Source organism: Dendropsophus ebraccatus, chromosome 1 (genome assembly GCF_027789765.1).
Source record: "Dendropsophus ebraccatus isolate aDenEbr1 chromosome 1, aDenEbr1.pat, whole genome shotgun sequence".
Classification (NCBI taxonomy): domain Eukaryota; kingdom Metazoa; phylum Chordata; class Amphibia; order Anura; family Hylidae; genus Dendropsophus; species Dendropsophus ebraccatus.
In genome coordinates, this window is record NC_091454.1 from 162,257,668 (window position 1) to 162,536,087 (window position 278,420).

The 278,420-nt window shown below is 41.6% G+C and overlaps 2 protein-coding genes and 1 long non-coding RNA gene across 6 annotated transcripts; 2 read left to right on the forward strand and 1 right to left on the reverse strand.

Moving 5' to 3' along the window:
- The first annotated feature begins 7,501 nt into the window (after window positions 1–7,501).
- DUT (deoxyuridine triphosphatase) lies at window positions 7,502–18,313 on the forward strand. 2 transcript variants are annotated; one of them, XM_069956597.1, is made up of 7 exons: window positions 7,502–7,645; window positions 8,043–8,145; window positions 12,222–12,313; window positions 13,617–13,661; window positions 14,424–14,498; window positions 17,406–17,476; window positions 17,983–18,313. In XM_069956597.1, the coding sequence occupies exons 1-7, from the start codon at window positions 7,513–7,515 to the stop codon at window positions 18,037–18,039; spliced, it is 576 nt and encodes a 191-aa protein (XP_069812698.1). In that variant the 5' UTR covers window positions 7,502–7,512; the 3' UTR covers window positions 18,040–18,313. The 2 variants fall into 2 exon arrangements, with proteins under 2 accessions (XP_069812698.1, XP_069812703.1); XM_069956602.1 differs by lacking the exon at window positions 7,502–7,645 and having other exon boundaries at window positions 7,920–8,145.
- Window positions 18,314–32,447: 14,134 nt separating this feature from the next.
- Window positions 32,448–231,525, reverse strand: FBN1 (fibrillin 1). 3 transcript variants are annotated; one of them, XM_069983105.1, is made up of 66 exons: window positions 231,404–231,525; window positions 230,962–231,220; window positions 206,512–206,594; window positions 202,744–202,842; window positions 186,475–186,570; window positions 184,331–184,426; window positions 145,966–146,163; window positions 143,469–143,594; window positions 138,907–139,032; window positions 138,650–138,808; window positions 137,764–137,955; window positions 135,592–135,732; window positions 129,600–129,719; window positions 128,456–128,581; window positions 125,441–125,563; window positions 119,786–119,908; window positions 115,566–115,718; window positions 113,646–113,699; window positions 110,283–110,408; window positions 108,170–108,295; window positions 107,684–107,803; window positions 105,513–105,650; window positions 105,279–105,329; window positions 102,770–102,895; window positions 101,664–101,888; window positions 99,794–99,919; window positions 99,583–99,711; window positions 96,329–96,454; window positions 93,308–93,433; window positions 92,686–92,808; window positions 90,516–90,641; window positions 87,492–87,617; window positions 79,645–79,767; window positions 78,190–78,312; window positions 77,726–77,851; window positions 76,062–76,184; window positions 74,562–74,684; window positions 73,980–74,144; window positions 73,307–73,375; window positions 72,839–72,964; window positions 72,439–72,561; window positions 70,881–71,039; window positions 70,235–70,306; window positions 70,024–70,149; window positions 68,471–68,593; window positions 64,791–64,916; window positions 62,050–62,166; window positions 61,578–61,706; window positions 60,536–60,655; window positions 60,325–60,450; window positions 59,892–60,041; window positions 59,349–59,414; window positions 59,146–59,262; window positions 58,174–58,293; window positions 57,372–57,494; window positions 56,399–56,530; window positions 56,115–56,237; window positions 53,447–53,653; window positions 52,147–52,272; window positions 50,615–50,737; window positions 48,505–48,621; window positions 46,598–46,726; window positions 44,901–45,020; window positions 41,900–42,131; window positions 39,054–39,222; window positions 32,448–33,983 (listed from the first exon to the last, which is right to left on the reverse strand). In XM_069983105.1, exons 2-66 carry the CDS (start codon window positions 231,132–231,134, stop codon window positions 33,594–33,596), a joined length of 8,625 nt encoding a protein of 2,874 aa, XP_069839206.1. In that variant the 5' UTR covers window positions 231,135–231,220; window positions 231,404–231,525; the 3' UTR covers window positions 32,448–33,593. The 3 variants fall into 3 exon arrangements, with proteins under 3 accessions (XP_069839206.1, XP_069839196.1, XP_069839186.1); XM_069983095.1 differs by having other exon boundaries at window positions 231,391–231,525; XM_069983085.1 differs by having other exon boundaries at window positions 231,306–231,525.
- On the forward strand, window positions 170,793–201,436 carry LOC138800912 (uncharacterized). The gene is made up of 3 exons (XR_011364541.1): window positions 170,793–170,893; window positions 181,776–181,898; window positions 201,356–201,436. It is a non-coding gene; the product is annotated as an uncharacterized lncRNA (long non-coding RNA).
- Window positions 231,526–278,420: the final 46,895 nt, after the last annotated feature.

The window sequence follows — 278,420 nt, forward strand, 5'->3', positions numbered from 1 at the left end:
GGGCGTAACGGTAGCGGAGCGGAGTAATCAAAACGTCTGATCTTCACAAATATGGTATTAATAAAAACTAGAGATCATGGCGGAAAAAATGACACCCCATACAGCCCCGGTGAAAAAATAAAACCGTTATAAACGTCACAATAGGCCCATTTTATTTATAATTAATTGCCAAAAAAAAAAGGATTTCATTTAAAAAAAAATATATAACATTAGAGAATCTGTGTAAACCTGCATATGTTTGTGTTCGGGCTGACCTATAGAGTAATAGTATCATGTCGCTGTTACCATGTAGTGCATTACGTAGACACAGGAACCCCCCAAACGTTACCATATTGCATTCTTTTTTACTTTTTCACAAATTAATATTTTCATAAATAATATATCTGGGATTCCGTCATACATGTTATGGAAGAATGAAAGACGCCATTACACAGTACAACTATTCCTGTAACAAACAAGCCATTACATGGCCCTGTAGATAGAAAACTGAAAGTGCTAGAGGGAGGAGGGAAAAACGAAAGCGCAAAGATCAAAATTTGAGCGGTCCACTGGGTCATTTTGGGCCTGGTCCTCAAAGGGTTAATGAACACTTGCTGGTCTGAGCACAGGGTCTTATGTTGCCAAATACATTCATTAGGTCCAAGTAAAGTAAGGCCTGTGATGTGCTCTCCCTTGGTGGATCCACCAACTGCAATGCATTGAGATAACAGAGAGAGGAAATAGGCTTCTGAGTACTACAGGTGGAAGTGCACAGTAACTGTGCTTCTGAGTGCAAGTGGGGAAACATTCTCTCCAACATTAGGTTTACTTTACGGTTTCCCCAAAAATAAGACATTCTCTGAAAATAAGGCATAGTGAAGGATTTACAAGTTCGCTTAAAATAAGGCATTGCCTGTAAGACCCCCGCTGCCACCAGGCTTATATCTGGTTAAGCTGGTTTGTGATGACAACTACTGTACAGTATATAATAAATGTTTTTTTTTTGTCTTCATTTTTTTATGAATACTTCATGGAAAAATAAGACACCCCCTGAAAAATAAGACATGGTGCATCTTTGGGAGTAACAATTAATATAAGACAGTCTCGCATTTTCGGGAAAACATAGTATATTATAAAAGTATTTAGGTGGAAAACCCATTTGTCCATCAATACACAGAGTTTAGTCACATGTCCTCACTCTGGCTTTTGAAATAAAGGAAACATATCTCCCAAAAAATAATTATGACTCTTGAAATGGGGCACTGAGAAAATGTCTTATTCCTTGAAGGCTATAGATACAATTGCACTATTATTATTATTTTTAATTATTTATTTAAAAAAAAAACCGCATAGGGTCCCCCCTATTTTTATAACCAGCCAGGTTAAAAACCAAACAACAGCAGCCTGGTAACACCAGGGTGGGAAGAGCCATTGGTTTAGGCCCTCCCCAGCCTAACTCTTACAAGCCTGCTGCCGCCCGGTCCAGGAGCGCCAATTTTGACGCTCTGGGACCATAGGCACCCGGCTCTTCCCAGTACCCCTGGTGGCATTGGGTACTGGGGTAATAATGGGGGGTTAGTGTTAGCCATTTTATACCGGCTAATACTAGGCCCCGACTTAGTAGTGAAAGCCGTCTAATAGATGGAATCCATTACTAAGTCTATAAAGTAAAGAAATAAAGACAACACACAAGTGAATTTTTTTTTTTATTCAAATAAAAACACCCCCACACCCCTCATTGACCATTTTATTAAAAAAAAAAAACACACCAAACAACCGCTGGTCATCGACATAGTCCATGGAATCCGACGTAATCCACAGGATACCGATATCTGAAAAACAAAAAGGGAGAAACACACAAAAAAACACACAAACAGGAGCACAACACCCATCATTGTGAGCGGTGTTGTGCTCTTTACAGTATGCAGCATCTTTACAGATCGCTGCTTACAGTCTGGCCCCCAAGGGGTTAAGGGAGGATGTATTGCATCCCCCTTAACCCCTTGGGGGCCAGACTGATGTCAGACTGCACCCATCCCAGCAAGGAAGGGGTTAAGTGACCCCCCTTCCTTGCTGGGAGGGGTGCAGTGCTGGGGAGGTGGTGGGGAGAGCTTTATACTCACCCCGATGTGTCCTCTTCGCTGGTCCGCAGCACAATGAAGTCACTGTGCTGCGGACCCGCTAATTATATGTGCGCTCAGCCGATCAGCCAATCAGCTGAGCGCACATATAATTCTAAATGTTTCTTCTAATAATGCTATTGTGATAACATAATTAGAAGAAACATTTGATATTTTCATTAAAGTAAAGTGATGATTAGTACAGAAAGCTCTATTGCCGGCAATATGAATTAACGGCTCAATGGAGCTTCCTGTACTAATTAATATTTAATTAATAAAACACATTTTCGTTGTAATAAAATCAGTTTCGTTGTTCAATTATTTAATTTAAACGAATCCATCATTGTGCAATTAAATATACTGTAAAAAATAAATATATAAATATACATTTATTTATATATATTTATTTTAACAGTATATTTAATTGCAAAATGATGGATTTGTTTAAATTTAAATATTGAACAACGAAAGGGACTTTATTACAACGAAAATGTGTTTTAGTAATTAAATATATTAACCATGAGAGGCATCGGCATTAGTGCAGAGGATCGCAAACCCCGGTAATAGCAATTCATGTAAACTGTGTTCCCTGCTTTCCCAGATGCATTACAGAGGCGTTTGCATCACTTTCTAAAGATTTTATTTGTTTTTTTTAGTTGAACCAGATTTCCAAGTAAATAACCGTATGTTTTCAGCCGCATGTCTATTTTTTCCCACGGCCGTAGTTTCAGCCGCACATTTCCAGCCGCATAAAAAATACAGACGCACAGATACATAGTGTGAACATAGCCTAAAGTTGCACTGATACAAATTGAGAGTTATACTGGATCTTCTGGCAAGGAGTGTTCTCCGGCTGGTAGTGTTTACTTACGTGCCATACTGGGCACCTCCAATTACAGAATACTGTGTGACATCACAACAGTTCTCCGGATCCCTGTAAGGTGCAAAAAGCTCTTTGTTTCGAGGAATACGTTCTTCTTCTTGACATATCATAGACACATAAAACAAATTGTGGTTTCAGAACAGAGACACACAGGTAGACAATGATATGTTTCTGTTTCCTCTAAAGCCGATGCCGGCATGCCCTTTTAATACTTCCCTTCACTCTCACTCTCTCTCTCTCTCTGGAAACTTAATAGCTGTAAACCTGTGGATTTCATGATAACAAAGTTAACATAATGCAATTATAGCCTAACCAAGGAGTACGCAGCATGTACGTGATCATGCTGTGTAGGGGGAATCTGAAGTCTGTTCCATACATGGTGACTAAATAGGATTGATCACGCTCCATACACAGTGACTATTAAGAGTGATCATGCTGTCAAGGGTCCGATCCATACAAGGTACTATTAGGATTGATTACCCGTGTTGGCTATTTAACCATTTAGATACCGCTGTGAAAACTGACAGTAGCATTTAAATGGCTCTGCTGTGTGTCATTGGTGATGCAGTGGTCTGGACCAGCTCCCTGTGAAAAGACTACAGGGAGCTCATCCATTATTAGTGCAGCCTCTGCTCGGCCTTCAAGGCTGCCAGACTTGGCCAATAGTTGACTCAGTCTCCAGCAGGATGAAGCAATAGATTGCCAGGATAATCAATCAGTGCAGTATTGCTCATAGAAGTCTCCTAGGTGAACTACAAAAGTGGTGGAATTTTTTTTTTATGTATGTCACATCACATTCCAGAAAAAAAAAACAAAAGAATAAAAAAATGATTAAAAAAAAACATATAAACTTGTCACTTGTTGGCCGGAAGGAGGGAAAAGAGACACTGGAGGACTGTAGCTCTGAAGCCTTGCACCTAGGTGGGTATGTGTTTATGTATTTGTTTTATTAGGGGTTTGCCTACATGAGGAGATGGAGACTGACAAGTGAGATGCTTAAAGGGGAACTCCGGATAAGAAAAACCTGTTTACTATTAAAAGTACATTAAAAGTTATATAGATGTGTCTATACAATGTATTACTGTATCTGTGCGGTTCTGCCACACTGGTAGCTGATAAAAATCCAGGAAGTGAAAAAAAATGGCCTCTGTGTCAATTCACATTGTCTCCTGCTCCTTCTACTATCCCCCCTTAGGAGACAAATCTTCCATGTCTTTGTCTCACATTGTGTGTTTCCTAATGATACAGACAGGGGTCAGGGCGTGATGTCACAGTAGGCTTGGCTGGATAACCCAATCCCCTAACTGATTCACCATCTCTGTCCGGCCAGAAGCAGCTGCTGCACTGATTTTACTGATTGTAATAGGTTGGGGCTGTGATGATCACATGAGGGAAAGAATTGCATTCTGGGAAATGCCAAACTAGGAAGAACAGAAACACAAAACAGAGCAAACCCCCCAAACAAATGAATTTTTGGTTTCAAAACTAGGATAGACAGGTAAGTAATGCGTTATACTTCTGCAGAAGTTTCATTTTTTTTAACATGGAAATGTCTACGGGGTCTGGTTAACAACACTGGGGGATACTACATACTGGGGACATTATCTGCTACATTGCGGATATTATCTACAGAAGGATGCCTGGCTAAAGGGGAGACACTACATAAGGGGGGGGGAGGAGTTGGCTACATGCTACCAATTGGGAGGAGGGGGGGTTGTCACTACTGCATGGATGCACAGAGGGGGGCCTTCTACTATATGTATGCACAGAGAAGGACCTGGCTACTATATGGGGTCACAGAGGAGGGTCTGGCTGCTATATGGATACAGAGGAGGGCCTGGCTACTATATGAATGCACAGAGGAGGACCTGTCTACTATATGGGGGCACAGAGGAGGGTCTGACTACTATATGTATGCACAGAGGAGGACCTGGCTACTATATGGGGGCACAGAGGAGGAACTGGCTACTATATGGGGGCACAGAGGAGGGTCTGACTACTATATGGATGCAGAGGAGGGCCTGGCTACTATATGTATGCACAGAGGAGGACCTGGCTACCATATGGCGGCACAGAGGAGGGCCTGACTACTATATGAAAGCACAGAGGAGGACCTGTCTACTATATGTATGCACAGAAGAAGGCTTGATTACTATATGAATGCACAGAGGAGGACCTGGTTACTATATGTATGCACAGAGGGGGGCCTGACTACTATATGAATGCACAGAGGAGGGCCTGTCTACTATATGGGGGCACAGAGGAGGGTCTGACTGTTATATGGATGCAAAGGAGGGCTTGGCTATTATATGGGGGCACAGAGGAGGGTCTGACTTCTATATGCATGCAGAGGAGCGCCTACTATATGGGAGCACAGAAGAGGGCCTGGCTACTATATAGATGCACAGAGAAGGATCTGACTACTATATGGATGCACAGAGGGTGCTTATCTATTATATAAGATCACAGATGGGGCCTAAATACTGGAGCAATACAGATGAGGATGGTGCTGGAGCGAAGAAGCCTAAAATGTTTGTCTGGCAGATTCTGTGGAAACGAGGCTTCACCAGGAGAAATCTTCATGATGTCTCTGGCCAGATGGAGAACCCAAGGAAAAGTGAGCAACTTCAGTCAGAGAAGACGCCCCTGTAAGTCACCAGATGTAACTGCACTGTATTCCCTTCCATGGTGTGCCTGGGTACCATTGGTATCTACCTTCAGTGTATGGGTAAATACAGGTCTTTATATAGTGGATTTTATTTAGTAATGGTATGGTGGTGGTATTAGTCATGGTATGGTGATTATATGTATTTCTTATGTACTAGTACTATTGGTAAAACTGGTCTTGGTTTACCACTGGTAGGTTAACCTCTTGTTGTCTGTTCTTGGGTTTATGAGGCCCTCTGAAATTCAGGTGAAAGGCTGACAATATTATTGCTGTTAAAGTTGTATTGTCACAATTTACAGCTATCCCCTCTCCACAGGATAAACAGGTAATTGGTAAGGGTCTGACTACTGGGACCCCCACAGGATAGGGAAGAAATAGGTTATTGGTGAGGAAAGGTATTATACTTCCCTTCCTGCTCAGTCCACATCTGGATTTTACTACATAATCTGCTGCAAAAAAATAATATGCAGCGTATGGAGGTACCCTATGGCATGGTTATTAGGTGTAACTATGAGGGCATGACTATGGGGGCTGGGAGGTATGGTGACCTTGCACACTATTACCTGAACTCCAGCATGCTTAGGTCCCATCGCTGATCATGCAGCATTTGATCACAGGTGGCCTAAGAAGTTGGATGCAGCCCTAAGGAGTCCTGGAAAACATGGATACAGCCTATAGCATGTCAGTATTAGTAACCAAAACCAGGAGTGAAACCTACAGAGAAAACATATATTGGATTCAGAATAATGTCCCCCATCTGATCGCATGACCTGCATCCTGCCATTTATAGATGCACAGTAACTATAGAATTACCTATCACTCCTTGTTTACACAGGGGAGGGGGGGGGGCTGTTTTGGCTCTTTTAGGTTAAATGTAAAAAAAAAAAAAAAAAAATCTAGAAAAAAGGTTTTCAGTCCAAAAAACAATATATTATGCAGAGAAAACCCCTGCACTTATTCGGTACCCATATGGTTCACACTGCTTTTTAGCTGTCCATTTAATGGGAAAAAATGGATGAAAAATAGATGCATTTGTGTGCATCTGTTTTTATTTGTTTTTCAATTAACTTCCATTAACCCCTATGCGACGCAGGACAAGTATGCTCGTCCTGCCAGCTGCATTTAAATGGCTGTAAGAAGCCATCCCTAGTGTCTAGTGGGGGGATTGGCCCCCGGAATGCCATTGCAGAGGGGCGATCCCTTAATCCTACCAGTCCAGGCCTGAGCGTTTAAAACATTCCCCTTTTCCTATTTTATAAGTAAAGGTAAATAGATAAACATATTTGGTATCGCTCAAAGTATTGAATTATCACATTCCTGATCTTCCACGGTAAACGGTGTAAGCGCAAAAAAAAACACCATAGTGCAAAATTGTTGATTTTTTTTGTCTCACCTCAAGGATAAATGCGTTATAAAAATTCCACTTTTTTCCCCCCAATTTCACTGCACAAATAATTTATTTCCGGAGGGAAGGGGAAAAAAAAAAAAGACAAAAAAAGGATGAAAACGAATGTTTTTTAGTACACACAAAAATACATGGTTGACCACATTTTTGTGCACACTAAAGAACATGCATTTTCATCCGTTTTACCATTAAATGGATCTGTTGCATGGACAGCAAAAAGGCAGTGAACCCTGCCTAATAATCCGAATAACTGACCAAGCAGTGAAAAGCGAGCAATATAAAAGTAATACAAATACTAAAAACAATACTTTCTTCTATATTCATATACACTATATATATATATATATATATATATATATATACACCCTGAAACTGTGGATGCTTTTTGCTATTAAAGAGTTAACCTTGTGAGAAGACGCCGCGTGCAGGGCGCCACCTAGAGGCGATACTATGTCACATGTCGGCCGCTGCATTGTGCGTCATGTCTGCGGCCACATTGGGCGCTTTGCCTCTGATCGTAGGGCGGCTGTGTAGACGCTGGACTACAACCCGCTGTCTCCGTCACCCTTTTCGGGTGTACAGTAAGCAAGGTGACTAGCTGTGCTGGTAGAAGGTGTGATATATAGGCCCAGGGTACATGGCCGCCACATGAAGGTGATACCAGAGGAAACTACGAGTCCCATGGTGCCTGGTTACCGGCGCCCGCCTGCAGTGCTGCTAGCGCGGTTACATGGAACTCTGGGATTGGTAGTTGTACGCTTCGCTGGGGCACACTGCGGTGTATATAGAGACTCGAACCCTGTATGGGGCCGGGGGGGGGGAGGGGGGGAGGGGGGGAGGGGGGGGAGGGGGGGAGGGGGGGGGGGGGGGGGGGGAGATGACGTGTATATATCTGGCGGGAGTTTAGGATTTGGCGGGATTGTTAGATTTCATTGAGTCTTGTCACCAACATGCCGCCTGTATCATCTCCCGCCAAACGTGCAAAAGAAGGGGACGGCTCCGCTGCGGTACTGCGCTTCGCCAAGCTGTCTGAACATGCGTCTACTCCTACCAGAGGCTCAGCCCGGGCTGCCGGCTACGACCTGTACAGGTGAGGGGGCTGCACACATCCGTGCTCTAATAATACAGAACTGTACTCATTCCCTGTGTTCTGCTACCTTTCTGTGACAGGAAGAAATGGTGCCTGGTGTGTGGCTGGGGCATGATGGGAGTTGTAGTTGTGCAGCATGTGGAGACTGGTACTATGCATCTATATGCCTGTGTTCACAATGCCTTCATGCTCTAGCATATCTTGTGCCAGCCATGGACAAGTATAGCAGCAGCAGCAGCACACTCTGGGCTTGTTCTCCCAGCTTTTTTTTTATTTTATTTTAACCATTAAGTAACTTTAATTGAGAAAACCTGCAAGAAATCTGCATTGTGGGAGTGCACCCTATAATGTCTGCTTCACGGTTCAAAGAACACCTGTGAGAATCCACAGACTCCTGTCTTGGCTTTTATTTTTATTTGTTTTTGCTGTTTGTCCCATTCACAAACCTCTGTTTTAGGACTAGAGACGCTAAAATATTGCAAAGGGGAAAAAAAGCTGCAAAACTTGTGAAAAAAGGAGAAAATTAAAGTGTATGTAATATATATATATATATATATATATATATATATATATATATATATATTACACACACATACACACACACACACACACACACACACACACACACACACACACACACACACACACACACACACACACAGTGGTACCTTGGTTTAAGAGTAACTTGGATTAAGAGCTCACAGTTTTTCAAAATTGTGACTTGGTTTGAGAGCATTGCTTTGGTTTAAGAGCTCCCTGTACTGGGTGGGAGCTTGAGTGGGGGAGGGGCATGGTCTGCATAGCGGGGTCTACAGCACTGTACTCTGACCCAGGAGTACAATTCATAGCAGATCCACTTCAGGCTGGGGCTTACATCAGGGGACAGCACTGTGGGGGGTAATCTCTCCATAGCTGTAACCCCTCTCTCCCCAGACAGAGAGTGCTGCTATACTGTGCCAACATTTGCCCTGCTCATTCCTTCATGCTCCCTGCAGTCTCTGTCCGCCCTTGTGTTTCCCACCCTCTCCATTACTCTACAGTAACTTATAATATCATATATTCTGCTGTTTCTGAATGTTTTTTTCATTTGTTTTACATGTTGTTCAGAATAATAAATCATTATTTTTGGGGTGTGGAACCAATTGTCTGCATTTCTATGATTTCTTATGGGAAAATTTGCTTTGGTTTAAGAGTGGATTTGGATTACAAGCGCGGTCCCGGAACGAATTATGCTTGTAATCCAAGGCACCACTGTGTGTGTGTGTGTGTGTGTGTATATTATATTATATTACATTATATATATATATAATATATATATATTTTTTTTTTTTTTAACTGTTTCCTCTTACTTGTTGTAGTGTGCTGCACTTTGAGCTACAGGGCCCTGCTCCGTACACTCAGGAAACAATTACACCGCCTGCAGGACGAAAATGTGGTTCACCAGGTTTTCTGTTCATGGAAACTGAACATGCTGACGTGAACAGAAATACACACTGAACCTGGGCTTTCGGCCATGGAGTTTTTGCCACCCCCAAAAAAGTTTTTTTTATTGTCAGGAAATACTGTTAAAATTTCCTGACAGTAAGGGGGAGATTTATCAAACATGGTGTAACGTGAAACTGTCTCAGTTGCCCCTAGCAACCAAATTCCACCTTCTTCTTTCCAAAGAGTCTGGGAGGAATGAAAGGTGGAATCTGATTGGTTGCTAGGGGCAACTGAAAAAGTTTCACTTTACACCATGTTTGATAAATCTCCCCCTAATGGTGGTTTTACACGGAGCGATTTATTGTTCCAATTTGCTCGATAACGGTCGAATTCGAACGATAGTCGTACGTGTAAACCCAGCGAATGATCAAGTGACGAGCGAGAAATCGTTCATTTTGATCTTTCAACAACTTAAATCGTCGTTGATCGATCGCAAAAATTCTCAGATTGTTCAGTGTTAAGTCTTTCAACGATTTCACCTATGTGTGAAATTTTCCGTACGATGTATCGTTCAGTCTAAACGCTGATCGTTATTAAAAAAAAAAAATTGTTTATTCAAAATCGTCAATCGTGCGATCGAGCGAATTATTGCTCCGTGTAAAAGTACCATTAGAGCTGAAAAGGAAAAAAAATAAATGCTCACCTGCTGCACGGCTTCCTTGCTGCTCTCTTCCAGCTTTTCTTCTCCCTTTCAGCTCTGTGAGTAAAAGAGTGATATCACTCATGCGCTGGGGGAGAGAGCGGCCTCTTGTGTATGGAGGCATAATGCTGCCTTCGGCCACAAGAGTGATTGACAGGGCGGGGAACCAGTGGTCCCTTGCCCTGTTAGTAACAGTGCCACATTTAAAGGGGTTGCCCACTTTATATTAAAATTGTGCAGTAACACAAAGATTTAAAAGTTTTAGAGCTCCCGGCATTATTATGAATGATGCATGGAACTCAAGTCCATTCTATACAACTTTATTGATATTTACAGACTGTGCATGGAACACGTGAATATCTGAGGTATGGTGGCTATGGTGGGCCAATTGAGGAGAATTTGAACATACTGTACTAGTGACTATATTCGCTGCATCTACTGAACATAGATATATATATATATTTTTTTTTAATACAGAAACCAAAATAGATTTACTGTGCTTTTGAGTTGTGTGTTTGTTTTTTTTTTTTTTTTTTTTTTTTAAATCTTCTTTTTAGCACATTCCTTCAAAATCTTTAAAGTGACTGTACCACCAGGCCCAGGCTGAAGCACTGGAGGCGGGCCGACCCACCCCCAGTGGGAAGAAACCCCAGCCCCTCCATGACGTGACTCTATTAGAATCAATGGAACCCTATCATAGAGGGGCTAGGGTTTCCTCCCACTAAGGGTGGGTCGGCCTGCCTCCAGTGCTTCAGCCTGGGCCTGGTGGTACGGTCACTTTAACCTCTTAAGGACGCAATGAGAGATCAAAGTGTATATACTAGAAGTCCCCCAGGGAGAATAACTCTAACCCCAGGGGGAATAACCCTAACCCCAGGGGGGCTTCTAGTGTATGTGTGTAAAAAAAAAAGTTATTATTAGTAAAAAGCCCCCTCCCCCACCCCCCTTTTCCCAGGTTATAAATAAAAATAAATAAACAAACATGTTTGGTTTCGCCGCGTGCGTAATCGCCCGAACTATTAATTAATCACATTCCTGATCTCGCACTGTAAATAGCGTAAGCGCAAAAAATCCCAAAGTGCAAAATTGTGCATTTTTGGTTGCATCAAATCCAGAAAAAATTTCATAAAAAGTGATCAAAAAGTCGTATATGCGCAATCAAGGTACCGATAGAAAGAACACATCATGGTGCAAAAAAATGACACCTCACACAGCCCCAATAGACCAAAGGATAAAAGCGCTATAAGCCTGGGAATAGAGCGATTTTAAGGAACATATATTTGTTAACAATGGTTTGAATTTTTTACAGGCCATCAGATAAAAGAAAAGTTATACATGTTATATATCGCTGTAATCGTAATAACTTAAGGAACATGCATAACATGTCAGTTTTACCCCAGGGCAAATGGAGTAAAAACACAGTCCCCCAAATAAAAGAAATGGTTTTTTTTTTGTTCAATTTCATTACACTTTGAATTTTTTTCTGGATTCGCAGTATACTTTATGCAAAAATTCAGCCTGTCATTGCAAAGTACAATTAGTGACGCAAAAAATAAAGGCTCATGTGGGTTTCTAGGTGGAAAAATGCAAGTGCTATGGCCTTTTAAACACAAGGAGGAAGAACCGAAAACGAAAATTGGCCCCGTCCTTAAAGGGTTAAACAGCAAAAAAAAAATTTCATGTCAAATCAACTGGTCCGAGAAAGTGCCAGAGATTTGTAATTTACTTATTTACTTCTACAAAAAAAAATCTCAAGTCTTCCAGTACTTATCAGCTGCTGTATGTCCTACATATCTATGTCTAAATCTGGGACATACAGCAGCTGATAAGTCCTGGAAGACTTGATATTTTTTAGTAGAAGCAAATTACAAATCCCTGGTACTTTTCGCTGCAGTTGCCCTTTAAGTAACAAACGCTGTTATTATTGTTTATTCTTCATTCCTTTCTTTAGTGCCTACGACTATATGATTGAACCACAAGGTAAAGCCATAGTGAAAACTGACATCCAGATCTGTGTTCCCAGTGGATGCTATGGGAGAGTCGGTAAGTCAGTAGGGCTTTGTCCTATATTATACCTGCCAGTCATCCTAATAGGTCCTGCATCTGTAAGGCCTAATATAATACATATGGCAGCCCTCATTAGGCCCCAGGTTAGGTGACTTCCCCAATTCCAGAAGGTGGCGTAGGTATAACAAAGCCACCTGCCCCTGGTGCTGTCTTGTGGGAGCAGATCTCGCTCTCTCGCTCGCCTAAACAAGAAAAAGTAATCCCAAAATTGTACAGTGGTAATACCTCAACATCAAACAAACTATAACTGCAGGAATCAAAATAAAAAGGGGGAGGGCTCTAGTGCTAGGTCTAGATGTGGAAACATTAAAAGGGGTGGCCACTACATAGAAAGAGTTCAGTGTCCTCCATAGACATATACAGGCTCAGTGGTGGACACTGGGGGCAGGACATAGTCACATGCTCCTCCACGTCAGCCATCGTATGGACAGACTCACCACAGAGCAGGACGGCACAGCCTAGGGGAGGGGAGTCTGATATTAGCTCTGTGAGGTACACAGAGAACTGCTATCTGTATATACAGTGAGTACACTTACTAATACTGTACACTGAACAATTTTACTATAAAGTGGCCTACTCCAAAGTGAAGATTCCCCCCCAAAATATGTGTAATTAGTGACTCCTAGTAGGAAGCGTACACTTTCGTTGGAATGAAAACACAATCCTTGGCTGAGTGTGTCTTTTGAGCATGCTGTAAAATCTGCTTTAAAATCATTGTTTACCAACCGCACATCACTTAAAGGGGTACTCTGGACTTGAGGGCTTTTTTTTCACTATGGAAGGGGAGGGGGTGGATGAAAGCAACAACGTCAACTTACCTCCCCAATTCAAGCGGTGGGTCCTGCATCACGCTGTTCTGGTCTCCAGCCGCTTCCTGGTCTATGATTCGGCTTGACGTGTGAGGTTTCAATCCCGCTCAGACATTCAGCAGCTGTAGCCGCATCATAGACCAGGAAGTGGCTGGAGACCAGAACAGTGTGATGCTGGAACCTGGGAGGTAAATGGACGTCGTTGCTTTCATCTACCCCCTCCCCGGCCATAGTTAAAAAAAAAAAAAAAGCTCTCCTGCCCAGAGTACCCCTTTAATAATGATTGCTGTGAGTAACTAGAATTATTGGAGCCTGCAGCTTTTTTGTGATAAGTATGGCCTGCCTCGCAATCTTTTTAATGTAAACACCAATGATTAATGTCATGGGTTATTACTATTTCTATGAGTTATACATGCGCCTGTGTATTCAGTTACCTCATTATTTTTATTTTTTTTCTCTTCTGTTTTTAGCACCACGATCTGGTTTGGCAGCAAAAAACTTCATTGATGTTGGAGGTAATCCTTGTAATCTTACCTGCAGAAATATTAGTGAATTTTGAAATGCTCAATATTTTATATTCACCATTGGGGTATATTCACATCTGGTTCAGAAGTTCTGATGGGAACCCCCAATGCAGATTCTACAAGACTCCAGACCATCTTGCAGCGCTGTTTCGTTCCGTAAAATAAAAACATTGTAAAGAAAACTTGGTAGAGCTCAGTAGTGTTGTGCATTGTACTGTAGGTTACTGGCCTATGAGCCTGTTTGTAACGTTATGCTACCTTGAGCCCTAGACAAGAATCCCACCAAACCTGCACTATCTGCCCATTTCCTAGTAGATTTATGGTGCATTGTGTATCCCATGTGATTTTTTTTTTTTTTGGTCTTTTGTTTCTCTTTCCTGTAATTTATCTCAAGCGCCAAACATTTTGAATGCCCTATAGGAATACAAACACAATGTAACATTGTCCTCTCCTCCACAGCTGGAAGGCGTAGGCAGCTCTAAGAGCCAAGGCCCTGACACAGTTAGAGCTGCATCTGAGGGACATTAACCTGCCAGCACCAATGTGCAGTTTTCCACTGATGACTGCGATGTATTTTCCATCCTTATTACACAATGCAGAATATTTTACTGTATCGCAAAGGCTGTTTCACTCCTCTCTGTTCATATTTATGGAGACTTTTATACTGTGATTTTTCTAAACTCACTGCATCTTAAATGTGAGTAAAAAATAGTTTTTAGATGTTCTTTTCAGTCATATCTTCTCTCTTCCTAGCTGGTGTTATAGATGAAGACTACAGAGGAAATGTTGGTGTGGTGTTGTTTAATTTTGGGAAGGAGCCTTTTACTGGTATGTACCATTGTGTAATATGAGTTTTTGCTTACAGTGACTGGTTCGTCCGAGCTTGGTACTCGATCGAGTATTGGGGTACTCGGTACTCAGACGAGCATCTCACGATACTCGAGAAAATCTAATCATCCGTTTCCTGTAAGTTTGGGCGCTATTTCTCAGCCAATAAACATGCAGGAGACTCTTTGGTACATCCTGCGATCACGTGGGACCCATACATGACGATAGCAGCGATTGGTTGGCCAGATGAGATGACCCTGCCGTATAAAAATCGCGGCCGGTAGTGCTCGCTTCAGACATATGCTGGAAGAGATTCGGGGCAGAGCTGCTACTGGTCAGGGAGAGCGTTAGGGAGGGAATTAGCGCTCCAGTAGGCAGGGAATACTAGCGAAACAACCAAACAGCCCTTGTAAGGGCTTCAAATTGTTTTTAAATTGTATTACTACAGGCTGCTGGCTGGGACTTGCAGTGCAGCTGCCACGATTTCACCAGCACACTGTGGTGATCGGCTGCTGGCAGAAAGGGGACATTAGGTGTTGCATACAGACCCCTAAAAAGTGCTCAGTACTTATTTATGATTTTGTGGCTGGTGGTGCTGCTGTACTACATTGTATTGCTGGGATTTGTAGTACACCTGCATAGAACCTCACTGCTCATTGTAAGGGGGTATCAGAGTGTATTGGTGCCACCACCAGATTGTATCTCACAGCCCCCCCAAAAAACTAGTGGCACCACTAGTATATTTTCAGATTTCTGTCTTTCTTACTGATTTGGAGGTGCTGGGCTGCCCTGCCCCCTAGTGTGTTGTCAGAGCAGGTCTTTAGTGCAGCTGGTGGCATCATCAGTCACTAATAAGCGCACCCACCTGTCAACTGACAGGCTGACGTTTATTAATATTTTTATTTGTCTTATTGAAGCCATATCCAATACCCTGTGTAATTGGCAGTGAGCTTGGTTGTGTGTGACAAGGGGTGGAACCTGGTGGCGGCTCTGCAACTCGGCAGCCTCACACATGTAGCATGCCTGGCCCACTTCTTCAACCTAGTGTTGCTGCTGTTCCTTAAAACCTACCCCAATTTGGCTAACTTGCTCACTAAGGTGCACCGCATCTGTGCACATTTCTGCAATTTAACCAGGGAAAGTTACCCCAACTACCACAGTCAAATTCAAAGTCGAAACAGCAGTGAGGGGAGAAGTGGGAGTCACATTATGCAGAGAATGTTACCCCAACTGCTACAGTCAAATTCATAGTTGGATTCGATCCTTGTCCATTTCGAACCATATCTGTGGATGTCATCTTATTTTAGGGGTGTCCTCTCTTAGAGACTCTTTAAAGGATTGAAAGTGTATTCATTCGATCAAATCAATACTGTATTGGCAAGACTGTATTGTTGTTCTTCATCCCTACCTCTAAAGATATGCCTCTCACGCACAACTGCATGAGGGGGTGAGGCTAAATCTAGCCATAATCCGGCTATTTTTATTGGATGATTGTATTGTCCATCTGGGTCTCTGGTGTCAGGCTAAGTTTTTGGGTGGTTCATATGCTACCTCTGTTTTTAATGGTTCTCGGTGTCCTCACCGCCATGCTGTGTCAGGCAAAGTTTTTGGGTGGTTCATCACATGCTACCTCTGTTTTAATGGTTCCCTGTGTTCTCATTGCCATGCTGTGTCAGGCTGAGTTTTTGGGTGGTTCATATGCCTATCTCTGTTTTAACTAGGCTGTTGCCCAGAATTTGGCATAATGGTGCGATTAGGCAGCCTCAGAGGCATGCATACATGCTGCCCCTGCTGTTTCCTGTGCATTTCCGTTGTGTTTCCATCATTTTCTGAGGTTGACAGGTTTTCACACGACCTTCCCTCTACCAAAGTTGGGTCCCCTGCAAAAATGCTCGAGTTTTCCATTGACTTCAATGGAATTCGTTACTCGAAACGAGCACTCGAGTATCGGGAGATATTCGTCTGTAGTAACGAGCACCCGAGCATTTTAGTACTCGCTCATCACTAGTAAAGACCATGACACTGCAGACATTACCAACTTGCAGGAATCTCCAGACTATAAGGAAATCTGCAGGAATGTGTGGGTCTCTTACTGTGTTTTTATACAGACAGATTATCTGAGAGATTATTGAAGCCAAAGCCAGGAACAGACTACAAACCATGAACAGGTCATAAAGGAAAGACTGATATTTCTCTTTTCAAATCCGTTCCTGTGGCTTCAATAATCTGTCAGATAAATCTGCCTGTGTAAACACACCATTAGTCTTAAGCCCATATTACACGGGGTGACTGAGAGAAGCAAACGAGCGCTGTCAGCGCTCTTATGCTTCTCGTTCAGTGGTGGGTGTAGGAAGCTGTGAGGGGGCTGCTTGATCGTCCGGCCAGCCGATAGCAGCCGTCTGATGCCACCGCTCCTATTCCACGGAGTAACAGCAGTAGATTGTTGCTATATTAGTCGTTTGTCTTTCAACATGTTGAAACACAAATGACTGCAGCGATCAGCCGACATCGTGTCAGCTGATCGTTGCCTTCTATTACACAAGACTATTATCAGCCGATATTGGCCAGATATGGCCATTAATCGTTTCGTGTAATAGGGCCTTTAAAGGGGACAATAATATGGGACATGTAGAATTCAAAGGGCATCTAAAAGTTATGCAACATAGTTGTAAATTGTCTTAACATTGGGTAACAGAGTGGGACTAAATTTCTAATGGAAAAGTCTCTGGACCTGATATCCCTATGTGATGTATTTCATACACTTTGTATTTCAGTATCAGGTTTCAGCTAACATCTAACCACAGCCTTTATGCATAAAGTGTTTCACCATTGTGTGGGGTTGGTTGGTTTTGTTTGTTTTGTGAGATCAGGCATTACATTTTTATACGTTTTTGTTTTCCATTTTAGTTAAAAAAGGCGACAGAGTAGCTCAGTTGATTTGTGAACGAATATTCTATCCTGAACTCGAAGAACTAAAAGTGAGTAACCGCATTAATCTGATGTATGTCTTTCCTTCTTGCTAAACTGGGCATTGTAACCATAACTACTTCCTATACAATAGCATCTTCTAACCCTTAAGCTATGTTCACATCACATTTTCAGCCCAACGTCTGGAATTGATGAAAAAAGGATGCTGACCACTTGAGTGGTGTATAAAAGAAGTATCTGTCGGGGAGATGAACAGAACGTACTAAAAAGACAGTCCTGCCCATTCAAGTCAGTGGGGCCGTGGGCTACACAACGAGCTGCACGTCCGCATCCTTTTTTCATCAATGCCCGATGTGGGTCTGAAAACAATGTAAACATAGCCTTTGACACACTGGCATTCATGAAACAAACTGAAGGGACTGTAGTATGCCCAATGTGACCGTTGTGCTCTCTTGAAGCCTTTTTTACTAAAGCTTATGTAGATTATCTATCTAATGTACCATAATGCTGAATTACCAGAACTGATGCTTATAAATCTGTGTTTCCTTCTCTACAGGCTCTAGATGATACTGAGCGAGGTGCTGGTGGTTTTGGATCAACTGGTCAAAATTAAGACTTGTTGAGATGAGTGCTGCTACAATAATAGATGCGTTAGTTGCTTGGTCAGTCTCCCATATACCATGCATGGGATCGCATTTCACTTGTAATTTTTCTAAATATGCTATCATTTGAAAAGCTGTATATTATTCTTCTATGTTTCTGAAGAGCAAACTGTCCACAGAAGACTGTGTAAAGGCTGTACATGACAACTTGAATTTCTTTCCATTAGTGTTTGTCTATGTGATGTCAGTCCATTTAAAAAAAATAAAGTATATTGCATTTTTTTATTAGTGTATTACTAGCGTCTGTTCATTCTGAAACAGTAGGCCTGGTAAGTAATATGTTCTGAAGGAGAAATAAGCACCTTTCTCCTATGTACTGCACCATTGAAAGAAGAGGAAATACAACTGAGGAAAGTGTACTGTTACATTTTAACCCCTTAAGGACTGGACCAGTTTCCATTTTTTTTTTCTCCTTGTGCTTAAAAGGCCATAGCACTTGCATTTTTTTTTTTTTACCTAGAGACCCACATGAGCCCTTATTTTTTGCGCCACTAATTGTACTTTGCAATGACAGGCTTAATGTTTGCATAAAGTACACTGTGAAACTAGAAAGTCCATTGACTTATTAAAAAAAAAACTTCTATGGGAGTGTTTTGTCAGAAATCTCAAGCTGTTCTGCTCTTCTGCCTCTAGATGGCATGTGTTGTACACGGACATTGCCTTTTCAGCTGCTTATCTGCTTCACAACTATGATGCAACACATTATTAAAACCACGCAGCTCCAACCAGATAGAGGAACAATTATTACATGCTATTGGCCCTAATTTCAGGTTTGTCCTCCTAGTATGAGACCCTTTCCTGCCATGTTTTATTAGGTTGAGATTCTCACCTAGTGTTCCTAATTACAGAGATTGGGAAATCCAATATTGCATGGCAGCACTTGAGAACGTATTGTGTAATATAGTATGTAATGCCCAGCAGATGTTTTCCATTGAAATGCCAGCATCTGAAGTGCTGTTGCCATTATCTATAGGCTTTACTGCAAAGCTGCAAATTTGAGTTAATTGCCCATCTATATGGACACCACCTAGAAAGCAGATTTTTTTTTTTTTCTAAAAAAAAAAGTCTAGGAAAGCTGATAAATCAATGTTACTGACGTTTTTGCTGTAGAAATTGTCATGATGTCTGTAGAATTATTGTATCAAATTCAGCCCATAACTTATACTGTGACTTGGGAGTCTGTCCTGAGGTCAGGGCCCCTTTCTGAAGGTTTGGGACTTTAGCTAATACACCAAACTGTATGCAAAGCACAAACATTGCTCAATTTCTTTTCAGAATGTGTACATGTCTTTGCTCATTCTGGTGGCAGGTTCTTGGAGGGAAACCAACAGCGGGTAAGAAAGCTCCCTGAATGCTGGGCATGAAGGTAATGTTCTTAGGGCCCTATTCCACAGTAACGATGACGGCCCAATTCGGCCGATTATTGTTTGGTGAAATAGAGAGAACGATCAGCCGATCGTGTCATCAGCTAATCGTTCATTTAGGGCCAGACCTAAAATCATCGTTCCCCCACCGCGCATCGCTACGGTTGAATAGCGGTGCGCGGCGGGCGACCGACGATTTGAGAAGAAACAACAGCAGCAGCAGCATCATACATTACCTGGCTGCAGGGCTTCTTCTCTGCGCTGTCTTCATCCCCAGGTCCCGCGTGCTCTATCTTCTGAATGGCCGGTCAGCTGACGGAGCGCTCAGCCAATCACAGGCCGGGACCACCGCGGCCTGTGATTGGCTGAGTGTCGCCTGTCAGCTGACCGGCCATTCAGAAGATAGAGCGCGGGGGACCCGGGGAGGAGACGGAGCGGAGGACAAGCCCTGCAGCCAGGTAATGTATGATGCTGCAAGGACATCGGTAACGATGTCCTTGCAGCCCTCGCTCAACGATCATCGGGCCATGGAATAGGCCCAGTAAACGAGCAGTGATCTAGCAGATCGCCGCTCGTTTACATCGTTGATCGGGCCATCCTCGGCCCGTGGAATAGGACCCTTACTTTAATCCTAGCCACCAGTTTTGCTAAGGTTACAAACCCACTTGCCGGATCTGCAGCGAGTCTCCATGCTGCGTTTTTGCAGCGAGACTCGCTGCAGATCCCGGCCCTATACTTTTAATGGCAGACAAACACGCAGCAGGGATGTACATCCCTGCTGCGAGTTTGTCTGCAGCCCACCCCATTAACCCCCCGGCCGCCGGAGCTGATACTTCACCTGATCCCGGCTCCGGCGGTTCCCGATGTGTTCAGCAAGCCGGAGCGGGGACCAGGTGAAGTATATGCTCCAGCCAGCCGGCCGCCCGATCGCACGCCCCCCCCCCCGCAGCCCCGATCGCACACACGCCCCCCCGCAGCCCCGATCGCACACGCGCGCCCGAATATTAAGTCGGTCCTCTGCAGTGACGTCACTCATCGCTGCAGAGTGCCAGATGAATATTCTTGAGAAGGGGCAGGCCGGACTGATCTGTCCCAGCGTACCAATTCACCTACTTTTACATTGATTCAAGTAAAGATTTAGCAAAAATGGATGAAAGTAAGAAAGCTATAATTCTGTGTCCCCGCTCTATGGGAACATTGCAGGTTAGAGTCTTCTAACTTACTGTTAGTTTCCCTTTGGGACACCCCAGGGACTGTGTATGGCTTTATGTACACAACATTTAGGGCTGTGAGAAGTGTTTTGCGCATTGAGTTCTATGCTCACATTGTTTTTCAGCGGCAATATTGGGTACAAAGTTACTAATTTTTTTTAGTTATCTAGTTGTTTGTGGCACTATGCGTTTTCTGTTTGGCCCAAAATAAGGCATCAAATGTGTCCAGAAAGTCCCAAAAGTAATGTGCTGCCTAAAAACATTTTAAATTCTCAGACTTGTCTAGTCTGAAAAAATTGTCAGGTTCACATACCCTATATGTGTTAACCCTTGTCTCCCAAATAAGATCCTCTTGGATTTCTATTGTGTTTTGGCTTTAACATGGTTAAACTGATTGGAAGTAAGTAAACTTCAATGACCCGGCCTATTTCCTGTACTGTCAAACCTTCCCTTGTAAGAAGTGTCCTTTTATTTGGTGCAGCGTGATGTTTTTGGCAGAAGCAATGCTTTTGACTTGCATAAATTTGTGACCTCTACTGAAGGAAAAGTAAATGCTTGCCTTCGTGTCCATGATAACTCTAGGCTTGGATACCTACAAGCAATGTTTGTGTCCAGTTTATTGCACAGACTTGGCTCATGACTTTGTTACATTATGGCAAATACCATTATTATTAACCTCTTAATGCTACATGGTAAGCATCTTGGTGGTAAGAAGTTATACGCTGGTCACTAAGCATCTGTCTGGGCCCAGTGATAAAATTGCAGGGTGCTTATTGTTTGTTTTAAAATGGCTCATGACTACAATGACAATTCAATACACTCACACTGAGCAGCAGCATTGTGACTGCATCCAGGTCCTGTGTATTCTCAGAATTACTTGTTAGCACAAAAAAAAAAAAAAAAGGAAGTGGTCAAATTTGAAAATTTGGCCTAGGTCTATAAAAGCAAAAGTGGCTGTGGAGGTCACAGGTGAAAGTGGTTAAGCACTGCATCTCCTGATCTCTTATCCAAGGTAAAGCAAGTTCTTTTATTCCTTGCCAACAAGTTTTACCTTCAATGAATCCATGTAGTGTAAGGAATTAGGATATGAACAGAATGTGAACCCAATTTACCTTTTTTGGGCTCTTAGTGCAAATATTATCCAGTTTATCCAATATTATCCAATTATCCAGTGCATTGTAGAACTATGGTTTTAGGGTTTTTTTTCTCTCCCTTTTTGCTGGTACAGAAACCCAATAGTTTATACTATGTAAGTGTAAATCACAGGGCTGTGAATAAGTGTTTTGACTGGAAAGATTCAGGATGGAGACAATCTCCTCTACAATTCACTTGCAGTTCAAGGACTGCTGTATGGTGACTGGACCTATGCCATGTTTTGATATAAGCTGAACACCAGCAGTTCCAAAAATTGCAGTGTTCCTCATATCCATTCTATCATTTGCCTTTTGAAATTTCAGCCATGGCCGCTTCTCCCCAGGATATAAGCAGAGATGACCATGAGAAGGAACAAATATGTAGAGTCTATTCTTTTTTAACCTTAAAGAGGACCTGTCACCCCCCGTGCCGGGGTGACAGGCTCTTGACCCCCCCGTTACAGCCCCCTATACTCACCTGATCCCGCCGGGTCCTGCTGCCTGGTCAGGTCACGGAGATATGAGTGCCCGAAGCCCATAGAGAATGACGGAGCATCAGACTCCCCATTCATTCTCTATGAGCGTCGGACTCTCCTGTGAGTGTGAGCGTGCATGCCGGGCTTCAGGCGCTCATATCTCTGTGACCCGACCGGATCAGGAAGCGGGACCCGGCGGGATCAGGTGAGTATAGGGGGCTGTAACGGGGGTCGGGAGCCTGTCACCCCGGCACGGGCGGTGACAGGTCTCCTTTAAAGAAACTTGTCATTACTTTTATGCTGCTCTAGGGTATGTTCACACTAAGGACTATGCATGGAAATTTTAAGCCCATGAGTCATGTTTAACCCCTTCACGTCAATAAACCAAGTGCAGCAGGAACGTATATGCATGTTCCTGACTGAAGGGGCTGTAGATGTGTTCGGAACTGCTGCAGTGAGAGCGGTCCTGCACACATCAGTGTCCGGGGAGCCGAGGGTAATGGGGGGCAGCTGTGAGAGTAGAGGAAGGAGAATGCCATTGCTTGTCTACTGAGCTAGGAAAGATTTAAACAGAAGAGTCAGTAATTTGATCCCAATAGTACCACGTCCGGAAGAAGCGGGCAGAGCGGTCATGGAACTGTGCCGGAAGATCCTCCAAACGCTTAATGTCCTCCACCCTGTGCAGCCACATGGAAATGTGAGGAGGGTCAGGACAGTGCCAAAGGGAGGGTATACAAGCTCTTGCTGCGCTGACCAGGTGGCGGAGTACAGAGTGATGGTAGGTCTTGAGCGGGATGTCAGAAATATGCAAGAGGAAGAACGCCAGAGGGAAGGGTACTGGGTAAAAAAACTTAGCACTACACCTCTTTTCAGATGGGTACCAGTTTCGGGCAACTACAAAACGTGAATAAGAGTGCCCTTCTCCCTGCAATTTCTCCAGCACATTTGCAACACTTATTGAAAAATCCTATGGATTTGCATACGGACCCGTACCACCTGGATAAAACTGCACATGGGATGAAATGGATGACGATTGGGTGAACTAGGAGACCTGGGAAACCTGAAATGCAGACAAGAAAAAACCAAGGGCAGTCTCCCAGGAGGTCAGGTGAGGAGCCCAGCATGGCATAGAGAAGAGAATGCGAGTGTCGAAGTGGGCCAGAGCACAGTGACAGGAAGTTAGGGAGCTAGCAAAGGAGGAAGAAGTAGGAAGAGAGAAAAAAAATGAAGCTGGAGGGCTCTCCAACACCGCAGGGGACGGGTCAGAAAGGTCATTGAGATTCCGAGAGGAGGCGCAGAGGAAGGATTCAACATGTGTTTTACCTGAGTGGAATACCCCTTTAATGTTTTGTTTGTTTTTTTTTGGGGGGGGGGGGGCGGTGTTGTGGAAAAAAAAGGCAACATATTAAAATCTGTGGTGTTTGCAACCTTCACATAACTGCACAGTAATGAAATGGTAGCTGAACACTTTTGTTCGTATTGATTAAAATGTCTTCTAAGAGTTCACAGAGATGTTGGAAACACCCTGATCTACGGTGCTGGTTTTTATCCACTGTATATTTGATGAAAAAACCTGAAGATTTTGGACTGGAAATCCATCACACATTTTTGGAGAGGCTCTATTGTATATTCTGAACCAGACTGACACAGGGTATATACATTATTTGTGTTGACAAATCTCTAACCTAAATTGTAAACTTTATATACATTGGAGTCGTCTTGTACAAATTATCCCCAAAATAAAGGTATGTAACCATTGTCTAACCTGACATTCCACTAACGGCTTACACCCACACCCACATAATAAATAAATATATATATATATATATATAATATATATATATTCATCTTTCTCACTCAATTGACTCATGTGTCTCTTCCCAGGATCAGCCCATTCACTTCCCGAAGGAGTTGCATGCCTTATAGTAAATACCCTGGATACAGCTGTCTATTACCTTTACTTTGTTACGTAATACAGATACTTTTTCTCAGCTTCTTCAGCCTCCAGGGACATCTTCCCCATGCAACTGCAGTACATAGTGTATAAACATACTATGGTAACCTTTGAATTCTAGGCGTTCTTGTTTTCCAGGGAGGTTTTGGGCATGATGCTGAGTAATCTGGGAAATAAGTCAGATTCTTGGGAGAATTGATGAGCTCCATTTTCCACTGCAGTCTGTAGTCTATAAAATCCCAGCTTGGTTTCAAGTGATGAAACAACTGGCTTAGAATGGTTCCATTGCACATGCTTTCCTAGATTAACATGCATAAACCATAAGTCAGACTGTAGGGTGAATCCACGTGAGTTGTCATTGTAAATGACTTTATTTTTTGCAATGTCCCACATAGAGATCAGTTTACATTATTTTGACAATTCTCAATTGTTTCTTCTTGTTGCTGGAAAACACTAAATTATCAATATGAGAATTAGAAATGGGCTAACTTGCATTGTCTTTATGTTTTTTTTTTTTGTAAGATTGTTTAGATGTTTTAGAGCCTATACTTCTCCCAGTAACCTGGTTTATATTATACTATTTCATTTGAAATATTTGTGATGGCTTCACTCATAATGTAGATTAAAGGGTTTAGTCCCACAGACATGATTACATTAAAATTTATAGCCAATGAAAAGTTATGTGTCTTTGAAAGTATAAATAACCAAAATGTTGTCGTTTTAACACTTTCTGCAATAGCTATTTTGGCTATCATGTTGTGTTTTTTAATTTTTCCTTCTTGGGTTCTATAATCATAACCTTTTTTTTCCATCAACAGAGCTGCATGGAGCTTATTAATTTTTTGCAGGACAAGTTGTACTTTGATGACATTCTTTATATAATGTACCGGGCAGTAAAATGGTAAAAAAAAATTAAACAAAAATTACAGAAGCAGTGAGACAAAACTCTTAGTTTTAATACAGTATTTTCCTGCGTATAAGACTACTTTTTAACCCAGGAAAATCTTCTGAAAAGTCAAGGGTCGTCTTATACGCCGGGTGTCGCCTAATAGGGTGGGTGCTGAAAAACTTTGGAACCTGGTGGGAAGGGCTCTAAAACGTCCACATCCACACTATATGCGGCGACCGTATGAAGGGCAGAGCAAGCTGCAGGCGTCCAGGGTATGGAAAAAAGAGATACGGTAGAGTGGTGCCGTGATCAGAAAAACATACCCCTTTACATGTCTGGCTGCACTTGTATCCTACCGGTATTACTGTTTTCACTGCTGTCTGATGTTTTTCATTAATTTCTGTTTGGTGTGCGTTGAAAGAGGGGTAGTATTATACGGCGAGTATATCCCAAACTCTGTATTTTAACTAGAAAAGTTGGGGGTCGTCTTATACTCCGGAAAATACGGGGACTTTTAAACAAACAAAAAATAGTTTTGCCCTACTCTGACGCCTTTTTTATGACTGTTTTTTTCCTGGATTAATTATACCATTTTTGGCTACATATGACTTTTTATTTTCTTTTTCTTTTTTTCTAGATGTTTGTGAAAGAATAAAAAATGAATGGTTATGGTATAGGTGTACCAATAAGTTTTTTTTAGAGGTATTTGTTCATATAAGTCACAAAATTGAGGGGGGGGGGGGGGTTAAACTAGGATATATTTTTTTTTTTTGTGCTTTTTTTCCCCTAAACAATACATTGTAATGCATTGCCATCTGCCCGCTCCATTAGTACTCCCTGCCTAAGTTCTAGGATTACCTAGAAGCCCAAATGGCCTTCAATTAATGCCAGCTCTATACAACCTTCTGGCATTATAGCTTATGTGTATGTGATATGTCCAGACAGAGTTAAAGCTTTCATCTAATAATATAAGTGGTTACAGTCCCTTGGTCAGCTAGGTTGCCAGTCTAGTTGTGCGTTCTGCACATATCAAAATAAGTTATAGTGTGATTTAAGACAGAGTGTTAAATTATTTTTTTCGCCAAAACAGTCTAGGGTCTACCTTTAGGATAGGTCATATTTTTTTTCTCATGAACAACAATTCCTATCTTGTACCATATGAGGTAGGTTTTTCTTTTTAAACTCATGTCAATTTTTCCTATACAGTATAAGGCTATGTTGACACAACTTCAAAAATAGAGAAAAGGTGGCAGCTTTTGGAATTTAAAATAACGTCCGTTTTTGTCGTGATTTAATTGACTGCAATGACAATGCATTGAAGTCAATGGAAAGACAGATGTCCAATGCACACAATGTATTGAATAATGGACGTTATCACAGCGGACGTCAAAATAATTACCATGACAATTATTTCTGGACATCGTTTGCTAACAGCGGACGTTTTTTATTAGTTGTTCACACACAGTTTTTCTTTTATCACGGTCCTTTCTACGTTTTTACTATTAAATTCAATGGACTTTTCAATTAAGCCACACCCAAAGTCCAATTAGTAACCCCAACTAGAATAATGTACCAACAGTCATCATTGAACTGAGAGGCGCCTAACAGCTAAATGATGTCTGTTATTTTAGACTCAAAATGACGGACGCCATTTTAAATGGAGCAGAAAAAAATGCTGTGTGAACATAGTCTAACAGCTATATTAAAGGTATGCTTGATTTTATTTAAAAACTCCAAAAACTTCGTCAAGTACAGTTATTCCATTTATCAAGGATAAAACCTGTTTTTTGGATTACCCAAGGAAAGAAAGACCAATAGTCACCTCTGCTGCGTGGTATTAGAGCCTATATAAATGCTTTACACAGATCAAGTACCAGACACATCCAACATTAGCTGTTCAGAAGAGACTGCAACAATCAGGCCTTTTTGAGAAACAATAATAAGAAGAGAATTGCTCAGGCCTAGAAACACAAGGAATGGGCATTAGACACAAGAGATATGTACTTTGTCGTGTTGACTCAGAATTTAAGATTTTCGGTTCTAACCACCATGTCAGTTAAACTGCAGTATACAGTGTTAGCTTGCTGTCTACCACTTACTGCCTTGGGGTTTCCCAGGCAGAAGCAGAAAGTTTACTGTGGGAATCTACTGACAGTTACATAAGGATGTAATGTACTGTACGAATTGTATAATAGGGATTCTAAGTGTGAATCCACAGTGTACATCACTACGCAAAGCATGTCTGGCGCATCAGCGTGATCTATATAACACAAAGTACACAAACTGTAGCATCAGGGCAATCTGTTTAACACTGGCCACATGTGTACCGTGTGTTTCCTGAAAATAAGACATCCTTCAAAAATAACTCAAAGTGGAGAATTTACAGGGCAGCATAAAATAAGGCATCCCCGAAAGTAAGAGCCTCACCGCCACCATGCCGCTACCCTCTTCTTCATGGAAAAATTAGACATTCCCTGAAAAGCCCTAGCATATCTTTGGGAGCAAAAATTAATATAAGACACTCTTATTTTCGGGGAAACTGTATATGTCAGTTAACGGATTAGCAAAAATAGATGTAAGGGTTGTAGTATAAGAAAAAAGTCATCCTGTCAGAGGTATAAAGAGACTGGAAGTGCAGCTGATAGAGACGTATAAAATTAAAACAGAAGCTGAGTTAGGCTGGGTTCACACTGCGTTTTTGCAGTATGTTTAACGTAAATGTTTTATGAAAAAACATGCAATTGTGTGCTATCCTTTTGGATCCGTTTTTAATGGAAGCCACAGATCCAAACAGATTGCACACAATTGCTTCAGTTTTTTTCTTTTCATAAAACGTATATGTTAAACAGACTGCAAAAACACAGATTACAGATTCTAATTTCTCCTAAAGCCTCAAAAGAGAAAGAAACGGTCACATCTGGGAATAAAACTTTCTTTAGATATATTCCAATAGAAGAAGAAACACAGCGGCATTACAGAAATAAGTAATAAGGTGAATACCTTTACTGGTGGAGATAAGGTGGTCATTGACCATTTGAATAACTACTTCTGCTCAGGTATTTTAAAAGAGAAGTCCGGCAAAAACATTTATTAATGTATTGTATTGCCCCCCCCAAAGTTATACAAATCAACAATATACACTTATTACACTTACAAAAAGAGATTTTTACCCTGCACTCACTACTGCATCAAGGCTTCACTTCCTGGATAAAATGGTGATGTCACGACCCAACTCCCAGAGCTGTGCGGGCTGTGGCTGCTGGAGAGGATGATGGCAGGGGAAAGTGAAGCCTTGATGTAGTAGTAAGTGCAGGGAAAAAACTTTTTATAAGTATTTCCCGTAATAAGTGTATATTGGTAATTTGTCTAAATTTTGGGGGGCATTACAATACTTTAATAAAAATTTTCGCCAGACTTCTCCTTTGTCACAGTTACAATATGGTTAGATATAGCATTGCCTCCAGTAGTGTGGTGTACTTAATTTTTTTCCTATTTTCCATTATTATCTATTACTTATTTCCATTACTACCTACAGTATATTGTAAAATATTCTTGAAAGCTTGCAGTTCTTATTCTTGAGGGAAGAGAAAAGACGACAGGGGCGCCTCCTAGTGTAATATATTACAATATGAGGTTTTATCAAGTGAGATAAAATAGAGCTCACCTGGTTGGGTTGTGCTATATAATAGGCACAACTCTATGCAGCACATGTAAGGAGAGATACCGCAGCTCCAGCCAGGACACTCCGTAGGGAAGGAGTGAAGCAGGAATGCAAAATGTGAACCAAAAAGGAACACTGGACCCAGGGGATCTCTGGCACGGTTGATGGGCGCAGGTATCGTGGTCTCCAAAGGGGTAGTCTCCGATAGAGGGTGGCCACAATGGACCATTGTGGCCACCCTCTATCGGAGACTACCCCTTTGGAGACCACGATACCTGCGCCCATGAACCGTGCCAGAGATCCCCTGGGTCCAGTGTTCCTTTTCGGTTCACATTTTGCAGTTCTCATTCTTAGCACTAGGTCTTAAGCTAAGTTTAGACTTCCTGTTCTGTGTGTGGTAATAGGAAGAGACTTATGGAAAGTGATCTGTGCAGAATTACAGTGACAATACACCAGTAGATAGATAGCACCAGTATTAGACAATAGCAGCTCCCTGTGGAATGTTCTCTTTAAAGGTCACAGATAGGGATGGTCCGAACCCTCGGTAATGATTCCTGCTGTCTGCCCGCTCTGTGCAGCGGGCGGATCCAGCGGGAGGACCGCCTGGAAAAATGGGATACAGCCATATCCATAGGCTGTATCCCAGTTTTCCAAGCGTTCCTCCCGCTGTATCCGCCCGCTCCACGGAGCGGGCAGACAGCGGGAATCTGATGGCGAGCATTCGGGTTCATACGAACCCGAACCTCAGCAGGTTCGGACCATCCCTAGTCACAGAGTACACTCTGTGTTTCACATTCATCTCAAAGAAACAAGTAGTGTCTGTTGTGGTCTTGGTTAGAGATAAGTGAATTTACAGCAATGATGAAACAAATCTCTTTGTTAGCTCGGCAATTTGCTTTTCAGTCTGCTGCCTTTTAACTCAGTGCTGCTATCTCCCCTGATGCCTGGAAAAGCTGGATACAGTCCTGGGAAATTCCTCCCAGTTTCCCCATGACTGGATCCAGCTTTTCCCAGCTCCCGAGGAGTAGTGGCACTGAGTTAAAAGGTAGCTGGCTGCAGGGACAGTAGGGTTGGGGGAGGAGGCATACATGCTGTGGCTTGGTAATGTCATCTTTATAAAAGCTCTGAGCATGATATAGAGCTGACAGATACTCTTTAAACTCCTATGGTTGGAAAAGTCCAAGAGTCTGATGCTTGGTAGTGATATATGCTCAGTGTCCTAAGCAAAAACATTGTAACGCATCTCACAGTCAGAAGGAGCAATGATAGCACCAGAATATTTTTTGCCTTTAAAGAATAAGGAAAGGGTTGAAGCAAATCAAGTGACCTGAAGTATCTTGTCTGAGAAAAAGTAAATAGAAAATCGTGTACAATCCTTATAGTCATATAATATCCTTCTCAAAACATCTATGTGTCATCACGACAGACGTTACCAACACAAATAGGACAACTTGCTGATCTGCCATTTATAAACAAGAAAGCAATGCACTACAGTCATAAGGACAAAGGGATGGCAAACACAAACTAATATAATACTGTAAAGTAGTAAAGGGAGGCAGCACATTTGTTTCTCCTGTCTTTCTATCTATGCACAGGGTGAGTAAAAAGTCTCAGGACACTTTTTTATTTTAGAAAAGAAAGGGAAAATGACATATCTGAATACCCCAGCAAGCAATAAGTGAGAGGGCATATATTTTAGGATCATAGCTGCCATCTTGAAATCCTTGTTATTGGATCAAGGGCATGTTTTTCCAATGGGAAGGTGATCTTGTAGCATAACAAAGAAAACTGGAATGTTTCCCGTGATGCACAGCTATCTGACATGCTGAACGCACAGCTAAAGGCAATGGATCCAGTTTTTATGAACCCGTATGATCCTGTGTTGGTAACCTTTGTACCACATTAAATATAGCAAATCTGATTGTTTCAATCAGGGTGTGAGACAATTCTGGTCTTCTATCATATGCTACATGTCCACCTTCCCACTAGAAAAAACTTTGATCAGACATGGTGGCTCTCAAGATGGTGGCCATGTTCCAGACTTAGCCTAATATATCGCCCCCCCCCCCCCTTTACTTGTTGAGGAGTTTAGATATGTCATATTCCCTTTAGTTTATGAAATAAAAGGGTGAGAGTTTTGATTCGCCATGTAGATAGTTGCCTAGACAAGCTGCATCCGGATGTTTTTTTGTGATGCTTTCCTTAAACATTTCCTAATTAACAGTGGTTAGATGCTTCTAGCATGCTATTATGTCTCTATAACGCACAGGGCTCTGGGGATAAAAGTTATTTTCCTTTCGTTTTCTGGAAGTTTATTAGATATGTAATTAAGACATTTTGGTGCACTGGTGACAGGACTACCATCTGGCCTTTTCCTTCTAATGAATATTGGGAAAGCGCTGTGCAGTAATCACTGTAGAGCAGCGGATGAGTATTCACTAGGATGGGCGGGGGGCTGGGGCGGGGCTATGCACTGAGAGGGCACAGTTCACCAATCTACCTCATTTACATATCTAATAAACTATTAATTTCACAAAAATGGTGCCAAGGTAAGAGGTAAGGAAATGACCTTCATCCTCTGCGCCCTGTGCACTATAGGGACATAACAGCAAGTTAGATGCTTCTAACCTGCTGATAGTTTCCCTTTAAGGGCCTGTGCACACTGAGCAAAAGAGGAGGAATTTACGAGCATGTTCAATTTTTGAGCGGAGAGTGGAGGGGCACGAGAAATCCCATTGAAGCAATAGCACAGGCAGAATTTCAAGCAGACTCCGCTTATAAATTCCCCCTCTTTTGCTCAGTGTACACAGGCCCTAAAAAAACATGTGAATTTGAAAACCACAGAATGTAGTACACGTCACACATTTAATCCAAATCTGCTGCAAAATCCTCATCATGGAACAAAACACAGTTTTTGCAGAGTATTATTTTAAGAGTTAGGGTTATATCCACAATGGAAAATTTTTACCAAAAATGAACTTGAATATATACTACTTGTATTTTCTGGTGCACACAAAACACAATGCAAGCTCCAGTTTTTTTTATAGCTATTTATTTTCACATACTAGGGCAAAAGTTATATTTTTCTTTTCATGAAAAAAAAGTGCAGGGTTGGATTCAGAGACACAATTGTTACGCCCTGCTCCATATACTTCCAGCAGAATTGTGTAATACAGGCCAAATAAATTAAATTGGAAAATACATGGGAAACTCTGATGGGAATTTCCCAGAGCTGCAATTTTGACTGGACAAAAAGAGACAACTATTCTGTTTGGGAACAGATTAAAGGCCCTGGGCATAATGTGGTCTGAAATGTAAAATATGGGATTAAAAAATATTGTCTTGGTGCAAATAAAAATGAAAAACTTACCAGGTACAATATAAAGGTATTTGTGAATAAAATGCTGTACTGATCACATAATGCATGATATAATACTGTGCAAATAAGTCAGTCGCCACATAGATACAAAGAAGAACATGGAAAATCCCTGGAAGATACGAATGAGTCAAGTCCACGTGGAATTGCAGATAGCTGTAGTAAACCATGACTGTCAAGGATTTTGCATTATACCTTGCATTGTGCACCATGCTCGATGAGACGTAAACCCATGTTAATGTTCCACAGAAAAGTGCTTGAAGAACACCGTAAGAATCAACCTCAGACATTCACATTGTAACATTTACAGCAGTAGGTTGGCTGCTGATTTATTCTGTAAATTTAATAAATTTTTTACTTCTTCACACAGATGAAAAACAGATGTTTCATGTAAAACGGAGTACCACAGGACATTACAGGAAAGTATATTGTCTTGGTCCTCTTACCAACATTCAACTAAACATACAGTAATAGTTTTTGTATGATCGTAACAGAATATTGTAATGTAACTACTTTGGCTTCGATTGAACAATGTAACAAAAAAACTATTGTTTTATTGTGGCATCTATGACACTGAGCCCTTAACAGGAATGCCGCTGGGTACTTACAATGTGCAATGTATGTCATATAATGTAGGATGGCACTGAACTTTATTGGATAATCTTGTATGGTCATCTGACCTCAGTGCATTCACCTAGTTTCAGAAATCGCACCACTAGGCTTCTGTATACAAGTAGTTGGTCTTTATAAGCACCGTTTAAAATAAAAAAAACTAAAAAAAAAAAAAAAACTAAAATAATTTTAGGTCTTATATCTAGTTTACAATTGCTCCGAGGATAAATAAAAGCTTGATTACAGTATACACACATGTCATTTACATGACATATAGAGATAATTGAGATAAACTATAGTTAACTTTGGTTGATTTTGTAAATTTTAGACAGAATAATGGTTGACTTGTAAAATGTGTACATATTACAGTGCATTCATACAAAATGTTTTTGAAAGAGTTACTAGCACCAAAAAGGTATCATAAATGTCTGGCTTAGTGAGTTTAGGTGGCATGTAAAAACTTTGACCTTACAAACCAGAGAAGTCCAACACAAGAACAACTTCTTGTACCTCTGCTGAAAGCGTCAAACATTTCAGCATCAAAGGCCAACTTCCATTCCAAAAAGTCCCCAAGTTTAACATTGGTGTATTCACCATATGAAGGTAGCTCAGCTACATACTATGTAAGAAGCCTGAGAAAGTGGTTGTGTCGAGCTGGGACATTGATCCTGTACCTTGCATATGTCATGAGAAGAAAGTGCTTTAATTCATAAAAAATAATACTTAGGAAAGGTTTGTACCAAAGCTATGGGAAATCAGTGAAATTGGGCAAGGAACATTCATTTCTACTTATAAATCTTTGGTTTTTGCTCTTCTTTGATTTGGCGAATTAATGAAGTAAGATCCTTATTTTCATTTTAAGAATGTCACCCAGTTCACCAGTGAGGTAGTCTCTGTCATGTTTATCTTCAAGCTGGATAAGCTCTTTCTCCTTATAAAGAGGAAAACTGCTAATCTCTAGGTCATAAACACCAGGGACTGGCTTCTTCTTGGCCACGTGCAGGTAACTGATTCCTTCTTTTTGGTTGAGCCTGAATAAGCCATCTTTATTTCCAGAGTCTATTACGTATCTGTTGTGATGTTGTAGAGTTGTGATGGCTGGAGTCAGCTCAAGGATACGGTCTCTGGTGTTTATATGGGAGATGTTCAAAGAAAGGATTGCTATTTCTTCAAGATCCCAACTTGCGAGATTCACAACGGATTCCAACTCAAATTTCTCCTAAGAAATAAAAGGAAAAACAAATATTTGACATTCTACAGACTTCTCTTCACATATTTGCATCTGTACTTAAAGGCAAGGAAAAGAAATCTTACAGCAGCGCAAACCCAATGTGGTTGAGGTGGGTGCCCGTCTCTCCACCCTGGCCCAGGGTGGTATGAAGTCCAGCAATGAAGTAGGAGACAGCACGTCCAGAAGTAAAGTTGAAAAAAGTGTTTTAATGACACACCAGTGCGCGACGTTTCGGCTGAATAAGGCTGCTTGAGAAAGGCTTATTCAGCCGAAACGTCGCGCACTGGTGTGTCATTAAAATACTTTTTTCAACCTTACTTCTGGAGGTGCTGTCTCCTACTTCATTGCTGTACTTAAAGGCAACTATCAGCAGGTTAGAAAAATCTAACCTGCTTATGGCTCCCTATTATACATTAGAGATGATCGAACAACAGGATTTTTCAGGTTCGTTTCACAGGGCAATATGGCTTGATCAATTCATATACAGACACTCTGGTGTTGATTTTTAATATAGGCCTAGCGGCATTAGTATCAGCCATGGATGGGATGTGCAGCGGTTCCATTCTCTCCAGTTCGTGGATTTTTCAGGTTCGTTCGAACTCGAACCTTCACGAACCTTTGTCATTTGATTCCCGATGCCTTCCTGTTCCATAAGGAAGGTGGAGACAGCCCATTACCTAGGCTGTATCCCTGTTTTCCAGGCGTTACTCAGACTGTCTCCACCTTCCCCACGGAACAGGAATGCATAGGGAATCAAATGACGAAAGTTCGAGTTTGATCGAACCTGAAAATCCTGACGTTCCATCATCTCTATTACACATGGGGTGCCTTCATCCTCAGCAACTTCATCCTCAGCAACGTTCCAGTGCAGTTTGCAGTGTAAGTGTTTCCAGTTAGGCCGTTTTAACCACTGAGGGCGGGCCAGCTGGGGGTAGACCTGCGCTCTGGGAGCAGTAGGTCTACCCCCAGTGCTCCAAACAGCCTTACCGGACACAGGATAACACTACAAACTGCATGGGATTGGTGCAGAGGATGAAGGTAAGCTAGTTAGATTCATTTAACAGTGAATTCTGGATTGTTAAGAATAAATACACATGTTCTACAGATTTTTTTTTATTATTTGATTTGTATTTTACCAAGCTAAGCTATTTGCATTGTACAGTGTAGAAAACAGAACTACTGTTAAAGGCTTTATTAAAGTTGTATGTAGAGTATGTCTGCAGACAGTATTTACGTCTTTGGACAAAGAAGGTAAATGGGATTCAGTGGTTGTTTGTGTGCTGTCCTTTAAAAGGGGAAGTATCTGCAGATTAGATGAATCTAACCTGCTGATAGCTCCTTATTGCGCATGGGGTGCCAAGGAGGAAGCAATGTCTCTTACCTTCCTCCTCAGCGCCATTCCTGTGCTGTTAGTTGTGTAATCCTAGGTCCGGAGCACCATTAGAAGCACTGCACCACCCCCAAAATGCCTTTCAGCCCATCTGTTCCATGGATTATCATTAGAAGGAGCAGGCCGGATTGTGTGATGGGAGCAGGGCAGTGCTCTGGACCAAGGATTACACTGTTAACAGCACGGGAAAGGCACCGAGGAGGAAGGTAAGAGACATACATTGCTCCTTGGCATCCTGTGCGCAATAGTGGACTATCAGCAGGTTAGTTCCTCTTACCTGCTGATAGTTCCCCTTTAAATGTTTATTCAGCAATGTTGCGGGTGATGCACACAGTTTTTATAAAGCTTATTAGCAGAATACTCAGCATTTGACTGCTGGTGGCTGGAGAAGATAGATGCAGCCCTAGGGCTGTTAGGAAAACATAGATACAGCCTTCGGGCTGAATGAAGGGAAATAAGGGTGTTAAGGGAGTTTCAGTTTTTAATTGTAAAATTTTTTTTATTTTATACTTTGTACCCTTATAATGTTATTAAAAAAAGACCTTTGGAAAACAAAATAAGCAAAAAATAAGACATTTGGGAAGCAAAACTGCTAAACCAGTTCCATGTACCTGCAGACTCTGCAAGGATGTTCAGGAACTTCCTTGCAGAATCACTTGTGCACCTGCCAAGACATTTTTAGCCTTGTTATGGTCCAAGCAGTTAAGTGGGTTGAAAAATTATGTATTTTATTATTTATTGTTTCAAATTTATAGTAATTGTTGGACACTGTAGAATTTTTTTCCACTTTGATGTGAAGTGTTATAAAGTGTTGATCAGCATTTACAGAACATAATTACAGTATATTCACTTTAAAGACTGCTACACAACTAAATATGGAAAAGTCCAATGGGCCTAAATATTTTTATAGGCGCTGTATCACCCTGTAAATATTTCTATTAAAAATGACCCACATTCTTTTTTTATATCTTTTTAAGAAAATGCTGGAGGAATTCATCCCATAAATCTTATGAATAGACCTTGGCAGGAAAGCAAACCCTGGTTATACTTGGCTTATTGTATGAACTATTTAAGTTGCAAACCTAAAAACTATATAATTATTGATAGCAACATAAACGATTACAAAAAACTGATACCTTCCATAGTCAAGGATTTGTTACATTGGTTGCTTTAAAGTGTCACTGTCGTTTATTTATTATTATTATTATTATTTTTTTTTTTTGCAGAAATCAATAGCACTGGCGATTTTAACCCTTTGAGAAACGGGCCCAAAATGACCCAGTGGACCGCGCAAATTTTGATCTTTGCGCTTTCGTTTTTCCCTCCTCCCTCTAGCACTTTCAGTTTTCTATCTACAAGGCCATGTAAGTGCTTGTTTGTTACAGGAATAGTTGTACTTTGTAATGGCGTCTTTCGTTGTACCATAACATGTATGATGGAATCCCAAATATATTATTTATGAAGATATAAATAAGTGAAATTGTAAAAAAGAATGCAATATGGTAACTTTTGGGGGGTTCCTGTGTCTACGTAATGCACTATATGGTAAAAGCGACATGACACTATTATTCTATAGGTCAGTCCGAACACAACCATATGCAGGTTACACAGATTCTCTAATGTTATATATTTTTTTTTTATGAAATCCTTTTTTTTTGGCAATTAATTATTAATAAAATGGGCCTATTGTGACGCTTATAACGGTTTTAGTTTTTCACCTATGGGGCTGTATGAGATGTCTTTTTTTCCGCCATGATCTCTAGTTTTTATTAATACCATATTTGTGAAGATCGGACGTTTTGATCACTTTTTATAAATTTTTTTATATATATAATGTAACATAAAATCGTTAATCTGCGCACTTTTTTCCCTCTTTTCGTGTACGCCGTTCGCAATGACGCTTGTTATATTTTAATAGATTGGACAATTACGCACACTACGGTATAATATATGTTTATTTATTTATTTTTATATGTTTTATTTATATAATGGGAAGGGGGGTGATTTAGACTTTTATTGGGGGAGGGGATTTGGGGTAGTGTATTAGTGTTTTTAACTTTTCTTTTTTTTACACATTTGAAGTCCCTTTGGGGGACTTTTACATTCAATACTTTGATTTAATACACTGATCATTGCTATGCCATAGGCATAGCATTCATCAGTGTTATCGGCGATCTGCTCATTGAGCCTGCCTGTGCAGGCTCAGTGCAGCAGACCGCACGGAGGAAGGTAAGAGACCTCCGGCGGTCCGTTTTAACAATCGGGAACCCCACAGTCACACTGCGGGGGTCCCGATCGGTAAGTGACAGGGGACTCCCCCTGTCACTGACACGTAAACGCCGCGGCGCGATCGCGGTGTTTAAGGGGTTAATGACTCACGCGGCAGCACGATCGCTGCAGCGTGCCGTTAACAATGAGGTGCCGGCTGCTGATTGCAGCCGGCCCCCACCTGCTATGAAGCGCGCTCCGCTTCATAGCGGGAGAACCACCCAGGACGTACAGTTACGTCCAGGGTCGTCTGGTGACAGACTTCCATGACGTAACTCCAGGTCCTGGGTCGTCTAGGGGTTAAGAAAATTTGTAATTGGGTTTATTAGCCGAAAAATGCATTTTTATCATGAAAAAGCAGTTTGAAGCTCTCCCCCCTGTCTCCATCTTTGTGTATGGAGAGGGGAGGGGTGGAGGGAGATGAGGCACCAAAACAGCAACAAAGAGTTAATTTACAGCTACCTCACCGGCTATCTCCTCTGACAGTCAGCACAGACCTCTCTGACCTCTGAATACTGGCTTTCATGGTGCTCCCGGCTGTGTAATCCTTTGTTTTCAGCTCTCTGCTGCCCACTTATCTCCCTCCTCCCCCTCCCCTCTCTATAGAACAGACAGGGTTGTGTCTGATGCAACAAGTCACAATTTCCTGATATTTTGCAGTGAATGGAAAAGAGGAGAGAGAGGGGGGGGGACCTGGGAAAAGGCTTTTTAAATGCAGATGATGGCATATTTGCCTAATAAACCCAATTACAAAGTTTCTTAAAATCGCCTGGACTATTGATTTCTGCCAAAAAAAAAATAATACGACAGTAACTCTTTAAAGCTATGTTCCCAAAATGTCTTTTATAAACAAAAAACAGCCCCTTTTTTTTATAATGATGGCTGGTAATTATGATCATGACCACTATTTATGTCCGACACTATAAAATAATAGCTATTATTTTAAAAACAATGGGCGTTATTTTACCTAAAGAGGCACTGTGAGAACATACCCTGAAAGTAACTCAAATCCTTAAAGGGGGTTGTTGCACAAGGGACATCTCTAATGTGTTATTTATTTGGGTCCCACCTCTTGGACTATATGATCTCTAAAATAGGAGTCCTGAGTCTATGTGGCTGATGGAAACAGTGGAGTACACTCTGTTTCTGTTGGCTCCATAGACAATGAGGATTTTGGACCACTTGAGGGAACTAGGGATTTGGGATCACTTTCTTGTAGCTCAGCATCAGAAAATCAGAGCTCTACTTCTAGAGAGATGTATGCGCACACAATTCTAGACTTATTTAGTTAAAATAATTGTGCTTAGGCGGAACATCTTTTTCAAGGTTTTTAGAAAAGAGCTATTGTACTTTTCAAGCCTTGTCGTTTTCGTGCAGTCTGTGCAGATTGTTATAGTTACCTCATCATCTGTGACTGTGTCATTGGCACTCCTCCGTTTCCTTCCTCTTTTGGGATAGCCATTGATCTTACAGTCATAGCATGCTTCTGGGGATAAAGAGTTGTCATCTATTTCCCCACTGACCGCCATATCCTGAGCTCTGCTCAATCCTGCTCCAGTTACACAGTGTCTAGAAAAACAGCGGCAAGTTAGCTGAATCTGCACAGTTATAGCTCTCATTGTGTACACACCTTTTGTTTTATATGTGGATTATTATTTATTTGCACAGTCTCCAGAGTTCAAGAAGTATAAGAAAAATCACAAAAACCCAAAGAGTAACACAAGGATGTAATCGGTCCAATACATTCTTTTAAAGTGAACCTGTCAGATAGGTTACGAGGAGTATTTTGAATTGTGAGGAAAAGAGTTGGTGTATGGCTGCTGTCACACACAGCTGTTCTTTTAAAAAAATGTCACTGGGTTCAAATTTAATAGGAAATATATAGGAAGGATTTATACTTTAGCTTCTGTTGGATCCGCTTCTGGCTTTGGTTAAAAAATTAAAGTGGCAGTATTCCAAAAAGACTGCTGTGTTATAACTTGTATCAATAGAAATCCCTGCTCACTACGAGTTTATGAGATTAGCTGGTGGTGCTACTCAGACACTGACAGCTCTATATAAGTTCATATAGGGAAGGCTAGCCAGTTCCACATGAGCCTGCTCCGTGTGCATTTTTAAATTTTTAGGCCATGTTCACACAGTGTATGAACATTGGCCTTTGTTTGACCCGGACGGGTCAAACAACAACCGATGTCTGAAATGTTCACCCAGCCGATACTGCAGTATAAGCAAGATGAACATCACTCGGGTGTGCCCACAATCCAAATAGCCATAGAGCACAATGTGAAGTACGGCCGGGAGCTGTACTTTACACTGTGAGCACAGGCTATCTTGTAGGGCTGCTGTTCACTGAATAGTGGCTGCACAAAATAGACCTGTCAATTGTTTTCTGCAGCCGCAGAGAAACATGGCCGTAGTGTATACACTACGGGCGTTGTTCCATACACCCTAATTTAATTTCACACTGTCAATAAACAGCGGCCATTATTACAGGTTGCCAAAAATACAGTGTATTACAAAAATACAGTGTGTGAACGTGGCCTTATTATGGTCATATTATGGGCAGCTGCTGTATCCATGTTTTCTAGAACTCCACAGGTCTAATAGTCTAAATTGACAGCTCATCATCATTTGTGCCTGTAATAAAACCAACCTTAGGCTATGTTCACATAACGTATATTTTCTAAAAGTACAGCCGTTGTTGCAATCAGCAGCAACAGCCGTACTTTTTATGAAAATATATGTTGCCTTGCCTTCTATGGAATCCCGGCCGAAGTGTATACACATAGGGGGAGATTTATGAAAGGGTGTGAATATACACCTGGTGTAAACTGCCCACAGCATCCAATCACAGCTCCTCTTTTATTCTACCAGAGCTGAAAGCTGAGCTGTGATTGGCTGCTGTGGGCAGTTTACACCAGGTGTATATTTACACCTTTTCATTATTCTCCCCCATAATATACACTTTTGCCGGGATCTCTCATGGCGCCGTAGATAACCGACATGTCAGTTTTCTGCGGCCACTATTCAGTGAATAGCGGACGCAGAAAATCCTGTCATTGCACACAGTGGAGCGAGCGGCTCAGGCCGCACGTTCCATAGTGTGCAGTGGGGAGTTCTGATACTGGCACGCACAGATGTGCCCGCATCAGAACTCTGCGGCCCTAAAGGTCACCCGGCAGTACTGGCCGGGATGATCTTTTCAAGGACCGGCTGTTCCGTGACCCAGCCAGAATACGAAACGGCCGGTCTCATAGTATGAAATTGGCCTTATACTGAATCTATTTGTTAGTTCCTCATGCAGATCAGGCAGCATGTTCAAAGCAACAGGTTGCCTTTTAAAGTGAAATTTTAGGTGAATGTATGAATATAAATTCTGTATGACTGTATTAAATCCTGCTGCCTTCAGTGGCAGAATGTTTATTTCTGTAGCATTTTTCGGTCATGCAGTGTGTGCCGCCATTATATAAACATTAACGTTGGGTTCAAGCTGTGAACACATTATTTGTCATCTCTTGCTTTCTCTCTACTTTATGCGTATTTCAGTCAAGAAAATCTTGTAAAATATCTAAAACACTGTATGACAAATAGCCTTTTGCTTTTTATTTTTTTCAAGGAAATGTGAGTGTGCGGAAAAAGAAAGGTGACAGTCACTTTTTCAAATTGATGACTCTGATTTTGTGGAGGTCCCAGACAGTTTTTCATCTTTCCACTGACAATAATTGAGAAGTTAAAAAAATTCTAGCACGTGAGACATAGCCCTTACTTTACACACTTTCTTCCAAGGGCGGTGGCACTAAAAGCTTTTCATGCCAAGAGCAGTTTCTGAGAATTGTTTCCCACAGCAGGAACATCACTGCCTAAACTTTCAGCATACTATGGCATCTGGTCAGATCTTTAGCTGCTCCTCTGCTTGTTAAAAAAAACATTAAAGAGAAACTCTGGGTGTTCATAATTAATAAAATGGAGCTTCAGCAATATTGGTAGCCTGCAGTCTGAAAACAGGTGATGCCCAATGTACCGCCACACTTTGTGCCATGCACTGGTAAAGGGCCATAACTTATTTATATAGTTTGTAAAGTAACTATATAATAACAGTTTTAGATTTTTAGAAGCAGATAAAAATATGAAAAATAGGTGTGTACCTTTAGGAGTCCTGGGACTCATTTACAATATCAGAGCACCAATATGATTTTTTTCATTGTTTTTTGTGTAAAACTTTGTTCAAAGGAAAAAAAATGATTACCCTTGTCCTACTCTGAAGTATCCTGGTGGGCAGCCACAAACATAGCCTCCTTCTGTATTGGAGCAGCCAAAGCTGCATGGAGCCTGGGAAGAACTGCACTCATTGATATCATGGCAAGAACCTCCAAACTGTTCAAACTGAAATCCTGTTGGACAAATGCACTTAAAGCTCCCCAGTGTATTGTGACATGTGGCCCCTCCGCACACCTGGCTGCTCTGGCACTCGTTCTCATCTGCAAGGGAACAACACACAAAGGCAAATTACAATTAGCAAATTAGCAAAAAAAATAAGCCCACATCTCTAAATCTACCATTTATACCTGTGGCATATATCCATGGCTACACGGCTTAAAGAGAATGTACCAGCAGGTACATTGCTTTAAGATCTTTACTTGAATAGACTGGCACTGTCAAGGGGATGCCAATGTTGCGGTCCTTTTTTTGAACCACGGCCTGGTTACCATGCATGGTGCCGGTCTATTCCCAATCACCGGCCAGGCCTGAAGCACTGGAGGCGGGCCCGTCCGCCCCCAGTGTGACGTTTTGCCCTCCACTCTGACGCGGCTCCATTAGAATCAATGGAGCTACGGCTGGGCCACGGTTCAAAAATAGGACAGCGGCACTGGCATCCACATGACGGCGCTGGTCTATTTATGTAAAGATCTTAAAGCGATGTACCTGCTGGTACATTTGCTTTCAGCTGGGTTCACACACAGTATATTTCAGGCTGTATATTTGAGGCTGTATAGCAACCAAAACCAGGAGTGGATTGAAAACACAGAAAGGCTCTGTTCACACAATGTTGTAATCAAGTGGATGGCCGCCATTTAATGGCAAATATTTTCTGTTATCTTAATACAGTGGCTTCTGTATTGAAATAATGGCCGTTATTTACCGTTATATGACGGCCATCCACTCAATTTCACCATTGTGTGGACAGAGCCTTTCTGTGTTTTCAATCCACTCCTGGTTTTGGTTGCTATGAGGACCTGACATGAGGACCAAATACAGCCTGAAATATACTGTGTGTGAACCCAGCAAAGTGTAAGGCAAAAATCTGCACTATTACAAGATATTACTACTATTCCATAGAGTGTTCAAACACTCAACATTTTAGATGCAGCTTCAGATTCATTTTAGTACTACAATGAGTTTTTTTTTTTTTTTTATAATAATAAGGGCTTATTCACATAGGACAGCCTTTTTATAGCACTAATAACACACACAAATTGAAGGGACCATTGTACTTTTTATTTGACTGGGAATGAGCTGCAATACCAAACACAACCCATCGATAATAGTGGCCCGGGTCTCTTTTTTTTGCTACTGCAACACTTATATGAATAATGCAGGTTAAATGGCTTTCATATGGCTGATACTGTTCTGGTATTAATAATACTTGTAGACAACAGAAGGAAAAATCAATGAGTGGTAATTTGTCTGGGAATAGGAGTCCTTTTTTATGCCTATTAAAAATACAATAACAAAGAAGTCATGGTGACACACATGTCTTCAATTTTTCATTGCACGACAAACACATCTGTTAGCATTACGTTACATTAAAAGAAGAACAGCTCTTATTATTGGCACAGGGATTAGGTTAGTTTACAGCTAAACAAAATAAAAGAGATTTTCCCAAGTCATGGGATGACTGCAATAGTAAAGGGGTGAAGGAATTATACCAGAGACTAGTCTTGTTATAGAAGGCTATGTTCAGACACAGTATTTGTACCAAAACCAGGAGTGGGACTGACAAGGCAAAATTATAATGGAAAACTTTGCACAGCTTCTATGTTTTCAACCCACTCCTGAGACTAATGGAAATACTATGTGTGAATTTAGCCGAAGCGTGCAATCACTGTGGCATGGGCTTATTTGTTATTATAGCTGAATAAAAACTTCACAGGTAAAGTGATGCCTTTTATCTGCATAGATTATATATGTTAGATGCTAAGTTTTTAAATGCTTATTTTCCAGGAGAATGGCACTAAGGCTAGGTTCACACTGCATTTTTGCAATCCGTTTTTCCACTGACTTCCATTGTAAAAAAAAAAAAGGATAATTTTTTTGGGATGGACACAAAAATGTAGCCAAATCTACTTTTGTGTCTGTCAAAAAAACGGATCCGTTTTGATCCGTTTTTTTACAATGGAAGTCAATGGAAAAACGGATCAAAATGGATGCACACAAACGCATCTGTTTTTTTTTTTTCATCCATTTTTCATCCGTTTTTGCAAAAACAGATTGCAAAAATGCAGTGTGAACCTAGCCTAACTAGGCACTATGGGGGAGATTTATCAAACATGGTGTAAAGGGAAACTGGCTCAGTTGCCCCTAGCAACCAATCAGATTCCACCTTTCATTTTCCAAAGAGTCTGTGAGGAATGAAAGGTGGAATCTGATTGGTTGCTAGGGGCAACTGAGCCAATTCTACTTTACACCAGTTTGATAAATCTTCATATATATATATATATCAGAGAAACCAAGGTGGGATCCGCGGAAACACTTGTCCGATGCACAGTCTCCAAGGGGGTCGGCTCGTCTCCCCAATGTCAATAGTAGAAGCAAGTGGAGGACAGCATTTTCTTCCAATTAAAAAGACTTTATTGTGCCAGTCTACATAACAATGCAACGTTTCAGCTCGTAAACCCGAGCCTTTCTCAAGCATACTTAATGGCTACGATGACCTGGGCACTACATGTTGTATTTTATGGGCACTATGTGAAATATTCAATTGGCCATTTTACATTACTGTTACTATGAGATTTACAATCATTATTTTTATGGGCACTGGACTAAAAGTATTATTTTTGATGATGACTAATGAGGGCAACAGGTTAGTTTTTTATGAAAATCAATATTATTTGTTACAGCCCTGAGCACCTATTTACTGTAATATTGCTACACTCCAGAAATGTATCCTGGCCCTTTTAGGGTGCCTTCACACGTAACGAATCGCAGTTCAGCCACCAAATCAGCCCCGCACTGCAAGCAATACTCACCGACACACTGATTCCACTGGTAATGCTGAAGGTAGCCTTGTGGACAACTACACCGATATCCACCAATGATGTTCTGGCATCCATGCTGACAGCGATGGCTTCCATCACATTCATCCACATCTAAAGGAGAATGAAATTGGTTTTAGATGTTTTCAGAAAGTGGTGAATACAGACTCCTGTCTGCACTCCAATACCAATATAACTATAAAGAATATATTTACAAAACTGAAATTGTAACAGCTACCGTATTCACTTGCAATTGTAATTGTAGATCATGCACAAAACACATAGAAGACAAATCAAATATTTATGAATCTTTGGCAGACATATTGTTTTATAGACCAACATGGCCACATTGTAATAGACGCTACAGCATGTACCAGCCACTGTCCTGTAACTGAGAGAACTCCTGCAAAAATAAACAGTGCGGTTTCCTTTGGCTAATGTAACAATAAGAACAAACCCCTGTTCCAACTAGCAATTAGAGATGTCGTTGCAGTGTCCTGCTCAGGACCCCAGGCCCTCCCCGGCCTCTAGGGCATACAACTGGCAAGATTAGACTGACACTGCACTGTTCATGAGACTCAGCTACAAGACATTCTGGAGCCTGGGAACAATTGTGATTTGTGTTTATACCACAGGATGAATCACAAAAATAATTTAAAAAAACCATCATGATAATCTGGGATTTACTGTCACTGTCTTACCCTAGTTTCACACTTCATCACTAGCTATATAATCACTAAATGTATAACCTGGCAACTTTTTATTTTATTTTTTTACTTTGTGTAGTTTATGAAACTACTGTAACTTCTGCGTCTACCTGGATGTCATCCAGAAACAGTACATAGTATTAGCTGTGTCCTTTTTTATGTATTTGTTCTGTCGTTTAGTTGACCAACAGACACATACGAGAACTGCATAGTTAGGAGAGGACAGTGACATATAGCAATGGAGGGTTACCAGACCAGCACTGGGAACCAATAGCACATTTTCTTTGGCCAGCGTGTTTATATATAGAGTTAGGGTTGTTGACAGAACCCTAATTCCTATATACAACTATGGTACAGAAATATCCAATAACTGCTTTATATATTATTACTGTGTGAATGAGCCTAGCAGCATTGTTAAGGCCTGGGGGTGAAATAAAGCGGCAAGGCTGGGTTCACACTACGTTTTTGCAATCTGTGGTCGACCACATTTTTGTGTACACTAAAAAAATGGATGCGTTTTGATCTGTTTTTTGTTTTTTTTTAATAACGAGAGTCAATGGAAAAACTGATGAAAATAGATGCACGCAAATGCATCCGTTCTTCTGTCCGTTTTTTAGGCCTATGCGTCAGATAGGCCTAAAATCCAAACAAAAAAAGCATTAACTAATGTACTCAAAATAGAATACATATATATACTCATGTATGTAAAAAAAAATCTCTAAATAGCAGTAGATTGCTGGTGTCCAAGTAGAAACAGAAGATTTTGACTATCAGAAAGTAAAAAAAAAATCATTAAAAAAAAAAGGAAAATAGGAACAAATGCAACAATTTTACATGACCTGAAGTGTTAGTCTGAAGTTGAACACCAATTTCGTATCCATGTAGAAATAGGGCTCAGAATATTGTGTACAGTGACGTTTCTTTAAAACTTTGATAGCAATGTAATTATAAGATTTGCCAAAATAGATGCACAGTATTAAATACCTTCACATGCTGCTCCACCCTGGTCAAGTGCGAATCCACGCTGGCATTCACAAGCATAACTTCCTGGAGTATTCTGACATATGCCCTTAGCTCCACACAAGTTCACTTCTGAGGCACACTCATTGTTATCTAAAATATACAGGAGGGAACAATGCTAAATGATTGAGACGTGTAGGACCAAGTGGACCAACAAAAATAACTGTGGAAAGGGTAAAATTGAATATTACTGACATTCCCCCTCCTCTGCTCGTACAATGCATCAATGTTTAAATCTTGCACGATATTGGCTGATCATGGTCTTTCAACGTGTTAAAAAATCATGAAGACAACAGCGACAGTCTGCTGCTAGTTGCTCAGTGTAATAGAAATGGCGGCAGCAGCACTGCCTCACTCTTTATTGGGCCTCACAGATGATCTTAGGATCATCTGGGCAGCCGCTGCCCGCGCCCCTCCCGCTCGTTCCACGAGGAGGAAGCGAGTGCTGACTTGACAGGTCAGTGCTCGCTTCCTCCTCAATATTTTACCATGTAATACGGCCTTCAGTAGATTTATGGTGTCCTATCTCAGGGTAAAATAAACTAGTGACAGAGAAGCTGAACAGAATGCTGTATCACATGCATTGTTCTGTGCAGCTGATGCAGAGATATCCTCCTGAGTAACATGGACAATAAGTAGTCCTCTCCATTATGTGCATGAGCCCAGTAGTCCTCAATATTCATGAGAAGCAGAAAACTCCACCCACCAGCTGCTGATTGGCAGTTATCTATTCATGCAGTGTATAGGCAGTCAGCTGTCAATCAGCAGCTGGAGGGCGGGGGAGGGTGTGTGGCAAGAATCCAATTCTCCTGCATATTAGGAGAACAGCTGAATAAAATGATGTAAGTAATACACCGATTTCTGTCACTAGTTTATGATGCCCTTGTTTAAGGTGGAATAAACCTAGTGACAGATTCCCTTTAAGTGTGTCACTCCCCGGTTCACTGTATTGTCTTGTCTGTTTTGCTGCAGGAGACAGTTTTTATTACTTACAGTGGAGACATGTCCTGCCATGAGATGGAAAAGGCAATGAGTCGTGAAGTAAAGAGCTTGGCTGAGCGCTTCCCTATATTCAATGTAACAATCAGTGATGGTCTAAATTTTTGATGTGTCTTTAAGACATATCAATGATTTGTATGGTGACAGTTCCCATTCTCGCGCAGACTGCCACAAAATAATATCACCCTGACAGATATCAATCTGCTCAAATTAATAATAGAAAATCATTATACTTTTAGTATATTAGTATTTAGTATTATTTGTGAAGACCTTCAGAGAAGATCCTAGTCTTTCTTTGTTGCTTTGAATGGTTTTAATTTTCTAAGCTCAGGGAATGCGTCACTAATATAAGTTACATTAGAAAGTGCTATGTATGATACTGGTGTATTCCATCAGACATGTTATTGTAATAAGTAATGAACAAGAACATGTTGACATGAAGCCCCATGTGAGAAATTATAGTATATGTTGAGCTTCCTGTTCTTCACCGCTAACCAGAAAGCCATAATGCATTTCCTCACCATATTAAACTAATAAAAGGGAACATATTAGCAAAAAAGAAGCTGTCACTATTTGAATTTATGAATCTAAAAAAAACTAATTTGCCTCCATAAGAAATCACAGACATATGGAAGTACAGTAGAGCACAATAAGCTAGCATGGGTGCCAGATAAATGAGCCCTAACAATGACACTCGCAGTAATAGACCAGAAACAAACAACTGGTAAAAGCAACTTGGAATCTCAAATAATAGAAATGTAAAGCCTCAGTATCTAAATGTATAATATATCATATATAGCATTTTTTTTCCTGGCATCCGGGACACAGTAAATGAAGAGTTAAGTTCATTCTCATCTTTATTCTACACTTACCAATACAAGCAGTATGATGCTGGGTAAATCCAGGTGGACATTTGCACGTAAATCCTCCAATTGTATTGACACAAATAAATTGGCAATTGTGTTGTTTGGTTGCACATTCGTCAAGGTCTGAATAGATAAAGATAAACATGAGATTGTTTAGGTAGGTAAAATTAAAAAAAGTTTTTTTAATGTGTCATAGGGTATCTTCACACGTACCGAATCACAGTGGATTTCACAGCATGAAATCCGCTACATCCGGTACTGTTAATCTACATTAGCAATGCATGTATTGTACCTTGATGAAAACCAAGCCACTACATGTTTTGTAAAGGTTATGAGCATATATGCAACCAGTTTTCCAGCAACTTTAAAACAAAAGAAAATACAAATATTCTTATACACTGAATGGTCATCATTATGGTGCGTTTACACAGAGAGATTTATCTGACAGATTTCTGAAGCCAAAGCCAGGACTATAAACAGGGTGCAGGTCATAAAGGAAAGACCCCGATTCCCTATCTTTTCAAGTCCACTCCTGATTTTGGCTTCCAAAATTCGTCAGATAAATCTGCCTGTGTAAACGCACCATTATGCTGGGTTTACACGGAGCGATAATTTGCCCGATCGTACGATTAACGATTTTGAAGTAACGATTTTTTTTTTTATAACGATGAGCGTTTAGACTGTAAGATATATCGTACAGAAAATTCGTTTTGCGATCGCTTAAGCCTATCTCACACATAGGGAAAATCAGTGAACGACTGTTTACACAGAACGATCGGCGAATTTTTTGCGAACGACGATTTAAGAACCTGTTAAAAGATCAAAATGATTGATTTTTCGATCGTTCGCCGCGTTTACACGTACGATTATCGTTCGAATTTGATCGCTATCGCGAAAATTCGCCCGATAATCGCTCCGTGTAAACCCAGCATTAGAGACCCCCATTTACTAACATGCTGGACCTTCTTTGGCCTTAACACCAATGTGATTTAGGGTGCTAACACACACAACTGATGCGCAGCAGATCTGCAGCAGATTTGATGGTGCAGATTTGATGCTGTGTTCAGTTATTTACATCAAATCTGCTGCGTATCCCCAGCAGAAAATTCACTGCGATACTGTGTGTGTGAAGCTACCCTCAGAATAGATTCTACTGGGTGAAATTATTTTGCAGGAATTGTGTTCTATAGGGTAGCTTCTCATAGTTTGTGGAAGTTATATGGAAGTACTGACTATACATGACTATACAACCCTTGTGGCATAGTGTGGCATTGTCTTGCTGAAAGTGTTCTTCTACTATAGAATAAACAGCTGCAATGAAGGGAAGAACTTGATCAGTTGCAATGTTTATATAAGCCCTACTCTCCAATGACAGGGTGTGCCAAAAAAACATTCCCCACAGCATTACACCACCTTAACCAGCCCGAACTGTTGACACCTGACAGTAAGAGTTCATCCATTTATTCGCATGGTGCAGCAGAAATCTAGATTCAGCTGACCAGGCAATGTCTTTCCACAATGTCTTTTCTGCTTGGCACCGGTCACTGGTAATCGGCTGTTATGTTATAACTAGAGATGAGCGAACCTTGAGCATGCTCGAGTCCATCCGAGCCCGAACGTTCGGTATTTGATTAGCGGTGGCTGCTGAAGTTAGATAAAGCTCTAAGGTTGTCTGGAAAACATGGATACAGCCAATGACTATATCCATGTTTTCCACATAGCCTTAGGGCTTTATCCAAGTTCAGCAGCCACCGCTAATCAAATGCCGAACAATCAGGTTCGGATGGATTTGAGCATGCTCGAGGTTCGCTCATCTCTAGTTATAACCTATCCGTTGTAAGAAATAATGAGGTCTACTTTTGAAGACATGAATTGTATCATAAGCATTGTATTGGGGTGTCATCTGCTTTGGCTCTGCACTACCTATTTACCAAAACAATCCTTGATGTCCGCCTCTAACCCTTTCTGTTCACTAGCTGTGTATGTCCACAGAGTTCAAAGGTCCAAAGGATAAGGGTCTTTAATAAAGTGGACATTCAGTATAGTGAAGTGGCAAACGATATTTTAGTCAAAATCCATGAAGTGACCCATTCTATACACATAACCTATACATTACCTTTACAGCTTCTCCTGTCCTCTTGTAAAATGTAGCCACGAGGACAGGAACACTGGAAACTTCCTTCAGTATTTTTACAGATAAAGTTACAAGGTTTAGGAGACTGGCTGCATTCATCAAGGTCTGTAAGGAAAGTAAAAGCTGGTATAATAAAAGCTTAATAGAATTCACACATTCCCGTATATGTACAATATCCTTAAAGGGAATATATCACAAGGTTAGTCCAACCTAACCTTCTGGTATGCGATAATGGCAATTGTGACCTTGATCACAATGTTACTCTTTTTCTGTGTTTTTTTCAGTACACCAGCTTGTAGATATTTATTTTACACAGAACATGTAAATGTGCATGTTTCATGCACTTACAACATTCCCTATCTCCAGATTTAAAAAAATGAAAAGAACCATTGTGAAAAGGGTGATGAGCACTAATACAGCTGCACGGTAGCTCAGTTGTTAGCATTGTAGCCTTGCAGCCCTGGGTTCAAATCCGACCAAACACAACATCTGCAAAGATTTTGTATGTTCTCTCCATGTGTGCATGGGTTTCTTTTGGGTACTCTGGTTTCCTTCCACACCAAGAACATACAGATAGGTCAGTTTAGATTGTGATCCCTAACTGGGACAGGGACCAAAACTGAGTGAGGGCGGGTTGAGACTACAGAATTCTCGTGGATAAATTCAGTCGAATTCCGTTGCCTGAACGCGCTCACGGGCGCGCGCCTCTCCACCCGTGCCATCGACACTATTCTATGCACGATTCTGGCGGATTCCGCATTCTGCCGAAAGTCAATTCTTTCGACGGATAGCGGAATCAACCAGCCCATAGAATGGAGTCTATGGAGCTGGCGGAAAGGCGCGCGGCCGTGAGCGCGTACATGCAACGGAATTCGGCTGACTTTATCCGCGAGAATTCTGTAGTCTGAACCCGCTCTTAACTATGTGAAGTGCTGAGGAATCAGTTGGCGCTATATAAATAATTATTATTATTAATATTATTATTATTATTATTATTATTAATAATATTACCACCGCATGCCAGCAGATAGTATGGGATAACAGTGTGATAGATTCCCTTTAATCTCCTATTAAACAACAATTATTAGCTAAAAAGTCCAATATTGCCTTGTGTAATAGGCCCAGCAATCATCCGACATATGAGGAAACATTTGGCTCATTTCGTTCATTGGCTGATCACATCTTTTAAGCAGGTTTGAAAACCAACATGTCCTAAAAGGGATGCACGGTCAACAAATAAAGGGTCACGTACATAATCCAGCCATTGTTTCCTACAGCCCTGTCTGCACCATAATCGAGCCATTTATTAGCTTCCTAAAGTGCTGACCTACTTAATTGCTGCTCAACATTGGGCATGAGTCTTTTATTACTATCCTAAGTGTAAAGATAATGGAACAAGGAGGAAGCATTGCACAGATAGATGAACGGCCATGGAACGGTCTATTCTACATCATTAATCGAAATACAGCAATTTGGAGCAAATGTTAAACTGGCGCTTATTATTATCATCATACCTATGCAAGAAGTACCAGTCACATCTGGAATATAGCCAGGATTACATTCACACTTATAGGAGCCTCTCTCGTTGATGCACTGTCCATTCCGGCAGATACCATGTAGTACATGACACTCATCTATGTCTGAAAAAGGACAAGAAAAATAAGGTGAAGACAAATGTTGATCCTTTACAATAACTTTACCAAAATCATTCTAGTCCTAACATTCATAGCTTTAGATGTGCTATTTAAAATCGATTTCTTAACACATGCACCAATCAGCCATAACATTAAAACATACTACTATCTAGATCCCCTTGTGCCACTAAAGAACTTTAAAACATCAAGATATGAACTCCCCAAGACCTCTGAATGTTTCCTGTGGTATCTGGCACCATGACTTTAGCAACAGATCCTATAAAGGGGTTGAAAGAATTATAAAAACATTCCTGCTTTCCTCCAAAAAACAGCACCACATGTACACATATTCATCACAAAGCAGCTGAGCTGCAATACCTGATGGACAGGTGTGGTGGAAGATAGCAACCATGTTTTTCAAATCCTGAACAATCCCTTTAAGATCTGTAAGTAACAGGGTTTGGCTTTCATAAATATGGGCCACATTACACTGCACCAATTAGCACGGACCTGTCAGATGCTTGCTTCCTCATTGTTCCCCGCTCGCTGCCGCCACTATTACATGCACAGACAGCAAGCAGGAGAGGTCAGGGAATTAGGCGCAGGGATCAGCTGACCATTGCGGTCTCTATCGTGATTTATTAATCTGTTGAAACGTGTACTTGGTCTGCAATAATGTTTAGGTAGGCGGTACATGACAACCTAATATTCACATGAGTGCCAGGACTCAAGGTTAACCACTGTCCGGAGCATCACACTACCTCCACCTTACTCTCCTCCCATCTCTGACCCATCTGACTGTTAATCAAGCAGGGTAAGGGCTAGAAGGGGAAGCAGAAGCATTTTCAGTTTGGAACAACTCAGGAGCTTGGGAACTCCCTTTGGCCCAGGAGAATAAAAGCATTCTTGTATGTTATAGAAGCACAGACGGATATATGAAAGGCCTTGCATCTCTCTTTGACCTAACAGCTATCAGACAGCGTCAACATTTTGGAATGTGAATTGTGGCTGACAGATTCACTTTTAAAGACTGATGAATAACGTTATAATACAAAAAAGTATCCTTTTTCGAGATATTCTAACTATATATGCTTGATTACTTAAAAAGATTATATGTCAGATCCATGAAATAATAAAACAACATGCAAGTACATACAATATTATAATGAAAGCTACATACCTTCTCCTCCTGTTGTATAACCACGGCCATAAGGACAAAGTTTTTTAAACTGTACTGTCCCGGAGAAGGGGCAGATCTCACAGTTAATGCCCCAACCTCTCCCTGAGTTACAACAACATTCAGACTTGGTGACGGAGTTCTGAGTGGAGGATCCAAGCTGACACATGGTATGTAGAACTTCAGTAAAGCAATATCCAAGCCTGTTGTCTGGTGTAAAAAAACAACATGATGAATATTAGTGAAGGGAAATCATAGAGTGCTAAACATATACAGTGCGTTTTGTTTATGTAGTCTACTGAGATGACCTTAACTATAGCATAAATGTCCCCCAATATCTCTATAAATCTACACTATATATAGTCTACTAAAATCAGTCCGACCACTGCTTTTAGAGTGGTGGTCGGTAACCTAGACAATGAGCTGTCAACAATGAGAGGAAAGGAGGTGCATATTAGGAGAAAGAGGCAAGTTTGTTAAATTAATGTATTTGCAACAATATCTAACCTAATAAGCCCTATAAGTCTACCTGTATTAGTTGAGATGCAAATAAGTGTGTATTTACAAAAAACACACTATACCAGATTCATCACGTACCGTAATTACTTATAACAGGTCTGCTCCTTTGGCAGGAAAAACAGCACTATAAGTTAAACGTTTTTTTTTCATTTAAAGGGAACCTGTCACCCCCCGTGCCGGGGTGAAAGCCGCCTGACCCCCCGCTACAGCCCCGGATACTTACCCCATCTCTCCAAGTCCTGTTCCTGGAGCCGCTCCCAGGACAGAGATATCCCCGTCTGAAGCCCGGCGCACGCGCTGCTGAGGTGAGTCCGACACCCATAGAGAATAACAGCTCCATTCATTCTTTATGGGCGTCGGACTCACCTCAGCAGCGCGCACGCCAGGCTTCAGATGGGGATATCTCTGTCCTAGCTACCAGCTCCAGGAACAGGACTTGGTGAGATGGGGTAAGAATCCAGGGCTCTAGCGGGTGGTCGGGCGGCCTTCACCCCAGCACGGGGGGTGACAGGTCTCCTTTAAAGTCAACAGAATCTGCAGTGAGGGATATGAACCTGACACAGATGTGAACAAAGCCTGAAACAATGATAGATTTACTGTTGTATTCTAATAGGAAATAATCTTTGATTAAGTCTGTCTTTCCTTCATTGATAGTGTATTTTCTATTAATGCACATGAGCTGTGGTAAATTTTGCTCTATCTGCCTGATCTTGCTAACAAGCTGCTTGTTTAGACCTTGTTTATACCATGGTAAAGTGACATATGCAGCGGCAGGCCAACGCATCATAATTTGGTGCTTTTGTTTCATAAATCTTACTTTTAAAGTAAATGTACCATCAGGTACATTGCCTTAAAGTGACTCTGTACCCACAATCTGACCCTCCCAAACCTCTTGTACCTTCGGATAGCTGCTTTTAATCCAAGATCTGTCCTGGGGTCCATTTGGCAAGTGATGCAGTTATTGTTCTAAAAAACAACTTTTAAACTGGCAGCCCTGTGCCCTACGGGAGTGGCCTAGATTGTGTATGCATTAGGCTGGCACCACCCCTCCGTCCCACCTCCCCACCCTCTTCATCATTAGGAATGCTCCACGCAGATTGCCTCCTATTCCCCACCTGTGTCAGCACGGCACATGGGCTGGATCGTTAAGACACCTTTGCAAATGTTCAGCATGGAGAAAATGTTCCAGTGGCATTCCTAATGATGAAGAGGGTGGGGAGGAGGGATGGAGGGGTGGTGCAAAGTTAGGACACAGATATTCTAAGCCACGCCCCTAGGGCACAGGGCTGTAAGTTTTAAAGTTGTTTTTTAAGACAATAACTGCATCACCTGCCAAACGGACCCCAGGACAGATCTTGGAGTAAAAGCAGCTATCCGAAGGTACAAGTGGTTTGGGGGGTGGGGGGGGGGGGGGGGTCAGATTGTGTGTACAGAGTTGCTTTAAGTTTTTTACCTAAATGGATGCTGTGCTGTGGTTCTCAGGCACAGCATTTGTCTATTCCGGGCACCGATCCAGCATGAAGCACTTGGGGCATTAGAATCTATTCCATTTGAATCAATGGAGCCGTGTTGCTTTAAGTTTTTTACCTAAATGGATGCTGTGCTGTGGTTCTCAGGCACAGCATTTGTCTATTCCGGGCACCGATCCAGCATGAAGCACTTGGGGCATTAGAATCTATTCCATTTGAATCAATGGAGCCGTGTCACACAAGGGAGGGGGTTTTGTCACACTGGTGTCGGCTGGCCTGTCCCCAGTGCTTCATGCTAGGCCGGTGCCCGAGAATAGACTAAAAGGACTGTGGCACCGGCATCCCCACGCCGGTCTATTTGTGTAAAAAACTTTAAGGGATGTACCTGATGGTACATTTGCTTTAAGTTATACACCCCATCTTTTGGTAAGTTCAAATTTTTTTACATTTTTACTAGATAACATATTTATTAGATACTACATATTGTATGTTGTATAAGACCGTATTGATCAGTTTAGTATGTGAACATTTTATTTAAGATTTTTGAACAGTCTGAACAGTACATTTTGGTTATGGTTAACATTTATGGGACTAAAATTGTTTATAAAATGTATAAAAGATGTACATGTATACCCCTCACAATCACTTATAGGTCCCCATGAAAATCTGTTTATTATACTCACCAATGCATTCTGTCTCAGTAGCGCTGGCGTTGAATCCATCTGCACACTCACACTTGTAGCTGCCCACTGTGTTCAGACATTTTCCATTTTCACATAATCCAGGCTTACTGCACTCGTTCACATCTTATAAAACAAGAACATTCATATTATACAGGGCCAAAACATCAGAACTCTAATACCTGCTGTTACACAGGCTATTCACATGTAAACCCATCTTATCCTATGAATGCACAGATCTATACAGATCTTAAAACCTTATTACCTGTATCTTCCTGTGCACTTACCCATGCATCCTTCACCATTTGGTCTGCGCTGATACCCTGGTCCACATATACACATAAATGTTCCAATGAGATTTTTGCAGGTCATCTGCTTTTCTTCACAATCATGGAGACCTTCTTCACACTCGTCTTGATCTATAGAAAAAAGGAACGTTTACAAAACTATGTGGATTTCAGGACACTTTGCTTGTTTCTAAATACGTCCACAAGATTCCAGCATTGTAGATTATTACAGCTATTGGTTTCCCAATATCATAGGCTCCTTTCTTCTTTCGTTAGCTTGCTGAGTATGTGTATGAGTAGCTAGCATGGCCATACTATGTTTCAGAGGTGTGTCCCTCCTTTCTTAAGCTACTGGCCTCCTAGGCGGAACAGAGATCTCTGCCATGATGGATGCATGACCTTTAGAGCCTCCTCGCAGGACTTGAAGACGGAGCCCTGCTAATGTATCCTCACTCGTAGGTGTCATTATTTGCTGTATTAAGGTTGGAATATATTTGAAAGTACTTCTGGGTTGGATCAAGTCTTCTTTAGGATCCTTACCTCTACCTAATAAATGCTACAAATATTATACAAGGATGTCATTTGGATTAAGGTTCCATTTAGGGATGGTCCGAACCTGGTTCGGGTCGGGTTTGTACGAACCCGAACCCTCGGAAATGATTCCCGCTGTCTGCCCGCTCCGTGGAGAGGGTGAATACAGCGGGAGGACCGCCTGGAAAACTGGGATATAGCCATAACCATAGGCTGTATCCCAGTTTTACAGGCGGTCCTCCCGCTGTATCCACCAGCGTGACACGGAGCGGGCAGACAGCGGGAATCTGATTCCGAGCGTTCGGGTTCATGCGAACCTGAACCTCGGCAGATTCGGACCATCCCTAGTTCCATTATGATTCTTACGATTTCTCACATACTGTATATTACATCCCCATTACCAAATACCAAAGATCTGTTATCGAAAATGGGAGACACTTACCCTTGCACATCCTTTTGTCTTCTCTAAGCACATAGCCTGCTGGGCACTTGCATTCATATGATCCATAGGTATTAACACAACGGAAAGCACACAGCAAAGGATTCTGGGCACATTCATTAACATCTGTTAACAGAACAACAAGTTAGCACACAAGTGAAAACTATAGGAAGACATAGGCATAGGTACCCTAAAAAAAGAATTCATTGTCTTTGCGCCATTATCTTGTCTTGGTGTATTTGTGCACATCATACATTTTTAACCAACATTTATGAAGACATTTACACTATTTTCGAGCAGTTTATGTCGGCTGTCCCATTTTTTAATTTTTTCACTCGGAGGGGGCATGGCGAGGGCGTGGTTTAAATTAGCTATTTTTTAGATAGATTTATAATGTGTTATTCCACAGCAGTACTTCATTGAGACTTTGGCATAGTGTCTTAGCCAAGCTGTTACCCTAAAAGAAAAGCAGAACAATTGCACAAGATTTATCAAGGCCCGTGCTCCTAATGATAGATTTTGCACATAGACCGGAGATTTGTGAAAACTGGAAAGTGTGCAATCGCAAAAATTATTGCGCAAATGATTAATATACCCCTAAATGTTTCAAGTCTTTCACATGCCTAGGAAGGTGTGAGTGTCCATGAGTATCAGCCAGCTGCAGTGGTATTATTAGGATTTACTGTATCTACTCCATATTTTGAGAAGTCGATCCTCATGATTTGTGTTTATATGTTCACCTAGTAAGACACAGTGAAGGACTATCTAAAATAACTAATAAAGCGGTACATAAATTGGAAGTTACCTTCACATGTCATCATTGGCCCAGGCTCAAAACCTTCTTCACATGTGCACTCGAACCAACCAATGGTATTCTTGCAGGTTCCATTTCCACATGGTTTTCCAACAGCGCACTCATCAATATCTAGGAAATAGTGATCACATATTCATCTTCATCTGTCATTTCACCCATTATACAGCAATCATATCATGTGTACCTAACTAAGATTTCTATAGGAGGGAAGAATAATGACAAATAACATTGTAAAATGCTACCCACATGGTGTACTGTGGTTCTAGCCTCTGCTATTGTAGCATTCTTCTTAAATGATGCTATGTGTTCAGGCCAGAGACAGGTACTTGATGGTCTCTTAGGGTCCTATTTCACGGGCCGAGGAGGGCCCGATCAACGATGTAAATGAGCGGCTATCTGCTAGATCGCCGCTCGTTTACTGGGCCTATTCCACGGCCCGATGATCGTTGAGCGAGGGCTGCAAGGACATCGTTACCTGGCTGCAGGGCTTGTCCTCCGCTCCGTCTCCTCCCCGGGTCCCCCGCGCTCTATCTTCTGAATGGCCGGTCAGCTGACAGGCCACACTCAGCCAATCACAGGCCACGGCGGTCCCGGCCTGTGATTGGCTGAGCGCTCCGTCAGCTGACCGGCTATTCAGAAGATAGAGCGCACGGGACCCGGGGCTGAAGACAGCGCAGAGAAGAAGCCCTGCAGCCAGGTAATGTATGATGATGCTGCTGCTGTTTCTTCTCAAATCGTCGGTCGCCTGCCACGCACCGCTATTCAACCGTAGCGGTGTGCGGTGGGGGAACGATGATTTTAGGTCTGGCCCTAAATGAACGATCAGCCGTTGACACGATCATCGGCTGATCGTTCTCTCTATTTCACTGAACGATAATCGGCCGAATCGGGCCAAATGGGGCCGATCCGGCCGATTATCGTTACTGTGGAATAGGGCCCTTAGGTTTAGCCACATAAACGTACCTACACACTCCTCCCCTGTGAGGACATAGCCAAAGGAACATTCACACCGGTAGGAGCCATCCGTGTTAATACATATCCCGTTCTTGCATTTGTCGGGATCAACGCATTCATCCATATCTGTAGTAGGAAACAGAAGACAAAAATGTAAATCCCTAAGTGTAAAGTCTCTAACAATTGTATTATCACTTTAAATGACATCTTACCAATCCGTTCTCCATCAGGTCCAACATCACTGCCAAGTCCATAAGGACAGATGTCTGTGAAACCGGCTAGAAGAGAAAGCAATAATGTTATCACAGTATCCAATAATGCATCTAAATTCAGTGCAGTGAACAAGAAGCTGTGACAACCTCTGGCCCTCCAGGTGATGCTAGCCATATACACATATAACATAGACATGGAGTCTCTTCTTCTATACCATGGTATTATCTGCAAGAGTGCTAGTCATATTTTACCCTGGAATGTGTTCACTTGGACATCATATACATCTAAAGGGGTCTGAGCTTTCAAGTACATCTGAACCAACCACCTCGCCAGCTTTTGATGGGTGGAAAAACAGTTTTTGTTTTGTTGTTGTGCTAAGTAACTAAAGTCACAGACAATCGGACGGGGAAATACTCTATTTTGATCCACTGTGTCATGTTACAAATGTGAATCCTGTCATTATGTAATATCCAGCTTTGTAGAAAATATGTGCTAAGAGATGACTTTAATATGTGGCACTGAGGCATACACTTAGATCATACCATCTCCTTCCATTGGGCAGAGTTCACATGGAGAGCCCCATCCGGCCTCTCTAAATAAACAGCAACATTCTGCTTTTGAGTGATTCCGAGCCTTGGGTGAGGTACATTTTCCATCTTCAAACTTAGTGAAGCAGAATCCAACTCTGACATCTGTTGAGGAAGAATAAATAACTGCTATAAACCTCTGAATATTACATTGACTATGTTAATAACTTTGAACCAGAAACATTGTTAGGAGCTGTATCTATAATTATGTTATATCTAAGTACACAGTGTTATAGCTTCAAGAAAAATCATATTGCCAAAATCAGGTCAGGTTTATACTCTGAGCCCATACTGGCACTTGATAAGTTTACAGTTTTTTTCCTGTTATTTATTATTTATTTGTTTATTTTCTTTTCTGATTACTTAAATATTTAACTGAAACTGTTACCTCTGCATATCTTTCCAGTAGGGGACAGCACAAAGCCCTCCGGGCAAAGACAGTTGAAGCTGCCGGGAGTGTTGCTGCAAGTCCCCAACATACAGATGTCCGCCTCTTCAATGCACTCATCAATGTCTGCAGAGATACAAGCATAGTACAAGGTCAGCATGTTCCCAAAGCACACATACAAATACTTAAATCAGGACTTATTTTTTGTTACCTTCGCATGTGTCATTTTTCAGAACATATCCTGGAGGGCAAATGCAGCGGTAGGAGCCATCCAGATTTTGACAAGTTCCGGGAGCACATTTCCCAGGATCGAGGACACATTCATTGATATCTAAAAAGTGTAATTTTATATAGTTAACATGAAATCTTAAAAAAAAAAAGTTGTCACACTTCTTTCTCGTTTACTACTGCGGCCGTCAGGATACACTTAGTCTCTCCATGTTCCATGACACTTAGCTCTTCCCTACTTTCTAAAAGGGCCTGGGTCACTGATAAATTCATTTTTCCACCAATGTCCTATTGGGAAACCCTAAGGGACGCCTTCTTCCACATTCCTTGCCTGAGCATTAAGTTTTCTTAGATCCGGTGAGCTACTAATTGTAATTCTGATAGTGTTCCCTAGATATGACCCATGTAGTTTGCTAACTATTTTCCTCATTTCCTGCCTGCCCTGACCTACTGTTTGTTCCCATGCTAACCAAATTATGCCAGCCCTGTTCTTCTACTTATTACCCATATCTACTGAACCCTACTGGCCCTTACTCCTGCCTGACTGGCTATGTCTGTTCCTACAGGGCAGAGGTCCTGTCTGAAAAAAACCCCTAGCCTTTATAGTGTGTTCTCTAGTTTTTCAATGACTTCTTATCTCCTGACTAAATTGAATTTCTCTACTAGCATTGTAAAAGGATTATTACATTTAAATCACTTTACATAGTGTTAATTTGAATGTACCAAATGTTTAGACCCCACTGATCTCTAGATGTGAAAAGGGAGAAGTGCATTGTCTTGCGTTTCACTCCCCAGCTCCCTGCAATATCTATCTCTCTACATAAGACAAGCTTCATTACAGGTCTATAGAACTCATCAGTTTTATCCGTCGCCGCACGACTGGAGCGCATACGATGTGTGTACGCTGCGGCCGGGATCCCATTAAAAATGAAGCTATGTCCCACCCCGCAAAACTACGGCCGTAGTTTTACGTAGTGTGAACATAGCCTTAAGATAGAAAAGGCAGTGAACCTTCTCATACTTACCAAGACAAGTTCTACCATCGCCTGCCATCTCATAGCCTTTATTGCATATACACTGGAAAGATCCAATGACATTAAGGCATACTCCATTTCTACACAACTGACCATTCAGAGTGGCGCATTCATCAACATCTGTGAAAAGTATACAAATGTAGAGAACAACGTTAGGAGATGCAACCTATATAGTACAGAACCTCCTGCCACAAAGGGAAGGGAGCTAGTAGACTGTAAGGATTTATCTGTCACAGTGATGAGTATCAGAGGTATTATATCATCCAACAACAATATAATGGATCATTTCCTTTTAATTAATATCTGGATTATCTTCAAAGAGAAAATACTTGACTGAATTCTGTGTAGGCGAAAAGAAAACACTGGCTAGACTGGACAAAAGAGGGGAGCCTTTCCTATGAGGAATAGAGATCATTCTGTGTGATTTAACCCTTTTTAGGGCACCGCAATGGGATCATCTTACCTATACAGTCATTGTTGTGGGACAGCATGAAGCCATCAAAACAGCGGCAGTTGTAGGAGCCGACTGTGTTCCTGCATGTTCCATTACCGCAGGGATCACGTTCACACTCATTAATATCTGCAACAACAGCAAAATCAATGTCACAGGTTATTCCGATTACAATTTTACAATATAGAAACAAAAAAATATTGTTGTTACTTATTTATTAATTTAGATCACTCATGCTTGACCATACAACAAACAAATTGTCATTTTAGGTGATATTTTTCATATATTCTATTCTTTTTTTGTATATGCATATATTGCTCATAGTCCTATTTCTTATTGGACTGATATTTTATTTATATTACACTTCTGATGCACAACTTTATCAATGTAACATAGGGACTGTGGTATTTCACCTTTCTTATGGTTATTTTGCTATGTAGGAATAATATAGTGTTTTAATGGTGTTTTGTGGTTATTTATGTATTTTTAAAGTGTTAGGTATTTGTAACAATTTCTGGTGTCATCAGGCACATCAAAAGTTTTTGCTCACAGCGTCTCTCACTACTGAGACTCATTACAATCCTGAGATATAGTCGGGAGTAGTGCACAGCAGCAAGGGTCTCTCCTCGTATGTCAAACAAATTCGACTCTTTCAGTTCATTATAGTCAATGGAGTGAAGAGTTAGGGCCATGTTAAACTGGACGATTATCGTTCCAAAAATCGTTAGATCATTCAGATTTGAGCGTTAATCGTTTCGTGTAATAGCAGGCAACGATTAAATGACCAACGAGAAATCGTTGATCGTTTGTTTGATAGAATCTGGATCTATTTTTATCGTTGATCGTTCACAAATCATTCAAACATCGTTCGGTGTAATAATATGTCGTTCGGTCATTCCCTAGTCTATTAGCCAGGAAAGGACAAGCACAAAAATGATGAAGTAACGATCATCATCGTCCTGTGTAATAGGGTGAACGATTTAAGATCATTATAGCAGACATTTGAGATCATTATCGTTAAATGCCGAAAAATCGTCCCATGTAATACGCCCGTTAGACCTTTGGCTAGCCGGGGAGTGGAATACACTGCCACACTCTCTCCCCGGCTGTATCTCTGGATTGCAGTTGGTGTCAGAGTTGAGACCCACTGTGATCAAGTAGGGTCCATGACCTCCATACCATACATCACATACATCATTTAGGTTTAATTGTTTTAAATATTGGAAGTATTATTGTTATATTATAAAAAATTGTGAAAATCCCTAATTGTATTTTAGACTAACTGTACTGTAGGTGTTTGGTGAATACTTACTCCTGATAATACAATCTATCCATATGCATGGCCTTAATATATCCCAAAAGTGCAAATTGTTACTAAATGTATTTCACTGTGGATGAACAGAAGTTACATTTTTTTTATTTACTATTTGAGTATTTTTTGTTCCGGGGCTGGGGGTTATGTAACAATAATAAACATCCTATATCTCTGGTCCCATACAGCTGCAGCACAAACACTTCCAGGCCTCCACTGGTCTCTGCTTCTTCTGGGTTGTGTGCTGTCCCATCCCCACAGGACCTGCCTTCTCAGCCAATGAGTAATTGAGGCAGGACACCATTGTGGCCACTGAAAATAGACTAAACAATCTGGTCCAGTGGGTCGGAACTGCACAAAACCCATAAGAAGGGGAGAATAGTGGAAGACTGGAAGCACTGTCATGGCAGCTGTTGGGGACCAGAAGAGATTAGTACAGCATGTTTATATATGTATATCATGTTTATACAACCTCCAGCTCTGGAGCAGGTTTTGCTTTTGTCCATACAATCACTTTAATGTATTTACACCAGTTTTCTGGCATAATGACACAAAAAGTAAACTGTGTAGACTAAAAGATATATTCATGAAATCCCTTTGTTCCGGATTTGAACACATTCTACTCTATGTGAAAAAATGAACGGGGCTTCATAGTCCCTCAGAGAGTGACTCATTTAGTAATATTATACCAGAAAGGAAAAAGTAGAGGAAAACAATGCCATGTCCAAACTGATGCTGCCGCTTTCATTGTGTGATATTCAGTGCTCAAGGAAGAGATCCCAGTTAAAACTCTTATATATTATCCCAACTCTCATACATTTATTACTATACCCCTCATCTATGTTTTTTCTATGCTCCATAAGGCTATGTTCACACAGTGCAAAAGTACGTCCGTTGTTGCTGTCGGCAACAACGGCCATACTTTGTGCGGTGTGGAACACTGCCTTATCTTGTATGGGATCCCGGCCGGAGTGTATACACATCGTATACGCTCCATCCGGGATCCCATGCCGCGCCGCAAAGAACTGACATGTCAGTTTTCTGTGACCGCAATTAAGCCAATTGCGGCCGCAGAAAGACCTGTCAGCTCACACGATGAAGCGAGCGTCTCTGGCCGCTTGCTTCAATGAGGATTCTGATGCGGGTGCACGCTGATGCGCCCACATCAGAACACTGCGGCCGCAAAGATCATACTGCAGTACCGGCCGGGATGATCTTTGCAGAGACCAGCCCGGTCACGGAACGGCCGTTCATATAAGCAGTGTGCACATAGCCTTAGAATGTTCACCAAAAACTGGTAGAACATTAAAGCAACATGTATGTCCAGTGATATGATTACATGCAAATACATCTATATAAACGCATGACGTAAAATTGTGTTACAGATGAGCGGATGTTTATTAATTGTTCCAGACATGTAAAAATGAAGTGAACAACCCACCCAGACACATGGTCTGATCCTCATTGGTTTTGAATCCATTATGACAAACACAGTAATATCCTCCAGTCTTGTCATGACATTCTCCATGGCTGCAAAGGTTCGGGTTTTCCTGACACTCGTTACGATCTTTATAGAGATAAAAAGAAACAGACAGATAAACAGGGATGTATGAAAAACAACATGTGCAAAACAGAGAATAATAGTACAATTGTATGGCACCTAACACCGGACATGTTACATATTGGTTTGATTTATCAGTGGTTGTCATGCTTCCCTCTTTTAAACAAATTTCATATTCACAATCAAACTGTTTACAAGGTCATATCCTTTCAGTATTGAGAGCAGAAGCAATGATCACTGGAGTAAATGTGCAGCTCTGTTGTGTTTACTGACATAGGCCCCGTTCACTTAGAGCATGGGTCTCCAAACTGCGGCCCTACAACTGTTGCAAAACTACAATTCCCATCATGCCTGGACAGCTAAAGCTTTGGATTTGGCTGTCCAGGCATGATAGGAAATGTAGTTTTACAACAGCTGGAGGGCCGCAGTTTGGAGCCCCATGACTTAGAGTAAGAGGGGCGGAATTCCGCCAGCCTCTGTGTCATAATGACACTCTAAAGGAGGCTCGCAACAAAAGATCCCATTTAGTAGTTTGTTGCTTCTCCCTCAGGTTTTTATGACACCTGAATTCTCTGTGGCATGGATTTTACTAATGATAAACAATATGCTATTTCAGATCAGTTTTTCATCATGCAGTCTTGTCATAGAGCATTTATTCTTTAATCTTCAATAAAACATCTCAACAAGCTAGAGCTCCACTGTAATATTAGCCATTGGGCTAATATTACTTTTCGAACAAAAGTTTTAACACTGGCAAGATGTATCATAATTAGAGATGAGTGAACCTGGAGCATGCTGGAGTCCATCCGAAGCCGAACTTTTGGCATTTGATTAGCGGTGGCTGCTGAACAGCCCTAAGGCTATGTGGAAAACATGAATATAGTCATTGGCTATATCCATGTTTTCCAGACAACCTTAGAGCTTTATCCAGGTTCAGCAGCCCCCACTAATCAAATGCTGATTGTTCGGGTTCGGATTGACTGGAACCCGAACCCGGTTTGCTGATCTCTAATCATAATCAAAAATGACGATCATTTGATCACTTGATCACCTATTGATGTACATCTGTGTATTAAATGTAGACATAATGATTGTCATCTCCGCCTGCTTATTTTCACATGTCATAAATGAGTGGTAAAATGTGATTTCCTCAGACAGTTCTCATTATATGCTTCATTAGAATGGCCCCAAAGAAATGTTCCAGCATCATGTTGGATTGTTGATTCATCCCTGTCATCCATTCTTCCAGGCAGATGATTTTGTCTTTGGCCCTGTAACTTTATTTGTTCTGTTTAGATATTAGGTTTTTATTTGGCTTTTCTACATGTAAATCCTGTTTCCTTCTGACAATTTTTTATGGTTTGGTTACTCCAGGCATTTATGTTTTTGAAATATTGTTGCTCTTGCATAGAAAATGAGAAACCTCCTATTATGACCTAACCACGCTACCCAGGGGTCCCCTCCTTCAGCATCATCAAGTCCCCCAGAACGCTCCCATTGCTACTTCCAAGACAGATTTGTCTTTGCAGTGACAATCCACTCACCCAATCACAGACCATGGTGCTGTCCTTCTTCAGTCAGTAATTGGCTGAGTGGGTGTCATTGCAAAAATGAGTATTGGAAGTAGCGGCGGGAGTGTTCATCGAATAACACGAGTATGTCACAGGAAGACTCTGGGGTAGTGTGGTTAGGTAAGAATAGGATGTTTGTTATTTTCTATACAGCAACTGTAATATATCAAATAACATAAATAGCAGTAGCACCCTGTCCAACTAATTTTTTAAAATCTTCTATTAATAAGACATATTACTTTGAGTTTTCTATCCTTACACTTTGACATGTTTCTTGGTTCCTTTTATAACTTTCCAATTTTGTTATTACATAAATTTGCACACAACAGACTGGGAACAACCAACATCTTTTGCTACACCCTGTGCTATATTTCCATTTTGGAGAAGTTTAATCCTTTTCACAGATCGAATTGAACTGTCTTGTTGGGACAATGTTTTCTTTTTATTAGCCAAGTACAGCAGCTTTATCTGTAATCCTTCCCTTTTAACTACAAAACAATTTACACTTTTAGACCCCTACAATTATTTGTTTTAGAAAAGGAAATTATAAACTGATTCCATATTTTTTTCCTCTACTTGATAATGAAACCCATTTGCCATAAATTAAATAATTTACTTTCAGACGCTTGGTAATGTTCATGAGGAAAAAATGTTCAGCTATTAAATAATTTAAGTGGCTTTTAAAATCTCCACCAGGCCTGACAGTAGTTGACCCGTACTCTCAACTGTTAAAAACTCCTGGTTTTATTTTTACAAAAATCAGCCCTGTTTGTACCTTCATAATTATGATGTTCTTTATGTCAGATGTTTCCTGCACTAGCTCGCCAGGTTGGTTCCCTGAGTACTTATCAACTGAGCATGTGGAGAATAGCAGGAAGGTGTACAACTTGCAATGTGATCCCCAATATTGTTCTCTATATCTGATATTCTAACAGTTTTCCTGTTTCACTGAGTGAGTTACAATAGTAGTTGAGGGAAATTATAAACATCTTTATACAAGAACCCCAGAGGACTTCCAAGCAAGTATATATCAACACCCTACTGACAAAAGGTTTTCATTATAGCAATGGAGAAAGTAAAGGAACAGTCCATTTCCTCATCTGGAGAGCGACCTGGACAAAAACTATAGACTGTTTTTGAAAACCTTGGAGAAAAGTGAAATACAGTATGACCGTCATATAACTTTCTTTTTTTTCCAGTTCATATGAAATCTTCTGTTGTTAGTCCAAAAATAGTTTTTATACACTTATAGTACTTAAATCCAGCTATTCTTAAGTCAAACATTCAGAGACCTGGAAAAAGCTCTCAACATTTTGACAGTGTTAGGGTGAAGAGAAATGGACTTTTGGCTAGGTAAAGCTCGGCCGATGCCAGAGAGCTTCATGTTTTGGGCTTGATTCTGTGCTTGTGTGGTTGGCGTGAAAGAATAGATGATCCAAAGCTATAATGAATCAAAAACTGTTGACAACATATCAAGAGACATAACAATAGTCCAGGCCGCGCTACTTAATAAGAACCATAACATCTAAAAAGTCAGATCCACTCAGCATGTTGTCATATTTAAAGGCATATTCCTATCACGTGAAGGGAGAGCATATCACTAGAATATGCCATCGCTTTATTACCAGTGAGGGCTCAATCACTTTATGACCCTCACTGGCCCTGGGAATAAGGGGGCCACAGCACTGATTCAGTGTTACTGTCTTCAGTTTTTCCTTGCACAGTGGCACTTAGCCATCTACTGCCCAGGGGAACAGCTGCAAAGTACCATTTAAGTGAATAGGGATGGCTACAGCTCAAGTGGCAAGGGGCAATACAGTACAAGAAAGACTAAAAGGGCTGCAGCACTGAATTGGTATCGCCTCCACCCCCTACATATATAAAGTATCCTTATGCTGTATGTATACACAGGGCTTGTTTGGATACAATGTGGTTGAGCACAATACAGAAGGATTGTGAACCATAAGTAACATAATATATTAATCTCACCAACACATTGCCCAGTAGAAGTGAACTTGTAGCCAGGTTTGCAGTCACAGCGGTAGCTCCCTGGGGTGTTAATACAGTCGGCATTTCTTTGACATACTGGCCCATTCAGACATTCATCAATATCTGGCAAAACAAGCAAAAACAGAGATATATACATCATACAATGATTTTGTTAAATGGAAGGAAAATCTATTTTGAGATACTGAAGCATATAGTTTTTTTTTCTAATATGTTTTTTATTTTCTTATTGCAGATTTATTTATTCTACCTTCTGTACATAGTTATGGAAGAGGTTGAGCTGCTGGTTACAGCATATGGAGATACGCTTTACAACAACCGCATGGACTATGGGAACCTATAGTCTGGAGATCACCCATTAACTTCAATAGGGAGAAATGTGGGCGTGCTTTATGACTTATGCCAAGATCACTGTGGAGGGAAGGGTGAGCTGGAAACAACATCTACTATCAACAGTGGTTCTGTGTTTGTCTTACTAGAGTGGTACTGCCTGTGCCCTACAGAAAAAGAAGTGTCACCCTATTATGTGGCTTAGTAGTCAGAGAAAATCCATGTACCATAAAAACATATTCTGGTTTTTTTAGTTGTATTCTTTTCTAAGATACCTGTACCCCCTTCATAAGAAATTGTTAAACTAGCGAGTGATGTGTGAAAATTCCCAACCTTACGATCTTATGAATGAAACACATAGCCATTGATTCGGAAGCCTAACTAGTATTGCATTGAGCCATAGGCTGTGTTCTACAGGAAAATGTTATATGTACTATATTCTACAGCATCAAAAAAGCCTGCAGCAAGAGTCGCCTAAGTATCCTGTTTATCCTTCTTTGGAGTCCTGTTTGCTTTCTCAGTTCAAGAATTTAGCCCTTTCTTTCCTCGGTGACTGCTCCTCTGTCTGTAGAGAAACTTTATGAATGGCACTATTACCCCCTGTAAGCCTCGGCAGTGTTTACGCATTGGCACATATGCTGCCAGTTTATTTACATCCTTGGATCCTTGGGTCTTAAGTTTCAGATGTTCACAGCTAACGTGTTGTTGATGCGGTACAGATAGGTTGGTGGAACACTGCATTTACTTAGACGGCAATCTGTAAGTTCCTATGGTGTGGTATAGTAACCGTGTGAGATGTAACAAGGGCCGTGGAGAGCTGAAGTCATTGCTGAGAGAGTTGGAACCATTTTTGTATAGTGAATCATCCAATAACTATCAGTTACTATTCTGACAGGCGTATACATTTTAAGGTTCCAACAATGTATCAGACAGTAGATTTATAATCTGCAGAATTGACAACATTTTTCCACTGTCCACTGTGCTTGGATATATAAATACAGTTAACCATGTTTTCGAGTATACATTTTTCAAATGTATTTTTCTTCAAATGGGCCTTAAAGCGAAACCTTGTTTAATAACATACTGCGACCACAGCAACCTATCCCCTCCCCCCCCCAAAAAAAATTGCTACTACTATTATGCTTCAGGATTAGCACATATGGCAAGGTGGAGATGTCCATCAGCCATATGAGCTGCACGCTTACCTTCACAGTTTAGCAGTTTGTCATTGTAGAAAAATCCCATTGGACATTCACAACGGAAGCTCCCGATCATGTTTATACAAATGCCATTCTCGCATACCCCAGGAATCTCTCTGCATTCATCGATATCTGATTGAGACAAGGATTAGAGTAAAAACTTCTGTCATGTAGGAAAACGTTTCACGGGAAAGCAGCAAATAGGTATTAAGCCTACCAATTGGTTGTCCTGTGTAAATATCAATGACAAAGCCTGGACGAGCGCTTCCACAAAGTGCTGCAAAGTCATCTGCATAAAAAAAAACAAGAAAGAGCGTTTGAAAATACCGTAAAGGTGTACCGGCTTTATATACATGTACATCACATTCTCCATAGATTAGTAAACTGCAACAAGTTCAGAGAGACCATGAGTTCAAAACTGTAAGGATATATAGATTTTTACCATGGCTGCTGTTTCTTAAGGTGGCTAGACACTTTCAATAGGTGTTGGTTGAACTTTTGTCCTTCCAACAGCTATCTCAGTCCCCCCATACACATGAATGTTTAACACATCTTCATTGTTCATGTCTTCTATATAAAGAAGGGAGGAGTAATAAATACATTTGACACTTATTTCTTATTGTTTTTGTACCACACTTTGAAATCCACGCCAGCTTTGAACTGGAATGGATTCCTGGCATAATATATGCTCCCCACTCACCGCCAAAACAGGGCCACATCCCTCCATAAAATATGTAAACTTTGTACCAGATTCCGCTAGTGTTTAGCCATAGTGCAATTACCTCTAGTACTTTTAAATTAGCAAACATGGTGTAATTGCATATCTCAGACCACACAATACACATGTGATATGATGCACTCACCAGTACTTGGCAATGGACATTCTTCACAAGGTCTGTTCCAAGCACGTCCAATATTGTACGAACAGCAACACATTTTTTTCGTCATGTTGTAAAGCAACTCCTGATCACAAGTTTGATTGTCGGCATTAAAGTTTCTAAAGCACAGACTTCTTCTCATGTCTATGAACAAAAGATAAAACAAAGTCAGACAAACTCAAGTACAAGGGAATAGTATGTATGTTATAGTTTGGCTGCCCACTGATGTGTCCAAAAAGTACAAATAACCTGTAACAATAATAATGTCAGAGGAAAGGAATATTCTTTATATTCTCACAACTGCACTTGAAAACAGATTAGCTAGAGGACACATAAATCAGCAGCTTCTATTGTACGTGTTATAGCCTAGAAGGTGTGTATTCTTAATGCTGGATGACAATGTTAAGCCGGTTTCTATTTATATTTGTAATTTGACATAGTTTTTGGATGTACTTTTACAACTGTTTATAGATCTGGCAAACCATAATCTGTTATTTCAATAAATCTGTGAAAACTAATGTAAATGAAGTCATGTGTAGCCTAGCTGGAGGATGAAGGGCTTTATATCGGGAAAAGGAGTTCAGAACTTCTATAAAGCAACGCCTGGATGGTCTTCCAAACAAGAAATTATGGTATAGAAAAACTGGACTAGCGCATAAAACTTTGTATAGCATAAAAGAACAAATAAATGCTTTGCTGGTTTTAACTTTTGCCTACAGTTTATACCAATATTTTTTAATACTTTTTCTTTTTTATTTCCTTTTTGTGATTTTTGCTTTCCAACTTCCACTGCTTACCTTCACAAACATCCATTTTTTTTTCACTCTAGTCTGTTATCAGGCTTGCTTTTCATAGCAAACAAGCATAAATCTAGGTAAGGCGAATTTAGTGGCAAACAATTATGGACACAGTTACCTGTATGTATTGCTGGAAAAAAACACATATATTTCAATAGTGTTTAAAAATATTGGGGAGGATTTATTAGGCCTACACCTGGCAATAATCCTAAAAAAGGCTGCCTGTTCGCCTGATTGGTGGGGGCAGTGAGTTGGGAAGAGGAGTGGTCTTCATCTGTGCCTAAGTTATTATGTTTCACACCTGTAGGTCTAAAGGTCTAACCGATCTAAAGGACAAAAAACATAACAGAGGAGGGTGATTACAAAAGAGCAAAACGGAAGGGGAATGGGCAAGGAATGGAAGGGAAGGTGGTAAGAGGGGAAGGAAGGGGGGATGGAATACAAGAGGGAAGAGAATACGTAAAGGACACATAGCTGAGGGGTAAAAAAATAAAAAGAAAGAGAGACTACCCAGAGCTAGGGGCTGCTACTCCAGAGGGAGCAGAACCTGCCACCCATGCTCCCCAAAGGCTGGCGTGGATTTAAAGTTTATCCATACATCCCACATTTTTACTTCCTGTAAGAATTCTGTTCTTCTGTTCTCATCTCCTCCATTCTCATCAGGAAGTTCAGCACATCTACCATAATTTAAATATTTAAATATGTAAAAGGTTTGAAAAAAAATCTTTAGGAGAGACATCTCTTACCCATACAGTTGTTTCCTCCATTTACTTGCATGAAGTCAGGTGGGCATACACAGGTATAGTTTCCGACAGTGTTGTAGCATGTCCCAGGCCCACATATTCCAGGCTGCTCACATTCATTGATATCTAAAATACAAATAGTCAAATATACAAATTAGATCTATTGCAGGACAAGTGAGTATTAAAATGTGACTGATACTTTCAAAAACTTTTCACATGTCACAGTGACAAAACGTTTTGATTGGTCAGAGGCCTAGCAAATAGCCCATGGGGATGTGTGCCTTCAGCTGGCCATGTATGTTAATTAACGTCACATAACCCTATCTACTGTGAATTAAAGCCACTATAATCTGTATATTGTAAAAATCTTAAGAGTAACCTAATTTTTAAACACTTGACTTACCATCACAAACCCGTGTCTCTTCATTGAGGAAGAAGCCAGTTGGGCATCGACACTGGAAACTACCAAAGGTATTGACACACTTTCCTCCTTGACATAGACCAGGTAATTCAAGACATTCATCGATATCTAGAATATTATAAAGGCATAGAAAAACATTCACTACCTGCTTTACAGATATTCCAATCACTTTCAAAGGGAAAGAACACAAGATGTTTCTTAAATGCATCAAAACTTAAATTTTATTTTGTTCACCAGAACCTCAGATTTCCTGACATCCACAGAACTAAGTGAATGACATACAGTAACTAAATCAATATATAAATGTAATAGCGAAACAACCCATGCCAAAATTCCAAGTGCTAAACAAGAGCAATTGGATGTATGATTGTACATGGTTTAAGAATGACCCGCTAGAATGGTCTTGTATTTCTTTGAGGGTACAGGAGACGAGAAATTATACAAAATTACCTTCCAAAATGACAGTAATGGGATTTGGTCTGAAGCCTTCTCCTCCAGGACACAGTACCTTATAGTCACCTGCAAAATTATGTAAATATTGTTTATTTTTTTATTGGCAGTCTATGAGAACAGATCCGCATTCGTACTTTTATGTCAGTAATACAAGGGGCACACAGCCCAGCATACATTTTGTCTTAGTCTCCTATGGTCTCCATTACAATGTGGTATCTTCCTAAACATTACCTAGACTATGATTGATTCTTGATTTCCAGTTGGGTATTATAAAAGTCAATATCATCTCATAAAATTGTCTTAATACTTCATTCATTCTAAACATGGAATGTGAAGAATGAGATATCGCTAAGGAATTAATGGGCCAAGTCAATTTGCAAACAGGGGAGGATAAAAACATACAGCAGGTATTTGCCATTCCCTATCATCTCCATAGTGCCTAGTAATACATCACTTTATAGTAGCAGAAATATTTTTGTAAATGCCCTTTGTATAAAGAGAATCTAGAAAGAATTTTAATTATAATTTAACAGGAAAAATCCAGAATCAACAATACCACAACATTGCAACATGTCAAGACATTGCTTATACATGGATTACTAAGCAGCTATCAATCTACTGTACATGCAGTAAAACAAAATGTCCACAAATGTCATAGCTTTGTACTTACTGGAATTTACAGGTGGACAGTGTTCACAAGGAGTTCCCCAGGCTTTGCCAAGCGAGCAACAACATGAGGCCTTAGATACGCCAACACCAATCTCATAACTGCAGGCCAAGTCTCCATTATCTCCTCTGGGTTTAGCTTCCAGGTAACAATTGCCAGATCGGGTATCTGTACAATCACACAGACAGTATTTTATTGTCCTGGATAAGCTATACCACATATATGTAATGACTACTAAAGTACTAAAGTTCAAGTACATAGGCATACACAAAGCAATGTAGTCTATATTTGTAAATCAGGCAACACTCATTATGGAAATATTTATAAACATCTACTATGCATATCATGCAAATGGATTGGTGGGTTGGGCATTCTACTATGACATATACAGAACCCGTATGACTATGTAATAACAAGAGGACAGTGCAGTATTCAACATAGTGTCCCACTCAGTAGAGTTCTGACATAGTATTGGGCCTCAAATGTGTTGCAAAACACAATCTAATCGGATGTCTAATGTGGTAAGCCAATAAAGGGATTACCTAGCAGAGAACAGTGAATAATAAATGGATCGAAAAGTCATACCAACACATCCAACCCGAGTGGGGTTAAGTTGGAAATCTGGGGGGCATTCACAAAGGTAACTTCCTGGAGTATTCTCACATGTTCCACTTATACATGTTGTTGGATCAGTACATTCATCCACATCTAAGATAAAGCAGAAAAAAGTTTTAGTGAAAGATGGTAGACATTTTCTTTAACCATTATACATAGCATATTCCGCAGTGCTGTACTGGGATTGTCATCAGTCCCTGTTCCTATTTGGGCTCACAATCTAAATTTCAAATGAATTGAATTTTATGTTTTTTAGCATTAGCGGCAAGCCACGTAAACACAATGGGGGACATTTAACAAGACCAGTGTACTTGTGTACTAGTCCTAAAGCCCCGCCACCTTTCCACCTAAAGCACGCCTCTTAGTAAATCTGGCGGGACTCAGAGCAGGTGTCAATTTCTGCCATGATGTACAGTGATTTGCAGGCATAAACAATGATAAATCAGATGCAGGAGGAGGCCACACCTGCTCCCCACCTTGCCATGCCCTTTTGCACTCAGGCAAGTGGGGCTTAGACGTCAGAAAAGGCACAGATTTTTCTAAAAAATCCAGAGATTTTCTGTGGCGTATGTCAGGGGTGCAGATGATAAATCTGACCCACTGAGACCATACAAACTCCATGCAGATATTACTCTTTGACCCTGGAACTTAGAGCAAAAAGGCAACAGATAACCACTAAGCCACCATGCCACCCATTTAGTAGTATATTTGACCATGATCACATATGGAATTTTACAATTACATTTCCAATTCTCTTAAGCTTCCTATCCAGGCACAGAGTTTCTCATTTCAGCATTGGGACCTAATTGACATTAATAGGATGACTAACGTGTTCAATCGTTTTTTAAAACCTTTTTCTTTTTCCTTCTTTATTTTAGTATTTCCTCCTCACTAACCAGACAATTTTACCTATAAATATGCTAAAGTAAAGGGAGCTGGATCACAGGTGAGAAGAGTTAGGGTGTGACATTTTATACAGTGGCTTATGTAATGTCAGCTGGATAGATCATACTTGCTGGTGCTCCCAGAATTACCGGGTTACTCCTGGAAAAAAGAGGAACTCCCCTAGACGGGCAGGGGCCTGGGTCTGTATAATAGTAGGTGTGGGTATAAAGGAAAGTCAAAACAGGTGGTCTATATCTATGTATTTCTATGTAGAAAGTCTGGTGTGTGGTCCTTATTTAATTAGGTTTCTACCAAAGGGAAGGTAGGGGATATGTAATATTGTTAATGCATATTGTTATAATCGGGATAATACATATTATAATATTGTAGATTGGTGGCATTCACCCTATAACAATGAGGCATAAGTAAAAAGTTTGTTGCTACCCTATTTGTCTTCTTAGTTAGATTATCTGTGCTATCCCTTAGTAACTATGAGATGCATTCTAGTTAATCTATACATAGTGCCTGAGATAAAGCAACAAACAATTCTATGTAGGAATTGGAGTAAGGCCACCCAGATCTTACCTGTGCAGTTGCCTCCACTTTTATCCAGCTCAAATCCAGGATCACAGTCACACCTGAAGAGTCCCGGGAGGTTTTTGCAAGTGCCAAAAACACAGATGTTCGGAAGATCACATTCATCAATATCTACAAATAACATGAGAATATTTATATATAGAAGCAAAAACCTTCACTAACCAAAATAACCATGGACCAGCTATGACATTGCCAGGACTGATTGTTAACAGGGTCAGAGCTACACAGGAGTGCAGATGGTACAATTGCACCTGGGCCCAGGAGCCATAAGGCCTCTCTATCCTATATGAGGAGATCAGTACTATAAATGAAGAATTATAGCTGGGGGCACTGATGGAGACTTTGCATTGGGGCCTAGCAGCTTTAAGCTGGGTTCACACTATGTATATTTCAGGCAGTATTTGGTCCTCATGTCAGGTCCTCATAGCAACCAAAACCAGGAGTGGATTGAAAACACAGAAAGGATCTGTTCACACAATGTTGAAATTAAGTGGATGGCCGCCATATAACAGTAAATAACGGCCATTATTTCAATACCACAGCCGTTGTTTTAAAATAACAGCAAATATTTGCCATTAAATGATGGCCATCCACTCAATTACAACATTATGTGAACAGAGCCTTTCTGTGTTTTCAATCCACTCCTGGTTTTGGTTGCTATACAGCCTCACAAATACAGCCTCAAATATACATAGTGTGAACCCAGCCTTAGAGTGTCCCTGTCATTAATGTGAGTGTTCAGATTCCCACAATCTCTGGAATGAGCCAGGAGAAATGTGTGGTTCTGCAGCTCACTTCCAGGCTCGTAGTGAAGCAGATAACCACACACTTATTCTGGCTTGTTCTAACGGTTTCTGAGGGTTTGTACACCCAGACCGCAACTGAAAGTTTGATATTTCTGTGCAACATGTTAAAGGGGTTATCCAGCACTACAAAAACATGGCCACTTCCCCCCCTCTCTTGTCTCCAGGTCAGGTGTGGTTTGCAATTAAGCTCCATTTACTTCAATGGAACTGAGTTTCAAACCCCACCCATCTAGAGACAAGAGTGGTGCAAAAGTGGCTTTGTTTTTGTGACACTGGATAACCCCTTAAAATATTTTTTCTAATGCTTCTTATGTCTTACATTGTAAAATATATATGGATTAACATAGTCTACAGTCATACTACATAAAGACACAGAGGGCTCTTCCAGGCAAAACGGACCGATGAGCTATCCATAGGATGGCCCATCCTATGGATAGCTACTGTATTTGGCGCCCACACTACACAGTAAATGGAGACAAACTCAGTTGACGTTGGTGGTGGTAGTTATTGGTATCCTTCCTATCGGTGACCAATAAACTATCCTGTGGGTAGCTCATCCATCCATTTTGCCCAGAAATTCCCATTTAAACAAATGCCTTTAATAGGAGGATTCTTCTTACATATTGTACATCCCATAGATGCCACATTTCTTTCAATATTAGTGTCTGTAGTGAGTGAGATGGGGGAGACTTTGTAAAGCCTGCAGCATTGTAATGTTTTATTCATGACCTAGCAAAATAAAAACTTTTCTACTCAAGTTAGGGCTATATGGGATGTGGCATTTTAACCTAAGCAGACACTTTTATTTATTTATTTCCACCCTGTAATACCTCTAACCCATCTTACCTTCACATGTTTTCCCATCTACACCTGGTAAGAATCCCATGTCACAGTCACAGCGGTATCCTCCTGGAGTATTAAGGCACTGACCATTTCCACATAGGTTCACGTTTTCTGTGCATTCATCAATATCTGTTGAGAAGAGCGAAGCATTTTATTAAACACTTTACTTCTTGGCATATCTCACAGCTCACAATGTGTTATTGAAGCTAAAATCTCTTTCCCTGTTGTTGTAATTATAAAGCTCTATTCTAACAAGGATGACCTAGTTGTTGGCAGTAACTGCGCAATCCGTCTACCAGACCGAATTTGTAATGCCTAATCTGCTGCAGTGATCTCACCATGAAAACAGCAACCGCCATGACAATAAAGAAGTCAATAAGAGTATGAACAATTGCTTCAGAAGTAAACCTTAATTCATTGGCTACAATATGAGCTGAACCCCAATAGGCCGTCAAATAGAGACTCACCTTTGCATTCAAATCCATCTCCTGAATATCCCTCCTTGCAAAGACATCTATATGATCCCATGGTGTTCTTGCAGTTTGCATCTTGACTACAAAGATGGGTTCCATTTGAACATTCATCAAGATCTGAAAAAAATAACACAAAAACCCCTAAATTTGCTATTCTGTTTTCAGCAGGTAATACAACTTCAAACTGATGCTACCACCCCATTACTTTCTGACACAGTGTTCCACAATATTTGTGTGGCCAACAAACACAAGGAGGCATATGTATAATCACCAGAGATAAGCTCCATAGGCCAATGAGCCGGCAGTGTAGATGTTAGAGCACCGCTACATGCAAAGTTCTCATCAATGTTGTTGTGGGGTAAGAAGAAATTGGGATTTTGGACCCCCATTCTAGTGATCAGTGGGGAATCCGAGCGGTGGGGCCCCCATTGATGATTTAATTGTCACTATTATTTAAAGCAATACTGATGCAAAGACATGCCAAGTCAGATTGGTTGGGGTCTCGGAGGTGAGGCCCCCTCCAATCCTTATGTGAAGCCAAATGAAACAGGCGACAATGCTTAACTCTGTAGCTGGCTACTCAATACAACTCATTGCAGGACATGGTCTCTACTATAAATCTATGAAGCTTATCTCCTGCACTGAGTTGTAATAGGTCACCAGCCTGGTAATAGGTCACTGCGGCCAATCCTAACTTTTAACATGCTTGCACAAAGGGGGACATTTATTAAGACTGCCATACATCGGTCTTAAATGAAACCTAGTCCCCATTTACACAGCCGGATTTACTAAGAGGTGCACACCTCTTAGCATGACTTTTTTTGCATGATTTACACCACTTTGCAGGCCATGCCTTCTTCCTGCCTTGCTGTGCCCCCTTGTCCACCTATCAGGACAAGCACAACAAGCACACAAGTGAGCACTTTTTCCCCCAGCTCATTGCAATCTCTGTCTTACTTCAGGAGACGGCCTCCATAGAAAGTCTATGGAGCTCATTTCTTGCAGTGGGACGGGGAATGCAGCAATCTGGGGAGAGAAGCATTCAGCCTTTCTTCTGGTACTATCTTCAGTTGTTGGGGACCTGAACACCACTACCTTTGGCATGTCTCAAAACAGTTTGCTTTAGAGATCTGCAGATAATCTGAAGGACTGGCAAACAGTATGAATATGTTTATCTCCTACCTACGGCACGTTTACAATTCACTTTACATTACATTACTTTATATTTAGTCGTAAATGTATAATGTTGATATGCTAATAATACCCACCATTTCTCTGGGTAATGAGTATTCTATACCTAATATCTACATATTCTTGTACAGCCCATCAGTACTGAAGAAATGTAATAGACAAAGCATTGTTATGCACAGGCATTCAGATCAATGCAAAACGGCCTGCCGGCCAATACTGCGGTATACTATAGCATGCGCCATTGAGAAAGCCCCATACCTGTGCACTTGATACCATTTCCTACCCATCCAGGGTTGCAGCTGCACTTAAAGCTTCCAGGGAGGTTTGTACACATGGCGTGTCTGTCACAGTCGTGAGCACCGATCTCACATTCATTGACATCTGGTAAGAAAAGAAGACAGAAAATCATGAAATTGTATAAACAAAAACATGTGCTCAGAACCTTTTTAACCTTAGTTTCAATTTAGATTTGTAAATTGTTTTTAAAAGTTTGATCAGATCTTATCATGCCTCAGTAACGACTAAGTTAAATGACGTTTTCAGGATATTACACTAATGACCTATCATTAGGATCCGCCAATGTATGTATGATGTGGGCCTATCACTGAAACCCTGACAAAACTATATGGAAAAAGTCTTTGGCTCCAGGGTGGACCGGAGGGCCAGCATTGGATTCCGCAAAGTAAGTGCAGGAGTCTTGTTTTTTAACTTGGGAAAACCCCTGAAATGGATGTAATAGGCCAAGCTTGGCTTTATTTACTCCAAAATTAATCACAGAAAAGCTGAGCAGGCACTAAGTATGTGACACATGCAACAAAACAGAGACTAAATATCTGTCCAATTGGGCTCTAACTACACATTAGATGTTTTCCCTACCTATGTATAAACTAACATTGCACAGAATCTAAATGGTCACCCCCCCCCCCCCAAAGCTCATGTAGCCTGTTGCATCTTATAATCAGTCTATACTGTATATAGAGTATATAGAGGTATTGCTCATAGCAACCAATCAGACTCATCTTACTCTGATTTGTTTTATGAGTCTATGTGCAGACTATGTAAGAGACTGGCTGTTCCGTGACCCAGTCAGGTGATTGAACGGCCTGTCTCTGAAAAGATCATCCCGGATGATCTTTTTGGCCGCAGGAGCTGCTCCATAGTGTGCACTGACAGAGTTTTCTGCGGCCGCTATTCAGTGAATGGCGGCCGCAGAAAACTGACGTCAGTTATTTCAGGCGCCACTAAGGACCCTGGCCGGAGCGTATACCCTGGGTATACGCTCTGGCCGGGATCCCTTAGACGGAGAGGTTACATATACTTTCGTAATAATCATGGCCGTTGTAAAACGGCCGTGATTTTACTAAAATATACGTTGTGTGAACATAGGCTGAAAGTGTTTGTACAGTGTTCTGGTTTCACATGCTAATATTTAGCTCAGTATTTGTAGCCAAAACCAGGAGTGGGTCCAAAATAAGGAAAAGGTACAAATCTTTCCATTACATTTTTTTTTTTCTGTAGGTTCCACTTCTGATTTTAGCCGCCAAATACTGAGCCAACTACTGCCTTAAGACATGAAGAACACACTATGAATGAGTCTTCCATTCTGTGAGATCATCTAGTCATCTGATGGTATGTACATGTACAAGGAGATAAGTAGTTGAACAAAATGTCCATCCCTGGTGTTTCCTATGCTGTTTGTTCCCCGGCTGTGCATTACATGACAAACTTGTGTGATAAACAAGTAATATCAGAGCGTGTTCATAAACATCATCTCCAAAGAAACGCAGCATAGCTGCCCCTCACTGATCCTTTGTGCTTTTAGCTAGGATATATCTTTTCCCACAGAGCTTGAACAGCTTGAGAAATTGATATTTTGTAGATTGTCCTGCTTGTGGAATGTGGAACATGTCATATTTATGAAGACAGAAGGAAAGAATTGTGCAAAGATATATTGGGATCTTTGTAATAGTCCAGGGAGCTCGAGGAGATTCCTGTACTAGCTAAGAAAACAAACACTACACATATTCTGGCAATGGAGCTTAAAGGAAACGAGACAAAACGGAATAATCCCCTAAATGCAGACAGTACTGAAAACAGATTGTACTGTACCTGTGCAGCCTGATTCCTACAAGATCCTGTCTATATGAGACTTATGTGGACTCCTAATAGACAGGGAACACTGACAGGTGGCAAGAATAAAATAGGTCGAGAAAATACTAACAACGTCTTCTGGAGATGTAAAGAAAATAAACCAACCATCTACAATCTACTGTATGCATCCTGTCTATAGTGTCTTGGTTATGAGTACCTGACTGACCAGCTTATACTTTGCATGATGTGCTATTTACACTATTAGGCTATGTTCACATGGCGTATGAGACCGGCCGTTCCGTGACCCTGCTGCAAAGATCATCCCGGCTGGTACTGCAGTACCGGCCGAATGATCTTTCCGGCCACAGTGTTCTGAAGCGGGCGCGTCAGCATGTGCCCACATCAGAACTCTCATAGCACACAATGCAGCCGGAGCCGCTCACTTCATTGTGTGAACTGACAGGTCTTTCTACGGCCGCTATTCACTGAATTGCGGCTGCAGAAAACTGACATGTCAGTTCTTTGCGACGCCGCATGGGATCCCAGCCGGAGCATATACTATGGGGGACATGTTTCATTTGGCGTATCTTTGATTTTGGGCGGAAAGTGCCGTTTTGCGAATATTTTATTCGCAAAACGGCCATTTTGCAAATAAAATATTCGCAAAACGGCACTTTCCGACGGGTACGCCGGGGGAGTCGGGAGGGGGTGTGGAGGGGGCGGAACGGGGGCGCGGACTCATAGTCCACGCGATTCATTATCTTTTTCTGTTAAAGTTACGCCGAAAACCTACTCCAGTCCTCAGCTGGCGTAGGTTTTCGGCTGTGCGCACTGGCACGCACGGGATTTATGTAGAGGCAGTCCGCCTCTACAAAAATCTCCATAGCGCCGGAGCTGCGGGGGCATTTTTAAGTCCAGTGCAGAAAATGCCGGACTTAATAAATGTCCCCCTATGTGTATATGCTCCGGCCGGGATCCCATAGAAGAATAGGCAGTGTTCCACACTGTACAAAGTACGACCTGTTGTTGCCCATAGCTGTACTTTTACGTAGTGTGAACATAGCCTAAGGGTGCGTGTACACTACGGAATCCACGCGTATGACCCGTGGCGGATTACGTCGCTCGTACCCGCATGCGGCGGCGCGCATCCCTGCCAGTGCCAAGCGACGTAATCCATTGCGGGTCATACGCACCCTAATTCTGTGCAAGTTTTTGGGGCTATTTTTTTTTTTAGGTAAAATTAAAGTTTAATAACATGACTTTTAGAAACCAAAGGAAATCATCCAAATAACCTTAGATATTATAGTATTACCAGAAAACATTAAGGGTTGTGGTAATTTGCTTTGTGGTTTGGTCAAAACCATAATAGGATGTTTATTAGAATTGATCCAAAGTCATTCTTCCCATGGAAATTGTATTCATGCAGATCTTGGCACAGTGAGGACATTTCAGATTGATCTCCAGCCTAACTGTCAGTTACCCAAGTACAAACTCTCTGGGAACAATTTACTTTAGGAAATGCAACTGTGCGTAAAGTTTGCAGTTCGAGAAGGGAAAGAGATGTTTTGTAAGATGCAGAGACCCCACCTTACAAAAAAATTCTGTAGATTTCAGATTCTCCAATGTCTGGATGGAACAATATTAAACATTTTATACAATTGCCACAGGTCTGACTTCTGACACCCCTAGTGATCAGCTATCATTGCAGGAGAAAGTTGCAGCCAGCATCATATTTCCCCTGGCAGCTGCCAAGAATACTCAGCAGCTCTATAGGAAAGGATCCCATGTAAGACAACCTTTTAAATCTAAATTTGGTTGCCCATGGTGTGAGAAGAGATTAAGTACTGAACTACCTTCCCTGTTCAGATATAACATGCATGTATAAGTTTTGCAGCACATTACAGTGCGAGATGTATAGCAATCTCTTTCACCTTTCACATGTAGAGATTAAGTGAGGACAAGACGCAGCAATGCTGAGCTGAATCAGCCCTGCCTCTCTGTATCTTCCACTGATGATCACAGACACCTCCAGGGAAAATCCACAAGCCCTGGAACTGTCTGTGATCTGAAAGGGAAACAGAGAAGCTGTAAAAGTATACTTACCAGCTCCTGAGGTCCCAGCGATCGAGGGTGTCAGCAGCCCGTCCACCACTTCCAGAGCAGAGAACGGTGGTCGCTAACATAGACAACAAGCTGTCAACTACAGGGTTTGAGGATAGGGCAAAAATGCTAAAGTAAGCAATTTTGCCAATGAAAAGCATCTAACAAATATTAAAAGTTTCGGAGATAAGAATAGCCCTTTAACTATCGAGCTCAGGCTTAGTCAAATAAAAAATTTGCACAGCATTTTAATGGATAAAGAAACACCTCTCATTTTAGTGTAAATTAATATGGGTACTTTTATCTTTGGTATTTTATCACTTTTTTCTTTTTTTCAGTACAAACCATGTGATTCGTTACCATATCATTTCAGGATTTCTATTGAAGAACTGGGGGGAAAATGCCATCATGCATATAGGCATGCTGTTTTATCTTCTAGCATTTGTAAACAATATAGAAGTCTATAAGAACAAATGCCAATGTTTGTGTGAAACCCCCCACCACCACCAAACTGCTTTGATTTCACAAGGTTGCATACGCACTAAAAACCGCCAAACTGCCCTGAAAAAAACATCATACCAAATAACATCCTGTGGATATTGTGTTTCATTTCCCCGATTGACTCTCAACTTACATCTGCCCACATTGAATTGAAGCCACAGAAATGCCATTTGTCGTATTTAGTGGTGTTTTTCCAGGAAAACACCTAGCCTTAAAGAGGTACTCTGTCCAGCCTTAAAGGGGCACTCTGGTATCAGACAATTGTATTTTAAACTATCACCCCAAGTATGTTCTTCTAATCCTGCATAACACCTAATGGACCATGTAACTGTTGATGAATTATTAAATTGTAAACTAGCAACTGCCAAAGCTATATGACTCTGTCATATTTTACATTTTTCCATAGGGATCTTATGTTCTCATTACTACAAGCATCTGTTCCAGAGGTAATAGCAAAACATTTTTTTCTGAACTCTCCCCTAAATTCTACTAAAAAGGAGAAAAAAATGTGTGTGGGTTGGGAATGTGCTGCATGATAGTGGGCGGATGCTGAAACAGAGTGATTAGGAAAATAAAACATGTTTATTTGTGAACATGGAAACAATCCACAATGACAGGGGAGACAAAATATTTAGGCTAAAACTAATAAAACCCAAAGGACAATGACTGTAGAGCTTTTGTAACAAATTCAGATTTCTGCTCACTCCCATTGTATTTTTTGCTTACCCAACGTTAAGGAAGATAGTTGTTTTAAAACACTTAATGATTGAAATGATATAATGGTGTACATACTGTAGAGGAAACAGTTGCTATGGGGTGAACCAAAGAGAGCAGCCTCACCCAGTCCTGCGAGACTTTTTCCCTTATTATAAGGCTGGGGCCACACAATGACTTTGGTTGCATATAAGCAAGTCTCATCCAAGTCATACAACCAAAATATTTTGTTTGGCTTTTCTTGGATTTACAGTTGCGACCTGGTTGTTAACAAAATAGCCAAGTTGCACAGAAGTTGCAAACAAGTTGTAGTCACACATGGCTTGCCTGTAGGGATTTTTCGCTACTTTCATGTCACAGTTTGCTACTACATGGCATGTCAATGTGACGCCATTCACTAACATTAGGTGAACCATTGTGTAACCTTTGTGTCATGTGACTAAAGTTGCCATATGACATGATGTGTCAGTCTTGCTCAGCCAGTCAGCAGCGGAGGTGGGACCCCGCTACAGCCGCTGACTAAAGCGGACCCCTGCACTGGAGCCAGGGAGATAAGTGCCTGTTGTTACATTCACCCACCTTCTCCCCGGGTGTTTTCAAAAAATTGTCAGACCCTGGACTTCTCCTTTAAAGGCCTTTTACATGGCCTGATATGAGGCCATGCAAGAAAGCAAACCAGTTCCTCTACAAGACAGAGTGAACCATGCTGCCGGGCTGCACGAACAATTACTTTAATATTTATGGGCCTGTTAACATTCGTCCAGACATCGCCTGTTCAGTCAAGAGATTCAAGCAACCGACAAGTAGGAGTTTTCCCGCTGGTCTGCTGATTGCTGGCACTTTTACTTTTAGGAAAGCACATTGCCAATATCGGGCAGTCTAATAGGGCCTTAAATCTATATAAACCTCTCTGTTGATAACTCCTTCAAGAGCTAATTGCCAAAAAAGTGTTTACATTAAAAAGATGAGACTGGAAGGACAAAAAGAAGCAAGATACCAACTAATCTGTAATAAGAAGTGGTCTGCCAAACTTTAGTAATATCTGATGTGCTCCATCACAATGAGAGGTGCCTGGATCCCTCTTTTTGGAAGTCTGAGGGACTTCTCCCTTGATTGCAAACCTGTTTATTAGTTTAGACTAATGGGCATCTGTCTCTTTTTTCCCTATATGCCATTTATTTGTTTTCTTCCATTTGGCCTGTTTTGATGGCTATTAGAAAACTACTGATGATGGTACTATACAAAAGCAAAGTCTCCTGCACATTCTGAAAAGTTCAGCATGCACACTGGGTGATCGGGTTGCTAAGGCAACTGTACGACACCCAGTGAATAGTGGGCAATACTGAGTCCTATTCAATTAGAAAAGATCTCATGCACAGAATTCACTGGGTGTCATACAGCTGCCACAGCAACTTGACCGCACCAGTATGTACAGCATCTCTCCATGCCGAAGAAAAGACGGGATGGTGATGCTGTTAAGCCCCATAAAGCATACACTGCTAGGTGATCTCCTTTCCCATGCCGTAAAATAGATTTTTTAAAAAAAATTCCTGAATAAGATAAGCAATGTTTTGGATCTGAATCAGTAACAGGCTATGGCTCCAGAAGTGCAAATGTATAGTATGTGTTTTAGTGTTAGGCCGATAATGCCTTTAGTACATCTCCTAACTTTTGAACAGAAAACAGAAGTGAAAGGTTGCCCTTTACATTCAAGGAAAAATAAGGAGAGCAGCCTTTAAATCCTTTGCTTGACATTCAAAAAAGAGAAAGAATGTATCCAGTGTGCTGCATGTATTTTAGTACATATGATGGATCTAATAGGCACAAACAACTGCTTAAGAAACAACGATCCTAAAATGTATGATTTCACCTTCTCAAGACTTGTGTCCTCCAGTTTATTGTCCAAGAAAGTTGAACCTATTTTGATTGTTGGACAATATGCAGACCTGCTCTACTTTCAAGGTCTACTTGGCTTTTTCCCGAGAGAAAACTATACATTGTAGCCAATATTTCCTTAAAATTAACAAAGCAAAAACTATGAAAAAAACTCATAAAATTAAAGGGATTGTCCTGCAGGATACAGAAGAAAAGAGGTTCGGACTGGGTTAAAAAAAAAGGTCTCTACTGATCTACTTCCCGGTCATCTCTCTATATATAGGATATGCTTGCTCTGCGAATCACCGTTTACAGTGGGGAATTGCCTCAGCCATTGATTAGCCTAGTGGGCATAGCCTGCATCAGGATGCCCAGTGGAGATCAGCAGTGGATCAGTGATTACTGGTTTTTAACCCAGTCTTTTTTTTTTTTTCATCACCACTGTAGTTGTCCATTATAACCCAACATTTTTTAACATGCATCATTCTGAAATCTGGTTGGTTGAGCAACACCTACTTTCTTATTCTACTATTTTTATATATTGTTTATACACAGTATTTAATATATTTTCTTATCATTTCTAAACAATCAGAAAGCTATTGACTACTGTGCAATGAACAGAGGATCACTTTGAACATGCATGTCCACCTATGGTGGACATGAACATAGCTATTCACTGTAAACACTAGGTGGTGCTGTATCTTGTAAGTTTGCCCTAACTCATTTATTCTAGTAAGTTGAAGTGTAAAATTAGCTTATAATTTACACCACAATGTTACACAGTGAAATGAAACTTTATACTGAAAACACTTGCTGCCTGTTACCTGTGCATCCAGTAACTCCTTTCTTGCCAGAGTAACCAGGATTACAATGACAGATGAATGAGCCCTTGGTGTTTTCGCAGCTTCCACTTAGACAGATGTTTAAATGGAGTTCACACTCATCGACATCTGAAACAAAAAGCACTCGTCATGTAGAGTCAAACAATCAAATATACAGTCAACATCTGTACACAGAGCAGACTTCCAAGCAGATGAGATGACACAGCCAGGGGAATTTAAGCAAACCTGTTAATGATAGATCTATGAAATCATGTTAGGTCTGCTTAACCATTTGACTGCCAGCCTACTTCACCAGTAATAAATCAATATGCTACTAAATAGCTGCACTACTACTCCATCATGAACACATAGATCTATCTGAATGCACTGTTTACAGTATCTGCACATAGAACAAATAATTTTCTGTCTATTATTGCAAGCTACTCTTTATACAGTATATATCCAACCATACATAAGCTCTTGGCTATACTCCTGTACCAGGGGTGTAACTACCACAGTAGCAGCCATAGCAGCTGCTATGGGGCCCGCCACATTAGGGGGCCCCATGGCCTGCTCCTGCAATACACTGGGCCCCCTGAGCTGTCATTATTTGTAGCACCAGGTGGCCAAGTGGGCCTCCTGGGATCTGCAAATGTCGCTTTAACTGAAAGTACTCCTGACCAGCGCTTGCAATTATGCAGTTATGACTACATTTGACGGCTTAGTGGTCAGTAGGGAAGGAAGGGGGGCCCCAGTCAAAAGTTTGCTATGGGCCCAGCCATTTCTAGTTACGCCCCTGTCCTGTACCCTTATGTATAGTAACGGCTTGACTTTTTTCCCTATTTAGCCCAGCTGTTTGTGCTCTAGACTTTTCCTGCCATTTGTTTCTGGCACAGAAAGTAGCTTACTGACAGCTACTGACAGCTACAACTGACAGACACATAAACTGTGCTGTTCCCTTGAGGATTCCCTTCCCTCCGCCAGCTTCCCCTGCCATTTACTCATAAGAATAGAATATTCGCATCTTTCTCACTGTTCTTATACATACTTGCCTTCTTCCCTCTCCTAGTTCCTCCTGGTACAGTCATAATAGAACTCTCCTATGTCTTTTACGTTGCTTATGTGCGCAATCATCATTTCCTCCCTCATCTCTCTCTGGAACAGTCAGACTTTCACTGTTGCTATACTTATAAAGTCTTACTTTCTTCCCCCTCTTAGCTCTTTCTGGCGGTAAGGTGTAACAAGAGAAGAACCCCTCCATCTTTTTTGTGTATATACTTTATTTTATCTGTAGTTGAAGTATCTTTAGTATATGAAACTTGATGTAGCATCAATGACCAGATCACTGTCCAGGCCGGCTAGAACTGTCACCTTAATGGGCTGTAAGGCTCTATGCTTTCTTGCAATTGTTGGAATGCATTCTAAAAAATGTGATATCACCGGGCAAGAAAGCAATGGACTGCATGGAAAAAGGGGGAGGGGAGACACAACAGAAATGAATGATGAAAATAAAGAGCAGATACACTTGCTAAGACTCTTTGTGAGACTGCAAGATTTTCTTCATGATCCAAAAACAGTCCTGTAGTTAATTACTTGCTGATCTGTTCCATTTTCAGCTGCTGGGTGGTTAAGAGGGTGGGGCTTAACCAATGGGGTGGGGCTTAACAATTGTGTTCTAACACAAACAGGACAGGGCATGGGGGGTTCTGCCTTAGCTTATAAGGACACAGTGGATTTTGGCCTTAAGAACCAGTCAATTTTTCATTTTTGTGTTCTTATTTTTTCTCCTCACCTTCTAAAAACCATACCACTTTTATTTTTTTCCGCCTAGGGGGCTATTGGGGCATCATCTCTTTACTCTACAAGCTCTAGTTTTTATTATTATCATATTTGTTATTTACATTGTTTACCGCACAGGAATAATAAATTGTTATAATTATGGACATTTATTTATTTTACATGTTTTATTTGTAAACTTGTAAAGGGGATAATTTAAACTTTTATTGGGGGATGGGCAGGGGCTATGTCATTTTTAAAAAAAATATATTTGTTTCAAAACACTTTTTAAGTCCCTCTAAGGGACTATCACATGCAATCATTACATTGCTCACACTGGTCAATGCTATACCATTGCATAGTCCATTAGTGTTATTTGCAATCTTCTCATAGAATTTGTCTAAGGCAGACTGTATTAGAAGATCACAAATTGGACTGCACCGAGATAAGTATTTAACCTCTGGTAGTAAGGAAAAACAATTGGGACCCCAGTAGCTTAGCTTCTGCCACTGACACTTAAATGCTATTGTACGTCAGCTAAAAGTCTAATAGTTTTTGTGCATAAACCTGCTACATGCAAATGGCCACAGACATTCTGCTTTCCTGTGGTGGGAAGGGGGCGCTGCAAGCCATGGGGGGCATTGTCTCCAGGCTGCACGGCAGCCTCAAATTCACCGGATTTACTGAGATTTATGCAACACTAAATAAATCCAGTGTGGGGCATGGGGGTTGGGATTTAGGTAAGACCACTGTACAGATACAGAGGTTTTAATAAATCACCCCCTAAGTGGAGAATTATAGTGATTTTTTTTATTTTATTTAAATGCCTTTTGGAGGTTTGTTTTAGCCTTAAACAAGGAGCAACATATAAAAAATATACTTTAAAATGACTTTTAATAGATATTCTTTATAGCCATATGATGTAACCATAGGGATCTATGAAATAAAAGCTGTGAAGCCACCCTGCATGTGGTACACATGGTATTTAAAGGGATGTTTCTAAATACCATTCATTATCAGGTAATTGCAGAATTGGCATCCAGTGTGGATCAGTGAGATTGTTTTACAAGGAATGCTTCATTCCTAAATTGGTAATAAATAGGTTTACAATGAGAAAAAAATATTGAACATGGATGATACAGTACATAGATGATAGGAAACTTTTGATAGGATAGGAGAATTTTGCAGCCACACAGCTGCCGTGTATTTGACCATGTAAATAAGTGTGTGAAATGTATAAAACGTACTGACCAAGACAAGTCTTCATATCAACAGATGCCATGTAACCATCATAGCAAAGGCAGCGGTACTCTCCAGGTATATTTGTGCACTGGCCTCCATCGCAGATGTGTGGACTAGTTTCACACTCGTCAATGTCTAGACAGAAAGTAGATAGTTAATATTTCACTTCTTAAACCTTTTATCCATTATTTAGAAATAATTGGTTCACATTAGGCATTTTTGCTGAGTTTCTTACATAATCAGAACCTATACTGTCTATGAGGGCTCTACCATGTGATCAGTATTACCAGGCTTCATCAGATTGTTTATAATAAAGACTGTTATTGCCAGCTGCTGCTTATCATGCTCAATCTAAAAACCGCATGCAGTTACTGACCAGTCTTGATGGGGACGTTATATGTCATCTTCTATTATATAACCTAAACATTGCACAAAGCAGAATTAAAAAAGCTATGAGGCCTTTGAACAGGTCTGTACTTCACAAAATGATACTGACTTATGGCAAAAACCCAAAATAACTCTTGAATCTTGAAAGTAATTCAAGATTGTATTTCTTATGACTATAAGGCTATGTTCACACGTAGTATGAGACCGGCCGTTCCGTGGTCTCTGGCCGGATAATCTACTACTACTTAGTACCGGCTGGATAATCTTTCCAGCCGCGGAGCTCTGATGCGGGCGCATCAGCGCGCGCCCGCATCAGAGCTTCCCATAGCCCACAGTGAAGCGAGCGGCCGGAGCAAGGGACAGTGTTATACATAGTGTGAAAATAACCTAAAGCTATGTTTACCTAACCTAAATACGTTTGTAAATAAATAGGATGATTATGATTTATGGTTGTAATTATTAAAAATAGGGACGTATTTTCGACTTTACAACTAGTGTGGTAACATAGCCTAAAAGAAGTATAGCTAAATGTCTGACAACGTATATAAAGTAATATTATCCCTCCACCACAGGCTGTAGTATTAGGATATATAATTATTACTTTCGTTTATATGCAGCTAGACTTAGAAGCCACTCGAGGCCTGTTTTGTTCTATCTTTAACTTTCCAGTCCAAACAGAGAAAAGGGCTGTCAGCATTCACACAATAAATCTATGTTCTTGTAAATAGACTATTATGTTTGATGACTTGATCTTGGCGGAAAACTTGGCTGCTTCACCTCACACCAGTGTGGGTCAGTGAGTGGTTTAATTATAAAAACACCTCCAGCATTTTCCATGTTCACTCCAGTGGGGTATAGACTATGGATTTTATGTTAGGTTAAATGGAGCAGGCGTATTTACTCAGATTCGCTTATAATGCTATTTTCATAATTTTTTGCCTCTACAATGTACATGTATTATATGAATCTGGACCAGTTTGGACAGTTCTTTTTTATATGGCAGATGCCTCAGTTCCGGTTCCCAAGTTTATGGGATCCATTTCTTTCATGAGGGGATTACTGTGTAATTTCTAATTGACGTCTTACACACTTAATATCACTCTAAAGTTAAAGTGATAAATTGTTTATTTGTAGACATGTAACCACTGGGACCTCCACCTCCATGAGAATGTGCCCTTACAAATTAGAGTGAGGAGGTGAGGGGATGTGGGGGGCAGAGTGTTAGAAAAACATGTACCTTTTACTTTTTTGCAGATATGGACACTGTCCAACAAGCCCTTGGCTGTTTTCATTATGCCATAGATGGCCTTCTTCCTCTAAGCTCAAATCAGTCATGGTTGGAGGGAGGGGATCCCAGAGGTCTTACCCCACCAATTAAACTGTTTGGGTTTATCCTACTGATAAAAGGGTATCCTAGGGTATTTCCCAGTAAATTTTAATCTGGTTGCGAATTTCCATCAGTCTATTTCAAGCTTTAAATAGCCAAGGGAAACTTTCAGCTACAAATGATGTCCCAAACAACTTACTGTATATGGCTACATAGTTTATAAGCCGACTATCCATACTTTTTTATAGTTGTCTGAGTCTGTAGACCTAATAAAGTGCTTTTCATTGTGACTCTAAAAAGGGCAAAGTAGAGAATATTCCCTTTCACTGTGGTTTGCATTATGTATGCATGTAGAATATTTACATCACACTATTAATACTAAAACAAATTCATAACTGGTATTTTTTCTAAAGAAGTCAGTTAGATATCACTGTCGCACTTGTCCAACATGGAGCTGGAACTTACCAGTACAGGTTCTGTGATCTGGCATTAAAGCGTAACCTTCTAGGCAGCTACATTCATAACTTCCTTCAGAGTTGGTACAGTTAGAGTCACATCCACCATTGTAATGTTCACACTCATCAATATCTGAAAAACAAAGGGGTATTATAGTTACAGGAGTAAGGCAGCAGCATAAGAAGTAGATGTCAAGCAGAATATAGAAGAAGTGCAATAAAGAACATAAGAGGCCACAGTTAGGCCTCCTATACAAGGCAGAGCCTGCATGGCAGCACACATAGTTCTGCAGTATGGACATTCCATGTTCTAGTATATAGTGTTCTGTATTACCCTAACCCCATTGTCCTCTAGAAGCAACACTTTGGTAATGCATACCTTTGTAATGCATTTTATGCATGGGTTCATCATTACTTTTTACAGATTCAAATAAAATCCAATAAATGAAACCTCTGCTGTTTTTCTCTGTATGAAATATCAGGGGCACAGTAGTGATCGACGGCAAAAAATGGTTGCCATAGTGTTCATTGCATCATACGACCATGTGTATGTAATGGTGAGATTAAAATAAATTTAAATATAAATCAGCTACAATATATAATTTGAGATTGAAAAAGAAAACACCACTTACCAACACAAGAGAGTTTATCAGGGGATGGCTGGTATCCTGGATCACATGCGCACTGGTATCTCCCGATCAGATTTATACATCGACCATTTCTGCACAGATCAGTGCTAAGCCCACACTCATTGATATCTAAACAAAAGATGGAAATTTGCCATAAGAAACAAAGAGGATGCAACATCTAGGGCAGACCTAACATCATAGATGCCTGGAGTTGATAATGCCAGAATCTGAAACACATAAGATTTATGACTGGAAGGTCTGCTAGAAAGATTTTATTTTTATTAAATGACTATTGTAAGTGTTCTTAAAAAGTATAAATTTCAGTAACACAACTAAAGCTCCTGGGGCAACAGTATACAATGCAAGCTGAGCTGGCTTACATCTCCTTATCCTAAATAACATCTACAATACAGACTATTTATTACAAGCCAAGGGCTTTATGACTACAGGGTTCCACCCTAACAAAAAAAAAATATTTTTAGAATTTTATGTGTAATATTTCATGGAGATTTAGAACATTCTTTCTCACATAATGTATACAAAGAACTTAACAGTGAACCAGTTGCCAAACCATTGATCCAGTACATGTGTATGAATTTTCTATGTGTCTAGACAGCACCCAAATAAGTATTGGCTGGACATGAGCAAACCTCAAGCACAGTTGGGTTCGTATAAACGCAATGCTCAGCATTTGATTACCAGTGGCTGAAGAAGTTGGATGCAGCTCTAGGGAGTTCTGAAAAACATGGGTATAGCCTATGGCTGCATCCATGTCTTCCAGGTAGCCTTAGGGTCGCATCCAACATCTTCAGCCACCATGCTCGAGGTTTGTTCATCTCTAGTATGGGCCAAAACCAGTAGGTAGCACCACTAGATCTCCACATTCCAGTGTCAGTTAACACAGAACTGAACTATGAATAAAACAGGGGTAACAGGTCATGTTACCCCTGTTTTATTCATACTTATCTTTATCTCCTAGGGTATAGGAGCCTTACAGGTTCACCTCGTCAGACTTCAGTTCAATTGATCTCACACATACCCCCTTGCAACAGACCTGAACTAGACTGATCCCTATAAGAGATAACACGGGGGGCACTCACCGCTTCTTGAAGTGACGAAAGAGCTGCTACTCACCTGTGTTCATGTTGTAGCGTCCTCACCTGTTACAGCTTTGATGCTGATTTGCATGTTTTGCCCACGGTATTTCAATAACTTCACTTCAAGAAGCAGTGAGTGCACTCCATGTTATCTCTTATTGGGATCATTCTGCAATTGCCTTTGCTAATAGCTATTTACTCCTAACGGGATTACTTTATGCACAAGGATTAAAAGGGAATTGTGCCAATTGCTTTTCCTCTTTTGTGCGTGACAGAACTGAACTAGGTCATCAATATTTAATCGGTGAGGTCGGGCACCACTGGCGATTATCTGTTTTGCAGAGTCATAGCACCCAGATTTACACAGGTCTGGTTTCATATAATTTGTGGTGGCCACGCTGGGTTACTGTACCTAAAGTCCCATTGAGAATTGAATATGATGATTTGGCATACTAAACAAATAACTATTTTTTCCTCCTTTTAGAACCTCACTTCCTGCAGACATAAGTATCAGAATATCACTTCTCTAGGATATCAACCACATGTTGAAGCTGAAGCTTGCATTTGATATGGGCCTTAAAGCCACTCTGTACCCACAATCTGACCCCCCCCCCCCCCAAACCACATGTACCTTCGGATAGCTGCTTTTAATCCAAGATATGTCCTGGGGTCCGTTTGGCAGGTGATGCAGTCGTTGTCCTAAAAAACAATGTTTTAACTGGAAGCCCTGTGCCCATCGTGCGTGGCCTAGATTGTTTATGCATTAGGCTGGCACAACCTCTCTGTCCCTCCTCATGATTAGGAATGCCCCAGGCAGATTGCCTCCTGTTGATCAGCGGTGTGAATACTGAACATGGGCTGGATCGTTAATCACCTGTGCAATGTTCAGACAGGAGGAAATGTTTCATTAGCATTCCTAATGATAAAGAGGGTGGGGAGGAGGGATGGAGGGGTGGTGCAAAGTTAGGGCACAGATACTCAGGTAGGGCACGTGGCCTGCCAGTTTAAAAGTAGTTTTTTAGGACAATAACTGCATCACCTGCCGAACGGACCCCAGGACAGATCTTGGATTAAAAGCAGCTATCCGAAGGTACAAGTGGTTTGGGGGGGTCATTTTGTGGGTACAGAGTCTCTTTAAATATCAGTGTACAATTGTTTCTGGACACTAAAAAGTAGTACAGGTAATGTTCTTAGCGAATTACACATAAAACTGTATATCTGTTATACATAAACTTGGACAGACCTCAGCTCAGTCGAACCATGGGAGGTCTTGGTGTTGTTCCTCTAACACAGGCACTAAAAGGTTCCTATATTCTAGCTGTATAAAAGCAGCCTCTGTCTGTATATAGACTTAGACCTTTTCTCTGCAAATCTTAAGTATGAAAAGTAGAGCAAACATTATGTTATGTGGGGGATTGTAAACTTCAGTTCTCCTGCTAACCCAGGAAGAAATTTTCTGTAATTTGTGTGTGATTTTACTGTTTCTGCACATACAGTATGGCATATACATAAAGGACATAGCTACGGATTAGTTGCAGCCTTCGAACAAAATTAACCAACCAAATGCACTTGTATTGCACATGTACACAATAAATGGCAAAAATATCAGGCTGCAAGCTGCACTGTTAAAGGCATTATCTAAACTTAGAACATTGATGGCCTATCTTCAGGATAAAATAAGCCATCATTTTTTTAAAGCTAGAGAGCTCTGTTAATATCCAAACATGCCCTAAAATATTTTGGTGCACTGTTAAGGCCCTGTTGACATCTGCATTGTAATTTATGATGCACTGCTCCATTATAGGCATAAACAAAATGCAAAATAACAGTAGTGTCTAATATAACAACAAGGTCTGGGGCCATATATTAGCATATATAATAGCATAAGGGCTATCGTTTTAAAGGTATCACAGTGTGTTCAACACACCCAGGCAAGCAGAATTATCAGGTGCCACTTCATGTCCTGGAGGACATTCACACTTAAAGCTTCCCTCTGTATTCAGGCAGATACCACTACGACACAGGAGTGGGTTTCTTTCACATTCATCAATGTCTGAAATATAGAAAAAAGATGGTCTTAGACACTTAGCCATAGATTTCATAGAGAATATAAAATACTTTCTTTGATACAACATGCAAAGAGATCTGTGATAATAAATTACTGTAAAATTCCATCTTGAAGGATATGCGTGAGGACAGAATACTTTGGATTAAGGGGAACCAGTCAGCATGATTGTGCTGATATGGTTCCCAGAATCATAGTATGAAGCTACTGGGCAGCTTACAGCATGTACCAGCCGCGGCTGCAGCAGTAACTTTACAAAGGGGAAAAAGTACTTTAAGGCAATGTTCACACTCTATATTAATTTAATTAAGAACGGACGTGAAAAGAATGTCCGTTGTTACTAAAATCAATACGTTTGCACTGATTTCAATGCAACAACAGCAATAGTGTATACACACAGTATACAATGTGGCCGTTGTAATAATGTGCATGTCTATTTTTTATGACCGTGGTTCAGCGAACAGTAGCCGTGGAAAATAGTTGTGCACACAATGTAAAGTACGGCTGCCCAAAGGTGCCTGCAATCCAAATAAAATAAAATGATGTTCCTACGGCCCATATGGCAAGTATCAGCCGCAGGAACATAGAAAACAGTGACTGTTGTTTGACACTGCCAACAACGACGTGTCAAATAACGGCCGTTATTTTACTTTGTGTGAACATGGCTTTATTCTGCCATGCGAAGCTGGGAGTGAGGTGGCAACTAGTCATCTGGGTGGGGTGCCACACTAACGGGCCTCTCTGTCTCTCAATCATCCCTGCACTGCATTCTGACAGGCAGAGAGTGGTGAGTAGTCACAGGCGGCTGCCCACCCAGATGACTAGTTTCTGCCCCTCTCCCAGCCTCGGCAGAATGATTCTGGGAACCATATCAGCACAATTGCCCTGTAGTGGAGTTTTTTCTCACCCGACATGATGTATCAAAATCTTTCCAGGAGCGGAAAAAGTGTTTAAATCATCACGGCACTGTAGTGACTGAGCCAAGCGGCTACATCATTACAGTGCCACAAAGATTCAAACACTTTTCCCGCTCCTGGCATGATATTGATACATCATGCCAGGTGGGAAAAGACTCCACTATAGGTCTTTCCCATCTGTAGCATCTGTAGAAAACAGGATGTTGGAATATGCCCTTAGGCTACGTTCCCACTATGGGATTGTGCCATACTAAATCAGGGAAGGGTGGCTGCCTATTCATAATGACAGCCGCCATTGGTGGGTGCTAATGATTGTGATCATTATTAGCAGCCATCATTATAAATAGACGGCCGCCTTTCTCTATATAGGACGGTGCTTTCCTGTACTGGAAACATAGCTTTAAAGAGGTCATTTCACAGAAAGAGGGAGGCTGAGCCTATGGCTATTGACTGCAGACAGAAAAAGAAATCTTATCCTAGTGTTAGGACCAGTGGTGAGAATAAAAACTGCAGTCTCAGCTGACTGTGTTTACATTTCTTTTTATTTCTGGTTTTATGTGACTATGTTGTTCCCGCAATTGTGTTTGTTGGTTAGTTTTATCTATCACTGGAACATTACATAACCATATTAAGTCTACATTGTTATTACTGATAGTATGATCTCCCTTGTGGACATTTTCTTGCATCATTGCCCTTTTAGGATACTTATTCTCATCTCACATCTGTATATCCATGATTTGTAACATGATATTCTATACAGAACACTACTGATCTTTTCTGTTGTCCTCTGTATGTTGGTAAAAGAGCATATATATTTTAAATGTATAAATAAGGCTTTGACATTTTATTTACAAGATTATTTGTTAGGGTTTCTTTGATAAAAATCTGTGGGTCTGTCAAAGATGTAATGTTTTTATATTTTATTACAATATTTTTTAGGAATACAAGATGTAGTGCCCCAGCACAAGGTGCTACACTGAGTTTCTTATGCATCTTTTGTGAAGTTTTCTCTCAGGTTCACAGAGTGGGAGATGGTCTAAGTGTATTCTATGTTTTCCATACTAGGTGTCACTACTATGTTTTGTTATAACTTATTCTGTTTACATCTGAAGAAAGTACTGGGTTAATTGTCTGTTGTTACATGTTATTCTCTTGTCCAGTTGTAGGTGCAAACTGTTTTCCCTCCTTTTTCTGCCCTATATTATTCATTCTCTCTCCACACACAACCCCCCACCAATTAGAGGGAAACTTAGTAAGCCCCTAGGAAAGGAGACCTAGTTCCGGGTGGGAGGACTTCAGTTCAGTCTATTCTAAGACAGTAGAGAGAGAGCAACCAAAAAAGACACAGTTCCTGCTGCAGTCAAGCCAGGGCCTGGCTCCAGCCAGGACCCTTTGTCAGGGACCCAGAGACTTACTTATTTATTCTTCTAAGCAACCAATCACTAGCATGCAGTGCTAGGCCCCCTCAGTGGACATCCTCTGAGGAACAACTTGCCTATGCCAGGCATACTAGCCACACAGCAAAGGGCAGTGACCTAGATCCAGTTAGGCACTGACCCCAGTGAAACAAAGCTGCAGTTAGCCTACATATTCCACTGCGTAATGCACAGCTATCCTGGAAAGTTTCGGGAAGGCTGCTGAACTAAGTGCAGGGACCTGGGACCTCGTACTACCCTCACAGGACAGGTACCTCGACACTTTAGGGCATTACGTGGTTCAGTAAATGTGAGTACGAGGAGCTTCTCTTCTTCTTCTCTACTTCACCCAGCTACGCTATCCCAGGCAGAGTACAGCACTACATTGGGTAGGGCCCTCAAGACACTCCACTACTTTACTCTCTTCAGTTCACAGCTTAAAATTTTTTTGCTCTCCTGTCTGCACGCACTATTGTTGCTGAAGCGGAAACACATTTTTTTGTTGTATTGCACTGAAGTTTCATGTAAATGAACAATATTCTTGTTAAGTCATTGGACTCTGTCTTTTCATTTGCACCAACACACCAGCGTATACTTGGGCTATCTAACCCTACGCTAGTCCAGGCGACAAGTGCCCAGGTGACCCTTACCCACCTAGCTGCCACAACATCGCCAGAGCTACCCCGGTATCTAACCAACCCGGTGCTTGCGTGCTGCAAAGATATTTTCCACAACCGGCAATTATTAGAAATTAAATGTTACATTGTACATAAGCATCACTTACCCATGCAGTTCTTCATCATCATAAATCCACTTTCATAGCCCTCAAAGCAGTCACACTCAAAGTCGCCTGGAGTGTTAATGCAGTTTCCTTGTCCACAAAGATCAGGGGATATTCTACATTCATCAATATCTTAAAAAAAAAAAAAGAGAGAAGGGTTCAGCTATAACATCTCAATTAAGACAACCATGATTCTGTACAAATTATCACTTACCTGTGCAGTTTCTTTCCTCAGCATCCAGGGCAAAACCACTGTCACACCGACACTTGAAGCTACCTATAGTGTTTCTGCATTTGCCATATCTGCAAAGACTTGGAATCATTTTACATTCGTTGATGTCTACAAGGTAAGGAAAGATAAGAATACATTGTTAATAGTTGAATGGGGTTGGCTTTAGTTCTGAGCACATTGGGTGGAGGCCGGAAGCATCAATGTGCAGGGAAAAACAGTGCAACAGTGCAAAACCTGGTCTGTAGCCCGATTATTCTCAAGATTGTGGTGGTTACAGCAGTGGAAGTTTAGTAATGATAGAGTGAAGACATATAGTAGTAATAAGGTGCCGCTTTATGAAATAGGAATCCTATGTGGTACAGATTAACATTTTTTTCCCCTTCTTATTTTATCTATTATATGTATCAGAGGAGAGTCTAATACATAATAGGGGTATACAATGAGGGGGGGGGGGTTAAAGAATATAATGCTTATTCTTCTCTTACATTATATATTGTTATTTGTCAATGCATTATATTGAGGGGGAAAATCAATACAAATTTAATTTATAGAAAAAAAGGAAACACTTTCATTGGTGTTGCCATCTATTAGAAAGTCAATTGTTAAAACTTGCTTTTTCTGTAGCACCCCAAGGACACATATCATAACAAATCATGGAGTTCTACAGCTTGCAATGGTTGGACTTTTAAACTATGTAACTACATATATATGTAGTTTTTACTTCACCTAACAGATACAGATAAAGAGTCACTGTCATTGAAAATATCGCTTGACATATCATCAGGCATGCCAAAAGTTATTGATCACAGTGGGTCTTACTGCTCTGACCTGCTGTTATCAAGAGATATAGCTGGGGCCAGGGCACAGTAGCAACACGATCCACTCCCAGACTATACAGTATCTCCATAACGGCCTATTCTGACAATGTAAGTCTGCGAGGCTACACTGTAGGAATTATTGAGTGGCCATGGAAAGGATCATTCTGCTGCCACATTTTCTCCTCGTCATAGTCACGTTATCTCTTGATCATAGTGGGTCTCAGCAGTGAGACCCACTATGATTCATAACTTTTGAAATGCAATTTATTCATACTCTAAAGTGGACCCCTAGCCAACATAAAAAAATGCTTTGATTACACATCTTTTTACAGTTTCATGATACACCCTCCAATTCCTGAAATATGGGTTTATAGTTTGTCTGACAAAATTGAGTTAACATTCAAAAAAGTGGTGGTGACAATAATGGAGTTCATGAAACAAAAACTATGATGTTTATTCCCAATATCTTGAGCGATGTTTCGGCTGTACTTTAGCCTTTCTCAAGCCCTTGAGAAAGGGCAAGATGATGTGAATGAACATCACATTTTTTTGTTTCACAAACTCCAGTGCTGTCTCCAGTACTTTTTTGAATGATATTGTCCAGACGGGGTCCAGTCTAATTATTTGCTGGTGCTGTTTATATCTAATACAAAATTGAGTCAGATGGATGTGAACTTAATTTAATGATTGGAGTGGAAATCAGATGATGGGCATAATTATACAGCTAGGGGGTTGTATTACTTACACACATCCCTTGATGTAAAACAATCGCACCTCCTTAGTATATAATCATACCCATCACATAATATCCATTCCCATAGTAGTAACATCTCAATTTTTGGGAAGTAACGTACAAGTCCAGTATTTCTGTGATACCAGAATCAGGGCCCCCATTTCTTATTTATCGCATGGAACACCACCACCAGTGGTGCGGGAGTGGATCTAACACTGGGAATGGGTTTAACATTGTGTAGAATCTCACCCTATTTACATGTATATACAGTAACATATATGTTTGGTTATTCTCCTTTTACCTTTAGAGAATGGTTTTCCTGGTGTTATCTCTTTAGTGGCAAAACCAGGGCCTCTAGGGCAAAGGGTTTCAAACTCTGGTGTTCCTTTGTGTGGACACTCTTCACAGTCAGGCCCCCATGCAGCCCCAACAGAGCAGCAGCAGGCATCCATCCGATGGCGACCAGAAATAGGAGCAGAACACTCCTCCTCCTCATGCTTCAGGTAGCACGTCTCTACACGGATGTCTGAAAAAAAGAATAATATGTGCTTAACAAACCATTCTGCATGTTCTGTTCACCATGTTCGAACGTCACTATGTTTTCTTCATGTAAAGATACAAGACTAAACTTAATCTTAAATATAGCAGGAAATTTTGATTCCAACCATTATTGAAACTCAAATCTCAAAGTGCAATTTTTGCCTGACTTTCCTTTTTAAATTACATAAGCATCAATAGTTTTGTGGTGTTCATGTGACATGAAGATAAGGTCACAAATAAAATATGTAGTGTTACTCTCCAGTCCTCAATCTTACATCACGAGGGTTGTCACTTTGTTTTGATAACAACTGAGCTTAGATGGTCAACTTTGTTTTTATCCTATTTAACTCAGGTTTAAAAATTGTAATAAAATATTCAAAAAATTTTATCACAAAAAAAATTTGTTCAGTTAACAAAGGTGTTTATCTCCGTTAAGACAGCAATTTTGCTTACACTTCGAAAATGACATCCTGTTTCCATTAGCTCTTAAGGATGAAAGGGAACATGAACTTAGAATGGGGGGGCGGTTAATTTGGGATTTACACATATAATCTAAAAAAAATTGGTTTTGTTTTTCTTACCATCTCCGCAGAAGAAAACCTGGTAACCAATGTAATGTAATAAACAAATTCGTAATAATACTGCCTTCTTCATAATTTCCTATTTGCTTATATCATATAACTAAAAAAAATTAACAATCTGTAAATCCACCTGTGAGTCACTGGAATTGCAAATTGGACTGTGACAACAGCAATCTCTCAATAAAAGCAGTACTAGAACATTCTTGGATTATATCACTGTTATGCAAAATTCACAAGGGAGTTGTATTTCTTGTTAGTAGTCTATTCTGTGTGTGCGATTTCGTACCGATGCACGTGCGTCCAGAAGCATCAACCTTCATGCCGGTGGGGCATTCACAGATAAAGGAACCAATTGTGTTTCTACAGTTGGCATTGGTACACACTCCGGGAAATACCTCACATTCATTAACATCTGCAACCAAAACGAATGACGTATTAGAAGGGGAACACAAATAAAAACATTTATCATACAGTGCCTTAAAGGAGGGTGTGGAGCAAAATTCCATCTGCACATAGCACGTACTCAGTGGTCTGGGAGGTTTAGAGGCACATCTGAAATTAATAGGAGGCATAAAACAATAAGACAAACTGGGATTCAGTATAAATGTCATCTACTATCATTTCTGTGCCATTTATAATAAGTTAAAGTGGATGTAGTAGCTAGAAGATACATTTCTGTCTATGCAGAAAACAAAATGCTAAAAGTACTGCACTACTCTTCCCTTTTAAAGGGACATTTCAGACAAAATTTATATATGGGTTCATCCTTTATGCAAGATGTGAAGTGGTGGTGCATGACATTGGCATTCTCTCTCCTAAAGACTATTAATACTTATGAGGGTAGCTTCACACGTACCGACTCGCAGCGTTAATAATGCTGCGAGTCGGCTAGGTTCTGGCAGATCACTTTCACTACATCCACATAGCGGTCTGAACGACCGCAGCATGTATGTAATTCTGCCGGCCACTTAACCCCTTCAGCTGCCGCCCGGCTCCCGCTCTGTATACATTACCTGTTCCCGCTGCACGGGGTCCCAGAGTACTGATCTCCCGCCCAGCCAATCAGTGGCTGCGGCAAGGCAACACACTGATTGGCCGGGCGGGAGAGCAGTATGAAGGGGTTAAGCAGTATGAAGGGGTTAAGCTGCCGGCAGAATTACATACACGCAGCGGTCGTTCAGATGTAGTGAAAGTGATCTGCCAGGACCTAGCCGACTCGCAACGTTATTAACGCTGCGAGTGGGTACATGTGAAGCTACCCTCAAAAAGTTTTTTTGCTTTGCAATTTATTATGGTGAGAAAACATTTTCTCTGTAGATCTTTCTAAAAAGCGTGCTTATTTTTGCATGTACTGCCTCTGCAGCTTGTTATGTAAACTCTATTTTCTATCTATACATGGCCTATATTATTCTTCACTGCAAACTTGCATCTGCTTTTTTTTCCAGTATGTGTGAGCTGTCTTCCAAGGTTTATCTCCATCCTGTGCATTCTTTTAGCTGTTGTGTAACTTATCCCCATTTCATGTTGCTCGATCTAATAAATTTATTTTTTCTATCTCCGAGTAACAGCTAAATGGGAGGACATTTTTTAATGAAGACTACTTAGAAAGTGTTTAAGTGTTTCTTGCAATCTGTTTATCATATACAGTATGACATCTAATGACCTCTGCACTAGACACAACATGCATTCTCTAAAATGCTTAAAGTTAGAGGTGCTGGGCAATTTTTAAAAACTCACCTCTATATACAAAGAAGGCTTTAATGAGCCACACTTTTTTTTTTTTTTTTTTTTACTGCGAATCAGGATTATTCCCTATATCCTATATATAAAGTAAAGGTAACAAGTAGAATTCTAAAACTATATTAAACCTAATAAATAAAAGTTAAATTAAAAAACCAAAATAAAAAGTACAAGGCTAAGGGTACTTCAAAAAGTTCAAAAAGTGTTCTATATAAAGCAGAGGTAAATGGTTTTATATACTGATTTTCATTTTTTTTTAAGATTTACACTTATAATAAGTGGCATAGTCAGGAAGGCCAGTTGGGCATGTGCCAGGGAAGTGCCTGGGGAGGCACTAAAAAACTACTCTGCCATGGCCAATCTATTTAGAGACAGGGCCAGAGCAGTGAACTGAATCTTTGCCCCTGTAAAGGAATGCTTAGCTATTACTCTGTATTAATGCACGTTGCACTTAGACATATTCATCTCGACATATACCACTAATCCCTGGAACCTAAACTTTAAACACTCCACAAATTGTTATGCTTTCTCGCTGTTATGGATATGGAGCTCCAGACGGTGTGCATGATTACATAATTCTCATCTGGAAGGGGGTACTAAGACATAGTTAACAATTCCACTTTTTGTATAGTTTTAATTAACAGTGTAAAAAAATGAAGGGACCACCCTTTTTTATGAGTGTGGACTTTGGCAAGTCTTTTCCAAGGCGTTTTCAGGTTTGTCATGGTGAACATAAGACAAAATCATAAGCCAAGATATTGGGTCATGGGGAGTGAACTCTCAAGTACATAACAAGGGTCTTTGGAGACCTGACATCAGGGAAGAGCTGTGTTCTGCGTGCGTCAGTGGAAGTATCTAGTTGTCCATTATATTAGTTCATCCAAGTTTTGGTCACCTTAGGTTGAAGTCAATTAAACAGAGGCATAAAGAGAAATATTGATTTACGTAACATGGGTCTAGAATTATTTATAACTGTTAGAATTTTTGTAAATGTTATAATGTTTGGAATTTTTATTAAGATGTTTATTGGTAACTACAAAGAATGGTAACTTTACCTTGACAATCCTTGCCTTTGCTTCTGGCAAAACCTCTAGGGCAGACTGCATCTGTTGAAACAAAGAAATTGGTAATTGTAGAGTTATTGATATGTAGTTTTTATAAAGATGCTAATGATGAAATCTCAGAAATGTTCATATTCATAACTAATATGTTATTCTACATTTTAGAGGGCAAACAATGTACTGTACATTAAAAAAAAAATCTAATATTTTAGCTAATAATTTCATTACCAACTTCACACGGTTGACATGGACTTCCCCAAGCTACTCCTAATGTTGAACAGCAGTGAGATCTCAGTGTGGCTCCATTTATGTTTATCTCACATCTTCCATTTACTATGTCTTTCCAGCATGTGCCCTTTAAGGTTTCTGTGGAACAATACAAAAAATTCTTATGAGTACATTGAAGCAACACAATGACATACAACAACAAGAAGCACACATTTTAACAGGTAGAAAGGAAAGCTTGGGCTGAGTTCACACTACGTTTTTAATCCTTTTTTCATGCTTTTGCGAAAAACAGATGGAAAAACGGATGCATTTGTGTGCATCTGTTTTGATCCTTTTTTCCATTAACTTCCATTATAAAAGAAGACAGATCAAAACAAAATCTTTTTTTTTAACGTACACAAAAGCGAAGGTGACCTTATTTTTGTGTACATTAATAAACAGATTGGGATTGATCCATCCATGGGTTTGATCCATTATATTAAATAATGGAAGTCAATGGAAAGACAGATGAACACAAATGCATCTGTTTTTCATCCGTTTTTTGCAAGAACGTATAAAAAAAATGTATGAAAAAAACATAGTGTGAACCCAGCCTTAGCAGACGATAATAGATGCTGCCTATTTACTTGTTAGAATAGCAAAAAAGATTGTACTATTCAACTCACAGGTCAATGCAGCAGGGGCGACAAACTATTACAACATAACTTTTATAAGCAAAACAAACGTATAATGATACATCAAGCATAAACGGTGTCATGAAGAATCAATGTGGCATCTGTAGACTAATTGACTGGCATTGGAATTGACTACATTGGAATGGTCTTGCTGAGTAAGGGTACTGTATGTTCATACTGAGTAAATACGTTGGAATTCTGCAGCAGAGCTCTCCGCCGCGGAATCTTGCAGTGCTCAGTGTCCTACAGTGGGTGAATGAGAGGGCACGCACGCATGCGCTTCCTCCCCTCTCCGCGCAAAGAAGTGACATGTCACTTCCTTGAGCGGAGAGCCGCGGCAGCGTAGGAGCGCACGCTCTCCCATAGACGGGCAATGACACACTGAGCACGGCGGATTTTGTGACGGAATTCCGCCTGATTTGCTGAGTGTGAACATACCCTAAGGAGTGGTATGAGATAGTAGTGCTTATACCCCACAAGTCGAAGTAACTGTTTACAGCCTTGGTGGTGGTCCCTATCAAATCCCTAATAATGATGAAGGGTAGCTGCCCTGCTAAAGGTGACCTTGTACAGAATATGCGCCTAACTATAGGTACTAAACCTAAGTATTCCCCTGTAGTCTCCCAATGTTCTTTGAGACTTCTTAGAGGACATGCTATCTATACTTACTTATAACATGCCAGTATCACTGCATATGACCCATTCAGCATTGTATATACACCAAGCATGCATAGACAAATAAAGCAACAGTCTGATCATGCAAAGCCTGTCACAGAAGGTCTAGCCTGACTAATGCATGATGTCTGTAGGATAATCATTGCTTAGGGTACCATTACACGGAACGATAATCGGCCGAATCGGCCCGATTCGGCCGATTATAGCTCCATGTAATAAGTACAACGATCAGCCGATGACAATGATCGATATAGGTTCTGACCTATTTTCGTTGGGTGCCGACTGCGCACCGCTATGTGTAATAGCGGTGCGCGACTGACGATATACATTACCTATCCACTTTCCATGGCTGCTGTGGCCGTATTCTTCTACCCGAGTCCTGCGCGCTTTAGCTTTAGAGTGGCCTGTCAGCTGACAGGCCACTCTGAAGTTAGAGCACCCGGGACCCGTGGAGAAGAAGGCAGCAGCAGCCCTGGAACGTGGATAGGTAAAGTTTATAGTTAAGCAAGGGCTGCAAGGTCATCGGTAACGATGTCCCTGCAGCCCTTGTTTAACGATTATCGGGCCGTTTAATAGGTCCAGTAAACGAGCGACGATCTAGCAGATCGCTGCTCGTTTACAGGTATTATCGGGCCCCCATCGGACCGTGTAATACCACCCTTACTCTTCTGGAGGAGTTAGCAAGTTAGCAACCAAATCTCTTTGAGCCTCAGTCAGTATATAGCAGACACTGCAGAAGCATGAAACAGGTAATGTGAATATATGCCAAATTCTTACTTCATGATCCACAAGGAGACCACAATTCTGCAACTAATTACTTACCAATACAGATTGTCTTAGTTACATCAAGTGTGCTGCCAAAGGGACATTCACACACAAAGGATCCTAGGATATTCTTGCATTGACCATTGATGCATGGATTTGACTCACATTCATCAATATCTGAAATAGAAATGTGGATTCTTTAAAAACTGCATTTTTCACTATACCGGATCTCTATCTATCATTAAACGTGCATTTTGTGACTTTTATGAATCATTAGCTGATTTAGCTGAATAAATAAATGAGCCTGTGTGATATCTATTTTTTCTGGAACATAAGATACCCAGCGAGCTTAACAAGCAGAGAAGCAGTGCAGAAATGTATTAGCCATTACAGTGTATGTAAGGCAGCTTTATCTATCATTAGAGCTAATAACATCTAGTGCATCATTTCTTTAATGTATACTGGTCGGGAAGCTAGATTGCTATATATACTCAATATTAGGAGATGATAAGGTCATATAGTACATAGGCTTAACTGTTTTACCTTCACACGTTTTTAGATCAGGCTTGTAGACATATCCATTAGGGCAAGTACAGGAGAAGCTTCCAGGAGTATTGCGGCATTGTCCATTGTCACAGAGTAGCCTGTTCAAGGCACATTCATCAATATCTGCAGAGGTACAAACACAGACTTACTCAATTTAGTGACCACGTAGGAAAATTATAGGTTTAAAACATGTGTATACTAGAGGTGAACAAACAATCCTATGGATTACACCACACTATCCTCTACTCTCATTTAAGTATTACTCTCAGTTTGAGAAACTTCTGACATATTACAAAGACATGACTAAAGTTTTATTTGGTCGGAATCTGGGTGTTTAGACTCCCACCAATCACTAGATAGTGCCAAGAGAGGAACACGGCCGTGCGCTTCACCCCTAGCTCACTGATCTATCTGACTCATTGCAGGAGTCTGGTTCTGCAGTAAGGGGGCATTCACACGTCTGCAGATATCTCTCCGTGCGTGGACGGTGTTCTGTGGACTGGACCTCTGAGCTCTCAGCATCATGATTAATTATGATGTTGGGAGCTCCAAAACTGTTTAAGGCTTTGTGTTAGTGTAGTGACACAGCTGTGCCGCTCGGAGAAACAGATTTCTGCAGATGCGTGAACGCCCCCTGAGTCTGAGTGAGGGGCTTTAACAGAATAAAACTTTAACATGTCACATAGACATGTCAAATGTATTGAAGTAATAGTAACACATTAACTGTCATGATGACAACACACTATCTATGCATTGCTGATATGTACTGGTTTATAGCTGCCGATACCCAATAGATAAATGTCAGAGAATATCACCATGTGTATGAGAACAGCCCAAGTGTCTGCTGTTGAGGGAAACAAGCATTACACATGCTGGAATATCCTTTGTTAGTCTCATAAATAAATTCCAGACAATGGCTAACAGACAATCTTAGTCCAGTTTCACATGTACTGCATTGCAGCAGATTTTACAATGCAAGTTCTGCAACAAAATCCGTACTGAAGTTCTGTAGTGTAATTTCCTATGAATCTGCATTCTTGCAGCGGATCTTCATTCCCGTGTCCACTTAATTCACTATTCCTGGGCTAATGCATTACCTGCCTTACCTGCTGTCCCACTTAGCCGATCAGTGGCTGCGGCAGGACAGCAAACTGATTGGCTGAGCGGAATGCCAGGAAGCTAAGAGCCAGAGGCAGGCAAGAACCTGGGCAAGTAATGTATTAACCCGGAAGTGCTGGGTTAAGTGGGCAGGGGCTACATTCTCGCAGCGGAATGAAAATCCGCTACAAGAATGTAGAATCATGAGAAATTACAAGGACTGCTATGCGGTACATGGCAAACTGGCCTTACAAAGATTTTTATATCGTTAACTAACTAACTTCTCCCAGTTACCCACTTACTAGGCTTTGCTCCCACCTAGCCAGAATCCTGCACCACACTGATGAGGGGCAAATACCCAAAACAGCTGTCTGTGGATGGATACCTTGCTTGGGTATTGCCCAAGTTCTTTTATTCTTGACTTTGGCTCTTTGGGAGGTGGTTTCCTTGACTGGAGACCCCCCTTAGCTTGGCTGTTCCTTCCTTCCTGGTAGAAGGTCTGGCTAGCTCACTGATGTTGAGAAACACAAGATGGTGTTTCCGCAGCATTTTTGCATGTTTAATTTCCCAGGGGGCAAAGTTCCTAGATTCACTGACGTTGAGAAACACATGATGGTGTCTCTGCAGTGTTTTGGTTGATCTCCCTGAGGTCAACCATTATTTTTTTGCATTCACTATGTGTATAAGAAGAGCTCAAGTGCCTCTCAGAGTCTGCTGTTGAGTGAAACAAGCATTACACGTGCCGGAATCCACAAGATCCCTTGTTTTTCTCAGAAACAAATGCTTCCAGAGAAGTCACACGTAATGGATTTCTGCCTAACATATCCCTATCTTGTATATGAGACACAGGTCTTACACAGATTTTTACCTTTAACTAACTCACGTCACTCCAGTGATGCCAAACATGCCATCATACATACGTCATACATACATAAGTCATACCTAATAAAAGTTTTCAGCATCAGTGCTTATATATTAACTCCATGATGGAAATCCCAAATTAATCACATACCATTACAACTCTTTCCAGTAGTATCCACATCATATCCGGAATTACAGATGCATTTGTACGTCCCACGGAGGTTTTCGCATATTCCATTGGGGCATATATCAGGATCCAGGGCACATTCGTTGATATCTGAAAAACAGTGTTAGAGTTAAATCCACAAATAACTCCACCCAAAATTAACAATAAACAACGATAAACAATCGCAAACAAGATCGTTTATCGGCAACCTGAAAATGTTCACCATATTACACAGATCAATAGTCATTAGTTACGATCGTTTACTCCCTCTGATCCCAGCAAATGAAGGAAAGATGTGGAATTATGCTGCGCTTAGATGAAGCGATAATTTGCCCAATCGATCGTTTAACGATTTTGAAGCAACAATTTGGTTTGTATAACGATCCGCATTTAGACTGAGAAAAATCGTTAGAAAAATCGTTATTGCGATCGCTTTTAAGATCGCTTAAGCCCATCTTTCACATAATGGTGAATCGGTGAAAGACTGTTTACACGAAGCGATCTGCGAATTTTTAGCGAACGACCAAAGACGATTTGAGAACATGCTGAAAGACCAAAATGAATGATTTCTCACTCGTCACTTGATTGTTCGCTGTGTTTACACGGAACGATTATCGCTCAAATGCGATCGTTAGTGCAGTGGGGAACCAAATCAGTCCTATGACAGTCCTAAAATAAAACTATGAGATCTAGTTATTCAGCAGTCTACTTGACCCAAAAACTTCACATCCACATGTATTACTGAGTGAGACAAACATACATGATAAAAGTCTGAGACTAGGATCAGGTTCTAAAAATAAATGAAGAAATAGAACATTCAGAATCAAACTTAGTGCAACATTTAGATCGAGGTAAGTATTAACTAGAGATGAGTGAACCTCAGCACGTTTGGATTCATCTGAACCCGAACATGCAGCATTTAATTACTGGTGGCTAAAAAAGTTGCATGCAGCCCTAGGAAGCCCTAGAAAACATGGATACAGACCAAGGCTATGTTCCCCCGATAAGCTCAGACAAAGTCCGTTGTCAACCTATGGCCAGAATAAATGGTCATGATCAGTAATTACAGTCGGTGTTGACAACAACGGTCATTGTCTGAGCTTATCAGTACATAGTGGGAACATAGCCTAAGGTTGTATCCATGTTTTCCAGGCAGCCTTGGGGCTGCATCCAACTTCTTCAGCCACCGGTAACCAAAGAACCTGAACATCCTCGAGACTTGCACATCTCTACTATAAACTGTACAAATAATTTCTTCCCTGTTAAAGCTGTCCATAGCTTAAACCCAACATTACATTACAGATATGATCTGATTTTCAAGCTTTGATGCATTATCTCATGTGCCCTGACTCTTTACTGGGTGCACTAAGCGACTTCTTTTAGTCCTGCTGCTGTTTAACATTATATTTCAGTTTTATCATGATAAGGAGACATATTACCAGGATATTACTTCTGGCAATTTTCCTGGTCCTAAGAATTCTATTTATATACTATGTAATTACATTGTTTTGTACCAAATGGATTCTATAATTGATCTCTTTTAATTGCTTTCTTATGGTTTGTGGGGGGGGGGGGAAACCTGCACAAAGACCATTTTACAAAAACAATCCAGTGGCCGGAAAAGTAAGGAAGTTAAAAAGCAAAAAATGGTTTTAATTAGCCGCCTTCATAATAAAGTGTATGGAGAAAGACTTCAAGATTTAGGCTATGTTCACACGGCGTATCAGACCGACCGTTCCGTGACCCCGGCCGGGTCACGGAACGGCTGGTCTATGCCCGGATCATCGCAGCCGGTACTTAAAGTACCGGCCGGATGATCCGTCTGTCCGCGGAGCTCTGATGCGGGCGCATCAGCGCGCGCCCGCATCAGAGCTTCCCATAGCCCACAGTGAAGCAAGCGGCCGGAGCCACTCACTTCACTGCGTGCACTGACAGGTCTTTCTGCGTCCGGAATTCACTGAATTCCGGCTGCAGAAAACTGACATGTCAGTTTTGTTCCGGCGCCGCATGGGATCCCGGCCGGAAAGTATACAATGTGTGTACGCTTCAGCCGGGATCCCATTACAAATTAGGGTATGTTACACGCCGCAAAACTACGGCCGTAGTTCTGCGGCAAGAACTACGGCCGTAGTTTTACGTAGTGTGAACATAGCCTTATAGGACAAAAATCAGCTCATCTTTTCTCTGGGACATTGACAATGAATTTTAGAGTATATCACTGCCAACATCAGGCTGTATAATATGCCCTTGCAGATCTATACATGCCCAACTGAGCTAGCAACTTTCATGTTCTATTCATACTGGTGTCATTAGCTTTCTGTAAGGGGGTCCTGTAGTTCTATGACAAGAATAGCATAATCAGCATTTTGTCAATTTATTGAGGTGCAACCACAGAGGTCCTGGGTCTTGGAACCCTAATAAAGTCACTACAATGCAGCTATATTATGCAAAGGCCTAAATCTTGTTCTTAAATGGGTTATCCAGCGCTACAAAAACATGGCCACTTTCTTCCAGAGACTACACGACTCTTGTCTCCAGCTTGGGCAGGGTTTTAGAGCTCAGTTCCATTGAAGTGAATGGAGCTTAATCGCAGCCTAACTGAGCTTTTTTTTAGCACTGCATAACCCCTAAACACTTTTCTGTTTTACCATCTTTGTTGATTCACTCACATGTTTTATTGCTATTACTAAAATAAATGGAGTCTGTCATCTCTATATCCAGCTGATCTAATAGGGAGACAAAACAAAAAATACCAGTCTCATAGCTGGTGGCTGTCTGCAATGCTATAGAATAATGTTTTCCTCCATGTTCAAATGCCACAGGTCGTATGCACACAGGCAGCATGCACACCTCCCCCCTCCTCCGCCTTTCCCTGCCCTGCATAATTGGTGTACAGGGCTCATTACTAAAAGCCAAGCAGGGTTGGGGTGGGGGAGGAAGGAAGTGTGCATGCTGCAGCTCAGTATGGCCTCTATGTCTCTTAAGCTTAGGAGTAAAACATGATTTTAAAACTTTGGGCATCAGCTGTTTAAGCTCCCTATTAGCAATCTGCCCATATATTCAGCTCTGAGCATGATGTAGAGCTGATACATTCCATTGAAAAAGAGGAAACTTTACTTTGTTTCATATTTGGAAACACCTAAAGGTTGTTTCTTTAGGGCTGAGACATACTAACATTTATATACATGAAGCTTTTTTTCCCCCAAATGATTGATGAAACCAGATTTCCCGAGCATCTTGTGCTTCTCCAGGGAGGACACCTGCAGAACATAATCCTAGTTCTCTCCCATTCTGCTCTACATACTTTGGGTGCACTTACTAGTATTTCAGAACATTACTCATACATACCAGTTCCTACAGATGTCATTCCTGGGCCACTGCTGCATAATGCTTGATACTCATCTGAAAACACAGGAAATACCATTGCAGCCTGTTATTAAGAAAACCAACAGTATAGTCCAGAAACAAGATACTTATAAATAGCAGGAGTAAATGGGGATTGTAAAGAAGGACATGATTGCTTATATGGGTGTGGTCATACAGTTTTACAATGGGAATAAAGGAGCATTTACAATGTGGTATTGTGTAATATGTCATGAGACAGTAATAGTAAACTGGATAATGCTGAGCGTGAGGATCTGATCACTGATAGAGGCTTTGTCTTAATGGGGAAACATATAACATCATCATGTCTGGCACTGCTAGAAGATGAGATGATTATTTTTGCATGTAGGGAGTCTGGTAGGAAAATTATAGATTAGACCTGGTTGACACATCATAAGTTTTTTGCTTGGATTATGATGTGAAATCTTTGCTGAAAACTGTGTAAGTACCAGTAAGCTATTTTTTTACGGGGCCTTAAAGGGGTTGTCCAGTGAAAATCTTTTTCATTCAAATCAACTTCTATTTAAAAATCTCAAGTCTTCCCATACTTATCAGCTGCTGTATGTGCTGCAGGAAATGTTTCTTTTCAGTCTGACACAGTGCTCTCTGTTGACATCTCTGGCCGAGACAGGAACTGCCCACAGCAGCAACAGCAGCAAATGCCCATAGAAAATCTCATCTGCTCTGGAGAGTTCCTGTCTTGGACAGAAGTGGTAGCAGAGAGCACTGTGTCAGACTGAAAAGAATACACCACTTCATAGAGCAGCTGAGAAGTACAGGAAGACTTGAGATGTTCAAAAATAAGTAAATTACAAATCTATAAAACTTTCTGAAGCCAGTTGATTTTAAAGCGACTCTGTACCCACAATCTGACCCCCCCCCCCCCCCCCCAACCACTCAGATAGCTGCTTTTATTCCAAGATCTGTCCTGGGGTCCGTTTGGCAGGTGATGCAGTTATTGTCCTAAAAAGCAACTTTTAAACGTGCAGCCCTGTGCCAAACTGCCTAGAGTATCTGTGCCCTAACTTTGCACCACCCCTCCGTACCTCTTCCCCACCCTCTTCATCATTAGGAATGCCACTGGCAGGATTTTTCCTATTCCTCTGCAGTGAACACTACACAGGTGCCTTAACGATTCAGCCCATGTGCTGTGCTCACACAGCTGATGAATAGGAGAATACCTGCCTGGAGCATTCCTAATGATGAAATGGGCGGGGAGGAAGGATAGAAAGGGTGTGCCAGCCTAATGCACAGATACTCTAGGCCACGCCAATTTGACACAGGGCTGCAAGTTTAAAAGTTGTTTTTTTAGGACATCACCTGCCGAACGGACCCCAGGACAGATCTTGGATTAAAAAGAGCTATCTGAAGGTTCAAGTGGTTTGGGGGGGGTCAGATTGTGGGTACAGAGTCTTTTTAAAGACATTTTTTTTTGCTGGATAACCCCTTTGAAGGGGTATTCCCATTTGCGCTTGTTTTCCCCAATCCATTAGATAGGGAATAACAAGCTGATTGGTGGGTGTCTTACCACCAGGACCCCCACTGATTCTGAGAAATGGGATTTAATTGCCCCAAAATGAATGGTGGCTAACAGTGTCTGCACTCCATTCACTCTCTATGGGGCTCTGAACATTTCCTAGTTGTGAGGTAGAGGATAACAAGCTTTGATGAGAATACCCCTTAAGCAGTAGCAAATGTGGTTAAAATTAAATGTTGCTGCATGGAATATTAAAATTAAAAAGCCATTCTCATAATATTTAAAAACAAACCTTGTCCTCGTTTCTGAAATCCATGAAAGCAAACGCTTCACTCCAGTCACCCACTGCAGTTGTAATGTCAGCTTTTCCTTGTGTAACTTTGGATGCAAAAATCAGCCCCTCTTACCTGAGGTTTTTGAAGGACAAGGTCGGCATGGTTCACCAAACGCAAACTCCGTGTTGGCACAGCAGCACTCTGATTTGGTCACAGCACCCTGTAAGGGTCGAACGCACTGACCCCTCTTGTAACCACCATAACATGTGCTCCTCATGTGAGTGTCTGTAATACAATGTATGAATAGAAAGTTGATACTAGTCATGAATTCAGAAGACCTTACATTGCCTTTTCCAAGTCACGTAACCCTAATTTTTAGTGATTGCCAGATATGAGCTATGAGTGGCGGTAGTATGACATATTGTTTGCTGATATTAAGCAAATGTAATGAAATAACACAGTGCAGTATGTCCCGACTCTCAGGATTTAAACAAAGACCAGTGAAGGATGACTGGAGCAGATGGGATTTAAGAGGTTAATACTATGTGTGTTATTTTATCTTACTTTGTTACAGTTTCAATTCTTGAAAGACCCCTTTAAGGCAGACTGGAGTGTGCGCTTGGCATAAGTAACTAAAGCTAAAATGCAGTAGGAGCCCAAATTTTGTTTTTAGTTGATTCCTGTCCTGAAAGAATGAAGCCTATATTTGCTTTTAAATCCTGAAATAGCTCCAATATTGTTACTTTTGTTTACTAGATTACATTGCACTGTTTAATGTACTTAAACTCGTTTATTCCTTGAGTCCACTACTATGCTTCTCTCCATGACCTTGTATTGTTAGGCTATGATACAGTCTTAACCCACCCATGTAGAAAATAATGAGGTCACTATGTAGATATACCAAACAGTATATTCAGTATAGTATGTGTAGAGAAAGACAAAATCCTATATTTTATTATATTACCCTATGTAGACAAATGACATGCAAACATGTAACTAGTTAAGTGACACACAGTGAATATTCTACAGTATATAATGCACACCTAATACATGTTAACAGATGAAGATTTTTCTTTAGTTTCCAAGTTATTAGGTGTTCCTACAATAAGGCTATGTTCCCACACAGTATTTTTGCTCAGTATTTTGCAACTAAAAACAGGAGTAGATTGAAAACACAGGAAGGCTGTATGTTCACACACCATTGAAATTGAGGGGATGGCTACCATTTAATGGCAAATTCAGTTATTTTAAAACAATGGCTGTTGTTTTAACCCCTTAACCCCTTAAGGACATAGCCAATTTCGATTTTTGCATTTTAGTTTTTTCCTCCTTGTGCTTAAAAGGCCATAGCACTTGCATTTTTCCACCTAGAAACCCACATGACCCCTTATTTTTTGCGTCACTAATTGTACTTTGCAATGACAGGCTGAATTTTTGCATAAAGTACACTGCGAAACCAGAAAAAAATTCAAAGTGTGGTGAAATTGAAAAAAAAAAAGCATTTTGTTTATTTGGGGGAAATGTGTTTTTATGCCATTCGCCCTGGGGTAAAACTGACTTGTTATATATGTTCCTCAAGTCGTTACGATTAAAACGATATGTAACATGTATAACTTATATTGTATCTGATGGCCTGTAAAAAATTTAAACCATTGTCAACAAATATACGTCACTTAAAATCGCTCCATTCCCAGGCTTATAGCGCTTTTATCCTTTGGTCTATGGGGCTGTGTCAGGTGTAATTTTTTGTGCCATGATGTTTACTTTCTATCGGTACCTTGATTGCGCATATATGACTTTTTGATCACTTTTTATTACAATTTTTCTGGATTTTATGCGACCAAAAATGCGCAATTTTGCACTTTGGGATTTTTTGGCGCTGACGCCATTTACCGTGCGAGATCAGGAATGTGATTAATTAATAGTTCGGGCGATTACGCACGCGGCGATAGCAAACATGTTTGTTTATTTATTTATTTGTTTACTTTTATTTATAACCTGGGAAAAGGGGGGTGATTCAGACTTTTATTAGGGGAGGGGGCTTTTTACTATTAACAACACTTTTTTTTTTACTTTAACACTTATACTAGAAGCCCCCCTGGGGGACTTCTAGTATATATACTTTGATCTCTCATTGAGAGATCCATGAGATAGGCACTCGTTTACTTCCGGCTGCTGCAGCCGGAAGTAAACGAGTGCCGAGACGGGGACGGCGCCATCTTGGAGCGGTCCCCGGCCGGCTTCAGAAACGGAGATCGCTCCTCCGGGATAACATCCCGGGGGAGCGATCTCCGCCACTAGACACCAGGGAACAGCTGAATCCGGTAATCGGATGCAGCTGTCATGTTTGACAGCTGCATCTGATTACTGTATTAGCGGGCACGGCGATCGGACCGTGCCCGCTAATACCTACGGTCCCGGGCTGCAAGCGGCACCCAGGACCGCCGCGGTTCAGAGCGGGGTCGCCGCGCGGCCCCGCTCTGAACGTCCTTACCGGCATCAGGGCGTAAATATACGCCCGATGTCGTTAAGGGGTTAACGACCGCGGGCGTATATTTACACCCTGTGGTCGGTAAGGGAGTTCCGCCCACGGTCCTGGGTGCCGCATGTAGCCCGGGACCGCAGCTTTTAGGTAATGAGACCGCTAATCAGGTAATGAGATGCAGCTGTCAAAGTTAACAGCTGCATCAGATTACCTTCCGGAGTCGTTCCCTGGTGTCTATTGGGGTGGATCGCTCTTCTGGGAAGTTGTCCCGGAGGAGCGATCCACACATCCTACTCGGTCCAGGGTCTGCGCCGTAATGGCGCTGATCCCGGCTCGGCACTCGGTTGTTTCCGGCTGCAGCAGCCAGAAGCAATTGAGTGCCTATCTCATCCATCTATGCTGTATATCTATACAGCATAGATCGTAATGAGAGATCAGTGCACTTATACTAGAAGTCCCCCAGGGGGGCTTCTAGTATAAGTGTAAAAAAAAAAAAGAGTGTCATTAATAATAAAAAGCCCCCTCCCTTAATAAAAGTTTGAATCACCCCCCTTTTCCTATGTTATAAATAAAAATAAAGAAAGAAAGAAACATTTTTTGTATCGCCACGTGCGTAATCACCCGAACTATTAATTAATCACATTCCTGATCTTGCAGCGTAAACGGCGTAAGCGCAAAAAAAACAAAGTGCAAAATTGTGCATTTTCGGTCGCATCAAATCCAGAAAAATTGTAATAAAAAGCGATCAAAAAGTCGTATATGCGCAATCAAGGTACCGATAGAAAGTAAACATCATGGCGCAAAAAATGACACCTGAAACAGCCCCATAGACCAAAGGATAAAAGCGCTATAAGTCTGGGAATGGAGCGATTTTAAGGAACATATTTTTGTTTACAATGGTTTGAATTTTTTACAAGACATCAGATACAAGAAAAGTTATACATGTTACATATCCTTGTAATCATAACGACTCGAGGAACATATATAACAAGTTTTACCCCAGCGTAATAACAAATACCCCCCAAATAAACAAAATACGTTTTTGATTTTTTTTCAATTTCACCACACATTTAATTTTTTCCTGCTTTTGCAGTGTACTTTATGAATAAATTCAGCCTGTCATTGCAAAGTACAATTAGTGGCGCAAAAAAATAAGGGCTCATGTGGGTTTATAGGTGAAAAATTGCAAGTGCTATGGCCTTTTAAGCACAAGGAGGAAAAAATTAAAACGCAAAAAACTAAATTGGCCCGGTCCTTAAGGGGTTAAACTAACAGAAATTATCTACCATTAAATAGCGGCCCTCGCCTCAATTTCAACAGTGTGTGAACATAGCCTTTCTGTGTCTTCAATCTACTCCTGGTTTTGGTCGTAAAATACTGAGCAAAAATAATGCGTGGGAGCAAAGCAGAAGCTTCTTTATACAAACAGCTAAGCAGCGACAATACATAAAAGGGGTCCAATTGAAGTTCAGACCAAGAATTATCAAGAATCATGAATAATCCATGGGTCCATCTAAGCGTGTATAGAAGTTTTCATTGACAGAACATTGTTTGATCGCCACAGTCACCCATCTTCCATTACCAAAGCATATATCATTTTAAGCCAGTTCCAGCAACATAACAACTAGTAAAATGACCAGTGACATAGCCAACAATTACATATTTGGTATAGATGGAATAGAACATTCCCCATATAAATTTACCGGCAATAAATATACTGCATGGTTATGGAACCGTGTGAACATGGCCCAGCATCTTGCTGCATCCATGCCATAAATAAATAGTTTCTTAGTACTAGAAAGGCGAAACTAATAAAGAGTAAACTGAGTGTTTATTATGAAAGTAAAATAAAAAAGATATATCTTACCTACGCACACACGTCCATCGAGTCCAACTGCAAGACCGGGGAAACATTCGCACCTGAAGGAACCATCCGTGTTCACACAGTGTCCATTCATGCAAATGCCTGCTGTTTCACATTCATCGATATCTGAAATGATCAAGCCATAAAATGGTTGTGTGATATGCAACCCGGTTTCTTAATAATAATAATAATAATAATAATAATAATTCCTTTATAATGATGAAATCAGCACGGATTGGATAGACATGTATATCAGATCTATAAGTGAAATTGTACAATATATATTCAATTGCATTGTAATAAGTCTTTAAAGGGGTATTCCCCCCAAAATTATTTTTGCATTAATACGTTGCCCACCCGTAGCTTTCTATCTTTCCAATATAAAGTTATTACGGATTCTGCACAGTTTTGCTTTTATCTAGATGCATTCACCCCCACGGATTGCTTAGAATCATCAGCTCTCAGTCCAACCCGACACGCTCCCTGCTCCTGGCCCGCACCCTCCGAGACGGCATCACGTGTCCTCAGTCTCTTCAATGGGCTGGGTTAGCGCTTCTTACCCAGACCACTGAAGAGAGGGAGTACAGTGAGACGCCGACAGCTGCAGCTGATCTCTGTGTCTCTGACAGCAGCCCCCTCACTGTGTAACCTCATTCACCCAACCCCTCTAATCTCACCCCACTGTGTGCCTCCCCTCGCCCTGGAGCTCACCAGCAATATGTATCCCCCCACCTGGAGCGTACCCACAGTCTGTGCCCCCGAGCTTACCCGGTGGCCGCCCGCGTGCACCGCACCTCACCCGGCCCGCGGCGGTTCTTACAGTGCAGCCCCTTGGTCTCCCGGTGGCCGTGCCTGCACCATCCCCCCGCAGCTCACCCAGCACTGCAGCTCACCCGGCCCGCGGCGGTCCTTACAGTGCAGGCCCCTGGTCTCCCGGTGGCCGTGCCCACCCCTCATAGCTCACCCGGCGTCCGCCCGCGCCGCTTCTCTCAGTGCAGGCCGCCCCCCCCCCCCCCGGTGGCCGCCCGTACCGTTCCGAAGCGTGCCCACAGTCTGTTACCCCGCCCGGAAGCTCACCCGACGGCTGCACTGTGTATCTCCCCCCACACTGTTTGCACAACCCCTTCTATCATCCCTCACCCGATGGCAGCCCCAACAGTGTAACACCGCCCAACCAACATCCCCTCCCACACAAAGACACTCCATGCCCCCCCCAGCTGACCCGGTGGCCCCCCGCAGCCCCCTCACCCCTGGATGCCTACAATGCTCCTCTGCTGCATCCTCACCATCTCCACTCTGTTACTTCACCATTGCCATCTCCACTCTGCTACATCACCATCTCAGGTCTGCTACATCACCTTTGCCATCTCAGCTCTGCTACATCGCCGTCTCAGCTCTGCTACATGGCCGTCTCAGCTCTGCTACATGGCCGTCTCAGCTCTGCTACATCGCCCTTTCAGCTCTGCTCCACCGCCCTCTCAGCTCTGCTACATCGCCCTCTCAGCTCTGCTACATGGCCATCGCCCTCTCAGCTCTGCTACATGGCCATCGCCCTCTCAGCTTTGCTACATCACCTTTGCCATCTCAGCTCTGCTACATCGCCCTCTCAGCTCTGCTACATCGCCATCGCCCTCTCAGCTCTGCTACATCACCATCGCTCTCTCAGTTCTGCTACATCGCCATCGCTCTCTCAGCTCTGCTACATCGCCATTGCCCTCTCAGCTCTGCTACATCGCCATCGCTCTCTCAGCTCTGCTACATCGCCATCGCTCTCTCAGCTCTGCTACATCGCCATCGCTCTCTCAGCTCTGCTAAATCGCCATCTCCGCTCTGCTACATCGCCATCACTCTCAGCTCTGCTACATCGCCATCGCTCTCTCAGCTCTGCTACATCGCCCTCTCAGCTCTGCTACATCGCCATCATCAGGCAGAAGCATTGCATGATGGGAAATGTAGTTTCCTATCTTGAATATAGAACATCTTTTAGAAAAACTTGTAACTCAGGAACGGCAGCAGCTAGAAAAATGGGAGACGGCTCAAAATACTCAGGGTCACTTGGTAAGACCAGATAGGTTTGGGAGCATTTTATTTCTTTAGCTCTTGGGGGGAGTACCCCTTTAACTCCCCTGGATGCCCATTTCTGGAGCAGTTAAGCATCTCATAACTAAATGCTGATTTATTGTTCATAAAAGCTGCACACATGAAGCAGACATGCTGGTATGTGCGTCTTTCATCGTTTGCTAATGTGTTAAGCACACAACAATATCCTAAAACAAAGGCATCATAAAAAATGAGAAAAATTGTGATCTGGCCGTATTACTATGTAGGTTACTAATTGTTTTCATCTTTGCAGCGACAGTAAATCATTCCAAGCAGAGCAATAAATGACATATACAATGTTACTATGCAAACAAAACTAGACCACAACACTGGAGACGGCCGGCAATGAGCTACACTCCTGACCTAAAAAGGACAAAATGAATATGAAACACCTCTATTCCTTTCTCTTTTTTTCTCTGCCTTTCTCTGGCACTCCGAATGTGTCTTAATAATAGATTGTAATTCTGAAACATCACCAGACACTTATGAAGAACATTTAAAGCATGTTATGTATTAACATAAATGTAGTCATACTATGAGGTTGGGACTGCAATGCCAACTCCTGGGTGAACTCCCAAGTGCAGCATCACACTGACTACAATGTCTATGAAGCTTGCCATCTAGTCAGATAAACAAGTTACTTAGCCAAGGATTCAGATAATAAAACTTAAAGGGGTTGGCCACATTATAGTAAAGTTGCTCAGTGTACAGTATTAGTAACTGTACTCACTGTATATACTCATAGAGCTAATATCAGATTCCCCTCCTCCAGGCTGTGCAGCCCTACTCTGTGGTGAGTTTGTGCATAAGCCTTCTTATGGACAGACTCACCACAGAGTAGGGCAGCACAGTCTGATTGTTTAAAGGGAATCTGTCAGCTCTACATCATGCTTGGAGTTTTTTCAAAGAGGCAGTGCTGAGCTGCATGCCTCCTCCTTCATCCACTGCTTCCTTCAGTCACAGGGGCAGGAAAGGTTGGGGAGGCATGTATCCTGCAGACAAGTACCACCTTTTTGACCTTTGAACTCTAACATGTTCTAGATATGACAGTTTTTCTTTAAGCCACATTAACAAGACTGACTAGGCACTTTTAAGGTGGGTTCACACATACCAGAATCACAGTGGATTTCATGCTGTGAGTTCCGCAGCAAAATTGTCTGTGATTCCTGGTACTTTTAGTTTATGGGTTTACATACTCAAAGTGTATTTTTCATTTCGCTGGAAGTATGTAAACCTTGTCTCCCTTAACCCACCGCTGACCTGTGAATACTTTACCCGTCCATGCTCCGGCCTGCTTCTGTGACTCCCAGCTCCCTGGTGTTCCGCTCAGCCAATCAATCTCCTGTCCCACCGCAGCTACTGATTGGCTAAGCCGGAAGCCACAGAAGCAGGCCAGATTGTGGACCAGTAAAGTATTCACCAGGCCGCGGCGGGTTAAGGAGGATGGCACTTTTCCAACTGATAACTGACAGGACCGGGAATCGCAGCTGATTTCACTGTGGAACTCGCATTGTGAAATCTGCTGCGATTCGGATACGTGTGAACCCACCCTCATGACACATAACTATTAGATACTTTTGGCTATGTTCACGCACAGGAAAATAATACCAAAGTATGGCCATAATTTTGAGATAAACATTTACTACATCTTCAATATAATAATGCAACATACTCATTATATACAACCCTCTTTTATAAAATACAGTAAATTTTTAGCAAATACTGTGTGTGAACGTAGCCATAGGGGTGGACACAAAAAAAAGCAAGAGAAAAAAAAAACAACAGATCAACCACAATTAATTTACACTCATATTAGTGCTGTTTTTAAAACCAAATTCCCAGAGGACTGAAAGCCACAAAGTCACATACGCGTTGGCTAAGATATTCAGATCGTCCATCATACTGTACATGACATGCAGAACAGCGGACCTGGGAAAGCTAGGAGGACTTGCAATGTGCCATCTCTGCTATGAAGAATCTGAGAGGTTCCCCAGAGCATCTGTTGTGGTAGACTAGAGCTTAGTTAATACAAGATGTTGGGGCTAGGCTTAAAATAACCCTGTCTTGTATGCATAGAAGAGAAAGTGAGCTTAAAATAGAAGAGAATGACACAAATCAGTGGAAGAACAACTAATATGAACATTTAGGCAGTCTGGTTTCACATAAGTCTTGAAGAGGGTTCAAGTGTGAATTCACATTCACAAAAGATTTGTGGCTGAAATTTCTGCAATTTTCTTATTTACCAACTTAAAAATATCACACAACAAGGCAATGAAATATGAACTAAAATATATAACTTTATTTATTCATAGTCAGTAAAAACGAACGAAAGCCAATAACAATAAAGTCCACTTTGTTTTTAATAACTATGAATTAATAAAGAGTTTTAATGTAGTTAATATTTAACTGTCTTGTACTATACTTATATATGTGGATTCCCATCTCAACTAACATACCTATACCTGTAGGACTCGTCAAGTTAAATACATTTGCATATACATTTATTTAGCAAACTTGTCTTCTTCTCCTGACATCCCCTCTTTTTCCCTGCTATTGTTTACAGCTCGTTGTCTAGGTTACCTACTACCACTCTGCCCTAAAAGCAGTGGTCCGACTGAAGTCAAAAGTCTCAGGACATTTTTTTTATAGAAACTTCAGGGACATATCAGGAGAAAGACCACTTCTGACCGGACCATGCATAGTTACATTCAAGACAATAAAGATCCCTAAACCTAGCAAAGAGGTTTGTGCCTCTGTTATGAAGCCATCTGCAACTTCCTGATAACTAAGGGGCAGCTTTTTGACAGGAAAAATGGGTGTCAATCACTGATAGGGACCACCCATTGGATTCTTATTCATAGAAGGGGCAGGGATTTAAGTATAAAAGTTATAGGTTTTACTGAATCTTTTCCATCAGTCTGCCCAGCTCTCCTGCTCTATTACCTGCTGCTGGTAGGCCAGCCGCATACTCAATGTGACAGGTTCCTCTTAAGTTAATAACTACTCACAGTTCAGGTCAGAGGAGCCTGTGTAACTGGAAACCAGTTAACAAATTTAAAGTGAATGTACCATCAGGTACATTCACTTTAAGTATTACCCATGTATAGAATGGCACCGTCACAGGGAAGCCAATATCACGGTCCTTTTTTTGAACTGCGGCCCGTTTCCCGTGTACGGCGCCATTCTATTAATGGGTACCAGGGCGGGGTGAATGAATGGAGCTGTGTCATAGAGGGTCGGGGTTTCCTCCCACTAGGAGGGGGCTGGTCCGCCTCCAGTGCTTCACTCTTAGCCCGATACCCGTGAATAGAACGACGCCGTACACGGGAACCGGGCCACGGTTCAAAAAAAGGACTGCAGCACCAGCTTCCCAGCGCCGGTGCCATTCTATACATGTGTAATACTTAAAGTGAATGTACCTGATGATACATTCGCTTTGACATCTTCATGCTTTATCAAGAAGTGACAATATAGGATCAATTTTTTTTTTATGCACATGCTGGAAAAGAAGTGTTTTTTCTTAAATATTATCTAAGTAAATTAAGTGATAATACATACCCGTGCAAAAACGTCCATTAGGTGCAAGCTGAAAGCCAGGTTTGCAGATACATTTAAAACTTCCATCCTCATTAATGCACATTCCATTTAAGCACATGTTCTTCACACTACATTCATCCATATCTGCAAAAAAAAATAAATATATATATACATTTCTTCATAAGTAACCTGCCAAAATGCAACCATGCTTCAGCTCCTCTATCATAGTATACTGAAAGATGGGCTCACGTTTAGGAGCCTAACTGAAGCATGTACAGGATTTTTTAAAACTTTGGTGATATTTATATTTTACAATTTATGGCTGGGTTCACACTACGTATATTTGAGGCTGTGTAGCAACCAAAACCAGGAGTGGATTGAAAACACAGAAAGGATCTGTTCACACAATGTTGAAACTGAGTGGATGGCCGCCATATAACAGTAAATAACGGCCATTATTTCAATATAACAGCCGTTGTTTTAAAATAACAGCAAATATTTGCCATTAAATGGCGGCCATCCACTCAATTTCAACATTATGTAAACAGAGCCTTTCTGTGTTTTCAATCCACTCCTGGTTTTGGTTGCTATACAGCCTCAAACATACAGCCTCAAATATACGTAGTGTGAACCCAGCCTAAGCTGGGTTCACACTACGTATATTTCAGTCAGTATATTTCAGTCAGTATTGCAACCAAAACCAGGAGTGGATTAAAAACACAGAAAAGATCTGTTCACACAATGTTGAAATTGAGTGGATGGCCGCCATATAACAGTAAATAACGGCCATTATTTCAATATAACAGCTGTTGTTCTAAAATAACAGCAAATATTTGCCATTAAATGGCGGCCATCCACTCAATTTCAACATTGTGTGAACAGATCCTTTCTGTGTTTTTAATCCACTCCTGGTTTTGGTTGCAATACTGACTGAAATATACTGACTGAAATATACATATACTGACTGAAATATACGTAGTGTGAACATAGCAATCAATTGTAACATTTGGTGATATTTATAATTTACATATGTCAAAGAGGCTGTGCTGAGCTGCAGAATGCATGACACCTCCCTCCCCCACCCTTCTGTGCTTCACTTCCAGCACTGAGCAATTATGCTGGGTAGGAGGGGTGGGGGAGGGAGGAGGCATTCATGTTGCATCTCAGTGCAGCCTCTATACTGTACCTCAAGCATAGAAGGAAAACAAGATTTTATAACTATGCATGTCTGCAGCAGCTCTGCGAATCATACAGAGTTGGTAGCCTCCTATTCTGCATTTGTCACCTGCCAGCAACATTTACTGTTCCTTAAAGGTAATGCTGTTTTTCAAAGCACAGAGTAAGGATCAGATCCTCTCACTTAGAATTGAGATAATTTACAGTATAAACGCTTTGTTAGCTTGGCAATCTGCTTATCAGCCTACTGCTTTTAAAGTCCATGCCGCTCCGTGCCAATCCACTCTTGGTGGCTGGAAAAGCTGGATCCAGTCCTGGAAAACTTCTGCCAAGACTTGATCCACCTTTTCCTGAGGCGGAGCAGCACTGACTTCAAGGCAGAGGGCTGACGAGTGGATTACTTAGCTAACAAAGTGATTTGCTTTGCTTATACCATAAATTCGCTTATCTCTACTCTTGCTAATAATATGTGAATTGGAATGCCTCTTTGTACACAGGTTTTAGAAATAGACCTGTGAAAAGAAAATGTTTCTCAAAATATAGGAGTAAAAAAAAAAAAAGTAGTATTCCCAGCCATTGATACTTTCTATTCTCTCTCATTTACTGGTACACTGCTATAGGTTATGGATACAGTACATCTAACATTGATTCTGATATGAAGAAGTCATGTGTCTGTGGCTGATTTTACTGCTGTGAGCTTTGATCATGCTAGGTGTAAATATAGTACTGGAATCTGTTCAACTGAGGAAACATAGTTATCAAAATTTCCCAGAAAGAAAGTGTGCTGGATTAAGGAAGTAATCGCATTGTTAGTGAAAACAATAGTGTTTTGAAGTTTGGCAGGTTTGCAAGTCTTCAGGAAAAGCCCTCGCTGTACAATAGTGGGAGTAGTGGTAGCTATGCCATGAAGTTGGGCCCTATAATAAAATATTATGGCATCACTGACTTCATCAATAAATGTTACCATATAGGATAGAAGAATATAGCAGACCCAGTGTGCATGGGCAGACCTTACACAACACTACACTATAGGATGATGCTTTACTTAACTTAATTAACATGGTGCCTCTGGTTGTAGTGGCACCACAAACTGAAATCTGAAATTTATGGCACTTTTTCTAAATCTGTCAGGGTGCAGAAGCCCCCACCCTCTACTGCTAAACCACACCTTTTCCTGCTAAACCCCACCCTCTACTGCTAAGCCCCACACTCTAATGCGAAACCCCACCCTCTACTGCTAAACCAAACCTTTTCCTGCTAAACCCCACCCTCTACTGCTAAGCCCCACCCTCTAATGCGAAACCCCACCCTCTCATGCTAAACCCCACTCTCTCAAGCTAAACCCCACCCTCTACTGCTAAACCACACCTTTTTCTGCTAAACCCCACCCTCTACTGCTAAGCCCCACACTCTAATGCGAAACCCCACCCTCTACTGCTAAACCAAACCTTTTCCTGCTAAACCCCACCCTCTACTGCTAAGCCCCACCCTCTAATGCGAAACCCCACCCTCTCATGCTAAACCCCACTCTCTCAAGCTAAACCCCACCCTCTACTGCTAAACCACACCTTTTTCTGCTAAACCCCACCCTCTACTGCTTAACCCCACTCTCTCCTGCTAAACCCCATACTCTCATGCGAAACCCCACCCTCTCATGCTAAACCCCACTCTCTCAAGCTAGACCCCACCCTCTACTGCTAAACCCCACCCTCTACTGCTAAACCCCACCCCCTCCTGCTAAACTCCACCCTCTCATGCTAAACTCTACCCTCTCCTGCTAAACCCCACCCTCTACTGCTAAACCCCACCCTCTGTCACTAAATCCCATTCTGTCCCATAAGTTATAAAAATAGAATTTACCTTGGCAGTTCTTTCCATCAACTGACACTTGAAAGCCTGCATTGCACACACAGTGGAAGCTGCCGTCTGTGTTCACGCACCGTCCATTGTTGCAGATGCGGCCATTTTGTAAGCATTCATCAATGTCTAAAAGATAGGACTTCCATTAAAATCAGAAAAACAAAATACATGTTAAAGTGAAAACACACAACCACAAAACCAGATTGTGTTGCAGTTGCATTGCGGTGTGTCACTGTATCACATCAGTTTCCAATAGTAAGTACAGTGGTACCTTGGTTTAAGAGTAACTTGGTTTAAGAGCGTTTTGGTTTAAGAGCTCACAGTTTTTCAAAATTGTGACTTGGTTTAAGAGCATTGTTTTGGTTTAAGAGCTCCCTGTACTGGGTGGGAGGGTAAGTGGGGGAGGGGCATGGTCTGCATAGCAGGGTCTATAGCATTGTACTCTGACCCAGGAAGTCTCCCTCACCTTCCAAATCATGGCAGATCCACTATAGGCTGGGGCTTACATCAGGGGACAGGACTGTGAGGGTAATCTTTCCATAGCTGTAACCCCTCTCTCCCCGGACAGAGAGTGCTGCATGTATGTGCCCACATCTGCCTTGCTCATTCCTTCATCCTCCCTGAAGTCTCTGTCAGTCCTTATTGGTCCATGCTGAACACACATTCCTTCTCCATTTCTGTCATGTGACCACACAGACCTCTGACAGTAGCCCTGCTTCTCTATTCTAGCCTGTGATATTACACTACTGCATTATCCATCCATCCTGCATCTACAAACTGCTGCTGTTTTTCAGGTTTATGCAGTTACTACTAGGGTAATGTATGTCCCTGTATGAGTATACAGTGGCATATGTCGGAGAAGTATATACTGGGGAATACTCCCAACATATACCTTCTACATAAGGCTCTGATGAGATGTGAGCATAGTCATGCTCTAGTTGTTAATATACCCTAACATACACTCTGCTTCCTATTAGTGAGTGTGAGTAAACCTTATTAGGTACCCTTGAATATCTAGGCCCCAGTTGGCCCCAATGCAAAATGTATAACACAGCCCTTACCACTACATCTCACTAACTGATACCCTTGGGCCCTCACCCATATACTGCTCTCCTAGGCAGTCCAGTATTGTGTTATGCCATACCTCTGCATTCTGTTCGTGTTGATGTGCTCTGGAATCCAGCATGGCACTGGCAAATATATGATCCCTGGGTATTTACACAATCCGCATGAAGACAGGGGTTTCTTTCACACTCATCGACATCTAAAAGGTGGGGGGGGGGGAAATAAATTAGATCAATTCAAAAATAACACATACAGTAAAAATCAGTAAAACAGTATTATTAGAGACCAAAGTACATGTTACAATTGACTCTATAAAAATATAATCAGCATATCACATAATCTTTATGTGAATTCTGCAACTGCTTATGAAACTAAGTAGTTCTTTATTGTGTTCCCAATCTATACTGCGAGACATTGAGAAAAATTAAACTTGTTGGTTCTTACCTAACCTACACCACAATAATGAGGTCCACATTAGATAAAAGTAGGCCGATGGTCGAACAATTGTTAAATGATCATTTGGTGAAGGTTGTACACATTTTTAATTCATATAGACCATTATAATTAAAGGGGTTGGCAACTTTATAGTAAGATTGTTCAGTGTACAGTACTTGCTGCACTTACTAACAGCAGCTTCCTGGGTACCTCATAGAGCTAAAATTTGACCCCCTCCCAGCTTTGCTGTCCTGCTCTGTGGTGATTCTGTCCATAAGATGGCCAACGTGGAGAATCATGTGACCAGGGTGGGGCATGGTCACATGCTTCTCCATGCTCTGCCATTTTATGGACAGAATCACCGCAAAGCAGGACAGGACAAACTAGAGGAGGGAGTCTGATTTTAGCTCAATGGGGGTACACAGGTAAGGAATATCTGTATACTGTATGTCATTGGTCACCAAAAAACATTTGTCGTAAAACTCCACTGATGAATGATCATTTAATCTAATATGTATGGGTACTTTGAGAACCTTAAAAAGATACCACCATAGAAGACTCTTTTCCTATTAGCATTTCTTCCTTTCATTCTAGTGATAACTAATTCATACAAAAAAAATTATATCTGGAGGGGTCCCTTGGATGAACTTTAGTCAAAAGATCCACAAGACAGACAAAACTGTCAATCTGACCCTGTCAAGTAAGTTGAATTGGGAATAGGTATGGGATGTTTAGAGACGTTCATCCTGGGCTAGGGATGGGAAACCTCAGGCCCTTAAGATCCTCTGATGTGGCCCTCGGGGAACATGTGCCAAGCAGATTGCCCTCCTTCTTTCTCCTGCGGGCCATGTGTGCTCACGTCATTTCATTGCGCACCGCCTGTAGAAGAAGGCCAGTGCTGCTTTGACTAAAGGACCAGGGTTGTCATTGGGGGTAAATACAAGACCAGGGAATCATTGGGGGTTAAATACAGGACCAGGGTTGTCATTGAGGGTTAACTACAGGAACAGGGGTATCATTGAGGATTAACTACAGGACCAGGGTACCACTGGGGGTTAACTTCAGGACCAGGGGTGTCATTAAGAGTTAACTACAGGACCAGGGGTATCATTGGGAGTTAACCATAGGACCAGGGGTATGGTGGTCAAAATGGCCCTCGACCAGAATACGGTTCCCCATCCCTGTCCCAAGCTGAGTGTTGTTACCTGTTTTCTGATGCTTTCATAATAGATGCTGTAGATAGATAGACAGACTGATGGGAGATAGATGGATAGACCAGCGTTAAGTCAAATATAGATTAACTCTATGATGCTACCCCTTTACTATCACCATTACTGCATTGCCCAAACTGGACCACAAAGTGAATGGGTGAATCAAAATAAAGCTTCTTCCCTCACAAGCATTTAGGTTTTTCAGAGACATGAGAGGGGAATTCCTTAAAATATAGTCGGCAAGAATGCAAATCCAGAGGATTAAACTGCATTCCTCTCATATTCTTAAACTCAAGTAACAGACAAAAACACTTATCAAATATAGACCCGGCTGCAAGTGACGAATTCACTCTCCTTATGACAATAAGAAGTGTATGTGGTTAAAAATATAAATCCAGTCAAAATAACCTGAGACATGAGACATGATAGTACATTTCTTTACAAAGGAAACCAAGAATACATTAAATGTGCTTCAAATTTAATTTTCTCCACAATCTGGAAAGAAGATCAAGACTCAGCAAGACTGTTGCTCATTCATAATTCTATCCCTTAAGTACATAACATCTTTTAGCCAAACTACCCTCCTAAAACGGCCTATAATTCATCATCATCGCATTGCTATGTACTGCAAGAGTTGTTTAGCTGAACAAATACTGTATATACTGCAATCCTGACATATCTATACTAGAACAGACCTAATGAAAACTAGGTGTGAAGCAATCAATATCAAAACTAAGCTACCCTGATATAAGATTTAAAGGAGAAGAAAATTTTTATTAAAGTATTGCATTACCCGCCAAAAATGATACAAATCCCCAATATACACTTATTACAGGAAATGCTTATAAAGTGCTTTTTTCCCTGCACTTATTACTGCATCAAGGCTTCACTTCCTGGATAAAATGGTGATGTCACGACCCGACTCCCAGAGCAGCTGGAGAGGATGATGGCAGGAGGACACTGAGGGACACAGGGCACTGGAGGGACACTGAGCATCCCTCTGCCATCATCCTCTCCAGCAGCCATAGCCTGTACATCTCTGGGAGTCAGGTCATGACATCACCATTTTATCCAGGAAGTGAAGCCTTGATGCAGTAGTAAGCACAAGGAAAAAAGCTCTTTATGTACATTTCCCAAAATAAGTGTATATTGGTGATTTGTATAACTTTTGGGAAGCAATACAATACTTCAATAAAATTTTTTGCTGGACTTCTCCTTAAAAGGTGCAGCCAACATCTGCCATCCTTTCATTTTATAAGGGCTGAGTCAGCAAATACAGATAAAGATTAACCAAATTAACCGAAATTTTGGATTTAATTTAAGCTGAATTTTGACCATGTGTAATTTACATGCTGGGTTGGTTCTTGGTGCATTGAACTTCATGTGAAGGCCACTCTATGGAGGGTTTGCTCCAAAAGAAGCTGCTTATTCCAGCTTTGACTAATAGATCATACTTTGGGAACATATTCCATTCTTAAAAAGCACAGGTAGACTTGAATAATCTTTAAAAGTGGCAAGCAACCAATGTTCCCTAGGATACATTTTATGACTTGGCATCCTGTATCTTTAAACATGACTCACCACAAAACTTTTGGACTCAACAATGCTTTATAAACCAACATTCTCAAGAATACATTCCACACACTTCCAAATGTATTACACAACCATTTCACCAGCCCAGGCTTCACACTGCTCCCTGCAGCGTCTAACAATTAAACGCTCTTTACTATCAAAGTGGTCTGCACATTAAATGGCAGCTAGCATTTTCCATTTGCAAAAAAAACATAAAAAATTCTACACCCTAAAACTCTGGAAATATCCATTTATCCTAACATGCCAGATTATTAATTAGATTATTTTATTCCTATAGCAAAACTCCAGGTAAAAAAAATCCAGCTTTTATCTCTACTTAAAAGAGTAGTTCGGCCAAAAGTATTTTTTAATATGTTATTACTTATGGAAAGTTAGACAAATTCCTAATGTACATTAATTATGGGAAATGCACATTTAGGGCTATTTCCCTTGATTTAGTAGATCATGGAGTCTCTCCAAATTCGTGATGTCACAAATCAGGGTGTAATTCCCATGGTGTGTCCAGCAGGGGGCGCACTATATATAGAATTCAATGAGTACCATTGAATTCTATATATAGTGTGCCCCTTCTGGACACTCTATGGAATCTATGGCTGTATATGTAAAACGTCTGTCTGCACACATATACACTGTAATACTCCCCATCATCTGCTCATAGTATGGGCAGATGATGGGGGAGTAGTACCAGGGCCATCCCCATCACCAATGCGACCTACCCCCCCACCCGCTGCCGTCACATATGCTCTGTACTACTCCCCCATCATCTGCTCATAGTATGAGCAGATGATGGGGAAGTAGTACCAGGGCTATCCCCATCGCCGTCGCAGCCATCTCATCCATAAGCTCATCTCTAATATATATATATATTCTTACTCAAATCTAGATATTGGAACTAAAGTTAGAAAAAATTAAAAAAATAAACACGATACATTTTTTTTTAACAGAATATATATATATATATATATATATATATATATATATATATATCTCCTGTTAAAGGAAATGTATTATGTGTCTAATTTTTTCTGATATATATATGATATATATATCATGCTTTATAAAAGTGTGTTTCCCCAAGAAACTACTTGTCAGAGCGTACCTGCTGATGTCTTAAAGGACAAGTGCCATGAAAACCTTTTTCCCAGTAATTGAAGCACATTACAAAGTTATATAACTCTGTAATGTGCTTCAATCACCTATCTGCCTCCCGTCCCTGTCTTTTCCCCCCTCCACCCCCCACCAGGAAGTGTCCTGACTCACACAGACCTGATTACTGTCGTCACAGTCACCAAGCTCTTCTCTCAGCTCCTTCTCCTGTTACACCAGCCTCCCCCCTCCCCTGCCTTGTCAGGTGACAGGCTTGCTCAGCTCCCATTGGCTGAACAACTGCAAGCCATAACTTGGACTGGGGAGGGGGGGGCTGCTGTAACAGGACCTAGAGCAGCCCGCCTGCTGATGACTCATCCTCACAAGAAGGAGCTGCCTGGTGACGGTGACGACAGTAATCAGGTCTGTGTGAGTCAGGACACTTCCTGGTGGGGGGTGGAGGGGGGAAAAGACAGGGACGGGAGGCAGATAGGTGATTGAAGCATATTACAGAGTTATATAACTTTGTAATGTGCTTCAATTACTGGGAAAAAGTTTTTCATGGCACTTGTCCTTTAAATGTATACTAAAATATAGAAAAAATCCTTTTTTTTTGTTAAAACTTTTATCCCTATAGAATTTTAAAACTTAGTAACCGTTTCTAAGGATTTTTCTACTATTCCTTCAGGGAAAATATCTTCGTTCAATGCATTCTTGGGATTTTTGAAATGTTCATTTGAACAATTTCCCGCCAGCTTAGCCAAATGTCCACATGTTTGCAAGCAGTACAGTAGCTACTAAGGAAAAGTCATTCTTTCTGCAGGCACTACTGTACCTAACACAAGAGCAATTGTCTAGAGACTTAAAGGGATTCAAAAGGTTTACAGAGACAATATTGGTCCAGCACAGTGATAAAACAGTTAACTTAATTTTCAACAGTTAATATATAAGATCTACTTATGCTAGGGTTCTTCCACAATTTGACATTTTTCGAGCACATGTACACGCTTAGGCTATGTTCACACAACGTATATTTTCGTAAAAGTATGGCTTTGTACGAAAAGATACGTTGCCTTGCCTTCTATGGGATGCACATAGTACACACTCCAGGCCGGGATCTCCTGCGGCGCCTTAGAAAACTGACATGTCAGTTTTCTGCGGCCGCTATTCAGCGAATAGCGGCCACAGAAAACCTTGTCAGTGCTCACTGTGGAGCAAGCGGCTCCGGCCTCACGCTCCATAGTGTGCAGTGGGGAGTTCTGATGCAGGCGCGCATGGATGCGACCGCATCAGAACTCTGCGGCCCTGCAGTACCAGCCGGCATGATCTTTTCAGAGACCGGCCATTCTGTGACCCAGCCGGGTCACGGGATGGCTGGTTTCTTACATTGTGTAAACATAGCCTTAAAGGGTAACTAATGACAGGTTAGAAGACTCTAATCTGCTGTTGCGTTCTCATAGGAGAACATAATACCATCTAGATGTGCTAAGAACTGCAGCCGGGACCATTCACCTGGATCTTTGGTGCAGTTTTTCTGCACAGCCGGTGGTAGGGTACTAATGTGCAAAGAAAGACTATTTAGGGGCCACAATGCTAAATTTATTCTCAGGAACAGTGAGATTCTGCCTTCTGGGACCTCCAACCTTCTAAAAAAAACACTGAGATGGGAATATCCACTGAGCTTAAAACAAAAACTACTATTACTATGAATTACAGAAAAATAAAAGAAGTAAAAACACAACTTACCTATGCATTCTCCTCTACCATCTAAATGGAAGCCCTTGTTGCACTCGCAGCGATAGCTTCCAGGAGTAGGAATGCATCGACCATGTATACACAGGTTCCGGTACAATAAACAGTAATCTTGTGTCAAATTTAATGACGTGACTAGTGGGAGAAAAAAAAGCACAAAACAAAAAATATTATACACAAAGTATTCAGTTAGTGTAGATTAACAATAACTTCACTCATATTTTTCCTTCCACCTCATGTCATACTTATTGGGCTGCAAAAAAGTCGGGATATGAAGAATCAGTATGAGGTTCACACACAGTAAAATAATACCAAAATATGGCCATATTTTGGTATTATTTTACTATGTGTCCACATTAATAGAAATAGTAGCTTTTAGGCTAAGCTCACACAATAGTATAAATTCATTAAACCGTGAATGCCGTTGCAGGTTTGCAACCACGGCCGTTATTTAATGTATACTGTATGTATATATATAATGTATATGTGTATGCACACTGTATACATACCAGCCAGGATTCCATGTGGCCGCACAAAAAAATTATTATCATTTATTAGCGGCTGCACAAGACTGACAGTGCAGACAATGTAAAGTATGGCTCCGGCTGCACTTTACATTGTTGGCTAAGGTTAATTGGAATGCGGTCACAGAATGTGGTCACAGAGACTGCAGTATTGGTTGGGATAAACTTCACAGACAGCAGCCGTTCAGTGACACGGCCGTGTCACAGAACGGCCGCTGTCATACAGCGTGTGAACCCGGCCTTAAAGTGTACCTCCTGTGTGCTATTAAAAATGACAGCAGTGTGCATAATAGTCATGTTTCTAAATTACTTCTATTTTAAGATGTCGGTGGAGATGAAGAGGAAACACCATATCCTTATGCAAAGTGATAAGTGTCGGGGAGCATATGTTAAGCTATTCTGGCGCCAAATTCAAAATATGTCATTCAGAAAAATTATTATTGTGCACGAGGTCGGTCTCAGTGTGCATATAGAATGAACTATCAGTCACTGAGTAGGACCACCCAGTTAACTACTTTAGTTAGTCTGAGCTAAGTAGTCAAGTGGGTAGTCCTACTGTCATTGACAGCTCTCTTTATATCAATAGTAGGAGTAGCAACGCCCACTTGACTACTTAGCTTAGAATGAGCAGAGATTTACGTTAATAAATAACAAGTTACCCTGGATCTTCACAGAACTATATATCATTCCGCTATGCTCCTCCTGCTATATAACTTGCTGCTTACAAAGTGTTGGTGCATTTTGAGACAAGTTCCCTTTAACTTAAAATACTGTAAAATACTACACAGACTAAAAGAGTTCACCAACCTCAGTGGGATCAGCGATCTGTCTTATGTGGTATATATGTGTGCCAACTATCCCCTAACCAATGAGGTCAGGGAATAGAAAGACCCCTTTGTTCTCAAAGTGCAGAAGCTGTTGTCAGAGGTGTTACACACTGGCTTAGGGCCCTATTCCACCGGACGATTATCGTTCAAATTTTCGTTAAATCGTTCGAATCTAAATGATAATCGTTCGTTTGAAATGCAGTTAACGATTAACGACCGAACGAGAAATCGTTGATCACTTTATAAGACCTGGACCTATTTTTATCGTTGCTTGTTCGCAAAACGTTCGCAAATCGATCGCATTGAATAAGACGTTGTTCGGTCGTTTGTAGTAGATACGAAAGCAATCACGAAGAAATAGCGAAGAAAAAAACGATCGTAAATACGATCATAAGTAACGATTATTGTTCCATGGAAATGATTGAACGTTTTCAGGTCTTTCGCAATAGCGGTCGTTTGAGATCGTTATTCGTTAACTATTATGCGAACGATAATCGTCCGGTGGAATAGGGCCCTTAGGCTTTGTTCCTATATGCACACAAGCACGTGTTTGAAACTACACAACTCTTGTGATTGCCAAAGTCCCAGCAACAATGTACAAACATTGGAGACAACAAGAGTGGGGTGGTACATACAGACTGACTCCCCTCTGCACACTGAGAAAACATGTAGACTCGGACAAACTTGTGTATGAGAACAGGAGAAATAGCCAAACAAGAATTGATCCAACAGATGTAGAAGCTGTAAGGACATTTTAAGGAAAACAGACAATACAGAACAATGCAAACATTATATAATGATGCTAATTAATTTACTTGGAGTTCGAGGAGTTGGATGAGGAAATCCTGGGGTATGTGGAGGTGGAAAGAGAGGAGGATAGACTGGTGGTATCTGGGGACCTAGAGGAGGAGGATATTCTGGTCCCGGAGGAATAACTGGTCCAGAGTCTGGTACAGGAAATTGACCAGGTCGAGCCCATGTTAGTGTACACAGCTTACGATATTCATCTGAAAGAACAAAATGCATCTAATATAACTAATTCAATATAATGGTATGACAGTCCATTGGTTTCAAACCCATTTCCCTCCAGCTGTTGCAAACCTACAATTGCCATTATGCCTGGACAGCCAAAGCTTTAGTAACAGCTAGAGAGACGAGAGTTTGACACCTGTGCATTAAACTAATGACAGTACTGGTAATAAGATTCAGTGATATACACCCAGACACTCTCTTTAAACCTAAAATCATGTATGGACCTAAAATCCATGGTTATAAAATTTCATTCAACGTAAGGCAGAACATTGCAGCATACATCTTGCACCTGGTTTTCCTCTGGTTAACAATTATTTTATATATGAACATTTTTCTTCAAGAAACACCCTAACCATAGGGCAAGTGATGCAAGTCAGCAAGTGATGACAACATTTTGATTTGCTATGGCCAATGGTGATTCCTGCAATGTAAGTGACTTTAGTATGTGCGCTAGTCTATTAACCAGGGTTTATACAATGACAATCTACTGTTGGCGAATGGTCTTTCATAAAACAACACTAAAACTCCTAGATGATCGGTGGTGTGCACAGCGGCCAATGGAAGGAGATTGAGCTGTTGTAGGGTACTTTAGCCAGCAGAGTGATGACACACTTATTATTATACCAAGAAACTAACCAGGTGCATGACTAGGAGTGGAAGACATCATACCTGTTCCTCGGAAAGGGCACATTTCAGGGGCGCCTGCTGCTCCTATAGACCAACATCTTCCGCTATCGCAGCAGCACTGTGTTTTTGGTAGGAGTTGTGGGAGTTGATTGCTACAGCGTCCATTTATTACGTTTGTGAAGCAGTAGCCAGGGCGAGTATCTGACATGAAGAAAATACCAGGATTACTGTTTTGAGTACAGAAACAGATATAAAACATTAACAGACAAACTCTCAGAATATTATTTCATGATGCTCACCTATACATCTCGAACCATCTGCCGATGAAAAGAATCCTGGGGGACATTTACAGAAGTAGCTCCCCACAGTGTTTGCACATTCACCTGCTTCACAGATCCCTGGTATGGTGCTGCATTCATCAATATCTAAAAATATAAAGACATAAGAAATGTTCCATGTCCCACAAGAGGCAGTAACCATTTCATCAATTTGTGCTACAGTAGCTCTCCTATAGGACTGAACAGGACAGACCAGCCAGCCACCATGAATTGTCTTGTATCAAATCTTTACCTTTGCCCATATTTTTTAATTCTATCCCATCAACTTCAAGAGCTGACCACTTACTTGTCTAATATTTTGCACCCCCACCCCCCACCCCGGCCGGCACTATTCTGACAGGATAATAAATGGCTTTTACGTGACCTGTCAGTGGTTTTAATGTACGTTAACAGAGCATTTTAGCTGTAGAAGATACTATTTTTATTATACCATAAAAGAGTGGTTGTGAAATAGTCTTATGTATAAACCCAGAGAGTTGGAACGTATTTTAGGACCTATAATCACTATGGAATGATCAGTATATACGATAATTGTTCAGGTTGGTATTTCCTCTAGGATTTGTCAACAATGAAGTATTGAAATTCCTGCATGAACGCAAATCCCTGACGAAGCCCAGAGGTACTAACATAATTCCAAGTAAAAGGTGTTAGGTTTTTTTGCAATCTGGGCAGAACCCACTAGTAATTCCCGTTTTATTTAACAGTAGCAAATGTCTAAGTGACTCCCCTAACTCTGTATTAGCACTGAGCACTAAAAGAGGCCTTAGGGAACATCTGTGGTTTAAGAAAACACATCCATGGTTTGCAAAATAATGCTGCATATGTATTCATGCTGAATGTCCCTGACTCACGCACTTCCCTGTTGACACAGCACTCAAGATTATGGCTGGTTACAAGGGATCAGTGGGAAGTTCCACAGGCAACAAAACATCACTAATTTATGACCAGTGAAAGTCTTTGAGTCTATGACGCCCAAAAGGTGCCAGACTGCCAAAGGTACCGGATTAGTGGAATGGCGTAGTTAAATGCTAAGTCACAGTTCTTCTCAAGCTGACTAATAACAGTCTCATAAATTTAACCTGTTCATTCTTTGGAAGGATGGTGGAATCTGGCCGTGCATAGAATCTATGGTATGGGTGGAATTGCGCGTGGCCACCAGAGTCCGCGAGCGGGTGTGAGCTGCGGAATCCGCAACAGGTTTTCCACCTGGATTCCATATTGTGCACATACCCTTGTCAGTATACAGACCATTTAGGAGCTAAAGGAGCATGAGCGACAGCCCTATAGTTGCTAAAAGGGGTTGCCATTAGTGTTTGCTTCTTCTGGAACACTTAACTTAAAATTGGATTGTGGCCTCTCCTGACTTGTCTGTTTTATGAAATACTCATTATCCCTGTGGTATAACAATTTTGTAAGATCTTTCCTCATAGCTATGTGTTGTATGGTTCGTCTGTTATTCTTACGTGAAATATATGACTAAATAGGTAACTAGGTGTTACCAGTCGGGGAGTATAACGTTGTATAGTCATACATTTCTGGTAAGAATAACAGATGACCAGCATAACAGAGAGCTGTAAGAAAAGTTGTCCCATGATTGTTATTACTTGGGGAATAGAAATATCTTGTATATAAAACAGGAGTATATAAAACAAGTCTTCTATAAGGGAACTCTCTTATAATTGCTTCCATCCTGCTGAAAATCTGCTATATTACTAGGGAAAACGCCATCACACCACACAGTAGTGGGCATGGGGGCAAAATGCATGAAATTAATATCAGCTAATAGACAGCACTAATGACTGTGTGGCCAGTGTAACCTAAGTGCAGTGTAACCTAAGTGCAGTGTAATTGATGGTTGTTATTGGGATGGAATATAAGTGCAATGTAAATGATGGCCGTTAATGAAATTAAGCTTAAGTGCAGTGTAAATTATAGATGTTATTAAGATGTCTAATATACAGACTCACATATAAAAAAAATTGCCCCCCCCCTCTGCATTTGCATGTTTAAAAGAATAAGTAAAAATATTTTCAATTGTTAGTGCCTGTCGCTTGTGGGACACTGTTGTATGTTACTAACCAAACATTCTCCCACGATGCCACATTGTGGTGAATCCCAAGCCCTGACACGTTTGTGGTTGGACTGGTTACCACTGGAAAAATATTTGTGAGAACCTTGTTCTGGACCGTTTAACTGGCAGAAAAGTTTAAATTCTGTTGATTGTGTGCAGCCTCAAAAATCCAAATCAAAGCCATATGCATGACAAAAATGTGGTATAGAACTGGAGCCTTTTATATTATCATTACACTGATGATATAATTTAACCCTCCAGATTACACCTTGAATACCAGTCGTGATGAAATAACTATAATTTACTAAGCACGTCAATACACATCCAGTTGCAATGTTTCTAGATGTTTTGGTGTGTAAAGGCAGAATTGCATTATATTACATATGGTCAGCTGGTAAACCACTGCTATTTCTATTCTATAATTGAGGTTGGGTAAGCTATTTTGCTTGAGGTGACAGATAAACCTTGCACATATTTTGATACAGTAAACTTGCATAGTTCTAAACCTTTAAAAAAAACAAAAGAAACTTGCATGTTCCTAAAGTCTTAAATGTCAGCTATATATTCTTCTCATAGCCATAAACCTTAAAGTGAACCTGTCAGCTGCAATTCACGTTTCAAACTGCTGACACTGTTAGATAGCTGTTAGGTCAATGCTTTTACTCTCTGGTACAAAGTGTCACAGAGGCTATGCCAAGCTCCTGAAGTGCAAAGGGCTGTAATGTCTCCTCGCTCCCCCAACTATCCCTGACCCTGCTTGATTGTCAGCCACCTGGATGCTGGGCCCTATGAGTCAAGCAGAGATATGACCAGAAGGGGGAGGAAGGAGATATTCCATCCTTCTGTACTTTAGGAGCTTAAGAAAGTCTTTCTGACACTTTCTGGTACTGGAGAATAATGTGTGTGTAATGTAAATTAAAGGTCATTAGGAAGCATTTACCATTACTGCAACTTTCCTTAAAGCGATTGTACCACCAGGTACATCGCTTTGGTTTTTTTACATTAACAGACTGGCACTGGTGCGGGGATGTCCCTGCCCGATTCCTGTGCACAACTGGACATGAAGCACTGGGGGTGGGGCCCGCTGGCCCTGAGTGTGATGAAACCCCCTCCCCTCTATGACACAGTTCCATTAGAATCACTGGAGCCACATCTCAGAGATAAGGGGGACGTCCCCAGTGCTTCTTGCCGAGCCAGTGCTCAGGAATAGACCGGCGCCAAGTGCGAGAAGCAGGTGGTTCAAATAAAGGACTGTGCCACAAGTATCCCTGCACCGGCGGCGGTCTGTTAATGTAAAAAAAACTAAAGCGACGTACCTGGCAGTACATTCGCTTAAAGGGGATTTCTAGGCAAAATTTATTGATTACATATCCTCAAGATAGGTCATCAATATTACATGGGTAGAACACCCATCATCATTGTCAAAAAGCTGTTTGCCAGAGCTGTGGTGCCTGCATACACAGAGAAACACAGCAGGATGTAGAAAGCGTCATATGTTGTGTATTAGCCAGGCAACTCAATTCCCATTGAAGTAAATGGAAGCTGAGCTAAGGTAACCTTCTGCTCTGATTCCCTGTGTATGGTGTTGACACACCTCTGGCTAACAGCTAATTGGGCTGCTATGGTTCCCTGGAGCGCTGTATAAAGGTCCTATGCAGTCCACGCCACGTACCAGCCGCGACTGCAGCAGAAGCTTTATACAGGAGAAAATAAAGTTTTAATCCCTGGGCGCGCGGCAGGCAGAGGCAGGCAGGTAGTCATCTGGGCAGCTCCCTGCCCATGTGCAGACATCGCTCTCTGCCTGTCAATCATCCCCTTTCGAGCACGCTGACAGGCAGAGAGTGTTACTGGCCTCTCTGCCTGTCAATCATGTACATCCCTCTAATTTGTAATGTACATCCCTCAAATTTCCTTATCATTATAAATAAAACTATACCTTGTTTCAAGTGCTAAATCTGCAAGGAATATCTCATAAACCTCTGTGTAGTAGAAGATGTGTAGAGATATTTACAGCAAGTCATCTGCTAGGCCCCCTTGTATAGTACACAATACAGTATTAATAAGAGAAGACAGTTGGGGCCTCTCCTGGCAAAGAGTCTTCTAGATGCTTCCAGAAACCCCTCCTAGGATCACATCATGTAAGAAGGGAATATGGACCTACAAAACACACCGTGAGGCCAAATGACACTGTAATCTCTAAGCAGCTGCAGGTTTCCATCCCACCCCTGTGAAATGAATTCCCCGAAGATCCAGCCTCACTCTTTTTCTTTGTATCATAATCCAGATCGCAAGTGTCCTGCTCAACATGTGCAAATAACTGGAGTTAAGTAAATATAATATGACGCATACAATATGACAACAATCAACAATAATAAAAGCTAACAAGACATCCGAAGATTTCCAAAAACAGGACTGTGCTTGGTTTATCCTGATGAGTTTAGGGACATCTTACCTTCACATTTTTGTGTTATTTCATTAAACCTGTGTCCAGCTGGGCATTTGCACTCGAAAGATCCCACAGTATTAATGCAATTTCCTCCTTGACACATCCCAGGGATTGCTTGGCATTCATCCACATCTGCCCCAAGGAAACGGAACAACAAAAAAACGCAAAATGTTTAAAACATCCCTCAGTATAATCCGTTAGAGCTAATTATTCTTGAAGGGTAATGAACGTTACATAGAATTGGCCTAAAACTGAAATAATTCTGGTTGTGAGGATTATGGATAATGGTACAGGATATTTCATTAAGCATCTAGTGATATATGGGTCCACTCAGTGGTGTTATAGTCGCTACAAACTGAGCCTAGATGAGCCCAGAGCTTTGTTGCTCATGCACAGAGGCACAGGAGGATAGAATCATCTGTCCCTAAATAAGTACTTACATGGATATTGGGTAAATCTAGCACCTTTTAAAGTCCGTTGTGAGTCACTGTAAACCTTTTGAGGAGTATTCTGGTGTACTGTGAACTGTTTGGAGAAGAATATCAGGATACCCTATAATGCTAGTAGGTTAATATAGTGCTGGGTCAAGGGCATGGTAAGGGCTTCCTAGTTTGCCCAAAATAATTTCCCTTACCATTTGAAATCTGTAAATCCTGAATTGGTAAGTCCAAACATGGATCTTATCTAATAGTGATGGATGACCATACAGATTGAGGCTGAATTATAATAACATGCACAACCTGAGGGCATTGGGGATGTTGTTTTTGCAATAAAGTAGCTGTGCTTTATGTTATCCTGGTTATCACATTAAAAGTGGTTGTTTGGCATTAGCAAATATTTCCTATATAGCTGCAGTCATATAGAAAATAATAAACATTTTATGCTTTCCTCTCTGCACTTCCCTGATGTCCTGCTGGCGGTGTCTCCTGTGTTCTCCTCTGACTGCAGATGCTTCATTTCCAAGATGGACTTGCCTCAGGAGTGACAGCCCGAACAGCCTATCACAGACCACGGTGCTGTCCTGTCCCAGCCAGTCATTAGCTGAGCGGGCTGTCACTTCTGAGACAAGTCCTTCTCAGAAGCAAAGTGTCTCCAGTAATCAGGGGACACCAGAGACACCACCAGCAGGACACTGGGGGAGAGCGGACAGGTAAAAAAATAGGATGGTTTTTAATTTCAATATGACCACAGATATATAGGAAACATTTGCTAATGCAGATAATCCCTTTAACAAAGCAACACTAAGAGCTGTCACCTATGCGGCAGGGATGGGCAAGTGTATGGGTTCCTCTGTAGAGGAAGACTATTTTTCACGGTTTCCTCCATGGTAACAGGTACTATCAATGTACAGAACAGTCAAGTGAATGGGAGCCGTGCTTCAGTAACCAATTCACTAGACAATGAATGAAGCCAACTGCTTCTGATGCCATTTACAGCATAGATCTGGTGGCAGAACCCCAACCAAACTAATAAGGTGTGGGCATCCCATGAATTAGCAATTAAAGGCCTATCCTGAGGATCAATCATTTTTGTGCATGTAACATTACATTCAAGGCACTATATGATTCCTAATACCAATGCGTATAGCACTAGCTGAAAAGCTGCCATGTAAACAGATTATTCGGAGGTCACTCATGGCACTCCAAATGCCCTAATATAAATCCATCATAGCAACTACCCACTAAAGAGATGCTTCATGCTATATCCTCTGTGTATATCCTCACATCAGAATGTACATAGTCTGGACTAAATTCTCTTTTATTCTGCTTTTCTGGTGCATTTTATGTTTTTTATGTGCCCAAGTGAAAAACGTACATAAAACTTTACAAAATTCCCCCACGATGCTGGAAAGTTAGATTACTCAACAGTTTAGTATATGACTGCCTCTGTTAACTTTCTTCAGCTTCCTGCCAGACATCCAGACAATAAAAGAATTTATACAGCTGGAAGTATTAGACCAAAAGCCAAGAACTGTGTCAGAGCTCTCTATCAGGAGGCATGCTCAGGAAGAAGTGAGGAACATCTGGGCAAAGGCAGTGATCTGAACCAACTGCACACCCCAGCAGAAGAAAATGTCAGAGACACAGGGGGAGAAGCCACTTTCACAAGTCACATCTAACAATCTGTCAGCCATTTAATAAGAGACAGCAAGAACTCCGCATGTATTTCATTATAGTCTAGCTTTGTTTGAAATAAAACCTCTCTCTATCTGAGATCATGCTAAATTATCTTCTTTTCTGACGGAATGAGGGAGTTCTTGGCTAAGAGAAATTCATTAAGGCCTTGGCTCGTCTGTCTGACCTGAGTTTCTAATGCCCCCCCTCCCCACCATCACCGCCATTTACATCACGCCGTCACTCAGTCGTGAGGTAATGCATTGACAATGATTTTCCATTCTTCATGCACAGACTGGGGTATGAAACAAGGCATGCTGTCCAAAGCCCTGTAATTCTATCAACATTAAGACATTAGCAGTTTCAACAGCTCCATGTACTTTGCATACCTTGACACGCTCCTGTTCGGATGTTTGGAATAAAGCCACGACGACAGGGATGGGGCTGGGCTGGGCACATCTCACAAGGGTGGCCCCATGCTCTCCCCACTGTGGCGCAGCACAGCGTCTTTGTGCACACGATACCGCTCAGCTGGCCTTGGCACATCTGGTTGCTCACAATAGAGAAGCAAGGTCCTGTCCTGTAATCTTGGAAGAAAAAAGAATAGGTACTTTAGAAACAGGCCCTGGCTTATGCCACAGTGTTATATTCACTTCTAGCAAGGACTGTCTGCACATTGATTATTGCTAAGCATTGTAAGCATGTTGAATGCAAAGAAAAAGATTACAAATCGCCCTTATTTTTTTTCTTCTGTATTGTGCTATTAATGTAAATTAGTATCAGCTACATCATTGCCTACTAAGGTGATTTATTATCGATAGATAGATAGATAGATAGATAGGAGATGGATAGATAGATAGGAGATGGATAGATAGATAGATAGATAGATAGATAGATAGATAGATAGATAGATAGATAGATAATAGATAGATACACACACAATTCTGTGCACTGCAGTAGTCTATTATCAATCCAACTAGCAACACTGTTAATCCTCAACCTCCTGATTCATAGAGATTTAAAGTAAATGCTCACTTTTTATAATTACATCACTTTCTTAAATGTCAAAAATGTCTTAATTTGACATAACAGAAGACAAAGAATTGTATTTCTAATATGGGCTGCAAATTCTCTTTATACTCATAGGGGGACTTAAAAATGTCCCCGCATCTCCAGCACTACGGGGATTTATGTAGAGGTGGACTGCCTCTACATAAATCCTGTGCGCTCGGCCGAAAACCTACGCCAGCTGAGGACTGGAGTAGGTTTTCGGCATATCTTTTGGCGGAACGGATGGTTCACACCCCCTTCACACCCCCTCCACGCCCCCCGGCGTACTCGGTGGAAAGTGCCGATTTGCGAATATTTTATTTGCAAATCGGCCATTTGCGAATAAAATAATGCGCAAATCGGCACTTTCCACCGAAAATCATGCGTACGTCGGATGATACATGTCCCCCATAGAGTTAAACAGTAGCATCTTGACTTCCCTTAGCCAGTAGCCACCCTTGGGTAAAGTGGAAGCCAGCAGCATGCAGCATCTACACTGAATTTAACACAGTATCCTACACCACCTCTAGTGGTGACTAAAAGCTGTGAGAATTTTATTAGTTGATTTGATACAAGGGCTTTGTAGCTCTCACATCAGAGACAAGTAGCTTTGACCACTATATGGTATTTGTCCCCACTATGTAATAATGATGTCTTTCCGTCTTTCCAGACTGCAAATAACATTTATGATTATTTTTAAGTAGTGGGAACATAGCTGAGATCTGCAAATCCCTTGCATGAAGTTGATTTTTACGTAGTGGGAACATATGGATAAAGACTTCTGGATCTATTAAGACTACTTAAAGAAAAAGTCCAGCGAAAAAGTTATTAACATATTGTATTGCCCACCAAAAGTTATACAAATCACCAATATACACTTATTACAGGAAATGCTTATAAAGTGCTTTTTTCCCTACACTTACTACTACATCAAGGCTTCACTTCCTGGATAAAATGGTGATGTCACGACCCGACTCCCAGAGCTGTGCAGGCTGTGGCTGCTGGAGAGGATGATGGCAGGGGGACACTGAGGGACACAGGGCACTGGAGGGACACATGATTTGTATAGCTTTAGGGTGGCAATACAATACTTTAATAAAAAAATTTAACGGACTCCTCCGGACTTTCGCCGGACTTCAGAGCCCGCGCGACCTCCCGGTGCAGCCCCAGATACTTACCCTTTTCTGCAAGTCCCGCTCCTGGACCCGGTCCCGGGACGAAGATATCCCCGTCGGAAGCAATGCGCATGCGCTGCAGAGATGGGTCCCATACCCATAGAGAATGACAGCTCCATTCATTCTCTATGGGCATCGGATTCATCTCTGCTGATTAGCATACAGCGAGCGCTCAGCTTCGGGCGCGGAGATCTCCCTCCCGGGACTGGGTCAAGGAGCAGGACCTACAGGAAAGGGTAAGTATCCGGGGCTGCACCGGGGGGTCGGGCGGGCTCTGCGCCCGCGTCCCGGGTGACAGGTTCCCTTTTTATAAAAACTTTTGACATGTCATAGAGATTTACAGCCCACTACCAATCAAAAGGATCTGGGAGAAGGGCCTCTATCGCAACTCCCTGCTGTCCCTGTCTTATCTGCATGGAAAAGGCTTCAGAGATGTCAAAGAAATCCTCTCCTGCAGCGAGACAAGGAGAGCAGCAAGCCGGGCACTCCTCCTGGCTCACTCTAGCAATCATGGGTGTCTGATCACCCAGACCCCAGTCAATTAAACCTTTTGACATGCCCCTATGTGGCAGAAACCCTCTAAGGGTATCTAAGCTGGCATTTTAAAAAATCTCAGAATCCGAGCACTGGACAAGCCCTTTAGGAGTAAAGTGGTATGATACAATATACTTTATATCACATATGTTTTTCCAAAACACTGGCAACAAATACATCTGTCTAAAGGCAAAACGTAATCTAAACAATTCCGCCTTTTCCATGGCCAGCAGCCAGAGTGTTCCTAGAAGTTATAGCTCTGGGTCTTCAGTAGTAGTGCAGTAATGATCACCGTCTACAAACATGTATCCAGAAAGTATCCGGACATTTTACATAGCAGGAACTGGCCGAATAACAATCATGTGTCTCTTAAAACCTAAATGATGCATCTCTTCCAAATGTAATGTTTAGTGCTGGATTAAAGTGTTTATTGTTGAGGTGCCCAACTGCACATTTCAAGTCTCTATTGTGTATCACAAAGCTTCCTGTTTTAAGTGTGTAGTACAAATAGTCTGCATTTAAACAAGACATCGTATCATTCGCAACAAACATCTATAGCACAGTATTGCCAAACACTGACCATACATGGAGAAAACACCACCGTATCCATGACATTGCGAACATCTGGACTATTGTACATGTCAGATCTGAATGGTGGAAACTTGGCAGCGAAGGGCGCAAACAATAATTGACATTGGCAAACAGGGTTTGGCATCTAAACATTGTATTCTGTAAAGCACAATAAAATTGCCAGTTTGCACTATAAATGGCTAAGTAGGTAAGCTCTGCACCAGTTTAACCAGGGTTTTACAGAGTGCTTTTAAGGGCAACACAGCATTAAGGTTATTCTGAGACACACTTGGTTGGCACATATTGTATGTGTTGGTGCCAAGGCCAGGCTTTTATATTTCTTTTCTTCTTTTTAATATTATTTTCTGTTGTTTAATATTCATAAGCATACTGAAGTGCAAGGAGCTAAGAAGTGTGCTTATAGCTAGACAAACCTGACCAGATTAGCACAGCAATCCTTTACCTTGTCTGTTCTGCCAGACTTGTGCGGCCACTGTTCAATGAATAGCGGCCACACAAAACTGACATATCAGTTTTTTGTGCGGCCAATGGAATCCCGGCCGGAGTATATACAGAGTGTATAAGGTGCAATATATCAGTGCAATGTATTTTTTCATTTAATAACGGGCGGTGTTAAATGAAAAAATTTGTTGTGTGAACTGTATGAGGTCTGTTGTCAGGCTTCTCAAACATATAAGATGGTTGTCCAATCCCAAACTTTTCTGTTATGTATATGGTTTTCATAGGGTTAATTAAAGATTAAAATGCAAATTCAGCTCTGCTACATCGTTAGAGTACTTTTGGGTATTAAAGCCAGCATGGTACACTGAACTGGTCTCTACTGTACCTTCTATGCCAGTATAACCTAATTTCTTTAATTTATTTTAAAATGAACACAACTACAGAAATATTTATAAGACGTAAAAAATAGGTATTTATAGTCTTTGCATGGTCAATGTTACAGACACTTAGTATTGCCATATAACTATCTAACCCTATTGAATGCACACAGAAACAAAATAAACAATAAAATTTCATAGTTTAAGGGCAGTGCTCTTAAAGCGACTCTGTACACAATCTGTCCCCCCCCCCAAACCACTTGAACCTTTAGATAGCTGCTTTTAATCCAAGATCTGTCCTGGGGTCCATTCGGCAGGTGATGCAGGTATTGTCCTAGAAAACTACTTTTAAACTTGCAGTCCTGTGCCTAATGGCCGTGGCCTAGATTATCTATGCCCTAACCTTGCACCACCCCTCTGTCCCTCCTCCCTATAGTCACCACGGCCATTAGGCACAGGGCTGAAAGTTTAAAAGTAATTTTTTAGGACAATAACTGCATCACCTGCCGAACAGACTCCAGGACAGATCTTGGATTAAAAGCAGCTAAAGTTAGAAGCGGTGGGGGGGACAGATTGTGGGTACAGAGTCAGTCGCTTTAATGGGAACAGATGCAACTAGGTGATTCCATGCACAAATGGCGCCCACTTGTGTCATTCCTTCACTTGAAGACGTTTCGACCCCATCTGGGGTCTTTGTCAAGTATGACAAACATACTTGACAAAGACCCCGGATGGGGTCGAAACGTTGTATTTCATGTAAGCTGTTGTGCGAAATATAGCATTGAAAATTTCCTGTGGATGCTGTTGGACCTTCTCTACACTGCCTTGACCCACTGGAGGGATTGTGGGTACACCAGCGTGCCTCCTAAACCAAGGCACTATTGGGTCTATTGGTGCTGTTGACCACCATACTGCTACTAAATAAAATTGTCACTGTCATTATAACTTTCGAAACCTAAATCAAAAGGGAATGTGATATGACGTTTGCAATATACATTCATTATAGATAGATAGATAGATATGTAAAGTAGCTTGACGGCACTCCAGATAAGGTGAGAAAAAAGGTTTCACATTTATTCACAAAGTGCACAGCACAGCATACAAAGTAATTAGGCAACGTTTCTGTGGCCTCTCGCCACCATTTTCAAGCCCTTGGCTTGAAAATGGTGGCGAGAGGCCACAGAAACGTTGCCTAATTACTTTGTATGCTGTGCTGTGCACTTTGTGAATAAATGTGAAACCTTTTTTCTCACCTTATCTGGAGTGCCGTCAAGCTACTTTACATATATATTGTGGACTCGTGGTTGGAGTATTTGCCTGGCACCCATATTTTTCCTGTGCTGCTGAAATTACTAAAAATAGATAGATAGATAGATAGATAGATTAGTTGTCCTGGGAAACAAGGGACTTCCTATGTTTAGACTCTTTGGGGAAAAAAAGACTACACAATCCAGGTCATCGGCACACTCACAGAGTAGGCAGTCATTTGACAGATGGACAAATTGAACAGTGACTCTTTGTACTGGCCGGAATTATTGTGTTTAGTTTCTTATTTTCAACCAGCACAAGACTAAAAAGCTGCCTTCACGATACTGGACCTGGATACAAGTAAGTATAGCTTTGTTATAAAGCATGATAACTAGAAGAAAAAGAATGTAAATTGCAAACTTGCTTTATTTCACATATCCTGTTGATTTAGAAACTTACTGAATTAAAATGCAAATTCAGCCCTGCTACATCTTTAGAGTACTCTTAAGTCCATATTACATAGCACAATTTTCCAGGGAAAGCAAGCGCTGACCTGTCAGCAGGGCCGCCATCAGGAATTTCGGGGCCCCATACAACCAAAGTGTCTGGGCCCCCCACATTAATAAAAAAAAAAAAAAAAATTGTGTGTTTGCCCCACGCCTTGCTGGGAGGTATAATTTGGTTCAGATTAATTCTAGAGAACTGGCTCATATACCCCATTTTTCCCAGTGGCTTAAAATGTAACCTCTGTTATACAGTTATAAAATTGTAGAAATTAAATGTGAACAAGGTGCAATGTAAATGTCACCATACAGACACTTACTTGTATAGCTGCCTCTTGTGCTCTGTATGCAGTGCATTATATTCACCCTTGCAACGTACAATTTATAGCGTGTCTAGAAGCCCAGCGGGGCTCATTATGATGGAGACTAAAACTTATACAAGAGTGGGGTAGGGGTTCCCCTGTATTCAGAATGCTGTTGAGTACTAGGCAATGCCCCGTTTGGGGTTACTGAATTTTGAGGGTCTGGGGGGGGGGCTGTTTGATTTGTATATGTTCACCAATATCCCCCCCCGGTATGCTCACTAACATAGAATGTTGATAAGGCTAATATAATGAGGCTGTTCCATGTTAGTGAGCATATACAAATCACCCCCCCCCCCCCCAGGCAGACTAGTTTAGCTCACCCAAGCCAGTGATAGCGAATACATGGCAGTGAGCAGGTCTGTATTTAGAGTTCATGCTGCCCTAGGCACTTTGCACGCAGAGGTGCCCCCCCCCCCACGTTGCTGTACATGCATGGTATATACCCTGGCACTTGGGTGCCGCTCTGCTTGATGCCCGCTGTTCTCATCAAACAGACGTGATGGAGGAAGGAAGGAGGCCGGGGACGTCTTAGTTTGGGGACTGGTTCTGTCCAGTGTTGGACTGGGGTACCTGGAGCCACCAATATACAACCAGTGAGACACGACATGCTGACCCGCTTCTTTCCTGAATTCATCTGTATCTGTGACAAATCTCAGAACACCCTCCATTTATACAGCTCTCAGGGTATGCTGGGAGTTGTAGTCTCTGAGAGGACAACCCTTTAATAAATCACTGTGTGCAGAGTCTCCTGGTGGCTGCAATCTGTGGGTGACAACCATCAGCCCTGAAGGTCCAGCAAAACATCTGTCTACAGCCGCAGTTATCATAGGATTGTACTACTTTACTACAACTCCCAGCATATCCTGAGGGCTGCAGACTGTCAGTACATGCTGGGAGTTGTAGTGCCTGCAGCTGTTGTAGTTGGATCCTAGGTGCATCATACACTGGATGCTTTGTGGCACATAAGAATACATAGATCTGTGGGGGCTCAGTGCAGGGAAGTGACCCCAGAACATCACTAATAGGGATAGAACAAAAACATCTCCCCCTATATCTTATTAGTGATGTTCTGGGGTCACTTCCCTGCACTGAGCCCCCACAGATCTATGTATTCTGATATGCCACAAAGCATCCAGTGTATGATGCACCTAGGACCCAACTACAGCAGCTGCAGGCACTACAACTCCCAGCATATCCTGAGGGCTGCAGACTGTTCTGGGAGTTGTAGTGCCTGCAGCTGTTGTAGTTGGGTCCTGGAGGCGTTGTGGGAAATCAGAATACATAGATCTGTGGGGGCTCAGTGCAGGGACGTGACCCCTGAGCCCCCACAGATCTCTGTATTCTGATCTCCCACAAAGCCTCCAGTGTATAATGCACCTAGGACCCAACTACAACAGCTGCAGGCACTACAACTCCCAGCATTTACTGACAGTCTACAGCCCTCAGGATATGCTGGGAGTTGTAGTGCCTGCAGCTCTTGTAGTTGGGTCCTAGTTTAAAAGTTTGGGTTAGTGTACTGTAGTGACCGCAGGGCTGTGTCAGTACACTACCGCAAACAATACACTGACCCATTGAGACCCCAATGGTACACAGGCTCTGCACACTATAGAAGTGATTACAGTGCAGTTACTAATGACTCACAGGTGACGTCTTCTCGAATTGCTGTCGCTAACTTTTTGCTTTCTTCTCCATCTGGCGCAGCATCATGAAGACTTCTCTGACCATAACTCGTCTGCAGGCGGGCAGCTGGGGGTGACTGGGGCAGGAGGGCAGCTGGGGGTGACTGGGGCAGGAGGGCAGCTGGGGGTGACTGGGGCAGGAGGGCAGCTGGGGGTGACTGGGGAAGGGAGGCAGCTGGGGGTGACTGGGGAAGGGAGGCAGCTGGGGGGAGACTGAGGAAGGGAGGCAGCTGGGGTGACTGGGGAAGGGAGGCAGCTGGGGGTGACTGGGGAAAGGAGGCAGCTGGGGGTGACTGGGGAAGGGAGGCAGCTGGGGGGGGGACTGAGGAAGGGAGGCAGCTGGGGGGGGGGACTGAGGAAGGGAGGCAGCTGGGGGGGGGCTGAGGAAGGGAGGCAGCTGGGGGTGGGGGACTGAGGAAGGGAGGCAGCTGGGGGGGGACTGTGGAAGGGAGGCAGCTGGGGGTGACTGGGGAAGGGAGGCAGCTGGGGGTGACTGGGGAAGGGAGGCAGCTGTGGGTGACTGGGGAAGGGAGGCAGCTGGGGGAGCCAGGGAGAGCAGCTGGGGGAAAGGGAGAGCAGCTGGGGGGCAGGGGAGCAGCAGGGAGGGGCAGCTAGGGTGGCAGGGGAGAAGCTGGGGTTCAGGGGGAGCGGTAGGGAGGCAGTGGAGAAGCTGGGATTCAGGGGGAGAGGCTGGGGGTCAGAGGGAGAAGCTAGGGGTCAGGGGGAGGGGCTGGGAGGCAGGGGAGCAGCTGAGAATGCAGGGGGGAGAGGCTGGGGGCAGCGGGGAGAGGCTGGGGGGGCAGGGGGAGAGGCTGGGGGCAGGGGAGAGGCTGAGGGTTAGGGGAAGAGGCTGGGGGGTCAGGGGAGAGGCTGGGGGGTCAGGGGAGAGGCTGGGGGGTCAGGGGAGAGGCTGAGAATGCAGGGGGAGAGGCTGGGGTCAGGGGAGACGCTGGGGGGCAGGGGAGAGGCTGAGGGTTAGGTGGAGAGGTTGGGGGGGCAGGGGAGACGCTGGGGTCAGGGAAGATGCTGGGGGGCTGGGGAGAGGCTGGGGGGCAGGGGGAGAGTCTGGGGGGGCAGGGGGAGAGTCTGGGGGGCAGGGGAGAGGCTGGGGGGCAGGGGAGAGGCTGAGGGTTAGGTGGAGAGGTTGGGGGGGCAGGGGAGAGGCTGAGGGTTAGGGGGAGAGGCTGGGGGGCAGGGGAGAGGCTGGGGGTTAGGGGGAGAGGCTGAGGGTTAGGGGGAGAGGCTGGGGGGGGCAGGGGAGAGGCTGGGGGCAGGGGAGAGGCTGGGGGGCAAGGTAGAGGCTGGGGGTCAGGGGAGAGGCTGGGGGGTCAGGGGAGAGGCTGAGAATGCAGGGGGGAGAGGCTGGGGGGGGCAGGGGAGAGGCTGGGGGGGCAGGGGAGAGGCTGAGGTCAGGGGAGACGCTGGGGGGCAGGGGAGAGGCTGAGGGTTAGGGGGAGAGGCTGAGGGTTAGGGGGAGAGGCTGAGAATGCAGGGGGGAGAGGCTGGGGACCGGGGGAGAGGCTGGGGGGCAGGGGGAGAGGCTGGGGGGCAGGGGGAGAGGCTGAGGGTTAGGTGGAGAGGCTGAGGGGTCAGGGGAGACGCTGGGGGGGCAGGGGAGACGCTGGGGGGGCAGGGGAGAGGCTGGGGGGGCAGGGGAGACGCTGGGGGGGCAGGGGGAGACGCTGGGGGGGGGCAGGGGGAGACGCTGGGGGGGGCAGGGGGAGAGGCTGGGGGGCAGGGGAGAGGCTGAGGGTTAGGGGGAGAGGCTGAGGGTTAGGGGGAGAGGCTGGGGGGGCAGGGGAGAGGCTGGGGGGGTCAGGGGAGAGGCTGGGGGGGTCAGGGGAGAGGCTGGGGGGGTCAGGGGAGAGGCTGAGGGATCAGGGGAGACGCTGGGGGGCAGGGGAGAGGCTGGGGGGGGCAGGGGAGAGGCTGGGGGGGGCAGGGGAGAGGCTGGGGGGGGGGGCAGGGGAGAGGCTGGGGGGGGGGGGGCAGGGGAGACGCTGAGGTCAGGGGAGAGGCTGGGGGGGGGGGCAGGGGAGAGGCTGGGGGGCTGGGGGAGAGGCTGCCCCCCAGCAGGGGAGCAGCTGAGGATGCAGGGGGGCGGGCGGCCGGGAGAAGGATAGGCAGGCAGGCTGGTTCCCTCCCCCCATGCAGCGCCGGGGTCCGGGGCAGGTGTTGAGCTTCCGGCACACACAGTGACAGAGGCCGGAAGCTCACAGCTGCAGCACCGCGTTCCCGGATCTTCTCTCCTGCTCGGCGATGACGTCACATCACGTGAGCGCCGCCGAGCAGGAGACAAGATCCGGGACCGCGGGGCTGCAGCTGGGAGCTTCCGGCCTCTGTCACTGTGTGTGCCGGAAGCTCAACACCTGCCCCGGACCCCGGACCTCGGCGCTGCATGGGGGGAGGGAACCAGCCTGTCTGTCCATCCTTCTCCCGGCCGCTCCGTCACCCCCCCCTCCCGGCGCGGACTAGGCACCTGTGGGCCGGTGCTCCCCCCCATCAAAAACAGGTGGCAAGGGGGGCCGTGCGGGCCCCCCTAGCGTAGCGGACGGGGGGCAGCGGCCGGCGGGCCCCCCCCCCATGTCTGTTAGGGTCCGGGCCCCGTACGGCAGTATCAGTTGTACTGCCTTATCGGCGGCCCTGCCTGTCAGTTCCGCAATCGCTTCCCCCTTCTTCCCCACTCTCTGCCTATGCTACTACACGCACAGAAAGCGAGTGGGAGCTGCAGGAGGGGCCGTCCCAACGATTCTTAGATTGTTCAGGCTGCCCATAGCATAATCATGATCTTTCAGCATGTTGAAAAACCATAATCAGCCAACATCATTCATGTCAGCTGATTGTTGCCTTTCAACATGTGCTATTACACAAAAAAATTATCAGCCTAAGCGGTCAGTAATTGGCCAAGTATCGTTTAGGACCTTTAGGTAATAAAGCCTGCATGGTACACTGCACTGGTACCATATAATCTACCTGATGACTTTACTTAAAATGAACACCACTACAGAAATATTTAGAAGACATAAAAAATAAGTATTTATAGTCTTTGCATGGTCAGTGTGGCAGACACAGAAACAAAACAAAGAGAAAAATATTACAATTAAAGGGCACTGCTCTTAATGGGAACAGATGCAACTGGGTGATTCCATGTACAAATGTATTGTAGGCGCCCAGTTGTGCCAGTGTTTTATTGTCTATCATTCTTTTACTTGATGACCTTTTAATGTTAATAGTTCCCACACAGAAATAACTGGGTAGATATGCCAGTTTTTCAATACGTCTGGCACACCTGAGGCTGCCTTCTCACTATAATTCACACAAGTTGCTTATCTACATGTAAATTATAGTGAATGTTCTCACCCCATTTTCTGCATACATTTTTTTTTTTTCAAAAGTGGTGAGCATGGCATAAATTTTTGGCTTTTTTATGCCAAAAACTGCTCTAAAAGGATGATAGTTTTCCCACCCAAAGTTTTCATAGTGAAAGCATTGCATGGGGACTGTAGCACAGCTGAGCTTGCCATTTGGCACAGTTTTCTGCAGGTAAGGGCCCCCATACACATTAGACAGAGATCTCAGATTCTGGCTGGACTGGCCGGCTATCCTATGTGTAAAGGCCCTATTCCACCAACAGATCTGACAACAGATTATATTGTGGATATTATATAGTGGATTTGAAAAGAGGAGAAATCCAGTCTTTCTTTTATGACCTGTTCTCTGTTTATAGTCTGTTCCTGGGTTTGGCTTCAAAAATCTGTCAGATAATCTGTCGTCAGATCTGTTGGTGGAATAGGGCCTTAAGAGGGGCTCCCAATTTTCCTGAGATATAAGGAGAACATATGATTCATGTATGGAGGGGATCAGGAGAAATAGCTGACTGCAAAGCAGCCAACCATCAAATTGCACACAACAGTTCGTGTTGTCTCTGAAAGAAAGTGGCCATGTTTTTGTAGCACTGGATAACCCCTTTAAAGGAGAATAGTGATCTGTGCCACAATTGCCGGTCCGTACTAGGATCTGCACTTTATTGTGTGTAAATGAGACCATCTAAATGAATGGGTTCAAAGTGTTGTGTGCAATTATGGGCCTTAAAGGTAAACTGTCATCTAGAGAAGACCATCTAAACATTTATTGTAGTTGTCTGAGGCACAGTTATCTGACAATACTTTTTTATTACCATTCTGTGTGTCATAGAGGCATACCCAGGATACTAAAGTGCACTGAAGTGCCCTGGCCACACCTCCATGACACTTCAGAGCTTCAATTAATAGCAATTTTTTAGATAATTTCAGCCTCAGACAACTACAGTTGTCTGAGGTTGCATAACCCCTTCGTGCTGCAGCTAGTTTTGGCCTTAATGACCAGGCTAATTTTTCAAAATCTGACCTGTCTCACTTTATGCTCTTATAGCTCAGTGATGCTTTAACGTATGCTAGCGATTCTGAGATTGTTTTTTTGTGACATATGGCACTTTATGTTAGTGGCAAAATTTGGTCACTATTTTGTGTGTTTTTTGTGAAAAACATCAAAATATCCTGAAAAATTTAAAAAATTTGCATTTTATGAACTTTTAAATTCTCTGCTTCTAAAAAAAGAAAGTCATAGCACATAAATTAGTTACTAAGTCACATTACCAATATGTCTTCTTTATTCTGGCATAATTTGGTAAACATATTTTACTTTTTTAGGGTGTTCTGGGGCTTAGAAATGTATCAGCAAATTATCACATTTTCGTGAAACTGATTTTTTTAGGGACCAGTTCTTTTTTTAAATGGATTTAGAAGTCTGGTATCCTGAAAACCCCCATAAGTGACCCCATTTTGGAAACTACACACCTTAAAGAATTAATCTAGGGGTATAATGAGCATTTTAACCCTACAGGGGCTGGAGGAAAGTATTCACAATTAGGCAGTAAAAAAATTGAAAATTTTAATTTTCCAATAATATATACGTTTAGATTAAAGTTTCTCATTTTCAAAAGGAATATGAGACAAAAAGCACCCCAAAATTTGTAATGCAGGTTCTCTTGAGTACAACAGTACCCAATATGTGGGCGTAAACCACTGTATGGGCACACAGCAGGGCTCAGAAGGAAGGGAGCGCCAATTAGCTTTTCCAATGCAAATTTTGCTGAAGAAGTTTCTGAGCGCCAGGTGCGTTTGCAGAGCCCCTGTAGTGTCAGCAGAGAGAAAACCCCCCATAAGTCACCCCATTTTGGAAAGTACACCCCTCAAAGAATTCATCTTGGTGTGTGGTGACCATTTTTACCCCACAGGTATTACAGGAAAGTATTCAAAAGAAGACAGTAAAAATGAAAAACTCGAATTCTTCCAATAATATGTTCGTTTAGTTTGAAATTTCTCAATTTCACGAGGAACAAGAGGAAAAAAGTACCCCAAAATTTGTAACGCAGGTTCTCCTGAGTACAATGGTACCCCATATGTGGGCATAAACCACTGCATGGGCACACAGGAGGGCTCAGAAGGGAAGGAGCGCCAATTAGCTTTTTCAATGCAGATTTTGCTGCAGAAGTTTCCGAGCGCCAGGTGCGTTTGCAGTGCCCCTGTAGTGCCAGCGGAGTAAAATCTCGCCATAAGTCACTCCATTTTGGAAAGTGCACCCCTCAAAGTATTCATCTTGGTGTGTGGTGACCATTTTGACCCCACAGGTATTAGAGGAAAGTATTCAAAAGTAGACAGTAAAAATGAAAAACTCAAATTTTTCCAATATTATGTTCTTTTAGTTTGAAATTTCTCAATTTCACGAGGAACAAGAGGAGCAAAGTACCACAAAATTTGTAACGCAGGTTCTCCTGAGTACAATGGTACCCCATATGTGGGCGTAAACCACTGTATGGGCACACAGGAGGGCTCAGAAGGGAAGGAGTGCCAATTAGCTTTTTCAATGCAGATTTTGCTGAAGAAGTTTCCGAGTGCCAGGTGCGTTTGCAGAGCCCCTGTAGTGTCCGCAGAGTAAAATCTCCTAATAAGTCACTCCATTTTGGAAAGTGCACCCCTCATAGAATTTATTTTGGGGTGTGGTGAGCATTTTGACCCCACAGGTATTTGAGGAAAGTATTCAAAAGTAGACAGTAAAAATGAAAAACTCGAATTTTTCCAATAATATGTTCCTTTAGTTTGAAATTTCTCAATTTCACGAGGAACAGGAGAGAAATGTCAACCCAATATATGTAAAGCAGGTTCTCCTGAGTAGAACGGTACCCCATACGTGGGCATAAACCACTGTATGGGCACACAGCCGGGCTCAGAAGGGAAGAAGCGCCAATTAGCATTTTCAGTGCAGATTTTTCTGAAGAAGTTTCTGAGCTGAGCCCCTATAGTGTCAGCAGAATAGATTCCCCCCAAAAGTCACCACATTTTGGAAAGAGCACCCCTCAAAGAATTCATCTTGGGGTGTGGTGACCATTTTTACCCCACAGGTATTAGAGGAAAGTATTCAAAATTGGCCAGTAAAAATGAAAAACTCGAATTTTTCCAATAATATGTTGGTTTAGTTTGAAATTTCTCAATTTGACGAGGAACAGGAGAGAAAACGTACCCCAAGATCTGTAACGCAGGTTCTCCTGAGTAAAACGGTACCTCATATGTGGGCATAAACCACTGTATGGGCACACAGCAGGGCTCAGAAGGGAAGGAGCGCCAATTTACAGGAGCAAAACCGCAGCTAGTAATGGTTATTAGAATAGCGCAGTTACTAAAATAAAATAAAAAAAATGAGATTACAGGTAATGTGGGGTGGTTACGGGCAACCAGGGGTGGTTATGGGCAACCTGAGGTGGTTACAGGTAATCTGGGGTGGTTACGGACAACATGGGGTGGTCACGGGCAACCTGCTGTGGTTACAGGCAACATGGGGTGGTTACAGGCAACCTGCTGTGGTTACAGGCAACGCGGGGTGGTTACGGGCAACGTGTGGTGGTTATGGGCAACGTGTGGTGGTCACGGGCAACCTGCTGTGGTTACGGCAACGTGGGGTGGTTACAGGCAACGTGGGCTGGTTACAGGCAACGTGGGCTGGTTATAGGCAACGTGGGCTGGTAACGGGCAACGTGGGCTGGTTACGGGCAACCTGCTGTGCTTACAGACAATCTGGGATGGTTACGGGAAACGTGGGGTGGTTACGGGCAACCTGCAGTGCTTACAGACAATCTGGGGTTGATACGGGCAACGTGGGGTGGTTACGGGCAACCTGCAATGCTTACAGACAATCTGGGGTGGTTACAGGCAACGTGGGCTGGTTACGGGCAACCTGCAGTGCTTACAGACAATCTGAGGTGGATACGGGCAACCTGCTGTGGTTACGGCAACGTGGGGTGGTTACAGGCAACGTGGGCTGGTTACAGGCAACGTGGGCTGGTTATAGGCAACGTGGGCTGGTAACGGGCAACGTGGGCTGGTTACGGGCAACCTGCTGTGCTTACAGACAATCTGGGATGGTTACGGGAAACGTGGGCTGGTTACGGGCAACCTGCAGTGCTTACAGACAATCTGAGGTGGATACGGGCAACGTGGGGTGGTTACGGGCAACCTGCAATGCTTACAGACAATCTGGGGTGGTTACAGGCAACGTGGGCTGGTTACGGGCAACCTGCAGTGCTTACAGACAATCTGAGGTGGATACGGGCAACGTGGGGTGGTTACGCGCAACCTGCAGTGCTTACTGACAATCTGGGGTGGTTACGGGCAACCTGCAATGCTTACAGACAATCTGGGGTGGTTACAGGCAACGTGGGCTGGTTACGGGCAACCTGCAGTGCTTACAGACAATCTGAGGTGGATACGGGCAACGTGGGGTGGTTACGCGCAACCTGCAGTGCTTACTGACAATCTGGGGTGGTTACGGGCAACGTGGGGTGGTTACGGGCAATGTGGGGTGGTTACGGATAAACTGAAGTTCTTATAGGCAATCTGGGGTGGGTACCTGTAATCTGACATGGGCACCGCAATCTGGAGGGGGTCATTGGCAATTTGGGGTGGTCAGAGGCGACGTGTGGTGGTCAGAGGCGACGTGTGGTGGTCAGAGGCGACGTGTGGTGGTCAGAGGCGATGTGCGGTGGTCAGAGGCATCGTGGCGTGTTCAGAGGCATCGTGGCGTGGTCAGAGGCATCGCGGCGTGGTCAGAGGCATCGTGGCGTGGGCAGAGGCATCGTGGCGTGGTCAGAGGCAACGCGCGGTGGTTACGTGCAATCTGGGGGGGTTACATGTAATCTGGCATGATTACGGGGAACCTGGGGGGGTTATGTGCAACCTGGAAAGGTTACAGACAATCTGGGATTGTTACTGATAAACTGAAGTGCTTATAGGTAATCTGGGGTGGGTACATGTAATTTGGGGTGGTTACGGGCAATCTGGAGGGGGTCACTGGCAATTTGCGGTGGTTACGGGCAACGTGCGGTGGTTACGGGCAACGTGCGGTGGTTACTGGCAACGTGCGGTGGTTACGGACAACGTGCGGTGGTTACGGGCAACGTGCGGTGGTTACGGGCAACGTGCAGTGGTTACGGGCAACGTGCGGTGGTTACGGGCAACGTGCGGTGGTTACGGGTAATCTGGGGAGGGGTTAGGGGTAATTTGGGAGTAAACTGCAATTATTACTATAATAAAAAGTGTGTGTTTTATTTTTTTGTATGTTTGTCACTTTTTGTACTTTACATATTCATTTTCACTGTATTACTATGATTACTGTGATATTTTCTATCTCAGTAATCATAGTTCAGTGACAGAGACCAAATTGGTGAGTTGGCTGGTTGTGAAGTGCATGCGCACTTCATAACCAGCCAGGACGTCGAGGAGGAAGGAGCTCCGTGGGTTCCGGTGAGTATATGGGGAAGGGGGGGTGACTGGGGGACGGGGGTGACAGGGGGGGTGGGGGGCGACTTGGGGGGTGGGGGGACATCACTTTTTATCCCCTGTCACCAATCATTTATGGTGACAGGGGATAAAAAGTGCCGGGAGCACATGGTACAAGCGATCAGCGGTATATAGTATATACCGCTGATCGCTTGTACCGGGACCCCACAGGGGGGTCCCCGATGACTGCCCCATGCTCTCCGCTACCTCCGGTGGCGGAGAGCATGGGGCTTTCATTCATTTTAACTTTTTCATCGCTGTGAACCGACGTTAGTCGGTTCACAGCGATGGCGGCGGCCATCTTGGAAATGATGGCCGCCGGGGGAGGGGGGTTAGTTATCGGGGCACTAGGGGGGTCTGATCTGGGGTCTGATATACACTTATTTCATCTCCCCCCGCCGTAGATTCACGGCTGGGGGAGATGAAAGGCGGCGGCAGCACCGGTAATCCTCTTTACCGACGGCCGCCGCTATAACGTTAATAGCGGCGATCGTCGGTAAGGGGGGGGGCCGGGACGGACCCCACACACTGCCCCAACCCCTCAGCTACCTCCGGTAGCCGGGGGGATGGGGTGGGGGCCGTCCCGGCCCCGCAGCCTTATTCTCTGCCATCGCCGTAAAAAGCTGATGGCAGCAGAATAAGGACCATTAGTGACCGCCGTAGAAAGCCGTATCGGCGGTCACTAAGGGGATAAGAATCCTATGCAGTTTATGGATGCTGGCTGGATTCCGCGGTGGAGAATTCCGCCAGTTTTACTCCGTGTGAACGGAGCTTTATGGGCCACCATTCGGGTCAGACCAATTTATACTCTTGGGAGTCAACCGTCACATCTATTCAGGTCATCTCGCCCCTCAGAAACTATTCATCTCTCTACGCTGACTGAAGCTTGCACTAAAAAATGTGACTTTCATAAAAATGACATACACCTTGATAAATTCCCCCTGATATGTATGTTGGTACATACTTTATCTTTTAGGGTGCAATAAGCCAGGAGTAGGCCAGATGATAAAGACTTTAGAAGCCATTTCTAAAGAATAGACCTAAAAGCACCATTGAGCTTCATGCAGCAAATCTATCAAAGCTGTCTAACAGAAGAATCATCCTTGTTGCCCCAACCAATCAGACATTGATAGCCTATCGTCAGGAGAGGCCATCAATACAAAAAAAAGGCCTCGAAAATCCCTTTAAATACTGAGGCTTGGAAATTGGCATTCCTCTGGATGGACCAGCCTCCAGTTTCACATGATCAATTGCATCATGACAAATGATGTCAACTCAAATGTATGCTCCTGAAAGAAGGTCAAGGCACTCACCGAGACTTAAAATACATTTGAGTGTCTTACAGTATGTGAGTTATACATTGTAAACAAATTATTTCAGAGCATTGGCCATTAGCGGTCAACATCTGTTCCTCCAGCTGTTACTAATCTCTAAATCCTAGCATGTACTTGCAGGAATAATCTAAAACTCAAAGCACAGATTTTCAGTCAGTGGTTAAATAGTGAATCATCCAATATGCTTTGTCAGTCAACACCTGGAAGAGAATGCTGGGAACTTTATGTCCAAAGCAAATGATACATGAAGCAAAATAAGCGAGAGAAGACACCATCTTTATTATGTAGATGCTAGATGCTGTAGGGGAGGGCACTTTGCTCAAGGGTGGTGCTTGTGCCAAATAATGCAGTAGTGTAGAAAAGAATCCCGGCACTCACTAGATTCAATTCAGCTGTTTATATAGTGTGACATTAGGTTATAAAGGGCGCATTTAAGCCCAAAGGCCTTCATAGACAGCTGATGAACGTCATCAGGTCTAAATGCACCCTAATGTTACGCTAAATAAAAAGATGAATTGCATCTGGTGAGTGCCAGGATTCTTTTTTAAACCATCTTTACCATGGACATGATCAAAAGTACAATCTTTTAAGATAATTGAATGCAGTTTCCAGATCACAGTACTCACATTTTTTAAATTGTATTTTATTGGCAACTATTGAATCTCATTATAGCATAATGTACATCATAAAAGAATAGGTGGTCTCTCAGTCCCCCAACTTCATAGATAATATAAAGCAGCACGCATTTCACAACTCTGTAATCTCTGTCAAAACCATCTAGGGGATTCTTTCTATAATAAAATGTTTCTGCACCCTTCAATTTCTGTAGCCTAGTTGTCACCTTCAAAAATCAATCCCCTTTTAAACCCATTGCTTCCAATTTACACTAATCCTTCCCCGATGACTAAACTGTTAGACAACTATTTGTTCCCATCTGGAACATGCCACTCACTGTACAGGATAACTAACATTATAGTTTTGTAGTAGGCAATGATTCCTAGCTTATATCGGTGTTTGTTTTATGTTTATTTGGAGGAAAGCAATTTTTTTTTACACTTTATATTTTTCTAAAACTTTTTAATAAAATTTTTTGGTCTATTTAGGAGACTAAACGCAGCAATTGTCTGATCGCTAGTATAGTACACAACAGTGCATCTTTACTGCTTTTTACTATACCTGCCATGATTCGGCCTCCTGCTACCAAGAAAACCCCCTCCGCCTGTCAGCCTTAGGGCGGGTTCACACTACGGAATTCTCACGAACAATGTCCGCGGAATTCCGTCAGCTGTCCGCCCGTACGGGCACGCGCTTTTCCGCCGGCTCCATAGACACCATTCTATGGGCCGGCGTATTCCGCGATCCGCTAAAAGAAGTGACATGACACTTCTTTCAGCGTACAGCGGAATACGCCGGCCCATAGAATGGTGTCTATGGGGCCGGCGGAAAGGCGCGCAGATGTGCGGGCGGACAGCTGACGGAATTCCGCGGACATTGTCCGCGAGAATTCCGTAGTGTGAACCCGCCCTAATAGATGCAGCAGTCACAACTTTGAGGTCGCATGCACCAGTCTCAGCAATTTGGCAGGAACCTAGCTGCATTTGGCCCATGAAACACCATAGCCATACATATACTGTGATGAATGTAACTATCTTCCTATGTTAAGTACATGTACAGTGTTGAGCTGAAAGACATTAAGATTCTGTGTTAAACATGGCCACCACAATCCATATGGCTGCTAGATGAAGAATCACAACCTTATCTGTACAAGCAGTTTTGTATTAAAGAAGAAGTCCGGTGAAATTTTTTATTAAAGTATTGTATTGCCCCCAAAAAGTTATACAAATTACCAATATACACTTATTACGGGAAATGCACATAAAGTGCTTTTTCCCTGCACTTACTACTGCATCAAGGCTTCACTTCCTGGATAAAATGGTGATGTCACGACCCGACTCCCAGAGCTGTGCGGGCTGTGGCTGCTGGAGAGGATAATGGCAGAGGGATGCTCAGTGTCCTTCCAGTGCCCTGTGTCCCTCAGTGTCCCCCTGCCATCATCCTCTCCAGCAGCCACAGCCCACACAGCTCTAGGAGTCGGGTTGTGACATCACCATTTTATCCAGGAAGTGACATCACCATGTTATCCAGGAAGTGAAGCCTTGATGTAGTAGTAAGTGCGGGGAACAAAGAACTTTATAAGCATTTCCCGTAATAAGTGTAATTTGGTGATTTGTATAACTTTTGTGGGGCAATACAATACTTAAAAAAATTTTTTTGCTGGACTTCTCCTTTAATCTATTTAACGCAAATGAAAGATAGAGGCCACTAGAACTGATACACTGTAGTGTATTTCCACTCATTCAGTTCCTGGCACATGTTGACAAATGACCCATGATTCTATTTATTTTTGGGAAAAGGTGCTCCCAGCAAATATCCATGTATAGTATAGCATCCTTCAGATGGGGAGAATAATTAGAAAGAGGTGAAAACTTTCCCCTGAGTTATAGATTATATAATTTTTAATATATTTGTAAATCACTTCTTTTACAGAAAATTCCTCCTTATCTAAAAAAAAAAGCCTTAAAGCAAAAGTCCAGCGGAAATTTTTATTAAAGTATTGTATTTCCCCCCCCAAAAGTTATACAAATCACCAATGTACACTTATTACAGGAAATGCTTATAAAGTGCTTTTTTCCCTGATGTCACGACCCGACTCCCAGAGCTAAAGAGGATGATGGCAGAGGGACACTGAGGGACACAGGGCACTGGAGGGACACTGAGCATCCCTCTGCCATCATCCTCTCCAGCAGCCACAGCCCGCACAGCTCTGGGAGTCGGGTCGTGACATCACCATTTTATCCAGGAAGTGAAGCCTTGATGCAGTAGTAAGTGCAGGGAAAAAGCACTTTGTGATAAGTGTATATTGGGGAATTGTATAACTTTTTGGGGGGCAATACAAAACTTTAATAAAATTTTTTACTGGACTTCTAATCTAAAGCCTTAAAATTGTTGCCTATTGCCCATTTTAGAAAGATTGAAACATTTTGGCAGCAGAAGGACCAAGACAGAACAGATGAAGTGGGGGTGGGGCTTAACTTGTGCTATGTTTGGTTCCAGTCGATAGACATATATCTTTAGTCAACCATACTATGTACATACATATTTAAATGTTATTCCTAAAAATCTGCAATAGTTTCATTTGCAGTTTCTGTTGTCTTCTCACCTCCTACTCTATATCTCCAGCGGTTCCTGTACCTGTACATAGACATTGGCGTTTGACTGTCTTATCTAACAGTTATAGGCACTTTCGGATTATATGTACAATACAATGGCTGGACCTCCGGCAAATAAAGCACTTGTCACCCCCAGTCCTCCCAGTCTGTAAGCTCTTGCGAGCAGGTCTCTCACTCCTTTTCTATCTTTATTTTTTTTAAATTATTTAATCCTGTAATGTGTAAATGTAACCCCTATATTGTGCATATAAAACAAAGCGCTGCGGAATCTGTTAGTACTATGCAAATAAATATTATTAACATTATTATTTCAGTGGTTTTTGTGTAAATATTATATGTCAGATCAGTATATAGAGCAGAGGTAAGCCGCCTTGGATTTTAGGGATTAAACAATGGGAAATAGGTTGTCTTGGTTTGGGAAATTGTGCATTTAAAGCGTGGTGTAGCAGAATATGAATATACAAAAGAGGAGCCCATGGAGCCTCATTGAAGAGTCTCAAAACACAGGACTAGCCAGATATCCCTCCGTTTTGGCTGGTCTCCCTGAGTTCAGCAATCTCTTTCTCTTATGGCTCTACTAGGCATTGCTCCCACCTAGCCAGAATCCTGCTCCAGACTGATGAGGGGCAACACCCCGAAATAGCTGTGTGTGGATGGTTACCTAGCCTTGGTTTATCTCTTGTCATTACATTGACTTATAGGGCCACTTAATATGGTGGTTTTGGTGGTTTCCTAACAGGAGCTGCCCCTTGGCTGGGTCCTTCCAGGAGGGATATCTGGCTAGTCCTGTGTTTTGAGACTCTTCAATGAGGCTCCATGGGCTCCTCTTTTGCATATTCATTTTTCTCAGGGGGTAATGCACCTAGGTCTTCGCTGAATTGAGCGCTTTCACTAGCAGACGGCAGTGTTGTTGTTTGGCTGGTCTCCCTGAGTTCAGCAATCTGTTTCTCTTAACCCTTTGAGGACCAGGCCCAAAATGACCCAGTGGACCGCGCAAATTTTGATCTTAGTGTTTTCGTTTTTCCCTCCTCCCCTTCTAAGAGCTCTAGCACTTTCAGTTTTCTATCTACAAGCCATGTAATGGCTTGTTTTTTACAGGAATAGTTGTACTTTGTAATGGCGTCTTTCATTTAACCATAACATATATAATGGAATTCCAAATATATTATTTATGAAGATATAAATTGGTGAAATCGTAAAAAAGAATGCAATATGGTAACGTTTGGGGGGTTCCTGTGTCTACGTAATGCACTATATGGTAAAAGCGACATGATACCATTATTCTATAGGTCAGTCCGAACACAACCATATGCAGGTTACACAGATTCTCTAATGTTATATATTTTTTTAAAATGAAATCCTTTTTTTTGGCAATTAATTATAAATAAAATGGGCCTATTGTGACGCTTATAACGGTTTTATTTTTTCACCTACGGGGCTGTATGGGGTGTCATTTTTTCCGCCATGATCTCTAGTTTTTATTAATACCATATTTGTGAAGATCGGACGTTTTGATCACTTTTTATAAAAAATTTTTTATATATAATGTAACATAAAATCGGTAATCCCCGCACTTTTTCCCCTCTTTTCGTGCACGCCGTTTACCGTTCGCAATGACGCTTGTTATATTTTAATAGATCGGACAATTACGCATGCTACGGTATATTATATGTTTATTTATTTATTTATTTTTATATGTTTTATTTATATAATGGGAAAGGGGGGTGATTTCAACTTTTATTGGGGGAGGGGTTTTGGGGTAGTGTGTTAGTGTTTTTAACTTTTTTTTTTTTTACACATTTGAAGTCCCTTTGGGGGAATTTTACATCCAGTACTTTGATTTCTACACTGATCATTGCTATGCCATAGGCATAGCATTGATTAGTGTTATCGGCGATCTGCTCATTGAGCCTGCCTGTGCAGGCTTAGTGCAGCAAATCGCCGATCGGACCGCAGGGAGGCAGGTAAGAGACCTCCGGCGGTCCGTTTTACCGATCGGGACCCCCGCAGTCACACTTCGGGGGTCCCGATCTGTAAGTGACAGGGGACTCCCCCTGTCACTTACACTTAAACGCCGCGGTTCGCGTTTAAGTAGTTATTGACATGCGACAGCGCGATTGCTGCAGCGTGTCATTACCAGTGAGGTCCTGGCTGCTGATTGCAGCCGGCCCCCACCTGCTATGAAGCGCACTCCGCTCCGGAGCACGCTTCATAGCCGGAGAAACACCCAGGGCGTACAGTTACGCCCTATGTCGTCTGGGGACAGACTTCCATGGCGTAACTATACGCCCTGGGTCGTCTAAGGGTTAAAGGTTATGCCAAAGCAGAGCACTGCACCTACTTAAAGGGGTACTCCATTGAAAAGCCTTTTCCCAGTAATTGAACACATTACAAAATTATATAGAGTAACTTTGTAATAGGCTTCAATCACCTATCTGCCCCCCTTCCCTTTCTTTTTCCCCTTTAACCTCCCGACAGGAAGTGAAGTAAACTCATTCTTACCTAATGACTGCTGACCCCAGGCTGCTCTGTGGCAGCCATTTTGTGACAATGACATCATCAAGAGGGAAACTGGTCTAAGCCCTGATAGGCCAGCCTCCCTTTGTCAGATGACTCAGGTTGCTCAGCTCTGATTGGCTGAGCAAGCTGTAAGCCATCTAACAGTTGTACAGAGTCAGTTAGACATCACAGGAGACAAAGTGCAGATGATGTCATTGTAACAAAATGGCTTCCACAGAAATGTCTGGGGTCAACAGTCCTTAGGTAAGAATGAGTTTACTTCACTTCCTGGCGGGAGGTTATGGGGGGGGCAGATAGGTGATTGAAGAGTACCCCTTTAAGAAGACAGCAAACCAATGGGAACTCTATGTATAGACTGGAGCAACCTAGTTGTGATCAGTGTAAGTTTTCTTGACAAAGATCCATAGGGTGCATGTAAGCACCTGGATCCCCTGGCACAGACATCTAAGACAAAATTCCACTTGAACCTTGACGTGCAAGAAAATCAACCTGCAGGGCAACATAGGGAGATATCAGCAACAACAGCTAATGGCTGCTAGCATGGTAGAAGATTATAAAACAAACGGGACATAACAATATGTTTACTGTCACAGTGGTCACTGAACAGCATGAGAAGACAGTTTGCTGTTGTAAAAATTAGTCTCTATGAGGATGGGTTTATACATTTTTTTCTTGCATTTTGAAGATCATTAAAACTTAAATACGGCCATATTTTGGTATCATTTTACTGTGTATGAACATAGCCTTAAAGAGTCACTGTCATTGACAATAACTTTCAACATGTCATAAGGCATCTCAAAAGTTATTGATCGCAGTGGGTCTCACTGCTCAGACCCACTGCGATCAGGAGATATAGCCAGAGAGAGAGAGAGAGAGTGGTGTCTGTGCCATCTGCTCCCCAGCCATATGTCCCGATTGGCTAATTCCGACAATGTAAGTCTATGAGTCTACATTGTTGGAAGTAGCGAGTAGCCGGGAGTGGATAGCATTGAGACCTGCTGCAATCAATAACTTTTGAAAGGTACTTTTTGAAGTTTCTTTACTTGAATTCCCACCTGGTCATCAGACCGGGCAAGGATAGAGGCAGTCCGAGCTGGGCTGTCAGCTTGTTAAAGAAATCGTACAATACACAGCAAGTTCCATGCACATGTCCTATTCACTTTCAGTAGTGTATTGTCTCCTGGCTACAGTTCTGCCATGATTTGCAAAAAATTGCAGGTCATTATGACATTATCTATTCTGTACTATGAATGCCACCCTAGTGTTGCTATAGTTACAATGGGCTGCAGGGGCCCAGGCTTGGTGAACAGCCCGAGGCCTATGATGAAGTTAATCCGCCCCTGCATGTAATGCATCTTTCCAAGCCGGCCTAAAGAATGGACAGGGGTTCAAATTTGCAGGTACCCTTTAATCCAGTATAATTGTGAATACTTCTCTATTAACTCAATATACAAAGACCTGCTTGTACTGTACACGTAACCAGTCACAAGGCTACTGGAAAACATTCATCAGAAAGTACAGCCTGTAAATATATTACTGGTTTTGTACTGTGTTGTTGTTTTTGTTTGTTTTGCCTAGTTACTGTTTTTTTTATATAATCTATACAAAACCACAAGACTTGCCTTAAAACCTAGCACCAGGCAATATTCCTACTGCAAACTAAGTGCAGAATTCACTGACAGAAAACATTACATTGTCCACTAAGCCACAATATTCTGCCCAAGTATGTACAGTAATTCTTAAAATCAAGGCGTTGATAGTTTTATGATCTGATGATATCTCATTTATCAGGTTTAGATACATTTCTGTGTATGGACAGGCACAGGAGAATACCAGAACAATGTATAGTATTGGAATAAGAAAACTAGTTATTAATAAAGTAATATTTTATGCATTTAAATATTAAGGGGTAATTTTGGGGAAGAAAAACATGTTTTCCAATCAACTGATGTCAGAAAGTTATACAGGTTTTTAAATTACTTCTATTTAAAGAACTCATGTCCTTCCACTGCTTATTAGCTGCTGTATGTCCTGCAGGAAGTGGCAGAAACTGACCAGAATAGTAGAGATTTTTTATGGGGATTTCCCATACAGAGGTGGCAGCATCGAGTGTGCCAGACTGGAAGAATACACCACTTCCTGCAGGATATACAACAGCTGATAAGTACTGAAAGACTTAAAGGGGTTATCCAGTGCTACAAAAACATGGCCACTTTCTTTCAGAGACAACACGACTCTTGTCTCCAGTTCAGGTGTGGTTTGCAATTAAGCTCCATTCACTTCAATGGAACAGAGCAGCAAGCTGGAGACAAAAGTGGGGCTGTCTCTAGAAGAAAATGGCCATGTTTTTGTAGTGCTGGATAACCCCTTTAAGATTTTTTTAACAAAAGTAATTTACAAATCTGCATACCTTTCTGACAACAGTTAATTGGGGAAAAATTATACTGGAGTACTCCCTTTATTTTTACACCACCCCCAGCCATATATAAAAAAAAAATTATGTCCCTGAAAAAACCCTTTAGGCCGGGTTGACACGTTGCATTCTGGTGTGCCTATATTCTAAATCACCATAGCAGAAAATGTAAAGTGCAGCCAGAGCCGCACTTCACATTGTCTGCACTGTCAGTTTTCTGCAGCCACAATTCAATGAATAGCGGCCACACAAAACTGACATGTCAGTTTTCTATGCGGCTTCATGGAATCCCGTCCGGAGTGTATACAGAGTGTATACACTCTGACCAGGATTCCATAGGACACAATGGTATTTTTAATTTTCAATGAATAGAGGCCGGTGTTACAACGTTATTTATTGAAAATTTATGTTGTGTAAACTAAGACTTAATGTGTATGATGGAAGAAGATGGAAAAACACAATTGACACACTGCTGATCATTAATCAAAAGCTGGTCCTGACTGTATGGTTGCGGTCATGGCTGACTGTGGGTCTATACCAGCAATGCTAGCAGTAACATGAAGGTCAAAATCTGGAGCCTTTGTACTACATTTTACTTAATTTTTCACTTTAAAAAATCCAATTGAAATATACGTTTCAAATTTCAAAGTTAAATAAAGTTTTCTTAGGTATCAATGACAGTAAAAGCTGGTCCTGTATCTTTGACAATGCTGCCTCTAGAATGAAGGCGTCCTATATGTACAGCAGAATGCTTATCTGGAACATAGACAGCATTAGGTTGTTAAATACAAGCTGCTACTTTCCACAGTCTGATAAAGGGCCCCATTCATGCACAAAAAAAAAAGATTATTTAATGCCAGTGTTTTTCACCCATGATATTTCTGTATCAAGATTACCCCATATACTATGTACTGCAATGGCGTAGTGTTAAAGTCAGTGCCTAGTGTCAAAGCTGTAGACTGTGTATAGGCTGGAGATTCTGTAGAGAATTCAGTGCATCTCCGATGTTTGCAGAGCTTTACTTAGCTTGACTGTGTTTTTATTTACTTAGATTTGTTTTCTTTTTTTAGTACAGGCAGTCCATGCGGCACACAGCAGTCCTACAATAAGGGTACAGTGAGGCAGCGTTACCACATGAACTTACAAAGTGTTTCCTTCATGAATGTTATTTTATAGGACTTCACTTTGGGATAATACATGCAGAGTATATTTACTGCACCCAGGGGCACACCATAATACCACATTGATTAAGCGCTAGAGGATGAGACTCATTTACACCTTTATTTGCAGCAGGTAGTTGAAGGATGGATACAACGGCCAACAGTCTGATAGATGTCATTAAAGAAAACAAATAGTAATTCTAATGTTTATATCTATAAAGAGTCAATATTCTATTCTAGTATAAACTACTAAGATTTTTGGAAAGGAAGTAGGGATGACAGAAAAAAAAAAAAAGAACAAATAGGTAAGGGAGAAGGGGGATAACGCACATTATCTATAGTTGACACAGATGTGAAAGCAAATACATTGAAAGAATCAAATAGTAAACCTGAAATAAACTTTATAATGTGAGAACAATCCTTCATGTCAGAGGGGAATATCTACCAGCTATGCTACTGATTCTATGCTAAGTAAAGGAGCCATGTCATCTAGGTAGCCTCATGTTGTGGAAATTACTACAATGTGTTTAAAATTTAAAGCGACTCTGTACCCACAAACTGCCCCCCCCCCCCCAAACCATTTGTACTTTTGGATAGCTGCTTTTATTCCAAGATCTGTCCTGGGGTCCGTTCGGCAGGTAATGCAGTCATTGTCCTAAAAAACAATTTTTACACTTCCAGTCTTGTGTTAGATTGGTGTGGCCTAGAGTGTCTGTGCCGTAGCCTGCACCACCCCTCCATCCCTCCTCCCCGCCCTCTTCACCATTAGGAACACCCCCAGGCAGGATTTCTTCTATTCCTCACCTGTCTAAACACTGCACATGTGCTGGATCGTTAAGGCACCTGTGAAATTGGCTCCAGTGCTGCCACTCACATTTTTCTGCTCTGGTCCCCTGGTGAGTGACTGCTTCCTGGACTTCAGACGTGACAGTGCCATGACGTCTCGACACCAAAAAGCAGATGCAAACCAGGGAACTGAAGCAGCAGAATGCAGATGGCAGAGCTGGAGCCAGTGAGGTAAGAGGACGTAATTGTTTACACCCCCCCCCCCCAAGCATTGCCAAAAAAGGGTCCCAGAATGGAATACCCCTTTAAATCATTACATTGAGATGTTGTACACTATTAACAATAATGGGTCTATTCTAAAGACACTTTTTTTTATAAGAATCTGAGCATACAGCATGCTTTTAACATGAAAATGTCCATAATATATTCTTGATTGGAAAACACACTAAATATAGTAACTACAATGCATATATTTAGATTGTGACGTGGCCTTTTGTTTATAACTATTGTATAACTGTTTATAAAATAATTTGGTAGTTCTAGTCTTTTTAATTTTATAGTTCTTTTCCGTTCATTTTAGAAAAGACAATGCCTGAAGTAACTATATAAAATGACGACAATAAAACCATTGTGCTGAAGTGATGTTTTATTATGGAAATACATTATCCAGTTGAGGGACATGACACAATGTTACTGAATATAGAAGTAAAGAACAATTCTGATGGATAGTAGTGTTTTCAATGATTAAATTCAATATAGAATGACTGGTGATGACATCAGGTATCTGAAGGTGTACTAAAGATCTGAATTTGGGGCAGGTTTGGGAGTGGAAGATTATGATTTATCATAAATATTTTAACCATTGCAGTTTTTGTAGGGCTAAAAATTTTATAGAACAGCTGAGCATTTTACAATCTTTTGGAAGATGTGAAAAAAGGATGTGAACTCTAGCACACCCTGTGAAGCATAAATTTCTTACCAAAAGAATATGTGCTCTGTACATTAGGTCAATAATTACTCACTTTCTTTGGAAATTTACCAAGCGACTCCACCTTTTAAAATAGAGCTCACTGTTACAGCGTTAGGACCAGGCCTATGAACAGCAGTGGCTCTTGATATATACCAGTGGCTTATGTTTTACCCCCAAAAGAATTTGGCAACAAAAGCTTGGATCTCATATCTCAACATTTTCAAAGGTTAAACAAGAAAAAAAATTGTTTGCAGAACTAAAGTTACTAACTCATACCCTATGTAAATAGTAACGCGCTCTGGAATTTTTAATTAGTTTCAGTTTTTAAACATCCAAGTTAGTTAATGACAAGTCGAATAAACATCACGATACTAACGCCTCTCTGAACTGCACTTCCACTTTCGAGTATTTCATCCTTTCAACAACTTTCAGAGCAGTAAAGCTGAAGCCATAAACCACAAGCTCTAAGAACCTAGACTTCTCCTTTCCTAATCCTACACCCATGACTATTTAACATATGTTCCTGTCTATCAACCATCTTGTTTAACCAACATTTTTATTGGCTTGATGGCAGTTTAACGTTATGTGTCTACATTATGTCTCATGGCAATCTGTGGATGGTCCTTTATGTTCCTCAGCCCAAAGTAATACATTTTTCTGATGTTAGCAGATGCAGTTGCATATATTTCATCTTACAGTGTGAAATTGTTGGCCAGAAGGTTGAAATCATGGTAAAAAAAAAAACACTATAGTTAAAGGGGGTTTCCAGGAAAACGTTGACACTATGCCTCACTGTGCACTAAAACAAGTCCCGCCAGCACGCTCTCCAGCTCTATCTTCCAGTTGTCCCTCTGTATTGTTCTTCCTGCTTCTGATGATGTCCCACTCCTGCTCAGCCAATCACAGAGTAGAGTGGGTGAGCGGAATGTAATGGAAAGAAGCAAAAACAACACAGTAGTGGCAACTAGAAATTATCACACCTGCAGCATGGGGGAAACTGGGAAGGTACGTATGTGGGTGCTTGGGTGGGTGGGGACCCTCTTTAAGCAAAAAAAAAATTTTTAAGTTAATCCTCTAGTGTAGAGAGACATTTAGAGGTTATTAGCATAACATTCTTAAATTTAACATGCAAGAAATAACCCAAAAAGTGACTAATAACACCACACCATTTGTTTGATTAAAAAAAATATAAGTTAATTGCCTATCCATTTCTACCTGCCTGAAGCAAGCTGTCTCAGCTTTATCTTGAAACTACATTTTACCTGTAATACGAACAACAGCCTATATCACTTCCCTCCTTGGGTTTATGGCCTTGCACTCTTCATCTGATTGACACCTTCTAAGAGCTATCCCTAGCGCCTGACCCTTACATTCAGTAACAATTTTAGTAATTCGATCATCTCTGCATAACTGCAGAAGCCCATAAAAACTCTATAGATCATGTGCCCCCCCCCCCCCCCCAACACTGGCCAGATTTCCCATGTACCTTGCATATATATTTGCTCATAAATGTTACTTTGCTTTAAAAAAAATATATATATATGATCTGTCATAAAATGGAAATGACTGCACGTAGCTTGCAGCTTTTACTGTGCGAGATCTGACTGCATACATGCACACCCTGCAGCCAGCACACCACATCTGTCCTTGGAAATACTGTCCAAGAATTATCTTTGTCCAACATAGTGATGAATCCAAACAATGATGTACTATGAATTAAGTCATTCAAGAAGAGCAGATGCTTGAGATGGGTGGCAGTAAAGAATGCAGCACAATATTTCCAACAGTTTGAGAGTACACACATAGCTACCGTAGCACTATGTAAATCACTGGATTGACACCATCGTGATACTAACCATTTGTTTCATGAAAGTAAATATACTCTACGGATATGAATGTCATTGCTCAGCTGTAGCAACAAAGTATATTTAGAGGATTCTAAAGGAATCAACATGGAGACAGATGTCTTACCACACTGATCTGACTCCAAAGAATTCAATGTTTTTTGAGCCCTATGGGGAAGCATGTACATAGTAACAGCCACAAAGATGGGATGTTCTGCTGTCATCTGTCAAAATGTATCTATGTTTCTATGTTTTTACAATTTAACTATTGAAGTAAGCTAAATATAAAGCTAGAATCCATCATAGCTATCATTAATTACTTTAGGTTGTATACAATGTAATTACTTTAGAATGTATACAAAGTAAGACATCCCTTGAAAATAAGACTTAGTAGAGGTTTTGCTGAATTGCCAAATATAAGCCCCCCCCCTAAAGTAAGCAAAGTTTTGGTTGGAAGTATGCTCACCAAACAGAACACCAGGGCATGAAGCTGTGATTCTTTTTAGCCCGCCGCCATTGTCCCCTACCTTCACCATCTGTTGCAGAGCAGCTGCATGCAGGACTTGAAGATCATAACCTGCCGCCAACCTTAATGTTCCCTTCCATGGCCATCACTTGTAAATGTGCAGGCAAGGCATCAAGAGACCCATTGCCTTCCGCCTTCCACATTGTCCCCTACCGCTAGATTTAGAGCTGTTATCCTGCTGCCCGCCACCATGCCATAAACTGTCCCTGATGTGCTGTACGAGTGTACTGTGGTGAGCTCCCCCTGGTGGCCAAAAGCCACTATACCTTACGTTCTGTCCCTGCTGTGCATGTGACATGTGAATTCTTATTCATGAGGGAAAAATAAGTACATATATACTGGACCTTTTATTAGCAGGTTGGGGTCTCAATAGTTACAGTAATCACCAATCCCACAAGGCCAGAAGGCCTTGGGAATAAAGTCCCCCTTAGGGAACCTGAGGATATTGTTGTTGCAGAAAACATGTAGAAGGGGCTATTACTAGGGTTTTAACCAGCTATGACATCATGCTCTGCCTCGACCCAGTCACCGATTGACTGAATGGGCATTTCTGAGGTGGGTCGTGACATCACAGGACTGGGACAAAGGGGAGACCGGTGTGTGACCGTAAGTGATGGCCCTGTTCTGCAGGGGCACAGGGATTTGTAATTATTGGAGATGAGCGCAACTTGAGCATGCATCAGTCCAATTGTTCGGCATTTGAATACAGGTATCTAAAGAATTTGGCTGCTGCCCTAGGAAGTCTAGGAAAACATGGATACAGCCATATGCTGTAGCCATGTTCTCTTGGCAGCCCTTCATCAGCCAATGGTATTTAAATGCCAGACTGGAGCATGGAGACTGGAGCATGCTCAACTTGATCATTATGTTCCCACCACTAATGCTCTGTTTGTTTTTTTAGAATTGTAGTTCTCCATTAAACCACTATTCCTAACTGAGCTGTTAGTTCTGGTAATGCAAACCAATGAACCTCCACACCACTCCAACAGGTATTTTTGGTGCAGTTCACAAAGTGAGAAATGAATGTTAAAGAACGATTTCAACTTTATTACTAAGAGCACTACATGTTTCAGATCCTTTCTGGCCTCTTCATCAGGTGCTTCATCAGGTCCTGGTAATGGGCAGAGCCATCTAGTGAGACAAGGTATCCTGCTATGGGTCTAGAAGTGGCCATAGTATCTTAATTTTAGGTATGAAATATATGAAACATATGAAAAATTTTAGGTTCATCTGAACATTATCAGCTTGAGGAAATACTATTAATCTGGGGTTAGAGGACTGTAGTCACAAGTGTACCACCAAAGATATTACAAGCAGTTACCTTGCTCCCATAGATGACATAGGTATCCTAGCAAATACACCAATGATGTGTTTTCTATTGCCTATGATCTTCAACTTGGTGATGTTCTATAATTATTAAAATTCTAAAAGATTTTATATAGAATACCAAAACGTCAGTTTTGTCCTTATGTTCATGGCAAACCTATTGTCAGTTTTCAAGTTCTTTTATAATGGTTGTTTTAGAAAAAGGATTTAGTAGAGATTTAATTGGATTTTTGCCTTTCATAGTATGGAATATTTTACTGCATATGGTAAGAAACATAAAGCTTACTTTACTCTATTATCATAAATCTTTATAAATTTGGCAGCTTGCCTGGTGAACCTCCTTTCCTAAGGGAAAGACAAATCTTCCACAGCTGAAGATTCATTGGCTTATCCAAACACATGAATCTCATGTATGCGGATCATAAATCTGGGGCAAAAGAAGAAAGTACTTGAGTGGGTTGTAGCTTGAGGGTCCCTCCCACACAATAAAACGATTAAATATATATAAGATGTACAATGTGTTCAAAGCAAGGAATTGTGCTTTTTATATGGCTTCTGTGGGGAATGGACTTACTGAAAGGTTAGTGGGTTACAATAATTTTAGTGTCAAACATATCAATTTTATTTGTAAGCAAAGAAAGCTTGTACAGCAATCAGTGGCCCATATGGCCAACTCTGAATAAACAGAAAAAAACAAATAATACATAACATGTCCAGTGTACTGCAACAAATAACATAATAACAAAATGTTTGTTCCCGAGACAAGATGGGGGACAAAGCAATTGGGTCTCAAAGGGAAACATAGTAGGATATATCTATAACATGAGAAGAAGTGAACCAGGGGGACCAGGTCTTCTCGTATAGGGCCACTGTATCACCGTGGATTACAGCTATGGGAAGAATATGGCAGTGAGCCTTTTGCGGCATAGAAAATCATAAAGCTTGGTAAATTTCTTGTCGAACCACCAACAAAACACATGGGGAGACATACCCGGGGGAACGGAGGGGTTGCCAAGTACAGGTAGCATGGGAGAGATACAATAATTTTAAATAGGCAGCCAGGGCACTATTTCTATATTACAAAAATGTAATGATCAGAGAACCAAGAGAACAACTAAAACAATAAAAGGATGTCTATAAGATCTAATAGGAAAGGGTACAATTATATCAATTGGTATCAAATATTTGATGTTTCCCCAATTATTCTCCACTCAAAACCTCATTACGAGATTGTGAAAAGAGAATTTTAAAATTTTTTGCAAATGTATTAAAAAGGAAAAACTAAACTTCTCCATAGACGTAAGTATTCTGAACCTTAGCGATGACACTTGAAATTTGGCTTTGGGGCCTTCTAAGATTTGAAAATTCCCTCCCCTGTCTATATAAGGTCTCACAACTGAGACCTGTCTGTAGAGCTTAAACACAAGAGCCCCAGACATCTTTAAAAGCACAAAAAAATTCTAATGCACTAAAAGTGCCTAAGAACACAATGGCCCCCACAATTCCACAGCCTTTAAAAATAAGATAATAAGATTGAACCAAAATTTTGACCTCAATTCTAAGTGTCATGCCTAGGGATAATCCTGTGAAAGTCCTTGATTGGCCCAAGCACCATCCTGAATTGAACCCAACCTCTGAAGAGACCTGAAAATGGCCACTGACGGGGACTGAGAGGATCTGTAGAAAGGAATGGTAGAAAATCCTTATGGCATCAAAGCCAAGACTGTAGGCTTTAATTACAAAGGTCACAAAGTAGTGAGTAAATGGTCTGAATACTCATGTCAATGCAGTATTTTAGTTTTTCAATTTCAATAAATTAGCAACAATTTCTAACATTCCATCCTCACTTTGTCATTGTGGATTACTGAGTGCAGAATGATTGGGGTAAACTTTTTTATATATATATTTTGGCAAAGGGCCACAATAAAATGTAAAAATAGTAAAAGAGTCTGAAGACTTTCCAAATGCTTTGTAAATAGAATTTTTACTTTTACTTTACTTTTTATTTTAACTTTTTTAACCAATATAATATATGTTGGTTTTACTAATCATTTTAAGGCTAGGTTCACACTACATAAATGCCGTGGAAATCATGGCTGTTGTTACAACAGCCGCAATTTCCGCGGCATTTACATAGTGCTGCAGCCTGAGGGAATCCCGGCCGGAGTGTATACACTTGGTATACGCTCTGGCCGGGATCCAATGAGGCGCCATAGAAAACTGACATGTCAGTTTTCTGCGGCCACAATTCAGTGAATAGCGGCCGCAGAAAACCCTGTCAGTGCACACAATAGAGCGATCGGCTCCGGCCCCTTGCTCTATTGTGTGCTGTGGGGAGTTCTGATGCGGGTGCGCACAGATGCGCCCACATCAGAACTCTGGGGGCCGAAAGATCATCCGTCCGGGTTGATCTTTTCAGAGACCGGCAATTCCATGACCCGGCCGGGTCACGGAACGGCCGGTCTCTTACGCCATGTGAACATGGCCTAAATATGTATGTTGACAAATTCCAAGAACTACAGATTTTCCAATTTAAGCATCATCACATACATTTCAATTACCCACATATAACCTATCACAGTAGATGCCCAGTATTACCAAGGGATGGTGAGGGTACAATGACTAAAATTACTTATCACTGAATTGTACAACAATTAAAACATAACCTTTATTAAATGACTACTTAGGTAAAAAGACAACAACTGCATAGCTCAGTAACCAATTCCAGCCCTGTCCCTTTTTCTCAATAAACACCAACAGCAGATGTAACGCATGTAACACATGTTCAAGTACTACAAAAATAACACTTATTCAGAGCTCACTACAAGAATACCCAATAGCGCAAACCCAATACATTTCCCTGCAACTCATCAAGGGTTAATTTGGAAAAGAATAAATATCATTAGACAATGAGCATAAAAGGATACTCATAATAAACTATGTGGTGGATAAGATTAATAAAATGTCAAATAACAGCCGAAAAAAAAGACCGTTGTACAACAGCCGTTGTTATAAACCAACATTTTGATGGTGTGTGAACATAGTCTTATAGGCACATATTTTAATTATGATACAATTCAGTGATAAGTACCAACATTGTAGAGAGATAAATACACTTCTTTGCCAGACTACAGTCAAGACACTGCCTACTTTATACTATGCTTACTTTACAGTAATGTAGTAACGAGAAGATAGTACCTCTGTTGTTAAGGAGGGTCTTCAGTGCAGTTCTCTGAAACATTTAAAATGTTTTGCAGGAGGCACCAATAAGCACAGAGAAGAAGGAAAGGAGCAGAAAAAGAAGATAGTTATATACAAAAAGTGAAGAAAGAAACACAAAAGTAGAGTAATAAGTGGAAAACGAATTTCTGAAATAATAGGTGAGCCAATAGTGTGGAAAATAATCAAATATTGTCTACTTCTTAGACAGGGTAAACTTAGACTAGACAGTCTGACTAGACTTTTTAGAGAGTGTAAACTTAGACAGTTTGGACCTAAAATCGTTGGGCACCAACTGCGCATCGCTACGTGTAATAGTAATGCACAGCCGACAACTGATGATTTCCCAAACACCTGACACCTTACCTCTCCCCGCTCCTGGTCTGGCTGACAGGCTGCTCAGCCAATCACAGGCCACAGAGGTCTGGGCCTGTAATTGGCTGAATGGCCTGTCAGCTGACAGGTGCTCAGAAGCTGCTGCCACCAGGATCGGGGAGCTGCGGAGGACAGGAGAGAAGACCGGGAGCAGGGAGAGGTAAGGTGTCAGGTGTTCGGGCAAGGGCTGTATGGACATCACTAACTATGTCCATGCAGCCCTAGCTGCCCGATTAACAGGCCATCTAGCAGATTGGCACTTGTTTACTAAAATGATCAGGCCGTAGTTGGCCTGTGTAATAGGACCCTAACACAGTAGGAGGAATAAATAGAACTGACTAGGCCAAAAATCTGGTGCAGTTGTGCCAAAAAAACTGACATGACTTGCACCTTTTTTTTCAATGAGAGTTTTTGTGTTCTCCATGGGAAGCGGTAAGAGAGCTCTTGCTGTGGCTTATCTCTCCCAAAACAAAGGGGTTGAGCATGATTTTCCACCACGCTTGACCCCCTATCTCCACCCACAGCATCTGTCAGTGGACGGTTGGGAGAGCCCCAACATTAAATGGTTTGGACGATTAAAGTCTAAGGTGTACGGGAACCTTTACAACGTCTGTCTAAGAATTACAGTTTTTACTTTTTCCCCCTATGTACTGTATGTTTTTTTCTTGGGATGTTCCTTTAAGCATCAGCACAGAGACAAATACAGAAGGACATACTTGTAACAAGCTGTTTTACAACTGAAAACATGTGCTACTGTTTTCTTATTTGAAGTGAAGCCATTGGCTTTTCTTATTACACGCTTTTACCTTTATTTATAAAATGGTTAATGCGCAGACAAAGTACAAATTTCTTTTGTGGGAATGTGAGACATAACAGTTATATTTATAGAGCCATAAACTATGATAGCTGCAGTCTCCTAAAAGATTTAACAATATTAAATGAAAAACCATCTGACCTTGTTATACACCATAGACCCCTATAGTAATCTTATGTAGGATGCACAGGTATTGTGGCCGTGACACAGGCACTAAAATATGCTTCCATTATGACCATCTAAAAGCAGCATATGGCCAGCTTCGTACACATTTAAATAAAAGCTAAATACAATGTAATTTTGAGTGAATTAAAACAATGTGTAAAAAAAAGTCTGTATTTTGCTAAAGCAGGTGGTAAATAATGAGCATGTTTATTACTTGGATGGTTGTAATCAATTACAGTCGTTCTATTGGGTGTGTGCACTTCAGGTCAATGTCTCAATGGAGCGTAATATTAGGCTATGTTCACACAATGTATTTTTTTATAAAAACAAAGGCCGTTGATGCAAGTTAAAACAGCAATTATTGTCATAAAAAATGTGCTGCATTGAAATCAATGCAAAACAATGGCCGTTGTTTAGACAGTGTGTTGCACAACGGCCATTGTTCAATATAGCCGTGGAAATAATTGACACATCAATTATTTCCCTCCGTTGTTTCCAAACAGCGGTCGCAGATATTTGACCGTTCACACACTCTGTGGCTGTCATGCTAGCCATACTGTACATGGAAGTCAATGGTTAATTGACTTCCAGACACACCCATATGGTCAGCAGTTTATAATGGGCTTTAAACAATGTTCCTGCAGCCAATATGGCAGTATCTGCTGCAGGAATATGGTAAACATGTCACAGTATTTTTGCTCAGTATTTTGGTCCTCATATTGCAACCAAAACCAGGAGTGGATTGAAAACACAGATGGCCTACGTTCACACACTGTTGAAATTTAGTGGATGGCCATCATTTTATGGCAAATAATATTTTATTTCATTACAACGGCCGATGTTTTAAAATAACACCAATTATTTGTCAATAAATGACGGCCATCCACTTAATTTCAACAGTGTGTAAACATAGCCTTTCTGTGTTTTCAATCTACTCCTGGTTTTGGTTGCAATATGAGGAGCAAAATACTGAGCAAAAATACTGTGTGTGAACATAGCCTTACAGCGTGAGAACACATCCTTATATTGAAAATACGTCTGTATTTTGACCTCAAAATTACTACGGTATTTTTCTTTTATTGAGCAGTGTGTAAACATAGCTCCAGTGTTACATGTATACAAATAATTTACAGCCTTGTCTCATTGCGTTGTAACAGGTAAATGTAACAGATAATGTCTGGTAGCACATAACTTATACAGTATAGTGCCAGCAGTGTGGCTATATACAACCTCTCTTACCTCTTTCACACTGGGGTCCTGTAAAGCCATATGTGCAGGCGCATCTATTTGGAGCCACGCATCGCCCACCATTTAGACATCCATGTTCACAGACAGCTGTAAGAAACAACCATAAAACCGTAAAGCTCTACAGTGTATCCATAAAGACGTATAAATGATGTAACTGGGTGCAACAAGTATTAAAAGTATATATCCTGGGACTGAATTTTATCAACAATTAACATCAACATCTTAAAATGAACGTGTCCTAGGAAATTACCTATTGTTTAATTAATTTTTTTTTTTTTTATAAACCTTTTTCATGGATTTTTAGTGATGTATTTTGCTAATTTTACATTTTACTATCAATATTATAAAATAATCCTGAAATCTGGTCTCTAAACCTAATAATACCTAATAACGTAATAATAAGCTGAGACTTCCTCCTCTCCACAGATCACTCCTCAGCAGTCACTCACTACTATCACAGAATTACAGAACACCCAAAGATAGATAACACAGGATCCACTGAACCCTTCATGTGTTCTTTTGTGATCACCTCATTATCACCATGGGTAGGTTTCTGTATGTATAGATAACACAGGATCCACCATAATACACTACACCTCCCCTAATCCCCTCCCTGTACATTGATTACTTCACAGATCACAGAGCATGCCCAGAACACTGTCCCATAGAAGTCAGTTTGTCTGCTCCAGCTTTCTAAGTCCTTTTTTTTCTCTAACAATAACCACTATAGATCAGGATTGCCAACCTTATTTTTATCTCGATAAAATATTGAAAAAACAGGGACAGTCTACACACTGTAAAATCATGAATCATAGCCATAACAACTGACATATGTTCATAGTTCAGAATACTGATATCAACATGTTAGATGCATTTCCTGTGAACTATAATAATTACAATCTTAATAACAAGTTTTTTATGGACATTTTATGGAATAAAAAGGCTATTTTTGCAGTCCAGGAGCTATGGACAATTGGCAGCTCCACTATAGAGCTTCCAAAGCTTATTTCCTTTCACTATATCTCATAGGCATGGCTCACATCACGATTGTGTCATACATTCTACATATATGTTGTCAAACTGTCAAAATTGGATGATAGCATATGTGCGTTCAATAGCGTGGTCCTATTGGCTTCAACGGCTTGACCATAGTCAACTAATGACTATATTCTGGTCATTTCCAATATATATATGTTTATTGACTTGGTCTAGGCGTGGGCTTTTGAGTCCAAGTAAATAAACACTGTGGGAAATGACCTGAATGTAGTCACTTGTCAATTATGTTGAGGCTACTGAAGGCAAAAGTGCCCATGTCTGTACATGCTCATATACATTGGTATCCCATTTTGACAGTTTGCTGACGTATACATGCTACTGATGTCACGATTGTGAACAAGCCCTTAACTGTAATATATGCTTCATTACATCATTCCGATTCACTCTTCAGTAACTTTATGATTTCATTTCCTCCCCTACTTAACGGTTCTGGAAGTCCCTGTAAACCACACTTAGTCACAGCAGCAGACATCCTGTGTACCTGTCACATTTGACAAGTCACAGGAACATGTTGATCGGTCAGGGTCTCAATGCAGAGACCATCACCAATCAGGAGAACGAATGGGAAGGAACACGTAGATGCGCACTTTACTTTCCCAGTGTCAGTCATTGCTGTCCTGTGGCCCCATAGACTAGGAAGCGAACTGTGTTATCGTGAGCTTCTCCAGGAGCGTTCTTCTGATCAGTGCGGAAACTAAGCACAATTTTTTAAGTGTCCCTGTAACATGTTTTTCTACCTAGTGGATTTTTTGTAATTGTGCCAAGTTGTGCGTCGCAATGCGACCCCAATTCACTTGTGTGAGGGAAACACTGTGTAGCCCCAGCTTTAAGGTTGGGTTCTCACATCGTGAAGTTAAAACAAAATAACACCTTGGAACTAACACTGTATTTTTTCCACAAGAACCAATCACAGCTCAGGTTTTATATCTCTGGTACCTCTGGTAAAATGAAAGCTGAACTGTGAGAATACATAGAATGCCATCACTAGATGGCTACAGGGTCTTCTTCTTGGTTTGATGATATACTATTAGAATATCAGACTGAGATATACATTCAGTTTTAAAAAATAAGTGACTTACGCTGGCCACAATGTGTTCCGGTATAACCCTTCTGACACATACAGTGCTCCTCGCTGCAGGTGCCACCGTTCATACACCTGATGTTACACTGCTGAACTGAAATCAGAAATGTGGAAAATTGTAAGAACAGTTTGATCATATCCAGACGTTAGTACAAATTTTTTCTTATAAATGGTTGTATCAATTGAAGATAAATATATAGATCTATACAAATCTAGTCATTTCACACCAAGATCTACTATAACTTCCATCTGTAACCTGCTGACAGATCCTTATAGGAGTATCGGGGAAATCAAGGCAATTCTGCATATTTCATTGTTAAAGATGGCATCAATATCCTGGAAAACGCTTAAAGCGACTCCGTACCCACAATCTGACCCCCCAAAACCACTTGTACCTTCGGATAGCTGCTTTTAATCCAAGATCTGTCCTGAAGTCCGTTCGGCAGGGGATGCAGTTATAGTGATAAAAACAACTTTTGATCCTGCAGCGCTGTGTCTAACGGCCGGGGCTTACATTTGTATATGCATTAGGCTGGCACAACCTCTCTGTCCTTCCTTCCCACCCTCCTCATCATTAGGAATACTTCAGGCAGATTGCTTCCTATTCCCCACCTGTGGCAGCCCGGCACATGGGCTGTATCGTTAATACACCTGTGCAAAGCTCAAACAGCAGTAAATGTTCCTGGATCATTCCTTATAATGAGGAGGGTGGGGAGGAAGGACAGAGAGGTGGTGCCAGCCTAATGCATATACAAATGTAAGCCCCGGCCGTTAGACACAACACTGCAGGATTAAAAGTTTTTTTTTTTTATGACAATAACTGCATCACCTGCCGAACGGACCCCAGGACAGATCTTGGATTAAAAGCAGCTATCCGAAGGTACAAGTGGTTTGGGGGGGACAGATTGTGGGTACAGAGTCGCTTTAAAAAAGAGAGTCTGTTTATAACTACATAATCCATGAAATATGTAATCACAAGCTACTATGTAAATGAGGAACCTGTCCATGGTGAATAATAGCCTGGCATCTTATCTATATGGCTCCCCTCGTTGTCCTGACTTCTTGCTGCAATATAACCTTGTGTGTAGCGCTTATAATAAACAAGTTCTACATTGACAATGTGTCAGAGTAGTCCTTCCGATACACACACACACACACACACACACACACACACACACACACACATATATATATATATATATATATATATATCTAATGTGGAGCAGATAGACAATGGTCTGGTATGGATTGAGTACTATCCACAACAGGAGACATTACATACATAGATTTTATTTATTTATTTTATGTGTATTTTATTTGTATTTATTTTATGTGTATTACAGTGTGAAATAAAAGGGTATTCTATGTCAAAATACAAAAAAAAGTTATGTGAACATAGCCTTAAAGGGGTTGTTCACCAAAAACGTTTTCTTTCAAAACAAATGGTGCCAAAAAGTGCCAGAGATTTGTAATTTATTTCCAGTACTTATCAGCTACTGTATAACAGTTCCAAAACATAGAAAGAGCGATCGGCACTATCACAGTATGAATGAAGTCCTGTTCATATACCCCACTGATATTTTGCCAATAGTCTATAATTGGGATGCTCCCTCTGTAATACCAAAGATTCCAATCATAAATAGTGAACAAAAAGATGAATGGAGGGGCACTCACCATAAAACGTGACTTTTATTTTCAATTTATTAAATTCATTCCAGTGAATTTGGGCTGCTAGGACGCCAGCACCATGCGGTAAACGTACGTGACAGCTGTTTTGCTTGCGTCATCACGCTTCTCCAGACCTATCAGCTACTGTATGTCCTGCAGGAAGTAGTGTATTCTTTACAGTCAGGAGAGCAGGAGAGGTTTTCTATAAGAATTTGCTACTGCACTGGACAGTTCCTGACATGGACAGAGGTGGCAGCACAGAGCATTGTGTTAGACTGGAGAGAATACACCACTTCCTGCAGGACTTACAGCAGCTTATAAGTACTTGAAAACTTGAGATTTTTTAATAGAAATAAATGACAAATCGTTGGCACTTTTATGCACCAGTTGATCTCATCCCACTCTATACCCAAAGAGAGTGGAATGTCAATTCTTTGGATGGACGGCAGAAGGAGCTTCAGACTTCAAAATTGAAATTTCTGCCACATTTCCTTAGTGTGAACATACCTTTACAGAGCAAAAACAGAATCCTGAACACCCTTAATACCTAAAAGGAAGAAACAGCTGTCTAATCTGGATATACTAAATGCGTGTTCCTCTTAAACCCTTTATTCAATTATATTTTACTGGTAATCGAAAAATGACAAAGTGGACGTTCACAATGACTATAAATATGATTCACAATTCATAAATATCTTGCGCTCCATAAAAAAATTACATATAGTGAAATTAGCTCGAGCAAAGGTAAAGTGAACACTCCTAATTCACATCTCCTGAGATTCATTATCCCTCTATACTGGGTACATAGAATACATAGTAGTAGAAAATAGTACACCACTTCTCTCTGGCATCCTCCTGCAGGACACCTGCTTGACTATTCCAGAAGCTGCAACCTGAGGATCAGCTGGTGAAATCCACACCAAGGTTTCCTTATACTTTGTGTCCTGATACAGTCATTGCCAAATTGGCTGCAGCATAGAGGTTTTCGGTAGGTTCCAAAAAATAAAGCTAGGTTTTATAGTGTTTTCTGTGAGGTGTTAGAAATGCAGATAACATGCATTGTGTGAATATATGTGTATGCCAATATCAAACCTATACACTAAACAATCAATGCAATTTGGTAATAAGCCATCGGCATGAGAAAGTCTTGTCACTATATTTTCCCAGCGACATAAGAAACTAAAAATAGAGATACGGAAACCCCAGGTGTAAGTGTTCTATGACTTGTAGTGTCTTGCATTCTAAGAATTCTAGATGATAAATAAAGAAATCAGATGCAAAACATCTGCCAGTTATTACTATTCACTGTCTCATTCAGGCTACACAGCTACGTAGAATAAGGCTTGGATCTGTAAAGTTTCTGCAAAATGTTACATGCGGCTTTCTTTTTAGCCAAAACCAGAATAGGATACATAACAGGTAAGGGGCATAAGACATTCATTTACAGTCATCCTCTCCGTTCCCAGTTGCTGGCATAAAAAAAAAAAAAACAGCCATTTTTTATTTGCTGTCATAAAAGAGAGAAAGGTCGTAGTGGCCTTGAACTAAGAAAGATAACTATAGTATCAGTAACTCATGGTTAAAATAACTATACACTGGGAAAATAGTGATGTCATGGCAAGCTTAAAGTGTCACGGTCATTACAACTTTCAAAATCTAAATCAACAGTAGAAGTGATATAAAGCAAGTTTGCAATTTACAGTCATTATTTTCTTTTTACGTTATCATGGAGAACACGGCACTTCCTGTTTTCTGAGAAAAAAAGTCAGAAAACAGGAAGTGCCGTGTTCTCCATGATAACTTAAAAAAAAATAATGACTGTAAATTGCAAACTTGCAGAAAACAGAAAGTCCAGTGTATCCCAGGCCATCTGAGCACCCACAGAAAGAAGGTAGTCATATGATTGTCGGAAACATTGAGCCATAACTCTCTCTACTGGCCGGAATTCCTGTGTTTAGTCTGTTTTTTACAACCAGCGCAAGACAGAAAGTCTGCCTTCTGGAGACTGGACCTGGATTTCTGGTAAGTTCAGCTTTTTTTTACAGCATGATAACAACAAAAAATAACGAATGTATATTGCAAACTTGCTTTATATCACATCTTCAGTTGATTTAGATTTTGAAGTTAAAACGACAGGGACACATTAAGGGTACTATTACATGGAACGATAATCAGCCAAATTGGCCCGATTCGGCCGATTATCGTTCTGTGTAATAAAGACAATGATCAGCCGATGATTGTTGTCTTGTCATCGGCTGATCGTTGATATAGGTTCTGACCTATAATTGCTACGTGTAATAGCGGTGCGTGACCACCGACTGACGATATACATTACCTATCCATGTTGCAGGGCTCCCCTTCTCTGGGCTTCTCCCTGGGTCCGCGCGCACCAGCTTCAGAGTGGCCTGTCTCAGCTGACAGGCCGCTCAGCCAATCACTGGCCGGGACCGCCGCGGCCAGTGATTGGTTGAGTGGCCTGTCAACTGACACAGGCCACTCTGAAGCTGGAGCGGGGACCCAGGGAGAAGCACAGAGGAAGAGGAGCCCTGCCACCTGGACAGGTAATGTATAACGTTTAAACAAGGGCTGCAAGGACATCGGTAACTATGTCCCTGCAGCCCTTGTTAAAGAGGATGTACCACCAGGTACATTCTCTTTAACCTAAACCCACTGATCGAACAGCGCCGACACGGAAAAGCCGGTGCCGTGGTCCGTTTTTCGGACCGAGGCCCGGTTTCCGTGCACGGCACCATTCTATGCACCGGAACCGGCCGGTGCTCAAGCACTGGAGGCGGGCCGGGCCGCCCCCAGTGGGAGGGAATTCCCTCCCCTGTATAACGCGGCTCCATTCATTCTAAGGGAGCCGCGTCATACAGGGGAGGAAATTCCCTCCCACTGGGGGCGGCCCGCCCCCAGTGCTTGAGCACCGGCTGGTTCTGGTACATAAAACGGCGCCGTGCACGGAAACCGGGCATCGGTCCGAAAAACGGACCGCGTCACCGGCTTCTCCGTGCCGGCGCCGTTCGATCAGTGGGTTTAGTTTAAAGAGGATGTTCCAAGGGCCGTGTAATAGGCCCAGTAAACGAGCACTGATCTAGCAGATCGGGGCTCGTTTACAGTTATTATCGGGCCCCCATCAGGCCATGTAATAGTACCCTAAGGCAAAATTCTGTAAAGCTTATACAGCGAAACATCTCTAATGCAGGCAACCAAAACAACTGTACCATAACCTACATACAATGTTACCTTCCTCATCTATTAAACATGTCTAGAGTGAATGAACTAGACATTCTACACATTCTTATGGTTTGTCAGGGAATTAATTGTTGAACGTTTGTGGTATTAAAAGTTTGGTTAGTCTGTTTGGCTGTATCCACCCCAGACCAGTTCGGTGCCAGAAACATTAAATTATACCTATAAATATGAATTATTGAGTATAATGGAATGAATAGCCAAGGGGAAATCACAGCTAGTAACTGAGAGTAGTACATAGTTTATTGGTCATAGAAGAGGGAGGATTATAATGCTCAGTACTTATTTTAGGGCTGTGTTCCTGCTCCCTGAGCCTAAACCTCTGGTACAATATAAGCTGTTGACTGTATAAGTAGATATTACTAGAGATGAGCACAACTCAAGCATACTATAATAACATATGTTTTCTCATACAAAGGGTAAGCCAATGTCTAGAGTGTCTCACAGTTCCCCTATTCCCACCAATACATACTTGACCATCTCGGTCATTAAGATTTTACAAGTACATGTATGTTTGGTAACAAAAGGAAGAGCAACAGTGCCCCAAACTAAAGGTTGTACTACCTGGCACAACAGTCTGGGGGAAGAAAGTGCAGACCTGTCAGTTCAGTGCTCGCTTCCCCCTTGTTCCTTTGCTTGCAGTCTGTGCTATTACAGCAGGAAGCAGTGGGAGGGGCTGCGGGGAGCAGCAGCAGGGCGGCCCAATGAAGTTAGCTGGTGGCCCATCGAAATCAGTGGCGGCCTGCTGCCATTGCTTCAAATACACGCAGCAATGTGCAACAGACTGTTGGTGCACAAATCGTGCTCTTTCACCATGTTGAAAGACCACTATCAGTAGACATTGTACATGTTGGACAATCGTTGCCTTTCAACATGCACTATTACACTAAAAGATTATCGACCTGAATGGCCAGCAATCGGCCCAGTGAGTCCGATAATTGTTTAATGAAGCTATCTTATCGGTTATATTAGAAAGGATTGCATCTGGTTTCCATGTTGTAGATGCACTCTAAATATATTGTATATTAAAACAATTCTATTACCTATCTGTCTATGTTAACTAGGAGTATCAACTAGATAAGGAGTATCAACAAGGTAGTTAGGTAGGGAGTTAAACCAATACATATTTTGCTGTTGTTATTAGGAACATAATGTTCTAGAGCCCTTTTGGATGGGCATACCTGTGCCCAATACAAGTGCGATCTTGTAGATCAACCATTGTTTAGGGAGCCTTTGCACAACTCAATTATCATGCAGGCAGGATCGCTGAATCATTCATGTGGTCCTTTATTTTCATTATTTTTCATAGAAGGACTGCTGAAAACTCACTCTTTTGTAAGTTACAACATCTGATCACCATGAAATACCTCATCAACTTTCTAACTATCCTTGTCTGCACCTCTTGTGTTCTCTGTCTATCCTACCCACCCTCTATCCACACTATAAATTACATCCACATCAGCCCCTCTCTCCTCTCCTCCCCTATGCATTGCTCCCATACCCTGTACACTCTCACTCACCTCCCTACAACCTCTTCCACTGTTCAGCACAGAAGTCGCTCTCACAAGTCTTTTAACCTTCTGCTTAACCACCTGCTGTCTCTTTCTATCCTCCTGCTTCTGGCTGCTGGTGATATCTCTTCTAATCCTGGTCCTCCCTCCTTTACTGCTAATCCTTCTCTTTCACTTCCATCCAAAAACTGTTTTAATCTCACTAAGAACCGCTATCTGCCATCCTCCCTTTCCTCTGTCTCTCCAGTTTCCTTCACCCAACTCTCGCTCAGTGTGTAACAAACTCACTGAGATTCATGATCTCTTCATCACCAAATCCTTCACCCTTCTGTCCCCTTACTGAAACCTGGCTGCAACCATCGGACACTGCTTCCCTGCTGCTCTATCCTATCCTATTTTCATCTCTCTCACACCCCCAGAACTGAGGGTAGGCATGGTGGAGGAGTTGGGGTTCTTCTTTCCCCACAGTGCACCTTTCAGGTAATCTCACCTGAGCCCTCACTCTCATTCCCCTCCTTCGAGGTTCACACCCTCAGACTCTTCCGCCCACTCCCCCTTAGAGAGGCTGTCATCTACCGTCCCCCTGGCTCTCCTCGACAATTTCTTGACCACTTTGCCACCTGGCTCCCTCATTTCCCATCTACAGAAGTTCCCACACTCATTCTGGGTGACTTTAACAACCCTATTGATACTCCCATCTCGGTTGCTCTCCTTAACCACCTCCTTCGGCTTTTCGCAACTAACCAACTCTCCACACACAAGGGTGGGAATTCCCTGGATCTAATCTTCTTCCGCCACTGTTCTGTTTCTAACTTTTTTAACGATCCATCTGAGCTATCAGACCACAACGTCCTCTCTTTCTCAATTACTAACATCTGCCACCCTCCTCACACGCCTACCCCATACATATACAGAAATCTGTGTGATATTAACACTCCTCAACTTATAGACTCCCTTCAGTCCTCACTGTTCCCAATCTCATCCCTCACCTGCCCAAACATGTCCACACAACACTACCACAACACCCTGAAAACTACCCTAGACTCTGTAGCTCCCCCTACTCTCCGCACACCCCGCCACAGATGCAGTCAGCCCTGGCACACCCCGGAAACTCGCTTTCTTTGGTGGTGCTCTAGGACGGCTGAACGTCTGTGGAGGAAATCTAGAACCTCAACAGATTTCATTCAGATTTCATTCACTCTCAAATCTTACTACCCTGCATTTCACCTCGCCAAACAGGCTTACTTTACCGCTCTCATCTCTTCACTCTCAAACAATCCAAAATGCCTCTTCAACACCTTTAACTCTCTTCTTAAGTCCAAAGTTCAGACACCCATCACTGACCTCTGCGCTAAAGACCTGGCCTCCTTCTTCGGAACCAAAATTGATACTCTCCGCTCCGATATCACCTCCCAGCCCCAAAGTCCCATAGCTCCTATTACTTCTCTCATATATACCCTTCCCTCTCCCACTCCCTCATCGCTCTCATCTTTTGACCCAGTGACAGAGGAAGAAGTTGCTTTCTAGACCCATCATGTGCAGCCAGCTATCGGCCTGTTTCTAATCTCTCCTTCATCTCCAAACTCCTAGAACGTCTGGTCTATTCTTGCAGTGTCCCAGAACATGCAGACTACTACTCCTATTATGGCCATTTCTATTGCTGTGTCCATGCCTGTTCTGGTAAGTGTTTGCACTGCAACTGCTGCTGGTTTTCCCCTAGTATTCTCTGGTAATGTGCATTCTCATGTGTATTCTCATGTATTCCTGTGTATTATTACATTGTACAGTGGTATGCAAGGCTGCTGATCACGTGACCGTGCCAGTGCCCTGTAACTATGGTTCCTCCAATGGCCGACTAGCTCTGGCCAGGAACAACCATGTGACCTCCCACTTCCTCCTAACAAGTTAGTCTTCCCCCTGCTTCCAAGCAAGGAGGATGTGTGTCGTCCCTCTCCTGCCTCAGAGGAGTTGGGCTTCTTCTCTGCAGCTCCCACTTCACCACTAGAAGTGTGGATCAGGTGCTCTGCTGTGTTCAAGTCTTCGGCTGTATCTGCCTGCTCAAGTATCCGGAGTCTTCTCTCTCATCTGGGTGTCATTCCGTTATCTCTCCTCATCGCTGCAAGGATTCACAGCAAGTATTATTCTCAAGCTAATCCACCCAGCAATGCTATTTCTCTCATACTCCTACTCCCATCATCCGGCACGTATTCTCACAGCCTATGCAGCACCACTCCTGCTTTATTTGTCAAAGCCTGCCATATACCCGGTTGCATCCGGACAGAACTGTTGCTACTAGTTACCTCATCTATAATAAAACCGCTGTTACTGAACGCTGGCATTGGTGTCCACTAACTGGTGCCCTGACTAGGTGCAGCGAAGAATCGCATGCCCATCATCACCCGCAGATTCCACAGACCGGCCCTACAGCTGTGCTGCCCTCAGGCCTATACCGTGACAAGTATAACCCCTGCAGCTGCCCCGGTCATTGCCCGCTCATAACACCAGCACTGTGGAAGTGGCCCCCAGGGGCCAGGGCATCGCATTCTCGCCTAACCCGCTATCTCTCCAATAACTCTCTTCTTGACCCTCTACAGTCCGGCTTCCGATCCCCTCACTCCAATGAAACTGCTCTTACCAAGGTGTCAAACGACCTCCTGAAGGCCAAGTCACAAGGAAACTACTCCTTGCTGATTCTCCTGGATCTCTCAGCAGCGTTTGACACTGTGGACCACCAGCTTCTCCTCTCCATGCTCAGCTCTCTTGGCCTCAAGGACTCTGTTCTTTCTTGGTTCTCTTCCTACCTCTCTGACCGCTCCTTCAGCATATCCTTCTCTGGCTCTACTTCCTGTCCCCTACCTCTTACTGTTGGAGTTCCCCAGGGGTCAGTCCTGGGTCCCCTCCTCTTCTCCCTCTATACAGCCCCCATCAGACAGACCATTAGCAGGTTTCGTTTTCAATACCATCTTTATGCTGATGACACCCAGCTATACACCTCCTCCCGTGACATCTCCCCTGCCTTCCTGCAAAATACTAGTGACTGTCTATCTGCTATCTCTAACACTATGACCTCTCTATTTCTCAAACTTAATCTCTCTAAAACTCCTGTGCACCAGGCTCGATGTCTGGGGGTTATGCTAGACTCTGACCTATCCTTCACTCCCTATATCCAAGCTCTTACACGCTCCTGTCATCTTCATCTCAAAAACATCTCCAGAATCCGTCCATTTCTCACCACTGACACCGCTCAGACTCAGACTGTTGCCCTAATCCATTCCCGTCTTGACTACTGTAACTCCCTACTAATCGGTCTTCCTCTCTCTAAGCTCTCCCCTCTCCAGTCTATCCTTAACGCAGCAGCCAGGCTCATCTTCCTCTCCAGCCGCTATACCGTCTCCCCTCTGTGCCAGTCACTGCACTGGTTACCCATTAAATCCGGAATCCACTTCAAGCTCCTCACCCTCACCCATAAAGCTCTCCACAACTCTGCCCCTCCATACATCTCCTCCCTCATCTCCACCTATCATCCTTCCCGGGCTCTACGCTCTGCAAATGATCTAACCTTAACATCTTCCATTATCAGAACCTCTCATTCCGGCCTCCAAGACTTCTCTTGTGCCCTACCCAAAAACATCACTTATACCAAATATTTACAGTTTCAAGCGTGCCCTGAATACTCATCTCTTCAGGCTCGCTTATAATGTTCCCTAAACTTGTTTCCCCCTTCTGTTTCCCCGCTCTATCTCTGACGGTTCCTGCACTCTATATGTTTACTTGCAATCAGATATTGGCGTTGTTACTGGCTCATCCTGTATCTCCAACTATGTACAATGGCTGGACCAAGGACAAATGAAGCACTTATGCCTGGTGTCAACCCAAGTTGTAGTCTGTAAGCTCCAACGAGCAGGTCTCGTTTATACTTTGTATTTTTATGTTGTTTTTAATTATTCTAATTATTTAACTGTGTATTATGTACCTCTGTATTGTATGCATAGAAAGAAGCGCTGCGGAATCTGTTGGCGCTATACAAATAAATTTATTATTATTATTAAATTTATTTTTATTATTAGATAAAGAGATGTGCAGCTGGTGAACACTGATTTTTAGGTCTGCATGAATGATACAATGAGCACTGTCTCGTATGTCAGCTGGTTTCTGCTCCTTTTACACAGGTACGTTTTCAGGAATGAGGATTCCTACAAATGTTCATATAGCTGATAAATTGGCTTTGTTAATGGCCCTTTAAGAGCTCTCTCATTGAGGCTTACCTCTCCCATAACAAAGGGGTAGATGATGCAAACATCATCAGTGGTTGTTCTGGAGAGCCCCATATACCAGGGATTGATGCTTGAACCTGCTGGTTGCAGGTTTGGCCAGCAAGATTATAAGGTGTATAGGGACCTTTAAAGCTTAAAGAGACATGGTGTGGTGGGCACCGCATATCACAAAATTTTTAGTAAAACGAGGTGCAAATAGCTAGTCAAAAAGGGAACTATAACAACATAGAAAAAGTGACTGGACTAAACACAATGATATGCACACTAAAAAATGCAAAAAATAGACAAATGATTTATTAGAAAACAAACAAACTTAAAAGGCCTGAAAGGCCAAAAATGTAACTACACAAGTGCCCCCACAATACAAGGAGCAACTAATAATGTGCCAGGTGGGGTGAAACCCTCACAATACAACAGATTTTGCCAACAATACACTTGTAACAAGAAGCAAAAATTGAAAAGTAAATGTTAAATCACATAATAATGACAATATCATACAACATCAATAAAGTGCTTGATTATGTAAACACATGGCTGCAAATGCAAGACCACCCTGGCACACAAAACCTATACCCAATGCGTTCCGTTATGCCATCATAACTTCATCAGGAGTTGACAACTCGTGATGAAGTTATGATGGCATACCGGAATGCGGCATCTAAATGGTTAATTAGGCAGCAGGTTACTGTGAGCAGCCTGCATGGCCTATGGATGTTACTATGGCCTGCAGCGTTTCCAGCCTATAAAAGCTGGAACAACTGTAAAGGGAGATTCCAGCAGTGAATCTTGATGATTTGCATGCCCAAGTGTATTCAGTGTGGCAGAACTTTGTATTTATGTAAGTGTGTTGGCTAAAAGGATAATGAGTATTTAAAAAATATGATGATGTTATGTCCTGCAGAGAGTGCTGGACTGCTTTTCCTGGACTGAAAGGATAATGGGAGTGCCACCCAGAGAACTGGCAGTAACCCCCTGAAGTGCATTTCGCACAGGTTGAGAATTTAGCTGACAGGAACATGTCAGAAACTGTGATTAATAGCATATAGGAATATGTATAACTCCATCAAAGGATCAGCTGTAGACCATGTAACATACAGTGGTGCCCTGGATTACGAGCATTTAATTAGTTCTGGGGCCGTGCTCTTAAACCAAAGCAAATTTTCTCTAAGAAATAATTGAAATGCCGACAATTGGTTCCACACCCCAAAAATAATGATTTTTTTATTCTGAATAACAGGTAAAACAAATGAAACAAACATTTAAAAACAGCTGAATATGTGATATTATAAGTTACTGTACAGTAATGGAGAGGATGGGAAACACAAGGGCTGAGGGAGACTGCAGGGAGTATAAAGGAATGAGTACGGGGAGAGAGGGGTTACAGCTATGGAGAGATTACCTCCACAGTCCTGTCCCCTGATGTAAGCCCCAGCCTGAAGTGGATCTGCTATGATTTGGAAGGTGAGGGAGACTTCCTGGGTCAGAGTACAGGGCTGTAGACCCCGCTATGCAGATCATGTTCTTAAACCTCTTAAAGCTCTTAAACCAAAACAATGCTCTTAAACCAAGTCACAATTTAAAAAATTTGAGAGCTCTTTTTGCAAAGCGCTCTCAATCCAAGTTACTCTTAAACCAAGGTACCACTGTATAAAATACCATAAAAGTATTCATTATTCTGAGCTTCCATTTAATCATGCTTTTCAACTTAAAAGCAGATGAGAATATAGTATATATTTATATGAGATTCACTAACGGATATCAACATGCTATAAATATTCGAGGAAGTAAAATAAAAATTGTCTATGTTTGTTATGACTGGTCTAAAACATGACTAATGTGCATGTTTCAGCCCTCTTTTATTAATGTCAACATTGGTGACTGGGAACTGAGTGGAGTATGCAGAGCATTACCATTGGAGACAAAAGAAAATACTGCTAGTGTGAAATGAAATGTAAGGAAATATGTCATGGAATAGGAAAATTATCCAAAGCAATACTTATTTTTATTGAGCTAAAGCTGACGAGTTAAAAGGCAACTCAAACAAGGAAAAGAAATAACAACTCTCTAATTCGTAGGTTAGGTTCCCACACAGTATTTTTGCTCAGTATTTTGCAACCAAAACCAGGAGAGGCTTAAAAACACAGATTCACACATTGCTGAAATTTAGTGGATGGCCACCATTTAGTGGGGGTGAGTTGCAACTTGCTAGTATTGTTAAGATGTTCCTGAAACCTGTGTCTAATGTTCATTCATTCTGTTGTCTTCAGAAATCAGACTCGTGAACTGATAGTCCAGAAGAGCTTATTGCCCTGTCTCTACAGACAGCACTGCTCACCACTAGAGATGAGCGAACCGGGTTCGGGTTTGAGTTGATCCGAACCCGAACGTTCGGTATTTGATTAGCTGGGGCTGCTGAACTTGGATAAAGCTCTAAGGTTGTCTGGAAAACATGGATACCACCAATGACTATAGCCATGTTTTCCACATAGCCTTAGGGCTTTATCCAACTTCAGCAGCCACCACTAATCAAATGCCGCAAGTTCGGGTTCAGATGGACTCGAGCATGCTTGAGGTTCGCTCATCTCTACTTACCACCATAACACCATTAAATTTTAGTAGCCCATGATAAACTTTAATAGACATGCAATCCTCAGATAATAAATCTCCCAGTATTCTTTGATATTTGCACAGAACTTTCTAAGCCAATCTGCAATCTGGAAAAAAAAGCCTTTACACAAGGAGCTGGAGAAAGTTGGAAGTTTAACTCTGTTAAAGAGGCTGGCCACTTTATAGTAAACTAGTTCAGTGTACAGTATTAGTAAGTGTACTCACTGTATATACTGACAGCAGCTTCCTGTGTACCTTATACAGCTAAAATCAGACTCCCCTCCTCCAGGCTGTGCTGCCCTGCTCTGTGGTGAGTCTGTCCATAAGATGGCCGACATGGAGGAGCATATGACCATGCCCTGCCTCCAGTGTCCTCCATAGGAATATACAGGCTCAGTGTTGGACACTGGGGGCAGGGCAGCATGTTCACATGCCCCTCCATGTCAGCTATCTTATGGACAGATTCACCACAGAGCACCACAGCCTGGAGGAGAGGAGTCTAACTTTAGCTCTATGAGGTACCCAGGAATATGCTCTCAGTGCAGTGAGTATTACCATGTCTGTGCATTTCTGCTGCACTGGTAGGTGAAGAAAACTGGCATCTCTGCAATCCAATCTGTCTCCTGCTCTGCCTCTCTCTGTTGAGGACCCCCCACCCCAAGAAGACGAAGACCATGCGACCTCTGTCTAACATTAAGTTTGTTTGCTGCGCACAGACTGAGGATGTAGACATGGCAGGGGGTGGAGAGGGGGCCAGGATGGGCAGAAAGGAGGTGGGTGCTGATGGGAGACACAGAGAGGGAGTGGGGCATATGCAAAAGGATTGGGGTTATGGGGGTGGGAGAAACAGGGCATTCTGAGCATGCCTTTGGGAAATGTATTCTGATAACTGCTATCAGACTATAGCACCGTATAGCACAGCAAAGTTAGTTGTAAAGAGATGTGTGGTTCTAAGTAGCAGGTGGGCTGAAGTGCTGCTCTGGAGGCTAAACAAGATCCTAGTGATATGCCATAACATTATCAGATGGGAATACCTCCTTAATAAGGTCATTTTATAAATAAAAAAGAAAGAATTTAATGGGTGTGTTTATATATTATAAATATTGAGTCTACAAAATAACATGGGTAGAAGCGAATTCGTAAAAATTGTTGCTTTAGCTAGCTTTTAAATGAAGGAAATATTTGGGTTGTATAGGAAATTATATCATCCAAGAAGTAGGGTAGGAAGTCAACTGAAGAAACTGAATTCAATTAATGCAGCACTTGCCAACTTTTAATTCCATTCCCACCAAGCTCATTCAAATACTTTGAACTGTAGTTTAGATTAGAAGATTGAACAGACGCTTAAGACAAGGTTTGAAAAGACTTTTTCCGAGCTGGAAGAAAGACACGCTCCTGTAACGGAAAACAAGCTCCCATGAACCCTTAATATGACATTTCCTACATTTGTTCTTATGTTGCCTGTAATATTTCCACTGAGCCTTTTTATCTAGGGGTAGATGAACACATTTGGTTTCAAAATATTTAAAGGTGTATTGTACTAAAATATATATTGTTTTATTTTTAGTGTGTTCCTTGGGGAGTTTCCAGAACAAACTGAGAATGAGGTAAATTTTAGTGTATGTTTAGTTAAATTTTTCAGTGATTGTTAAACATTTAAAGGTCATGTCTGATATAAATAAAACTGCCTTCTAGGGTATAAAAATAATAAAATTTATTATACGCAACTGTCTTCTGCTTTGTGAGTCCTGCACTGCCGCTCTAGTCCTCTCTGCTAAGGACTATGTTTACTTCCCTTTGTGACACGCTCTTCTTATGTCCCTAGGGCACCCTCCACCTAATCACTGGCAGCATGAGACCACTGAGGACAGTGACTGGCTGCCAGCTGGTGCGGGGATGTCATCAGGAGAGTAGGGAAAGCAAGTCACCAAAGCTGTAAAACTGTAAAACTTTTTTTTTTTTTTACAAAATATGCCTAATTGTACTATTCTCACACTTTTAACTTTTTCCATTTACAGGACTGTTTAAGGATTCTTTTTTGTGCTATAATCTGTAATTTTTATGATCTGAATTTATTATTGCTTTATAGAATTCTTTTTCTGATATATGATGTGACAAAAACTTGGGGAAAAATGGGGAAAGAACCTTTAAATATTTATTAAAAATTTTATTTGACACTTTTTAAGACTCCCCTAAAGGACTTTTATAAGCAGTCAGTAGATTGCATAACCTGTTCAATGCTATGCTTTTGCACAGAGTGATTGGTCAGGTCAGCTCTCTGCTAGTAGTGTCTGCCTTAGGCCCCGTTACCACTGAGCAAACGTAGCGGAATTCTGCGACGGAATTGTCTGCCGCGGAATGCCGTTAGCCTCCCGGTCATAATGGGAGTCTATGGGAGGCGCGCGCTCCTGCTCTGTATGCGCTGAAGAATAAACATGTTCATTCTTCAGCGCGTACAGAGCAGGAGCGCGCGCCTCCCATAGACTCCCATTATGAGCGGGAGGCTAACGGCATTCCGCGCTGGACAATTACGTTGCGGAATTCCGCTACGTTTGCTCAGTGGGAACGGGGCCTTAGGCAGACTCTATTAGCAGATGGCTCTGTCGCCAACACAAACATTTTCAGCAGGGCTCAGGTTGCCATAGAAACTGATGGATACTGGTCGGTGCAAATCGGTCAGTGATAAGTGACCCTCCTGTCACTGAAACACTGCGATTGCTACTGATTGTAGCATTTAAGGGGTTAATGGTAGACATCAGATGGCACTTACTGTCTATGAAGCCTACCTGTAACTGTATGTTATACGGTTATGATACTGTGCGTCGAGGCCCAGGCAGCCATGCTGTATGTATATGTCATGTGTTGTTAAACATCATTTTATAGGTATCTGTCACATATACACATATTTGCACTTTTATATAAAACAGTAAGCATCAGACATAATGTAATACTAACCTGATTTAGAGCCACATGATGGTGCTGTTTGACCGGTCGGACATGTGCACATATTAGGCCGTGAACAGAATCCATCACCACAGGAATGGCGGCAAATAGCTGAAAGTACATGATAACTATTAATCTGGCAGATCTGACAGAAAAAAAAACATTATAAAAAATCAAGTCATACATGTATAGTATTGTACATTAACATATATGAATCAGCTATTAAAAAAAAAAAAAATAAGAAAAATCCCTAGATCACAAAATCGATGCATACCTAGGTGGATCACAAAATATGTTGATAAAGTATATGGGGGAGATTTATCAAACATGGTGTAAAGTGAAACTGGCTCAGTTGCCCCTAAAAACCAGTCATATTCCATTTTTAATTCCACACAGACTCTTTGGAAAATGAAAGGTGGAATCTGATTAGTTGCTAGGGGCAACTGAGCCAGTTTCACTTTACACCATGTTTTATAAATCCCCCCCTATGTGTTATATTATTCCTTTAATCTGGCTCCCTGGCTAATACATTTTGTCAATTCAGCATGTGACAAAAGATTCTATGCTAACATGTGCACTACTGTGCAAAGTGTGATAAAAATGCTGCAAAGACATCTGCCATCAGAAAAAAATCTGACTGGCTCCATGTTTTGTAGGGATCAAAACTTCCCATATTATAATTCCAGTCGGCCTTATAGGAAAATGGCATAATAAATATAAATATGAATGTTTTCAGGAACCTAAATTATGGGAACATGAAATCAATGTTGGCATGACGACCTTGAAAATGAATGACTGTTCAGGTAATTTAGACCCCATGGATTCCAGGTGAATAATGCCTCTAAATTCATTTAGAATCTAAGCCCTATTGATTTTAGAGGGAAATCACGTTTCTGTTCTTAAGAACTGACATGCCAATTCTTGACAAGCATTCCATGTGGAAGTATGCCATTGCAATTCTGCTTTAAATCTGCTTTGTAGAGGATTTGACAAGGATTTTGAGGGTGTGAACATACCCTCAACGTAATCCCTGTCCTGACATGTGGCACGCTTCCATAAACATTTATATTTACGGGGTTTGTATGATGAGATGTTGTTTTTCACAGCGATCACAGCAATTGGTTGGCAGTGTTAGAGAAACCAGACATTCAGTGATTGGATTATTATATTGTCCATGGGACAACCACCTTAAAGTGACATTCTCTTTTAGGGTGCCTTCACACCTACCGTATCGCAGTAGAAAATCCGCTGCAGATCCGCAGCAGATCCGCAGCAGATTTAACTAAATGAATGAACACAGCATTAAATACGCACTGTCAAATCCGCTGCGAATCCGCAGCAGATTTGTAAGTGCGGATTTAGTGCTGTGTTCATTCAATTAGTTCAATCCGCTGCGGATCTGCAGCGGATTTTCTACTGCGATACGGTAGGTGTGAAGGCACCCTTACAAATCTTTTGGCATGTCATTGACATATGTCAGAATATGGCGTAAGTGGGCCCCACTGGCCCAGTAATCTCTGAGCTAAAAGGTGTGCGTTTAGTTCTTGTTTTTAACTTTTTACACTTTAGTTTTTATACAAAGTTTTCAAAACTACACAATGTATAATCCAGTAGAACTGATTGTCCAGAAGCAGTCTCTCACAGGAAAAGTGTCCGTGATGGGGTGAAGTGTAGGAAAATACACCGTAGATATTAAAGCCACTCTGTACCTACAATCTGCCCCCTACAAACCACTTGTACTTTCTTATAGCTGCTTTTAATCCAAGATCTGTCCTGAGGTCCGCTCAGCAGGTGATGCAATTATTATCCTAAAAAACAAATTTTAAACTTGCAGCCTAGAGTGTTTGTGCATCAGATATGCACCGCCCCTCCACTGCTCCTCTACACCCGATTCACTATTAGGAATGCCTCAGGCAGGATTTTTCCTAATCATCACCTGTCTGAACACTGCACATGTGCTGGATAGTTAAGGCCCCTGTGCAGTGTTCAGACAAGTGATGAATAGAAAAAAACTGCCATGGGGCATTTCTAATAGTGAAGAGGGTGGGGAGGAAGGTCGGAGAAGAGGTGCAAGCCTAGGGCACAGCACTCTAGGCCACGCCAATTCGACACAGGCTGCAAGTTTAAAATTAGTTTTTTAAGAGAATAACTGCATCACCTGCCGAATGTACCGCAGGACAGATCTGGGAATAAAAGCAGCTATAAGAAGGTACAAGTGGTTAGGAGGGGTCAGATTGTGGGTACAGGGTCGCTTTAAATACAACCAGAAGCAGTCACACAGACCAGGCAAGGAAGGATAAGACACAAAAGAAAAAAAGTATTAAAAAGGCATTAAACGTGGTCTCTTTTACTTCAAAAATTTGTTGGGACCCTAGTTCACAGACCTCCACTGATATCTTCTTTTGTAATTATATGAGGGTACTTGTAATGATGGCCTTGCACTTTAAATAACAAGATTGTGATAAAAAGTCAAGTCAAATCAATAAAAATACAGAAAAATAAAAATCAAAGACCTTTTATTTCGACAACCAACATCCACAGGTTGGCCTGTGTAAGATTTAGTGAGCATTTCTAGAGGGTGTAACCTGCATGTAACATAAATATGCTGAGGCAGTACGCCTGCTTCCCGTTTAGGGCTCCAGAATTTATGGAGAGCAGTAACATCTGTGCAGGATATGTGCTGAAAAGTGATGATGCCGTGTAATAGTGGACATGGCGAACAATGATTTGTTGTCATTAGTGGCAATTGCAGCAGGTGTGATCATTTCTCCCAGATGTGCGTACACTGCTATTGGCTGGAGCATTCTACTCTTTATCGGTCATAAAACTGTATTTCAAATATGAAAACAGGCACTGCTGCCATCATTTATTGGTCTTGTCATATACTGTATCAATAAAAGCATATGGAAATAGGATGGGAAATAAAGGGAGGCATACATGAGGTTGGGGCAACAGAGGCAGGATAAGAGACGAAACATAACTGTCACTGAAAATCTGACATGTTATAGTAACATTTAAATTAGGCTATGTCTGTGCACTCAAATATTTACAGGTGCAGATTGAAGTAATCAATATTGTGAATATATCAAATGCACTCCACAAATACTTCTTATGCTTTTAGTTTATTTTTACATTTCTCAAGTTCAAATATATTCAAGAAAAGATGCTCCGGAAAATAGTCAGATTGTTCATAGTGAGATTGTATACCATACCCGGTGGAACGTTTCGGTCAGAGAATCACCTTTCTTAACCAGTACTGTATGTATTGGTGTATAAAATTGGTGTAAAATATAAGCTGTATGAGGAGTGCATTTGATATATCAAGAATACTGTCATAGTGGCACATCAGAGATTTTGATTGGTGGGGGACAGGGTACTGAGACCCCCAGTCATTGCTAAAATAAGAGGGCAGAAGCACTCAGCTGAGAGTTGTGCTTGTTCGTTTCCGCTTGGTTCTGTTTGGAGAGTGTGGCAAGGAGTGTATAGCTTTTTAGAAAGTCTACAGAATTCTCATTTTAGTAATTAGTGTGGTCTCGTCTACCTATCGCCCATCCCATGGATAGGTGATGGCTTTGGACAAACCCTTCAGTTAAAAGACTTAGAGATACAGAACAAGTAAAGTAAGTAAATGAATGGTGGATTAGCTTTAACTCTTATTACCATCTCTCTTCTAGTACAGCTGAAGTTGCCAAGATACTTAAATTTCAGACCTCTTAGCTGCCTAGACTAATTTAGCATTAGTAGGTAAGGAAATGAGAAAAAAAAAAGATGGAAACTTACGGACAATGCATTGGTTCCCTCCCGGTAACGTTTTCCACCCAGGACAACAGTATGCATTGTATCTGGAGCCGCAAACATTGGGTCTGAAAAACAAAAGCCGCATATTAGACCAATGTGTTCAAACTGCATTAAAGTGTCAAGTATAGAAACAGATGTTCATTTCTTTATGTCATAGGAAAAAGGACTAAGCGTTGTATTTAATCTAATATCATTACTCATGCAAGAAAAAAAATCAGGTAGCTGCAGAAAAGTATCAGCTTTCTGAGGTTTATGTAACTGACACATTATTTGGTTGGTGAAAGACTAATGGAACGGACGCTGTGCCTCGGAGTTTAGAAAATAAAAAATCCTGATGAGGTATTAACGGTCACCATGGCCCACATTCTGTCCAGCTCAGCAGTATTTTAATGAGTCCAGGATGCTCTCACTCAGCTATAACTTAATGAGTTGGACTCTCCCCAGGCACAACAAGGTCCATTAAAAAATTACAGACAAATGGTCATTTCAGGGACCTTTAACTCCTTACATGCTGCAAAACACACCATTTTTCCTGTTGCTATAATAAGCTACAGGAAATAAACACAAATCCTCGGGATAGTCTTTAAAACGTCACAGACTGAATTCACTGAAGCAACTGTGTTATGTATTTAGTAGTGTAGTCTTCTTCAGAAGCTCTTTTCCTATCACAAAGGTGCCAATACGTGTTTCTGAACTAATGACAGGCAGTTACGTTATGACTGTAAAATTATACTAAATACATACTACAAGGTCATGTTATAATATTATGCTATATGCTGTAAAGTTTGTAAAAATACAAGGTTCCATCAAGTTTGAACTATAATCCTGCTATGCTGATCCAGTGGAAAGCAAAGAAACAACAAAGAAAACCTTATGGGGCAGATGCCAACTGACCCATAAATGGCAAAAGGTCCTTCCCACTTCACTTCCAGAAATATATTTTTTCTAGAAATAAATTCATACACCCCTTGAACATGTTCAATGAATTAACCAAACAATCAATGTCAAACTTGCCGAACTGTTTGGGACCAGCTTTGGCAACGTTCCCTGAACCTGAATGCTTGGCGTTTGACTCCCAATGTCTGGAGAATTTGGATGCAGCCCTAGGAAAACCTGTAAAACAAGGATAAAGCCATAGGCTATATCCATGTTTTCCTTGCAGCCCAACCCTAAGACAGCATCCAACATGTCCAGCTGCCAGGAGTCAAATGCTGAACGTTCTGGTTTAGAGAACGTTGCCAAAGCTGACCAGTTCAGCAAGTCCACACAACACTATTCCTAAACCATCTTTTTCCCGAACTAACACAAAATATAATTAAACACTTAATACTTATACTTATTACTAGGAAAACTATCATAAGGAAATATCAAGCAATCACTGGCAGGCGAACACAAATGACCGCTGTATTGTTTGTGTAGCCCAATAAAGGTCCCTCCAATAACTGATGGCAAACGATCCCTCCATAGTCCCCAGCAATCTCCAGATAGGCAGTCGGCTCCTTTGTGTTTTATACAGCCACGGATACAGCATGTGACCCACGACTCTATTCATTCTCTATGGAGTCGCTGGAGAGAGCAAAAGTGTGCAATAAGGTTGATATTCCTGGAGGTGTCAGTAATATGGAAAATGATTTAGCTTTGCTAGATAGGTGGTCCAAACAATGGAAAATGCAGTTCAATGTTTTCAAATTTAAATAATGCACTGGAGGAATCCTCTATGCAAGTATCATATCGCCAGATCTGTGTTGGCAAAGACTTCAGAAGAGAAGGATTTAGGGGTAGTGATTTTATTAAAATGAATCACCAATGCAACCAGGTGGTAGTGAAAGGTAATGGTATGCTGGGCTGTATAGCTAGACGTATAACCAGAAGGAAGAGGGAGATTGTGATCCCGCTGTATAGAGCTCTAGTGAGACCACATCTGGAATACTGTCTTCAGTTCTAGACACCGCACTTAAATACAGATATTGGTAAAATAGAACAGGTCCAAAGATGGGCTACAAAAATGGTGGAGGGTGTGAAGCATAAAAGATTATCAGTAAAGACTTAAAGTAGTAATCTAGGAAAGGCTGGGCATGGGCTGTTTTAAAAGTAAACGTACCTCCCACAATCCCCACTGCAATTCTACTGCGCCTTCCATCTTCTGCCACTTCCTGGTCTTGGTGTGACTGCAGTGGAGTCCCACCTCAGTCGCTGATTGGCTGGGTGGGCCTGCAATGTCACAGCCCCAGAACCTGGAAACAACCTAACGGGGAACAGAACATTGTGGTGGCGACATTGGAGACAGGTAGGTGAGTTTACCTTATTATGTTAAAACAGACCATGCCTACCATATCGTTAAAAAACACTCCTAACCCAGAATACCCCTTTAAAGATTTGAATCTGTATAATCAGTAGGAAAGAAGGGAAAGGGGGGACATCTACTACTCTTTCAGTAAGGTAATATTTTCTCACTTTGCTTCTGATCTTTCCTTCAGCTAACCTCTCACTGTGTCCTCTTGTTCTTGAGTTCAGTTTTTATTAACAACACTTTCCTCTTGAATCTTATTTAGTTCTTTTACATATTTAAGGCAAGGGGACACAGTCAGAGTTTCGTTGAGGGAAAGATCAGAAGCAATATGAGAAAATATGACTTTACTGAAAGAGTAGTAGATACTTGGAACAAACTTCCAGCAGATGTGGTTGGTAAATCTACAATAACAGAATTTTAAACCTTCTTCGGATAAACATACAGCTATCTAAAAATAATAAGAAAGAAAATACAAAAAGGATAGACTAGATGGACCAAGTGATCATTTTTACCCCACAATCTTTTATGTTTCAAGGCAGTGGAGTTACGGAACTGGAAAGTGTAAAGCCACTGGCTATGATCAGTAGCACTTGTCGGGGTTTGAGTAAAATGTCCAAAAGCTTTAACTCTGAACAACCATTTCTGAATAGAGATGAGCGAACCTGGAGCATGCTCGAGTCCATCCGAACCTGAACGATCGGCATTTGATTAGTGGCGGCTGCTAAAGTTGGATAAAGCTCTAAGGTTGTCTGGAAAACATGGATGCAGCCAATGACTATATCCATGTTTTCCACATAGCCTTAGGTCTTTATACAAATTCAGCAGCCACTGCTAATCAAATGCCAAACCATCGGGTTCGGATGGACTCGAGCATGCTCGAGGTTCGCTCATCTCTATTTCTAATCAATTTCAGTAGGCAAGAATCAGGTATTATAATTAGTGTTGAGGAGACCTGTCAAAATGTTGAGGTTTGGGAAACGTTATCTAAACATGAACACAGGTTTGATTCCCTGCAGCTGCAGAAGTTAGATGCCACCCTTGGGAGTCCTGAAAAACATGTTTACCTGTAGTACTCTGCAGGGAATCAAACTCTGAGTTTTTGGGTTCGGATAACGTTGCATAATCCCAAACATTTTGACAGGTCAGCGCAACATTAATTATAATTGAAGATTTATTAGAAGGAAAGCAATCAGATCAATGGATTGATGCGCTCTAAGAAGCCATTATTGGCAAAAACTAGGTCAAACAGGAGGTCTGGTGTGCTTTGTTGAAACTACATCCTAATAGGTTTATTTGATCTCTTTTTTGAGTATATTAAATAAAGCATTGTCTAATGATCCAAACTGGCCCACACTATGGTGTACCTTTATATTACATAGATACGGTTAAGGGCACTTATATGAATCTCACTGATCCAGCAGAAAATGAATCAATTATCCAGAATGCCTCTGAAGAGGCTGAACTACAGTGCTGAAAAATGTGCAGAGAGGTGCGGAGTCATCTTCTGTGAGGATCTGTCTGAAATATATTAGGTGTTAAATTAGAGAGAGAGAGAGCCTTTTTACCTATAAATATTGATCTATTTAAGTATAGGGATTGTGTAAACCTCATTTTCTTAACATGGTTTGTTAAAACACCACTGCATTATTTACATTATAGCTCTTATCATTTGAAAGAAATTTCTTTCATTTATTTTCCATTTGTAACAAACGCAATATACAACAAAGAAAAATAAGGCATAATATCTGTTTTTAATTTTCTATTGAAAAAAATGAAGTTGCCACCGGAGGGCATTGGGGGAGCATAAACAGGTAAGAATGGCTTCTTTATTATATTTCAAGATAATAGCAGCAAAATATCTGAACCTTTACAACACTATGGTACTACATTCTCTGTTATGGGAATGGATAAGCGACCACAAGATGAGCAGGTATAACCCTTTGTAAAACTACTGGAGTGTCCAGAAAAACACAGGACGATCAAACAAGAAAAAACAAACAGCAAAAATTTTGACCCCGTTCTCAGAATAAAGGAAAGCCAGCACAATGCATTTTTACCAGGCTAACCAACTTATAGCTCAACCTTCAGCCACTCCAAGTGTTCCTCGCACCTTTGCACATAACATAGTTACTTAGGGTGCGTTCACACCTACAGGATCTGCAGCAGATCTGCAGCAGATTTGATGCTGTGTTCAGTTATTTAAATGAAATCTGCTGCAGAAAATCAGCTGCAGATCCTGTAGGTGTGAACGCACCATTAAGGAGTTATAATTATAATACAAAGTATATTACATTAGTATTAAACCTCTGTAACAGGTTTCACCACAAAGCGGTCTGTCCACCACCATAACTACAACCAAACAGATCTCTTTTTGCAGCTTCAGCCATGGTTGCTGCCCCTAAATCAACCCTTGAGGATATGATGACCTGAACTAATGCTAATCTAACATATCACCCAGCAGAGCATAGGACTGATGAAAAATGATCATCTTAGGAATAAACGAGGACAATGAAACCTTCTTTAATCTGCTCATGAAGGACCTAATATATACATATATATATATATATATATATATATATATATACACACACACACACTGGTACCTCAATTTAAGAGTAACTTGGATTAAGAGTGTTTTGCAAGAAGAGCTCACAGTTTTTCAAAATTGTAACTTGGTTTAAGAGCTTCCTGTACTAGGTGGGAGCGGGAGTGGGGGAGGGGCATGGCCTGCACAGGGTGGTATACAGCCCTGTACTCTGACCCAGGAAGTCTCCCTCACCTTCCAAATCATGGCAGATCCACTTCAGGCTGGGGCTTGCATCAGGGGACAGGACTGTGGAGGTAATCTCTTTATAGCTGTAACCCCTCTTTCCCGGACAGAGAGTGCTGCTATACTGTGCCCACATCTGCCTTGCTCATTCCAGCTTCATGCTCCCTGCAGTCTCTGTCAGCCCTTGGGTTTACCATTCTCTCCATTCCTGCTATATTGTGCCTGCACTCACACTCAGCTATACACACTGCTATAATGTACCGGCACTTACACTGAACTATACACATTGCTGTATAGGAAAGTTTCTGTCTCTGTCCTACTACACAGCTCTGTGATTCTCACTTCCTGATTGGCCCATGCTGAGCACACACCCCTCCCAATTGCTGTCATGTGACCACATAGACCTCTGACAGCATCCCTGCTTCTCTATTCTAGCCTGATGTACTACGCTACTGCATTATGGGTATCTGCAGTTCCATCCTGTATCTACAAACTGCTGCTGTTTTTTCAGGTTTATGCACTCACTATACATTATACTCCACATGCTGATTGTTATACTGTACAGTAACTTATAATATCACATATTCAGCTGTTTCTCATTGTTTGTTTCATCTGTTCTAGATGTTATTCAGAATTTTTTTTTTAAATCATTATTTTTGGGGTGTGGAACCAATTCTGTATTTCAATGATTTCTAATGGGAAATTTTGGTTTGGTTTAAGAGTGGATTTGGATTACAAGCACGGTCCTGGAACGAATTATGCTCGTAATCCAAGGCATCACTGTATATATATCCACTACATTCCCAAACATAATAGATTCCCAAAAGTCTATATAACGTGTTTAATACAGTGTGGTGAGAGACACACACCAACAAAAGTATCAATTATGTCACTGCTCTAAACCTTGGGACTATTTCAAATTTGTTTTATTTCGACAACACTGTTTTACTTTATACTTCTGAGTCATAATGAAAAATCCTATCTGTTGTTACATAGCAAGTAGTGATAAGCTAAAAGTAAAATATTCGAATATTCGATATTCGTACGAATATCTCCCGAATATTCGAATATTCAATCCCATTAAAGTCTATGGGAACAAGTATTCGATTATTGAAAAACATAAATTTCGACCACTTGGAGGTAAAAGCCGTAAGATGGGGGATTTGAACTCTTATCGAATATTTTTCGAATATTCTGCGAACTATTCGATAATACTCGATAGATCGAATACCTTACTATTCAATCGAATAGCTATTTGATCGAACAGTATTCGCTCATCACTAATAGCAAGGAAAAGTCACAAACCAGGTTGGACTCTCCACACGTACACTAGCTTGACAGTTATAAAACTTCTCAATGTTTTGCTTAAAATGCAAAGAACCACTTGGCTGGTAATACCAATTGATGTATTCCAATGTACCAAATGTACGAATACAGCAACTGATCTTTTGGTTGAAGACGCCATGGGACCCAAGTTCCCATTGGTGCTCTACTGATGTATGGCTATGGATAGCACAGCAGTGGCCAAGGAGAAAACATTACTTGAAGGGTACAATATTTAAAATCAATAAATTGTAAATTTCTATTTATTTGCATTAATGTGGTCCAGTAGTAAAAAAAAAAAACATTTTCCCAGATACTCCTTTTAAACCTTTAATTCCTGCCATTTTTCTTAGCAGTGACCACTGAGGCTATGTTTACAGCCACTAAAATAAAAGCAAAATACGACAGTAAAATAAATACAAAACACAGCCGTATTTAGAACCTAATAATGTGCTACATTAAGCCGGAGTCACACAACGTATTTTTTCAATTTATAACGGCCATTGATGCAGATTGCAAGACCGGCCGCTATTTATTAAAAAAAATACATTGCATAGTTTTCTATGGGATCCCGGCCAGAGTGTAGACACTCAAAACTGATGCAAAAATTCATTGAATAGGGGCCGCACAAAACTGACAGCACAGACAATGTAAAGTCTGGCTCTGGTCGGACTTTACATTGCCTGCAATAGCTAATTGGAATTCGGCACACCTATGGAGTGTTTTATACCTATTTTACTGTTGTATTTTGCTTTTTTCATGTATATCAACAAAAGTATAAACTTATTTTCCTAACATAAGCCGGTCAAACAATAGGTACTACTCTCAGAACTATGAAAATGGTCATCAAATCACCATTAACCATAACCATGTTCACATTATTATTATTTTTTATGACAAGAATGTCCGTTGTTGCTGATTAAAGCAACGGCTGTTCCTGTCATAAAAAAAATGGGTTGCATTGAAATCAATACAAACAGCCATTGTCCACACAGCGTATGGAAGAATGGCTGTTGTACAAAATGGCCATGGAAATAATTGACATGTCAATTATTTATAGCCCTTGTTTCCAACCAGCAGCCGCACACTGTGTGGTTGTCATGCCGGCCGTAGTATGCATGAAAGTCAATGGTTAATTATTTTCCAGGCACACCCCTACAACTTGCACAATTCAATTGGCTTTAAATAATGTTCCTCCAGCCGATAATGCAGTATCGGCAGGAGAAACATGTTAAAGAGTGGCCGTTATTTGGCACTGCAAACAACAGCCGCCGTTTTACATTGTGTGAACAATGTCTAAAGCTGTTTGCGCAGGTAACCGACACTGACTTGCTGCTGTACTCCGTTTTCATGTAACCTATTATGTTGGTTTGTCTGCTGCCCAGTTTTTTCAGTAAAGGTCACAAGTGAAATTTTAGTGTTTAGTGGGTTATTGTGTGGTCTTTAACCAGATATAGATCATGCTGCATTATTTATTTTTATAGCATTCTCTAATTTGTGTTTTGTGGCTATTTTCCGCCATGGAATTCAATGGAAAACAATAGAGACACTATATTTAAGCCTGCTGTAGGAACATTGCCTAGAAGAAAAAACTCTCACTAATCTCTACACAAACATGTGCGAAAGGTTTTTTTTTACTGTGATCTGCCACACTTTCAACCCAGGTCCTACAATGGCCAGCAGAAGCCAGGCATCCTAAGCATCGGGTGCACTTCAAATATAACTTCTATTTCTTTAGCTTAGCAGCCTCATATTTTTTTCAAGCTATTAGAAAAAGCCTTGATGGCCGTATTAATATGTGACTTGTCACTTTTACATTTCATACAGAAATAAGAGTTACATTTTACTAGAAACTGGTTGCTTGAGCTACTATCTCCTGTGGACTATTACAGAAAGAGGCGTAGATTAATAAATTCAAGTTGTGGCGCATGAACTCAGTTACATGGTGGATAGAGTTGAAAAAGATGCAACCTATTACCTTTCCGTGTTGATGAAGAGGAAGCAACCATACTGTGTTGATCCAGAGGACAGTGAAGGATGCACCAAATTTATTAGGGTGTTTGTACCTCTTAATACCTGTAGCATATCTTGCTCCAGTGCTTTCATCCTTAAAGTGTCACTGTCGTTATAACTTTCAAAATCTAAATCAGCAGGGGATGTGATATAAAGCAAGTTTGCAATTTACATTAATTTTTTTTTTGTTATCATGGAAAACAAGGCACTTTCTGTTTTCTGATTTTTTTTCTCTAAAACAGAAAACAGGAAGTCCTGTGTATCCCAGGCCATCTGAGCGCTCACAGAGAGAAGGCAGTCATGTGACTGATGGACACATTGAGCCGTGACTCTCTGTACTGGCCGGAATTCCTGTGTTTAGTCTGTTTTTTTCAACCAGCACAAGTCAGAAAATCTGCCTTCAGGGACTGGACTTGGATTTTTGGTAAGTTCAGCTTTGTTTTACAGCATGATAACAAAAAGAATAATGAATGTATATTGCAAACTTGCTTCATTTAACATCTACTGTTGATTTAGATTTTTAAATTTATAATGACAGGTACACTTTAAAGCATTACTGTCCTTAGACATGTCAAAAGTTACCAGGTCTCACTCCTGATACCCGCTGTGATCCCGAGATACAGCCAGGGGGATTGCGCTCTTCTGCCCGGCCAGCAGAACATTCTCCATAGACTATAATGAAGCAAACAAGCTGGATCTGATTGACAGCCAGGGAGCGACATGCTTTTGTGCACATTTCCCGGCCGTATATTGAGATTGCAGAAGGCTTCAGGAGTGTGATCCGTAACTTCCGACATATCGGATAACATGGAGGAGAAGAAAGTCGTTCGTAACATTCGTAAAGTGAAAAATGTCAAGCTTTAAATTTCAGGTATAGGAATATGCAACCTTTTGACCCCAAGGGACTTTTTTCAAGCATACCTTTAGGATCAAAATTTTGCATTTTCCTTTACCTAATGAAATTATTCACTCTACAAATTCTGGTGGAGTTACTTCTTCTCCAAGTTTTGATGCCTGCATTTGGGATTGTAAGCATCTCAGCATGCATCCAGACTCCACAAGTTGGTCTCATTGGACTTTGGTGTTGTTGGACTTTAATTTGGTTATGTCTGATGACATGTCAAGTGTTATGAAAAATGACAGTAAAGCTATAAAACCATTACCCGAAATGCCAGATTTGATCAATTCTGTCCTATATGTGAATGTTACAAGAGCTCTTCCCCTACAGCCATACTGAAGATTTTCCGATTCAATTAAATAGTAGTGAAAATGTGACCCTTGTGTACGTTCACCTTTAAGTTGCCTGCATATTGTATAATTAAAAGTCATAAAAAAATCTTGTCATTTGCAGCAGAATCAGTTGACAATCTAAAGTGTTTGGGCGCTATCAGAAACTGATGGGCATGCACAGAGAAAAATTAAGGAATCAAATTAGGATCATTAGTGTTGCTGAAATAAAACAATATTTTTAATAATCCCAAGGTTTAGACCAGTGACATTATTGATACCTTTGTTGGTGTGTGTCTATCATTAGGCTGGGTTCACACTACGTATATTTCAGTCAGTATTGTGGTCCTCATATTGCAACCAAAACCAGGAGTGGATTAAAAACACAGAAAGGATCTGTTCACACAATGGTGAAATTGAGTTGATGGCCGCCATATAACAGTAAATAACGGCCATTATTTCAATATAACAGACGTTGTTCTAAAATAACAGCACATATTTGCCATTAAATGGCGGCCATCCACTCAATTTCAACATTATGTGAACAGATCCTTTCTGTGTTTTTAATCCACTCCTGGTTTTGGTTGCAATATGAGGACCACAATACTGACTGAAATATACTGACTGAAATATACGTAGTGTGAACGCAGCCTCAAACTGTATAGAATACATGTTATGTGGATTTAAAGGGAATCTATTATGTTTGGGACTGTACTGGCTATATCTCCAAGGTATCACACCTGTAGATCTAAGTCCACTGTAATTTTGTGTAGCTATGTCAAAGAGGTTTAACTGCTTTTATATATACGGTGTATATATATATATATATATATATATATATATATATCGCTATATTTTCCAATGTAATGCATATTCACATATAATTAACAATACTTGTGTTCTAAACATGTACAACATTAAATGCAAATACATGAAATATCCCAATCAACGTTCTACCCAAATACAGCAATGCAAATGAAGTGCACAAGACAATACACAGAGTAATGAGGCTTTAATTATGCAAATTGGAATTTCTCCATCCAGAGAACTGGGATCTGTTCATCTCTGGGTATCTGTTTTCACAAGCACATAACAAAGACTGAATATTTTTCTTGGGTTATACTAGAATGCATTACAGAGCCCAGAATAATCTGGATAGAAAACATTAATCAAATGTGATTATTTAGCTTGTCCAGAGTGTATCTCTACATTATATTACATGAGGGCCCAAACATCTCCCCATTCAGAGATTATCCAGCTGTTGGATTAGGAGCCAAAACTTTTTAAAAAGTCCTTTATTTTTTATATTCGTCAAGGGAATAGGCTTGACAGTCCTGAGTGCCAAGGGTGTCAAATGAACAACATCCCCAAAAGGCAGCACTTTAAGGAGTATCCCCATACTACAGATATAGGAAAACTCCCAGAGATAGGTTATCTGAGGACAGTCTAGCAATTGAGCTGTATGAAACTGTACATCCGAGTCACTTGTTTCAACAAAACAGGACACATCAGCTGTAAATTATTATCTCTGGATTTTGGACAAATATACTGCATACAAGAAAGAGACTTTCTTCCTCAAAAACATAATTAAATATACTGTAGTGCTCTGAAGGATCCAATTAACACACAGATACGCTGCACTTGAAGGATGCCCGAACGGCACAGTCACTTCCTGTGTTCATGTCAGTAGAAGCGATGACAGAAAACACTAGCTAAAGACAAAATATGTCTGCAAGCGTTTATTAGTGAGGTAGGCCCTGATGGACACAGCTGTATTATGGTTCCATGTTGTACAGAGTTAATAAGACGTAGTAAGAGGTTGTACAGAGTTAGGGCCCTATTACACGGGACGATTATCGTGCAAAATATCGTTAAATCGTTCATATTTAAACGATAATCGTTCTGTGCAATTGCAGGCAACGATTGATAAATCGTTCGTATGTTGTTGATCGTTGATTTAGATCTGAACCTAAAATTATCGTTAATCGTTCGCTAACCGTTTGCTGTAATTCCACATTCGTTTGCTCAAGTTCCACGTTTTTTCACTAATTGTTCAGTGTAATTGCACATTGCCCATTGTTTTGCTGGGATCAGAAGGAGTAAACGATCACAGTAACGATCACAATAACGATCGTAGTAACAATCGTAACTAACAAACATCATTCTGTGTAATATGGTGAACGATTTTAGGTTAACGATAAACAATCTTGTTTGCGATAGTTTATGGTTAGTCATTAATCGTAAAAAATCTTTCCATCTAATAGGACCCTAAGTAAGAGGTAATATTATATCCTGAGGAAAAGAAGGGTTTTTTAATGGCCTATCCTCAGGATAAGACATCAATGATCGGCACCTGGCACCCCTGTCGATCGTCAGTTTGTTACCTGCAATACACACAAACGGGGGCCAGAGGCAGTTAGCTCCATTCTTTGTGTATTAGTGGTACTCCATTACTGCAGCTCCCCCATGTGGGATGAAGCAGGATCAGAAACATTGGCACCGTCAGGGGTGGGACTGAAATTTCAGGTTACGGTTACCAACGGTACCCATCTACCCAGCTGCTTTATGTACAAGGTTGTCTTGTGGCCGAGGGATACTGCTTAGCTCTTTAGACTGTGTTTGGGTATCATATGTTCTTTGTATGTATTGCTACCTTATTATTCACACTGCTTACTAGCATACATTGAGGTATTATCAGTGCAAGTGTTAACATTACTGCTGTGCTTTGACCACACCCAGTGGTCGCATGTAGGAAAGTAAGATGCTTTGGGCACATGATTTTCAACCAATGAGACCATAGTAGGGCTCCAGTCAGAGATGGCGCTGATTGGCTTGTATGTTGGTGCTCTTACTCCTGCATGAGTCCCTCTGGATATTGTGTGACAAATCTGAGGAGTTGTTCTGTGAGTACAAATTTCCTATTAATCAAAGTCAGCCAAGCTGTGAAAATCCTCGTGAGCAGAGTCTAGCCTAACTGGATTGAGGACATGTACATACTCAGCGCAGTACATGTAATGCTCAGCAAGTAAGATGCTAAGGCTCATAGCAGTACTTTTACTGCGACAGTGACAGCAGCCAATCACTTTAATCACCCAAACATGCACAAGAACTGTTCAGTAAAGTTACGGTTGTTTCCTGAAATCCTAGTGTCAGAATTCATTCGCCTATACTTCGATGAAACAGCTCATTGGCAAAGAAGTGTAGAATGCCACCCTCCCTGCCATGTGGCACATACAGAGAACTACTGCACCCAGCTAGTCATGTGCAACATAACACCAGCTGGTCACCACACATACACCATTTATTATCCATTCCTCCTTATGAATGATACTTAACAAATCCAATTGAATATATACTGGAGAATATAGCGCTTACTAGAACTTATCCATTTCTTAGCCATAAATAAACACTTCCCAATCAGGTTTGGATGTGCTAAAGCTTTATACATGGAGAACAGCTCTTCTCTGTTTTGATTCAAAGTTTTATTGACATTTCAAATTTAGAAGAAGTAGTAGGTGAAAAGTAGCAAAGTTTCTATGTTGCTTCTTACTGGGGAAAACGTCCAATGCATGATTACTGGCTTGAAAAAGGATTAATATTTGACACGTTGCTACTTTTCATGTACTAATTTTCCTGACTATGTAAAGTCAATAAAACTTTTGAATGGCACCCAAAAGAGCGCTTTCAGTATGAAGAGAACCTGTCACCTCTCCTGACATGTCTGTTCTGTAAATACTTGAATTCCCCATAAAATAAAAATTCGGGAATATCTGGAATTTTTTTTTTCCCCCTCAGAACTTTGCATTGTGCCCTCCCTGACACAGGATTGGCACAACACAGATCTCCAAGAAAAGACGACTGAAAATTGTTATTTCATGAAGAATATTTCTAAGACATTTCTAAGACATGACAGGAGAGTTTCTTTTTAACAAATCCTTTGGCCAGTAAGGGACAGAACCTTAACCCTGTCAAATACATTAGCTTGAAAATGAATGCAAGCTAAAGGCGTGGTAAGTAGTGGAAACACGGGGAAAACATACAGTCAGCTAACAGATGAAAATGTGATACAAAACGCCTAATTCCTGCAAAGCAGCCATGTAGCCTAAGGAAAGTAAGAAAATGTGAAGCAGACCAATCACATCCATATAAAACATAGAAGGGGAGATTTATCAAACTGGTGTAAAGTAGAACTATCTCAGTTGCCCCTAGTAACAACCAGATTCCACCTTTCATTCCTCACAGATTCTTTGAAAAATGAAAGGTGGAATCTGATTGGTTGCTAGGGGCAACTAAGACAATTCTACTTTACACCAGTTTGATAAATCTCCCCCATAGTATGTGGGTATCACTCCTACAAGACAATTGCACATGCAACCAATTTCCTTAAAGGGAATGTACCATCAGACCCAGGCTGAAGCACTGGAGGTGGACTGACCCACCCCCAGTGGGTGGTAACCCTGCCTCTCTATGATACAGCTTCATTGAATCTAATGGAGCAGTGTCATAGAGGGGCGGGGGTTTTCTCCCACTGGGGGTGGGTTGGCCCACCTCCAGTGCTTCAGCCCGGGTCTGATGGTACATTCACTTTTGAGACTGTAGCTAATTGTAACAAAAAAAGTTCTGCATCTATATACATATATCTATGCTTTAAGATTTCTACTGGGTATAACTTGTTATGTAAATGTATAAGTATTTAGGTCAGATTATAGTATTATGGTATACTATAGTATAGTATTTCTTTTCATTCAAATTCTCTAAACAACAAGGCTTCAGCAACCTACTTTTCCTTGCCAGTAGCACAGTCAACACTTTCCCCTGCCAGCAGAACCCTAGTTACCCACTCTTTCATGCAGACAGAATACTGCCCCAGTCATCCATTGTTCAGAAAACTGTAGCACAAGCCATTTATATGAAGAAGACCGGGTGCAGTTCCCTCCAAAGTTAGGTGGTCAGAAGGGCTACTGTGGCATTAGAATGAAAGCCACCAGAAAATCTGCACTATGCCTCAAAATTCTCTGGATCTTGGGCTTGGATCCTCCATTTGAGTATAAAGTTATGCCATATCCATAGTCAAGTGTAAGGTCTGCTCCAAACAAGTTTTATGTTCAGTCTGCAATGCTTTATGCCATTTCCTTTAGCTTTTTTTTAATAGGTTTTATTTCGTAAGTTTTTTTCCAGGTGTTTTTGAAGGTTTAGTGAGAAACCTATAGAACAAATCTAAGAAATCTATCAAAATCTTTATAGCCTGAGCATGCTGCATGTGGATATATTAATATTTTACTAACATCGCCATCTGATAGCATTATAGGTTGCTATGATTCAAGTAGGACCCTTAGTTGGTCAGGGACTTGCACAATGAGTACAGAAATGTTTTTGTATTTTACAGTGAAATTGGGATTATGAACTTTTTTAACCAATTCCAATTCTGTATAAGATACAATTCTGAAAACATTGTCTGTGTTTTATTTTTACTAAGACATTTGTTACCAAAATGTTCCTTCTTTATATTGACGACAGATGTGAGAGACGGCAGAGCTGAGGAAGGCATGGTCTGGCACAAGGGATCTAGGGAATGGGTGTTGTGCCGGCCCACAGGAGAGCAGGAGAGGGCATAGTCTGGTGCATAGGGAATCTGGAAGAGGAGTTATCTGGCGCATAACAGAGTTGGGGAGGGTGTGGACCAGCACATAAGTGAGTTGGGGAGGGTGTGGAATGACAATGTATTAGTAACAGTCTATGGTAATCTGATGCTGGAAAATCTAACAGTCCCATTGCTAAGATGTTAAAGAGAATGTGTCATCGGGAAATGACCTATTGTTTAAATCAGATTTTTATGAAAAACATACTTTTTACAAAATTTTGGTGGGTTTCTTTCCCACATCATAAAAATAATGATATTTTGCTTTCATAAACATGTATGTGTGCATCCAGCGCCACTACTATTGATCACGCAGCAATACAATGTGATATAAAAGATGGAACTTACTTAGTCCAGATGTTCCTAAGCAGAAGATGTCTTCTGTGTAGTTGTCCTTAGTTGCATTGTATTGAGCGTGTTGCAGTATCTGTGATGATTGATAGATGCAACGAATCAGTCTGTAGATTATCGCGCTACCGGCATAATAATCTACAGACTGATTCGTTGCATCTATCAATCATCACAGATACTGCAACAGGCTCAATACAATGCAACTAAGGACAACTACACAGAAGACATCTTCTACTTAGGAACATCTGGACTAAGTAAGTTCCATCTATTATATCACATTGTATTGCTGCGTGATCAATAGTAGTGGCGCTGGATGCAAACATACATATTTATTATTACTATTATTACTTGGAGGGAACGGGTCCATCTCCAGATTGCATCCATCAGCAGCGAGCTACAGCCCACCAAACATTTAGCGCCGTATCTACAATACTATTATTAGTATAAAACGTTTTACCTGATATTTTGCTTTCACTTTAGCCATTTATAATATGACATTTACTTTCTTGTAGTGATCACTCTTTAGTCTCCTCTTTATCATTGCAGACAGAATTATATTGAAAGTAGAAGTGTAGCTATCCAGGCAGGCGGCACCAGTTTGCCCTTTTAAAATAACAGCCGATTTTCGATAAGCGTATCCTTACAACGATAATTGTCATTGGTTGGCGGTGTAATGGAGCCATGGGCTTCCAGCACCACAGCGCAGCACTGCTTCCAGGAAGTAGGTCGTATAGTCACTCTGCCTATATTCATATTTAGGTGCTATACCTGCCACAGAGTATAATCAATTGATTTATGGCAACACAGCTCAATATATTCAATATTTTAATAGAGTTAAGTGGATTTGTCAAACTGTTCGGTTTCAGCAACATTCACCAAACCCAAATACTCGGCATTTGATTCTCTTTGGCTGCAGATTGGATGCCCCTAGGGAGTCCTGAAAAACATGGATACAGCCATAGGCTTTTGCAGCCACTGGGAATCAAATGCTGGGCATTGGGGTTCAGAGAACATTGCCAAACCCGAACATTTTGACAAGTCCACTCAACACTAATTTTCCATTTATATTATCTATCAAATTTTCATGGTTGACAATATATAATTATCCCAAGTCCTACTTCACTGATGATCCTGCTATAGTTCACTATCAGCAGGACAAGCATGTGTACTACAGTGTGACAGCATATGCCACTGTACATGCGAAACTAATTAGTTTCCTGTTGTAACTGATCTCAATGAAGTCTACAAACCACCACATAGTGGAGTTGTGCAGGTTCATGTACAGAAAATTGGAATTTAAAAAATGTACAATCAGAAAATAAATACAGATAAGAAAAAGAATACATCCATGACTGCCATAACTGATCACAGATTAAACAGATAAATGCAATACATTTGTATTGCATTGATCTGTGTGTGCAATGAAACAATTGCTTATACCCAGTCCCCAAGGAAACTTAAAAGCATACAACAAAAGTAAAAATAAGATTTTAAAGATGTAAAAAAAATTCAAAAATTGCAATAAAAAAATGCAAACAAACAAAATAAAAACATACAGTGGTACCTTGGTTGAAGAGTAACTTGGTTTAAGAGCGTTTTGATTTTAGAGCTCAAATTTTTTCAAAATTGTGACTTGATTTAAGAGCAATGTTTTGGTTTAAGAACTCCCTGTACTGGGTGGGAGCGCAAGTGGGGGAGGGGCATGGTCTGCATAGCGGGGTCTACAGCACTGTACTCTGACCCAGGAAGTGTCCCTCACCTTCTAAATCATGGCAGATCCACTTCAGGCTGGGGCTTGCATCAGGGGACAGAACTGTGGAGGTAATCTCTTCATAGCTGTAATCCCTCTCTCCCCGGACAGAGATCGCTGCTATACTGTGTCCACATCTGCCCTGCTCATTCCTTCATGCTCAATGAAATTTCTGTCAGCCCTTGTGTTTCCCATCCTATCCATTACTGTACAGTAACTTATATCATCACATATTCTGCTGTTTCTGAATGTTTGGTTTCATCTGTTTTACATGTTATTTAGAATAATAAATCATTATTTTTGGGGTGTGGAACCAATTGTCTGCATTTTAATAATTTCTTATGGGAAAATTTGCTTTGGTTTAAGAGTGGATTTGGATTTGAACGAATTATGCTGGTAATCCAAGGCACCACTGTATTTGGTTTTGTTGAATGCAAAAATAATATCTAAAGTATTTAACTATAATGTTATTGACCCTGCACAGTGAGGCTACATTCACACATCCGTAGTGCAGCCTGTGACCGCGGACCCATGGGCCGCGCTATGAATGTGCATCTGTAGTGCTCCGTGCTTCATGGAGCACTACATTGACGCTTCATTAGTGTAGTGATCCGTGCGGCAAAATGCGGTCCGCATTACATGTCCTTTTTTGGGGGGGCACAGATTGCGGCCCTGTACACATGTATGGATGTGTGAACGGGGCCATTAAATACCATTGGTTCTATGTTCTGTCCGCAATTGTTTTCCCAAAATTGCGGACAGAACAACGGACATGTGAATGTAGCCTGAATGGAGTAACAATCATTAAATAATTTGTGTGCCACCTCTCCACCATTTATAACTGCACTGCTGGTGCTGCTACAATAGATTTATATTACTTTGTAAAATGGTTTCAGGTTTTCCGTTAGTTTTCAATTATACTTTTATAAAAAGTATTGTTATCTTCTGTTGTATATAAGGGAAGGGTTCCCACCCTTTTGCTACTGGGGGCCAGGAACCAGCATAGGTCTCCCTTCTATAGAGGAGTATCATTGTTTGCAAATAGGAGATGAGAAACTAGCCAAGGGGTCAGGGAACGGTATACAGGTGTAAACCCCAGGCCATTCTGTCCTGGGTGGCACACTACTGGGGGGTCCCACTCTCTTTTCTTTGACATAAACTGAAAATGAGCATGGAACTGACTTTCTCATGTGTTACCACTTATTTTGCTTTATTTCAATGCCAAGTTAGTATAACGTACAGTTCTGATCCAAACTAATAGTTGTATAAGCATAAGATTATAATAGTCTTGAGACCTACCAACTTCTAAACATGTTTAAAACTTTGAAAGCTTAACACTAGTAAATCTAAGACAGTTTAGATAAGAAAATCCACTGAGAGTGTCAATGACTTCATTTCTCAGCATGTAAAAATGGAAGATCTCACAGACCAGATGCATACAACACATAAAACTTTACTGTACTGCATAACTATTACAAATAAAGAATGTTACCAGTTTGTTCGGCTATAAAACTGTGATAGTCCTTTACACTGTTTGAAATGATGGGATTCTCCCTTCTACTTTTAAAAGGAAAGCATCTCCCATCACCTATACTGTTGCTGTTCATTCCGTCATTAAACAGGGTTAACGGAAAGTTCACACTGAATCGCTGCTCACATTCTAAGCACTGGATAAAGTTCTCAGCCAACATAAACATTACTTACAAGTACTCCCAAAGTCTCATCACTAGCACTATAGTATGCTGAACAAGCTGGGGACTGGGATAGACAACATAACTCCCAGGATCAAATGAAGTATTCCAATCCCAATTTGCATACAACTATCATATTCATGCAGTGGAAACTAATATTCTAATCGCCCAACACCTCTTCTACAAGTGAACATAGAGAACAGTGAGTAAAGTAGCATGGACTCTTTCTAAATAACATGGACACTCTCTTCAGCACAGATCAGCCCATGTACATTATGTAATCACACAGCTCACCATGCAGTATGACCTGATTAGATTTGCTTTCTGTTTATCTGGCTCATAGCTGAAACGTTTCCTTTTTAAACATATTGAAGAGAACTTAAAAATCTCTATGGGAATAGTTTATGCTGAAACTAAGCTCAGCCATCGAACTATATTTTATAGATTAGACTTATATATAAAATAGTAAATGATGTTTAGAATTCAGAGTTGACATTTTTTTCCTTTAAATTCTTTGTTTTACATTAAAAATATTATTGGCGAATTGTGAGAGCCCATAAGACTTCACAGAGTGATCATGGAGATGTCAAGCAACCTATCTGACAGCAGCCCAGAGAAGAACTGTCGTCAGTTTCCAAGAGCAACTAGAAGAATTTTGAAATGGATAAAAAAAATTGTTGAAAGTGCATAATGACCATGGGGAATATCTGTTCTCACAGCTGTTAATAAACACTGTGTACAACATCCTTGTCTTTAGAATTTATTCACATTCCCTTCCAAGTGGTTAGTTAGTTTGAACATTTTTTATTTAATACTGAAAGACTTGTTAAACTATTAAGAAAATACAATGACAGTCTACTCACTACAGGAGATCTTGAGGAACCAAGAGAATAATCAATGTTAGGGAATTACTGGGTTCCCAGAAGATGAACCCAGATAAATAATGAAACATCAGTTCAAGGAAGGTGGACAACATCTTTGGACTTTAGCAAACTCTTTGTACAATCAGCATTTAGGTATTTATTTTGAGGCACCCTAGTTTAAAATACTCGTACAAACATGGTATCTCAGTACATTCGTGGCACAGGTATGCCAACACATACCAGTGTGCAGAAGGACACTCTCTGGCATACATTTGGCTAATAGTCTATGGCCACGATAGACTTAGAAGTCAGGAGAATTTCCCAGCAAATAAAATGAACATAGAGTCCGAACACAGCCTGAATCAGACCAAAGCTTAACGTTCAGACTAACCACATCTATAGTGATACTGCTAGAAAACTAGACAGCGTCCAAACACAGCAGTGGATGATGACTACTTGGCATTCTCAGTGTTGCACAGTTAAAAGGTATTTCCTTCAGTCTCCAGATCATGTCTACCCATCTCAGTTTCATTATATGAATTTATTAATATATAATCTAACAAGAAGATGAGTACCCTACACTAGAAAGATACAACAATATGGCCCCAGCTTATGCTTGCAGTGCCTATACGAATCCAACAAGACGATGCTTACCCTATACCAGCTATAAAGATACAATGATATAACTGTGGATTATACTAGCAGTGCCCATATAAAATCTAATGAGAAGAGGCTTACCCTGCACTAGCTATGAAGATATAATGCTATATAATATCTAGTTATAGTTTTAGTGCCCATATAAATCTAAGAAGAAGATGAATACCCTACTCTAACTATAAAAGGTACATCTATGTAACCTTGGACTATATCAGAAGTGTTCATAAAAATCTAACAAGAGGATGCTTACTCTACACTAGCTAAAAAGATACAGTTATACAGTATAAGGCCATGTTCACATTCTGTATGAACATCGCCCGTTATTTGACATGGTCGCTGCTTGCCGTGTCAAACAATGGCTGATGTCTCTAATGTTCACCTGACCAATACTGCAGTATCAGCCGGTTGAACATCACTTTATTTTAATTGGAACAGGGGTACATTAGGATTTGCCTGAAATCCAATTAGCCATAGACCAGAGTGTAAAGTACAGCCAGGAGCCGTAGTTTACACTGTGTGCCCAGGCTATCTTGTGTGGTTGCTGTTTGATGAATATTGAATAACTATTTTGTGCGGCCGCAGAGAACCCCTGTCGTAGTGTATACACACTCTATACAATACGCCCGTGGTTTCATAGGCTGCAAAGTAATCAGCCGCTGTCATTAAACAATGGCTGTTATTGTAAGCTGCAACAACAGCCGTTGTTTAATGATAAAATACGTAGTGTGAATGTGGCCTAACCCTGGATTATACTAACACACCCATTTCTGTTCCATAGAACATAGACTAGGCCAAACAACTAGTCACAATGATCTCACTTGATAGTGAGTTTGGCCAACGGTTGAGTTTTTATTGCTGATCATGACAACTTCTGGAAAGGGTTCATATTATCGCCCATGTTTATGTGGTTCTGATGCCTCATTCCACAATTTCTTATAGCTAAATTCAGAATTCTACGCATGAAAACTACAGAATATTTGTGACTTACACATGGAAAATCAGACTACCAGGAAAGAGACACCGTTAGCATGGACATAAACTCTCAGTCAGGGTGAGTGCACAGTACGGAATTTTCGTGTATGACCCGAAGCGGATTCCGTCGCTCGTACCTGCACGCAGCAGCGCGCATCTCCGCCCGTGCCATAGATACTACTGTATGCACGGGCGGATTCCGCATTTTGCCGAAAGAAGTGACATGTCAATTCTTTCGGCTGAATGCGGAATCCGCCCGTGCATAGAATAGTGTCTATGGCACGGGCAGAGATGCGCGCTGCCGCGTGTGGGTAACGAGCGACGGAATCTGCCGCGGGTCATACGCGGGAATTCCATAGTGTGCACGCACCCTCAAGGAAAGTATGCATTGGCCCTATATAACATACAAATATTAACCAATAACTACTAGAGATGAGCGGATTTCCAGAAGTTTGGGTTTGTATGAACCTGAACTATCGGCATCTGACTCCCGCTGTCTGCCGGCTCCGTGCAGCGGGTGGATACAGCCTAAGGAACGCCTAGAAAACTGGAGACAAGAGTGGTGCTGTTTCTGGAAGAAGGTGTTTTTCTAACGCTGGATAACCTCTTTAAATGTCCAGTTCATTTTCTAGTCCTGGATGCATTATTTGTTTAGATACAGCCCATTGATGATCCTTCTGAAGACAACGCATTCTGTAATAGGGACACCTATTTCCTGGACCTGAAAGGCTTGCATGACTCTATGTAAACATTTGCATACATTTATGTTTATACTTCAGGGTTACTGTGCCAAATTGAAGCATTTTTTTTTATACAAAGTAAATCTCTTATGTTACTACTACTGTTCTCTATGCATAATGTATATAGGACAGGCCTGATGAAATGCAGCTGTATGATTAGGCCAGCTGTAGTGCATCTTATTCCCATAGCCGCTCATCCCTATGGCATCGCTAACATTCAGGAGAATAACTACACTATGTTACTTACTCATTCAACACGTTCAAGCACTTTTTCTCAGTAGTTACAATACACAGCTCCTATAGCTTTATAGAACTTACCTTTGTAGTAGCCATTTCAAGCTCCCCCTACTGACTACAGTGGCCACTACAGCAAGTGTTAGGTATAATGAAACTATCCTGACTGTAATTAAAGGGGAGTAAATGGAAAACAAGCATTCTAAGTGAAGTACTATTTTATTTTATACACATATGGGGAAATTTATCAAACATGGTGTAAAGTGAAACTGGCTCAGTTGCCCCTAGCAACCAATCAGATTCCACCTTTTATTTTCCAAAGAGTCTGTGAGGAATGAAAAGTGGAATCTGATTGGTTGCTAGGGGCAACTGAGCCAGTTTCACTTTACACCATGTTTGATAAATCTCCCCAGTATATCTATGATCTATTGATTTTGGCTTTTTTTGATGGAAAAAGCACCAGTTGATCGACCTACCTACCTACCTATCTACTGTGTGTGTGTTTGTATTTTACAATTCCATTCCACATAATACATGTACAGCAGATGCACAGCATATTTCTTTTTTTAAATAGAAAAATGCAACTCAATGGGGAAAAAACTGTCTTTTTTTTCACAAAACTGCAAAAATATTAGCATTTGCACAAATTTACTCGATACTCCTAAAGTTCTTAGGCAACCTGCAGTGATGCAATATGTGTCAAGGAGACTCCAACTGCAAACAATAAAGCATCTTCACATACGTAACCATATTCTAAACAAAAGGATTTGGAAATATGTCCACTCTAAAAAAAATTCATGAGAATTTTATTATCTGTTAGCAGAGAAATTTGCACATAGCTGACATATTTTGGCATGAGCCTTCTATATCCTGTCATCTTAATACAGGACAGTTCTCTACCATAATCTCCTTCAGGGGGTCTCATAGCAGTAAAAGAGGAATTACATTCTGGGGTGATTTAGAGCATCAGATGCATTACTGATTAGGTAACCCTAGATTAATGTGATTAACACTGCAATGATCAAATAGATGAAAAGTTCTAGACGCTCATCGCTATATGCTTAAAAATCTTATTTATGTTTTATATATATATATATATATATATATATATATATATATGGTCTAGGGTGGCATTATCTCACAGCTATCTGTACAAAAAAGCCTCCCCATTCCGAATATCTGTGTACCATATAAGCCAATGTACAGTAAGTGAAAACAAGAGCTATGAGTGAAGTAAAGCTCTAGCCATGATGTAAAGGTTCACTCCCCATTTTTCTGTAATCCACATGATACATCTAAATCCCAGTGTTTGTATCGCATTGAACCCACCCTTGTGATTAAAGGCTGGACACCCTAACATTTGCATCTGTTTAAAGATTCTTAAGCATCTCTGGATAATGGCATCGCTCTGCTCTGCTAGACAGCTCTGGCACAGTTAAGTGGTGCTGGCATCTTACCAGAACTATGCCAAGTGGCATAATTTCATGCCTTTAAGATATACCAGCTATGTAAGTATACAGAATATTCACTGGGAGATATCTAATTTTAAACCACACCCACATAATAAATATTTTCATATGTGCATGTAAATATTGCACACATTACTAATAAACAGAAGTACTATTATAAAGTTAAAAATCACACCCTGTATAAATTATACAAAGAACATGCATTACTACATATAATATATATATATATATATATATATATATATATATATATATATATATATATATATTACACAGGCACTAAGCAAACAATACAATTTATATCAAATCTATGCCAATCTACTGTTTTAGCTGTAAGAATTCTTCCATACGATAAGATGGGTATAATAATATATAGTAACAGGATGACAATATTGAGACAGAACAGCGTCACCTATAGATATGCAGTGTATGATTGATAATTACCCTTTAAGGACATCATGTCCCACGCCAGCACCGCCACCTCTTCTCTTGGCTCTGTTGGCTCTGGATTCCTTCGCTGCATCAGATGTCACATCTTTGTCAGCACCTTGACTGGCACTGAAGGAGAGCAACACTGTAAATCCCAGTGTCAACCCCAGCAGAGTACCCAGCCTCATCCTGGTGCAGCTCACAGGGGCTTCTCCTCCTCCAGGTCCTCTCTAGTCTCACTGCCCTGGCTCAGATGTGTGTGCTCCACAGCCTCCTGTCCAAAAGAATAAATAAGAGGTCTTCTCACATTAGGAGGAAGCTAAAAGCTAAAAGAAGACACAGCAGAAATCTTTATCTACCCCAACTCAGTGATATCCTGCCTTCAGCGTCTATCTACCCTGCTCCAAAATAGCGTTACGCAGGCAGAAGGGTGCACAGCCCTACCCCCAGGACACACACTGGACAAGAAGTTAGCTTCCAGGGTAGCTTCAGCAGGAAGAGAGGACTGCACATGCCATGATGATCCTTGTGCTCTCAGGACAGATGCTATTTAGAATTTATACAACCAAGTGGCCGTTAGGGACAATAAACAAGATAAAAAGCTTTTAGTGGCAGTGAACCCGCCCAGAGACATCAGGCTGGAGCTGCGGCTGCTCCTACTCAATTCCAGGCTCAGCCTTTCTTGGCTGCAGCAGCATGTGAGGCTGTCCAGGGGCTGTGTGCGCTCAGTGCAAGGAGATCTACATACAGAGCAATGCTGTGAATGTGGAGCTCAGAGTCACCTGCATCATCACTGCTAAAAGGCTGCAGAATCCAGGGGATCTGGGGCACACGCACACTACAGGGTTCAAGACGCTCGGCTTGGATGATAAATAGTGTTTCAAGTACAAAAAGGGGTAGAGGGAGACATTGGAAAAAGAAGCTTGATTCACTTAACACATAACTTTCATTTTCATGGGTTAAAATGTGTTGTATAAATTGTATGAAAGGCATGTCTCCTGGTCCTTTACTTCATGTACTTTCTGTTGTATCATTTAATTTGACTTCAGACATCAGAAAAGTGCAGAAGGACACTGTGACTGACACCAGAGAGCAATAACTTGCAGAATATTTGAACATTTCTAAGTTGCTGAAACTCCTAAAACAAGAAAACATGCTCGCCCCATGCAGTCATCTTCTCAGACATGGAATCTGGCTAAACATGACCCAACACAGTTTATTATGTTTTCTTAAAGTTAATGTCATTTAAATCTTAAGCTAATTCTCAAAAAAGAGTTAGTCTACTTCACACACCTTTTGTTTTATTCTTTAACTTGTCACTAGACAAGGGAGAAGTGAAGTGGGACACTGTGGTTGACACCAGTGAGCAATAGCTCAGAGAATATTTGATACTGCCAAAGTGGCTGAACCTGGTGTAAGCAGGAAGATGCTCTTGTTCTATACGGTTATTATCCAGATAGTAATAGCCTATTTTGCTGTGCTGCAATCTTTTTGCACATTTAACACTGTTCAGTGTATGCACCTGTATGCCAAAAGAGAAGTACATTTTGCCCTCCATGCCTAACCAAGTATTTGCTAAAGGAGGACAGGACAGACGTGCCAAAGTGTGCCAATGCACATGTCACCAAACTAGTTAACTTCTTCCTAGGGGGCCTCTTATATGGTCCTCATCCTATCAAGAACCGTTGTTTATTCTATGCTAGACAAAAAAAGGTTAATAGTCATTATCGGTGTACAATCCCCATCATGCAACTAAGGCTACAAAAGTGGACAAATGAGACATCTGACATTATAGATAAAGTAAGAAATTGCACCAAAATGTATGTCGATAACAAAAAAGGAGAGAACATGTATTCCCTGGCATCCACTTTGCAGCAAAAGATATGGGGTATTTCCACCTGTGAGAACGAGAAAATATTCTAATTAGATTAAATAAAGATTTGCATAACCACTCCCCCAGTGTATATAACTAACACCGAGCCCTTACACAATGAGTTAATTTTTGTCCTTGGACTCGCAAAGATCTCCCAAGGTGATGTTGCCTTAATATGGAAACCATCATCTGCAGGACACTCTACAAGCACAGGTTGTTTTGCACTGGCTTGCTATTATGCGCAATTTTTCTTAGCTCGGAGCCACATCAACCAGATATGATATGGGCACCACACACCAGTTTGAAAACCAATGTTTTACTGGAGTACCCTTTAATTATTTAAGAGAATCCATTTTGAAGCTAAGAAGAGGGCCTGGAGGAGTCTGTTTCCCACTCTATAGAGTGATTGACAATGTTGGCTCATTATTGCCAGATAATAAGTTAAGAAAATTCAGGGGAAGAACCAGCCTGAAGAAACTAAGGAAGCCTCGGCCTCCACCTCTAAAGGGCCTAGGGCCTTTAAGTGGAGGTTGATGTTAAGAACATGAGGAAACTAGAATGGAAGAAACCAGAGAAAGCAGCTGTGCTTAACCACTGGTTTAAACTGTTCTATACTATTTTAGAAGAACAATCTAAGGAGTGGATGGCACCTCCTACAGTGTATGTGACTATAACCAAATCTTAAGGATCCAATAGACAGATGCATAGAGGTAGTCCTGAAGAGAGCATACTCAGCAGCGGCAGCCCAGAACTCGGTAGCCATTTTCTTATATAAAGTGTCCCGGAGTCTTAGGAGATGGCTCACTAAGATTCAGAAGGACATTAAATCTGGGATAAAGAAAGATGACATCTTAACCTTTTTTAAACAGGTCAACATTGCTATTAATTTTCTGTGTGACACATCTACCCAACAGGTTAGACTGCCCTCAAGATCTATATCTTTGTCCACTGCAGGTCATACAGCTGTTTGGTTAAGACCATGGTAAGGGGACAATCCTCCAGATATCACACTTGTAACTTGGATTACTACCCTAAGGGCCCTATTACATGGAACGATAATAAACGGTAATAAACACAACGATCAGCCGATGACAACGATCATCGGCTGATCATTGATATAGATTTGGACCTATAATTGTCGGGCGGCTGACCATAGGCGCTCGTTTACAGTTATTATTTGGCCCCCATCGGCCCATGTAATAGGACCCTAAGAGGCTCTTTGGACTGGGGTCCTAGGTACTATCAAGAATGTTTAAGCTATTTCCTTACATCCACATCCTCCAGAGATTTATAGTTTCCCACACTTTAAAGCCCCAAAATGGGATATATTAGAAAAAGAAATCCTGCATTTAATTAATCGCCATACCAGGGGAGGTGCATCTGTTGGACGGAAGTTTACTCCCTAGCCTTCTTAGTACCTAAGCCTTCAGGAAAGTGGAGGCTTATTATAGATCTAAGGTACTTGAACATATTCATGGTTTAAAAAAAAAAAAAAAAAAAAAGTTTCATAAAGTTATTTAGATCCAACTTCTCAGAGGGGATTTCATCATATTCATATATGATGTTTGGTATGCCAGGAATCAGAAGGGTGAGATATGAATTATAAAGGGGGGGCTTGGGCCCGTACCGTCACCGGGGCACCTGGGAAAGTATATTTTTTAAATTTTTGGGTGTGTTCTCTTGATGGTTAAGGGGGTGGCTTAAGCTCTACCCAGAGGGAGAGATGTCAGGTGACGCCCCTCAGGCCAACCCTTTCAGGTCTTACATAAAAGTGAGACCTAGGGAACATGTCAGTGTCACAAAGTTGGGGATCTGAATTGGTTTGTGCACCATTTTCTAAGCCCAAATCCCCTGGGAAGGAAGAACCTATACAACGCATCTCTATGCTCTAACTGAACCTTCTTATTTTATCCTTTTTACTTTCATTGTTTGCAGTGTCTGTATGTCTTTTGTTAACCATCTTTTTGTAACCAAAGTACGGTAAATTTTATGCATTAAACCTAAAAGTTTGATGGTTTGTCTTGTACCCTAAAACGAGTATATGAGTGTAAAAAGAGTATGATGTGCGGTGTGACCATATATTGTATGACCGGGTGGCTTACTCTACCGTGTGGGTGTGTCTGCTTGCGAGTGGAACACTTTTGGGGTTCCCTGTCTCCTTAGTAACGTAACAGATAGGGTAATGGCAGCAAAGTTGTGTATGTATGTTGTGTTTGGGTGTCTGACAGCGGCTGGTGGGACGTGTATGACAACAGCCAGTGGGTCCCAACATAGCAAAGTTTTGTGTGGGTGCTTTGTGAGTGTGTGTCTGGCAGTGGTTGGTGGGTCACATGTATGACGGCGACTGGTGGGTCCAGACACAGCGAAGTTTCGTGTTTGTGTTGGTCAGAACAGGGAGTGTTTCTGGCAAAGTGGGTGTCTGTTGTCTGGGTGTGTGGAAGGCATCAGGTGGCGATTTACGCTCGAGTTGTGGCCCAGGAGCAGGACGTAAAGGCATGAGTGCGTGAGGTTAATCGACCTATAGGGCTAGCGCAACCCAGAGATCCAAAATTCCTCTGATCCTAGTCTTGTTTTCCCCCCTTTGGTCTATACTTAGGTTTTTTTCCCCTTTGGTTAGACTCCCCCACCCCCACCCCTCCCACGTGATGGCCAGGGTTGGCCTGTGTTAGTGACACTACTAAAAATGTATGACGGATGTACCACTACAAACAAAAGATTTTTGGGGTTCATCATAGATACAGTCCTCATCAAGCTTCACTTTGTCGAGTATATATATATATATATATATATATATATATATATATAGTCTGTAGAAAAATAATGCAGCACACTTAGGAAAAGTAAAGTTGGTGCTAAGCGGTGTGTCCATATGAGACCAAGCAGATCGTAGCTACTGAAAAAAGTTCACCGCAGCACTCAAATATTCTTCAAATGAACGTGATATTTATTTCACCCAAGCAAAAAGCAAAGTTTCAGCTCCTCGTTGGAGCCATTGATAATTGCTTGATAGTGGCTCCAACAAGGAGCTGAAACGTTGCTTTTTGCTTGGGTGAAATAAATATCACGTTCATTTGAAGAATATTTGAGTGCTGTGGTGATTCATTACTGCCAGCGGGAACTTTGATTTTTAAAGTATTCTATTCTTAAGTATATCCAAAATATATTTAAGTATTACAAGTACCCAGCTCAAGGGATCTGTCAAATATTTTCCTGCATTGCACCTTTTTTTAAAGAGACTATGACTGTGTACTGTCACTGTAAGAAGATTCTCTACAGAAAAGTGTACAACTGGTTAAATCAATTTGCTGGACTCGGGAGGAAGCCGGTGGGGCGAAACGTATGTAGAGGTCTGAGATGGGGTCCCCCCTTTTCCGCGGTATACATTAAGGGCAGCATTTTCATCTATTTGGAGCTTACATGCTCCTATTATTACACACTGCAGTTTATGGGCATGTATATTTTGATGAAGGCTTGTGGGTATCTGGTGGCAATAGTATATACATATACTGATGATAGATTACATGTAATATGTGTGTATTGCCACTATATATCTGTATGTTTACAACAAGTTTCTCTATAATAGCTGCTATATAGTCTTTTGTGATGTGGGAATAGAAGGGACCCACTTTTGTTTTTTATTTGTTTTTAATCATATTCCAAGTGCACAATTTATTATCATTCTTATTTTGTATTTCTTTTGGGGGGGTTGTATATGTTCATTAGTATTTTCTTTTCCCCTCATACAGGATTTATTTGATTGGGGCTTTCCTGAATTGTAGGTGTACTTGAAATAAGAATGTCTGTAAAATTTTCCTAGCGTGAACCACAAGTGTCCCTTTTTGGCCGTCCACAAAGTTGGGAGGTATGACACCATGTTTTATAAATCTCCCCCATTTAGTCTTCTTATTCTGCCATCTCTGTTACCCTCCTTCTCTGTACCAAATGCAGGGGAGAGCAGAAAGAAGAGTGCAAGGTCACTTGTAATGTAGAGTGGGTGTGACCTTCAGACAGCTTCCTGAGAAGAGCAGGTCTGCAAGAGTCTGTTCTTTTCAAAAAGCAATACACAGTATTCCTAGCAGCAACAGGCCCCTCTCTTTATGACACCTGGGCCCCTTACAGCACTACTGGCAAAGCTGCAAATTGCGCCCCCCTGTCCTAAACCACTAGATGGCACACTAGGCTGTCACCGGCCTCTGTCTATGCTTTGTCACATCCCTTGCCACAACTGTCCAATTCTGTTAATATTTAAAGGCCTAAATATCACTCTCTTCATATGAGCAGATTTTGCATCCATATTGCATGCATTTGAGCTAATGTTGCTTGTTAGGCCTATTCACATGGCCCTATAACACATATGCATATTTTACAAATAGAGCATGTGCGACTTTCATCCGTTTTGTGGGTGGAATATGCCCATTGAATTCTATGACGAGCGTTTCAAATGATGCATCCACATTTGGTCCTTTGGTACTGCGTCTGTATTCCACCAGTATTTTATTTATCAGCAGTTTTTACGTATAATTTAATCTCCTCTCTATAAAATAGCCCATCAATATCAACTGTACAAAATATAGATGCAATACAGGTAAAATACTGATTGTATTTCTTCTAAATTACATGTTACATATTACAGATCCATGTTACAGACGTACTCCCATATGCTTGGGTGAAACCAGTATAATCAAGACCAAATCTTATAGAAAATGGGAGGAAAGCATCACGTCATGTTCTATGAGTCTTACGAATATCTTAACAGATGGTAAGATGTTCATATCTGGATCAGTTGAGTAAGAATTGACTGACACAGTCTCTATACTAAAAGATTTTGAATCGAAAACTTCTTTTTCTGATATATTTCAGAAGAAATACAATTGGGAAAAGTAGCAAGATAAAAGAGAAAAAAAAATAATAAAAATGAATAGGACTTTAAAACTTTAAAAAATCAAGCTGCTAGGAGCAGCAAAATGCTTAAAGTGACTGTACCACCAGGCCCAGGCTGAAGCACTGGAGGCGGGCCGACCCACCCCCAGTGGGAAGAAACCCAAGCCCCTCCATGACGTGACTCCATTAGAATCAAGGGAACCCTATCATAGAGGGGCTAGGGTTTCCTCCCACTAAGGGTGGGTGGGCAGGACCTTTATAGTAGCGAATTGTGCTACTTTCTTTTATTTAAAAAAAAAATTGTAATTAAGCTCTTATGAAACAAAAAAAACCCTGCTTATTAAAAAATAAAAAAAATGTACAAACTTGAAACAGTTTCTACCTTTTTCCCCAGGGTAATTCATCATCCTCTGCTGTCTAAAGACAATATTACACAGCACAATAATCAGGGAGAAGTGAGCACCAACCTGTCAATTCAGTGCTCGCTTCCCCCTTTGCTGCCTCTGCTATTACACAGCGAACGGAGAAGAGCGGGGAGCAGTGAAAGCGGCTGACCAAACAATTCTTAGATCATCTGGGTGGCTCATTAAAGTCAATGGTGGTCTGCTGCTGTGACACCTAGAACACAGAGTGACGCACAGCAGACCGTTGTTAACATAATTGGGATCTTTCAACATGTTGAAAGACCACAATCAGCTGACATTGTGCATGTCGGCTGATCATGGCCTTTTAACTCTTACTATTACACAAAATAATTATCGGCCTGAACGTCAATTGGCCAAGTAAGGCCAATAATCATTTTGTTTAGTAGGGCCTTAAAGAGAAGTGGCTAGATCTTGTAGCTGAGTTCTAGCCTCGCCCCCTGAGTGATGTCACCACTGCCTGGCCCCTACAGCCTACATCACTATGCCCCACCATATACAAAGAGCAATAATCTGCAGTTGCCATGGACAGAAAACTGGTAGGAGTGGGAGGGGGGTCAGGCAGGGTGGGAGGGCAGTGATGGAGAGCTAAGAGAAAGCAATGCATTTTGGGAATTCATACACAATTGCTTAACAGGAATTCATAAGAGGATATGCTAGGTTGAGAGAATTACAGACACATAAAGAATGTTGATTTTTGGTGGTTTCCGAACTGGGGCAGACAAGTAAGCAGTGCTGTATATTTGTGCAGTACAGTGGTCCCTCAACATACGATATTAATTTGTTCCCGGACAACCTTTTTATGTTGAAAATATTGTATGTTGAGACCAAAACTCTATGGTAAACTGGTAATTGGTTCTGAATCCCCTAAAATGTCATCCCAAAATGAGAAAAAAAAATTAGATTTAAAGGAAAATAAGCAGCTAACTAATATGGATAAAGCAAGTCCTTACATACAACAGTCAGAAAGAGCTACTGGAGACTGTAAATTACTTTCTAAGTAGAAGACGGGAGCATTTTTAGAGTCCTGTACAGATCACACCGGGTCCCAGAAAAATGAAATGAAGCCACTCTCACCTGGTGCACAAAGGAGCAGCTAAAGCTGGCCCAGATAAAGAGCAGTACAGGAGATGTAGTATCACATCATACTCTGATGAATCTCTACTAGACAGCCAACAAGTGTATGCATTTCACTAATACTGGGGTTTCACCAGTAAAATGGCCACTTTCATTGGTCGATCGTCTAGTTATTCACATGTGCCGCAGATCCTGACTGTCTGTAGCATTGTATGTTGAGTCTGGTCTCAAGTTACGAGGGTCCAGAAAGGAACATTGTATACTGAAAATATTGTATCTTATGGCCATTGTAAGTTAAGGGATCATTTTATACCTGTTAGCACAACAGTTTCAGACAGAAAGTCTAGCTTAAACAACTAATTACTATGACTCTAAGGTTACTAAGGGCTCATGTGGTAAGTCCAAAATGTGATCTTTAGTATTATGAAATTATAAATTTTCATTATTCTACAATTAGTTGTCACATCCAAATTATTCAACCCCTATTGCATATTAGGTTTATTTTTAAAATTGACAAACTTTAAGATTTTTCGTGGAACCAATCAACCAAGAACAGTTTGGAACGCTCAATAAAACTAGTATGAGAAGTGTTTTTCTCAGATTCAACACAAAATGCCATTGTTAATAACTACTGCCTTTAGTGTCTTTAGTTCTTAGTAGAGCAGCCTTTCGGTTTAATGACCTAATGTAATTGTCATGCTTAGCCAGGCACCAGCTTCTGGTAGCATTGCTAAGGAATCTTAGGCCATTTGTCATGGGTTAGGGCCAATGGTGGATTATAATGTGGGCGGTTTGGGCGGCCGCCCGGGGCCCGAGGCTCCTGGGGGCCCATGCCACGCCGCCCACATTATAATGCCGCTGCGGCCCGGCCCCCCCTCGCCACTGCAGGCTCTTGTGACCGCAAGCATTGTTTTGCTTGCGGTCACAAGAGTCCTGCTCTTACTGTCCCCCAGCTGTTGCGCAGCTGCCGGAGGAGTCCCGTCCTATCCCCCGGCAGCGCGCGCATCAGAGAGCTCCCCGTGCGCCGGAAGTCACAGCCACAAGCGCACGGGGAGCTCTGTGATGCACGCGCTGCCGGGGGATAGGACGGGACACCTCCGCCAGCTGCGCAACAGCCAGGGGACAGACGGAGCCTGCAGGACAGGAGAGGATCGACGGGGGAACGGGTTGTAAGGTGAGTTTTTTTTGTTTTTTTTAAATCTGCCTGCACGGAGGGGGGGAAAGAGAGGGGGACCATCTATAAGAGGAGGGGGACCATCTATATGAGGGGGGGGAAGAGGGGGACCATCTATAAGAGGGGGGGGAGGGGGACCATCTATAAGAGGGGGGGGAAGAGGGGGACCATCTATAAGAGGGGGGGAAGAGGGGGACCATCTATAAGAGGGGGGGGAGAGGGGGACCATCTATAAGAGGGGGGGAAGAGGGGGACCATCTATAAGAGGGGGGAGAGGGGGACCATCTATAAGAGGGGGGGGAAGAGGGGGACCATCTATATGAGGGGGGGAAAGAGGGGGACCATCTATAGGGGGGGGGAGAGGGGGACCATCTATAAGAGGGGGGGAGAGGGGGACCATCTATAAGAGGGGGGGAGAGGGGACCATCTATATGAGGGGGGGAAGAGGGGGACCATCTATAAGAGGAGGGGGGGGAAAGAGGGGGACCATCTATAAGAGGGGGGGAAGAGGGGGACCATCTATAAGAGGGCGGGAAAAGAGGGGGACCATCTATAAGAGGGAAGGGGGAAAGAGGGGGACCATCTATAAGAGGGGGGGAAAGAGGGGGACCATCTATAAGAGGGGGGGGAGGGGGACCATCTATAGGAGGGGGGGAGAGGGGGACCATCTGTAAGAGGGGGGGGAGAGGGGGACCATCTATAAGAGGGGGGAAGAGGGGGACCATCTATAAGAGGTGGGGGAAAAGAGGGGGACCATCTATAAGGGGGGGAGAGGGGGACCATCTATAAGAGGGGGGACCATCTATAAGAGGGGGGAAAGAGGGGGACAATCTATAAGAGGGGGGGAAAGAGGGGTACCATCTATAAGAGGGGGGAAAAGAGGGGGACCATCTATAAGAGGGGGACCATCAATAAGGGTATAAGGGGGGAACCATCTATAAGGGGGGAAGAGGGGTACCATCTATAAGGGGGGGAAGAGGGGTACCATCTATAAGGGGGGGAAGAGGGGGATCATCTATAAGGGGGGGGAAGAGGTGGACCATCTATAGAGGGGGGGAAAGAGGGGGACCATCTATAAGAGGGGGGGGAAGAGGGGGACCATCTATAAGAGGGGGAAGGGGGGGACCATCTATAAGAGGGGGGGAAACAGGGGGACCATGTATAAGGGGGGGAAACAGGGGGACCATCTATAAGAGGGGGGGAAAGAGGGGGACCATCTATAAGAGGGGGGAAGAGGGGGACCATCTATAAGAGGGGGACCATCAATAAGGGTATAAGGGGGGGAAGAGGGGGACCATGTATAAGGGGGGGAAGAGGGGGACCATCTATAAGGGGGGGAAGAGGGGTACCATCTATAAGGGGGGAAGAGGGTGACCATCTATAAGAGGGGGGAAAAGAGGGGAACCATCTATAAGAGGGGGAGAAAGAGGGGGACCATCTATAAGAGGGGGACCATCAATAATGGTATAAGGGGGGGGGAGAGGGGTACCATCTATAAGGGGGGAAGAGGGTAACCATCTATAAGGGGGGAAGAGGGGGACCATCTATAGGATTAGCACCCTCCTCTCCTGACATCCTTTGTGCTGCTGGGACGCTGCGACCTCCCCTATAAGATCAGCCCCCTCCTCTCCTGACATCCTCTGTGCTGCTGTGACCCTCCCCTATTAGATCAGCGCCCTCCTCTCCTGACATTCTCTGTGTTGCTCGGACCTCTCCTATAGATCAGCGCCCTCCTCTCCTGACATCCTCTGTGCTGCTTGGACCTCTCCTATAGATCAGCACCCTCCTCTCCTGACATCCTCTGTGCTGCTGTGACCTCTCCTATAGATCAGCACCCTCCTCTCCTGACATCCTCTGTGCTGCTGGGACCTCTCCTATAGGATTAGCACCCTCCTCTCCTGACATCCTCTGTGCTGCTGTGACCTCCCCTATAAGATCAGCACCCTCCACTCCTGACATCCTCTGTGCTGCTGTGACCCTGCGACCTCCCCTATAAGATCAGCTCCCTCCTCTCCTGAAACCAGGTGGCAGTATGTTTATTGGGGGCAGTGGAGGTGGGGTGGGCAATGCTTACTGGGAGCAGCAAGGGACCAAACATTATGTTTATTGGGGCCAGCAGGGAGGGGAGGCAGGCAGTGTTTACTGGGGACAGCGTGGGGGGGGCAGTAGCGGAGTATAATGTGGGCGGATTGACCTGGGGCCCAGGGTACATTTAATCCGCCACTGGTTAGGGCCCTCAGTTCACTAATATTCTTGCATCACAAAAGCCCTCTGCTTTTTTTTTTTTTTAAATCAGATCATTTTTATTGAACATTTTTCAATTTTACAATAAGACAACCCCTTCCTCCCCCTCTTATCCCCTTCCCCCAACCTATTCCCTCCCCCCTCCCCCCATAGAACACCATGTCCATATAGTGTACATACAAGGCACTGGTGGGGGGGGAATTATTTCCCACCAAAGAAACTTACCACCTGTGCCATTAACAGCAGAGGAGTCAGATTCAGCAGCAAGTATTTAGATAGATGTGCCTAAGTATTTGAATTGCTGTACCACTGGAATGTGATGCACATGCACTAAAGGCAGGTCAGGAAGGGGGTCCAATGGCAAGAGGGCTGATTTGTCCCAATTTATAAGGAGCCCAGAATACTTCCCAAACCTGTCAAGCATATCCATAATAACCTTAAGAGATCTCTCCACATTACCTACAAACAGTAACATGTCATCTGCATATAGTGTAATACGGTCTTCAAGTACACCATGTGAAAATCCTACAAATATTAGGGAAAGCCCTAACCACTGTCGCCAATGGCTCGATGGCTAGGGCATACAGAAATGGTAACAGAGGGCAACTCTGCCTGGTGCCCACAAAAGCCCTCATCTAATGCTACTAGGAAGTTTTTATATAGTTGAAGTCAGGCAACTATGGCTGCCACTACTGAATCCTTCAGGACTTTTTTTTAAATCAAACATTAGTGAACTGTGACATATAGCCGAGATCATTGTCCTGTTGGAAGGTCCAATCATGCCCATGTTTCAACTTCCTCACAAAGGGAAGGACATTTCCTCTTAAGATTTCCTGATACTTAATGTTCAGACCATGACCGATTGATAAAACGAGTTGGGAGATGTCCACACTCAGGGCATTCTCTTACTACTCTATGTTTCATGACAAGATGACCACATAATGCTGTTACACAAGCACAAAAACATCAACTTTTGTTTCATTGCACCACTGAATGGATTCCCAAAAATTCAAGACTACTACTCCAGCCATCTCTATGATACCCACTGTACCTCCTGTTACCCAGGGGGTGTCGCTTTAACCCCAGGCTGGCAGAAGACTGTGTGGTGGAATGGGTAGAGAAAAACATTATCCACTGTGAGTCATTGGACTTAACTGTACTGTCTTGACCTATAGTCTCTACGTAGACCACATTTTTTATAGTAGTCTGTATCTGGTAACATTAAGGTATTTAAGACACAGCACTGATTTTTATTATAAAGTAATATCCAAGAACATGAAGGATGCTTTTAGCTACGCTGGTCTTTTTAGGTGGGTGGCCAAAACATCTGCCTCTGTCTTGGGGCTTGTGCATCTTTCAAGAGACATCTTACCTGAAGGGCAGGTCAACGGATGTAACAACGTCAACTTTCTTTGAAAACATGTGTATTAACTCGCCTCTTGGGAAACACACACTCTCCTTATTGTATGCCCATTTCATTTCGCCTCCTTCCAAGTTAAGTTATATGACTCAGTGGGAAAGGGATCTGGGGATCTCCCTTTCTATTAGGGAATGGCAAGATGTCGCTACCAATACAGCCAAAGTATCTATTAATGCGGCTTTGGTGGAAGCTAACTATAAAGTCCTATTACGCTGGTACTTGGTGCCGGCTCGGATAGCCAAAATGGTCCCTGACTATTCTCCCCTATGTTTTCGCCACTGTGGCGAAGAGGGTTCTATGTACCATGTATGGTGGGCATGCCCAAAGGTTAAACGCTTTTGGAGGAGGATATTTAATATGTTATACTCCCTGACGCAATGTAATGTATGAATGTCTCCATCTCATGCTCTTCTAAATGTGAAACTTCCAGGGACGCCGAAAACCACCCAACAGTTTGCTTCCTTTCTTTTCTTAGCAGCAAAAATCGCGATTGCCACTTCTTGGAAGAAAGCGGTTATTCCGCTTGAACTAGTAAAGGTGAAACTTAATTGGATTATGGTCAATGACTGATTACACGCCATCCTAAATGACAAGGAGAAATTTCATAAGGTTTGGCGTCCCTGGATCTCATATTTATCTGATAACCCTTAGGGGTGGTATTGGCGGTGTGAGATTGTATGTTGTGCGGGGCATTCTGTGAGGAGGAGTAGGGGGTAAAGTGAGTCTCCCCTTCTCCACTCCCCTCCCTTCCCTCCCCCCCTCTCTTCTCCCTCTCTCTGTTTCCTTCCTCTTGGGCTGGCTCTCTTCCCTCAGCCCTCCTTTCCTTTTCTCCCCCTTTTTTGTTTTTCTCTCCTTTTTTCCTCTCCACCTTTGTCTTTCCTCCCCTGGTTCCACGAAAGTGATGGTACCAGGAAGAGGTTTGTTTGGCCTAAGTTTGGGCGAGAGTTCTAAGTATAGTTATGATAGGTCTCTGTTGATACCCCAGTTGGGTATCGCGGGGGGTTATACGTATCGTTCTGTCATGAAGACTGTCAGGCGCTTATTTATGTCAATTTATCTGACCAATGTTATACTGCTGCGCAGTTTACCTGGGCTATTGTTGCCTGCCCACCTTGTGTGCCTATTTGCTGTTCGTTCTATTCCAAAAAAAAACTTAATAACATTTTATGGAAACCAAGAGACATCTTAAAACTGCCTCTAAATTCAAGACACAGAACACAATGCTTTGTATGAAGCATCACAGATTGGGCCTCTATGTCCCTACAGACATGCTCCAAAATCAAATTTATCTAGTTAAGCTAATTAGAATAGTAATACATTGTGTAATATATTGTCACATTTTGATTATTTTCCAAGTTTAGTAAAAATTAAGCTTATTAAAGTTAAATACTGTTTGTTTTTCCTTAAATGGAAGGATGTGCAGATGTTGGATCTACCCCTAGTTTAGAAAAATCTAAGTCTTTCCATTTTACTTCCATTGTTTACAGCAATACAGATCACAGCAAAAGAATGTTTAAACTCTGTAATATATAAATAGTAGTGCACAAGAATTTGGTGTTTGATAATGTCCATATTACATTTATAAAAACATATTGGGTGACATTTATGAAAGTTACGGCAGTAGTGTACGCCAGGGAGAAGGAGTAAGATTCGCATACGCCTGCTTTATCCCCCCGCTTGTCCTATGGGTGGGCAGGGAGGCTTGGGTGGGAGGGGGCGCCGCAAGGCAGGGAGTAGGTGTGGCCTCCTTCTGCGCCTAATTTATCCTGATTTACGCCAGGCATAAATCATGATCCAAATCTGGAAGCAGCTGTAGATTTAGTACGCTGGGCGCAGGTTCAGGCACCCAGCCGGCGCGATTCACTAAGAGGCATGCACCTCTTAGTGAATTTTGCCAGGGAAAAGGGGGTGGGGCCTAATTTAAGACCAGCGTACAAGTATGCCAGTCTTGATAAATCCTCCCATGATGTTCACAAAGTACAGTACTCTTTTACTCTGTGGTAATGGGTGGTCTTAATATGAAAGACACTTTGTTAAACAGCATAGAACAAACAAAGAGGGTTGGTGGGCTTCTTCTGTATCACTTCAAAGTCAATCACCAGTAAAGTCAATGGTGGAGAAGAGCATTCACAAGTTCTTCAATTCAGTTCAGAGATTAATCCAGTGATTGAATGCAATATTTCAGCTACATAAACCTCAGTTTGCAGCAATCCGTAATCTGCAAATGGTATTGGTGCCTGCCTCCCCACACTGCCTGAAAGCCGAGTGCTACATGATTCCAATGATCACCCTTCAAATGTAGCTGTTGTGTAAATGTTACTTATAGCTCTATAGATTAGTAGTTAAAGAGAACACTGTACACATAGATTTAAAGTGCACAACTGTTGGATCAATCTGTACGAGGTGTAACCATTGATTAGAAAATGCTATACTTTTTTTTCATGTTGCAAAGAGCTCAAACAGGGATTGATATAGAATTGAACATAATGCATAATGCAAACGTTTAAAAAAAGACCAGGTAAACATTTGCTTAACCCTTTAAAGGGTACCTATAATTTTGTGCCTATAGCAGGAGTCAACAGTGCTTCTAGAAGAACTATGTTGCGCACCTGAACAGACAGTGTACCAACAGGATTTTTACAGCAGTGGAGCCCCCACCAATTAGAATCCTGTGGATATGGGATAACGTTTTGAAGGAAATACTTGAATAAATCCCTTTCTAAAACTTAGGGCCCCTAATAAATTGTAATTTTCAATGCCAAATAAAAAAATGGGTGTACAAATAGACTGTTGGTACTGAGAATACTTTCCAAATGGATTGCAGCTCAGGAATTTCTAAACTGCAAATTCCACAGAGGTATGGATCCAATACTATTACATACTTAGGTTCGGCTCCAAACCTCTTAGTAAATCTGACAAGAAAAATTATACTTAAGATTACTAAAATGAACGACAGCAGTGTTCCCTTTCTTACCCACGTATTCCACAACAGACTGGAATATCCCTTTAAGTCATTCACAAGAAAGGCCTGAAAATGAGAACAGCTGATCTGAGTGAATATCTGCATTGATTGTGGCAAACTTTATAAGGGCATCTTGCACCTTGCATTGGCTATCACATGGATTGGCCAGGACTCTCCCAATTCCCCAGTTGTACTGACTCTATGCAGAGGTTCATTGATTGTGTTCTCCCCACCATGTTTATGTAGGCCACCACTATACTAATTTTTAATCTAGAGATGGATTGTTTGGTGGTCAGAGGATGGAGGGATCAGATTTTAAAGATCAATTTAGTAGCTTTGATCTCCAAGACATCATGTGAATGCTCAATTGAGGACCCTGCCATTTCCCTCTCACTGCTCCAGGTTAAGAGAAGATTCCCGTGACATCAGAGATGCTCCATCTCCTCCACTATTGTTGGGGTTCAATTGAACAGAGAGACCCATGAGACGCCTTGTCACTAAAGAAAGCTGGGCCAGAATTGCATCTGACATTATTTTGTTTCTGGAAAACAGGCCTTATGGCAACTATTTTCTCAATCTAACTCTTTTGGTTATCTGAATCTTTAGAGCTTTTGAAAAATGGTTTACTATCTTCATTTTTTTTCAGGACACTCAGATTTACGATATACAGAGTTGAGCCCAGATCATTTGTAGAAGAAAGAATTGATTTTTATGTTTTTATTGAGAAACCACAAGTAGTGTTAAAAAAAAATACATCCCCGTAATAGATAGGATCAATCAGATCAATCTCTAGGGCTATCAAGGTTTGGATGTCCAGGATATCAATTAAATTCCTTAATACTAGGTCACCCTCCTTAAAGGAGTTATTCAGGATTGAATAAAACACAGCTGCTTTCTTGTAAAAACCAAACAACACTTAATAAAAAGGCCTTATGTTTAGACCAACAATTAGTTTGCCTAAAGTCAAACACAATTTGGTGCTAGATTTTGGCAAATTTTTTGTCGCTGCTTTCACCACGCTGAGGCTCTGAAGTGTCTAAAATGCATAATACTTGTAAAGAACAGTTCTGGTCACCAGGTTTTGGATATAATTCTGGGGCAGATACATTACTACATCTGGCCCAATGTGTTTAAGGGATTCCAAAAAATGGCTGTATTATTGCTGTGGTTTTACAGTGTGTTTTTACAGGTAAAACGGATTTTGGAAATGTCCTTTATCGGTAGAAAACACGAGAGCAATAGCATGGTACATTGGAAATCCAGAGCAACTAGCTCTAAAAACATGTGCATTTCTATCATTCACTTTTTGCTGCATTTTAAAACACATGTAAGGGGCCTATTACACGGAAAGATCATCATGTGAAAAATTGTTATAACGCTGGAATTGAAGCGATGATCTTTCTGTGTGTATGCAGGAAACGATCAAATGACTAACGAAAATCAGTTGTATATCATTGATTCCATCTTTCAAGCTGACCATAAAATCATTGTTAATCCTCACACATCTTTCGTGTATGTGCACATTATTTGATTGTTTTTACTAGAGTTACGAATAATTGAAATTATGATGGTATCTAATTACTATTATTCTGTGTATTATGGGGAAAAACAAATCGGCGAATAGGACCCTTAGTCCATGTGTTGGGTTAATCTTGGGTTAAACCAGTTACTTGTGATTCTCCAGATGCTGCTTGAAGGTAAAGTATTCAACATTGCAGGAAAATCCAATAAAGATTATTACCTTCAAATGTTACAGGCAACCAGCACTGACTTCTGGCCTCGAGTAGTGTGTGGCCTCGAGTAGTTTATTGTTGGTAGCAAAATTGTATTCACAACTAATTTTCTTGGTGGCAACATTTCATAAACTCCATTAAGATCCCAAAGATTGGATTGCTATTCCAAAACAAGGTTACTTTTCCATATGGTCTCTGGTCATCTGTTTCATAATACAGATTGATGAACTCTTCGGCAGTTCCGCATGCAAGGTCCACATCAGTGCATCATCAAAGTCTTTAGTGGATATAGATGAAAGTCACCTGCATTTCCCACACTGCAGACTTCCAGTTGAGTTCCAGTTGTATGATGACCTAGCAGAGCCTTGAGTCCTAGTGGCCCATGGGTTGCTTGCTCAGTTTAACGTCATTGGCTAAAAAGAATAGTTTAGGGCATTCCACCACTGGTCTCCATTAGCCATGTTGTGAACAGACGCTGTCATTTGATGGTGGCAAAGAAACCCAAGGGCCTAATACACAGAGGGGGCTACAGGCACTGACCTTATATAAAGAATATATATTTCATAGTCTTTTATAGGAGCTATGTGATTAATGGAGCCTTTCTGAGTAATGAAAATGTTATATTCTATATTCTATGTGATATATGGATAATAGATTAAAAAAAAAATTGTGAAACAATCTATTTTAATGAATTCCTTACAATGGTAACTGCATTTACATGGGTGTGTGACAGTTATAGAGAGGACAATATAGAAGAATTGGCTTCGACACTTATTTTTTCAGGTAAAATAGTGCATTATTCACCAATACATGCTATGTATGGAAAATGTTGTTTTAGGGTTGAAAAATACAGAACTACAGTATGTGCTTTTTCATTGTATTCTATAAATCGATACATTTAAAAAAGTCACGAATATACAGACTAGCTTTCTTATAAAATACACTTCTTATTGCAACATACACAGTCCTCCTCCCTGAGCTGTAAGAACATAAAATCCGACATTTTTCATATTTGATATGGGAGTATCTTCACATTACACTTCACCCACCCTTCTGGGACCTTTGAGTTTCCAAACCCAGAATGTGAAATCACATGCAGGAGGGGGATTCATTGTCTGCCACATTGGCGTGTCTGAAATGTGTGCAATAAGATCAGTCTTCTATGCAATTTCACACTGGGATTTGCCATTAAGTACAGTTAGTCATAATGTAGAAGGTCAAGTTTAGATCATGTTTACATGGCTTTGTATCAGCAGCCTTATGACGTTCATGGGGTATAACATACAGTAACGTTACATGTAAGAGATAACTGCTAGAGGTGTAGCTAGCTTTTCCTGTACCCAGGGCAAAGATTCAGTCTGGTGCAGCCCCCAACATTACCACCACACGCACACACAGGCTCGGACTGGCCCACAGGGGAGCAGGGGAATCCCCCCCGGTGGGCCCCTAAACAGGAGGTGGACCATCCTTTTTAGCAGCTCCAGGATGACATATAATCCACCAACACTGTTGCACATGCCTTTCATCTGTTGGCGCTATATAAATAAATATTGTTATTATTACTTACTGCTTCTATCTAGTAACCTGGGGTTTCATCATATTATATACAGAAAGGGAGTGACAAGTAGCAGCATGTAGTGTGCAGATTTAGCGCAGCCCCTCTCCTCTCTCCTGGGACCCTCCGCCACCTTCTTCTTTCAGGTTGCCATTATCTGCTCTATGTGCTGCTGCTGGCAGTCGGGACACAGGAGGAGAGGAGGGAGAGGGGCTGCAAGCTGCACAGTGTGGCTCTGGGGCTGAAAATCTGGCAGCATGTGAGCTGTACCTGGTCCTTTCCTGTACCATAGGTAAATATGTGTGTGTGGACATGTGTGTGTATTATCTGTGAGTATATGTCATGTGCATTTGTAGAGGTGTAGACGTAAGTATTCTGCGTGTGTGTGCGTGTGTGTACACTATGTATACATATAGGTAATTTTTTATATCTGTGTATGGTGTGTGTACAATGTATAGGTGATAGGTATAGGTGCATTTCTTTATATCTATGTATTGTGCATATTTGTATATAATATGTATGTACATGTTATGTGCACTCTTGTAACTCCGCCTCCACACCTAAACCTGCTGAGGACTCAGCTTCTGGGTGTCAATTAAGCAGGGAGGGAGGAGAGAGGAGACTTTATAGCTTGTAGCTATTCAGGAGCTAACAGTGTCAGCAGTGGGGAACACGCATTACAGCTGACAGATTCCCTTTAAAGGAGAAGTCTTTTGAAACTAACAAATGACAGGCAGGCAGGGGTGTGCGGGAAAATAATAAAGAAACTATACTCACCAGTCCTCGTGCCCCTGCACCGCTTTCTCTCACCCACAGTTGCTGTATGATGTATGTCACGGCCCCAGCTCATTTAGCTGCAATGTCACATACTCGGCTGATCGATTTCCTGCTCAGCCAGTCAGTGACTACAGTGGTGTCCATCCCCAGTCAGTGATTGGCTGAGCGGGTGATCCACCAGCCAAATATGTGACACTGCAGCTGGAGGAGCTGCAGGAGGCCGGTGGCTATTGGATATCATTAAGGAAGAGCTACCCTATAGACAGTAGTGCAGTTGTTTCTGGGAGAAGGCTATGTTCACACAATGTGTATATCTGTTGCATTTTAAACATGAATTTTTATTGGTGAACTTATTGAGAGACTTGGGAGTTCGCCAACCAAATCGCATCATAAATATCCAGGTAGGGATCTCCTCCTTGTCTATTCATTTCAACAGCTTTAATAATAATACTCTTTGGCCGCCCTTTCCACATACAGTTACATCAGATTGTCAGCAGTCTCCTTCATGTTAACAAATCTGCTGTATATAACCATATACCAGTGGATTCTAAACTGAGTGACAGGAAATGCTAGGAATTGTAGTGTATATAAATGTCTGTGAACCACATGTGTCCCTCCAAAATGTTGGGAGGTATAAAGGAAGGGCTGACTGCAAAGCATTATAGGGAAGCTTGATGTCATGTGTTTTCAGTCATAATCATAAACTTTACAGCAATGGAGCAGCTTGCCAGAGAGAAAACACAGTCTGATTCGGCTACAGCAACCAATCACAGCTCACCTTTCATATCTTAACAAACTCTTATAAAATTAAAGCTGTGCTTTGATTGGTTGCTATGGGCAAGTTAGACTGCCTAAGTTGCGCATGGCAACCAAGTACAGTTTTACCAGAGTAATTTGAGAAACGAAAGCTGAGCTGTGATTGGTTGCTATGGGCCACATCAATCAATATTGTTTAGTGATCATAGTGTGGCCTAACCATAAGCTGTTGGCTTGGTCACAAGTGTGTTTAGTGATCTCTGCAGTAAATTGCATTGCCAGTCATTAATGGGTTAATGCTTCAGATGTGTTTACCTGCAGTAACCATGGCAACCGTGCACTGTGATGACAAGCGCTTATGTCATAAAGAAGGTTCCATAAAGCAATGCACCGCGCCCTGATCGGTGCCATCTTGGATGTGCCATCGGACCTTGAGCTTGACTACTTTACTGCCTCCTACCCTTGATGTAATTTGGAGGTTCTAGCAGAGGAAAAGGGGGGGGGGTCTGCTTTAGACTACCCCTTCATCAAGTCTCCACGTTCTTGAGAAGTGGACCTGGATCTGTAAAGGAGAAGAGATACAGCCGCCTAGCCATCTATAAGGTGACAGATATTGCAGCCAAATTTCTCTCACATCCAGTTTATCATATTTATAGTATGGTATTACCCTCTAAGCCCAGAGGAGGGGCAACTCTTCAGCCATGGCTCCCTCGAGGTTTCCCCCACAGGGGGTTTTTCCTTGCCTGAGTGCTGGAGGGTGACTCTTTGTCAGTCGGGGGTCTGCCATTTTCAGTATCATGTAAATTTAAATAAAATTGGGCCCCTTTGACACCTGATTACAATGTGTTGTGTCTTTATTTTGCGTTCTTTAGTTGAACTTATTATGCTTGGGAGTTCGGGTGTCCATTACATGTTGGGTGTCCATTACATCTGCCTGCTACACAGATCTATCACCTGCACAATGAGCGCAAGTAGGATGGAGCACTGGAGAAAACATGCATCACAAGGTTTATACCTACATCTGAAAGGTTTGTCAAAAGTTTTTTTTTTAAGTGACAAAGCCTATCATAGCAGCATGGACACCACCATAAATATACATCATATATATGTTGCAGGGCAATGATAAAGTCAGGGATTCCATCAAATACTTAAGAATTTGATATATGTATTGTGCATGTGTGTGTATATTATGTATGCATATAGGTAATGTGCATTTCTTTATATCTGTGTATGATGTGTGTATATATTGTGCATATTTGTATATAATATGTATGTACATGTTATGTTCACTAATTTGTAACTCCCCCTCCCATACCTAAACCTGCTGGAGACTCAGCGTCCAAATGTCAATTGAGCAGGGAGAAGCCTTTTTGACTTTGTACCAGAGAATAAAAGCATTTTCTATGCTATGGAAGAACAAACAAATATATTCAAGGTACCAGGTGTTTTCTTGACTTAGCATCTAATGCTGGGTTTACACGGAACGATAATTCGCCCAATCAAATGATTAACGATTTTGAAGCAACGATTTGGTTTTTATAACGATCAGCGTTTAGATTGGGAAAAATCGTTACAGGATTCGTAAGAAAAATTGTTATTGCGATCGCTTAAGCCCATCTTTTACATAGGGTGAATCTTTGAAAGACTGTTTACACAAAGCGATCTGCAAATTTTTAGTGAACGACGATTTAAGAACATGTTGAAAGATCAAAATGAACACTTTTTTTCGCTCATCGCTTGATCGTTTGCTGTGTTTAAGCGGAAGGATTATTGCTTAAATGCAATCGTTATTGCGAAAATTCGAGCGATAATCGTTCCGTGTAAATGCAGCATAACAGTGCCACCAGTTTGGAACATGAGTTACAGCTGTCAGATTCCCTAAAGGAGAAGTCTTGTGAAACTAACAAATGACAGGTAGGCAGGGGGGTGCGTGAAGATAATAAAGAAAGTATACTTACCAGTCCCCGTGCCCTGTAGTGCTGCTCTCGGGTCTCTCTCACAGCCGCCAAAAGTAATTTTCGCCTGGGTTCGGTGTAAGTCCCTGGCTCCTCCAGCTGCAATGTCACTGAGCGGCTAATGGATTGCCTGCTCAGCCAGTCAGTGACTGCTGCGGTGTCTCGTCTCAGTCACTGATTGGCTGAGAGGGTGATCCATCAGCCAAGTATGTGAAGTTGCAGCTGGAGGAGCTGTAGGAGGCTGGCTTCTGTTGAATATAGTTAAATGAGTGCCATGAGGGCATGGGGGCAGGTAAGTATACTTTTGTGATTATGTTCCCGCACCCCCCTGCCTGTCTGAGATTTGTTAGTTTCATGACACTTTTACTTTCAAGAAAATTAAGTGCCATGCTATGCTGCTTGCAGAGAGTGACTGACAAGTTACTAGCAGTGAGCTAGCATCACTGGTCACACACACAGCTCTCTGCAAAGTCACTAAAGTAATTTGAAAGGTTTGACGCTGGTTATATCTGGTATAGGTAGGATGGGCCCCTAGAATTAAATTCCCTGGTGGGCCCAAGGTACCCCAGTCGGACACTGCGCACACACCATGGCGCTGAGAGACGAAAGTGAACACTGGGCTGAATTCTTATTAATAAGATGCAGGCACAATAGTCAGTGACCTCAGCAGCTGTACTGCCCAGTGAGTAGTTGCATCTCTCTATAATCAATGTCAGATTGGGCAACACTGCCACATTAATAAATTCAATATGGGACATGGGGTGAAATCATTCTATAGAGGTAGTCAGTAGCATAGGGCAGAGGATGAAAAGGTGTACCAGCCTGGCCCAACACTTACTTTTACATGATATCAGTCACTGACAGGTGACACCTTCCCTGGAGTTTCTCCTTTTCTTCTCCAACTCATCTAGACTACTACAACTCCTTCCATCTACATCTCATCTTTGCAGAGTCTGAAGCTCAGACATCAGCTCCTCACTTTACAGCAGATCCTCATCCTCTAAACTATGGATAGCTCCTCTAGTTGCTCCTAAATCTAACACTGCCACACACTGCACTCTTTGAATAAAATACTGCTACACATGTACATAATTTATAATACACACTATACCTTATTAAGGGGACAAAGTGTATATTAAAATTGATGGGGTAAAGGCCACTCTGTCCACCCTTAATGAGGTATAATGCACTGTGCCCCTCACCTTCTAGAGGAAACAAAAGGAGAGAGGAGCGCCTCCTGGTGCAATAACGTGGTGGGCTAGCCTGTCTATCTCAGTGAAAGATGGACGCACTCACCTTGTGGAGTTGTGCAAATGATACTGTAGGTATATGATGTCACTCAGACAGGGACCGCAGCTATCCCTCGGGTTGCAGCCACCGAAGGTGGGTAGAAACATGCAGAGTTGTATCTCAGAAGAGATCACAGGAACCAAGGAGGAACCTGTAGGAAGGTCAGCGCAGGTCGACGTGCAGGATACCAGCAAAATCACAGTAGGAGCATCACAGAGAGATGTGACTCAATTGTTCTGTTTAATAGCGCAACACGTTTTAGTCTGTCTATTAAATCACAGACCTTTATCAAGCATCAAGACCTATTAAACAGAACAATTGAGTCACATCTCTCTGTGATGCTCCTACTGGGATTTTGCTGGTCTCCTGGACGGTGACCTGCGCTGACCCTCCTACAGGTTTCTTCTTGGTTCCTGTGATCTCTTCTGAGATACAATTACCTTATAGAGGTGTAATGCACTGTAACCCCCTAATAAAGTATAATGCACTGTGCCCCTCACCTTATAGAGGTGTAATGAACTGTAACCCCCTAATGAGGTATAATGCACTATGCCCCTCACCTTATAGAGGTGTAATGCACTGTAACCTCCTAATAAAGTATAATGCACTATGCCCCTCACCTTATAGAGGTGTAATGCACTGTAACCCCCTAATGAGGTATAATGCACTATGCCCCTCACCTTATAGAGGTGTAATGCACTGTAACCCCCTAATGAGGTATAATGCACTGTGCCCCTCACCTTATAGAGGTGTAATGCACTGTTACCCCTAATGAGGTATAATGCACTATGCCCCTCACCTTATAGAGGTGTAATGCACTGTAACCCCCTAATGAGGTATAATGCACTGTGCCCCTCACCTTATAGAGGTGTAATGCACTGTAACCCCCTAATGAGGTATAATGCACTGTGCCCCTCACCTTATAGAGGTGTAATGCACTGTAACCCCCTAATGAGGTATAATGCACTGTGCCCCTCACCTTATAGAGGTGTAATGCACTGTAACCCCCTAATGAGGTATAATGCACTGTGCCCCTCACCTTATAGAGGTGTAATGCACTGTTACCCCTAATGAGGTATAATGCACTGTGCCCCTCACCTTATAGAGGTGTAATGCACTGTAACCTCCTAATGAAGTATAATGCACTGTGCCCCTCACCTTATAGAGGTGTAATGCAATGTAACCCCCTAATGAGGTATAATGCACTATGCCCCTCACCTTATAGAGGTGTAATGCACTGTAACCCCCTAATGAGGTATAATGCACTGTGCCCCTCACCTTATAGAGGTGTAATGCACTGTTACCCCCTAATGAGGTATAATGCACTGTGCCCCTCACCTTATAGAGGTGTAATGCACTGTTACCCCTAATGAGGTATAATGCACTGTGCCCCTCACCTTATAGAGGTGTAATGCAATGTAACCCCCTAATAAAGTATAATGCACTGTGCCCCTCACCTTATAGAGGTGTAATGCACTGTTACCCCTAATGAGGTATAATGCACTGTGCCCTTCACCTTATAGAGGTGTAATGAACTGTAACCCCCTAATAAAGTATAATGCACTGTGCCCCTCACCTTATAGAGGTGTAATGCACTGTAACCTCCTAATGAGGTATAATGCACTATGCCCCTCACCTTATAGAGGTGTAATGCACTGTTACCCCTAATGAGGTATAATGCACTGTGCCCCTCACCTTATAGAGGTGTAATGCACTGTAACCTCCTAATGAGGTATAATGCACCGTGCCCCTCACCTTATAGATGTGTAATGCACTGTAACCCCCTAATGAGGTATAATGCACTATGCCCCTCACCTTATAGAGGTGTAATGCACTGTAACCCTCTAATGATGTATAATGCACTATGCCCCTCACCTTATAGAGGTGTAATGCACTGTAATCTCCTAATGAGGTATAATGCACTGTGCCCCTCACCTTATAGAGGTGTAATGCAATGTAACCTCCTAATAAAGTATAATGCACTATGCAAAAAAGGGGTCCGTGGAGCCTCAGTTACGAGTCTCAAAACACGGGAATAGCCAGATATCCCTCTCTCCAGAGAAGGAAGCCCATTGCCAAGGGGTACCTCCTAGTGGGGAGAGCACCAAACCACCCTGATACGTAGTCCCTCAGGTCCTCACTCTGTTGCGAGCTTTAGGACCTAAATAGGGAAACACCAGGGTGGCCCCTGTGAGTCAAAGTCTAACTCTGTGGCGATTATAACGACATAAGACAAGGGTTACCAAGGCTAGGCATCCATCCACAGACTGCAGTTTTGGGGTATTTGCCCCTCATCAGTGTGGAGCAGGATTCTGGCTACTGGGGCAATGATAAATAGACCAACAAAACACCCTATTTAGGTCCTAAAGCTCGCAACAGAGTGAGGACCTGAGGGACTACGTATCAGGGTGGTTTGGTGCTCTCCCCACTAGGAGGCACCCCTTGGCAATGGGCTTCCTTCTCTGGAGAGAGGGATATCTGGCTATTCCCGTGTTTTGAGACTCGTAACTGAGGCTCCACGGACCCCTTTTTTGCATATTTAAATTTTGTATGGGACAATCAATGGAGACTCGTAAATGAGTACTCCATTGGAATTTTTCACTGTTCTCCCTGAGTTCAGTGATTGTTGTGTTTTGTTGGTCTATTTATCATTGCCCCAGTAGCCAGAATCCTGCTCCACACTGACGAGGGGCAAATACCCCGAAACTGCAGTCTGTGGATGGATGCCTAGCCTTGGTAACCCTTGTCTTATGTCGTTATACTCGCCACAGAGTTAGACTTTGACTCACAGGGGCCACCCTGGTGTTTCCCTATTTAGGTCCTAAAGCTCGCAACAGAGTGAGGACCTGAGGGACTACGTATCAGGGTGGTTTGGTGCTCTCCCCACTAGGAGGCACCCCTTGGCAATGGGCTTCCTTCTCTGGAGAGAGGGATATCTGGCTATTCCCGTGTTTTGAGACTCGTAACTGAGGCTCCACGGACCCCTTTTTTGCATATTTAAATTTTGTATGGGACAATCAATGGAGACTCGTAAATGAGTGCTCCATTGGAATTTTTCACTGTTCTCCCTGAGTTCAGTGATTGTTGTGTTTTGATAATGCACTATGCCCCTCATCTTATAGAGGTGTAATGCACTGTAACCCCCTAATGATGTATAATGCACGATGCCCCTCACCTTATAGAGGTGTAATGCACTGTAACCCCCTAATGAGGTATAATGCACTGTGCCCCTCACCTTATAGAGGTGTAATGCACTGTAACCCCCTAATGAGGTATAATGCACTGTGCCCCTCACCTTATAGAGGTGTAATGCACTGTAACCTCCTAATGAGGTATAATGCACCGTGCCCCTCACCTTATAGAGGTGTAATGCAATGTAACCTCCTAATAAAGTATAATTCACTATGCCCCTCACCTTATAGAGGTGTAATGCACTGTAACCTCCTAATGAGGTATAATGCACTGTGCCCCTCACCTTATAGAGGTGTAATGCAATGTAACCTCCTAATAAAGTATAATGCACTATGCCCCTCACCTTATAGAGGTGTAATGCACTGTAACCCCCTAATTAGGTATAATGCTCTGTGCCTCCAAAATCCTCAAAACCACCACCACGGATGTAATAAAAAAAGAACAGTAAAATGTAAGTAACTTTACTAAAAAGAGCATATTTGCACTCATTTACATATATCTACAGTATGTCGTGCACATCTGATTAACAATTTTGCTTCATGCTACAATCCCTTTAATTAACAGAAAGCCTAATGTTAACCCAACTGTACCAATGAGAAACAGTAGTGACCTTGTACTCAAAGGCCACGTGGAGATTACACTATAATTTTAGCACATGGGTTGATTTGTCTACACAGTCACGATATTCAGGTTTTAATGGCTATTTGACATGTGTCCCCAGTTATGCTACTGTATTTTCGATAGTATATTTTGTTGGGATTCACTGACCTGGTGGGATATATCAGGTTCCTATTTCCCATGTTGTATAATGTGGATGTAGAAACAATATTTCTCTATCTTTTTAATCAGCATCTCTAAGTCACATCCCTCCAGCTTATTGATGATAGTTTTGTTTGTTTCGATATTTGAACATTTGCTTATGATAAAAAGAATGAATCACGTCTCACAACATCAAAACCACTGGACCATGTCTGTGTGAACTAGGCCAGGGATTGCTGCACACATACTCACATGAACACAATAAAAGCACTTCTCAAAAAAAATAGGTTTTCATTATATATACACATATATAATCAATATTTTCTGTGCAATGTTGGACTAGAGGATCACCCAGCGGCCCCTAACATCTGCATGGTGGCACATTCAGGAAACCTGAGGTCTGGAACAGACTCAGCAGCACAGGTTGCGATGTGTATGAGCTGACTGTACCTAATGGCCCTTTTACACGGGAAGATTAACATCAGCTGCTTTGACCTTTTGTTCAGCCAGTAAAATCATTCTTATTGGCGGCACATTTGTCTAATGCATTTATATGGCCATATGAACGATATTTCTGGCTTCTCAGGACACACTGGAAAACCACAGTAAGGATGCTGCTTTATTGTTATCTGGTTAATTCTATTGTGGTGATAAGGAAGGGTGACCCAACTGCATGGACTCAACAAGTTCCACTGTAGAAGGGTGGCTAGTGGATGGAGTAAGACAAACATACTTTGGGGCATGCTCATGTTCTGAAATGGAGAACAACTCTGGTGGCCAGGTCACCGAATGTGTGGAGTAACTAAATGCAGACACTGGCAAGAGCCCTGGACGCTCACAGAGATATGACACTAGAACCAGGTGAGGTGAGGAACGTCTAATCAGCTATAAGCCAGGAATAAAACAACAATGCACAATGATATGAGTGATTAGAGAAGAGTATCTGAGCATATCAGATCAGGGCAATATCCTCTCCTCTATGGCCAGTGTATGTGATCTAATCTTATCTTTTGGTTTTATTTCCCTTTTACATGTCCAGGCTTCACATAACTGTGAGACGGGGTCAGTGTGATATTTTGACTTGTACATTGCATACTATTAATAATGGTCTGCAGATGTCAGGAAAGAGAGGATTTCGTAAATCCTGTGGCCTACAGTTTAGATAAATGAATCCTGATAAAAGAACAAGGAGAGCGTCTTATTTATCAGTCATGTGTGTTATTCATGAGTTATTTGTGCATTCTTCTTTGAAGTGTAGACTAGCTTAGGACCATGTAGTCTAATGTTAAATGTTAGCACATGGTTGCAAAATATAATATACTCAGACACAATAACACCTAGTATCAACTTAGAAGAGATGTAATGCTTAAAGGGAAACTAGCAGCAGGTTAGAAGCATCCAAACCTGCCAATATTTCCTTAAGCACACGGGGCGCTGAGGATGAAGGTTAGTTTCTTACCTTCATCCTCATTGCAGTCTCCTTAGTATAAAGAGTTTAATCCCTATGTTAACAAGTCGTTTGATGCACTAGGGGTAGGACTACCCCCTCTCAAGCAACAAATTTTCATAGGGGCAATTAGCAATTCAAGAAACAATGCAGTGGGAAAAGAGGGATGTAATTAACAGCAATCTACTAATGAGGTCCTCTGCTAATGCGGCATATCGGCAGGTTCTTTGATTAAAAAAAAAAAAAAGGCAGGCACTGGAACCAAATTTTTTTTTTGCATTTATTCAGTGCAATAACTATGCCAGATGGAAGATAGTCGATGCTAATTAAGGGAATCTGTCAGCTCTATTTGCTGATAAGAGCCGTAAACACTGTTAGGTCACTTTCCAACTTTGTAAGACACTGGCCGTTCTGTGACCTGGCCGAGCCGGAGCCGCACGATCCATAGTGTGCACTGACAGGTTCGCTGTGGACGCTATTCAGTGAACAGCAGCTTCAGAAAAGTGACATGTCAGTTTTTTGCGGCGCTGCTAGGGATCCCGGTCGAAGCATATACTATGGGGGACATTTATCATCCTAAAAAGTTGTATTTTTAGGCGGAAAATGGTCAGATGCGAATAAATGTATGCTTTGGGACATTTTCCGCCTGCTGAGGCAGGGAGTGGGTGTGAAGGGGGTGGAACGGGGGGAGCGGACTCTGGCCCCTCTTAATTTATTGTTTTTTACGCTGAGCTCTGAGCTGGCATAGGTTTCCTCAGCGCACACACTGGTGCGTACGGGATTTATGTAGAGGCAGTGTGCCTCTAGATAAATCAGCAAAGTGTTTTCGATGCGGGGACATTTTTAAGCCCAGCACAGAAAACGCCTGACTTAATAAATGTCCCTTTATGTGTTTACACTCCAGACAGGATTCCAGATATGGCAACATTACGTAAGTTCCGTAGTAATCACGACCGTTGTTGCAAATCGGCCGGAAAATAATGATTGGTGTAATAGGGTCCTTACACTGACCCAATAACAGTATGAACCACCAATTACCAACTTATACTTTTTATACTTTCTATCAGGCTATGTTTTCCCATAGTATTTTGGTAAGTAACACCAAGAGTGGATAAAAAACACAGAAAAGGTGCAGATCTACCCATCATAGTTTTTCTCTGGTTACAGTGCTGGTTTTGGCTAAACATACTGACTCAATTACTGTTATCCATATTTGCTCAACTTTAAATCCATTATTGTATTCTACAGTAACCATAGATATTAGGCTCTGTACCACCCTTGTTTATAAAATGGTGTCATTTAGCAAGCTATAAGGGATGTGGCTATATGGGTGTGTACATTTCTACATACTGTAGAATATATCATTTTTTTTTATTCATATCCTGAGTAAAAATTAGGGAGGATGTTTTTATTCTCCCCTGGTACAATGAATTCCCCTGAACAGTGACCTTTGCCTGAGACAGATGTTTGGAGGGTGGTTTCCACAATGCTAGAAAGCAAAAGGCTGAGGTTTTTTTTTATCTAGCCAACACTCTAAGGTAAAATAAAAAAAAAAGATACAATCTCTCAATATCATATTAAAAATGCACACAACCCTATTTTTTCTCTATAGCTGGGGGGGTCATTTCTTACCCTCAGGAGCTGATAAATCAATACATAACGGAAAAGGAGTCATGTATGAAGGAGTTCATGTATGAAGTGCTTCTATGAAGTGTGTCTTGGCTTCTACCTGCAACACTACAAATAAATACTGTACCTGCTAGAGTACGATCAGTTATTAACCTAAATAATGCTGCGTTTACACTGAGCGATAATTTGCCCGATCGTATGATTAACAATATCGAAAAGAACGACTTTTTTTTTAGAAATCAGCGTTTAGACGGAACGATATATTGTATGGAAAAATCGTTTTGCGATCGCTTAAGCCTATCTCGCACATAGTTAAAATCGGTGAACGACTGTTTACACGGAGCAATCTGCGAATTTTTTGCGCACGACGATTTAAGAACACGTTGTAAGATCAAAATAAAAGATTGCTCGCTCGTCACTTGATCTTTCGCTGCGTTTACACTTACGATTATCGTTCTAATACGATCGCTATCGTGCAAATTCGCACGATAATCGTTCCATGTAAACGCACCATAAGTGTGTCCCCACCAAATACAGGGATTGTGGTAGAAAAATTCTCTTTTTTTCCTAATTTCGTCCCATTTAGAAATGACCATAAATGGTTCAGTTTATCAGCAACAGAAAGTATGAGTTACGTTTGAAGTATCCTGGGTGTCACATTCTGTTCTTCTAGCGTATCATTTCTATGACACAAAGACCTGACCTAGAGAAATCTCATTTGCTCATCTCTAGCACTGAACATGTTAACATTGTCTGCTAAGCAGATGGAGAATGCTGTTTTGCCAACAATTGTTACTCATTTGGAAGCAATGCAACAGAACATTCCAAAATGTTACATTGAACAAAATAATCCCACCAAGTTCTAAATTGTGATGTGACACTTTTCAGGAAAAAGAGACAAAAACCACTGTAGCACAACTTCCCATTCCCCTTCTATATGTCATAGTGACATCCTTCACATTTAGCACGTTTTCTATGAGCTAAATAATCTGGTTCTTTTCCAAGAAAAAGTCTTAGGCTTTTGCCTTAGGCTTGATAAATTTTACTCCATTGTACACCTAAATATAACCTGTTTGAAAACCGAGCCAACCCTTGATGTTAACAAATCCGACATATTCACCTAAATAAACAATATGCAGTCCGCCAGATGAAGTATAGCAGTTGCAACCATACCCTCAGTGTTTGCTCAGGCGCCAGAAGTCCACCTTACAACTTGCACAGGTAAACGCACGCACCAGTTCCTCATATTATTTTTCTTTTCGTTTTTTTTTTTAAAGTTTGTTCAATGTTGACCTATAATAGGTACAATTATCTATCAAACATGTTGTGACCATTATATGTATACCAAATATATGGGGTTATATGTTACTGTATGGAGAAGGATCAGAGCGGCACTCCGTGCAAGCTGGTGGTGCACGAGGAAAGGAGCGTAGTCCCAAAGTAGTATATCAAATGGAAATCCCGGCACTCACCATATTCATCTCATAATTTTATTTGGTTCAAAACCATAACAGTGTGAAACAGCAGAACGCGTTTCGGCTATATGCCTTTGTCAACTGCCTAATACAAAGTGAGACTAACAGGTTTAAATAACAAACATAAGTCCATGTCTACTGCCGGTTGAAGTGTGTTCCGGTGACGTCATCTCCACAGATGATACAGTGTACTGTAAGGACTTTGAGCGAATACTTAATAAATGCTCATTTGACATCATGGTCCTAACAGTGGATAGACTGCACAAAGAAATTAATTTGGTAAAAGAAAAAGTTTCAGCAGCAGAGATACAACTAAAAGACGCACTCCAAGAGAGCCTGAAAGAAAACCTGGAAGCCCAGCTGGAAAACTACCGGAGAGAGACGGAGCAAGTCAAGAAAGACAAGTTTATGCGTGACTCAGAAGATTACCTCAAAAAGAGCATATATAGATGGCAGGATTCCTCCAGGAATACGCGCTTGTTCGGGAGACAAAGAGGAGGTTACCAATCCTCGGGGTCGAGCAGTGACCTGTCCGGCTCCGTGAGAGATCGTTATCCTTTTCCCAGGCGCTATCGAGGCCCTCGACAAAGAAGAAGAGGAGGGCAGGGCGCCATCACAGACGCTGGAGGTCCGCCAGTGCTCACGAGGCAGCAGACAAATGTGAGTCAATAGTCTTAAACATTTCTTCTAAACTGTTGACAGATGCCCAGATGAACTTACTCCAGAAGGGCCTGTTTTTCTGCCCAGTTGGGCAGTTGGACACATTCCAGCTGGACTTGGATTTACACAGGCTATTTAGAAATGTGCGTCTGAAAAAATGCTTTGATAACGCTGTTAGAAATGACAATGTGAATAAACCTTTAGATCTAGAAACTAATAGTGAAGTGTTGAAGCTTGAGGACTTGGGTTTAAGGGTTAAAAGTCACTTTAATCCACCACACACACACCATCCTGTGGAAACATTCAAAAATAACCTGAGTGGGGAGGAAAGACAAGCCCTCAGACAACTAATGGAAGATAGCGAGCTGACAATAAAACCAGCCGACAAGGGTGGTTCCATTGTTATAATGGACACCCATGCCTATATATCTGAGATTAAACGTCAGCTCGCAGACTCTTCAACATATGAGTTGCTGAGAGGCAATCCAACAAGTAAGATCACAGGTAGGATTACAGAGGTTTTGAAGAAGCATGTTGATGTGGGGGTTATAGACCATTAAATGGTAAAATTCTTGCAAAAGCAAAACCCAATTACCCATGTAATATATGTTTTACCTAAAGTCCATAAAACCTTAGTTAATCCACCTGGCAGACCAATTGTGGCTTCAATCGATTCAGTCCTTAGCCCATTGTCTATATTGTTAGAAAAAGCCCTTACCCCACTCATCAGACAGACACCGTCTTTTCTGTTAGACACTTCCCATTTCCTTAGGGAGATCAGAGGTCTAACCAACATCACCAGTGAAACATGGCTACTGACTATTGATGTAGTCAGCCTGTATACTTCTATTGCTCACACTAAAGGTATTACAGCTGTGAAGTGGATTTTACAAAAAAGGGAGTATACAGTAAAACAACAAGAATTCTTTATTGATTTACTTGAGGTGGTGTTGTATGAAAATCATTTTATGTTCCAGGGACAGTACTATCTCCAGAAACAAGGTTCGGCGATGGGGGCGAACGTGCCCCCCCCCCCATACGCAAATGCCTACATGGCTTGGTTTGAAGAACACCATATATATAACCATGATCTTTTCAAATACGTCAAAATATGGAAGCGTTTTATTGATGACATATTTTGCGTATGGGAGGGGCCACGTGACATGTTGGAGATGTTTCTGGAGCACCTTAACTCGGTATGGACAGAGTTAAAATTCACCATGGTATGCGACCAACACACAGTGGATTTTTAGGACACTAGGGTAGAAAAAAGTGGTGACGGTTCCCTCCTTACCGATTTATTTAGGAAGAAAACAGATAGGAACAGTTTATTACACTTTATGAGTGCACATCCTCTTAGCACTAAAAAAGCTATTCCCAAATCCCAGTTACAGAGGGTAGATCGGATAGTGAGTGACCCCCAGGTTAAAGAAAAAAGGTTAGAAGAGATGGTGAATAGGTTCAGAGAACGTGGATATCCTGAAAGAATTTTGACTAAAGCCAGGGAAGAAGTCGGACAACAGGGACAGCAGAATAGAAGAACAGGAATGGATAAGAGAATTGCTTTTGTTAGACAATATCATCCGTTATCATATAAAATTGATAAGGTGATCAGGAAACATTGGTATGTTCTGGCTAGAGCATATCCAAATATAGTAGAATTCAAAAATCCTCCACTGATTTGCAATAAAAAACCGCCTAATTTATATAATTCATTAGTGAGAGCAGAATGTAGAACTGATACCTGTGTGACACGACAACAGACATTGAGCACTCCGAGGAAAGGGACCTTTCCTTGCCTACAGTGTTCTCAATGTAGTAACGTATCTAAGGGACATCAAGTATTCCACCCACAGACAGGTAGACCGTATAATATAAAGGGTTATTATACCTGTGGTACAAAAAATGTAGTCTACTGTATCAAATGTCCATGTGGGATGCTGTATGTGGGGGAAACGACCCAGGCAGTGAGAGATAGAATAAGTAAACATAAGTCAACTATTCGTTGCAAAAATCTACTCCTGCCGATCCCTAACCATTTTGAACAGAAACATCATTCCATCTCTCAGTTCAAGTTTCAGGTACTAGAACAAATCAGAATACCTAAAAGGGGAGGTGATATAAAAAAACTACTACAAAAGCGCTAAGCTTATTGGATACATACCCCCCAAACGTTACATCCTAGGGGTCTAAATCGCGATTATGAATTGGGTAGTTTTTTATAATAAAACTTTTATGATATTTTCTTTAGAAATTCATTCTAATCCCTGCTTTTATTCTATACAATTTTTAGTCCTCCCAAACCCGTTAACCCACCGGACTCCGGCTGGAGCCCGAGATAAGAAGGTTACGGTAGGTTTGTTTCCCCTTTCTGGTCACATGTATGTATATATGTATATAGGTCTTTTGTGTGTATATATGGATATAAACTAATATTTAATATAGTTTTGTACTTTTGTATATCTATTCATACTGGTAACTTTGTAATTTTGTAATACCTTACTAGGAGCTCTACTATTTATTGATTAGTGTTCTTATACCTATTTATAGCCCTTAGTACTATTGACGAGTATCTATAGCTAAATTGTATATGTATTGTTCTTAAATGTGTTGTTTTGTATTTGTTATAGAGTCTGTTCACATTCAAATATTATGTGCTGCAGTTTGGAGTATGGATTAGTAATGCGAGAGTTAATGGATCTGATTACTCCCGGTGTGGAGATGACGTCACCGGAACACACTTCAACCGGCAGCAGACATGGACTTATGTTTGTTATTTAAACCTGTTAGTCTCACTTTGTATTAGGCAGTTGACAAAGGCATATAGCCGAAACGCGTTCTGCTGTTTCACACTGTTATGGTTTTAAACCAAATAAAATTATGAGATGAATATGGTGAGTGCCGGGATTTCCATTTGATATATGTTACTGTATAACATAATGAAATGAAAATTTTAATGAAATTTCTAGCTTCGAGAAGGGATGTCTTGGATATAGGCAAACCCTGACTGTTTATGTAGGCTTACATTGTTCTAGCTTCTGCATAGTTGTTTTCTTTCCGAAACACCACCTCTTTTTTCCTTAGTTTGGATGTGCAATGCTAGTTTAATTACACATCCTTATCCATTGCTTTAGGTGATGATGACTGCTTAAAATTATCACCTAAATTTGTTTAACCCCTTAAGGACCGTGCCAATTTACATTTTTGCGTTTTCGCTTTTTCCTCCTCTCTTTCTAAAATCTATAATATTTTTCCAACTACAGGGCCATGTGGGGTCTTGTTTTTTTTCAGGAATAGGTGTACTTTGTGATACAGCCTTTCAATCTACCATTACATTAATACCGAAACCTCCAAAATATCATTTATGGGGTGGATTTAGTAGTTTGGGGGGGGGGGGGGTTCCATGTTCACATAATGCACTTTTCGGTAAAACTGACATTTTATCTTTAGGTCAGCCTGAGTACAGTGATATGCATGATTATATAGCTTTTTTTAATGTTTTACTATTGTTATAAACAGAAACTTTTTTTGCAAATAGTTTTTTTTTTAAAATGGCCCTATTGTAATTTCTATAGCGCATTTATTTTATCACCTACGGGGCTGTATGGGGTGTAATTTTTTTGCCCCATGATCTTTAGTTTTTATTAGTACCATATTTGTTTAGGTCAGATGTTTTTTATATATATAAAATGTAATATATATATAAAATCAGCGATCCTGGCATTTTTTTAACTGCTTTTTTGTTCATGCTGTTCACCGTGCGGGAATAATATTGTTCAATTACGCATGTTAAGACATATATGTTTATTTATTTTATTACTTTTATGTGTTTTATTTATAAAATGAGAAGGGGGTTGAATTAGACTTGTTGGGGGTGGGGCTTTGAGGCATTTTTAAAAACATTTATTTATTTTTTTTACACTTTTTAAAGTGTCATCATCAGCATCGACGCGGGTTCTTTACTGTACGAGCGGTAAGACTGTGGAACTCTCTGCCACATGAGGTTGTCATGGCCGATTCATTAAATAAGTTCAAGGGAGGACTTGATACTTTTCTTGAACAATATAATATAACAAGTTATGGGCATTAGATTTCTGATGATATGTTGATCCGGGGATTGTTCTGGTTGCCATTGCAGTCGGGCGGGGGGGGGGGGGGCGGGGGGGGGGGGGGGGAGTTTCTCCATGTGGTGGGGTGGTTGTCTTCTGCCCCATAGGGGTTTTTCGCCTTCCTGGATCGACACAGTAGGATTCTCCTAGGTTGAACCTGATGGACTCTTGTCTTCTTTCAACCTTGTTTACTATGTTACTATGTTACTATGACTGTACCACCAGGCCGGGGCTGAAGCACTGGAGGCGGGCCGACCCACCCCCAGTGGGAAGAAACCCCAGCCCCTCCGTGACGTGACTCCATTAGAATCAATGGACCCCTATCATAGAGGGGCAGGGGTTTCCTCCCACTAAGGGTGGGTCGGCCCGCCTCCAGTGCTTCAGCCTGGGCCTGGTAGTACAGTCACTTTAAGTCCCCATATAGGACTTTTACATACATATATTTGATTGCTCACAGATTTGATTGCATAGCAGGGATCAGTGTAATCTGCGATTTTATGATAGAGCCTGCCTATCAGACAGCACGGAGGTAAGCAGTATACCTCTGGCGGTCAGGCAGTGTGATCGGGACCCCGCAGACACGCTGCAGGGATCCCTATCTGTAAGTGACAGGAGATGCTCCTGTCACTTACACTTAAATGACATGATAGCGGCGTTTAAGGGATTAACGGCAGGCAGCTGCGCGATCGTGGCAGTCCGCAATTGAGGGTGATGGCCTGGCTGCTGATAGCAGCTGGTCTTAATCCGCTATGAAGCGAGCTCAGATCCTAAGCTCGCTTCATAGTGCAGCCCCACCGGCAGGGCGTACATTTACACCCTCCTGCATTAAAGCCCAGGCAGCGAGGGCGTAAATGTACACCATTGGTCGTTAAGAAGTTTGTATTTTCTGTTTCTAGATCCTTTCTTAGGATATTGCTTAGTTCTGTTCAACTCAGTTTTTCTTAAAATTTTCAGGGGGGAATTTATTAGCACTTTAAAAGAAAAGCAGTGTAAAAAAATTGAAATTGCAGATTTTTGCACAACAATGTATTTGTGCAGTCCTCTCATTTTTTGCACAAAACACAGGAAGAGTCTAACATATTTTAGCAAAAAAGCAATTTGTGGCAATTTTAGGCTATGTTCCCATGCTGTATAAACAATGGCTTATCCGCGTGAATGACTGTTGTTTAATGCTACAGTCGGAATTAATGATCATTTATCCCGTCCGTAAGGAGCGTTAAACAACGGCCATTCACATGGAACGGCTCTTGTTTATACAGCATGAGAACATAACACTGCAACCCGCTGGAAAACAAGTCATGTACCAATTTTGTACCTTTGTTCTCTTCACAGAAAAGCTAATTTGCATACTATAAAAATTATGCCCGTTAGGAGTGACTTTTCATACACCGGAACATAATACTTCATAATATCTTCATTTAGGCTACAAACTGGCCTAATAGATCTTTACTACAGTTTATGCCCCACTAATCCTCACTAGTGATGAGCAAACATCCCAATGTTTGGTTCGGATCCCGAACACAAACATAAAAAAAATTATCATGATTGGTTCGTGTTCGTGGAACATTCATGAACTAATCACCAACGTACAGTAGAAGCGTACATTTTGGTCTACACATATGCGTACAGATTATCAGGTGCAGAGTATGTGCGTTTCAATCTAGAGGTACACACATGCGTACAGATTATCAGGTGAAAAGCAAAAATTATGCAGTTGCGTACGTTCACAAGTTCAAATATGTTTGAAAATGATCGTTATAACCGTTTTGATCATCGTGATTGGTGAACACGAACAATTAGCGTCATGTTCATAAGAACATCACTAATCCCCACCTACTTTATAAAAGGGTCAGTGTACAAATGATGCTATTATTCTATACATCAAAACACCATGAATATCTACATCTAATATCCAGTAAATGACTTGGATTGAGAAAAATCGAAAGGTGTGCCTGTGTACAGTTGTATTTGCAACGAAGCTATGCAGCATGAGGAAAGTAGACAGATGTTAGACAGAAGTATAAATTCCTGTAAATATTTATAAAACTGATTAACCCCCTCCCCATAGTAGGAATTTGAAACATGCCATTAAGTCCTGCTCTGAACAATTCTACACATAGAATGCACAGGAATAGATGAAGCTCAATTAAATAGTATGGTCTAGATCACAATATAAGATGACAGATGAACCCCACCAGTTAGATCTGTAAGTTTAATTCTAGGAAAGTATTTACTCCATACATCTGAGCAGATCTTGGACCCTCCTGATACAGCAGAACGATTGCCAAGTTCAAGGTTAGCTAGTGATCCAGATGCTAAGGCGTGGGAAATTTCTTTGCAATGAGAAAATGTAGCCTGACTTAATAATGACTGTGGATCTGTGAAATAAACAATCTGATCTTAAGTGCAAGAGAATTCATATGGCCATTGCTAATTTTACTCAATTCTTGAAATGATAAAAGTTTTAGCAAACTAAAGTACTGAAGCATAATTCTTAACTTTACTACCTAAGAAAATAACGTACACTCCTTGACAATAAAATTGCAACTCTGAGAAGGAAAAGGCGTGGAATTGTGGAAATCATAGGATTGATAGACCTGTTACTTAGATGCAAACATTAAAAAAATGGAAACTAAAAATAGTCAAAAAATGTTAATTTATTCAGTATTGATTATAAGAACCACCAGTAGAAATACATGAGTTTAAACTCCTTGGCATACTATCAATAAGGTTATTAATAGGAATGATTTGCCACACTGAATGCACTTAGGCACACAAATAGTCAAGATCGGCTGCTGGCAGCTCACATTACAGTAGCTCACCAATGTCCCAGATGTACAGGACATGGAAGTACATTTAGATCATGCATGTAAAAGTACATGTGGCCCCGCATTGTCATATTGGAATAACAGCCCCTGACCTATAAGAATCTATCAGAAAGTGAGGATTGTCTAACCTGCCTCAGGGGTGCCCATTGTCGCCCTGTCAGTATCGTAATTTGGTGGGGGGGGCAGAGGGGGCGGCCACTCCCGGGCCCACACAGGCAGGGGGCCCACTGAAGATTTTGCCAGTTAATGCTATTTTTGCCAGATTTTGCCAGTAAAAGCTATTGCTTTTGCAGACAGACTTAACAAATGTCTATTGACTGTAGGTGGCCCCTGGCCAGCAACCAGTGCTCCTGGGGGCCCAGACGGCTACTGAATGTTGTGTCTGACCATTTAGCTGTATGCGCTTGTATGCGAGGAGAACATACAATTGAATGCAGCAGGGTGGACTGGCGCTTTAAATCTGAGACAGCCGGCGCGTGCGCGTCCTAGGAGGCGGGGACGCGCGCCAGCCGGCACAGACGGAGACAGGAGCGGGGCGAGGTAAGGCGCCCCCGGGGCCGAACAGGCAGCAGCGCCGGGTCCCTGCACATGGACCCCGGCGGCTGCATGGGAAAGAGAGGTCGCGGCGGCGGCCCGCAGCACGGGCCGCCGCCGCGGCCGTGACAGGCACATGTGATAAACCTCATCGAAGAAACCTGTGCACTAACATGTCGTGCCAATTGTTGATCCTTTTGAGGTCGCGACTTTGTGAGCAGGCATCAAGGACATCATCCCACTTATCCGTATTCTGGAAAGTGCGGTAACCAACATCATCAGCGAGAAATCCCAGGCCACCACTCCAAGGCTGACCATCCTCCTCCATGAATAGTCTGTTCGCAATCATACTGGCCTGGGTGCAATAAGATACTGTCCTCCTCCTCCAATAGTCTGTTCCCAATCATACTGGCCTGGGTGCAATTAGGTACTCCCTCCTCCTCCTCAAATAGTCTGTTCCCAATCATACTGGGCTTGGTGCAATCAATTGGTGCAGCCTCCTTCAATAGTCTCTTTTCAACCATACTGGGCTGTTTGCAATCAAGTGCTACTGCCTCCTCCTCACTGGGTCCAATATAATACTATTACTGCTGCTGGTTCCACTGTCAAATGTCTGTTTTCCACCCTACTGGGTCCAAGGAACTTTGTGTCCTATTTCCAGTGTAATCACTTACACCTTGGCTAATTTTTTTTCACTATTTTTGCACTTTGATTTTTTCCACTTTTTTTCATTGTAATAGCAACTGCAACTAAACAAAACTATACCCTATCACACTCCAACTATTGTAGGTGCAATTATTCAGCCATTATTGCAAGGTTCGTTTTAGGTTCGGTTCGTACGAATCCGAACTTCACAAAAGTTCGCCGGATCGAACTTTTCAAAAGTTCGCTCATCCCTACTTTTAAGTCCAAATATGAATGAACTGTATGAATACGAATACTGTACGTCTGAACAATGTCAGTTTGTACCATCTAAGGTCTCCAAATGTGTGAGGCTTCTTGGAAATTAATATACTGATGGTATTAATACCTCCTATAGAATATCCAGAATCTTTCCCAACACCCAACACCCCCCTACACACACACACACACACACACACACACACTAAACCCGAATGATCGGCATTTGATTAGCGGGGGCTGCTGAAGTTGGATAAAGCTCTAAGGTTGTCTGAAAAACATGGATACAGCCAATGACTATATCCATGTTTTCCACATAGCCTTAGGGCTTTATCCAACTTCAGCAGCCACGGCTAATCAAATGCCGAACAATCGGGTTCAGATGGACTCGAGTATGCTCGAGGTTTGCTCATCTCTATTTATAATGAATGCATTTCAACATTGGGTCATGACTGGACTGTTCTTGTGATGGTTACTTGTTATTTTTCTTTGTATCCCTTATCCTTCCCAAGCCCTGCTTGTTCTTGTTTCGCTCCCTCTCCTCTTCCCCCTTTTTACCTGGTAGGCAATCTCTTCCTTAATGTACCTGGACTGGGCTTACATTTTGGAATAAGTTTAGACGCAGAATTCTGTACTGCAATGCTTTTCATTTATTAGTATATGGTACATTTTGTTGATTATTTTATATGTTTGTACTACATATACAGAAGCACTCTCCCAACAAATTGTGTGTGTTAAATTCAATTAGGGTTACTGTTATTTTCCCATGATTTTATTTTTTAGGTTCACATATTCAGGTTTCAATTAACGTTAATAAAAACAGTCAGGAATAGATTTGAAAGGAGTAAAATACCTAGTCTTTCCTTTACCCATGTCCTCCATTTATCATCTGTTCCTGCCTTTGTACTTCACATTTTAATTAATTTTTTATTTAAATTTTTAACACACAAAATAAAAAGTTTATGTATAATTGAATCAGTCCATATAAAAAAGAAAAAAGCAAGTCAGCTCTACTAGTGGCCCTCTTCACCATAAGGCTATGTTTACACGCTGAATAAACAATGGCCGTTCCCTGTGAACAGCCATTGTTTAACACTCTTTAAGGCCGGAATTAATGATCATGTTAATTAATTCCGGACGTGGGTAGCATGAAACAGTTGCATTCCTCGTGAACGGTCGTCGATTATACAGGTAAAAACTTTGGTCATTCAAAAGGACAGCAGAAGATACCTAATCAAATGGAACTTTTTGTACTGATACTTTTGATAGGAAGAAAATGAGTTGCCGGTCCTTTCTTTACCATTTCATTTTTTATCATCTGCTGTCTTTAGATAGATAGACACACACATACACACATATTTTATATATATATATATATATATATATATATATATATATATATATATATATATATTAATTTATTTATTACAGACTTTTTCAGCATTCCTGGCTTTTGAGACCGATGTATTTACCATCATTTCCCAACAAGTTCTGTATATGCAACCAAGGCAGAGACTATGCTTTTCTTGAAGCAACATGGCCTGGACAATATTTTAATGGACAACCCTCTATTTTTGGGCATTTGTGCTATATCATTTCCTATATGCATCTACAGTTAAAGGAATGTATTTGTAAAATATTATAGCTGCTAACCTCCTCTCTGTGATATCATCCACGATCCACACCCAATGGAATCACATACAAAAGTTCTGAACAGGGGATTAAACTAAATGGGCAAGAAAAATAGTTGGTTAAAGATCATAAATGAACACGTCTCACTGGAGAGAGGGGTGTTCAGATCATGGTGATCCAAAAAATCTTTGAAACTAACAGTGCTACAAAGAAAAAGCCTTTTCTCCTAGGACTCACTGCAGCAAATCTCACTAATACCCATGTCCTTATATAACCTTAAACTTAAATGTTGTTTATACACTTTATCATAAGACCTACAAAAGTGCTATGAAATTCAGGAGGTAATAACACTGGGGCAGATGTACACTGTCATTTATAGATAGTGTAAACTTAGACTAAACAGTCCAAAACTGTATCGGATTCATGACAGTGACTTATATCATTTGATAATAGATTACACCATGTAACAATTTTCCAAAAATTTTTAAGTGTTTTCCTCATTGTTTGTACCCTAAGGGTGCGTTCACACCTACAGGATCTGCAGCAGATTTGATGCTGTGTTCAGTCATTTAAATGAAATCTGCTGCAGAAAATCAGCTGCAGATCCTGTAGGTGTGAACGCACCCTAACTGAATAGAAAAAAGTTATTATTCCCTGTAAACTTGGCTTTTGTGGTCAGCACAATGATATTTTGAAATTGATCTATCTTTAAGGATATTCGCCATATTTCAAGATACTTAAGAAGCTTCTGGAATTGTGAGAACTATCAAGAAGTTTCTAGAACTGTCCAGAATTATCTAGAACTTTCTGGGACTGTACAGAATTGTAGGTAGCTGAATAACTACAGTTATATAGGGCCACTATAGCCCTTCTTTAGAGCCGATCTATTTGAGGCTATGGGTATCACCTGTAACCCGAATGAGTGGCGTCTCTTCATAGACAGCTCATGCAAGAGCCTCAAAGCCGTGCTGCTTCACAATGGGAACAAGTATCCATCTCTTTCTGTAGCTCACTCGGTGCACCTGAAAGAGGAATAAACCAGTGTCAAGATGTTGCTAGGTGCCTTGAAATATGAGGAGTATGGCTGGGAAGTTATTGGAGATTTCAAAATGGTGTCATTCCTGATGGGTCTCCAAGGTGCTTTTACTAAGTATCCTTGCTTTATTTGCCTTTGGGACAGCCGGAATACTAAAGTGCACTACCACAGGCGGGACTGGCCTCAGTAGACAGAGTTCATTGTGGGGAAGAACAATGTAAAGTGGGAGCCACTGGTGGACCCACGAAAGGTACTGATGCCACCGATACACATCAAGTTGGGGCTCATAAACAATTTGTCAGGGCCCTAGATAAGGAGTCAACAGCTTTCAATTACCTCCAAGATGTTTTCCCTAAGCTCGTCGGGCAAAAAAATCAAGAAGATCATGGAGTGCAGTGAATTTCCCAAGAATAGGAAGGAGAGAGCGGCTTGGAACAGTTTTGTCGCAGATGAAAACCATGTACAACTGGTCCAGACTCTGATAAAGAACTATGCTGCAGTGGGCTGCAGGATGTCACTCAAAATCCATATCCTTGATGCTCATCTTGATAAGTTGGAGCTTATTCAGAGGAGCAAGGCGAGCACTTTCACCAGGACATTATGAACTTTGAACGCCGTTACCAAGGACAATATAATGAGAACATGATGGGCAACTATATTTGGGGAATGATTCGTGAATCTGATTTGCAGTATGGTCCTAAATCTCGGAAAAACACACTTCTGAACAGTTTTTGGTAATCTGTGTAAGGCTATGTTCACACAACGTTTTTTCAGCTCCGTTTAAAGCGACGTCCTATATTTTGAGTCTAAAATAACGGACGTCATTTAGCAGCCTGGCCTTCTCTTAATGTACCAACAGCCGTCATTGCACTATTTTAGTTTGAAGTTACTAATTGGACTTTGGGTTTGGCTTAATTGAAAAGTCCATTGAATTTTGACGTCCGCTGCAAAAATGTCCGTTAGTCAATGCACTGTGTGCATTGGATGTCAGTCTTTCCACTGACTTCAATGCATTGCCATTGCAGTCAGTTAAATCGCAGCAAAAACAGAGGTTTTTTTTAAATATGAAAATCGGCCACCTTTTCAATATTTTAGACGTTGTGTGAACTTAGCCATAATTTGCAACGCCTATAGTGTTCTTAGTCTGACTGTATAAATAGGAAGATGCAAAATCGTCTGTTTCTAGAATAAAAATTCATAATTTTTGTTGTCGTGGTAACAAAAGCGAAGTTTATGATGAATGTAAGCAATTTTTAATTTGTTTTAGACATAAGCAATTGGAATATAACAAAAAACTGGGAACAAAACTTGTGTTACATAGTGTTATCTAGTCTAAATTTAGTCCGACCATTAGTTGCCTTACTTTACGCTAAAACAACATTTTAACACACAGCACTGCATTTTACTAGTCTTTTAGGTACCCATACAATAGCGCTTTCCCAGTCTGTGACTTTTAGGAGTGTCAGTAAGTTGTAACACCTACGAATGTTAGTGATGTGACTTAGAAGGTGCTGTTCTAAGTGGGCATTAGTTTATTTAATGTATGTGTTTTGGGGAACATTTGATGGATAAGACCTGAAGATTACATTTGGGAAGCAGGTAATTCATATTTATTGTATAAACAGAAAATGTTCAATATGCATTCAAACAAAATTTGACAGGTGCAAAAGTATGGGCACCTCAACAGAGAAGTGACATTAATATTTAGTAGATCCTCCTTTTGCAAAAATAACAGCCTCTAGTCGCATCCTGTAGGTTCCTGAATGAGTTCCTGGATGAAGGTATTTTTGACCATTCCTCTTTACAAAACAATTTCAGTTCAGTTAAGTTAGATGGTCGCCGAGCATGGACAGCCCACTTCAAATGATCCCACAGATGTTCAATGATATTCAGGTCTTGGGACTGGGATGGCCATTCCAGAACATTGTCATTGTTCCTCTGCATGAATGCCTGAGTAGATTTGGAGAGGTGTTTTGGATCATTGTCTTGCTGAAATATCCATCCCCGTCGTAACTTAAACTTCGCCACTGATTCTTGAATATTATTCTCAAGAATCTGCTGATCCTGAGTGGAATCCATGCGACCCTCAATTTTAACAAGATTCCCGTTGCCGGCATTGGCCACACAGCCCCAAAGCATGATGGAACCTCCACCAAATTTTACAGTGGGTAGCAAGTGTTTTTCTTGGAATGCTGTGTTTTGCTGCATAACACCTTTTTGTATGACCAAACAACTCAATCTTTGTTTCATCAGTCCACAGGACCTTCTTCTAAAATGAGACTGGCTTGTCCAAATGTGCTTTTGCATCCCTCAGGCGACGGTTTGTGGCGTGCTTGCAGAAACTGCTTCTTTCGCATCACTCCCATACAGCCTCTCCTTGTGCAAAGTGCGCTGTATTGTTGACCGATGATGCCGGTCTTTGGAGGTGGTCTTTGGATTGTCCTTGACTGTTCCCACCATTCTTCTTCTCTGTCTTGCTGATATTTTTCTTGGCCTGCCACTTCTGGGCTTAGCAAGAACTGTCCCTGTGGTCTTCCATTTCCTTACTATGTTCCTCACAGTGGACACTGAAAGGTTAAAGCTCTGAGACAACTTTTTGTATCTTTCCCCTGAAAAACTATGTGGAACAATCTTTGTTTTCAGATCATTTGAGAGTTGTTTTGAGGAGCCCATGATGCCACTCTTCAGAGAAGATTCAAATAGGACAACAACTTTCAAGTGACCTTTTCTCATGATTGGATACACCTGGCTATGAAGTTCAAAGCTCAATGAGGTTACCAAACCAATTGAGTGCTTCAGTAAGTCAGTAAATAGTAGTTAGGAGTATTCAAATCAAGAAAATAAGGGTACCCATACTTTTGCACCTGTCAAATTTTGATTAAATGCATATTGTACATTTTGTTAGTACAATAAACCTCATTTCAATCCTGATATATTACTGTGTCTATCAGTTATTAGATATATCAAACTGAAATAGCTGTTACAAAAACCCAAATTTTGATAACTAAAAATGATTAAGAGTTATAGGGGTGGCCAAACTTTTTCATATGACTGTACAAATCAATGCTATGCAACAGCATAGCATAGATCAGTGGTATCAGCGATCTTCTCATAGAGCCTACCTGAGGACAGACTATTAGACAATGGCCGATTC

Coding starts and splice junctions, on each gene's coding strand:
- DUT (XM_069956597.1), top strand. CDS start 7,513: ATGTCGGCCGCTGCATTGTGCGTCATGTCTGCGGCCACATTGGGCGCT. Junction 14,499..17,405: donor TGGGAAGGAGCCTTTTACTG/GTATGTACCATT, acceptor TTTCCATTTTAG/TTAAAAAAGGCGACAGAGTA. Junction 17,477..17,982: donor CTGAACTCGAAGAACTAAAA/GTGAGTAACCGC, acceptor CCTTCTCTACAG/GCTCTAGATGATACTGAGCG.
- FBN1 (XM_069983105.1), bottom strand. CDS start 231,134: ATGAGGCTGGGTACTCTGCTGGGGTTGACACTGGGATTTACAGTGTTG. Junction 92,809..93,307: donor TGATAAACTCTCTTGTGTTG/GTAAGTGGTGTT, acceptor TTTGTTTTTCAG/ATATTGATGAGTGTGAACAT. Junction 60,451..60,535: donor GAAAAATGACACATGCGAAG/GTAACAAAAAAT, acceptor GTATCTCTGCAG/ACATTGATGAGTGCATTGAA.